General features: G+C 41.3%; 13 protein-coding genes and 1 long non-coding RNA gene across 18 annotated transcripts; 8 read left to right on the forward strand and 6 right to left on the reverse strand.

Annotated features, from left to right (window-relative positions):
- Positions 1-4,492: 4,492 nt before the first annotated feature.
- ntrk2b (neurotrophic tyrosine kinase, receptor, type 2b) lies at positions 4,493-25,225 on the forward strand. The gene is made up of 16 exons (XM_084382685.1): positions 4,493-5,256; positions 8,755-8,829; positions 8,914-8,985; positions 9,084-9,152; positions 9,236-9,387; positions 9,520-9,656; positions 11,062-11,194; positions 11,630-11,935; positions 12,908-12,942; positions 13,191-13,290; positions 14,188-14,376; positions 15,912-16,042; positions 16,183-16,355; positions 17,501-17,741; positions 20,110-20,268; positions 20,692-25,225. Exons 1-16 carry the CDS (start codon positions 5,060-5,062, stop codon positions 20,875-20,877), a joined length of 2,355 nt encoding a protein of 784 aa, XP_084238811.1. The 5' UTR covers positions 4,493-5,059; the 3' UTR covers positions 20,878-25,225.
- Positions 25,226-27,682: 2,457 nt separating this feature from the next.
- kcmf1 (potassium channel modulatory factor 1) lies at positions 27,683-36,391 on the reverse strand. The gene is made up of 7 exons (XM_084383255.1): positions 36,239-36,391; positions 34,183-34,350; positions 33,814-33,953; positions 30,895-30,996; positions 30,572-30,755; positions 29,623-29,917; positions 27,683-28,528 (listed from the first exon to the last, which is right to left on the reverse strand). The coding sequence occupies exons 1-7, from the start codon at positions 36,252-36,254 to the stop codon at positions 28,264-28,266; spliced, it is 1,170 nt and encodes a 389-aa protein (XP_084239381.1). The 5' UTR covers positions 36,255-36,391; the 3' UTR covers positions 27,683-28,263.
- A 1,121-nt stretch (positions 36,392-37,512) lies between these two features.
- Positions 37,513-83,983, reverse strand: itga1 (integrin, alpha 1). The gene is made up of 30 exons (XM_084383768.1): positions 83,758-83,983; positions 64,690-64,810; positions 61,356-61,465; positions 57,854-57,942; positions 56,526-56,640; positions 54,722-54,849; positions 53,855-54,003; positions 53,349-53,499; positions 53,021-53,195; positions 52,398-52,471; positions 51,221-51,368; positions 49,534-49,679; positions 48,872-49,015; positions 48,526-48,777; positions 47,956-48,086; positions 47,247-47,416; positions 47,004-47,155; positions 44,612-44,722; positions 42,931-43,007; positions 42,213-42,339; positions 42,045-42,122; positions 41,867-41,943; positions 41,655-41,744; positions 41,068-41,170; positions 40,818-40,934; positions 40,548-40,652; positions 40,158-40,262; positions 39,932-40,027; positions 39,719-39,832; positions 37,513-39,611 (listed from the first exon to the last, which is right to left on the reverse strand). Exons 1-30 carry the CDS (start codon positions 83,804-83,806, stop codon positions 39,555-39,557), a joined length of 3,561 nt encoding a protein of 1,186 aa, XP_084239894.1. The 5' UTR covers positions 83,807-83,983; the 3' UTR covers positions 37,513-39,554.
- Positions 83,984-99,574: 15,591 nt separating this feature from the next.
- Positions 99,575-106,330, forward strand: LOC311275058 (Golgi phosphoprotein 3-like). Its single transcript, XM_084383249.1, has 5 exons — positions 99,575-99,993; positions 100,539-100,670; positions 101,911-102,025; positions 102,397-102,557; positions 103,849-106,330. The coding sequence occupies exons 1-5, from the start codon at positions 99,784-99,786 to the stop codon at positions 104,110-104,112; spliced, it is 882 nt and encodes a 293-aa protein (XP_084239375.1). The 5' UTR covers positions 99,575-99,783; the 3' UTR covers positions 104,113-106,330.
- Positions 106,331-113,035: 6,705 nt separating this feature from the next.
- pstpip2 (proline-serine-threonine phosphatase interacting protein 2) lies at positions 113,036-124,219 on the forward strand. The gene is made up of 14 exons (XM_084384090.1): positions 113,036-113,163; positions 114,241-114,341; positions 117,128-117,202; positions 117,796-117,830; positions 117,915-118,021; positions 118,105-118,167; positions 120,012-120,110; positions 120,960-121,005; positions 121,362-121,441; positions 121,532-121,630; positions 121,885-121,981; positions 122,097-122,181; positions 122,297-122,334; positions 123,303-124,219. Exons 1-14 carry the CDS (start codon positions 113,131-113,133, stop codon positions 123,356-123,358), a joined length of 1,014 nt encoding a protein of 337 aa, XP_084240216.1. The 5' UTR covers positions 113,036-113,130; the 3' UTR covers positions 123,359-124,219.
- Positions 124,220-124,453: 234 nt separating this feature from the next.
- Positions 124,454-134,199, reverse strand: dhx29 (DEAH (Asp-Glu-Ala-His) box polypeptide 29). The gene is made up of 28 exons (XM_084384086.1): positions 133,837-134,199; positions 132,958-133,031; positions 132,733-132,846; positions 132,522-132,651; positions 132,292-132,431; positions 132,058-132,204; positions 131,735-131,861; positions 131,293-131,451; positions 130,644-130,812; positions 130,423-130,543; positions 129,924-130,316; positions 129,579-129,845; positions 129,317-129,460; positions 128,752-128,928; positions 128,521-128,661; positions 128,291-128,435; positions 128,086-128,206; positions 127,867-127,951; positions 127,568-127,656; positions 127,198-127,326; positions 127,008-127,083; positions 126,705-126,929; positions 126,418-126,554; positions 126,011-126,101; positions 125,618-125,902; positions 125,411-125,542; positions 125,196-125,292; positions 124,454-124,762 (listed from the first exon to the last, which is right to left on the reverse strand). Exons 1-28 carry the CDS (start codon positions 134,018-134,020, stop codon positions 124,707-124,709), a joined length of 4,155 nt encoding a protein of 1,384 aa, XP_084240212.1. The 5' UTR covers positions 134,021-134,199; the 3' UTR covers positions 124,454-124,706.
- Positions 134,200-134,229: 30 nt separating this feature from the next.
- On the forward strand, positions 134,230-154,370 carry mtrex (Mtr4 exosome RNA helicase). Of its 3 annotated transcripts, none has more exons than XM_084384087.1 (27): positions 134,230-134,364; positions 134,759-134,899; positions 135,637-135,703; positions 135,962-136,024; positions 136,188-136,300; positions 136,458-136,632; positions 136,773-136,863; positions 137,274-137,398; positions 137,578-137,676; positions 137,818-137,935; positions 138,017-138,148; positions 141,974-142,053; positions 142,522-142,632; positions 143,510-143,611; positions 144,763-144,888; positions 145,511-145,661; positions 146,030-146,202; positions 146,288-146,356; positions 146,436-146,561; positions 146,646-146,756; positions 146,849-147,037; positions 149,513-149,676; positions 149,925-150,030; positions 150,883-150,939; positions 151,035-151,197; positions 152,674-152,778; positions 153,752-154,370. In XM_084384087.1, the coding sequence occupies exons 1-27, from the start codon at positions 134,264-134,266 to the stop codon at positions 153,802-153,804; spliced, it is 3,111 nt and encodes a 1,036-aa protein (XP_084240213.1). In that variant the 5' UTR covers positions 134,230-134,263; the 3' UTR covers positions 153,805-154,370. The 3 variants fall into 3 exon arrangements, with proteins under 3 accessions (XP_084240213.1, XP_084240215.1, XP_084240214.1); XM_084384089.1 differs by lacking the exon at positions 134,230-134,364 and adding an exon at positions 134,460-134,511; XM_084384088.1 differs by lacking the exon at positions 134,230-134,364 and adding an exon at positions 134,551-134,661.
- plpp1a (phospholipid phosphatase 1a) lies at positions 154,165-169,362 on the reverse strand. 2 transcript variants are annotated; one of them, XM_084384093.1, is made up of 6 exons: positions 168,746-169,362; positions 162,422-162,573; positions 160,322-160,602; positions 157,061-157,118; positions 155,899-156,075; positions 154,165-155,762 (listed from the first exon to the last, which is right to left on the reverse strand). In XM_084384093.1, the coding sequence occupies exons 1-6, from the start codon at positions 168,801-168,803 to the stop codon at positions 155,643-155,645; spliced, it is 846 nt and encodes a 281-aa protein (XP_084240219.1). In that variant the 5' UTR covers positions 168,804-169,362; the 3' UTR covers positions 154,165-155,642. The 2 variants fall into 2 exon arrangements, with proteins under 2 accessions (XP_084240219.1, XP_084240218.1); XM_084384092.1 differs by lacking the exon at positions 162,422-162,573 and adding an exon at positions 164,883-165,037 and having other exon boundaries at positions 168,746-169,353.
- A 1,758-nt stretch (positions 169,363-171,120) lies between these two features.
- csgalnact1a (chondroitin sulfate N-acetylgalactosaminyltransferase 1a) lies at positions 171,121-205,857 on the reverse strand. The gene is made up of 8 exons (XM_084383325.1): positions 205,301-205,857; positions 192,631-193,995; positions 189,515-189,731; positions 187,406-187,507; positions 176,844-177,022; positions 176,546-176,640; positions 176,229-176,310; positions 171,121-173,222 (listed from the first exon to the last, which is right to left on the reverse strand). Exons 2-8 carry the CDS (start codon positions 193,403-193,405, stop codon positions 172,927-172,929), a joined length of 1,746 nt encoding a protein of 581 aa, XP_084239451.1. The 5' UTR covers positions 193,406-193,995; positions 205,301-205,857; the 3' UTR covers positions 171,121-172,926.
- Positions 205,858-206,868: 1,011 nt separating this feature from the next.
- On the forward strand, positions 206,869-210,641 carry LOC311275019. The gene is made up of 3 exons (XR_014624811.1): positions 206,869-207,130; positions 208,270-208,320; positions 210,187-210,641. It is a non-coding gene; the product is annotated as an uncharacterized lncRNA (long non-coding RNA).
- A 135-nt stretch (positions 210,642-210,776) lies between these two features.
- On the reverse strand, positions 210,777-214,101 carry nxnl2 (nucleoredoxin like 2). Its single transcript, XM_084383150.1, has 2 exons — positions 213,557-214,101; positions 210,777-211,746 (listed from the first exon to the last, which is right to left on the reverse strand). The coding sequence occupies exons 1-2, from the start codon at positions 213,856-213,858 to the stop codon at positions 211,578-211,580; spliced, it is 471 nt and encodes a 156-aa protein (XP_084239276.1). The 5' UTR covers positions 213,859-214,101; the 3' UTR covers positions 210,777-211,577.
- A 1,072-nt stretch (positions 214,102-215,173) lies between these two features.
- gng10 (guanine nucleotide binding protein (G protein), gamma 10) lies at positions 215,174-217,842 on the forward strand. The gene is made up of 3 exons (XM_084382704.1): positions 215,174-215,387; positions 217,463-217,590; positions 217,685-217,842. The coding sequence occupies exons 1-2, from the start codon at positions 215,307-215,309 to the stop codon at positions 217,586-217,588; spliced, it is 207 nt and encodes a 68-aa protein (XP_084238830.1). The 5' UTR covers positions 215,174-215,306; the 3' UTR covers positions 217,589-217,590; positions 217,685-217,842.
- A 3,155-nt stretch (positions 217,843-220,997) lies between these two features.
- On the forward strand, positions 220,998-227,422 carry btc (betacellulin, epidermal growth factor family member). Of its 2 annotated transcripts, XM_084383469.1 has the most exons (5): positions 220,998-221,252; positions 222,009-222,116; positions 224,650-224,761; positions 224,852-224,998; positions 225,247-227,422. In XM_084383469.1, the coding sequence occupies exons 1-5, from the start codon at positions 221,213-221,215 to the stop codon at positions 225,392-225,394; spliced, it is 555 nt and encodes a 184-aa protein (XP_084239595.1). In that variant the 5' UTR covers positions 220,998-221,212; the 3' UTR covers positions 225,395-227,422. The 2 variants fall into 2 exon arrangements, with proteins under 2 accessions (XP_084239595.1, XP_084239596.1); XM_084383470.1 differs by lacking the exon at positions 222,009-222,116.
- Positions 227,423-233,739: 6,317 nt separating this feature from the next.
- On the forward strand, positions 233,740-236,290 carry rxfp3 (relaxin family peptide receptor 3). The gene has a single exon (XM_084384024.1). The coding sequence runs from the start codon at positions 233,909-233,911 to the stop codon at positions 235,133-235,135; it is 1,227 nt and encodes a 408-aa protein (XP_084240150.1). The 5' UTR covers positions 233,740-233,908; the 3' UTR covers positions 235,136-236,290.
- Positions 236,291-236,514: the final 224 nt, after the last annotated feature.

Genomic DNA, 236,514 nt, shown 5'->3' on the forward strand with positions numbered 1-236,514 from the left:
TACTGAACCCCAAAACTGCTCCTGGCGTGCAGCTGGCACCCTGTGGGGCAACCTCTGCCGCCAGAAGGGCCCTGCGATGAACTGGCGACTTGTCCAGGGATATGCCTTAGCCTCCGCCCATAAGAAACTGGGATTGGCTCCAGCAACCCAGCAACCCCCCGAAAGGGGGGGATAAAGTGGCGACATCTCCCGCGACCCTCACGGATAAGCGGCAAAAAGAAAATGAGATGAGATGAGATATGTATATATATATATACATATATATACATATATTCTATATATATATACATTCTTCTGTTCTTTTCTGGTATCCCTGCCCCCTTTATCCAATCAGGACAGAGAACTCCATGAAGAGATGGTCCTGTCCGCTCATGAAGGTTGAGAGAGCTAGCAGTTGGCTGCCACCTTAAAATCCACATACAGCATCACAGGCCATTCGTATGAAAGCTGCTCAGCGGCACATGAAGCCAGAAAAGCTCAACTTTCGAGCTATAAAGTTACCCGGATTGGCCATGTTGTGTAGCCTGCTGACTGAGCCGGCTAACTACTAGTTTAGTGCCTGCCTAACTTGAATAGAGTAGAATTATTTAATCGTGCGACTCTTCTAGACTTTCCAAATGTTATTGGAACAGATGGCTCAAATTGTGACAGTCAAATGAATAATTTCAGGGGGGTTGCGACTATTTAAAAAAAATGTATCCATTGTTTTACAGTCGTTTCGCTCTCACAATGTAGGCTTATGAGAGAAAGTCTTTTTGGGCACCAGTTCATCACGTGACGTTGTAATTGCACAGTTTAGTCACTACAGAAGTTGGCTTCAAGGTATGAATGCACAGAGGACCAAAGTTGTCATATTTGTCAAATACTCCTCATAAATGCAAAGTGATGACTTATGAAACAGCATGGATTTATATTTACTTGCCTATTCATACAGTGTAGCTGTATAACATCTGTAAGGTCATTTTATCTGAAGTTGTGGAAATCAGGTCTGATAAAGGTTTTCATTTCATCTTCACAGAGAAGAAACTGAAGAAAGCAAACAGAAGTTCTTACCAAACAAACGAATTTCTTACCAAACAAACATGCACTTCAATGAAAGTAAGTCTTTTTTTTCCTCATCCTTATGCAGACAGTAATCCTCCAGGTCAAGACAACCTTCTTATCAGTAACTAAACATGAAACTCTGGATGATAAAAGCCTTTGAACAGTTATGTGTGAACTTGAAGCTCCAGAACAGCAAGAACGAACAACTAGCAAATGACTTGAATATCCTTAATCCTGATCCCCAACACACCTGTTTTACCACCAGGTCTATTTCATCACCATGATATTCACGTCAGACATTGATGAAGGCAAGTTCAACCATGATTTGCCTAATTGGATCAAAAAAATATTGATTTCCCAAACAAAGATAACTGATGAATCCTATGTGACGGTCTTAGATAAGTAAAATTAGTTGTATCAGATAACTCAGATCACTTAGATAAGACGTGTTCACAGTGTTGGTAATCCTCAGACTGAGAGACTGAAGGTGGATAGTACAGGATGTAGATCAGTGGGCTGAGTCACGGCTGCTTCGCTGCATGCAAGGTTCAAGACAAGTCTGCCACCAGCTGGTTCAGGAGGAGGTAGGAGCGGAGATGGAGGGAGTTGCAGAGTTGGATGATGCAGAAGTGGCACCAAACTAAATGTACAAGAGGAGGAGGATCTCTTGGTCTGACATCCTCCACAGCTGACCTGTGTCTAGTCCAGTGCAGGGATCATGAAGGTTTCAAGCAACAACTATAAAATCTGATTTGTGGTGACCTTTCATGTAATTTCGTCATATTGCAAGGATAAAGCACATTTTGAGGAGCTTTGGTTTGGATAACCTGAAGTTGACCGCACCATAAAAACACACAAAAAATGTGTGTGTATAGACCGAATAAACACAAACACATTAAAATTAAAAGGACATAAGTTCAGACTTATTAATCTCACATCACCGCCCACTTATTGCAAAATCAGGATTCTGAATTATGTCCACACTTGATCCACTTTAACACCCCCCCTTTCTTCTCGTAGTGTTGTCATGCTCCTTCAGATATAGGCAAGGATCTATTGCAAAATAAAGAGCTCTCTTCCCTCTCCTATACTCTGAGGTTACCATGGAGACAGATATAATTCAGTTCTTGATGTTTCTCATAAAAAATAAGCCTGCGTACATATTTTCATCTGCAACCATAGCGACACTTGACATTGTCAGCGCTATTTGTAAAAAGCAAGTCACCATAGAGACACTAACCATCCAGGCAGTGTCATAGATCATGTGTCCTGGCTGAGTATGCCTCCTCATTATGAGTGAAATTTAGGAATAAACAGGACTTATTTAATCATTTGTTACCACCTTGATGTTTAGCACTGCACAGTAACACTCAAAAGACTGAAAAATAAAGGGATTTATTCACAATCATAAAAATGTTTTAATGGAAAGTGAAACTTTTATTCTGCCCCTTCTAAAAGCTCTATATATTTTTTTAATTGTCTATATAAAATGTTATCAATTAAATTATAAAGGGTAAAGGTAAGTTGCAATTAATGTTTGAATTATTGATGTATTATTCATATTTATATTGGTGAGTGGACGCCAACATCAGAGCAATAATTGCAGGTTATTTTCAGGCATGTTACCACCGTGATGTTTAGCACTGCACGGTAACTCTCAAGATACTTATTGGTCTATGTACAAACGTTATCAATAATACTGTTAAAATGGTAAGTTGCAATTAGTGTTTAAATTATTAATGTATTATTAATGTTTAAATTATTGATGTAGCCTATTATTCCTTTATAAACTGTGTATTGGTGAGTAGGAACCAACATCAGACCAAAATACTTGCAAGCATGTTACCACCCTGAGGTTTGGCGCCGCTCGGTAATTCTCAAAAGACCGAATAAAAGATTTATACAGCATTTAATTTGCTCAGTTTGGAGCATTATTTCTGCACCTTTCTAAAAGCAATATGGATGAATTATTTTTTAAATTATTAGCCTACATGAAACATGTTATCAATAGTTGCAATTAATGTCTAAATTATTGATGTAGCCTGTGATTCATATGCACTGTATGCTGTGTATTGGTGAGTGGACACCAACATCAGAGCAATACTTGCAGGTTATTTTTAAGCATGTTACTCCCTTGATCCACCTTTCGAAAAGCTCTTTAGATTAAAAAAAATGTTTTACTTTATTTGCCTACATTAAAATGTTATCAGTAAGACCTTTGAGGAAAAGGTAAGTTGCAGGTAATGTCTAAATTATTGATGTAGCCTATTATTCATATGTATACTGTGTATAAGTGAGTGGAGGCCAATGTCAGAGCAATACTTGTAGGTCATTTTCAAGCATGTTGCCACCTTGATGTTCAGCACTGCATGGTAACTCTCAAAAGACTGAAAAATAAAGGATTTATATGACATTTAAATTGCTTAGTTTGGAACATTAATCCACTATCATATTTTTTTTTTCTGGAAAAGTGGCTCTTTTATTCTGCACCTTTCTAAAAGTTCTGTAGATGTACATTTTTTTTAATAATTTGCCTACATAACGTAACATAATGTTATCAATAAGACTGTTAAAGGGAAAGGTAAGTTGAAATTTGCGTCTAAATTATTGATGTATCCTAATACTCGTATATATTATATGACATTTGGTTTGTTCATTTTGAAGCATTAATTGTGCACCTTTCTAAAAACTCTATAGATGCTTTATTTTTTAAATAATTTACTGACATAAAACTATCAATAAGACTGTTAAAGAAAAGGTAAGTTGCAATTAATGTCCAAATTATTGATGATGTAACAATCAAAATAACGTGAGTGAGTCATTAAAAAACAAAATGTGCCACAGTCTGTTCCTTTTCGTGCTACAATTACAACCTTTACAAATGATTTCAGTGGGTTGTAATTTATATGTTGATGTAATGTGTCAAAATTAACAGATACAATCTTTATCCTAAATGATCCCCCCTTATTCCTGCTCTATCGTGCACTGATCAGTGATTGGAGTGAGACCCATTTGAAGCTTGCAGACATAGTATAGGTAATTATTTTTCATAGATGCACCCCGTCTTGTGCGTCAACCGTACGTCACACTATAGGCCTAATGGCCAACCGTACAACAGTGTTGGTGTGGAGAGAGAGGGGGGAAAAAAAGCGCTGCTTTCATCCAATGCATGGCTTCAGAGTAACTACAACACAAGAGTTTACATCCATATTGTTGTTGTGCCCACCACAAACAGCTGGCATCTGACCCACAGCTGCAGCCTAATGAGACTGCAGCATGTGATGTTTTGGGGTTTTTTGTTGCATGTTAAAAATATAAATATATATATATAATTTTTTTTTTTCTTCTCTCAAACACATTCCTATAAATACAACTTGTCAGAAATGAGATCTCCGGGGTATCATCATCGCCACCATCTCCCCTCTGTAAACCCGATCCCGGTGATGGCTGGGGGGAGATGCGCTCGTCCTCGGCGATAATCGATAGACGCATGCAGGTAGCCTTCCTCCCTACACACGCAGCATCACCACGCATCCTTACTCCACTGTGCAGTCTCTCCTGTTTTCTCCCCCATCACCACACATATGAGAAATCGCTCGTGGGGGCCGTGCCTATTGATCTATAAACATCTGGAACACCTCATATTTGTTTTACAAGGCAGAGGCGAACAGTCTGTGCCCGAGATAGAGGAGTGAGACAGCAGCAGCAGCAGCAGCAGCAGCACCAGGACGGACCACTTGACACCTTGCTTCACGACATCGATATGCAGTAGTGTGATACCAGCTCTGCGGAGACAGGAAGGCCAGTCCATGGCATCTTGATATTAAAACCGTGGGCTCTGCGCATTCCTCACCGACGGCGTAGTCTCTCTCTTTTTTTTTTTTTTTCCTTTCCTGCGGAGTCGAAAAGGATTAACTTGGCCAGATAAAGGCGGCGAGGGAGGAAATCTTAACATTAATTCAATTTGAGCAGATTCTGTTTTGGGGGATTCGTGGGGGATATCATTGGACCTGCGATGGACTCCAGCGCGGGGGAATATGGCATGGCTCGTCTTGGATTGTTTTTGGTTTTGATGGGGCTGTGGAGATTTAGCGATGCTTGCCCCGCATCCTGCTCTTGCAGCATCTCAAGGATTGTTTGTATTGATTCCGTACCAGGGATCGAGGATTTCCCTGTCCTCACGTTAGATGACATGGAAAACATCACCGAGATGTAAGTGTATGAAAACGATCGTGCAGACAGGCGGCGTATGAACTTATTAGGATGCAATGCGTAAAGAACTACCTTCGATCGTAGGTCGCAATAATACCCGAGGGCTGGGATTAAAAATAATACTACTAATAATAATAACATCAGGAGCAATATTAATAACAGCAGGCCTGATATCACATATTTCATGTCCAACCCTTGTGGATGGACAGAGATCTGTCTTCTGCGCTTAATGTCAAACCCAAAAACGTGTGATTTTAGTCTCATATGGGTTTGTCAGATCATGTAGCCTAGTGTATGTGCGCGCACTTGTGGTTGTGTGTGTGGCTGACTAACGACGACGGTGTGTGTGTGTGTGTGTGTGTATGTGCGTAATGGTGGTGAGAGTGCGCGTCAGGCTTATTTGGACTATACTCGGTGTTTCCTTTACAAAACAGCTCCAGAGCCACTGATGGAGTAAAAAAATGTGCGTTAGGCCCCAGCGCAGCCTCCGAGGTGTTAATTCGGGCTCTTTTTGCTTGGGGGGGGTGGCGGCGGTGAGACGAGAAACACAGCCAGCGTCTCCAAATGACCACATTACACATGAGATCACATCAGTTGTATACAGCCGGCGATAGTTATGTAGCCTCATCTGCGTCAGTGTGTGTAGGATTGTCTCGGCTGCTACAAGCCCGCACAAGTGTACAACTGCATTGCCGAAGTAAACAAACCCTTCACAGCATCAGGAAAGATTAGACGTTGTCCCTTAAAACAATGCACTAAGTTGGAGTTTGTTTAAAATTTTTTGGTGATGGGTGGGGAGGAGGCACTTTTGTTTATTACAAGTTAAAGTATCTTCAGAAATCTACAGGGTCAGTGCTGCTTCAGGAGTTTTGTCTTTATTCCCAAGGATTACAAATGCGAGAGAGGAATTTTTAAATCCTAGGTGGAGATGCCCAACAGTCTTGATTGGAGTTTTTATTGTATTTTGTAGCTGTGTTATGTAGACACAGGCGCCATGTACCACTTTATGAAATGGCTGATTTCGTCCACATCACTTTTTAAAGCTCAATTTGTAAAAAAAAAGTGTTTTAATGGTGTGAAATTATGACCAAATAACATTAACACGGTCCAATATGTACATGCAGTGCACTCTAAACTAAGCCTAAGCAACAGCCTACAACAAGTGAAGAAAAACTGCTCTTATTTATTAGATAAAAGGGGTGATCGGCATACCGTAGAATCAGAATATAATTTCAATATCAATCAATATTGTACAATAAAGTATCTTCAGAAATCTACAGGGTCAGTGCTGCTTCAGGAGTTTGTCTTTATTCCCAAGAATTAAAAATGGGAGATTTTGAGGAAGGTGCTGAGAAGCTCAACAGTCTTGACTGAAGTTTTTATGTCATTTTGTAGCTATATTATGTATAAACGGCTGATTTTGTCCCCATCACTTTTAGAGCATATAAGATGTTACATATTAATGTTAAAGATTTGAACCCAGGGCCTAATATATACATGCAGTGCACTCTAAACTAATCCTAAGCAACGGCCTACAACAAGTGCAGGAAAACCGCTCTTGTTTATTAGATAATAGATAATAGGTGTGATCAGCATACTGTAGAATCACAGTATAATATACTGGATGGGCTGATAGCAAGCTAGCTAGAAAAGCCGAGGGTTTGCAGTCATTTACAGTATAGAGCAACTATAGCCTACACAGGAGGTTACAGTGTCGCTCGCTTAAGAAGTGTCTAAATCACATATGTTGAAGACTATTTAACAAACATAATTTAATCTGAGTCCTTATGTCTCCACCACTTTTTGACACAAAGTGATGCCGTTGTACGAAGGGATGCACGATATATATCAGACCAATACTGGGAAATGTATATTATCAGCTATTTATTGGTGTCTGTTACATGCTATGAAGCAAAAGTGCTTCTATTGACTTACTTCTCTACAGGAAGACAACATGATTGCAATTTGCAGCACATGATCCACGAGGATTCACTGAGGAAAGGAAAAAAGTCAGCAAGTTTTAACACATTAAATCTTACTCTCAGAGCTCTGGGATATCTTTGCTCACTACATCTTAGCCTTCCTTACTTTCAGGTGCGCATAAACTCCACGTTAGGAACTTTAAAATACAAAATTGTGAGATTATCTGTCTTTGTTACCTTAACTCTATCGGCCATGAAAAGCAGGTTTATTATCGGTTATATTGCGCATCGCCAATAGTGTGTTTCAAAAGTGATAAACTGATGAATTTATGTGTCTACCCAGAAAACTGAGGAAAAGATTGCAAGATGTAGACTTTAGAGTTTTTATTTTATTGAATACAATCAACAAAACATGGCTCACAGGGCTGTACATATAATAAAAACAGCAACAAAAGGCAACATTAACAAAACACATTAAAAAAGCATTAGAAAAAGAATATTTGTTACTTAACAAATGTGCAATAAAACAATAATAAGAAGCATTACCAGAATATACAAACACGTAGAGGTCAGAATGTTTATATACAAGAGCACATATAAAGACAACATATGTTACTGTGAACACAGAGGGCAAGTAAAAGTTGGATAGCAGCAGATGCAAAAAGATGTGTTTTGAGTTGACTAAGATATGTTTTAATTCACCTTTTGTGGCAGTTGTGGCATTGCAATAAAAAGCAGGTACAATTTCATCTTTATTTAAAAAACCCCCCATTATTTTTGTATGTATGGTGAGAAATACAACTGATATAAACAATGTCAGCAACAGTACAGAAGAGCACATCTGTCACTCTAGTGTGTAAATACATGCTGTTGCACGGGTTCACAATATACTGACAAGGAATATGACAGTTATGTAGGCAGTTTATATAAAATTTAACTGACTATATTTGCAAAAAACACTATCATGGTCATCAGATTTTATATATAACATGTCCATATATGTCTCACACAAATATGCTTATAGATGTCATGTTCACATAAGTCACTGTATGCTAACATTGCTAATTTTAACTAAATTCATTTGCGTTTGTTTAAAATGTGTCATTACCAAAAGTTTAAAAAAGGTTTTAAAGGCTGCTAAAAATGTCTGACCCTTCTACATTTAAAATCTGCCCAATATAACATGTAACTAACAAGATTATATCACACACGCAGTGTTTCAGATCAATTTATTCAGCTGACCAGCAGATCATCTCTGCTTTAAACTTTACATTAAAGGGGCTCTGTGAAACTTCTGTGTCGTGCTGGAAGCTGTTTGTTAGTTTATGCTGTGTTAGCTACTGTTGCTCTCTGCTAGCGGAGCAGCGAGAGACAGTGAGACGAACAAACCATTTAAAAACAACTTTTATAGGCAAACCGAGAGGGACGGGGAAGGTCACATTACTATCTCCTTGCACATGGCCGATAAAAAAGTGATTAATACATGAAATTTGTTACCTTGAGCCCCTTTAAATAAATCCATGATGTTGCTAAGAACCTGTGTCGTAACATGTTTTTCTTCTATTTTTGTTCACAGATACATTGCAAATCAAGACAGACTGTTTGACATCAATGACAACAGTCTGAGGCACTACATAAACCTCAGAAACCTGTAAGTATCATCCCCTTTTGTTTTTTCACGATGTATCACGATGTATTTCACTAACTGATAACTCTACGATTTAACTTCCAACAGAACAGTGATGAGAACGAGATTGACGTCTATATCATCAGATGCATTTTACAACAATACGAGACTTCAATACGTGTAAGAGAACGTTTTAAATACCCTCTGGAGTTGTTTCATTGACGTACACGTGCGTACAGCCTTGTTCGGACTTCCATTGCTTTGCTTTCTCATTTCAGAAACCTCAGAGACAACAACCTGTCGACTCTGTCATGGAGAACGTTTCAGAACTTTAACTCGTCGCTCCCGTAAGTGTACGCAAAACTGTCGGCGGTGCGCACCCAAAGACAACAAGTTTCTCATGTGCTGCTCGTGTGCTTGTATTTTCCAGGCTCTTTCTGTCCGGAAACCCTCTGGATTGTGTTTGTGAGAACTTGTGGATCAAACTGAGGCTCCTCGAAGACCCCGACAGTCAAGACCTGAAGTGCTTGGACGACAGAGGAAAGCCGAGGTCCTTCGTCAAGCTCACTCCGCCCGGCTGTGGTAATGTGAAACCGCGTTATAATAAGCAGATATCGAACATTTAGAGGGACAGAAAAAGAGAGGTCGGAACAAAGGCGGAAAAGGAATCTGCAAACAAATCAATGTAAAGATATTTCATGTCGTTTCACACAGTGGTTCCCAACGTAGAGGTCACCCCAAGAAACGTGACACAGATGCAGGGGAGTAATGTGGAAGCTGAGTGCACCGCCTCAGGCTCCCCTCCTCCTGAGATCCTGTGGAACCTTGATATGCTCTCTACCCACCACGAGGTGAGCAGCCTCCCCTTTAAACCTCTGGTACAGGTCCACCACTTTGGGCTCCTGGTTTTTTTTTTTTTTATTATTGGTCTTTGAGTGGAGCGGAAAACATCTTGGGAAATTTGAAGCCTGTGGCCGGAAATATTACTTATGAGAGGAGCTCAAGTTTCCTAGCTGTGAACTAGAATAGGATGAAGGTCATGATAGGATAGAGACGTAGACTTGAGACTAGGACTCGTGTAAAATGTAGGTTTGGTGATGTTCTTTCATTTTATTTTACTAACAAATCCCACGAAAAGACCACAACACAGACTTAATCCTACCAGAACGTGTGTGTCGCTTATTCCTCTTCTTGAGAGAAAGAGTAAAAACCCTCTGTTACAGGTAAAACTCCTTGAATAAAAGTACAAAAGTACTCGCACCAAAATATACTTACAATAAAGTACTCATTGTGCAGAATGGCCCCTTTAGAATAGAATATTCCCTATTAAATGATTGGATTATAAATATTAATGTCCATCCCTTAATGTTGCTGCTGGTAAAGGTGGAGCTAATTTTAACTTCTTTATACACTGCTGACTACCTGGAGATCAATAATGTTTTATCTCATCATAACCTTTGACGGTACATCATGATGTATTTGTTATTCGTATTTTATTATTATTATTATTTAAGGGTTTTTCTATAAAAATGTCTTCTGATACAGCTACTATTACTTTTAAAAAAATGTGGTCGGTAACGTAATCCAAGTGTGACAATATAAAAGTAATGTAGCTCGATTACTTTCCGTTACTTTTGGCTTTGATTTTTTAAATTTTCTTTTCTCTTGACATTTTATGGAAACGTGGCTGTTGTTGGTCTTTTCATAGGATCTGTGACAATAAGGAAAAATAGTCGTATCCTTAATCTCGATGTGTGGTGTAAATATGTCACGACTGTCTCGGGTTGATATGTTATAGCAAGTAGCTCACTGTGTGCATGTATTAGAGACAGTGGTGGGTTGTGGGTAATGTAGGCGGCAGGTTTTGAAAAGGAAGAAGCATGTGTGGAGTAAAAAAGGTGATATCTCTGGTTCTGCTGCATCGTTTTCGATCATTTGCTTTTAAACTGGGCATGATGATGAACAGCTGACCGCTTTTCAAAACCTGGTGCCTACATTACCCACGATGCAACTTGTGACATCACTGGAGACAACTTATCAGATTACATGCAGCTTCCTCTGGAGCCACAAAAGGCTTTTGTATTACTTTTTCCCACATATGCAGTTGTACTCCCCTAGACCTATAAACACACTTTAATGTGTAAAATTGTGGCGTAACCCTTTAAAAAAAAAGAACGAGTGACTTTCTTAGATCAACATCAAATCGATTTTACACACATGGGACATGTAATGTAAATATTGATGCTGTGTTTCCAGGTTTATCCTTCAGGAATGAAGAGCACCCTCACCTTGTCGGACCTGTCTCCTGATGACAACGGCAGGGTGATCATATGCAGCGCTGAGAACATGGTCGGTCAGACGGAGGCCACGATTCAGCTCAACATTCTCTGTAAGGACTCCTACTTTTCTGTTAGCACTGACTGTAAATGTTAACCAACTATAGCATGCGTCTAATTTCCTCTCATGATCTTTTAAATGGTGTCCTCAAGACTTTGTTATTTCCAGTGGAAGCACAAGGCTCCTCAGTTTGTTATCATTACTGTCTCTTGGGAAATCTTATTGACTCTCCATGTTTCCTTTCCATAACTCTTCCTCCTGTGAAGCTCCTCATGCCCGACCACACTCCTCTGCTTGTTCGCCGCCACATTTCTCCTCATTTTCCTCATCCACGTTTTCCTGATGTCAGTGTTCAGATGTTGTGTCATCAGTCTCTCTCCTCCTTTCTAAGTCCATAACTGTTGCTTTTCCTACTGGCTTTTACTCCTGGTGTTGACTTTCCTATCACCCCGTTATTACTCTTCCTCTACTGTTGCCTCCGTGTCAGTTGCCCCCACCATCCAGCAGCTGCTGGGGCCGGAGCGCGACCACCACTGGTGCATCCCCTTCAGCGTGACGGGGAACCCCAAGCCTGAGCTGCAGTGGTACCACGAGAACAAGCTTCTCCTAGAGCAGGACTACATCCGCACCATGATCCACCTGTTCACCGAGAGCGAGTACCACGGCTGCCTGCAGCTGGTCAACCCCACGCACATCCACAACGGCATGTACAGGCTGGTGGCGAAAAACGAGTACGGCCATGACGAGAAGACGGTCTCAGCCCAGTTCATCGACCCGCCTTACGACCCTACAGGTGTCATTCGTTCTGTTAGAAATCAGTTCATTTCCGAGGCTGGTTTGTACTTTCAACAGCTAACATATAGATTTGTTCCCCTTTTTGACAGATGACCCCGACTACTACTGTAAGTAATTATTCAGCTTTTTAAATGCAGCAATTTTTCTTTTTGGTAGTTTTACAATAACTTTAAACGCAGTTAAAATGAACTCTTACTTGTTCTTGTCCTTGTTCTTGCATCTCGCCTCTGCCCAGACACGACAGGTAGGTGTTTGAACCTTTAGAGCGCTCACACTATATCTACACTATATATTCTCGGGATTGGGAATCACCAGAAGCCTCACGATAAGAAATCATCGCAATTCCTAAAGATACAATATGTACGACTTTTGCATTAAAATGACAAGGACTTCAAGTCCAAGTTTACTCAAGGTCGCGATATCTTACGCGATAGAGCGAGGAAGGAAGTCCACAATTGTGACAAAACGTAACGTGAATAAAACTAAAACATTACCTCGTCCATGAACATCAACGATTCAGGTGAATGAGTGAACTCAGCACTCACCAGAGACTCCGCACCGTTTGGCGGTATGCTTCGTATTGCGATAACATATATTGGGATATATTGCGATTTGTTACCTTTATTCAACTGCAAATTACTGTAAGTCCGCATGTGGGAAAACTTTGTCAACATCTGTTTTATCGAATAAGATAACATTTTCATTCTGTTTCGCTCGCTTCAATCTGTTTTAATTGCAGCTAAATGTCAAGCAGATAGATTCACTTAAAAACCTACAGCAATGTTAATAATTTATATTTTTCAAGGTTGTGCATCGATGAAACATTGCCACATAAAATATCATGATACTATGCTGTATCTATTTCCCCCCCGCCCGTAATATATACTGTAACATGGCACTCGTCATCAATAACTTTTATTATCATTGTTTTCAAATATTCTGACAAGCATTTTGATTATGATATTTGCAGACCCGCCGCTCCCTCCTTTGGACGACAGCGTCGCAGTAAGTGATCCTCATCAGTCCTGACCATTTACAGAAATTTATAAATCTTTTTCCTGGTTTTGTTTGAATTGTTTTTAAAAAAAGGTCCAAAAATAATATGTATCAGTGTTTTATGTATGATAAATATGTTTTTTTTTACTCCTTTAATTTGTAGTTATAGGGATCCCAACCCCAGATTAGTAACCACTGATCTAAAGGACGTTTTGTCGACCGTTGTGTTTCTAACAATCTTTGTGTTGTCTTTTCAGGTGTATGTAGTTGTGGGAATCGCAGGAGTTGCCTTGACCGGTTGCGTTCTGATGGTCATCATTCTGAAATATGGAAGAAACTCCAAATTTGGTATTAAAGGTGAACTAATTTTCTTAAAGGAGTAGTTCGACATTTTGGGAAATACACCTATTCTTGTATCGCTTATTTCTTGCCGAGAGTTACAAGGTGACACTCTCATATGTGTGAGGCTAAAGCCAGCAGACGTTATCTTGGCTGAGCACAAAGAGCCAGCTCATTTCCAGTCTTGGTGCTATGCTAAGCTAACCAGCTGCTGGCTGCAGCCTTGTATATACACATGAGAGCGGTATTTGACTCTCAGCAAGACAAAGAATTTCGCAAAATGTCGAATTATTCTTTTGTTAATTAAGACTATGTAACACACCATGATTCTGTGTGTTATAGTTTAACGTTATTTTGTTGCACATATTGCATTTGATTTGTCAAGAAATCCTCTGATGTGTGATCAGTTCGTTCCAACTTGCATAACGTAGCTGTATGATTGCACACACAAACACACCCTTACAGTGAGTTTACACATGTACAAATAATTCACAGGCAGGTTTAAAATCTTTTTAGCGGGGTCGAAACTCATGAAGATATTTAATGTAATGAAAATGTGCCATATCCTGCACAGTTATGGATGCTTCATTAGGCGAGTTTTATGTGATAAATACATTGATGACAACACTTAAATATCCTTATGTCTGCTTACAACTACATTAAACCATTAATGAAGTGATTATAAAGTACTTATAAGTACTAAATCAGAGACACAATGACTGTAGAGGAATTGATAAGTCCTACTTTGTTCTCATGTTGATTTAGTCGGCCTGTGATCTGCTGATACATTATTGTCTTTGTATACAACTTGTATTTTCTCTTTTTTCTCCCTCCTCCTCTTCCTCCTGTATGACCACAATCCTTCTTCTCTCTCCCCTCCCCTCCTCTTCTCTGTCCTCCTCTGTGGCTCCCCAGGCTCCTCCTCAGTCATCAGTAATGACGATGACTCTGCCAGCCCTCTTCATCACGTCTCCAATGGCAACAACACCCCGTCGTCCTCGGAGATGGGTCCAGACGCAGTGATCATTGGGATGACAAAGATTCCTGTCATTGAGAACCCACAGTACTTCCGTAACTCCGGCAGCATGCTGAAATCTGACACGTGTGAGTTACTGCCTCGCTCGGCAAACGGCCGGTAACCCGGACCTTTTCTGATAAATCCATGCAGGGGTCACTGCCCGACGCCATATTTATTGTCAGCATCCTGCTGTATTGTGATAGCGACTCCTGCTCTTGCAGGGGGGGGGGGCAGCTGGACACTTAGCCTACACATGATGTTCAGACACACAAGCTTGTTTACAGGAGGTCAAGTCAGTAGAATCAAACATTTTTTCATTCTCGGACGCACATGATTCATTTTACTTCTGAGAAATTTTATTTGGAGCTGAATCGAGTTGTTGATTGGCTGAAAAATAACAGTCAGCAATTGTGATAACTGTTTAAGTAATTTATCGAGCAAAAATGTTAAACATTTGCTAGTTTTAGCCTTTAAAATATGTAGATTTTGTTTTATTTTTATTGTGATTTATTTTTTTCTTTTACATTTTTATTTGTATTTTGTTCATTTCACATGTATCACTTGACACGGTATCAGTGCAAGTGCAACTAAGTCTCTTCTAGAGGTTTTCTTTTATAACACTGGTCACAATTATTAACAACAGAACAAAGTAAGCTTTCTCCTGAGATACTACAAACAAAAAGGAATTAAAAAAAGAAAAGGGAATCAAGACCGAGCTGGTAGATGCCATGAAATAATATATTTCATCATATTCTCACTCAAAGTCTGACCTCAAAGGGCGAATATGTATAAATTCACTTAAATTATGAGGAGAATGTGAATAAATAGCAGTTTTGACATTAAGGTCTCTATCTGGTGTGTTACAGAGATATCTACTGAAGTTAGCATGCTATCCAGCTAGCCCAGGCCCGGTCCAATGCCCAGGCCCTGGTTCCCGAGCTCCCAGTCTAAACCGCTAGCTGCATTGTAACTGAGCCAACTAGCTAACTGCAGCTACTGTTAGCTAGTAATTTTCCCCCTTTTTTCCCTCCCTGACGGCCTGAAAGTATTTTGTAGCAGCGTGTTATCATCGATACTCCATCCTTCAAATGAGATGTCACCCGCGTTTACAGTACCACATCTGAACGGGATGTTGACTCCAAATACATGATTACATTTTTATGAATTTCCTGCCAAAAGGGAACAATAATCTGGCGAGATCTGAAAGTCGCTAACATTTACTGCCACTTCCCAGAAGTCGTTTTTGCAAAGGTGTAATAAAGAAATTCCAACAGAATTATTGCCACGAAGTCGAACGAGTTGTTTTGTGTCGTTTTAAATACCTTTTAGTTTTGGACTGTTCATCAGACAAATTATTTCATCTGAAGACGTAAACTTGTGCTGTAGAAGACAGCGGGTGGCTTTCCTAATATTTTCTAGGTGAATTTATGAATTACCAAATCAAACTGCTCATCATTTTTAGCCTAATTTAATTTGACCTGTAGACTTAAAGGGATATATTCCTGACTAAAACACTCAAACTCCTTCCAGTAAAGACATTTTACGTACACCAAAATTCCCACTACATAATCAAGCGACACTTGTGACCTTGAGCCCAATTTGTCTTATTTCTGCATTTCAGTCGTCCAGCACATCAAGAGACACAACATCGTGCTGAAGCGGGAGCTGGGAGAGGGAGCCTTCGGGAAGGTGTTTCTTGCCGAGTGCTACAACCTGACACCAGACCAGGAGAAGCTCCACGTGGCAGTCAAGGTACGGATCAGGAAGCCACTCTCTCAGATAATCAATGCACCTGTCAATCAGTTAGTGATTCCTATTGACTAGATGTACATTAATGTAGACAACGCTCCTGATTGTGGCTCCCTTGTCATCGTGTCTCTGCCCTTCGTCAGACTCTGAAAGAGGCCAACGAGAGCGGCCGGGCGGACTTCTACAGAGAGGCCGAGCTTCTCACCAACCTGCAGCACGAGCACATCGTCACCTTCTACGGAGTGTGTGTGGAGAGCGACCCTCTCATCATGGTGTTTGAGTACATGAAACATGGTGACCTAAACAAGTTCCTCAGGTAGGTTCATTTTCACACGAGCTAAAGGAAGAGTTCAGCATTTTGGGACATATACGTCTTGCTTAGATGAGAATACTGACACTGCTCACATGTCGATATGTTCAATATGTCGGCTACAGCAGCCTAACAACAATATATAACAAAGCCTTAAAGGTACACTATGCATGATTTTCTTTCTTACGTTCTTATTATTTTGCTGTGTTCGGGCTGATTCCCAGGTCGTCATAAACTGACTGATTGGTGGCTGCCAACCCATTTCTTGGCTGCGAGCTGTGACTTACTGGATATGATGTTTAATTAGTGGCAAAACCCACACACATAAAAACCATTACAATACAAGCACACAGAGCAGAGTATGCGAGTGGAAAAGCATCCTTGCAAGGGAGCATTTCTGCTCCCGGTCTTGCAAGATCGGGTCTGTGACTTGGCATGCTGTCGAGGTCATTGTCTCTCTGGCTGTGCAGCTGTAGATCCTCATCCGGACATTCCTTCAGCTCTGCTCTGGAACAAACTCTCAGCATTTTCAACTGTCTCTGTAAACATGTTTGTCCGGTAACCCCTGATGGAAGAAGTATTACAATCCTTTACTATTACAATGAAAACGGTGAAGCACATTGAAGGTTGTAAATGCTGAGTGTTTGTTCCAGAGGAGTGCTGAAGGAATGTCCTGATGAGGATCTGCAGAGAGAGGATGACCACTGCAACATCAACACAGGATGTATGTGAGGGAGGAGGGAGATTTTAATTCAGTAGCTCAGATCACACGTGAGATGATGCCGGAGCAGCTACAAAGAACGACTCCGCTTCCTCCGGACTCACAGAATGTGTTTACCTGCTACATTGGCTCGTGTGTTTAGCTTTATGTCCAGAGCAATATGGGAAAATCACTTACTATGGCTCTCAAGCGATATAGTGAACTCTTGAGATTAGAAAAACTTGAAAATGGATCACCAGAAAGAAACGTTTCATTTAACCAACAATACAAAACTCAAAGATAATTCATTCAATTTTCATTCAATTTACAATCTCAGAATATAAATGGTAGAAAGTTGTATTTAAAATCGCCGTTTTCTAGTGGACGGGGTCATTACAATGTGTCATTTTCTTCAGTGATTGAAGCTCTGACGAAGTGTTTCTGGGTGCAGGTCCCACGGTCCTGATGCAGTGCTAATGGCAGACGGTCAACACAGTATCCTGGTGGAGCTCACCCAGTCCCAGATGCTGCACATTGCCCAGCAGATTGCTGCTGGCATGGTCTACCTGGCCTCCCAGCACTTCGTCCACAGAGACTTGGCAACCAGGAACTGCCTGGTAGGAGAAAACCTGCTGGTCAAGATAGGAGACTTTGGCATGTCCAGAGACGTTTACAGCACAGACTACTACAGAGTGAGTCCAAAGTATTTTTTGATTTTTGTCCCCATTCTCACCTCATCTTACACACACACACACACACACACACACACACACACACACACACACACACACACACACACACACACACACACACACACACACACACACACACACACACACACACACACACACACACACACACACACACACCCTCTGATATACACACAGAAATATGGAAATGCGGCCACATCGTCTCAAATATGTAATTAGAATTTTATTCCAGTTTTGGCCTGAAATAGCTGTGTAGCTGCAGAAATGACAATTTCAACCAGAGGTATTTTATCTATTTTTAATACCATTTAAATGCAAATTCTATAATCTGCATAAAATTACTGTTTCGATGGTAATAAAGGCCAACAGTGCAAAAAAAATGCATCAGCCATGTCTCTTTCTCCCAGGGCAGCGAGTTAAAACCTCCCTTCACTCGGCATGACCGGCATCATATTAAACCATAGAGGAGTTATAGTATATTGTATGTAAATATCACACTTTGATGGATAAAATAAAAAAAAGAAGAATAAATTGTCACGTTGAGGAGCAGATTGAATTATTTTATTTCCCGTCTCAGATCCCACAGTGCCCTCTGCTGCCCGAAGCAGAGTCAGAAATCCAAACACACACACACACGAGAAACATCATCTCAGTGATGCATTTGCCGCGGCAGATAAGATCACCATAAACAGCGCCTGTCACTAACTCCTGATATCAAACGTTTTTATCAAAGCGAAATCAAAAGCATGCACGCAGCTGACGATACGAGGCCATCTCGTCTGCTGTAAGCTGCTACAGTAAATTAGATCAACCAGGAAAACTAATATAACTGCAGTTAACGATCGGTTTAGTTGTGAATGAAACTAGAATTATATAGAATTACAGTCACTGGTCATAAAGAGTGTCATATAGTGTCTATATGAGGTCTAACACAAGACAAACAAGTTGTAGTTTTAAAGGAAGGTCAATTTATTAAATTAATTACAAACAGTCAAACAAAACAAACTGACCCAGCCTCCCAGACCAACCCACCTGGGGGCTAACCCTCGACCCTAACACCACAGAACAACTAAACCTGAATTGAAATGAAGCCACGAAAACTGGACTACCGCACCCATCAGATAAACATAAATCAGAAACATAATACCTCAGCCAGAGAGAGACCAGAGCCTAGTGCCCTACCCCCTCTTATTGGATTTTCCCAATCAGCCAGACTGCTATCACCTGGCAAGGCTCGAGGCCAATCACCAGCCACAGTGCCACACCCTGGCCAGCAGAGAGGGAGCGTGTAACAATAGTTACGCTTCACTGTTGGGTAATTGGTGTCGAATACGAGCTAATGTAGGTGAAGTGGTGAAGGGATGGACGTACAGTAAAGGTGATTAGATAAAAGAGGCGACGGGAAGGGAGGGAAATGCGTTTAGTAGACAGGAAATAACTGATGGAAGAGCACAGAAAGACACTGATTGGGTGAGGAACAGCAGGCATGTTACAGGAATGCTCGGGTGACTCAACTTAATTGCTGCGTATACACTCAGTTTCCAGTTAATGAGGTACACGAGGCAGAAAATAATGCGGTTTAATACAACAGTGCTGCAGTAGATCCAACTTGTATGAAGGGTATGATGTTAAGATTTGTTTGCATTGTTGATTCAACTGTGTGCTCACTTAAATGTGTTGTTTTATGGGCTACAAACAGGTGTTTCCCCACCCAATTAGTTTTTACATGATGATTCTTCTTTTCTCTTCTTAGGACTCCCATTCACTTCCACATGGTCGTTATTAGTCTTCTTGGCATTTTACTGAACATCCAAACCCACAAAAAGTTAAATTAATTCCTCAGTATCAATCAGTAAAGTAACTGTGAACATAAAACAACCAACAAAAGTGTATATCTACACACAAACAATGGAAACAAACGGCTGTGTCACATAATATAAGTGCTATTTTATTCAGTATGCCTGTTAAGAAGTCAAGGAAAAGCAAACTCATAAGAATTTATCATCTATTGACCCTGAATATTTGCAGCATATTTCCCAGCAATCAATTCAATCATTGTCAAGATATTTAATTAAAAAAACACAGACCCAGAACTACATCACAGGGCAGAAGATGAAAAGTCAGAGGATCACCGCAGTCATTAAAATTCATCCTCTGGACGACATGAATGTCTTCACCAAATTTCACGTCAATACATGCAGTAGTTTCTGAGATATTTCAGTCTGGATCAACCAAACGGCCACACAACCACACATGTGGCTAAAAATAAAGCGCAGTCAGTTCAACCAGCAGCTGTTCAGAAGATGTTTTTACTCTCTGATGGAGACTCTCTCTCTCTCTCTATCTGCAGGTGGGCGGTCATACGATGCTGCCAATCCGCTGGATGCCCCCAGAGAGCATCATGTACCGGCGGTTCACCACAGAGAGTGACGTGTGGAGCCTCGGCGTGGTGCTGTGGGAGATCTTCACATACGGCAAGCAGCCCTGGTACCAGCTCTCCAACAACGAGGTCAGAGTCACACGAGCTCCGCAGTTACTGCGGTCACCGCTGGCTCTCAGCGGTCGAGCAGTGTTCATAGAGACACTTTAAATTAGTAGTCTGCCTTAAGTTCATGATATCCATTTACACTGACGTTATTATATCATATTCATCAAAAGCGTCCATGTTCGCTTTCTTCCTACAATGTTTTTGTCATTTTCTTATATTTTAACATTCAAACAAAGAAGCAAAAAATGACGATACAACAGTTTGAGACCAGAATGTCAACTAAACCAAATAATAATATAGACCAGCTCAGCTCTGAAAGCTTATTTTATCTCAAAAAACAATTACCACTGCATAAATGAGAAAACCTAATGATTATCGTATTTAAATCGTTTTCATGTTGTTCGCCAAACATCAGACTTTGTTTCGTCCCCCTCTCTCCTGCAGGTGATCGAGTGCATCACCCAGGGCCGCGTGCTGCAGCGGCCCCGCACCTGTCCTAAAGAGGTGTACGACCTGATGCTGGGCTGCTGGCAGAGGGAGCCCTACATGAGGCTGAACATCAAGGAGATCCACAGCATGCTCCAGAGCCTCGCCAAGGCCTCGCCTGTGTACCTGGACATACTGGGCTGATGCACCGGGCCTCTTGTATGTACTTTGCGTGCATGTGTGCGTGTGAGCTGGGTATGCTGAGAGTGCGTGTTTGTCTGCACATGACGAGACGGAGGGAAGAGGAGGAAGTGAGGGTCGTGCGACTGCGTGAGCGCCCGCGTCTGTGTACAGTACCTGGCTGTAAATGTTACTGTAAATGCTATCGTCCGTGTCCTCATCACATCGAGAAAAAGCCTTAAATTTTGAGTGATTTGCTTTTTGCTTCTTCTTTTTTTTTTTGTTTCTTATCCATCCGCAGACGTTAACTGAGGCATGTTTCACAAATGGAAACCAAAATGCATACAGGATTATGTAACTTTATCCGAAACCATCAACACTCCTATATGTTAAAGGCATAAAAAGAAATGACACCCGATAATCAGAAACAGTGATTACTGGGTTATTCTGTCGTCATCGCATTAAAATAATCACTCACTGCTGGGAACGAACAAAGGGAAAATAACGTGTCTCCATGATGGACAGTGTGTGGACACAACTTTGTAGATAGAGCTTCGTCTTCTTCGTCACACAGAGCAACATAATCTGCAGGAGGAGAGAGCGACTCATTAGGCTTCTCCTCAAGCTTTCTTTCTTTTATACGTCACGGATTAATATTTGTGTTTACAAATCTTGTTTCTGTTTTCATACGGAGCAGCCGATTAGTTTTTTTGAGTCGTCTACGGAAACTTTAAACCTACACGTATAATATCATCGAACTGGTCTCGTCAATCTGCGTATAAATAAAAGGACTTTATGCTTTCAAATAAAGTGCAGTGCATACGTCAGAGTTCAATTTTTCCTGCAGATGATACATGGATCCTTTCAAATAGCTTCATTTTTTAAGTGTGAAATTTGGATGCATAACTGAAACGATTGGTGCATCATCCGCATGCTGAATTGGTGCTATTTGAGAGACTAAAGTCATGTTGTTTGTACTCAAATTGGGCCGACTATTATACACGTATGTTTAAAACAAAAAATCAGTGTGAAACCCAGATAGATTCTCGTTAATGCCTGTGTCTGTCATGTATAACCTACTCTAGTCCGCTGAAGGACTTCCCCATGTAAAATCAGTGTTGAAGTTGTAAAAACTCAAGGGCAAACAGCTTTTTTTGAGTTTTTTTTAATTTTTCAATAACATTTGTCATATTTCATGTAAATATCTGTTACAACAGGTCACTTTTATTATCGAAGTGGTGTTTTTAAACGTTGTTGGAGTGCTCTCCTCATCTCGCAGCCTTTTCATTTGATGTATCTAAAGCACAGAGAATGAGGACTCGGCGGTGTTGAGCTGTGCCTATCCCCCCGCCCTTAAAAAAAAAAAAGAAAAAGTGAGCACAGTTTTTTTGTTTTGTTTTTTTCATTCACCAGCAATGCCATTTAGCAAATCGTTGTTGTTCGGTGGCCCATATCTGTAAGTGATGTGGTTTTGTATGCATCTTCAGAAGCAGGTTTTCAAATGTCGTGATGAGATTGTGTTCATGGTTTGACGAGAGGAGATGAACTTCGGGATCTTCTCTCAGAGAGACTGTCGGGGCATTTCGATGCAATTTGCTGTGCACTAATGTAGATCGAATACCTTGAGGATTTCTTTGTTTTCAGCACTTTGGTTTTGTATGTATTGAAGTTGCTACTCGTTTATTTGTCATTTATTGACATAACAAGAGTGTACTTTAAAGATCTAATCTTAAATGCTACATAAAAGGGTAGGAGACCACAGTAAAAAGGGTTAATTAAGAGTCTGATTGGCCTTAAAGTGTCCCAGGGGTGCTTTCATCTCTCTGAGCTGCCCCACAGCTCCTCACTTTGGGCATCGGTAAAGCACATTTGTACAGGCTGAGGACCTTTAAGGGGAATTCTGGTATTTTTAAACCTGAGCCCTTTATTTAAATGTATTGGGAGTGTAAATGTTACCAACATCGCTCCAGCAGTTCACCTCAGCACACAGCACGGATCCAACGGCTGCATTGTAATCCCTTCGACTGTCAAAGTTACATCGACTAAAAGTGTTGTTATTGTAAGTGACTGACTATATCACAGAAATGACTCCGACCTTTTTAAGATCCTTTTGTAGCCAGAAACACGAGTCCCGCTCTGAAATCTCGCAAGAGGTGAGGTGTTGCAGGAAGACGTCAGAGTTGGAGAGAGGAGACTGATTGGAGTTATTTCCAAAGTCATGGCTGAGTATTTAACTGATTTTGACAATCTAGCTGAGGGAACAGCTGCATCAACTCACCCTGCAAGATTTCAGAGCGACACCTCTCCTCGAACAACACACTGTGTTTCTGGTTAACAAAAAGGATCTTTGCAAGGCGACCAGCGAGGCAGTTAGCCAGCTGGCTAGCTAGCTACCCTCGCAGGCACTTCGTGGAGATTCTCGACTCCGAAAAATGCTGGAGCATATTATCCATTCGCCGTCTGTTTTCATAAAATGGCCCATATTTGAAATCTACGCAGTTCATTGCTCGCGTAAAAAGTTCTCAAAGGTAGAGTTAGTGATGAAATAATGTATTTAAACTCCAGTGTGGTGCTTGAACGAACTGCTGTCTGACAGTGAAACGCACTACATACTCAATTTCACATCATCGTTATTATGTTTCCGTCACGTTGTCTGACACTCAACAACCTTAACAACAGCACTGTTAGCGGCCGTAACTTTGACTGTTGCAGTTGCCCCAAAGGATTACACTGCAGCCTTTGCAGCCTGCTGAGACGATCTACTGGACCGACTCCAAAACTTTTGCTAAGTATAAATCATTTACACACCATGGAGCCTTGGTTTAAAAATACTGGAATTGCCCTTTAATGCATCCTTGAAGTTTATTTTCCAAATTGTCCTCGATAGTGTCGTTTCCTGAGATTAAAAAGAGGCTAAAATATTAAAGTAAGTCTGGTGGTCCGAGTGTCTAGTACGAACTTCTGTATTAACCTTAAGCTTGATAATGAGTGTCATGTATTTCCATATAGAGGCATAAAGCAGTGCGCCTCTTTGCTGAGACAATAAGTTAAGTGCACTTTGTAGCGTAACTTAACCCCCCCCCCCTCCAACCCCAACCCCCCTAAATGCACAACCTGAGCGGCTGTGCTCAGCGCTCTCCGCCTCGACCTCAACTGCACTTAATGACGAAACAAAAACATGTCGCCCGTGCTACGCCGGCCATGAACGAAGCAAAACTCTGACACACTGTCCCGGATAAAAATGTCCCTCTATGTTTTTATTACAGCGTTTGTCAGTTCTGTATAATAGTCACGTGTCCGCTGTACATAACTCGCTGTCCATTCTGTACAGTTCTGATATTTGTCTATATCAATAGTAGGCTACGTTTAATAGTATAATCTGTTTTAAAGCAGGTATCATGTCAAAACTGTGTGACATCTATTGAAGACAACGTGTTATGGGCCACTGGCAATACATACTATATGTAAATACGATTTTATTTGTGCTACATTGTATAATTTCTTTGTGCTCGTTCATGATACCAGTGAGAATACAATCCTTTTTTTTTTCTTTGGCAACTTTTGATCTGCAGAGGACTTGATTTGAACAATGTGTTTTTTTTTTCTCTGAAGAAAAAAAAAAAAGAAAAAGAAAAAAGATCTCCTCTGTCCTCTCCACTGTGATGGGGAGCTTACACAGAGGCTGTCTGAGAAGCTGTCTGTCTGCAGGAGCACCATAGACTCTGGATTTGATTTGAAAATAAAAAATAAAAAAACACATCAGGATCTCTCCTCGCTGACAGGCGCCCCCCCCCCCCCCCCAGCAGACGTGTGGCCGAGTGGCGAGGAGGCCAAAGGTCGCCTCTCGGCCAGAACAACCCCACCACTCAACCTCTGACTGACTGTAGCCTATTTTGATCCTCTTTCAGATGAATAACTGTGACTTTGCATCATGAATAGTATATTATTTTGAATGTAATCTAGAAGGGTCGGGACCTTTTTTGAATGTAATCTATCTCGAGGGGAGGGGGGGTTAAGGATTTTTTTGTAAATACATGGTAAAAGAAAAAAAGATTACAATTTTCATTCCTGTGCAGATAACAAATTTTACTTACTGTGTGAATACAAAGAGAGAGTGCGTATGTGTTTGTATGTGTGTGCCTAATGTCGCCAAGATGGCTGACATCCGTATGCAAGAGTGTGTGTGTGTGTGTGTGTGTGTTTCAGAGCGTGTGTGTGTGTGTGCTCTCCTGGCAGATTTAATCCTGCTTTAATCAGCCAGTTCTATCAATCAATTCAATGCTTTGTGCATCATGTGAGTAGCTTATCCACAATTAATGGAAATGTTCCTTGTGATACTGTGCATTTAATAAAGGTGGTATGTCTTACAATACGCTCGTGTGCCCTCACGATCCTTCTCGTCTCGATGTGCACGACTCAAAGGAAGCGTTCAGCGCTTTGGTAAATATGCTTGTATGCTTTCTTGCGCAGAGTGAAAATGCATATTTGAAAACATATTGAGCTCATAATATACACACATTGTTAAAGATTAAACCAGTGGTCCTCTCTGACAACTGCGGCAGGGTCCGCCAAATATAAACAAAGTAAAATAGCATGAAACTGTGTTGCCCTTTAAGTTCAGTTTGTTATTTCAGCCATGAAAACAAAGAGAGTTTGTTTATTTAGTTTGTTTAAAAAAACAAATAAATCTGTCAACTAAGATCTTTGTCATCTGATTAAAATAACATCCCCAAAACTACATAATGCACCTTTAAATCATTCATAATCTGTGACGTAATCAGTAACTAAAGGTGTCAAATGAAATGTATTGGTAGATAATCAGTCGATAATCTATTTTTCTTTTCTTGCAGTTGGCCTTGTTGGGTTATTATACAATATATGGCCTCCAACCAGATATACTATAATAGCCCTGTGTTGCATAATGACTAATAAATGACCTTGTGCATCTTATAGGACTGACCGCTCCAGTCAGCCAGCTGCTGACCTGTTAACTTGTCCTGTGGAGGCTTTAGACAGTCTGAGCACCACGCAGACTGTCTGTTAAGGTGTGATTGACATTTAATCTGTTTCCCCATTGCTGTTGGTGGTGGGCTACTTTAAGAAGAATCCAACATGTGTCATGAAAGGTATCCCGCAGGCACCATTTGTTTCTAACAATAACTACCGAGGAGTGACACGGACAGCTGCCCTAAATGGCCTCAGACACACACACACACACACACACACACACACACACAGAGGACTGACCAGTGCAAACAGCTTCTTAGATGCTCTTGACAAAGTATATTGTCGCAGTTTTTACACGTACACTGAGGGACTCTTATCCTGCACGGTGTGTAACCTACCTGTTTTTTTGTTTTGTAGTGTTACTGGTGAGAAGCTCCACTCTCCACACTCAGTTGCTGAGTCCATCCATCAAGGTCGTCCTCCTCAACAGATTTACCTCATGTCTTTCATGAGTGGGGGGGTCACCTACTGCCCTCTGAGGGAGGCTTCAGTGTGTCTGCTCCAGGATTAAACACAACAACCCTCCTTTTGTCTTATTCTTTAAAAAAACAGCCCAGGAGGACTTAATACTGCGCAAACGTGTACTTCAATGTTCTTGCTTTTCTGGTTTTATCTTACACTGACTGCATGATGTGTCTTAGTGTCTACTTTCATTCTGTAAATTTTGTTTTATTTATCTTGTTTTATCATTCAAGCCAACCTTTACCAACATTTTTAAGCATGTAAATATTCGCTAAATGGCTTATGAGACACCATAATATAGTTTTAAACATATATTTTCATTAATGATTTGTTTATACGCCAGCCTCCGTTTATAGATTCCCACAGGAGGCGTTATGAATGTTGACAAATACATTGATAAACAATTATATGGGCTCACAACTACATTATAGTGTAATTTGAGCTATTTATTCAATGTTTATATATTTATGAATGCTAAATACCGGGGCTTAAAAAGCCATTTTAGAGGCCGAGGAGCTGCAGGTGTGCAGCCGAACACAAACATCTGTGGACTCACAACAACGACACAAGGTGCAACGGTGTGATGGTCTCTTGGTTTCATCAAAAGCTGTGCGCAGTTTATATTTATTGTATTCTAAATTTACATTTTTTTAAAAAAATGTCCGCCCATGTCTTAGAACCATTATGAAAGTTAACGCACAAGTTCAATATAGCACATCTCATTGTATTTTACATAGAGGGTAAAAGTATAGGCATGAAGGTGGCATGATTCATATCAAGGCTCAAAAGAATCAGAAAAACAAACATGAATAAATAGAAAGTGCTAACCTTAGCAGAAAGAAAAATAAGAATTTCTTCTCTTAAAAAACAAAACAAAACTGCAGTGTGGAAAGTCTCAAGCTCCTGTTACCCAGCAAAGAAATTAAAACAAGCCATCTAAAGCACGTGGACTGACGCTAAGCAGAGTGAATGCTAGTGTGAGAGAGAGCAATGGACATACTGTAGTTGGGCGTCTGTACTTATCTATAAATTATAAAGTATACTGTACCTAAACAGCTTATCACTACACATTAACAACTAGGAAAAACTCTTCTTCTGTTCCTAGTATTCATCTGATGCATGTGGTCGTAATCGACATATTCAGACAGAGAGAAAAGGCATTGTGGAGCTGAGAGACACACACAGCAGCGTTTTCCTCAGAAGCTACTGCCGAACCCAATCGTTTTCTCATCATTCAAACGAAAAACCTAACACAATATATCGTTAGAGTTCAAATTCTGCATGTCAGATTTGTACATTTCCAGTACGTATTTTAACCATGTTTGAAAGAACCATTTAAAAACAGTTGAAAGCTTTGGGATATTTTTTAAAAAAGGGTTTTAATGACAAGGTCATTAAAAGTCATGCACGCTGCAAATAACTGCATGCAGTAGTTATGGTAACCCATCCAAGCACTTTTTATTTATTAATAGTCATAAACACACACAGCAGCTTCATCAGAGGAGCCTACGCCCTCTTGACTTTTGAATGTGGAGTATTTATACGGAGAGCCGTTTGCATGTCACAGGAAGCAAAGGTCTGCCACAGCTGCCTGTAACATTTACCTGATAAAGAAAAGTTATGTGGATTGATTATCAACTTCATATATATTTCATATATATTTATATATTTCTCTTCTCTCGCTCGCTCACTCAGTTGCTATTGCGCACTCGCACATTTATCCCACTTGCTCTCATTTATTTTTGTTTACAATGTAACAAAAATGGTGACAGGCCTGAAATTACAATCACCAACAAAAAAAAAAAACAAAAACAAAAAAAAAACAAACTCAGAAAATTGAGGAGGGAGAAAGGAGGGTGAGGCCAGGGAGGACTGCTGCTGTTTGCTGCCCATCACTGACAGTTGCAGCAGAGAGGACACAGTCTGCTTGATGCTCGGACATCAAAGAGGAGGCGGCGGAGGCTCCTTCCCCGTGGAGCTGCGCTCTCTGAGCTGGAGGTTCTCCAGCGCCACATCTAAAGGCATGATATCCACGCAGCCCATGGCTCCGAAGTCGGCGAAGTCTCGGCGCTCGTCCTCGTCGGAAGAGGAGCTCTCCTCGTGCATCAGCGTGGACAGAAGCAGCTCCTGGACGAACAGGCTGCGGTCCGCGCGCTCTCCTTCTAGAAACTGACGCTCTGCTTCGGACATCTTAGGTTCATTCAACCTGGGAGAGGAGGAAACATTAGATTTTAATATATTCAGATGATACACTTATTAGTTGCTTTTCTGTTTTTCTTTCTATTTCTATTTTATTCCCATAAATGTACCGAGTAAGCCTGCCTTCTTTTACTATTGTAACAGTCCTGTATGTAATGCACTGCACTGGTAACAATGTTTTAAAATGTGGTATTTGAATAAAGTTATCATTATAATTCTATAATTTAACGTATTTTGATAGCTTAACCTGTTGTACACTGTCAATCACACAACAGTATTAGTATTGTGGGAACGGGAGGCATCACAAAATTGAAACTTGTGAAGAGAACAGAGGAACAGCTAATTATAAATGCACAGGAGCTATGAGTATCTTCAGAGCTCCTATAATGTCCTCCTGTAACTGCTTCACCACAGAAAAACTTCCATTATATTGAATTTTGAAATACAAAAGGTCAAGCAGGTCATGTTAAAAAGGTGAGGGTGGTGATTTTCTTTACTTTTCTTATTGATAACAAATCCAAAGAACAGATCAAATCCCATAATGAGCTGATCCGCACACATGCATCGTCCGTTTACCCGAAGCCTGATAGCGTCTGCCTCTGTGGTCCGCAGACTATTAAAAACACATTAGTGAACCACAGTGTTTTACAGGCTGCTTCATTATGATGAACGTGGACATTGTGGTTTATTTTAAGTCGATCCCACAAACAACGTCCTATTGTTGTAAATCCTTGCTCGTGCACTGAAAATAGTCCCCAATGAATGCTCTACTGGAAACTACAGTTCACAGCTGTTTAGGGAAATTATTCAGTCTTACGTAAAAGAAGTGCGCACATATTTACGGCCTGTTGGAACCAAAGGGGCTTCTGGTCTTTGGATGGGATTTGTTGAGAATTACAAAAACTCAGACTATTCATCGTTCGAACATCTTAGTTAATTGAAAACGCCATAATAACGTTAATAAATAACCCAATCCCCTATCCGCATAAGCCTATCACAGATGTGCAAAAATCATCGATTTCCCAGTAAACATCATCTTTAATTGTGATTCACTAAGTGCTGTAAACCACACTTCGAAACCATCCAGCTGGCCACACTCACCGTGCTAATAGGAACTGGGAGTTGTGGGACGAGGATGAGGGATTGCTTTCACCCACGGTGGCAGTGTTGGCAGTTGCTGTGCTGGGTGGAGGGATGGTGGTGCCAGTGTTGCCTGGGTTGTTGCTGCGTCGTGTCGCGTGGCGTCCCGTCTCCACTTGCTGTCGCGCTGCCTGAGCCTGCTGTCGCTCCAACTGCAGTTGCATCTGGAGCTGCTGGAGCTGGGAGGCTGAAGGCCCTGACGAGTTGATTTGCCCCCCTGCCGCACGCCGCACACCTGACAGCTGAGACAACAACTCTGCAGGAGAGACAACAAAAACAGGCTTCACTGACGGCCGTTTCTAAATAAGTCAGGATTTTAAAAAGCGACACTGTAGACGGTCGGAGAAAGACAGAAGAAAAGAAAAACAGGAATTCCAAGAGAAATAGTTTATTCATTAGACTTTGAACCGTAACCCATTTAAAGAGATTATATAACTTGACTTTAAAAATATTCTAGACTATTAATATTAAATTATATCCTGGCAAACGCAGATTAAATACAGTCACTGCTTTTAACATGTGTAGAAGTGCCAAATATTCATATGATTCCCACACAGACTTGACAAAACTGTCTTGACCCAGTAATTACAGGGTGACAACAAAAAAATGTGTAAAGGTAGTTTGTAGCATTATTTACCGTGTAGTTTAATTAATAAAATAAATAAGAATGCTGGCAATACATATGTTACAAGTCATCTATGTTATAACAAAACATTTAAGCAATTTTGGCTTATATTCACTAAAAGCAACTGTAAAAAAGTGATGCTACAAATGGCTAAAAATGTTCATATTCATCTATAAAATGGATTCTGGTGGTATATAATTAGTTTTGGGACTCGTCAAAGATCCAACTCTTCCCATCTGGCAGTGATGAGCCTTCCGGTACATCAGTATAACCTCCGATTCTCACCTGCGATTGGGTCCATTGCTTCTCTGTTACTCGGGGTGTAGGTGGAGCTCTGTGATGAGGAGGATGAAAGTCCCCCTGTGGAGCCGCTAGTAAAGTGCATATTTGTCCGTCGTGCTCTGGGACCGCCGAGTCCACGTCCAGGGTGAAACATCCTGCGTACGTGTCGAACACTGCTGGACTCATCGTACACAAGCACTGTTAAGGGTAAATGCCGTAATGTCACAGTATTTTTATTTTTTTTTTTTGTTATACACATTTCTATGTAAACACATAGAACATAGATTCATGTAGACACTCAGTGTATGGAGACCCAGAAAGGATATTAAATCTCTTGGCGCTCTGTGTTCAAGTGTGAGGTGAGCTGTAAAGTCATCTGTGACGTGGTTGGGGTCCCCTCCAGGCAGGGCAGCACATATCGGACAGATCTGAAATGAGAGAGAGGTTTCTGTTTGAGATCTTACAGCGAAACATCAGAGAAGTACCAAGCAGCACTGTCACTTTTTTAGAGTAACGTTTTACACTGACACTAAATGTCGTTAGTGTGCAGCGTTGCAACGAAAGGCAGGTCTGAGAGCAGCTATTGTTCAGGGCTATTCACATAAAATCCAATAAAGTCAGTTAAAACAGCTCCTAGGATGGCCAAAGCACACCTGCCCTGCTGGGTTGCGGGGACATCTTGTAACTGCAACCCCGCCTTACCATTTCACCCTGTTTGTTTTCAGCCGTTTCGGAAGTTGTGTTAAGTTTCTGCTGGTGAAAACTCAACGTTTCCGGATTTTTACTGCCCCATTGTGAATGCTTTTAAATAACTCAATAACAGGGGAGTTTTATCATAAAGAATTTATCGGAAATTAAACGTGTTAATCACCAAATTGGGGGAGCTTTGTTCAGTAATACTGCAGGGAGGATGAGTAATTACAGCAGCAAGACAAGCGCTTTATCAGCTGAAAACACACCTTCAAGCAGGTAGTCCTGTTGTAATGGAAATGCAAAGCCCTGCCACACTGGTCTGATGTGCTGAGCAAACAGGGTCAAGCCAACACATGTGCATGGAGAAGCCACGAACTGGACATTCAGGTGCATTGCTTAAGTAGCCTTCTGATTCTGATACTAGCCTCTATCTGAGATAAGGAGCTTACAATCTTCTTACCAACTCCACAGCCCCCTCAACTTGTAGTTTTCAGACCCAACGAACACCGACTCAAGTGACTTTGGTGTGTAGACTCAGTGTAGTTCCCCTTTAAGACTAAATGAATCATGAGTAATGCTTAATGTACCGATATATGAGCAGATGTACTAATTAATACACTGCACATGGGACAATCAGGACATGTTTTCTGGCTGAGCAATTTTGACTGAGGAATTCCTTAAAGAAGAAGTACAGCCCCTGGTCTCTCTGTGGAGGTAGTACTGGTATATATATATAAATCGATGGATAAATGGATATAAATCCAGCAACACTCAACACAATAAAATCAACAAGTACTTCAATGACTGGACAGTTGATTGGTCAGTTGATTGACTGAAAATTAAGTCAGCAAATATTTTGGTAGTGGGTCAGAAATACCAAACGCTGCCTACTTACTTTGTCATTCATGAAAGTAAACAAATAACTTTACGTTTTGGACTGTTGATGAAACCTGAATACATCGCTGTGGGAGATTATAATGGGTATTTTTCATTGTTTCGTACATAAACAAGACAACTAATTGAGAAAATAAGTGTCAGATTAAGCAAAAATTCAAATCAATTACAGCCCAAATTGAAACACATTGGGAAAAAGTTGTAAAGGCAGTGAACCCCATCATGTATCAGTTGTCAGCAGACACCACAGTGCAGACCACCAACCTTTATTCATACAGAATATTTCACCACAAACGACCCCATTCAGGCTAATTACTACACATCACGTTCCTTTGTTCACACAGCCTGCATCACAGCACACAGACACCCGTGCATCACATCCTCGACTGACATTCAGAAGCAAGTTACAGAAACACTTCCTCCCTCACAGCTGTTTTTTTTATTTTGGTTTGAAAAAAATTATCTACGTTAAAAGAATGACATTGTTCTGTATTTCCTTAACTGTCAATGAATCCAATTAAAAAGGCCAAAACCATCAATCAACTGATGCTAGTAACAAGTCCCATCTGTGTATCCAATCCTCTGTGCCATAGTGCTCTATTCTTGTCTAAAAAATATATGAATGAGAAGCATTGTTGCACTGGGTGGCATGTTTCTACGTTACGATGAACACAGCCACTGTACTCTATTTTGAGTCAATCCCACGTACAACATCCTGCTGCTGTAAATACTCATCACTGCAACTGTATTCATCCATTGCTGTAAATAGTCCCAAACAAATGCACCGTTTATCGCTGCTTGAGTAAAATTTGCAGTTAACTACAGCAGCCAGCTGTTATACTTAGCTGTATATATTCATGATAAGTATTTAAAGATATACACCTTAGTATGAACACATGGCCTTGGGGCCAAGTGCAGACAGGTTTGGGAGGTTGTGAAGTATTGAGAGACAGAATAACATCAGCCTTATCCATCAAAGCTCTCACTTTTAAGTAGTGACGCTCTCTCTGCTGTTGACTTTGCAACAAAATCCAACAAAACAGTCTTTTCACTGTAGCTTGGTTGTAGCACTGTTGACTTGGTTTCACTAACAGACCAGTTGGGTCTACAAGGGTCTCTTTTTTTAATCGATGACTGCTAGTGGAGCTGCAGTTGTCCCACAATCTACCTGCTAGCCAGTCAGGCAGTGTCAGAAGCAGCCTGACCCTCTGCGTTGCTGGAGAGTAAAAAAAAGTATAGCTCCATCATAACTTGCTAGCTAGCTAATGTGCCATTGTTACTGCTGATTTGTGCACGACAGTCCAGCATTTTAAAGTAGTTAAATGCTGCATGCTCCCTCTTTAATGGCATATGACGCCTGAAATTGAACTTAAGTCCGGCAGCAAGGTTACTGCACTTTGTGCTGCTCCATTAATATCAGTGCAGACTGACAGGGTAGGAGCATGGTTGCTAATGTTAGCTCATATAGCACCGCTAATGTAAATGGCTAGTATAAAGGAAACACTTTTCTACACTATCGATGACAACTGATGACTGATGATGTAACTCAAAAGTGCACTTGAAAACAAAGGTAGGGGTAAAATTGGATATGACATTGGGTCAGAATGACTGTTCAAAATCTGTAATCATGATCTCCTTAATGTGTGCAGTGTACTCACCACCTCTGTGGAAGTCTCTGCATGTTCTGAGGTGACATGCTCCTGTAGGGACGTCTCTGTAAAGCCCATCTTGCCACAGTAAGGACATGTGAACGACTGGGGTTGCTCTACTGAAAAAGTGTCTCCTCCATAATACAGGTCTGCAAGAACACAGTAAACAGAGCAACTGTTATTGTAAATCAATACTTAGACTAATAACACAAATATAAGAGCCTCTGTACAAAGTTAAACTCAACAAATGACATGAATCAGGACTAAAAATACACTGAATGATTTGTAATCACACAGCAGGTGACAGTCAACTCATGAAATATGTAGCAATCATGGTGAGACAAAAGTATCTGCCTGGGCTTTCAGACAGCTCCTTACCATAGTCTACCCTGGTTAATATACACTGCATGGGGTGCTCTGTGGTGTGTCTTGTCGTTGTGGCTCCGCTCTCGTAGCACGATGCACACAGGTCGTAGTCGTAGCAAATTAAACACTTGAACCGCCTTCCTCTAAAGTTCCCTTTTAAACATGCATCGCAGCTCACACCTGCAAGAGAGAAAAAGGGGAAAACGTAAAGTCAAACGAGTGGACTTGACAATAAAGTCACAAATTCCTTATAACTGCGTCTGCAGAGGGCCGACTGTGAGAAAGCAATCTCTATCTGTGGGCCAGTCTCACTTACATGAGCATGTGTTTTGGAGTGGCACCAACCCACAAGTGCCAGCAATGAAGAACTCTGGCATTCCAGTAGGCAAAGTCTCAGAGAGACGCCACAAACACACAAAACAACTGAAAGCTGTTTTCATTGCAGCGTTTCTTACTCTTTAATGTGTCCACACATTCTCAGGTAGCATATGTGGATCTATATGAACTGTACTGGTCAGGAGAGACAGGAGGTAGAGCTGAAACAAACTAAAGCACCGGACTACATGTCAGCGATTTTCTATAATCTCCAAATAGATTATCACTATTGTTACAAATCCATATATCAAATATCATTGCATCGTTCTGCTTTTTCTGCCCTTTACTACATGATCACAGCGGAGATCTATTCAAGCGCTGGCCTACTGCTCTGCAGACACAACCGGTTATTTTCTATGAGACATCACAGTTATATCATTATACACAATACTCCAACTTCTGACTCACTGACATTTCCTTTAAAGGGAAAAAAGCCTTGTTTGGTGAACGTTGGCTAGCATTAAGTATTTAGGGTATTTCCTTTGTCGAGACTGAGCTGACGCCTTGAAACCAAAAGCTTCAAAATATAAAAGAGAGAAAATTGCCACAAAAAGTAACATTTATTAACCGAACCCTGAACAAACGGATCAACTGGCAGGTATCGGTGTTGATTAAAGGCTGGTTGCACCACAGCAGGGTTCACAGAGGTACTTATCCCCCCCTGAGTGGTATAAAGTGTGTGTGCCCTCCTCACGTGACCACACAACCCACTTCCACGAGTAATTACGAGTGCCTGGAAAATAATTGAGTGTCTTCATCTCAAAAACTAGCCTGCCCACCAGGGAACAAGTTAACAAGTACTTCGTCGTCCTACTTAAACCAAGCTACTTCAGTAGTCCCCTCGGGTCCAGCTGGGGCTACCTGGCTGTGCCGTGCTCCTGTTTGCATTATCGGACACCATAGCAACTTCTGAGGTGATCAAACATGACGACCCTCCTGTCTGGCCTGCTACAACTAACATAACGTGGTGGGGACTTGAAGTGAGCCAAATTTACACCCTCCATCTGGTTTGCAGTTGAAAACACACCGTAACATAACCCTAGCTAGCTAGTAGCTTGCCAGCTAGCTAACTTAGTGACTGGTTTATGGTCAGAGGCCTCAGACTTTCTGTCTTCTTCTTGATGACAGTGCATTCGCTAACAACATTAGGTTATGTGACCAGACGGGACAGTATGGCGCTAACATTAGCATTGCGGGGCTCTTAAAATCAGCACCCAATACAAAATATAAGCGAAATATTGTTAATAGCTAAACTCGGGCGTGCTGTTATGGTAGTGTACAACTAGTAGTGTTACGGGAGTCAGTGTTTGTCAGCGTTAAGTCGCAGCTACTGCAACGATTTCTTATGTTAGCATACGTTAGCATGCTCGCTAGCCCTAGCTAACATAAGGTAACGCAGTACCTAGCATGGGCTAACTGCTAAGCTCCGCAATGTTGCCGTATCATTGCGAGCACGTTAAGAGAAGTTTCAACATCCTGCCTCAAATTAAGGGACACTGGCGATATGCGTACACCGGAGCTGCAGATGGGAAATGCGTGTGTGTCGGGACAAATCTGAAAACAAGCCGCGAAAAACGCAACACTCCCCCCCCGCTTGACTTGAATAAGCACTTAGCGGAGCTAGCTAGGGGAGCTAGCTGCTCAGGTAATGTAGCCACCAACCCAGGCGCTGTGGACCTGTTTATCAACTCACCCTCATGTCGGGACATCCTACAAACAGCGGCGCAGCCCCTCCTCGGGCTCCCCAGCGCGGTTAATGGGGAACGATACAGTCTTTGAGATGCTGAACTGGGAAAAAAGCCTTCACCCTCGCCTCTTTTTCGAGCAAGATGGATCCGACAGCAGCTTACAGTTTGTTCTGCTTCCCCTCCCAGAGTGTCACTTATCGCTGCGTGCTGCTGGTGGACGCTAGGCGGCGCACTGACACCGCTCGGGCCGCGACGCCTGCGCGCTGGGGCGGGCTGCCCTTATCACTGCCTCGCAGGCTGCAATAGCATTATCATCCCAGCGGTGGAAAGTAACTAAGTACATTTACTCGAGTACTTTACGTCAGTGTTTTTATTTTCTGTCAAGTCATACTTCTGCTCCACTTCAGTTCAGAGGGAAATATTGCAGTTTTACTCAATTACACTTACTTGATTTGATTGAACTTAATTTAGCAGATTCAGATAAATAATGTTAATTATTACAGGTTGAGTTAAACTGTATCGATTTGACAAGCTACCCTGCATTAATTACAATTAGCTCCACCTTTACCAGCTGCAATATTAAAGTCATATTTATCTTTGGGCTGCACAATTCATCAAATATATGATCAAAATGGCTTTTTTTTTTAAATAAAGGTAAAGTGCTCTCTGGATGTCTTGTTCTCCGGATGTCAGAAAACATGTCTACTCCAAGAAAATGTCACATCACCATCATGTCTTTAATAGGATTATTCCCACTAATTGTAAACACTATAATATATATATTTGACCATATTTTGCTTCTGAAAATAGCCAATCTGCATGATGAGTACAGTATGATGAGTTATATTTTTTTGCTACTGTTGTACTGTTACTCTTTTATTTCTACACTGCGGTGTTAGACAGGAGTACTTTGAGGACTTCATCCACCAGTACATTTTTTATTTTTTAATTAAGGGGAGGTAGTGGGATTTACAGCAGACAATAAAAAGAAGAAGAAATATGCAAACATTAAATTAATAAAAACAAACAAAAAAGAAGAAAATGGTAAGTAAGAGGAGATACACCTCGTGTTCAAGAAATATAACATAACAATTACAAGAAAACTGAGTGAGCAAATGTTTAACTTTAAATAATGGGGGGGAAAAAACACTTTTCCTATGTGTACTTGTGATTATACACTAATGAAAACACAATTATGGACATTTAATTACATTTCTGCCAATATATCCTCCTAAATCCTACATATTGTCTGGAGAAAAATGAAGGAACCGGTGCTGCGTCTTTTGTAAAAAGTCTTTATTTTTGTACATAAGACTCAGTTCATTTCTGTGCTGATGAGGACGCATACAGTCTGACAAACCAGTGCATTACAATGAAGACTTCACAGCAGTGTAGAAGGCTGGGGTGGAGCTCACGGCCCTCACTTTGTGCCTTCACCAGGAGGCTAACGTCTGAGAAAATAATCCCAGACCACCTGAAGCGAACAAAGTCAGAGTCGTGACTCCACCCTCGTGCATAAGCCTGATGTAGCCATACAATCTTAAAATGACTAACAGTTATCTGTACATACAATTTATTACATGTGCTTCATGTCAACAGTGGAGAGTGAGAGCTGAGGAGTATTTAAATAGTCTAAACCTCGTCCTCTCACCGTCTCGTGAGGGGAAAAAAGTCGAGAAAGAGGCACAAACCCAGTCTCCCCGATATACAATATAATCTATTTTAACATACGGTGTAGCTGTGCAACTTCTGGAAACAAAAACAAGACAGAAAACCTGAAAGAAATCTTTGTAAGGTACTCTGTACCGCATATGGGGAGACGCTGAGCCTACAGTTTGCTAATGCTTTATATAGTTTGTTACGGCTCGTCTCCACTACAAACCACCGACCAATGAATCCCACTTACTCTATGGCAACTGCTGGTGACTGGTTAGACATGTATTTCTACATTTGAGGAACATTTACTTTCCGTTTTTTGCAAATTAAAAGGTTGAACATGAAAACATGCTACAGTCGTATCTCATCTCAATCATGTTAAAGTCTCAAAACAGTCATTCACACGGCTTGAAACGTCACTTTCAATCAAATGAAACCGAAGTAGTGGATACAAACCCTCATCTTTGTGAAGAATAATTATACTTTCTCATCAAAATATAACAATATTTACATATTTATGCATCAGCTTTGAAATTGTGAGACAGGCCAGATGCTTTTCTTCTACGTCAAATGTTAAATGTCATCGTTCATGATATCTGTAGCACCTGAGCAAAAATCGTCTTCTCTGACCACTGATCACAAAAAAAACATCTCTTAAATTACAGCAAACACTATTATGTACATTTAAAGCTTTACATTTTTGAGCATTTACTTCTATTTACAGTACAATCAAAGGTTTGCATTCTGACGCTAATTACAAACATTTAACATCGGCGTTGGGACGAGACGGTTTTTGTTTTTTTTCAACTTTCGGTTAACTGAGAGTAAAAGTATTAAAAAAATAAAAGCATACAGACTGAACCTTTGCTGAAAAATAAATCTCGTGTTCGGGTCAGTGTCTTTAGCACTAACGTTTAGAAATGTGCCACGTTGCATCGTTAAACTTCAACAAAAAAAGACGAGCAAAATGCTATAAAATGCTAAAAAAGGTACAGTGTCGTAAAACTAATCGAGCACGTGAGCTTTAAAACAAGAGTCCAAGCTACCAGACAGACTAAAGTTCACATATTGTACGTCTCACAAGCGAGTAGACCTCTGAACATTGCTGCTGTAATGACATAGAAAGTATGTGACATGGCTTAGATCTTCATACTGAAACACCTGAGTACTTTTTTAAAGCTAATTGCACCTATTGTAGCTCTGAAGGTTTTTATAAAACTGCTCTATGTAATACAGATAAATGCTACTTTGCCAACAGATGCCCGGTAAGTGATGGTTTCTCCCTCCTACCGCTCCTCACTTGAACTGCTTGATCAAATACTCTGTTATATCTGCATAAAAGAAGCTGATCTAGAACAAATAGCATTTGCAAATACTTCACACGAGGTTTACAGTCAGTGCTGAGGACATCTGGATTGCTGAAAGCGCGAAAAGGACAAAAGCCGGGGGAAGTATTTGCAAACATTATATGACCCAGGTCCAGTGAATGATAACTGTGTTTTCCGGGTCGTCACTGTGTCGTAGCGCTGAGGTGTCTGTGGGTCTTATGGCGTTTCTTCCGTCTGTGCGACTGTCTGTTTAAAAGTCCGCCTGACGCTCTGTGCGAGCTGATGGCGCCGGGAGCAGTCGGCCGTCCTGCTGCTTGCCGCTGGATGTCCGGATACCTCAGTCCATCATTTCCTCCTTTGAGTAGTCCCTGGATTTTCTCTTGAAGAAGCCCATCTGGAGGAGCAGAAAGCTCAGTTAACAAAGTTTTACTTCTCAAAATGTTGAATTATTAAAAAAAAAAAAAGAAGTACTTGAACTCATGAACTGAATTGTAATATTACCTTCCAGAGAACGAAGATGACGAGTGCTAATATCAGCAGTCCTATCAGGATGCTGAGGATGATGATCCAAATGGGAATCCCTCCTAAGGTCTCCTTTGACACCTGGATCGTCACCTGATTGGCACACACACACACACGCGCAGAACAAAAAGTGAATGTATAAATACGTGCAAACAGACAGGTATTTAATGGCAAAGCTTAAATATGACTTACAATCCTGGTCTTGCCGCTGCTGCTCAGCTGAAACAGGTCCATGTTTCTGATCTCCAGGGTGCCGTTCACCGACATGTGCAGACTGGAAAACTCGCCCTGTTAGGATAAAAATACTATAATGTTTGATCTTCTTCTTCTTCTTCACTTTGTTAGTCTGTTATCATCAATGTCAAAAGCAAACAACAGAGGCAGTTAAAGCAAGTGAAAAGTGTCACCATGAACCCACCTTGATGAACGTCGGTTTCCACACTCTGAACGTGACGTTGACCTGACTGACTGCAGCATCGGGGATGGAGCAGGTAAACGATGCACAGTTGAGGTTTTCACATTTCTGTAGAGCATATCGAGCAGACATGATAAGATGGGGAGGACTCACGAAGAGGTGTCTCATGAAGAAAAGCGGAGCTTATTGTGAAAATAATAAAATAACAATACAATTTCATGTGCTAAAAATGTGGGATGCAACACACCCTCGAACAACTTTGAAATATTTGAACCTCAGCCAGGTGTTTTTTTGTATTTAATGATGTAAGATAATGGCACATTTCTACACACTAAACAAAACTAAACAATTAAACCAAAAAAAGGCTAGGACCTAAACAAAAACATGACTCACCAGTAGGAAGACGCTGAGTGATTCTTTCTTTGGATTGATGGGACGTTTAACGTTACTTGGGTTAATTTGATCCGGGTTGATCCAACTCGATGCGTCACATTTCACCTGCACAGAAAGAAAAGGCAGATGTGATGGTGGGTCTGTGTTTATGTACACTTACACAGCAACAGGTGTGTGTGTGTGTGTGTGTGTGTGTGTGTGTGTGTGTGTGTGTGTGTGTGTGTGTGTGTGTGTGTGTGTGTGTGTGTGTGTGCGTGCGTGCGTGCGTACCCCTGGGCTGTGGGCGACATGTGTCAGGTACAGTAAGTTGTTCTGCCGAGGAGACAGATGAGGATACGTCACCCTGAGGTCAAGGGGCGGCATCACTGTATCAACTGGCTTCTCCACCTGAGGAGGTGTGAGACAGAGAGAGAGAGAGAGAGAGAGAGTGGAATAGAAAAGAGGCAGAAGTGAAGTGGTCTTCACATCTGGATCACCAAACATCTGCATACTCTACATACAGTATATATGTCTCTGTTACCGTGTAGGTGATGTTGACCTCCTCTCCAATCATCTTGGTGTCATTGAACTCACTGGCATACTTCTCACCCTCTTTTACTTCAATGTGTTCTTCCTTAGGTTGCCTAGAAGATGCATTAACAAAAAACAACCTCAGATCTTTCCCCTCTCCATCAGATAGATGTTCATTCAAATATATTAAAAGGTTTTGACATGAGGAAGAATGACTTGAATAAAAAAGACAAAAAAAAAAAAAGCTCCGTCGGGCCTGAGGGGACCTGCAGAGTCAGTCTTTATTATTTATCTGTTATTTAAGTTGTAAGTTTATAAGAATTCATTTCAACTGCGTGAACAGTATCTTCATGCGTGATGCGCTTCAACCAAGACGCTCCAAAAACAAGATATTTTATACACCAGAGTCTCACTGTACAAGGGTATCATACTTGTCAAACAAAGGTGTAACTATTAGTTATACATTAATCACGACTGCGGTCCATTTACATGAGTAGTACCGCGCTATCGTTAATCTTATTAGAAACACCTGTGCTTTAACTCTCATGGCAAGTCAAAATGTCTGCCATGAAAGGACTATATAGTCCAACTACTCACGCTGAGAATATGAGTCCGGCTTCATACTTCACAGGGACGGAGATGTGCACAACGTTGTCGTGTAGGGTAGAGGCCAACTCTTCACTGTCACTGTGGGGAATGAAATAAAACACATTCGTATGATCCGAATGCACAAACAAGCACCGAATCATTTCAAGGCAAACATCCTTAAACTGGAAATGAAAAATAAACCCCGGTGCTGATTCTCTCACCTGGTAGCTGTCAAGTTGATCTGAATCACCTCCTGAATATATTGAGGACTGACCTCAAATATCACTTTGAAATTTTCCTGTGAATATTAGATCACATTACATCTTTAATTAGCAGTAGCACAGTTAAATTAATACGTTGTACAGACAGTATGCAGCCTGGATCCTGATGTAAACTCACCTCTACATTGCTTCCCAAGAAGGGGTATCCAACAGCACACTCCACCGTAGTGTGATTCAGACTGCAGCTCTTCTCCGGCTGACAACACAACATGAAACACAATCACCACACACATCTCAAACCACACGCAGCAAAGTGAGGCGGACAGATGAGTTCTAGAAATCTCACCTCTACTTTCTTGTAGTTGATGTTGGGTGTGAAGCTGAGGATGACTTTCGTGTTGTACGCGTTGTCTTTGCTGTTTCTGATGTTGATGTTCACGTCAATCTTGTCTTTGTCTGATTTGATCAGCATCCTGGAGGAGTGAATGAAAGCCAATCAGGATACTTGGCTGTAATGCACGCACCTCCCCACAGGGAGGCAGTCACGCACTGGAAGGGTTCACCGCTAAGGAGGTCGAACTACTGTGCTGTTGGTGACTTTGTTATACAACAAAGTCTGTCTTAAATTAATGCTCTCATGCTCATATGTACATTACAAGATTTTTTTTGGTCGCTGTCATTGTTCCTACAGGCCGTGAAGAGATCCTTTCAAAAAGGATTGGCGTCTTCTTTCTGTGCAAAAAAAGCATTTCGAAGCTCAGCTGAAGATAATAAGAGGCTGCAACAGTCTGTATTAGTCACAACATTCCTCCAAAGTCACAGTTTTTAGTATGAATTTCCCTCAACAGCAGTCCCACAAGAGAACACTGTCCCACTTTATTTGGCTAACTCAGACAGACGAAGCCTCACATTAACCCCGGCTGAACTTTGAAATGCCTCTTTGCACAGAAAGAAGTTTTTCCCCTCATCTTTGGTATTGTAATTTGATTTTGCACGGCTCTCATTGCGGCCTGTATGAACAATTAGGGCGACCTTTAAGACAAACTTCCACTCGTGCCACTTACCTTTCTACACTGGCCTCTGCTTTGAGGGAGAGGTCAGCAATGCACTTCTCATCGCTTCCACAGTCCACTAAGGGAATCTGCAAGACAGAGACGCACATTTTCAAGTAATGTGACGTGAAACCTTCAAGTACCCCGTCTGTCAGAAATGTGTTTTGCTGCTCGTTACTTCGCTTGGATATTTGAGCTTCACTGTGCAGAACGGTGTATGTGTAAGTTTCTCTGTGATCACCTTAAATCAAAGTCTAAAATGAATATGAACAAGCACGATCTTGTGACATCACAAGTAGTTTGGAGTGGAGCACAGCTATCTCAGAACCAGACTCCAGCCTGAAGCAGTGAATGTCAGCTGAAGTACTGAGTTTACCCTATCGCACAGTTGTTACCATAGCTACAGCTGGCCTGTTTACTCTGATTACAGACATGTAAAGTGTAGACGATCGTGAAAAGGCATTTATTTCTATGAACCCAGACATTATTTCAAATTTCTGTCTGAACGCTGCCCGACGGGTCCTGATGGGATGCTCTAGTTTGGAGGCCAATCATGGTCCAACATGCACCTTCCTCCTGTGTATATACACAAACTGACAATGGACTTCTGAGTCCAGTAGGGATGTATTTAATGCAGTTGTTAAATGTTTAAATGTCTGATTGATGACCTGCTTGGTCTCATAGTTACACTGAAAACACTTTAAACTAAAAATCTGGCCATATCTCACAACTTGACCCTTTTTTTAAAGACATTTCTGATATGCACTCTTCAGAAGATCAGAAACGGGCGGATAAATGAGAGTCAAAACTGGCAGCTGCTGCTGTGTATTTGTTTGTACCGCTCGCTATAAGAGTGCACTCCGATGACCTTGATTTCCTTTGCCTTTTCCCCCAGAGTGTGTGAGGATCACGGCTGTATTTGTTCCCATTCTCAGCGCTCTCCCACCGGACCGTTAAGATCAACATCTTCTCCTCTCCCAAGAAAGAGACTAGAATATCATGTGCAGCACAATGTCGCAAGAAAAACTTCAGCATCCGTTTGATGACTTCCCGCTTTCTGTGTGTGTGTGTGTGTGTGTGTGTGTGTGTGTGTGTGTGTGTGTGTGTGTGTGTGCGTCGCTTCTTTTCCTTTCAATAACAATAACAGGAGAGGTCTGAGCAACGCTTCCTTGCTCAAGTGCAGCGTGCGTCGCTGCTATGAGAACAGGGGGAGTCAGGATGTGTCAGGAGGAGGTGGTGTCGTTACTACTGTTTATCACACACACTCAGGCTTTAATTGCATTCTTTGTTTTACGTGTTCTTTCGTGTATTTTATTCCCTTTATCTGTACACATCACTCACTGCAACAATTATCTGGAAACCCTCTTGTTAGAAGAAGTATGCATGTGGGAGTGTGGGAAGACTCTCCTGACTGTCGGTGTTGAAACACTAATGCAGCCCCGAGGAAACTCTGAAGGATGGCAGTCAGCTGTTGCAGATGCTAATGCGCTGTAACAGCGCTGTGTTTGGAGCCAGACAAGAACAAGCGACGCTTAACTCTTGGATTATAGAGACAGACAGATGGAGGATGTTTAAGACCACGTTCAAATCCTTTCCTGTCTGTGACTCTAATGCTTCTGCTCACTGTTATTCGCCAGATAACACTTGAACATGCTGAGAGAGACTCTTGTAAGTGATATAAAATTTTTCTTACTGTCTTATTGATGGATCGGGGAAGGCTTTCATCCAAGACGGGGCCTTTGTCCTGCTCAGCTAGTCCAAACTCCAGAGACACCATGAGAGGGTCTCGGAAGTCGGGCCGGGCCTGTCGAGAAAAAAGTGGGAGAGAAATAAAAGTTGGGGGAGGATGAAGAGAGTGAGAAACTAAGCAGCAAGGACTTAAAATGGACTTGCGGTCCATCCACACAGGTGTTTTCACTTATTCAGCTGATTAGACGCCTACTCAGGGATATACGGGCGTGTACAGACCACGCTTGATTGCATTATTTTGTGCAATACATATCATTCAGTGATTATGAGCAACCAAGTAAGAAAATAGTGTTGACATCAGCCTCTGAGTCGTAATGAATGTAAATTAAGTTTGAGATATCAGAAATTTCCGACGGCGATGACATCCCTAACTTGGCTGAAATAGCTGGATTGCTCCATCGCTGGCAGCTACATTGAATTAAAATCCAATTATAACACTGATTAAATCGCTTCAGTCCATTTAAAGTTTGTTTGTATTGAATCTAACTTAATGTAACACAGCAGAAGTCTTTCGTATTGTCTTGTCGGCCTGCTCGGCTGAAAAAATGCTTAATGAACCAGACTAACTAGAAAAACCTGTGTGGGTGAGCAGGGTACATTGAAACATAAAGACACCAGCTGAACAATCCTCTAGGCGAGGGGAGGTAAGGCATTATTGAGGGTTTTTCTTGAGCCTGTGCCAAATGTTGATTACACCTGAGATGGAGAATAACACGAGGAACACAAGCTGCATGACTGACTGGAGTCAGTTGTTTTAAACGTGATACAGACTGATTATACTGTATGTAACCTTCTTGTAGCCGCTACGTTGGCTATTGATTTGTTTTCTCTACTTGGCCCCTGTTTATTTCATGAAAATAATCTTTTACACATTTGTGCACTATCTATGTATTAAATACAGTAAATCAATGCTCTAACACAGAAATACTTAAGTGGACCAGGCAATGGCAGTTCAAAATATCATCGCCTTACACCGAAGCTGTTACATCCATCGATCCTCTCTTTGAGCCACCAGACCCCTTTGACAAAAACAGCGATTTTACTTTGCAGAACTCCGGAGTTGTTGGTCTTCTGCTGTCTCGATCGGTTAGTCTGTTTGTTTTCTCATTTGACTTTTGTGTCTTAAAGGGTTAGTTCGGATACACTTAAGTCGCACGATAACACAAAAAAAAAAAAACGTAGGCAGCAGTAGACAAGCAACTCCTGTGTTCCTCAAGGTAAAATTACCGTTTCTGTCGAAGGAGTCTGGTGGCTTTAAAGAGAGCAATATGACAGCTTCAGCTCCCTGTCGGAAAGGGCTGTCTGACGGTAAACTGATACTTAAACTGATATTGAGGTGTCTATAATACCTGTCCTCCTGCTGCTTTTCCAAACTGGTGCCATGCTGACCACAATCTACTGCTGACAAAGTGTGGATAAGTGGATAAGTGCTTCATAGAACCGCAAAACCAAACTATCCCTTTAAAATCTAGGATTCATTTGTAACACATCGGCTTTTGGTTCATCTGTCCAGGTTTGGGTCTGGTCCGTCTTGGGCTCAGGTAAGATGGCTGCGGTGCTTCTTGTGTCCGGTACAAACTCCCTGACCCTCGATGACCTCTGCTCTGGACTTTGAGGGAAAGCTCTGCATAAACTGGCACGCTAGAACAGAGCAGGTATTCATGATCTGCACACACAGCAACAACAGCTGTTTCTACTGATTAGTTCCTCCGTCTCTCGCCTCGGGGCAGCTAATCAAAGAAATCCTCTGCTGCAGTGAACGACTGGAATGAGAAACTCCGTCCACATGGCTTTAAATGTCACATCGCCCGAGACAGATTAGTTTCACAATAGGCAGTGCGGTTGACATGCTCAGGTGTCAAGCTGTGATGAACAGTCTGTGACCTGCTTGTCGTGCCACTTGTAGAAAACTTCCTCGACCGAGTAAAGTCAGTTTGTCACATTCTCAAAACACCTAATTCGCTCTCTCTCATTCTCTCTTTGCTTTTTCTTGTTCGTTCTGCAGCTCTCCTAGTGGCTGTAGATGATTTATCGCTCGGAGCAGCACGGGGCTGCACTCGGCATGCTTTGATCAGGACGGGTCTGTTTCATGTTAGAACCGATGTCTTCCTGCTCGGCATATGAACGCTCACGGCTTTGTCCTCCTGTCTCCTTTCTGGCTCAAAACACCATTTGCACCCAGAATATAACTTCATGAATGGACGTCACAGAAAATGAAGGAGTCCAGTTAATCTGAATGTAGTGTCTTGTGGACTCGGAGCTAAATATTAAGTTTTCTTTATAGGTAACAGGCATAACTAACCCCATGTGTGCATCATAAAGATCAGAGTACTTGCCGACATCATGAAGGTTTCTGTCACACATTTTCTCTCTCCGTCTTTGATGGTGAAGGTCCTGGTAATCCTACGATCGCTTTTATCATCCATGTTAATAAATGAGGCCCTGGCTTTTGCACGCAGAGCGTCCAGAGTCAGATCATAGCGAATTTCTGCGGGATACAATAGATAAGACAGTGTAGAGTAATAAAAACACTTTGAATAAATGAACGAATCGATCAACACGGGACGCTGATGGCTCACCCGCTGCGTAATTTAAGTCCGGCTGGTCAGATTTGATGCTGTAGGCGAAACACACCTCAGTTGTCACACACACTGATTTGCGTCCATAATGTTCACACTGAGACTGCTGCAGGTTGATTTTAACAGGGTCGAACGTCATGTTGGCGCGGAGCTCGGCAACATCTCTGGACCTGGTGACATAAAACAATCGTGCCAACTTCTGGAAAACAGTGTATACACGCTTAAGTGTGCACAAGGAACAAGAAACGGATGCATCTTGAGCATAAAACTCAGCTCGCACTGTTAAACTGCTTTCTAAACTACAGCCAACAGTCCAGGAAACCCAGCTGCCTGCTGCCAGATCCTATTTAAACTCTAAGCCACTTGGGAGATGGAGTTTTCACACAGTCTCAGCTGAGCCTCTGCCAGTAGAAGCTGTGGGAGAAGGTCTGCCTGGGAAGTTAAATCATGGCGTGGGCTGATGTTTGTGGGTTGAATTCTGTCGGCTTACGTCCAACAGTATGTAGCCAGAGGTTTTAACAGAGCCATCATTAGGAAGTTGTTACTCTCAAGCCTACAAACCCAGCGGGACACGCACAGCTGTCTAAACCCGAGTAGGACAATGTAAAACGGACATGTAAGATGATGTGTGCGGGATGCAGGCGCTGACTGTGTGGAATGTGTAGTTTAAGGAGTGAATGTTTATACGTGGGGATGGGCCTTGTCTCACCAGAAAAGCGAAGCCCCTCCCAGACCTCCTATGGTCACATCAGTGATCCCATCTCCATTCAGATCCATGACTCCATGTATGGACTGACCGAAGAACTTCACCTTATCACCGTCCCCACCTGCAGGGATACGCTAAAGAGACCAATTAGAAGACATTACAGGGAAATTCAGATTTATTTCAACGTGGCATATATTCCTTAACTGTGGCTGGTGTGGCTCAGTGGGTCATGCTAACTTTGCATGGATCTGGAGCCGTTAAACATCGGGAGTGAGAATTTTTGGGATTTATCTTCACTCCTGTTTATTAACCTGACTGCAGCAGCCATCCGCAGAAGTAAAGACCATTGTCATTGCTCGCTATCTTACGGCTAATGTACAGTGATCAAGGTATTTGGGGCAAAGCAACATGTGCAAACACCACATACTTTGTTTTGAATGAGTATTAGTTTTCCTGGAAATCCGTAATGGAGGTGTAAAATGCAAAGATAGCATGACACAGTGACCAAATTAACGGAAAATGGGAAATAAATACATATTACTGTTAAGTGGGTGACACTGAAACAGCTCTCACCTGTACATATTTCTCCTTCAGTGAGGTCTTATCTCCATGATAGATGTAGACGGCCCCTCGGTGGTCGTTCTCAAAAGGAGCACCGATCGCTACATCGTTGTACCCGTCAAGGTTGAGATCTGTTATGGCTGCGATGGCTGTACCAAACCGGGCACCGCATGGTTCATTTTTGTTGGTGCAGCTGTCTGAGTGGGCAGTACAACAGGACTGATTGACAGGCTTTAAAGTGAACTGGTGCTCAAACTGGCCGTCCTGGTAAGGGACAAGGAGAGATTACAATCAGCGGGTGCGCCATCGCAATCTTAGTGTGAATTTCTGTACAACACAAAGAATCAATCAATCATACCTTTTTGACTTTGTACACGTAGACTTGTCCCTGCTCATTTCTTTCTGTGCCCATGTACATCGGAGCGCCGACCAAGAGGATATCCGTGTAGGAGTCGCCATCCACGTCGACGGTCTGCAGGACGCTGCCAAAGTAGGACCCAATCTGCACAGAGGAGTCAGAAATCATCTGTCAGTATTGATCCTTTCAGCACTGAAGTCAACACAGTGCTTAAAGAGAGTTGAGTGCCTAAAGGGTTAAACTTATACTCAAATGTAGGATCTCTGGGCTTCAGGAGACTTGGATTATGCTGGATGAGCTGTATGGAGCCATTTTGTGTTCTTTCAGTTGTTTCCTAATGTTTTAAAACCAACTTGCAATCTACTTCAGTTGCTTAGGAGAATGCTACAAAGCTGTTTTGCTGTGAAGCTCCAGAAATGTTTTGTGAACTGCAAAACTAAACCCGACTTCCCATCGGCATCAGGGTGAGTAGGTTCATTTTTGGGTGAGCTTATCCCTTAAGCTATCCAGACATTCTTGCAGGGATCAATACAGCCTTTTCTTATTTAAAGTCCATTAGCAAGTATAATGTGAACAGCTCCCTGAAGCATCATCTTGCAGCTTTTCACACAGATTGATGAGGGATATCTTTCAGTCCAGACGCCAAAGAGAAGGAGACTCACCTGTTCTCCTTTCAGTATCTGTGAGACGACAGTGTTGTTTTCTTCATTCAGACGATAAATAAAAACCCGGCCTGTGTGGTTGTACCGCGGTGCACCTGTGATGTACAGCACTCCATCAGGGGTGGATGCTGACTGGACATCATAGCCTGAAGAGACATGTGGACATTGAATTGAATTAAAATCATATATAAGGAGGCATCCTCAGGAATGTACACGCACATGATGCCATGAGAAAAACACACTCTGTTTGTGGGATATTTTTAGATGCTCCTTCAAACAGCCGTTTACATCCCACTGCGTGGAGGAAACTATAAAACACTACTGGAAACTGGCAGGACACACTCGCAGACAAACACACAAAGGCTGCGTATGCAGTTGGACCTTTAGGAATGAGCATGTGCCAACAGCTGAGTTTACAGTGCGCGAGCCTGGACCCAGCAGTGCTCTTTCTAATGACATGTTGATTAAATAACTTGATATTAAGATGCTGCGGTTGCTCTGCAAGCCATAAAAGGCAGCAGGACGGAGCGCATATTATTTATGTGACAGAGAGAGAGAGGCATCTGCTGTCAAAGTTAGATGAATTACATATCTTACTCCTCCATGCAGCTCGATATTTATTCTGCAGCTGTAAAATTTCACTTGAAAAACGTGGTTTAGTCATCTCTCTGTGTTTAAAGCTAGGGGTGGTTAACTATTCTAGAAGCATGTTTTACTCACATTTGTAGAAAATATCTAAACATCCCGACAGCAATCAATAAATCAAATGCTCTGACGAATAAAAGAAAAAAATACAGTGTCTGTGGCTGTTGCAGGCCTCAAATAAGCCCGTTCAATAGGCTCATTTTGTGCCTGTATGAAAAGTTTGGAGAGTCTTCCACAAGCTATGGATGTATTTCTATCCATCTATTCTTTGTTTTGTATGTTTCACTTTGTTAAGCGTCCTTGGGTACCCTGAAAGGCGCTATATAAATGAAATATATTATTATTATTATTATTATTATTATTATTATTATTATTAAAGCTATTATTGAGCTAGTAGCACAAGAATTGCAGAGAACATGCAGCCAGAATGTTCCAGTTCCAACATACTAGCTTGACATCGGTGAGTACGAGCAATACCCTATAAGTGAGACATGAGGTAGCAATGACAACAATACGCTGTGCTCACTGAGTGCCACTTGTAGAAAACCTCCTGAGCCTGTTGTTCAGCAGTTAGCTAACTCATTAGCACAAAGTACACAGCCCCTGAGCCAAAGAACAAGTGAGCAGTAGCAGCGGTGACAGACTGTCCTTCAGCCGCTAACCAAGTAGCACAAAGCACACAGCCTGTGAGTCGGAAAACAGAGCTAGTGCAGCAGTAACAGCCTCGTTCAGCGGCTAACGTTAGCACAAAGCACATAGCCTGTGAGTCGAAGAACAGAGCTAGGGAGGCAGTAACAGCCTCGTTCAGTCGCTAATGTTAGCACAAAGCACACCTACAGTAGAAAGGATAACCTTAATCTGGAAAATGGAAAAAAAAACTAGAGGCCAGACTGAAATTTTATGTAGAAAAAGAAAAAGAAGCTCTGTTGCAATGAATGTTACAAAATGGACCTGGGTCAATATATAGTGTAATAAAGTGACTGTAATTCAACTTGGAAGCAAGAAAACTTCAGGGCTATTAAGACATTATGAGTTATCTCACCGATATAGCCAGCAAGACGTTCATACCCGGCCTCGGCGTTTGGGTCGAAGAACTGGTTCTTTCCTGGAACAATTGTTTTTCCAGCAGTATGCATCACCACTGTCCCGTTCCAGTCATACGCTCCCACTGCTCCCAGTAACACACCTTCCTACGGGAGACAACAGAGCTGATATCAGGAACATCCAGATAAGACAATAGCAAATAATTTGTATTAGTGATGATGTAAAACATAATAATGGAAGCTGTGCTCTGATGCTTTACTTTAGTAAAAGCAGTCATGTACCACGATGCACAAATACTCCGTTACAAGAAAGAGTTCTGCACACAAAATATCCATTTCATGATATTTTATTGACTTCACAACAAATCGATGTACTCTGATAACTTGCATCTGTAAATATGAGCTCATTTAGATACAAGTCAACACATAGAACCACACAATCAATCGTTTTTCTGGCTACAGGAAACAGAGTTATCTAATAGGAAGAGGAGGGGTCACACAGGACGTGACATGTATCATTACTCACAATTAACTGCGTCAAGAGGCTCTTTAGTTTTGTTTGGTTGAATGAGCCACAGAGGCAGTGTGCACAGCGGTCGAGGCGGTGACACACGTGAGTCAGGAAGAGAGGCGTAAGAGGGGAGCCTGTTGGTTTTTAAACAGACGTAGGAAATACCTAATGAATTAATTCAAGAGGCGTGGAGGGGGATTAAAGGCGAGCACGTTGTTTTTACGGTAGTGAACAAACATCTGATTCAACCTCCCTGACTGTCCTCCGTGCTGTACGTGTCTCGTGTTTGCCTCTTCAGCTCTTTTTTCCCTGTCTGGCTCGCACACTCTCGTGCAATCAGACCAAACACGGTCAGTCTGATGCCTGCGAGCAGAGAGGACAGAGGGAGTCTGTGTCTGGAAAACTTCTGACCGAGGTGAATCACCAAAGGGTTGAAGATGCACCAGCGATAACACTGTGGCTTTGTGTCTGGACGAGTTCATTAATGGAGCAAACATCCACACCTACACAAACACTCGCACGCATGCACATCGAGCAGTTCCTTTTTTCACTAAACGCCAACGGACACGATCTAAAGATAAGACTCGACTCAGTCACAGCCTTTTACAACTGCAAATATGGTATTTGTGTATTCCTGTGACATAAATAATTAGATGTAGACTTACTTTAGAAGTGTGTGCACTAAAGCCAGCCTGGGACATCTCCATCTCAAAGGAGGAGGTGAAATTGCCAGTCGTAGCTGAGGAAGGAAAAAACATTTTAACCTTTTGAAAAAAATTAAAAAAGGAAATAATGACATGCTGTTAGTATCTCAGTGCCACGTTGCTGATTAACTGTTGAATCACGGGACTATTTATAAAGAAAATAACCTGCTGATACATTTAAAGGATAGCTTGCTGTTTTCCTCTGTTTCTAAACTTTGCATTAAGCTTAGCTAAGCTAAGCTAACTGGCTGTATCTTCGATCCTTTCATTAAACTTTCATCACGACAGAAAGTCTGGCCAAGAAATAGTCACAACACATTGTCATTGTCTGGTAGGTGGATTATGTTATCTTTGGATGGTCTTCGTGCTATGCTAAGCTAACCAGCTTCTGGTTGTAGTTTCATATTTACCTGCAGGCGTTAAATTGGTATCAATCTCAATCTAATCTAACTCTCTGCAAGAAAGCGAATAAGCATGTTTTCCAAAATGTCTCATTATTCCTTTAAAGCTGTTGGGTGTCTGAGGGACTGAGGTAGGTCAAAACATTGAAGTGTGAGCATGCAGCGTTCATGTTTTGCGTTTACCTTCCAAGGCAAAAATCTTGTTCCCCAAAGCATCCACAATGGTCAGCAAGGCCACCTCATCAGACACGTTGAAGAAGTGATCGTGTAAGGGCTCGCTGGAGATGGACTCAATCTCTTTGATGAACTTGTGCACTTCTTCTGAACTTTTGTTCTGACGATTGTAGTCTCCCAAAACCTGGAAACAACAGTATTAACTATTGAATAGAATTCAAATTATGTTGCTTATTTAATGAGTCTAATTTTCATCACAACAGTAAAATGTCTTTGAAAGGCCTGTCCACACGCTAACACAATCTGTGAAAACAACACAAAGGTAGTTTGTACCCACAGCAATGCCAAACCTCTCGATGTCATCTTCGTCACAGGCTTTGGTGACGTTTTTCAGATTGTAGAAGTCGTGGGACTCTCCGTCAGTCACAATCACCATGACCTTCTTCACCCCGGGTCGTGCACCGCGCTCTGGCATGAAGGCCTCTTTCCTGATTGGAAGAAAGAAACAATTACTGGAAAAAACTGCTTCCAGCTAGAAACATCTCACGAGCCTCATTTAACCTTATGGTGAGACTTTCTGCAGCTCCCTCTGGAGCCAAAACACTACCAGCTATGTTTGATCGAATACATGTTGGCATCGGGAAACTTCTGCTTGATAGTTGTCTTGTACCAATATGAGCCCTTCATGTTGATGTCTAAGTTAAGGAGCCTTGCTGTGTCAGCAACTGAAATATCACTGTCTCCTTCAAATGCCTATTAAACCCTGCCAGGTTGTGTGGCTTGTATGGTGGCCCAGCGTTTCCAGGCTAGCCCAAATGTGGGGGAGGGGTTCGTATGTGGTACCTGGCAGTGTCGATGCCCAGAAACGTCATGGTCTTGAAGCCAGTTTGCTGAGGAAGGTCTTTGACGAAGTCCAGCAGATCTTCAGTGTTGTCAAACTGGCTCAGGTTGACACGGTGAGTCACAGTCTCACCGTAGGACACAATGCCCACCTGGAAAACACACACATTTTCATATAAACGTTAACCTACATTGACTCTTTTTCCTTCTCTCTCCTTCTACGCTCTTCACTCCTCTGCCTCCCCTCCCAGACAGTCTGCTGAGGATGTGGTCGGGGCTGGTGGGGTTGATATGACACAATGTTCTTTATACAGAAGGCAGAGGACTTCAGCAGCCATGGAAGATGTGACTTACAACCGCCGAGCTGCACAGGGAGAAGTCTTTCCAGTGTTTCCCTCTGGAAAACTCCACAAGCCCCAGGCCAGATCATCGTAACCATAATAAAAACTAACCACCCATTCGAAGTGCGATCCAAGCAAAGAGAACAGAAATATACTGAAGGTATAACTTAGTAAGAGAAAGGCTAAAATTACTTTAAAGACTGAAAAGGCTTCAGTTCATAAAGTCTGCTTTATGAAGGACATCTGACAGTTATTCCTGCTGCTGGCACCAAGCGGAAAATTCCATAATAGAGGGCACTTAAGTCATTAAACATAATATGAAACAGCTAATATATTCCTTTTTCTCTGTCAGTCTTATTTTTACATAACTCGTCCATTCATCCACGTATTTATCCATCCCATCTGGTTCCACAACCTGGTGTTTAACACTACAGAAACCCGTATGTTTAAGACATGATTATAATTACTATATTTCATTATGAATTATATATTTTTTTCATGAAATCCTTTTGTTATTCACGGTGCCGACCTGTGAGAGTTTAGGCCCGATCTCAATGTTCGCAATGAAACGCTGCAGAAAGTCGACGATGCTGCTCCAGGGGTAGATGCTGTTGGATCCATCCAGAACGATCACAATGTCCAGCTCCTTCGCACACTCTGAAACAAGAAACTACAGCTCACTATATTGTAAGTTTGGTCCATGAGTTGTGTTTTAAGCACATCTTTATACTTTTCCGAAGATGGATGGCCAGTGTCTCTAAAATATCTGATTTCCCTCAAAAGAGAGAAATTAGATTATGCAACACATCCAGTCCTCTTCCTGTTTACTCCCGTTTGTGCCCACAGGAGACACACAACAGGATCTCCAAACTGTAATAATGAAGAGCAGTGCTCCCGACCCGCGGGTCAGGAATTAATTCATTAGTTTTGTGGTTTTTGTTGCATAAACATTTTTTTTTTTAAAAAAGCACACATTAAAGGATAAGTTCACACAAAAATTAAAATTCAGTCACTACTGTTCATTCATTTCTGGAGCTTTACAGAAAAAACAGCGCTGCGGCATCCTCCTAAACAACCAAAGTAGATGGGGACTTGTTTTAAAGGATTAAAAACAACTGATATAAAAGCATAAAATGGCTCCGACCAGTCTTCGGAAGCCCTGAGGTCCCAAACTGATTTCAAAAGACGCTATTTACACCCAAAGTCTTCACCATAGCTGCTAAGCAAAAAGCATCAGCGCACGCTCTGTCTGAAGTGGGTGCACAAGCTCGACCGTGTATCAAGGGTGTAAATAACTTCTCCTCAAATCAGTTCAGGATCTCATGGCTTCAGGAGACCAGGATTACGCTGGATGAGCTGTAAGGAGCCATTTAATGGGGGTTTGTTTTGGGTGTTTTCTTAGATTTTAAAAAAAGTCTCCATCTGCTTCAGTTGTTTAGGAGAACGCTTCTCTTCAACCCAGCTTTCCATCCGCATGAGGTCGAGTAGATAACGAGTGACTTTTCATTTTTAGGTGAATGTATCCTTTAATAACTGAAAGTTCGAATTGTTAGGCACGCTGAGAAAAAAACACTACCCTAAATATGAAGCTACATCCAGCTAACAAATGAAACAATTGTACCACTTACTGTATGTTTGGGAAAGTAATGGAAGGTTAATAAGCTTAAATTATCACATCCGTCTCATTTCATAAGATGTATTTCCAGGGTGCTGATCCATTAGACATTAAGTGATTGGCCTAAAACGGGCTAATTTAATCGTTCGTTCAAAACTCTTTCAAAAATGTAATTAGGTTGTCTCATGTGAATAAAGAAAGCCAAAAAGTCACTAAAGGCTGCACTATTTACTTCGATTAAAGACCTGGGATATTATTCTCAAAGTCATTTTAATGAGTTATAGCAGCACTTTGTGATCAGTCTTGTGTCTGTGTTTGCTCAGTATCAGTGAAAGTAATACCGAAAGAACCAGAGAAAGAGAAACAGGAAGAGAAATTGGCTGTAGACTGTTTACTCTCCGGTCCTTTCGAGGCTGTTTCCTTCCTGGGCAACAGAATGCAGCCCCAGTAAACTGTCTCCTAACTTGGGCATGCAACCCAGCAGAAGGGCTGGGCTGGGCGGGGCTGGAGAGGGATGAGGTCGCAGACAAGTTTACATTAAGAAGAATGCTCTAATCTCCCTCTCGGCCGAGTGAGGGTGAGTGTGATGTCAGGATCTTGGGTGGTACTACTATGAGGAGTAGATTATAATCTCTTATCCCCGACAGGCAATTTGTGTGGATGGCCGTCGTGTTCTCCCTTGTTGATCTGCTGTGTCTTGTTTTGCGAGGCTGCCTACCTTGCACGGCTGGTGCCATAGAGTTTAGGACCTGGAAGGAAGAGCTGACATTCGCGCAAACTCCTGAGATATACTGCTGCTGCCCGCACATGTAGCCATACTGAGGACCACAGGCCTGTGGAGACAGGAAACACACACAGAAACAAACTGAGTTGCTTGAGAAACTACAACTGGTTAGTTTTCCACCAGTATGAGGTCATGGGTGAGAGGAGGTTCAGGGCTACCGAAGAGGAAAGATCTACTAAAACTGAGGATTACACAGAGACTATTAAAAACCACCATAGATCCCTTCGTACTTTACTTCTCCAAGAGAGAAAAAGAGAGGAGAGAAACATAGAATCTGAGTCTGCAAGGAAGTCCAGGCTTTAAAATTACCAACAATAACTGGAAAATTGAATTACAACTATTAATCCTTCAGCCTCGTTTCCTCAGATTCCCCTGCACGCTGCACAACTTCAGCGCGTTTGTACAAGAACAAGAGTCTGCAGCTATGTTAACACAAGTGGAGACCCACCACGGTTTGTGGTCTATTATTTTAGAGCCTCAAGTTTGGCATTATCGTCGACGCCATCTTGTTTTTTGGAGCAACAAGTGACCCTGACCCTGATGAAATGCCGAGCTAGCGTCTTGTCAGTCGCAAGGTAGACACACCCTGAAGTGTTTCCCCCGCTTTGCTGTCTATTTTACTTCAAATGGGACCATAATGAACGCCAAGCTTTATCGAAAAAGACTTGAAAATAGCAATCAAGACCATAAGCTCATTGTCGGTCATTTTCTCATAAGCTTACGTACAATCCAGCTTCTTTTTGCAACCAGTGGAGACTTCCCCTGCTGGCCATTATTAGCACTTCCAGATTGGCTTCACCTTTCAGACCAAAAAGCTACGTCCAGAGATACAGGACCTGCCATCGCAGCCCAACATTATATTTCCTTCAACCAAATAACAAGTTGCGTGAATTTAAATACATTCATTAACCACTAGTCTGGGGTTTCTGTCATTTTCACACCCTGATAATCTTATACTCATGCTCAAATAAAGTTTTACTGGAGATCATAAACCTAGAAGGCGTGACAGCCTCCCACACACATACATTTCTGCATTTATGCAGTTGATTCACAGCATCCTGTTACATTCCCAGGACATGAAGCCTCACTGGGAAACACGGAGGGTCGAGCCCACTGTTTCCACAGAGAGCAAAGGTCCAGAGAACATATACTTGCTGCCCAGTTTCTTGCAGAAAATATGCAGCTCTCCTTTTTGCATCGGAGGATGTGATGGAGGATTTACTGTATAGCACGTTTATATATCAGAGCAGCTTCCCTCTTACCAGAAATCCTCCGTTGGGATTGGTCACCAGCGTGGTTCCCATGGTCATGTTCTCTTTGACTTCGTGTAAGTTCGGGACTGTTGTGTTTTCTAAAAAAAAAAAAATATGGATGAATAAACAGAGAGAGACAAACAGAGAGAGAGAGAGAGGAACAGAGAGAAGGAACAGCTGGAGAAAATTCCTCTTCAGTATTTTCCCATAGGAAGAGAGCCGCTCGACCTCCTTTTGATACTTTTTTCTAGACGTAATAACCACTGACATGTGGCTAATTATAGCATGTTTCATTACTTTTCCATACTATCCCTCGGTGTGTAGCTTATTGTAACTAATAAGGGAAACAGAGAGCCAAACAAAATGTTTTGTTGATAAACATCGTAGCTGCAGGGACGCAGGAGGAGAGGATTCGAATCATTAAGCAATCACAACATGTGGCTAAAATTAGCATGTTATGACAAACTATTGCTTCAATTTGGAAACGCTTTACTTTGCTGTCCTTGGGGACCCACATATTCTCCCACTCATTCGCATGCCTTTTCAATTTTGAATCGAGCTCTTGGGGGATTTTTGATATTCAACCATTGCTGATTCTCATTAGCAGCCAGTTATGACTTTGGCATGCGCTCTCCTTTGAAGAGACATGCGCCGGGACTGTTAGTAGTTAGAAGTTTGGTGTGATGAACTTTAATGACGTAAGTTAAGTCGCATTTTTTATCTGTGTGAATACAGTTTCCCCGCTTTATCCATATTTCCTTCCTCTGCCTCCTGAGAAAAACTGATGAGGAGATCCTTTTATCACTTCACACGAGTTTTATACAGTTTTATCTCACGCAACGCAATAACACTCTGTTGTGAAATAAGCTGGTTTTAATGTAGCCTATCCTTATTTCTTATACTATCTGATAAAATGAGTGACATGGACTAAGATCCTGCACCTCATGACACATCCACGTGGGACTGAGAGCAGCTCTGTGGAGCGGCAGAGGAAAATAAACGCTTTGTCTTCAATGAACTGTGAACTTTAGATAACTATCAGAACAAATCACTTATCACACAATCCCTCTTGGTCTTGGATGACCTTTTGAAAATTAAAGACAAATACAGGTCAGATGCCAACAGCTTATCACCAGAGTATCCGACAACTGCTTCTCTTCACTTGCTATCCTTGGATGTAGCTAGCTTACATTAGCTAATTAGCTCATAGCTCAGCTAGTCATGGAGGTAGTTGCACTAGAGTTTGTCCGGACCGGGACGGCAGATCAGAAGAGGAGTCACCGACGGCGAGGAGGCCCAGCTCAGTCTGGTGTGAGAGTTCACGCAGCTGAACACCGAACTGGGATTGAACACAGCCTCCAAGACCGACGGAGGATACAGTAAGGAGGTGATTTACAGTAAGGAGGTGATTTACAGCGGCTCTGACCAAGATTATGACTTTGGGGAAGTGCAGTCGGAGAGAAGTGACAGTGAGTCGGCTATCAGCAGTGGTGCACTGTACATTTTAAACTTTAGACTATCAAATTTACGTTGTACAAGCTAAAAAGTTTTAACAACTTAAAATTGTTAGTCCAGTTAGCTAAAAGCAATAAAGACAAAACCCATAAGAATGTATAAGAAGTAAATAAAATAAAATAACAGAATTATATATTTTTTCAAATTTGGTTTGTTGCTTTTATTTAATATTTAATATTTTATTATTTAATATATTTATAAAAAAAAGTATAAGATCAGCATATTGAGACATCCTCCATTGGTAAGTGCTTCTTCAGCCTGCAAGTCTGCAGCCTGAATTTGCAATTGTGCAGATCTTATTGTTATTGTTTGTCATTTGGATCCAATTTTCCAAACAGAGTGTAAACATATTGTAGAATTTCATCATGCATAATAGTCCTGGTCTAACCACTTTTTATATTCATTGACGGAAACATGATAAAAAATTACAACATGACAACCACACAAATTTAACTTTGCTCATTGTGGTTTGGCACTTTTCTCTCCTGTGCTGGATTAGTCTAAACCTTGTGGAGACAGGCCTGGCAGTGGGAGAGTAGGGCGTCGTCAGCGGGCATAGACTGAAATTACTCTGCTGAGATGTGACTGACAAGCAGTTTCCTTCAATCAGACATCAACTTCAACTCTAACTGCTCGGATTTTGCATCATGTATCCACCAAATCTGAGTTAAAGTGCTCTGGCTCCGGCTGCCAGACTCAATCGATTCCCGGGGGATGTTTCCCAGACTAAACTTGAGTTTGTGAGATTTTTGGCTTTTGCTCGTCTCAAACATACGAGATAAAACAAACTCTGCACTCGTCAGAGGGAGAGCATTAGCTCCAGCTGTGACTGTATTATCAGCACCTTAAGTCTGTAATTACCAACATCAGGAGAACCGTAAATCTGAGGTGTGAACAGCGCTGTTGAAAAGTCTTAATCCCTAAGCTCAGAGTTAGTGTGCAGCTCTACTGTACACACCAGCTTACAGCACTAATAGAGGCTTTGTGGACTGCTGACCGGGAGCTAAGTTGTGTTTGTCTGTTTAATGAAGATATAATTGGAAGGATGAAACATTAAAACCTTGTTTATTTACTGTCTTCCTGTTCTGATGGGACTCACTTCCTCCCCATGAGACCCAGTCAGATATACACTAGATTTAAACATGCAGTAGTACAAATACACAAAAACTGTCCACAATACAGTACATATTAGGGCTGCAACTACTAGTTTTCTTCATTGAATAACGTCACAGTGATTTTCAAGATTAATCAATGTGTAAAGATAGTGAAACATGCCTGTTCCACTGGTCTTGTTTTGTCCAAAAATATGTAATATGCACTATGTAAGAATTTAATTTTGAGAAATTCCAAAAATTAGCAAAAAAATATCAACAAAATAAGGGAAAAAATAAGGCAGTTGACATATCAGAGACGTCTTTGTATGTGTTTCAGAGATCTACTGAAGATAGCATGCTAGCCAGCTAGCCGTGTAAACACCAACACTTCCTCAGAGCTGTGAGCGTCCAGTCCGGTCAGAGTCAGCTAATAGACCCATGAGCTAACTAGCTAATGGAGTATGATTTCCACAGGTGGCCAGCCATATATTGCACCTTTAAAAGGTGTTTACAGGTTCTGTAGGGTACTACTGTATATACGAAAAAACATAGTACAAAGCCTTTTGTGGCTCCAGAGGAAGCTGCATAAATTGTGCATGTGTTGCATTGTGGGTAATGTACACACCAGGTTTTGAAAAGGAAGAAGAATGTGTGGGAAAAAAAGGTGATATCTCTGCTGCCCACATTACCCACAATGCAACTCAGCCACTGCGTGACATCACTGGAGGTAATTTATCAGATTACATGCAGCTTCCTCTGGATCCATGAAAGGCATTTTACTTCTTGTACACATATCCAGTTGAACTCCCTCAGACCTGTAAACACACTTTAATGTGTGAAATTGGCGGAGTGACCCTTTAACAAGCATTCAAACAGACACAACATGCACTCGGCGTTCTTACTGGGCAGCTCCAGTTTGACACACGTGTTGTCCTCCTTCCCCACAGGACACTTGTAGACGTCTCCCGTCCGTCTGGCCGGCTGACCCGACAGCGGCGACCCAATCAGAACCCTGAGCAAATAAAGAACAGTTGTGATTGGTTCGTTAGAAATCCTGCCAACAGCCACACGGCCGCGTCACAGTTTCACAATTGTGATAACAAGCACAACCCAAATGTTATTGCAGAAATTAAACATTGGCAGGCTGGAAGCGCCGAGTGACTTTTTGAATTTCACAACAATTTAGATTTGCCTTAATTACACTTTTAGAGTGAAATTAAACATAAACAGCTGATTGGCAGATAAAGCTGTTACAGTTTATTATAATTGGCTTATAAATCATGGCTGTCTAATCATTTTGTAATAAAAAAAACACTTAATTGTCTCTTAATTTTAACCTTATTACATACTAATGTGTGATATGTTGCAGATGTTTGGAGATTGGTGCAGTTTTATTGTGTCTTGTTCAGAGTGTGTGTGTGTGTGTGTGTGTGTGTCTGAACCCGACATGTATGTACAGTATGCACATGCCTGCACGCCCGCCTGTGCTGCACACACATGTGCGAGTGTGAGTTTCATAACATCGTGTCACTCCGTCAGTTAACTGATGCTAAAAAGAGTCGGTCATCTGCCTTCGTCCAAACACTCGGGCTTATTAACATTCCTGAACTTAAATGGGCCCGGGTCATCTACAGCGAGACACAGAGTGGAACAACAACACACTCCCCGCTGCCTGTGAGAAACACCACCACATTATTGATTGAGTCACGACAAATACTCAACAAGGTGAGACATTATCCTTTTAATTCTTCTATAAATGATGTTTAAATGATGCGTGTGTAGTTTCTCAGCTCATCTTTCATCACTGCAAAAAAGGTCAATTTGAGAAAATCATAATATCATCAGATTATTAAACTTGTTTTAAGGTACATGGTCGGGATTTTTATAATATTTGATGGCTTGCCATGAAGGTTTGTGCCGACATTCATAGTGTCCAGAGGATTAATAATGATCTTAGTGACCCTCTGACTTTTCATGTAGCGCCACCATCACGTCAAAATGTCATTTTTCCGGTTCTTCGCTGCAAAACTAATGAGATCGACAGAGAGCTGAAAGTGTCTCCACTTGCTCTATGTCATTTCTGGTAGAGGAACATCGAAACATCACAGTATATTTTTAATGTGTGTTTTCTTTTTGAAAAGTACAAACGTAGATAGGCTATTTGAGCAAAATCCATCGTTTACATGTGTTTATGTTTCCAATCTGATTTCCAGCGCACAGCTGACGCATGAAGTAACAGAATGCGTATTTAACGGATTGCAGTTCGGACAGGGTGCAAGCCGACCGCCTCCTTCCCCAAGACGAAGTGGTGTTGATCTTCTCATTCAACTCTCTGCAAGAAAGCAAATTAGCACGTTTTTCTATAACTACTATTTATCGGAGGTCAGTGAGTGTTCAGAATTTTTATGCTGCTTCCAAGAAATCTTATCAAGTCATTTTCCTTCAGATTTTCTTAGTTTGATAGCAAACTTCCCAGGAGATCTCATACATTCTCTACTGTACATAAACAAATAAAAACGTGTTTATTTGTCAGAGATTTTTTGCAGCCTAGCTTATCAACTCAACAACGTGACAGTTTCCTGAGAGTCTTGTGAGAAGAGACGGAGCTCGTGGTGTGATCCGACGTTGTTTCTCTGAATTGTCTCCGCCACATTTTCTCCGTGTGGCCGACCCACCTTTCCACACTGCTGAGGTGCAGTGAAGAGCTGAAGGGTGGAGGTCGAGCGGAGACATCTGTGACTAATCAGCCACCTCCCAGTTGTGCCAACCTGCGTGTTACATCATCCCGTGATTGCCGTGTTAGTCAACCATAATAGTCCCCCACACGGACGCAGTGCGAGCTACATGTCATCTCCAGTTTTATTACCTTCAGCTCTCTCCATCGCTCTGTTTTATCTCTTTATTTTCTCTCAGTCATCTGTTACCGTTCATGCCTCAGCTTTCTGCCTGCTTCGCCCGATTCGGTTCTCACAAACAACTCCCCCGATCGGGCTCTTATCGCTCAAACAAGTGTGGGTGATACTTTTCTGTGAGCGGGAACAAAATAGCGCTATCTGGAGATCAATCGGAGCCAATGTGTTTCCAGAGAACAGTTTGGAGGTTCAGTCACATCTGGCTCCACTGATTAGCGGTGAGTGAGTTACCGTAACTGATCTCATAAGGGCTTGATAAGATCGTTGCTGCAGAGCTGCACCAGGTACAGATATGTGGGAAGGAATCAGTGTTGCAACAGGTTGGAGTAACCGGAGGAGAGATGTCGAGCAGAGAGCCATTAACCACACTCTAATAGCTTTTAACGGGGTTTTTAAAAATGTGCTCCCAGACGGTTTCAGAAAGGAGCCACGGACGCTTGGTTTCAGTGTGTTTAAAGGCTGGTGGATACTCTGGTGGGCAGTTTATAGTTAACAGCAGAGGTAGTAAAGGAAAGATCCTCATTACAGCAGCAGCTGGTGTGCTCTCCTTCGCTTAGTTTTACAGGTGAATTTGGGGTTTTTCCCCTTTTGTTAATGTCGTGGATTTGAATTAAACTGAACCGCAGCTCTCGGTTTAATGAAATGTTCTTAAGCAAGAACATTTGTTTTTGCCAGGCCTCTCTTTAAAAATACTCGGGAGATTTTTCGGAAAAGTTAATGATGATGAGGACCACCAGAGCAGAGGTGTGAGCTTTTTGAGGAAACACAAAAAAGTTGATACCGCTCGTTAAACACCTTCGCCTGCACGTTGTAGTCCAGCATACATCCGAAACGAAAATGCCAATGAATGTGTGTTTCCATCTTCTGCTGCTTTGCAAATATTAGGAGTTGGGTGTATCGAGATCAACAGCTGGTGGTCGAAAGCCATCAAACCATTTCAGAAGACGTATGTCATGACACATTGGATGAGTCTGTCTCCATCGCTGTTTGCTTTTATTAACAGGACAACTTTTCCACCTCAGCCAAGCGTCAAAACATTTTTTCGATATTTTGTTGTTGTTTTTGCTTTTCGAACTTCCAGCATTTCCACTTGTGTTTCCTTAAAAACTGGTGGGATTTTTACTCAAGCCAAAGTCGAGTCATGGAGAAAGAGCTGACCAGCACTGACCAGCGCCTCAACAACTCAAAACTGGTCCATTCACAGCGTTCGGTGTTTGGAAAACTTTCTCTCGTTCATGTCTGAGACGGACTCGTGTTTCAATCAGCACCTGTGAGACGAGGAGGAAATTGTGTCGTCATGAAAGATGAATGTTAAGACTCTCACCATTTCCCCTCGCTGTTCTCAAACTGCTGCACGGTGTAGCCGAACATGTCCTCCAGCGGCCCGCTGAACGACAAACCATTTTTCTGGTCCACGTTGAAGGACGACACGCAGGCCAGCAGCACTGCAGGACCGGAGGGAAAGAAAAAGGTTAAACAGAATGCAAGAAAATGTTGTTTACTACACATAATGAGGCTGCTGAGACCTGATTGATCTGCTGTGCTGCTGTGTGAGTTTGGATTAAATAAACTGAGGGATTAATAAATAATCAAATCCTGAAATAAGAGACATTTGTATGAATTTTCTCATATAAGGAAGCCATGTCAATAAGTGGAAGGTCCGCTTTAATAAACATTATTAATGAAAACAGTCAAGATGCGACCCAGAAATGAAAAATAAACAGATCCAGTAATAGATTCATTCATAAATAATAGATATTTTGATAATTTAGCCACAATATTTATATAAATCAGATGATATTGAAGATATTTAGTTGTATAGAGATGGTTAGCAGAGATGACGATGAACTGTATGAGAGTCATTTCGGAGGACACTGGAGGAATTTCAAACATCACTGTGAAGCACTTTGGTCGGAGTCCAGTCTGACCTGCAGGACAATGGCTTCCTCTCTGCTCTCTGCACAGTCTGCGTCCGTCTGCCACCGAGCTGAGTATATATCACAGAGGCTCTATATAAATCCATCCATGTCTCATTGTGCCGCCGCTACAATGACACTCTTTATATCGACCTAGGCAGGGAATTCCTCCAGTGCAATTTATTCAATTCCCGGCCTTGTGAGGGAGTGCAGAGGAGCGGGGGAACAGTGGGTTTATAAAAAGAACGTGCAGACAGAGACCACATACATGGAGACGCAAATAAAAAAGCAGCTATTTGTTCTTTGATGATGATGTTTTGTCGCTGATGTGTCTGACCCAAACAAAATAGAGAGCTACCATATGCTGTCTGGACTCGGCTCCCACAGTAATTACAGACGTTTTAGCCACGCTAGCGCCGGAGATCAAGCGACGACGGCTCGGTCAGTCGGTGTGCCACTTAGGTCCAGTCTTAAATATCTCAACGCTTATTTGATTTAATATGAAATTTTGTGGACACATTCATGGTCCCGAGAGAATCAATCCTGATGACTTTGGCTTCCTCTAACGCCGCCGTTATTGGAGGGACTGCCGTGACATTTGATACACATATTCACATCCCCCTTCAGGATCAACTGTAATAACTCTGGTGACGCTCTGACGTTTCCATCATCATCGGGTCAAAATATCAAAAAAGTCATCCTTGGAAACTGTTTTCCTAAAAATACTTGGCAGGTGATTGGACGAACCACCTGTACTTTCTTTTTTTTAATGTATCATGTATGTATAAATGAACCCTAAAAAGACAGAAATCGTGAATGGATGAATAAGTGGTGTAGCCTCTTGTTCATGCTAACAGGACACGCTCTGTAGACACGGAGACACACAGGGATCGGTGCATGTATGTGGACCATAACTCACGGAGGATTAGATGCATGAATTACATGTAATTGGGTCTGTTTCCAGCTCCTCTCGCTGCTCGTCTTATAAACAGAGGACTTACAAAAACACACTGCTGCCAGTCATCATCCAGTCATGTTTAGATGTTAATCGCCTCGATTTCATATGAGGTTACACTTTCTACACTCCCCTCTGGTAAAGAGAGCTAGACAGAGACATAGAGAGAGAGAGAGGAGCAGACCTGCAGAGTCATACACTGGAATCCCAGACAAGAAATATTATCCCCCCTGTTACTCCCTCACCCCTTTCTCTACTTCCTCTGTTACCCCTCTCCATCTCTCAGAGAAGCTCCATTTCCTGTTCCTATTAACCTGATTATAGACATCCCCTCAAACCCGAACGTACACACACACACACACTCACACACAGAGCTAATTTAGCTGATTTAAGATGGCTTCGAGCCAACCAGGCCTTTTCCATTCATCACAGTCTGAGCTCAAGTACAGTTCACAGTCACGCTGGCTTGAGAGGTAAATTACTCGAGGACGTCCTCTGCGTATTGGCCGACAGGTCTTCTGCGTGTACCAATCTCATTTTGCTGTGTTTGGGTGTCTCCTGGCTCTGTTCTGCTAAAATCAAAACCCAGTGTGTTATGCAACTGACTATTTCAGCGAGCTGGGCGAACATCTGCCCTGGAAAACCAATAAGAGGGCTTCTGCCTCTGTGGATGGAAATGGCCTCATGAGCCTCTGAGGGAATGGCATATAAAGCTGTCCATCACTGTCTGGAGGGTTCATACTGTGCTCTATTACACATGGTGAGACGAGGGAGGAGGAGGCTATTGGATGGATTGACATGAAATTTTAACACAGACTTTCATGGTCTCCAGAGGATGAATCCTTCAGACACTGGTGACCCTCTGACTGTTTCTCTAGTGCTACCACCAGATTGACACTGTTTGGCTTTTCGTGAAATTTTTCAACAACTATTGGATGGGTTGACATAAAATTTAGGACACAAATTCATTTTTCATTCAGGACGAATTGCGAGAACTGTTTCAATTAACAACCTCAGGCTGTCAGTGGCAAAAACAACAGTTTGTTGTGGTTGTGGTTGCTGGTTGTAATGTAGTCATCTACTGCACCAATTCCAAAACTTTTGGTAAGTATGAATTATTTACACACCAAAACACCAGAATTTTCCTTTGAAGGTCCAGTGAAGGATTTAGTGGCATCTCCTGCTGAGCTTACAGACTGCAACCAACTGAACACCCCTCGCCTCACCCTACAGTGGCCACTAAAAACCCGAAGAATGCTAGAGCCGGTGTTTGGTCGGTCGTTTTTGGGCTACTTAAAAAAACACAATGGTGCAAACATGGTGGACGATGAAAACACAATGATTCTTAGTTTCAGGTGATCACACACAAAAGGAAATCATTTTATTCCATTTCTACCAATAGATTCCCCTAAAGTCTACACACTGAACATTTAAACATCATAGCTGCTAAACGTGAGCATGTTAGCACTGTCATTGTTAGGTGTTTGCCTGAATACAGCCTCACAGACTCTTGTTTCAACAGAGATGAGGCCCAGCAGATACAGTACAGTCCATATATGTCCTTGTTTATCGTAAGAAAAAATCTCCTTTTTGCTCACCAGCAATTTCTAATCTAATTTGGTTTGAATATCAAAGCCTTCAGACTACAGTGACCAACCAATGAGTCTGTTTATGGTCAAGCTCCATGCGTCCTGAGTGATCCTGGCAGCCTGTCAGCCACACTAACCACAATAAAACCCCGCTGCCCTCTTGAACGCTGTTATCAAAACCAAAACGACTCCATTTCAGCATGTAAAAATTCTGCAACGCATTAAACCAAGTAGCAAAAGTCAGATCTGTGTGACGCAGCCAGGGCAGAAAGCTGCACAGATCAGCACCTGTTGGCCTGTGAGACATCAAAACAGCAATAAAAATGACCCAAAGTCAGCACCTGTAGGCTTCAAAGCTTCGTTCAGCCACCAGTAAAAACACACACCCGACTGGCACCTGCTCATCTGTAACATATCCAACCAGCTATAATCAGCTTTAAAGCTTAACACAAATCAGCACCTTTGGGCAACAAAGTCATTAAGTAAGCCTGAAACTCAAACTTAATCAGGTGTGGTGAGAAACACATGTCAGCCGTAAAGCTGACACGAGACAGACAGTAAAAACAAACACTCTGAAATTAAAATAAGCAAACATCTGCAGTGGTTCGGAAACTGGATAACGTTAATGACACATCAGTAAGAGTTAAAGAATGGATGGATTCGTGTTTTTATGACGGACCGGTGTCTGACCTGTCGAAGGAACAAAGCCAAAAAGGTCTTTGGGTGGGACCTGGACCTTCATGCACCATGTGCTGGTGTTTAACAAGAGGCACGGCTGGCAGAGAAGAGAGAGAGAGAGGCTTCATATTCTGGCATGACCACTGGCAGCCTAGAGCGTTGAAGAGGTTATGAAACTGAAATATTTCCAGATTTCCTGCTTTGTTCTTTTATCTTTATCTGGTTTTCTTCTCCACTTCTTTCGCAGCCTTCCCGTAATCCTCCTGTGATTTATTTTTATACCTGTTCTTCAATTTCTTCTTGTTTTGTACCAACACTTTCCTCTCTAATCACTCCAGGAACGGTAAGTCACGAGCTGATAGTCTGTCTGCTTTCAGGTCTTTTGACTTTGACTTAATTTTCTTATTTGGCCGTCTGCTCAGTCGCTGCTCATTTTCTTGGCAAAACGTGCAGTATGTGGGCGTGTAGTGGACGCAAGAGGCCGTGAATGTAGGCGTGTTTGTGCCTTCACAGGCAGAGGAAAACACGAGAGGCCAAATTCCTTCGAGTTTTAGTGTTAATATCTGTAGGCAGAGGAAGATAGAGATAAATAAAACAAGCTGCAGCATGATTAGAAACAGGACTACAGGTCAGTAGACATTCTAGTGGGTCTATAAGGCTGTACCTAGACACCGTGTTATCACAAATTATCCTCTGGGGAACATGCACAAAGTCAATCCAGTAGTTATTGAGAAGTGTCACTCAAAACCACAAACGTGAACCTAGTGGCGGCACTAGAAGAACAGTCGGAGGGTCATCAAAGTTGGTAGGATTCATCCCCTGGGCACCATGAATATCTATACCAACTGTACCAGAAATCTATCTCATAGTCGTTGAGATTTATTTCAGTAAAACCCAAATATGTCCACCTCGTGATGGCACGAGAGGAAAAGTATGGAGATACCCAAAGCTCCTTCTATTCATCCTCTGGGGAACATGAATTTCAGAAACAAATTTAATGGCAATCAATGCTATAGTTGTTGAGACATGTCATTCAAAATTACAAATGTCTGGGAAATACCAAAGCCAGATGGATTCATCCTCTGTGGACCATGTAGATCTGTGTAAAAACTGAACATGCATGTGATGTTTAAGATGTCATGTTAATCTATCCGATGGTTCCTGAGACCAAAGTGGTGCAACAATGTTAGCATGGCTAACGCTGTTCAATCTGTTTCCTCTCCTCCACCCATTCATTCATTAATTCTCCCATCCCTCCCTCAATAACATCATCCATCTCTCTACTACTTCCTCCATCCATTCATCTCTGTCCCTCCTTCCCCTCCCTCCACCCATTCCAGCATCTCTCCGCTCCCCTCCTCAAGCGTCTTTTCATTCATTGACTGAACACGTTGGGCTCGACGGTGTCGGTTTCCACTCTCTGAAACTTCCAGATGTATTCTCCTGGGATCTGCTTCTCACTGGTGCAGAAAACATGCAGCCTTGCTAGCAGAGACCCACGCATGACATCATCCCCCCCGACGGTTGTCGAAGCTTTCATCCCCCCGAAATCCTCTATGTATATTGCAGGGGTGGTTGACACTCTCCTAACCATCACCCTCCAGACACATTACTATGTCTGTTAAATCTGCTGATCACAACAGTTTGAACATACAGGGAGCGGCTGGGACGAGTGGGCTTCTGGGATGGATCAAACGCCTCTTGGGGAACTAAAAATACACACAGCCACGGGTCAAAGAATGACCTCCATCCAAATTCAATAAGCAACATGCAAAAATAATCACGCTATACGTCATGCTGTGAGGCAAACAGTGAGAGAAAATACTCAGGGCAAACTCCTGCGAATCAACAACTCTTAAAACATCATCGCAGGTTTATTTTGCAAAGTCAGAGAAAGCAAATAGAAACTTTGAGAGGACACAGACACACAAACGAGAATCTAATGAACAGGAAAAACAGAGCAGAGAACAATTTCCTCTAAAGCTCGTACATTAAACAGCTCTGACGTAACAATAGCTGTATATCTCATTTTAAATAACATAAACAGCATCTATTACATCATAATACTCTCGTTAAAGTTTTATAACACCAGTACTCCTGCTATTTATTTGTGCTATGTTTAGTGGTTTTTAATAATAAAGTGATGCTAATGCCCGCTTCTGTCCACTTATATTGCTAAAAGTTTAATCAGTGATAGATGAATACATGAACAGTAGAGTGCTTCGACTTCGCCGTCTGCTGCTAAGATGGATCGAAGCAATTCATTTATAGCAAAAACCCAGAGGGGCTTGGCTTAATGGTGGTTTCAAGCTCAATCAAAAGGAAAGGAAGTTTTACTTTCTTACTTTTATGCTTTCTTTATATCTTATATCTTAGTTTAGCACAAAGACTGGAAGCAGAGGGAAACAGCTGGCCTGGTTCCCCTCGAAAAATCACCTACCCGCACATCTTAATCTTGTTATATCTGGTTTGTTTAATCTGTAAACAAACTGAAATGTAAAAATCATAAGATTTGTGGTTTGAGTCAAATAAATATGCAAGTTACGTTCAGGGATGCGGGAAATCAGTCACAGTTGGGGGTGCTGAAGGGTCAGTCTACATAATGACGTTTTTTGTATTCATTTGAATAGCCAGGATAACATGTATCTAATCTTTATTAACAATAATTTACAACTAATTTGAAAACATGTTGCACCACAGCAGACAGCAAACTAGTCAACGACAGCAAGGAGATGAAGAGGGACAGAAATCCTGCGGACTTCCTTATAAAATCTCAAGTTGTTGAGTTAGGAGAAGCTTTATAAACTTTGTAAAACGCTGTTTCTGACAAATTTTGCCCCACCAGAGTGCTAATGTTACGTCACCGTGTCTCATTTATATTTCTGTATTAAACTGGCTCATTCAGGCGAACCCAAGACACTCGGCTACGTTTCACCTTGGACATCGTCCTATGTCAATTCGGCAGACATTGCCCGACCCTTATGCATAAAGCTTTACAGTTTGAAGCATTGGGCCACTGACCGAGCTGCTGTATTTGGCCTGTTGGGAGTCTGGCTGGGTCTTACAGTTAGTGATGTGCTGTATTTCTTGGCAATAGCGTAGCAAAACTTCAGGAAGTCACTGCATCCAGCTATTGGCACCGATTGGCCCCCAGCTTTAGCTTGCGAGAGTCGTATCAAGCTTCTCATCTAGTTCTTGGAAAGATGTTGAACCACGCCTTCAGAAGTAAAGATTGATTGTGATCCAATGAGGTTTTGTTCATTCACTGTATGTGTCTTTCTCAAAGCTGCTCCGAGAACAGAAACACACCCATGTTTCGTTAGGCCCTTAGAAAGACGCTGAAATGACTGTTTAGCGTGGATCATAACAGCAGATTAGTCTAATTGTTGGTTGAGGGATGCTTTGTAAATAAATCGCTTACTAAGCAAAGATTGAAAAGGAAAAGACGAACAAACAATTACATGCTGAGAAATGTGTTACTCCAAGAGCCCAAAATGTACAAAATTTATTGGAGTTTTTCTGTTGATCTAATTAAATAACTACAAAGAAAACAATGAAAGTCATAAATACGCTTTGAACAAGAGCGCTCCAGTCCAGGTGCTTTCTTTATTTCTCTTTCTTGAATCATTTAATAATTCATTGGTTCCTAAAATATTGAATTCATTAATGATTTTGAAGTATTTAACTCCATTTGTTTGATGTGAAAATCAATTTAAGATGTTCTGGATCGAAACGCAACGAATAGGGGGGGGAAAAAAAGCAACATTTGAAACATATCCACGTTAGTGTGGACGCGGCCTCAGCGGGGGTGAATCCCTCCCCCATCGACACACTCCCTCTCCCCCTGTCAAACACACAGATGTGTTCGAGGCGGGTCAAACCTCCCCCGATGTTTTGTTGCTCGGCTGTTATTTCAAGGCTACTCTAGAACAGTAAAGGAAAACACCCCACAGGACAAACACGGTTACTCTGAGTAAGACAAACTGGTAAAAATATAAATCTAGCGTACAGACTATAATGATGTGATGACCGGATTTCCCACATTAGGATTGTTATTTGACTGAATGAGCATTAAGCGAATCGAGAGAAATGTCTGCATGGTATGAACCCCCCATTTCCTCCCGTTGCTCGAGAAATGTGCAGAGTATTTCTCTTGTTCTTGCAGGTGAGCGGCCAAAAATAGATTCAGCCAACAACGGCGGAAAAAACATTCAGCCGTCTTAAACATCAACGGTAAATGTCAGGTCTGGTTTCACTTTGATTCTGAAATGCTGTCAACAAACTGAGGTCTCTGGAGGTCCTTCAAGGGCAGGTACAGGCGCTACAAACTCGATCCGTAGCTTTAAAGTGGTTTTGAATTTCTGTTTTTTTGCGAGAGATGGAAAAAAGAAAATGTATTCTGATGAACGGGGTCTATTTGTTTTTTTCTTTTCTTCCTTTTTCACTATTAAAATGATATTAATGGCTTCGATTAATTCATGCCAAGAGATGGAAGATATTTGTTTGTATTCTTCCTTTGATTTTCATAATTCACTGTGGTTTTTGGTCGCAGTAAATCACGTTGCCCTAACTGATAACAATGAAATAATTGTTTATTAAGCTGTTTCGCAAAGTAGAAACTTTCCCCAGAGACTAGAAACTGTTTCCACTGAGCAGGAAGAGTCTAAATAATGATTTGGGGACTTTTTTATACCCCCAAAAAGTCCCTGCCTGGGAGATAGTACTTTTCAAAAGATCAGCAGTGCTGAACATTTACGATTGGTAAAGCGCTCGCAGCATTTCACTTCAGCCATAATTTTTAAAAGGCCGGTTTTTGGTTTTTTTTAACATGGAGCTGCAGAGGAAAGCATTTGACGGATGAACTGACGACAAAGTCCAGGCCTTAGTGAGCATTTACGCTGAGGACGAAATCCACCTGGAATTGGACACAGCGTTGTATAGTCGCAGGCTAAACTGACGTGTAAAAAACAGCCGACTTATTGCACACGTCAGTGGACTCATTCGCCTAATCTTTATGGGTCTTTAGTCCACGGTGGAAGCGTAGAAAAGCGGTGGAGTGCAAGGGAGGACGTGCAGTGATAGATTCTGGAGGACACGGTGCAAAGAGGGGAGGGGAACGTTGGCAGATAAGGTGAGAGGGAGGATTCACCGCACAGAAATAGGCTATCCAATAAAAACATATTCACGTTGAAAAGAAAAGGCAGGTTGACAAAAGGTATTCAAGAGTGCGTATATTGATACAAGGGGAATCAGGATCAATTGTTTTTGCTGCAATTCTCAAGATGTGTCATTTAATATTGATTATCTGATGACTCCCAATCAATATCATATTGTCTTACATCTATAGAAAAATACTCTCTGCTCTTTTTTCCCCATGTGAACTTGTTTTGACATCAAAGTCTAGAGCTTCAGTCTCAAACCATTATAATTTTTATGTTATTACATGATGTAAGAGGTTTAAAAGAATAATTAGCCTCATCAATCAATATCTGACTGTCACAGTAACAGTGAAACGTCAGAGCAGAGGAAGCCTTTTTTTCCCCCCAGGAAACTGTCGCGGCTGTTGGTGTTCGCCTCTCGTTGGAGAGGTTAATGTGAACACGTTGCCCCAGGCAGACGCCACAGCTCCACTGCTCCCTGTATGATGCCAGTTTGATGGATAGCTCTGGCCTGCCGCTGGCCTGGAGAGACAGGGAGGAGGAGGAGGAGGAGGAGGAGGGTGGAGGGCTGGACATGCCTGGTGCACAGATGCAGCATTGCTTTGGTTGCAAACACACACACAGAAGCACATACGTCTAAGATCTGTAGCTATCACCACTAAGCAGGTAGTGAGAGCCCCTTAGGAGTACAAGTATGTCCGTGTGTGTGTGTGTGTGTGTGTGTGTGTGCGTGCATGCGTGTTTCTTCAGGGAGGACGTTGCAGGGTCTCAGTTGGCGCTCGCTGGCTACATCAAGGAAATGACTTTAGAAGACCTAAATCCTGTACTACAATAAAATCTCTTTATCACAAACTACACCCAAACAAACAAAACAAAACAAAAGGGCTTTTCAAAGTAACCTCAATTCTGGGAAAGCATAAAAGTTTAAAGGGTATGTTCAACCGAAAATGAAAGTATCTACTCCCCATCATGCCGACGGAAAGTTGGTTTGAAGTTTCGTAGTCAACAAAACATTTCGGGAGCTTCAGTCGATGGGGGACCGAGGACGTGCTCTTAGAAAAGGCCTTTTTGACTTTGTTTCAACACTAAGCATAAGCATCTGCTGACTACTAATATCGAACACAGAAGCCGCAGAGATGACTAACCGTCTCATCTGTTCGAAAAACAGAACCAGTACTTGTCTGCTCTCCCTTTGACCTCTGCACTTTTTACTCCTCTCCTTGTTTTTGTTCAAACTGGAGATTATGCAATCTCCCCCCACCACAGATCCTCCACATCGTATCTGCAGCAGCTTTCCTCTCCTGACAGCCTCCTTTGCACCTCCCTGTCTGCCTCCTCCCTCCCTCCTCTTTGCCCCCGATGCCTCACAACAACTGTGCGGTGCCAGAGGTCACATGAGCGAAAAATACCACAGCACCAGCAAACTATCTGTGGACATGGCAGAGTGTGGCTGACGGAGGAGATAACTTCAAGTAAATAACTGATAGTCTGTAGTTGTCTGAGGGGGAAATTAATGTTTGATAAGTGTGGGGGTGCAGTTTAAATACACTTAATAAACATATGAATGAAGTATTTCCTTCTTAAAGTATTTCCTCAATATGCAAACAATTAGCCGAGGGCTTGATGGGGTTAAGAGGATGCTCCTGAAAATGCTCAAATTGTAACAGCCTGAAGAAAGGTGGTGAGGGGTGATGAAGTGTGAAACACATGCAGAATGCTTTTATGTGCTCAATGTGTGTCTCTGTGTTTATACATGTGTGAGGTTTGACCTTCCCTGGAGGTTAAGCCCTGCGTAAGCTGACACGACATGTGATGTCGCACCTTCAGGGGCGTCTTGTTTATTTGAAGCTCTTTTATGACGAATATCAGTTTCTGGACGGAGTGTGTGCATGTTGTCGGCTGAAGTTCGGGGATTATTCTGCACTTATCTCACTATCGTGTCAGTATGTGTGTTTATTTTGGGGGCTTAGAGGCCACTTACAGGACGATTAGGTTTTCAAACACTTCGTGAAGATACGTTGTCCGGGGGAAGTTAAGTTCTGCATGCTGCTGCTAAAACCATACGACTTCTGGAGATGACTTCACATTTACAGTCAAAGGACAGAAAAACGTTACCTTGGCAACCCTGAGTTCCCTTTTATTCGTCTCACTTCTCCGTCTGCAGCTATAGCAGAGACAGAGACATAATGATGGAGCGATGACTCAGCTCTGTGGCAAAACCAAATCCGGCCATGTGTCACTGATCGTCATCAGTCGTATGAAAAACATGATTCATGTTTATTTAATTAGATTTTTTTAATGTAACACGGCTTGTGTGTTCACAGCTATCCAAGTGGCTCAGTGATAATGGTGTCAGAGGATAACTGAAGTTCACAAAGACCTTGAATGCCTATCTATGTTTATGTTTGACAGGCATGACCAGGTTCACCATCTTATTTGAGCATATTAGCATGTTACAGCATTCACCAATTAAAGCATTAAACATAAAAAACAGCTGTTAATGGCCTTGTAAAATATAAACAAAAGAGAAGGAACAAAATAAACATGAATCTCTGGATCAAATTTCAGTTTTGATTTTCACTCAAAACCAGAAATGTGTAAATGAAAATGAAAAATGAAAGTAGCGAGCAAAACTGTCGACCCGTAGGTGACCCGACATAGTCTCGGCTAGCTGAGACGGCACAGTCTCGGTCCTGTTACGTGAGCATAGACGGAGAACAGTGTTGATAGTTCTGGATCGAGTCGGGCAAACACTCGGCCAAGTCTAGGCCAAGAGATACGAAGGGTGAGTCCAGCAACACACAACTGAGTCTGGAGGACACCACACGTGTCATATGGCTTGTTCCTATTGGCCCAAGATTTTGATTTCTAGATGTGGGCCACATACGTCATGCCCAACACGGCCCGAGTTTGGTTATCCAGTACATATCCAGTCAGATGTCCTCTGTTCCACCCATATGTGGCATAATAGTACACTGCTAGCTGACATTAGGATTCAAATGTAATGAGCAGCTAGCATTGCTAAAAAGGTAGATGAATTTGCATTGAACAGTTTGCTAGAAAATGAGAACATTTATATTTCGAGCCTGCCACTGAGTCCTTGGTTTGTCTTTCCTGGGTTTAGTTATCCCAGCTTTAACATTTTTAGAGGCTAGGATTATGTTAACCTGCAATGTTTCAAATAAGCTTAATAACCTCGCTTAATGTAAATTCAAAAGCGACTGCATTATGGCTGGACCAGTGTCAGCTTTGGTAAATCCACTGCTTCTGCTTTTAGGCGGAGTCACTTTTATTTCAGGATTTAAGATTCATAACATTACTGCCATAGTAACATAATTGAATGAAATCTGTCTTGGTGAGCTCACCCAAACACAGACAGGCTTTCATTTTTTACAGCACACTCAACTTACTGGTTAGTACGTCAAAATGTAAGTGATGAACTTCATCAATATTGAATTGATCTGTAAAAACGGTATCCGGTGGCCTCGTACTTAAGATGCATACCATATAAACCCCAACACCCACAACTAGGGCCCTTTGTTATAAGTCATACCATAAGTTCATATCTGAACCATATGGTGTCCAACAAAACAAAACATCTGTAGTTTTGGATCTCTTAACACTAACACTCCTTGCAAGCTAAATGACATGACTTGGGGGTAAAAGGCACAGCTGCAATCGGCTTTGACCGATGCCAGTAATGCCATCACTGACGTTACAAGCTACATCAGCTTTACCTGACCTCCAACATCTTTTCGTTTTGCATGGTTGCCACATGCTGCAGAGACAGCAGAATCAGTTACACATCTGTAGGGAGTATGAAACCAAGTCATGTGGGTGGCCTCTGTGGTTTCACAGACTCGGGGCAAAATCTTTGAAGGTTCCTTTGACTATCACAGCTCTTAAAGGAAATATGCTCTTCTGTGTCGTATTTATTCAGTAAGTGCAACGAGTGCAACTTCCTCTAAGATAAGCTATATTTTGACATCAGTCACCTCGACATGTACACAAGATGCACGAGTATGTCTTCATCTCAACGAGCTTCATGTGATCCTGCTCCAATAAGTACAGTGGCAAGTAAAGTTAAGTATTTAAAATAACCTGTTGCAGACTTCCCTAAAACAAAATACACTTTATATGTCACTTTCATAATAACAAATAAGCTCGGCCAGGGGTGTCTTAACTTTATGTGGAAGCAGAAATATGTGAACATGCTAACAGGCCCCTAACTACTTAGACAATACTGGAAAGATGATTAATTTCAGTGTCTCAAACAAAAGGCAGGCGACAGAACTGACAAAGACAGGCTGGTTACATCCAGAAACTACAAAGAAACAGAAATCTATATGACGTACAAACCAGGACGAAGCTGGGAAACACAGGTGGGATTGCAAAGAATGACAAGGGCATAAAAAATGAGGGGAAAGTGAAAGGAAAGGGCGGGAAAAAGACAAAGACAGGAAGTGGAAAGTCTCAACACGACACGTGCAGATTAATTTTACAAAATAAAACAGAAAAAATCTAAAATGAAACCAAACCGGTGACAAACAAACTGCAAATCCTCATGTTTCAGTAGTTAGAATAAGTCTCTTTGAACCAGCAAAATGCTTAAATTACATTTTGGCTCACAGCCACACCTGCATTTGTAGCTGATGGCCACCATGACCAGCATGCTTCATAGATGTAATTTCCAATTTCAACCAATTTCCAATTTTCCAAAATGTAGCCATGGTTTCCCGGTTGTCATGTTTGTTTTCCACCAGCAAATGCCAGCTGATGTGACTTTTGACTGTAGGTGGAGACTACTGTACCCAACAACCACATGTATTTGCAGTTGTCAAACCACACAGCTTCAGTTTCCTGCACAATGGGAGCTGTGGTGGTTTCAGCGTTTACAGAGTCACATCTTCTACTTGAAAAGTAGCACAAATTGTGTGTTTCACCATCAAGATCCATGTAAATGATACACACTAAATCAGAAATTGTCAGCCTTTGACGACCACTGGATCAACAAATCAGCTTGTTTCATTCTCGGTTCTGCACATTGTGGTCTCGGTGCATGTTTGTCTGTGAGACCGTGCCAACTTTGGTTAGCCATAACACCATACTTTGCAAAGGCCTGCAGAGCTGTTAACCTACCAGGACCAAAATGCAAGTCTAAACTCAGTTGAATGCATAGAATGCTACACACTGCATCCGTCACACTTTCAATCATTTTAAAAGTTGTTTTTGTGACAATTTTGTTGTTTTTCAAGCATAAAGACAAGTTTGCAGGTCATTTAGATGCTTTGTGACTGCACTTGAATATGAAAACCTTTGGTTGCTCCGAGCCTTCGCGGTTATCAGTAGTGTTCAATGAAAAAATGGTCGATCTCACGACGCAGCTGCTACCAAACCAAAGGTGAGATTGAAGTGCTTCTGACACTCTGTGAACCACAGTCAGTCTATCAAAGTCATAGATTGTCACACGGGAAATGTAAAGGGTGAGCTAAGTGTTTTTCACACAGACATCCTTATTCAAAGTAAGTGTGAAAACCTGCACCTCTACCACATCATATAGCACTGACCAGAAAGGCCTTGACAACTGAAAAACATATATACATATCAGCATATATCAGCAGTTTTGTGGAGTTTCCATGACCGACTTGACTGCTACTGTAACTGCTTTATTTCTTTTTAAAGTGATAATTGTTCTCTTGATTGTCCACCAGTCCAGGCTGTCAAACTGACACTCTGACAAATGCATCTTGTGTATCTGGGGTGCCGGAAAGAAAAGCCAGAGGAAAATCATCAGATCGCCAAAGTCAGGGGGGTTCATCCTCTGTGGACGATGAATGTCTGTGCAAGATTTCATGTCAATCTTTCTAACAGTTGTTGAGAAATTTCAGTCTGGCAGTAGGTCCGGCCGATAAAACTACAGCAATGTGCATCGTATGCATTACATGCAAACCAATGGAAAGACTATAAGAAATACGCCCTGGCTCTTCGCTCTTCGAGTGTCTCCAGGCTTGTTAGGTAGAGCGAACAGGCCGTCCCTTACTGCTGCTGCTCTGCCACACCGCCGGTTTGCTCTGCCTACCAGCCCAGAGACACTGCAGCTGCGTCAGCCAAAACAGTCTGCAACTACGTCTCACAATCCGCCGCATCAGCTCCACTGTTGGTGTTTTACAGACCAACCGCCACACATTACTACAAGAGTGAGAAAACGAGTGCTGCCAGAGAGGAAATTGTGAACAGGTCAGCTCGCCAGTATGACAGGATTTTTATGTATTTATGTCATTTCATTTGTGTGTTTTTCCTTGTTGTGTCATCATAATTGTAACCTGTGTGCCCTGATAAAGTGGTTGAATTCAAAATAAAGAGGTTCAGTTCAACCTTTTTTTGCTTGGTCTTTAAAAATGATATTAATAAAGGACAGGTCATTAAAAATCATCAATAATTATTGATATTGACCGAACTCATAGGCATGTTAGTGACTGGGTCTGACAGTGTCATAATGCAGCCAGCAGAAGTCAGACAATAACTTGATTTCCTGTCACATCTTCAAAGTGTTCAGTGGAGGTCGAATAACTTCAGACAACAGTTCCACTTAACTGATTAAACAAAACGTCCACTAAAAATGAACACATCAAAGACGCTGAATAAACTAACATGACCAGATCTTAATTACTTAACATTCCTGGGAATCTGTCTGCTGCTGCCAGCAGACAGTTTATGTCAAATTAGTGCTGATTGCTGCGACTCAGGGAGTGAGCTGATTCAAATGAAAGATAGTGGAGATAGTAGAGGAGGAGGAGGAGGAGGAGACATATTGCTAATGACGGAGATGGCCGGGTTCACAGAGTCTCATAAATTCAATTAAGACTTGCACCCAATGACCTCGCAACTTTTAATTAATCCACCGCCTACTTACGTCGTCTGATGCGGATTTCCACGAGCTCATTTTAATGCAGAGAGAAGACAAATTCCTAAATCTGAGGTGTGAGAGACTGCAGGGGAAAAGCATCCCAGAAAAACATCTATGTCCTCGCTGTGTGACAAGACATCTGCACAGGAAACCTTCTTATGTGTCAATGAACTGATGAACTCAAACAAAGTCTGCACTCACCGAAGCTCCTCTCTCCCGCAGAAAACACTGCTCCTGAAACGCCTCGTCAGTAGCCCCCGCCTTTGTGACGTCACACTACATCATCATGTCAAACGTTTGCATAATTTATACTTGGCATCTAGTTTGGCCCAAAATTGATTTAGCACAGCTGCTCTGTTGTTGTTAGCTGTGCTGGCTCAGGCATGTGTGATCTGACCAATTAGATCAGACTAGGTATTCAGGAGGAGGGGCCTTAAAGCGACAGGAGCTAAAACAGACAGAGGGGGAATACAGAGCCGCAGCACCGGACAATATGTGAAAGCTGATGTGTTTTGGGCACTAAAGCACGTAAACCTATTGTAGTAGTAACCCAAAATAAAATTATGAAGCTGAAACTGAGCATTACATGTCTCCAAATCATCTCAGCTCCAATGATAAACCCACTAATTTGGAGACATTATCTTGGACTCTGGGCAGCTGTGATGGACATTTGTCCATGTTTTTCAGTTACATTCTGCAAACTAAATGATTCATCAGGTAATATGATAAAAACAAAACAGATTCACTGATAATGAAAATCACAAGTTGCAGCCCTAGTCTCCAGTATAGGTGCCGCTCACGGCCTCAGTCAGCTTGGTCACTCTGGTCCGACACATGCTGATTGAAGCCAGGTGGCCCTCTCCTCTGCGGGACCAAACTCAAACCACCTGTAGCCCCATCTCCGTTAGGAATTTACAGAGATTAAATACTGCCACTACAATAACCACATGTGGGCCTCTGAGGCGGGCAGAGGCAGCTCCCATAGCACAACACAGGATCTCCCAGTATGGTCTCAAACCGGTGAGTTTCTACCCAGTTTGAGGTCATACACTCCAAACAGCTCAGACTACAGTACCGGAGCTCAGCAGGAGCTACGAGGAGTTAAGAGTGTGAGGAGTGTGCAGGATGGGACATGAGGCAATAACAGAGCTCTCACTGGGTTAGTTCAGTGATTACGGTCCCTCTCATTCACAAACGATCAAGATCATTGTTCGATGACCCGCCGCAATCTGATTGGAGGAGCGAAACAGGGCTGGGGCGCAGTAAGCCGAGTAAGTAAACCTGACTTCTGGATGATTTGCTTTGTGAGCTTCTGCTGATCCCTCTCCACACACAAACACACACACACACACACACGCACACACACACACACACACACACACACACACACACACACACACACACACACACACACACACACATGCATTCATCTCCATTTCTAACTCAATTCTCTAATGACCATCACAAGCCAGTATCACATGTAAGCGTAGGAATCTGAGAACTAAAGAGAGACATGCTGTTTACTATCCCCTCTCTTTCTTCTTCTTCTTCTTCTTCTTCTTCTTCTTCATCAAACTCAAGGAAAGGCGGTTCACTCGACTTTGCCGGTACTTTCCGTCATGTTTGAACTGCTTTGACGTGACCTAGGAGTTAATTCGCCACTGCTGCTCTGGAGTTGAACCTGAGAGCACAGCTTCACCAATGGGACTCCACAGATATCCATTACAAATAAAGAGCCTCTTGAAGCTGGTGTAAAGACAACATTCGTTTCACTTTTTCACCTTCCAGAAAATTAAAATCCAATTATTGCTGATGATCCCACTCAAGCATATTCATCCAAAGATTCATTCGAGGGTTTATTTTGTCATCAGATCTTGGACATAATTCAGCGTGACACATGCTTTGCAAACAGTTTCTGCAGAAACATGACAAAGATACTACACACTGAAGAAACATTTCCGTATGAAGCATTGAACATACTTATGACGCATTATAACGCTCCTATACTGCTGTATAATCATCGCCTAACAATAATCATAAGTCATTTTGATTACGATGTCTATAGCGCATTATGAACATACGTATAATATGTCTATAATGCATTATAGTGTACCTATAGTTATACACAATCATAGATATTCAGAATGCTTTGTAACAATAATCATAATACATTATAAAGCATTTTATGATGAGCTATAAGGTCAAGTATCAATACTTCATAATTGCTGACTCACTCACTCACTAGGATTTGCAAGGATTAAAGTGTGATACAATTCTCGAAATGCATTATAATGTGATTATAAGTCACTGTAAGTGGCCATTTGGCGCCTTTTGGTAAAGTAATGAAATCCCTGTGTTACAGGCAGATATGATACATTACAAGCTGCTCAAAAGTCACTGCAAGTGGTCACGAACAGCACACAAACATGCACTGATATTGAATGAATGGACTTTGGACACTTTGGTGCTTTAAAATATGATTGCACAGCACTGTGGGGGCATTATAATGCAGTGTTCACAACGTGTTGTAATGCAATATAGACATCAACGTCATAATGAGTTATGATTATTGTTAAAACGCATTATAAAGATCTATGATTGCTTGCAACTATGATCAAACAGTGATATAGGCGCATAGTAATGTATTATACATATGTTCATAACGTTTTAATGCTTTATGGGCTTCTTAGAAAGTGTTACCCATGTTTCCTTAGGAGCAACAAAACGTACTTTTCCATTAAGTTCTGACACTGCTGTGTAAACACTGGCATGCGCAACATTCAATTAAGGACCCATAGAGTAATTTGACTGACTGTAATGACTCCATTATATGAGGCAGTGCCATGCTTCTGGTGCACGTAGAAACAATTAAGTGCTCTGCGGCTTCCCTCAGTCAGAATAAATACCATCTGGGCAATACGGACGGAAAGTATTTAGGGGCATTTTACGAGGACACTGGTGCCACCACCTTTTACTGGGAGTGCAGGCAGCGTGAGTGACACATTTAATGGATGCTTTTTAGTCTTCAATTATGCAGACTGCGATGATCTAAGCTGCTGTCCAGAGTGTGCGTAAAAGATGCGCCGGAGACCTTGGCGCGGCACACAGGCGCTCTCTCCGCCTGTCACTCGTTATTTCATCCGGAGGTCAGCACAAATTGCACAATTCCTGAATAAATGATTGCTTACCAACAGCTGCCAGCGTTGTCAAAGTGAAACGTTGTCTTGTCCCGAGCATCCTGACGCGCTGAAGATGTCCAGAAGCTTCAGTTATTCCACGGACCCTCTCCCCCTTTCACGCTCGGTGTTTTTTTTAAACCCGTGTAAAGTGAAATCGCTTAATTAAAGGGCCTGAAAGTCATTCCTGTGCTCCAGCATCCACAGTTTGACTGTCGGACGTCCCGTTTCAAACTCACACGGGATGGGTTCTGTTCCATTTCGGAACAGCGAACGGGAGGAGGAGGAGGAGGAGGAGGACCTTACGCACAGGACCTACGATACGCTACGTTTGAGTGGGCTGGTCTGCCAGTGCATGGGAAAATGTTAGCAGTGAAATAACAGCAACGGAGACGAACTGTCAGACGTTAAACAATTAGACCAGAATAGTCCTATAATCCTAATCCTTTAAACTTAGATCTACTGTAATTAGACATTAAAGACGCATTTCAATCGCATCATGTCAGAGAGGATGTTAGTGTGTTAAAGTGCATCACACATCTGGACACATCATGAGGGATTCAGTGTGAGAAAATTAAGTTTGGGCTTTTTTTTTTATGTAAAAAAAATAAGTCTTCCTCTAATAACGAACAGGTTTTTGTAATCACAGCCATGTAGGGAGGAAGATGTAGAGCAGATTTTTAGGCAAACTTTAACATTGTTGGTTTTGCTCCCTGATAAGTTCAGTAAAATTGCTCTTATGCCCCTTTGGCACTCAGCCCTCCCCTGCAAGTCATTTATTTCCCACGGGTCCACACTGACCTACCAGCTGCGGTCCTGTGGTGAAAGTTAGGGCTGCTGTTCATCATTAAAAAAGAAGTTTTACGTCTGTGTCAGAAGCACCTAAAGTATGTTTTTTTCACCTGTCCATGCACAGAGCCATACAGTATGCACTATATACAAAGTCACACATTTATTTTCTATGATGTGACAGAAGATAAGTTGCATTGTGTTATGGTTAGCTTATATGTAATCATCCGGCCAGCTTTGGAGGAGTCAGGCGTGGACCTTCTGGAGGAATAAACACCCAGAGTCACATCGGACTCTGCTCTGACCTGGAGCCATTTGCCGACAGGAGGACATGCATTCGGAAATGGTCATTTAATCTTTGACATCTGCATCTGACGCCAAAACAAAACATTTAAAAATCAGGTTTTTAGGATTAAAGAAACAAATGTGAGTGACGCATCGGTTCAGCTGCTTGTCTTTGGCCAGTAGCTCAGTTCCTGTGCTGGAATGAACAACACTAATTCAGCCCCTGGTGACTTATATGGCTACAAAAAGTGCAGGGTTACAAATCATCTGAAATTTCATAGACAGACAGATTATCGTGATTATTAGAGGAAGGGTGGTGGATGAAATTCAATCAAGGGGGAATAAAGAGGGTGCAATGTTTCCATACCATGCATTAAAAATAAGTTTTTACCTACTCTGAGCTTAAAAATGATACCTATTTTCACAGTTCTTCCCATCATCCTGTAATAGAGCTGTAAAATTAATTATTTAAGTAGTATTATAGGTCACTACAAGTAGGAAACCACATTGTGACATCTTAGCATCCACCAGAATTTACCTTTTTGGCTTTGCACCAGTCCCACAGGTGAATTGGATATTTTTACATGCGATGAAATGAATGAATTTAAGCTTTTACATGCAGAATTGTGATTTTGACATGTGTGATTTATATACTTTCACATGTTTTTCTCACACATGTGGATGAGAATTTCCACATCATGATTACTGTTGTTCCAGGACCATCATCGCGACGGTCTGACCCCGCTGGTCTGAAGTCAGCGCTTGGTGACACGTGTTGGTGTTGTTCCTGAAGCATCATAATTAATGTCACTCCGGGACCATCATCTTTTTTACTTTTTGATGAAAACCACTTCAGAGCAAGCTGTCGTGGCAGAGTGGGTTAAGCGTAATACTTTCACTCAGGAGACCGGGGTTTTAAATTATACTGTTCATTTATTTTTACACAAATGTCACAAATGTTACTTTCTTGGAGCTGTTTTGTTGACTTTGGTTTAAATATACCCTTTGACAATGTTAAACACGTGTATGAAAGGATAACTTCTCCTCAGACACGTGAAATCACGTGAATTTCACATTTTCTCACATGTGAACTAGAATGTTTTCATGTAAAAAAATGAAATTATGTCACTTATGGACTGGATATTTTGACCTGTATGCCTGTATCCATTTCTTCAGACGTTGAGGAGAAGAACCGCCGTTACCCCTCTCCATTTCTGTGTGTAAATATTATGAATGTCTATACACAACAAACTATAAACATTAACATCATTACATCAGTTGGCATGCAGACTGACATATTTACTATACATACAGTATATCCTGTTGTAACCTTCCTCATTACATAACGATGCAAACACACACAATACGGTAAAGAAAATATGGAAGTTCTCAACATATGCCGAGCCCAACACGTGCACACTTTAAACGTACACAAAGACACACAGCTGTATCAGACGGGATCTCAGGAACTCCCTGAGAATGAGACAGTTTACAGGAGTCCTTCCTGTCTTCAGCCCTGCAGATATCTGACCGAGAGTCAGGAAGACTCTGATTAGTTTCCGTGTACTTCCCCCACAACATACCCTTCCCCACCCATCTCCCCCCTTCCTCATCCTCTCAGACACCTCAGCCTGCTCATATCCTTTTGTTTCTCCCGCGAACAATGTATAGAAAGTGGCACTCGCATGTTTTCATTCTTGACTCCTGCGCAGTTTCCTCCCCTTCCTCCGTCCCTTGCCTTTCATCCCGACACACTATATTCCTCCATTAGCCACGGAGGTCTATTCTAATGTGCTTTACCTCTCTCTCCCCCTTTAAATGTCTGTATACATGCAGACAGGAAGAGCGCATTAGGGGCGTAGAAGATGCAAGGCTCTCAGGGTCCCTAATGAATCAAAGGCATCTTCATTCAATTTCACAAATACTTCACTTTGAGCAGAAAACACATTCGTATTCTCCAGTCAGTGTAGATTTACTGAGCTTTTCTGAGAGCTAATGAACACAAACAGTGCATCCCAGGCCTAGTAAATCCCTTTAAGTGAAGGAAATTAGCTTGCTTCATGCAGCCCGACAGACAATATTTATTTGGAGGCAGAGTCAGTCATTGAGTCATGCTGACGCTGAGCTGCAGACCCTCTATGACCAATAACAACCACCCCCCTCCATTTAAAGCTATTTAGAGGGAGCATCTGAGGAATCTGTAGTGTATACAAGAGGACAGTGCTTGTGTGTAGAGTAGATGACAGCTCACAGTAAACGCATACTATGTATGGTATCTTCTGTTACTTTGAGACTAATTTGAGACTACATTTAACTAATATCTGTAGGCACAAATGTGACGCTCCAGAAATTAACTTCTGTAAACTCGGGGCAGTGATCACCCCGGCACCTCCAGTCAATCATAGTCAAACAAGTTAACACAGAGTTTTTAATTTACAACTGAATTTTAAAGAAATTCTTCCTCTACTGGTTGAATGAGACACACCTGCTTTTTATTGGATTTTAGTGAAACTTATTTTTCATAAAAATTTAAAGACAAATGTTACGGTGGGGTTTTTTCTTAGGACCCAAATGCAGACATCAAAGACAGTAAGTCAGTGAATAAAGGACTTTATTTCACAAACTGTGATTTCCGGAGGTGATGGGGAGAAGAAGATTAGACTTGCAGGCAAGCAGGCAAGCAGGGTTGGCTGGAGCCGGCATGGAGGAACACAGGAGAGCAAACTGGAAGTGTAGTGTAGTGTAGTGTAGTGTAGAACGGCGCTGGAGTATGAAGAACATAAAATCGCAGCACTACGTCACCGTATGTGGTGTAATAATCTAGCGCTGAAGTGGTGGAGAGACCAGGTAGATGAAGCCAGAGGGTGATGAGATGATCTGGAACAGGTGTGCCACTCTGCTGCTGCTGCCACACACACAGGAGGAGGAGCAGGTGATGGAGAAAAGGAGAGGGGAAAAGCAGGTGGGGGGAACCGAACACAGGAGAACAGAAGAACAGCAGGACTGCCACAGGAGCACCGTGACAACAAATCCCCATTATTGTGAAAATGTCTTTTTTCAATAGCTCCCAGGTCATTTGACTGATTAACTCAAAGTCAATGCATACATGTCTTCCTATACTGGTTGAATAAGACACACCTCTTTTTATAGGATTTTAGTGGAACATTTATTTTTAATGAAAATTGAAAGAAACATGCCCATTCTTTATGAAAACATCAGCTTTTTTTACACCAGACTTCCTTTTGTTTGGCTCGACTGCTGAGTGTTTATTCTTTAATATTGTCTTACTTGCTTGATTTTCAAAGCACTTTGTAAACTCTGATTTTAAAGGTGCTATATAAATAAAGTTTATTAGTAAAAACCAATAATCTTTTCCTTGAACGGTCCTGTCTTCTACACTGGACAAGGCCAGTTTCTTACGCTGGTTTTCTGTTAAAGATTTGTAGTTTCCAGGCTCGAGCTGCGATAACCCTGATCACAACCTCAGAAGTTTCTCAGACTTGACAAGGCTCCAACTGTTCTCTCGGGCTTCCCGTGACAACACTGACTGGCTTTTATGAATAAAATCAGTGGCACGCCCCCCTGAAGAGGCATCTTACACCATCGAAAGACAAATTACTGTTGTTTGGCGACAGTTCATTCGTCTGCACAGACCATTTTTGAGCTTATCGAACCTGTTACTGACCTACAGAGTACCCAGTATTTCATGAAATAAATGATGTGTGGATAATCAGTGGCCCCGAGAAATGTTTTTTTCTATTAATATCATATACAAAACCAGAACATGGTACAGCAGCCAATTCTGCTTTCTAAGTTTGTCTCTGCAGACAGGAGCTGCATTCACGATAGGACAGATACAGCAGCTTATTTCTATATAAGGACATAGTGGCTCTATACTGCGGTAGAGTATGACTTAGTCTGACTTTTGCTTCTGTTTTTTAATCTCCGACCAAGCCAACGAATGTGTATGATAAGACCGGGCCCTGTTAGTGCTAGCAGTGCCGGTGGTTTCTCGCCAGCATGACTTAGCAATACACTGGGGATGATCTTAAGTGAAAAAAAAAGAGAACGTCCTCTGTCAGCTCAGTGTGAAAGAAAGCAGACCCATCCTTACTGATTCCTCTTTGATGAGAACAGCCTTTGACTATGTTTTGAACTCTTAACATTAACCAGAGCAAGGAGAGCAAATGGAAATATCTTGAGCGTAACCTCCCCATGGTCCACTCTCTGGTCCCTGTTCTTTTATACCGATGATCTGACTACAACAAATGTTCGGAGAGTCATCAAAAAACAGGAAGTGCTTCATGATAAAATGCGGCTGGAAGCGAATGTGATAAGAGGATGTGAGCTTTATTTCCTGGGTCGTAAACATCAGCTTCATCTTGGCTCATTAGAGCTGATGGTCCTTCAAATTATAACTGGTAAAACTTTGCTTTTTGCCAAAACACACAACATTTTTGCCCCATTTGACATCATCTAAAACTATCAGGAAGGGAAATTGATAGATACGCATCTAAATACTTCTGGAAGAGAAACCCATGAAGAGTAAAGTCAAGTAAGTTCAATGTTTCCTCTTCATTCTCAGTTCAGACTCTGATGCCTACATGGGAGCATGTGAGCAGAAATTAGCCCACTGTCTTCAAAGTCACCCTCCAATCCCCCCTGGGCAGGCGAAAACAACAATCTGACACATGTGGACAGCAATTAGAGGTCTCTTCCGTCTCCTCCTTTCATGGGGCTCTGTCACCCCTCTCTGAGATGCTGACAGGACCTGGAGCTTCACATCGCTCTGCAGAGGGCCAGCACAGGGTCTTGACCCCTTTGACCCCATCAACACATAGTCAGAGGGTCGGTTACAGCCTGGCCAGCGCTTCTCTGTCTCCCACAGACACTCTGGGCACTTCTGCCCTCAATTACCAGTGGCGAATCGTTCTTCTCTGCTGAGTAAAGTCATGCATAACGCTGACATTCCCAAACTCACTGGCTTGCATATTCAAGCCCTCATGTCATGCAATGCCATATAACTTAAATTGTTTCACATGCGTCCCTGCCTTTAAGAATACAGTTATTACTGACAGAGACAAATGGATATATTCCTGTCAGCACTGAGGACTTGAGACGCACAACTATTTCTCTGAAACATTTTAGTCATGCTAGCAGCATGGCTCCGGGGTTGGCAGCGTTGCTTGGTTGGTTGGTCCAAGCTGAAATCTCTCAGCAACAATTGGACAGATTGCATTCATGGTTCCCAGGTGATGTAAGACATAAGACGGAGCTGGAGATTAATAAATGGGCCTCTAGTTATATTGCCATAGAGCTGAATTTTATGCAGCACAAATGATGTTATTGGCAGGAGCTGGCAGTAGCAGACTGTTAAATAATTAAACATCATACGTTTTGTAAATGATCTGTGTACCACCAACCGTAAAAACTGATTGGTACCCATATTGTGAGTGATCCTCCAATATTTCCTCCAATATTTCCTTTTTAAGTGAAATGGACCAACAATTATTGGATGGATTCATATGAAATTTGGTGCCGACATTCATGGTGCCCAGAGGATGACGTCTAATGACTTTGGCGATCGCTCGGCTTTGTTCCAGCACCACCAGTGGGTCAAATGTTCTGGCTTAACCAGTTAAATTTCCCAATATCTACTAAACTTACTGGGACACAATTTAGTACAGCCATTAATCATGCCAAGACAACGAATCCCACAGATTTTAGCGTTACCCTGACTTATCCTCTAGCGCCACCATCAGGTTGACATTCGTGGCTTAGAGTGAGAGGTGACATTTTTGTCAAATACTTGGGTTTATGACCAAATACATTAAAAACCTTGTCACGAACATGGTTATCAATTTTCCTGCTTAACTTCTGCATGTTACCGTAACATTCACTGTAAGCACATTAGCTCGATGATGTTAGCGTTCAGTTCAAAGTCTATCTGATATCGTCGTGTTGGAGTTGATCCCAGAACATCATAATTAATGTTACTGCGGGATCACTTCTACTTTTGACTGCAACAGATTCCACAATTTGAGCGAGCCGTTATGTTTCTGTGTTTTACCATGTATGACTGCAACTGCCCAACAATGACAGGAATGTGATACGTCCCCAGACTCTGGTGTCAGTGCACAGGAAATTTGGTGGGGCTTTGCTGAGTGGAGTGGATTGTTAAAAGAAACTGCACTGAAGTCCCTCCATGCAGGCAGCGTAACACCAGTTTTCCTTCAAAAAAGTTGCAACATGAAGCTTTTGATTCTGTTAGAATGAGCTACTTTAACAAGTTTTCTCTTTTGTCCCGATGGACAGACGTGCATGTATGTCAACAGGCATGTACACATGTTTCACAGACATGCACAGTTGCTTCCAGCATGTGACATCACATTCTTGGCATGTCACACAGCCATTGTGATTGGAGGATATCACATTCGGCTCAGGGTGCAGTCACTTCTTGGCGTGACATCTGACATGACAGCATCATTGGGAGGAGACGGTGGGGCGGTCATAATTTAGCACAAGAGCAAGTTCTGCAGGGTCTGCAGCCTCCCACCAGTCACTGACCTTTCAACGAGCAGACAGTGGCATTACAGTAGTCCACTGTAGTCCACCCACCACCTTTCTGGACTTGCCATGATTTACAAAGGGAGACAAAGCTCAATTTATGTGGCAGAGACCACACAAAGAGTTCAGTTTAATGGGGAAATGTCACATGTCATGATGTTTTACAAATATTGAGGGGGTAGATGCACAAAATCCAAAGCTGCCCCACTGTAACACTGTCAATCGCACATACTGGAGCCATTATTGTTATTAGTAACACGTGCTTTTCCTACTCCATGCCTACAATTATCTACTAACTTTGAGAGTTGGTTGAAATTCAGGAATACATTTGATTATCAGGTAAAGATAGAAGACTGAACATCTGCTACATGTATGCTGATATAAATGGTAGGGGACTAACTCAGAGTTCCTAGTTGTCCAGAAACAACCAGACCTTTGTTGTTTATTTTGTTACGTATTTCAAATGTTTCCAGCATCGTTCAAACCAAGAGAAATCCACAAGTTCACTCAAGCTGTATTTCATTTGGTCCCCTGTTGCTGTAAATTCTGGGACAAATTCAGAGAGTGGGGAGTAATGTCTGCACCACCCACCGGAAACTATAGTCCTCTCTCGTCTTTTTCTTTGCTTCTCTCTATAAAGTGAAGTACATTCCCCCTCCAGCTCCTGTCGGCACTCACCTTGGTTCACAATTCATCTTGAACCATGAACCTTGGACATGAAAACCTGACAATGGTCACAGTCAGGTTGATAAATGGGAGTGAAGATAATTATTTAATCCCAAAAGTTTAGTCTGAACCACCCCTTCCGTCGGTGAACGTCTTCAGATCGAAGGAGAATTCGATTTGACTCCAGGTGTTTATTCCTCCAGAAGGTTGGGCTCTAATGAAAAACACACTTTTATTAACATTATCTTATAGTACCATGTAGTATTCTATGTTGTAGCTACTAAACAACACCTTTATGGTATTTTCCCCCACGTGGTTTCAGTATAATGTCATAGCGACTGTTTAAATTGTATAAGGCATGCCCTGGATGTTTATTACATTTTTTTTGCCAACTCAGTCCGTCCAAATACCAGGTGAAGGATGTGTTTATCAGTTGGCTGTCATGGGTGGTAAAGCTGAGCACTGTCAGCGAAATATTCATAACAAACCCACATCAGGAACACCATATGTAGCAGTACAGTCAAGTGAACAAGAGATCTGTTACTGAGTTAAAAAAGCGTTGGACACAAGTGACAGTTTAAAACAGTCAAATTAGAGGCAGGGAGGCTTTAACTTTGCCGTCAGTCTTCTTTTTGTTTATGAATACTCATGTCAGAGCTGTGAGGAAGTTCATTTTTGACAGGTTTAGCTTTGCTGACTCTGACCGGCCTCCTGTGGTGAATATGAGTCCAGGGGCTGAGAAGGGCATGAACGCTCCAGTTTAGGCTCTCAGGGGGTCGACTCTCCTCAGGTAATATGCCGTGGTGCTCAGTGGGAATATCGTGTGTGTGCCGATGTGTGTTTGACCCGTCTGTACTCTACCTCCCCTTGAGTTACCAGATGATGATTAAGATCATAAGGTCTCCGTGGCTCCTCATCAGGTTCACTTTGACTTGACTTTTTCAACCACAAATCCGTGTTTTGGGTCAACATCAGTCGGCCTCTGACCACAAATAGGGAACAGCAGAAGAAGTCATCTGGTCAGGATTAATAGTGGCAGGCACAGAATGAATCTGAGAAGAACCACCTTTTTTTAATTTTTTGTTGTAACAGTTAAAACCCTTTTAAGTTGTTTTCAGTGGTGCAGCAAGATGTATTTAAATATTTTACTTAATTAAAAGTCAGCCATAGGACTGTGTAAAAGTACTCTATTTCAGGTAGAAATCCTGCTTTCCAGATCTTGAAATAAAGAGGTAACGTTGGAAAACTGAACTTAAAGATATAATATGCAAAAATCAAAACGCAGAGAAATACGCAAACGATCCAGCCGGTGGTTCAGTGTCGCCCGTGTGAGGTCCGTTTTCATAGGGTTACATACAGTACCTGATGAAATGTATTTATACTTTCCACCGCTGGTTGTTTTGCCTCAAACTGAGCGGGGTTTATCTTGACTACTCTATCGCTTCTGCTGAGCAAATAAACCAACTGTTCAGTATGAGGTCAGCTGTGCTGCTGGTCCATCAGCTGTTCCCGGTCTCTGCGCACTAATCAGAGGTCTCCTGAGTGAACAGTGTTGGTCGACTGTCATCTGGTTTTATCACACTAACAATGGAAGGTTTTAACATTCAAGGCTGCAAGTTGACTTTTTCTGTGCATGCTGTATAGATGTGTGTGTACGTGCAAATATAACCGTAACATGTGTCTGTACTGTGTGTGTATATGTGTGTGTGTGTGTACAGTTTCTTACAGCTGGGTTTCAGAGCCTCTGGAGGGGTCCCATTGTTAAAGGCTTCCTGCAGAAATCTACCAGGGAGAACAGAGGAAAGGGAGGATCACACAAATCTGGAGGCTTAACAGAAAAAAAACATTTTTGGTTTCGGTTGCAGAATATATGATAACTATAACATACTGCAGGAATGAGTCCTAAAACCTGGAAATCAGTTTGTGTCTCTGCACTTCCGGTTCCCTCATTTTTAAGTCAATGGGTTTTATGAATGGATGAGAGAGATTTCCACGTTTTGATCTATTAGCTTTTTAATTCTGCTGATCGCATTGACGCTCCAAAAGTCACAAAAGTGGCGTTCATCTGTGAACATGTAAATATTACACATTTGTGTTTGCCACAGAGTTTATTTCCTGCAATAATCCAATCCAAAAATCCCACTGGCTTTTTGTGGAGGCAACGAGAGCAATGCTAACTTTCAGGTTGGCCTACAAATATAAGAGATCCTACATACATTGTGTGGGGCTATGAAAGTTTGGGAAGAAAAAGAAGTTAACATTGCTCCTCAAAAAGAAAAGTACATTAGTACAGTACAGTAACATAGAGCGCTGTAAAGCTGAGGGAAGCTGCAGAATTTGCAGTTTGCAGCTTTCCCATTGCCTTTTGATTCATTGTTTATTAATATATAACGGTAACAAACCGTGGCCAATTAATCAGCCATTTTCATCGAGCTAACTCTTTTTTTGAGACTGAGCTTTAATTGTTGAAAGTACAAAAATGTTTCACATGATTAGTCGAACATTTCACATGTGTCATGTTTTCTGTTTCTGGCTGATCCTGAGACAACGACTTCATTCAGCCGAGCGCACGTGATAAAGGACTTCCATTTTCTGTTGACTGATCTGTGTCCTAGATACGGGCCTTTCTAAACGCGCATTCAAGCCTCTGCCGTGAGGTAAAATTACTCTTTGGTCAATTGCATTATACGCTGTGGATGTATTGCCTCATTGTTATGTTTATTATTCATGTCACTGTGAATGGGGCGAAGGCGAAGCACTTCCCGTGATTGTGCCGAGCCGGAGCAGATGTTGAAACGGACATTATTTTGCTGCTTTTATTTCGTTCACCTCATTATTCTCTCCCTCTTTCACTCTCTTTCTTGTTTAGTATTCTTTCTGTTGACTGTGCTTGTGCCATACAGCCATATTTAGCCCACCTGGCCTCCAAGCCAGCATGTCCTTGGACGTGCTGCGATCATAATCGCTCCATGAATTGCACCAAGCTTCTGTTTCACACCAGGAACAATCAGCAGCGGAGAAATTTGCACATGTGACCTTTAGTTCTCTAATTATTTCCATACAGTTTGGCCTATTTTCCTATCTCGTTTCTTATTATTGATACAAGCTGCGAGAAAACCGATAGCATCTTCATTTTTGAGGCCTCCACACACGAGCCCCAAAACTGCGTTTCTGCTTTTTCTCAGCCTTCTAGTGTTCACTGGGGCTTTTGAATATCACAAGCGATTTAATATAATTATATTTTCTCAGCCATTATTCTCCTGTGAGATGAGGTGTAGCGGCCAACTCAGAGAATCTGTAATTCACTTACTGCAGCGCAATGGTAAGTGACTCCCCTAGTTCTCTCTGCGGGGGTGTTGTCTTAAAACATGTGTGTATCCGAGTGCGTTCTTGAGCATTTATGTAGAGGGGGCACTAGGGGTCAACCCTTTGCCCACTCCAGAGACAGGAAATGGCTCCAATATGGGCCCGAGTGTGGCCTCCTCTCAAGCTCTGGGGAGTGATTTGGGCTTCTTGTCAGGACCAGGGCTGCAGGATCAGTGAGAAAAAATGCTCTAAGTGAAAAATACAGATGTTGAGTCTGGACCATTTGAAATCATAGATCTCTGGTAGGCTTCACAGGGACACAAAGGTTTATTAATAGTGTCAGTGGGGCAGCAGACGATGTGCTGATATGTCAAGAGAGATTTATGTCAAGTCTAATATTTACATTTTAAAGCTATGGTGGTTTTTTAAATGGATAGATGGATAACTTCTACTCATTTTCATGCTTTTTATAAACATTTAATTTTAATATACCAGCCTGTATTTATTGCTTTAGTCTGACTAAGCTAGTATCCCCATATTCTGCAGTGTTTTACATCTGTACACAGGGGATTTATTAGACGTTTCGCAGGCCTAATGCTTGCGCATGTTGTCATCTTGGACTGTGTGCAACTATGCTACCTATATGGACAGAGTGTCGGGCGACTGTCTTGGTAGTGATGGCTGTAGAGATGGTTGTTTACACAGAGCATATTTCCAACCGCCTGGGGAATAATCTATCCGAGGAATTTTTAGGGCCACACTTACGGGCTCCTTAACGTCAGGAAAGAAGACAATGTTTGTTACTTGTAGCCTTTTTGTGATGTGTTATGACTTTCTCTGCAGAGGTCATCGTGGATTAATCGAGCAGAAATCCTTTAATCCGTCTGTCATGTCAGCAGTGAGTTTTTTTCATAATATGCCACATTCAGGGAGGAGAAATACATGTCATTCCTTACAGGTGGTGGTAACATTTAAAGAGGCACTCCGTAGTTTTGGAGAAGAAATTTTATATTTACAATTTAATGAGGCAATAATACAAACTCAGAAATGTTTTTCCATAACTGAATAAACAAGCTGTTCTCAGAGGGAAATAGGGTCCCCAGAACACTGTTTGAAGCTAGAAAGGTGGCAGGGCCCGCCACATATAAACAAAGCAAAACAGTATGAAATTGTGTTCTTCCCCAAAACTACATGGCGCATCTTTAAACAAGCTGTAATTGTACTTTTACTTCAATATTTCTAAAGTCACGGGGGTGAGTATTTCTAATTCTGTTATTTCCGGACATTAAAGCCGAAGTAGACAGTTCCAGTGAAAGACGATCAACTACTGAGTCTCATTTCCAAGTTGACAAATACCGATACACGTTGGCCATGTATTGTATTGATGTGATATTTGTTTGAGGAACAAAAAATCCCAACAACAGATGACGTATGGTACCAGTTCTCCAATGAACATTGCAGCTGTCTTGTCTTTAAATGTTTCACAGCCGGTGGGGATGGAGCGCCTGGTACCTGACACAACCAACCATACAAGGACGGCTACGTCTCCCGAAGCAAGCGTGGACCTCCTCCTCCTCTCTGACAGATTGAACGCAGCAACACTCAAATATCTTCATATGCAACATTATGGCACACATATCACCACTGTTTTGTAGGTTTACCTTTCTGGAAGAGGACTCTTGAGGAATACTGCAGTTATGCAGAATCATAGAGCCATTTTGTGCCTAACGACATGACATATTTGTGTATCCAGAAACATTATTAAGGAAAATTAGCATCTTTAAAATGTGAATCCTTCAGACAGAGATTAAATAGATAGCAATCACCCATTAGGCTTGAGAAGCACAGGAGTCATAGGTCATGAATTCATCCAACGTCTAATTAGATTTTAGTTTCAGTTTATTAAATAATAACATTATTATGATTAAATTTAAATCTGTGCATTTTGGATCATATGACATACATGTTGCTGTTACGTGGTGTATTTTGCACCTGAAGTACCTGCAATATAACAACCTCTGTGATGTTTGAGGCAATGCAAGACAACACCGCACTGATCACGGCATGAAAACTCCTTTATGCCAGTTTGCATGAACAGTTAACGGGGAGTTTCACTTCCACTACAGGTCACTGGACCTTTTTCCTCCTCCTCTTACATCTGTTATTATTGTTCTTCCTGATATGTGCTGCAGGGTCACTGTCCTAAGTACTGTATTCAAAAACATGACCAATGACTCAGTAACTGTTGATTTTTTGGAGCTAAAGTACACAATACAAAAATGTTTAGTTATGATGATGATGCTAATAACATGTTTTTCTTCCCTTTAAATGTCAAGCATTTCAACATCATAGCAGAAAAAGCACAAGTGCATCTAATGACATTATTAACAGCTGAATCCATTTAGTTGTTCCCGTTCCAGGACCAGGGTGTTGTGCAGGTTTTTTGATATAATAAAAAAAGAGGCCCACTGACAATCCAGCCCTGCACTGACAGCTTTTGGCACAAGCTTGCCACTTCTCCTCTCTGCCCTTCCTTCATATCTGCCTGATAGCTTTGACGGCATGAGGAGAATCCTGGAGTGTGGGAGTTGGAGGGGGAGTGAGGTCAAGTGGAGGACTTATGGGAGTTTATTCACTACGTCGCCATCAACAAATGGACCTCTGCCAGTGATGAAGTGGTCCTATAATAACTCACATACTGCAGCTCAAGCCAACACTATGCAGCCTCACCTCTAGAGATGCTTACCAACATTACATGTTGGAGATTGAACATGAAGAAGCCGGTATTTCCCCCTGTTGAGTTTATTTAAAGTCTTTCTTTGGAGTATGAAATAATCTAGGTCTTTTCTCAGTGGTTGTGATGTGCCCTCCGTAATCCCATCATAACAAAAGAGATTACATGGACAGGATGTTCCTGCAAATCTTGATCTAAAATAGCATTCAGCAGCAGCAACTGTCAAGTACAGATCAGTGGAGGAAGAACAGCAGCAGGCTAGTCCTTCATTTTCTGCACGCAGCCTGCCACCTTGTGTTGAAAGTCTATATTGCATTAGGTATTTAGTGGCTTGTTTGACTGATATAAACAGTGGTGTATATAGTTTATATTTTCTGAATATAAAGCTGAGATATAAATGATAATATTTCATAAAATATATTGTAAAATAAATGGCTATTTGCTTACTGTTCACACTTATGGGTGCTGCCAATGTCATCTTTTATCCGCTTAATCAGTTAACACAGTGTATATATGCGTTAATCACATTTCTAAAACAAAACAGATTGGAGCTAGGAGGCTTGTTTTAAACTTTTAACTAGGGTAGTTTGGCTGAAAGCAATGAACCCTCCTTTTACCAGATTGCTTTCCTCCACACCCACATTGACTGCAGGCTATCATTATCATTGTGGATGCATTCATACAGAAGTCTGCTCATGCTTTATGTTAAGGTCCTTGTAATAAGCTTTAGTTAAAAGGTAATACGTAGGCCTTTAAAAGTCTTTATAATATCCTTATTAATGTTAATAAGACAATATAAGCATTAAGCATTGGCCCCTCAGACTGAGTCCTGATTTAAACTTAATGAGGCATTGATCTTGCTTAAGATCTGGTTGCTGCATGGTTAACTTGTAATAAGTGCATAGTTAGCTGCTTATAAATGCATAATAAAGTATATATTAATATTAATAAAGCAACAAAAAACATAGTTTAAAGGTTTAATGACACAATACATTACATTACATACACACAATATTACACATTATAAGAAACTCGTAAGGCTCTTGTTAACGTTCTTACGTGTCTATTAACTGTTAACAAATGTCTTATATTCAACAGCTTATTTGTTATGTTATTAACGCTGTTATTGTCGTATTAATGATAATAAGTATCTTATATGACGTATTACTAAAGGGCTTTGTTTCCTATTAACTAATGTTTAATACAAGTACCTTAATATAAAGAGTAACCCAAATTAAATCAACTATTGCTCCGATTTTTAAAACTTTGTTGTAACACTGGACCAAATCTTTCCATCTTAACTGTATGCAATAAAGTGTAAATAACATTTTATACGCTTCCTGAGTTGTAATTCAGTTTATTTATTGTGAGTGCTGCTAAGAGTTTAAACAGATGTGTTCAAACTTCAAATTTACGGCATTTCCAATGGCACGTGAATGCAACAGGCGAGATGTGTTCACGGGTCGGTTCAGATAACGTCGTACGTCACTGCCACCATGTTGGATCAGGAAGTGGGCAGAGTCGAAGCAGGATTCCCGAGCCGAGCTTAACGTAAACGACCGTCTTTACTCGATCGGTCCACCGTTTCCCCGTTCTCCCCCCTTTTACCATCCAGGTTACATGCTGCGTGGCTCTCTGGCTGGTCGAGGTAGGCGCTTCTCTTCGGATTTGATCGTTGTGCAGCACCAGCTATGGCCTCTCTCGCCAAGAGAAACTCGGGCCTCGTCCAGCGGAGGACCGAGGCCATTCGCAGCGCCGCCGCCGACAAGGAGAAGGACTCCGGCGGGGAGGAGGACGAGGCGCGCCGCGGGGAGGAGGACGACGACGACAAGGGGGACTCGAAGGAAACAAGGCTCACACTGATGGAGGAAGTGTTGCTCTTGGGCCTCAAGGATCGAGAGGTGTGGGCTGTTTTTTTTTTTTTTAATCCGTCAGCCAGGCTTATTCCTTCGACGCTGGTTCATCCGACACGAGCGTAGCTGACATTATGTTTACGTTGCGTCACGTCAACAAAGTTAACTTGGGTTTATTCGAGCGGCGGTTAATGTTTGCTAGGTTAGCCTGACCACAGCGCAGCTCGGACTTTCAAGGCTTGGGAGTCTGTTTAGAAGCATCTTAGCAAATATACGTCGAGTAGCTTATAGTTAATTTAACGTATTTAAGTTAGCCGTGCCAATTATTTAACGTTATCCAATTTTTTTTTATTGCTTCACAGCATCCATCCTAGCTTGAATAACCAGTTTACTGTCTACGTAACGTTCGCTGTCGTAGCCTAACGCAGTTTTCGTGACAACTTCTTGTCAGTGATGTTCCTCCTTTTCAACCTGGGAACACCGCACCTCACATAGCACATACTCCGAGCAACACGTCAGCCAAGTTAATAAACGCCGCCGCCGCCGCCGCTGCTGCTGCTGCACATTGGCTCACGTTATTTCCTCCTCCTCAGGGTTACACGTCTTTCTGGAACGACTGTATTTCTTCCGGTCTCCGCGGGTGTATGCTGGTGGAGCTGGCCCTCAGAGGGAGGCTACAGCTGGAGGCCTGCGGGGTGAGGAGGAAAAGCCTGCTCTCAAGAAAGGTGAGAAGTGTGCTGATGTGTTCAAGGCTCCAGAGGAAAAAGCGAGCATCTTGTGCTCAGTCCAGTCCCCAAAACAAAAATGTCTCTGCAAGGGTTGTAACAGTGAAAGGATGCATATCTTCCCCACTCAATGTTTTTTTTTTTGTACACAGCCAAAAGTCACAATCACATTGCCTCAGGGAGCTTTACAATCTGTACAGCGAATGACGTGCCTCTTAGGTCCTCGATCGGGAGCGAGGAAAACTTGCTATATTGGGGGGGAAAAAAACCTTTTAACAGGGGAAAAATATGTTAGAAGAGGAGGGATCCCTCTCCCAGGACGGGCACACATGCAACAGATGTCGGGATGTACAAACCAGAACAACAAAGTCACAGTTTGCATATATCATTGACAGAATATCTCATACGTGTAAATTATAGGGTTGCAGGATGTGGATTTTTTTCAGCCGATGCGATAACCGATAATTACCTGACTCTTATGGATGATACCGATAGTAGAAACCGACATTTTTATGCTTTTTCACGCACGTCTGAGTGCAATAAAAGCTTAGATGTAGTGAGCAGAGATGGTTTATTTGATATTCCATAGCTTTGATAAGATTTTATGGTTACACTTGAAGACTTTCCCCCCAGTTCTTCTTGTAAAACATAAACGCCGACACCAGTGATGACGTGTGTGGCTCTTGTCTACATTGGCGTGGCTCTACAGGTGCAGCAGTGTGACGTTATGAGTACGACATCAGCGTGTTTGTTCTTCTTCTGTGTTTAATGGCTGCTCACAAACCACCACCTGTGTGTAGATGCTGCACTTTTTTAAGTCGACAAAAGTGATTCGGCTTTGTTTTATCGGCTATAACTTCTCAATCTGCTGACGATTTATCCGTCCGATATATCGTGCACCTCTGGTGATGGTGCCCGAGTCACATGGCCTCCTCTCCACCATGGTAACCGGGAAGAGGACAAGGCCACACAAGATAATTAGCAAAAAAAAACATCAGAATATAAAAAGGTATACATTTACAAAGGTACAGATAGAAGGAGATAGTAAAACAGAAGAGAGGATAATCGATGGGAACCCAGGGTATGACGATCCAGATCCGTACTCTTCAACCGTGTTGCCACATCCAGTTTCAGAGGCGGTGTGGTGATTCCTGTTCACACAGGATGTGAGTGTGTGGGATAAGTGAGGTAGATTTGAACAGGCATCTAGTTCAAATACGTCTCCTTTTGTTTGTCCAAGGTGATCTGCAAGTCAGATGCCCCGACAGGTGATGTGCTACTCGATGAGGCCCTGAGGCACATAAAAGAAACCCAGCCTCCAGAGACAGTCCAGAGCTGGATAGAGCTGCTGAGTGGTGAGATAAGCCCTTCAGAGTTTGCTAACCAAACCTTGGACTAATCTACTTATTGTTTCTCCTGTTGGACATCCGAGGGACATGTTTTCATCTCATTTCACCTTGTGTGAATAGCTGAGTTGTCAGTATACTTACGTTGAAACAATCAATACTAGTTTACAAAGAAATATTCATGTCAAAGTTTGTGGATATTGTCGTTAACAACATTAAAACAAATGTAAAAATAACCCGGGAGCTGCAGCAATAAAAGTTGAGCTGATTTAATCTTGATCACCGTGAGCCAGACATTTAAAGTGTTGAGATGATATCAATACTGTGTGTGTATCAGTGTGTGTTTAATGTCCTAAGGTAGCTCTCATGTTGTCCATCAGGAGAGACCTGGAATCCCCTGAAGCTGCACTACCAGCTCAGAAACGTTCGAGAACGTCTGGCAAAAAACCTTGTGGAGAAAGGTGTCCTCACCACAGAGAAACAGAACTTCTTGCTTTTTGACATGACCACGCATCCGCTCACCAACAGTACCATTAAACAGGTGAGGTCCCCTGGGTTCGGTGGCTCTTTGTTCTGTGATCAACTTGATTTATGCTATTTTATGGTCAGTCTGCGCACATGCATGTTCAGCTTTTATGACTGAGGGTGAAAGTCAGTCTCAGCTTAATTGTCTGCAAGTTTGTCCTGCGCTGGCACAATAACATCCCGTCGAAGTCCAGCAGACATCAAAGCCCGTGTTCTGTCTTCTACAGCCGGCATATCTGCTCTACAAATCACACATCCTGTGCTCTCGTCGAGATAACATATTTCAAGCTGCTGTATACTGTATTTACTGTATACTACGTCTGGGACTGTCTTGGATTAAGGTTAGGTTACAAACATGGACACATGTCTTGTCCCGCCATGTAAAACCAAACACACGCTCTTCTGTGTGAAAGTACACTGCTTCAAAACACTGTCTGTCTGTGACTTGTAAGCTACGGTGCATGTTTGTTTATTTAGAGGATAGTGCCCTCATCTTATTAAATATTTTTTTATATTAATTAACGAGGTGTAACAATATTGCTCACTTGCTGTGCAAAGCACAATTATGCTGTTTCATTTTGAGGGGGGAAAAGCTTCCTACTCCATGTTTAAGCCTTTTGTCCCGTGAAGAAAATTGTATTTTTCACACCACCCAGTACTGAAAGCATGATATAGGAGTTAAAATATGTAATTCGGGGGTGTGTATGGGTGTTGCACGATTTTACTGCCCTTATTTCCCTGTCTTAAAATGTCAGTTACACCAAAAGTGTGCGTCAAAGGAGCACTATGTAGTTTTATTCAGAAGAAAAAGATCTTCATTGGCTGAATTTTTGCCTAAATAAACAAAACTCTCTTTGTTTTCATGACTGAATAAACAAATTGTCCCTAAAGGACAGCACAATTTCATACTGTTTTACTTTATTTTTGGCTGACCCTGCCATCTTTCTAGCTTCAAACAGAGTTCTGTGGCCCTTATTTTCCTCTTAGAACGGCTTGTTTATTCAGTTATATTTGTATTTTAGTGAGACATATTGTGTTTATTAGTCTGCTTTAGAGCTGCTGCTCGGACAGGGCAGAGGCTATCTGTTTCCCCCTACTTCTGGTCATTATGCTAAGCTAAACTAATCATCTTCTGGCTGAAGCTTCATATCTTTCAAACTGATATGAGAGGGGGAAGAAGTCTTGTTTTCTTAAATGTTTAACTACTTCTTTAATCTTGTTCCTATTCAGGTTCTTTTACTTGATGAATGTACATAATCCACGTGATGCATATAAAGGCTGTAAAACACATGTGTTACTGCCTACAGCGCCTCGTCAAGAAGGTCCAGGAGTCCGTTTTGGAGAAGTGGGTCAACGATCCCCACCGCATGGACAAGCGGATCCTGGCCCTGATCCTTCTGGCCCACTCTTCCGACGTCCTCGAGAATGCCTTCGCCCCGCTCCAAGACGACCAGTACGACCTCGGCATGAAGAGAGTCCACACTCTGCTCGAGCTGGAGCCGGAGAAAGAGAGCGCAAAGCCCAACGCCAACGAACTTATGTGGGCTGTGGTGGCTGCGTTTACTAAATGAAAACACCTGACTGGTTGGACTGGAAGATCTGGCTATGGTCTGTGTTATTTAATTGGTTGAAGGACTTCACTTAATGAGATGGACTTCACTTTAATGAGACAATCTGTTTTGGTTGGGGAGCCTGTTTGTACATCTGTTCCAGATGACGTTTTGGTGGTAGTCCATATTAACCCAGTGCAATCTGATTGGTGGTGGGCCTCACCAAGTAACATTTGGTTGGTTTTGAACGGTCTCTGAATGAAAAATGACTGGCTGGTAAATGACCTGCCACTGCTAGGCTGGATATACTTGTAAACATCGACACTATGAACAGACGGGCTTCTGTTAATGTTAGATGACATCAAAGAACAAAGCAGGTGGCAGCAGTAGTCATGGTGAATATGAAGATTTTGACTGGGGCCAAGTTTCCCTCCACACTAAGGAAACATCATCTCTCCGTTACGACAAGATCTCACCAGTATCAAGTCCTGGTCTCGTCTCCATACTCTCCCACACGCTTATGCAAGGATAAAGGATAGCAAATCACACTGCTATTGATGCTCTTTGCACTCCCGCAGGTCTCCTGCTTCCACCTATTCATTCCCACTTGTGTTGGGAGTACATGCTTCGGGTTACTGTTAGACTAGACTACCTGAATGTTTCGTCTCTGTATCCTCATTTAATTCTCCTTTCCCTCTTTCCTCCTCATTGCACTTTGAGGAGAAAAGAGTGAACACACACAAACGCTTGAGTTCAGTTGCTGCATTATTAGCCGGGTAATTTGGCCGCCATAGTCCCAGACTGACATGAAGAATTAAACCGTGAGTCTAGCTAAAGTCTTTGTTATTGGTTTGCTTTTTTTTTTTTTTTTGCAATGGGTCCATTCTGTTCTGTAGAGTGAGACCAGTCTTCCATTTCTATTTATGTTGCTAATAGATGCTTGGAGTAGCCTGCCATTTATCATACTATTTTGCACAGTCAATAGCCCTGTAGGTAGGATCGTATTTATAGAGATTTTTCTTGGGTGGTGAAGATGAGATTTAAAAGTATGAACCTTAGCAAAGATGGTTAAAAAAAGAAATCTCACTTATTTTCTCTACAGCTATTGATCTTTAAGAATACTTAAAAATCATTCCTCTGAATATATAAATATATATATATTGAAAAAAGGTTCTGCTCCTTTTTTTAAGAATTTGAGTTGAGATGTAAAGATGCAGGAAAAGTGAACAGCTGGCTCGCTGTGAACATAAAGATTTACACAATGATTGTTCACGGTTACATATACGAACGGGCTGAATGGATGTTAAAGGGTCGACTCATCCAAATACAAGAAAACATATTTTCCCACTTAACGCCAGTCATGCAGGTAGTTTCAGTTTCATTTAGCTTCTGAAAAATGTCTCAGAGATATCTGCCTCTATCTCAATATAATGATCGAAAATGGGATTTCCTATCAGCAGTAGGGAAAAAAAATAAGAAGCAACCTGTTTGACTGGAGTTTCCTGTGACAAGCCAACACTGTAAACGTTTTTCCTTGGAAGGGCGTTGCACCGAAGACAACATACCTGAAAAATGCATGTGAATTCACAATATACCGACAGGTCAGTGTATTTTGTAATTTGGGTGAATCGACCCTTTAAGTTTCCTTCTTGCAATATGATGTATCTCTCAGTTTGTGTGTCATGTCATAATTAGATGTTATTTCTATATGAGATGTTGTATTGTTTCATACATGCAGATGATGAGAGGGTTACTTGGGCCCCAGATTAATCCTCGTTTTAGACTGAAACTGTTCAACAACGTGCGACCTGTTGCAACGAAATCTCCAAACATGCTTCGCTGCAGGTCTGTGGATAACTTCTGGTACAACGTAACATCACGGTTGTAACCATCATTCTGGTCTGATGAGTCTCATCTATGTATGAAGTTACATCACATATTGTTTCATGGCATACTTATACTTCTGTCTTATTTTTTCTACCTACAAAACAACCAATAGGTGTGAAGAAGCGTTGAGCTCCGTTTACAGCATAGAGACCATGCATGCTATTGGTGGAGGGCCGGGGTACTTGTGGATGTAGCTACAGAGAAAAGGCTTGTATGTAATTATTAGTCATTTTATGTGTACGATCTAATGGAATTCAATGAAAGGGATCTTCTCTCCTATCCTGTATAATTCTGTATGCTTTTTGTATTACCACACAAAATAAAGTAAGGATCCTTTAAGTGCCTGAATCTAGCACTGTTTTGCTGTTGTCGTCTTTTGTTCCGTATATTTACACTTATAGATTTATTTAATCTGTGTAAAATATAGTTTTCTCCAATTCAACTTGTTACATAGCACCGTAAATGTATAATGCAAATAACATCTGGGGCTTAGAGTGATGTAGTTTTATCAGATGCATCCAGTGCTGAAATGATTATGACATTTGGTAAGGAGGAAATCAAAAACTACTTTGATAAACGATCACTTGTGTAAGCAATATATCAAGCAAAAATGCTGTATATAGGTTTAGGTTTTGGATTGTTAGACAATTGTGATTTAAGGATTAGTTGGGGAAATAGTCAACGGATTAAACTTTAATCCTTTAATCATAAAAGGAATAGTTTGACTCTTATTCACTGTTCTTGCTGAGTGTTTGATGAGAAGATTGACACCATTCTCCTCCTAATATGAAGCTACAACCAGTTAGCTTAGCTTAGCTTAAAAGCTTTACACATCAGCTTGGCTGGCCTTGTACAAAAGAAAGAAAAATCTGCCCACCGGCAACTCTTGAGCTCATTAGGCTTAAGCCAATTGACATGTTTCAACCTGTTTAGCCTGTACAGATACAGAAGTGTAGAAATGACTAGCTGTGTCCCCTGAGTTTCCAGTCTTTATGTTAAGCCAAGCTAACAGTCTGCTGGCTCCAGCTAAATATTATTATTTGCTTTTTTCTTGAAAGTTAATGAGAAGATTGATACCACTGTCATCTGTGTATGCTAAATTATGTAGGTAGGCTTCAGCCAGTAGCTGCTTAGCTTAGCTTAGCAAAACGTTTGGAAATCATTCATGTATAAACAGGGAAACAGCTAACCTGGCTCTGTCCTAAAGAAAAAAAAACTTGCTTCCAGCACCTTAAAAGCTAATTATCCTTTCAAAAGTCTAAAAATGACTAGCTTTACCCTGTTTTCAGTCTTTATGCTAAATTAAGCTAAGTGGCTACCGGCTCTAGCTAAATTCATTTATTTACTTTCTAAGAGTTAGATGAGGAGATTGATACCACTGTCATGTCTGTATAATACATTATGTAGGCTAGGTCCACCCAGATGATTAGCTCACTGCAACAGATAAGTCCTGTGATTTTCAGGCTGATATCTTTAAATTTGACCATTTACAACAGGGGGAACGCATCCTGACAGCTTGGAGTATTACTGTCAGATACTGTTCCCCCTCTGTTCAATAGGAAAGGAGGCTCACACATCTTTCAAATTCATACTGCTGACTTCTTTCCCCACAACAGACAAGTCCTGTGATTTTCAGGCTGATATCTTTAAATTTGACCATTTACAACGGGGGGAACGCATCCTGACAGCTTGGAGTATTGCTGTCAGATACTGTTCCCCCTCTGTTCAATATGAAAGGAGGCTCACACATCTTTCAAATTCATACTGCTGACTTCTTTCCCCACAACAGACAAGTCCTGTGATTTTCAGGCTGATATCTTTAATTTTGGATATGGATAATGGATAATATGAATAATGGATAATATGAATTTACCATTATCGGGATGATAATTATCTGTCCGCTTTACTGTGCATCCCTACTTTTTATCATGTTATCCTTTCACAGTACAGTGTACCTCTTGTAGGAAATGCATTTTATTTTTATTTTTTTGTATCTCAAACGGTTGTTTTTTGTATAACCATTATTAGTTTGTGTTTGTTACATCTTTGTATAACATGACAGTCCATTATCTTTTTTGAATAACACAGCCTGAGCTGAGGTTTTAAATGGGGAACACCTCTGTCTGTTTTGCTTTAAGCAGGTAAACAGCTTGCCTGGCTCTGTCCAAAGGTAGGAAATTGCCTACCAGCAGCTTTAAAGCTTATTAATTATCATGTTATAACCTCTAGTTGGTATAGAAATGTAATAACATTTATGTTGTTACATCACTTTATGTTAAGCTAAGCTAAACAGCTGCTGACTCCAGCTTAATACTGTTATTAGCTGTCTTGCCAAGAGTTACATGAGAAGATTGATACCACTGTCATGTCTGTACGCTAAATTATTTAGGTCAGCTTCAGCCAGTAGACTAGCTGGTTAGCTTAGCTTAGCACAAAGTCTGGAAACCATGGATGTAGCCTATAAACAACGAAACAGCTAACCTGGATCTGCTCATCAAAAAAAAAAAAAAAATTTGCCCACTAGCACATCTAAAGCTCATGTTATAACCTGTTTAAATCTGTGCAGATGTGTAGAAATGACAGCTCTTTGACTCCATTTTTCAGTCTTAACTCTACGCTAAGCTAAGCGGCTGCTGCCTCCAGCTTCACGTTTAACATACAGTCAAAAGAGTATCAATATTTTCATCTAACTATCAGCAAGACAGCAAATACATTTATCCCCCAAAATGTCAAACCTTTCCTTAACTTGCCGGAAACACATGACCAGATACTAGACTTATTAAAGGTGATATTTTATTAACATTTCATGATCATCCCAGCAAAGACACATAGAAAGACATTTTTTAGAGTAAATGCACTAAGACTTAATTCTTCCAAGTCTTAAATATCTCCAGTCTACATTCGTGTGAAAGGCTTATAGAGCTTAACATGCATAAATGTCCACATATAGAGTAGTATGTACAGAATACATGTGACAATCAGCATTTTACAGCAGATCACGTCCATCCAGATGTTCTGCGTTGGTTCCAGTCACCCATGGCTCTGAATCAGTGGATCAACAGCATCCAGCACATGTGGCTTTCTCTTCAGAGTCCCAGTCTTGAAAATGGCAGCAGTCCTCTGACAGTCCACATCCAACATCTTCATCAGGGTGTTTCCATAAGCTTACATCCCATGTGAGAGCCACCATTTTGACACCTGTGGCGAGTCCGTATGAGAGACTCCTCTGCTCAAAGGCTCTGAAGGACTTAAATTTTCAGAAAATTCCATTTCCTCTTTATGTACACTGACATCACGTGTCACTTGATTTTAGTGAAAGTCTTGTAGTTCATGATCAGTATTTCCAGCAGCTTGACACTCCAGTAGAGTTTGTCTCCAACTTGACGGAGCTCGTGTGCGCAGAGTTCGACGGCGGCAGCAATATCTGAGGGCAAAATACACATTTCAGATTAGACAGGTTGAATATCCGTGATAAGACACGTGAAAATAAACTAAAACCAGGTTGAGTTCAATGAAATCTGTTTAGACACTCACCGTGACCAGTCATTTTCACAGCGATGGTGCTTCAGAAAAGAGAAAAAAGCTTCAAATGTTCAGTTTTTCTTCTCTCTCAGTGCTTAAATAGCTCTGTAGTTGTGGCTCGACAAGAAGGAACAGGTTTGAACTAATGATAGCAGTGCCGGTTTAAATACTGCCTGTGACGCAACTTTATGGCAGAGGAATCCCCGTCAGATGCAGCCAAGTTCCTCCCACTCTGAGGTAGACTTCTCTGTTTACAGTAATGTCATGTGCACCTTTAGTCAACAGCATTACATAAAACATGTACTAATTTTACACTTTGTGGAACGCAACACACATCTAGATTGTTTTTTTATTGAGTTGTACTTTCAGTTTTAATTAGCATAAGCATGCTGATGTGGGCATAGGGGCTTCATTCACATAAAAGTACCCAATTTGAAAATGTGTCATGATTTGACAACATTAAACGATTAACTGAAGATAAAAACGCATAAAAACCTTATGAGGTTTTGAATGAGGTCACAGGTAACTTTGCGCAGAAAATCAAAACAACAGCAAATCTAGCTACAGTGTGTCATGAGGAAATATTTCATCATGATGGACCGCACTGTTCAATTTTAAGAAATCTTATAACACTTATATAACCCCGCCATAAAGATTTATCGCTTCTTTCAGAGTGAAGTTTGAATGCACAACAAGAGTTCATGGGAGCATCAGTGTCTGATTTTGTGTCCTAATGGGCTGATAGTGATAAGATGATTAGACACGGTGGTTGTTTTTTTCGTGTACAGCATTGTTGTAACACTGACGTCATTGAGTAAAGAGAAACACTGCATGCTCAAGATGTCATGTGATCAACAGAGGGTGTTTATTTTACATCCAAACATCCATTCACTCAACCAACACCGCCTATAATTAGATCACACACACCAGGGAAGTGACCCACTGTGGAGAATGAGCTGACTGACAAAGATAGATAAGTGCAGGAAGTTTTAATAAAACTCCTACAATTCTTCCTCAAACTAGGATCACAAGGTCACAACACTCTGCTCACCACAGGCATCATGAACATGTTAAGGCTTGTCGGCAGCAGTCTCTTCCTCTCTGCAGGAGCAGGGAAATACCCCGGAAACTACGCAGGCTGCAGTCAGGTGACCTGAGCACTTGCAGGCTGAGTTACAATAGCATACTGGTATGTTTGCCATGTAAAGGCTGTGACTAACTGTGTATCAGTAACATTTGACAATATCGTGGAAAGATGAGGAGGATTGCAGGAAATTGAAGAGGTTAACAGAAAGTTGTGACTGAAACTTTGTGAGGTAAAGAAAAGGAAAAAGGAACTGAAGCAGAATTCAATCATAATGACTCCAGTTCCAAAGAAAAAGACAAATACTTAAAGTATGAAAGGTAGAGGTAGTTCTTGATTGAAAATGAAACTAATTGGAGAACTGAGAACAACTCACAGACACATGACTAGATTCATGAAGGGTCACAAGGCAAAGAAAAACATAAAATGACAAGGAGCTTGTCCGGTATAATCCAAGTCTACGGAAGCCCCTAGATCCACAATTGATTTGAAAAGACATTATTTACACCCTTTTTTTTTTAAAGATGAACTCTACACCTTGGCTAAAGCTAAGCTAAAAGCGTTAGCGCGCACCACGTCTGAAGAAGGTGCACAAGCTGGACCACACATTGAGAATGTAAACAAAATGTTGGGATCTTGGGCTTCTGGAAACTTTGATTATGCCGGATAAGGTGTATGGAGCCATTTTATGTTGTTTTTTAACATTTTAAAAGAAGTCCCCATCCACGCCAACTATTAAGCAAGATGCTGCAATGTCGTTGTGATGGGAAGCTCCTGACTTCCCATCTGTGTGAGGATGAGTACATAATGATAATAATAATGACTACATTTTCATTTTTGGATGAACTTATCCTTTAATCTTTAGCAATGCATGTGTTTAATTAGCTTTTATTATGATTTTCATGTAAGCTATATCTTAAAGTCTCTACAAAACTATTAGGCCTAACTGTCAGATACATGTAGTGGAGTTAAAAGTACAATATTTAGTTTGATTTCATTTAGTGAACTAGAAGTATAAAGGTGCATAAAATGGAAATATTCAAATAAAGTACAGTAAGCCTGCTTTCCACCACCGCTCAATTCAAGCACAATATACCTGATCAGTGCAGAAAGGTCACATGGCTGCAGAAGCCGCGGGCCCCGCTGCTGATAACAGAGTTATAAAATGTTTTGTCCTCCAGGTTTATTGCCACATCCTGACGGTAGTGCGTAGAGAGAGGGTGTTTTCTTGGTATATATATGAACTATGAACACGCTTATCGGAGTCACTGTACCTGCACAGTGCTCATGTGATCTAATGTATGTCAAGTCAACAAACTTCGTATTGTTGTTGTGTTGAAAATATCTTGCACAAGATTTCATGAAAACAAATGACTATCACTTTGGGTGGCACTGAAAGTGCAGCAGTGGCAAGGTGTGTATTTGTTCCTTTGGGAGAAAGAATAAACAAATGAAATAACTAACTACAATAATAAAAATAACAGGTTTGCTTTATTGAGGACTGAAACTGCCAAATAAGTTTGTGGAAATGAGTAGGAGGACATGCATAGGTAAAATAAAACAGATAAAAATAAGTAAATAAATACATTTTATTAGAAAAGGGTCGGAACTGACTACAATGTCATCAATTAGTGTTTTATAATATCATAATATTCTGCATTCAGCATATTCCATTCTATTATATTTTATATTATTCTTAAGCTTTTTAACTTCACTTAAACGTATGCACCTGACATTGCAACCTGTAAACCATGAACATACCACCATCAATCACCAGAGGGCAGCAGCTTCTTCTTTTTTATTATTATCATATTTACTTTTCATCATACAGACCAAACAAAATGAAAACTACAAACCAACTATCAAATACACATAACCAACATTCAAAAAACAAAACAACAACAACAAAAAGACAACAACCACAGAAAGCCAGAGCAGACAGAGCCACGGTATGTACACCAAGGTTTAAGTCCAGAGACAGAGGTAGTCTATTAAGTTGTGCATATTGTGAGTTGATTAAATGTTGATTTGCATACTGAGTATATTCTATATTCTATATTATATTATCTGTCCTTACACCTGACCTGGCAACCTATAAACCATGAACATACCAGCATCAATCACCAGATGGCAGCACAGTCTTTTTTTAAATTATTATTATTATTATCATATGTAATTTTCATCATACTGAACAAACAAAATTACAACTACAAACCAACCAACTATCTACTACTGCTACTACTACTAATACTACTAGTAGTAGTACTACTACTACTAATAATAATGATAATAATATTAATAATAATAATGATAATAAGTAGGACAAATACATATTATGTTTATATTATACAAACATTTAAATTGTTTCTTTGCTTAGAGTACAGGAAAAAATAAAAACAATCATCATCATCACTGCGCATGCGTCAGTTCAGCCGTTAGTGTGCCCGGCAGCTCCCAGTCTTTAACAGAGGAGAGAAACAGTCAGTCAGTCAGTCAGTCAGCTAACAGACCTGTTGAAACACGGCTCTCCTGTCCTGTCAGCAGCAATGAAAAACCTGCGCTTCAAGGACTTCTTCTGGGTGAGTTTCTCCTGCTGAGTTTTCTTTTATCCATTATTATTGTAATGTATTTGTGTATTTTGTAATTTCGCTCGGCAGAAGTCAGACTGGCTTGTAAGTCCTGCCGTTACAGGTGTGTGTTTTGCTAGCTGAATAAGTAAGCTAACGTTTTTTTCTGTTTCGCTCTGACTTCTCTTCCTATATAAATGTGGCTGTGACGGGAATTAGAAACACACTATGTTTGACCTCATTCAATAAGTTCCACTTTCTAGCTCTTGGCAGCTTTTTTATGCAGTGTTGGAGCAAGTGAGTGTAAGTAAATGTACTAATACAACACTAAAAACACACAGTTAAAAATCTTGTATTGGAAAAGTATATAAATAAGGACTAATAAAGAAAAATAAGGCCCCTATTGTTAAACTATTAAACTATACTACATTATTGGGTTGTTATTACTCCTGCATTAATGTGTAACCTGCATGTAACTGTTCATTTTATATTGTTATCATATTTTATGACAAGATCATATTGTAAAATCTTAATCTGCAAAGTATGTAGTTTCTATACTTGTCAGATAAATGTAATGGAGTTAAAAGTACAGTAGTTAAAGTAGCATACATGGAAATACTCATGTTACAGTCCATCACTGGCTAAATGAAAACCTAAATTTGTCTAAAGACTCTTGTAGCCTTGTGTCTTTAACTCAATAACTGACAGATTTTGACATCTGCATGTTTAGGCCTCTGATTACAGGCTGTGACCTTCAGCTTACCCAAATTATGGAGAAGTGCAGTCGAAAACATCAATTTACACTCTGTGGCTAATATCTTAATGTTGAAGCGTTTATTTATGTCTGTGTGCAGCGTTGTCAACGTTGTCTCGGGAACTTCATTGTGTGATTTTAGAGTAAAACAAGTTTAGACAGAGCCTGCTTTTTCTTACGGTAAACGGATGGGTGTTGGTCCGAGCAGCGGGGGTAGGAGCTGTCTGAATCTGTTCTGAAGTAATAGTATTTGTATAATTTAACGTCTGTCTATAAAAGAGCCATTTAACCATAGCCCCGTGAACAGATTGAAATATTTTCCATCTCACTGCCAGAACACTGACCTGACCTCCACTGGTGGCTATGACGCTATCATCCTGTATCTCAACGATGGCAGGAGGACATGCAAGGAAGTGGAGGATTTCATGAAAGCCAGGTAAGGCCATGATTTATATATGTGATGATGAAGCAAAATATTTGTATCTGTTCTGCTCTCGCCCAAGTTTACAAGACTGCATCCTAGCTCTAAACTACTGAACGGCTGTGCTGGTCTGGGTACTAGCTGTAATAGTTGTTATCGTGCAATCAATTGATAAGAACTAGGGCTGGGAAATAAATTTGTATTTTATTGTTGTCGTTGTTGGTGATAAGGCATTAGTGTTGTCTTTTCCTGGTTTTAAAGGCTGCATTAAAGTAAAGTGATGTAATTTTTTGAACTTACCAGACTGTTGTCTTTACCCACTTAGTCATTATATCCACATTACTGATGATTATTTATCAAAGATCTCATTGTGTTAGTATTCTGTGAAAGTAACAATAGTCATCTCTACAGTATTCTCGCAATGTCGATGCATTTGGTCTAAAATTTGGGGATATTAAGTTTTGTCGGCCAGTCCTGGCATTTATGAAGTGTTTTTGAAGAGAATTCAAAATATCAATATATTGTGATTTGTGATATGACCTAAAAATATTGTGTGATTATTTTAAGCCCTAATAATAATAATACAAGTTAAGGCTTCAGAGCCAAGCAGAGCGTAACTAAACCATAGGCCGTGGTGATTCTCTTGATGGTTTTTTAATAGTCATAATAACAACTTGGGGCCAATGACACCGATATTAGGAAGTAAAAAGTTCCAACATCAATATATCGGCCTATATAAAGACAGTTTTTGCAATAATCCCCCAAATTTGTGTATCAAACATTACACAAACATCTTTTTCTGCATTGTAATCTCTAAAAACATAATTCCCTGATACTGATATATATGTGAGAGGCCGTGATAATAATATTGGCCAATTGATATGCTGGTCTATGAAAGCCAGAGACAAAGACAAAGGAGGAACATGAACTGTAGATTTTGCAGAGCCACTATTGTGAGAATGTTTATAGGCGATAGTAGTCTAGGACATGAAAACGTTTCGAGTGTATGTGGAAATAATGCATTCAAAGACAGCAATTAAAATCAAATCTTTATGCAAGGCTGAAGGTGCTCAGGAGTGCACACTCAGATGCACAAGAAACTGTAGAGTAGACATTGTATGCTTGTTTTTTAAGATTTAAAATAAAAAAAAATGCCAGCAATAGTCAATAGTCAATGCTGTGGTATAAAAAGCTGCTGTATCTGGACCTGTAATGACTGTTTTAAAGTCGGATCGCCAAAGCTTGTTTTGCATTTGAATTTGAATTGTGGTGGACCAGCAAAGAATGAGGAGTTTCCTATCGTTCAGTGCTGTAGCTCCAAAGCCTTTTATGACAAATACAGTATTGTGAAGCATCATCTAGGTAGACTTTATGAAGGGGTCATACAAAGTTGGATATTTGAATTTTGATTTCCTTCTTCCTCATTTGATAAGTAATCTGTCCTTCCTCCCTCCCACACACACACACACACACACATACACCCAAGTCCAGTTGGCACCAAGTAAAACAAAACAAACTTCATCTGTTGAAATTGCAGTACAATTATTCAAACAACTTCAACTTTAATGATTAAGTGAGGGAACAGAGGCGCCCTCACAGCAGAATAAAACACACAGCTGTGAATAGAGTAAGGAAGCATGGTACATAATAAATAACTGAATGTGTACTCATGTAAGAATGAAAAGAAAGGCATTTAACCACAGGGTACAAGAGTTTGCAAAATACTTATACCAAAACCAATAACGATTGCAAAAGAGATATAAGATTGGTTATTTGTGCAGACATGCATTCAAACCTTTGCACCAGATAGTATGTGAACACGTGCAGTCTCACAGAAAACCCTTGTTTTACTGCACCGTGTCACTTGAGTTTTTACTGTGTAATGGCCCTGTGGATTATGCAGACTCAGTAAAATGATTTATTTTAAAAATTCCACATCATTAAAACTAAAATTAATCCCTGCAGTTGTGTCCTATGTTGATTTTTTTCTTAACCAATAAAGATATATGTAGGAATTCTGCATTAAAATGTCACAAAATGTTATGTAAATTGTTGAGTTGTGTGCTTACATCCTGCGTTTCATTTGGTCGCCTGTCACTACTTCCGGGATAGGAGGGTCAGTTTATGAGATGAAAGGTAGTGTGAATAAAACTTTAAAACATCCCCTCATCCATGAACATTTACGAGTCACTTTGGAAAGATTTTTATCAGCAGTGGTGGTTGTTTAATGGTGTATTTGCCACCAGCAAAGCATGTTTGACCGCAGGATGATTTGTGTTTATTTGAATTATTCTTTCATTAAATATATGTGTGTTTACTCGCCCAAAACAGCCAGATTTGTTGGCTCATTGAGGGTGTAGATACACACAGGGTGCATCTGTGTCTCTTTTGTTTCTCCTCTATCCTGTCTGCAACGTTTCATTCATGAAGCCGTGCATACTTAGTAGTACAGAGTAGTCCCCTCTGTCTCCAGTTAGCTAGATAAACACCTGACAATCTCTGCAGATCGCTGCTGCAGTCAGGTTGATAAATAGGAGTGAAGAAAAAGAAAAATCCACTTTTTCAATCGCAAAAGTTAACCCTAGTAATGTCTGAGCTCTCCTCCCATTGGTTAACAGCTCCAGATCAGATGTGACTCTGGGTGTACAGTATATTCCTCCAGAAGGTCTGGCTCTGCACCTGACACACCCGACCCAAACAACAGCCAGCAAATGCCTCTAGAGACCTCTAGTGGCAGAAATTCAGATCTTTGTGCATATGTTTGCATGCTGGACTCACTTTTTTCTGGTTGTTTCTTTCAGGGCATCAATTGAAGAGAAGTACGCCAAAGATCTCCTTGGTTTGTCCAAGAAGGTGTGTGGACACAATGAGATGAAGTAAGCAACCTCAGTGTTGAGATGCTGTTATTATGTGTTTGACCAGATCTATTTACAGAGTCTGTCTTTACAGAAGTGAAGAGGTGCCTTCTACGTTATGACTCAGTTCCAATGCAGACAGAAAGATTAAAGCACAGTTAAAGTCAGGTCACCGAACGTGGGATCATTTTCACTCTGTGGCCGTTCAAAAGCAGAAATGAGGGATTGCGTTACTTAGCAGTTCCTTAATGGTGTTAAAATCAGTCAAATTTGATCAGTCAGTGTTGACATGTTGTTACTCTATCAGCAAGGCTAGTTCCCCTTATGTTAGTGGTCATGCAATTCGTGAAACTTTCAACTCTGTTGTTTCTGTTTCTGCAAAGAAAAAGGAAGAAAGTCTTACATTTCATTACCATAATCATTTTATATGTTTGGTCTGGCTCAATAGTGCTACAAGTGGTAGAAAACTACACATTGCAGCTTTAATTTCATCTTTGTGTGTCGCTCATATCAAAGGGTCTTGTGTGTATTTAATTTACAATGTGAACTCATCTGGTACAGATTTTGTCGTGTATGAAAACCTTCTGCAATCTTCTTTTCTTTTGCCTTTTTAGCACATTAAAAAAATCCTTGGACATGTTCAAATTACGTAAGCCCTTAACTTTTTAAATTTCAATAACGCTTAAAATACATTTACTGTTTGTTTCAGTTGTTCATGTTGTTACCCCTGCAGAGACTGAACATGTGAGCCTATCACACTTACAACTGGCGCACAGCATGAGGGAGGAGGCCAAGAAAGTGGAAGAATTCAGAGAAAAACAAAAAGAAATTAGGAAAAAGGTTAGCTGTTTTACCAGCACCGTGATTAACTGAGGCGACTGCGCCATTTTGCAGCACATATTAAGTTGACCTTTTCATTTCAGTTAGAGCAACAGATGGATGCTCTCCACAAACAGAAGACTTCACAGTTCAAGAAGACAATGGATGTAAGTAAAATATAAGTTAGTTATTAAAGGCCTGAAATAAATTACTATAAGGGCACTTTCAGACTTCCCCTCAACAGCTTTTCAGTTTCTTTTCCTTGCAATGTGTTATTGAGTCACATGCAGGATTAATAATTCATAGAGATCATTGATCTGCCAAACCAAAGCCAAAATCAAGATTAATTTATTTAGCATTTTCTGGTGGAGTGTTGAGGATGAGTTCAGGAGTGTCACAGCCTGAGGAAAGAAACTGCTCTGTAGTCTGGTGGTGGTACGGCACCGGATACTTCTGTATCTTTTGCCAGTAGGGTGAACAGACCTGAATACTAAAGGTCTAAAAGTGAAAGTGCCAAGCTTGTTTTTTAACTGCTGTTGTGCTTAAGGTAAGAGGAAAGGAAAGACTAGGTCAAACCTAGTATACGACTTGACCGTGAATGGTCAGTGTGCTCCTGGGGAAGTAGCGCACGTCATCATCCCACACCTCCCAATTTTTTTAGACCAGGGTTTTACATTTCAAGTTGTCCGAGTTCAAAGGCTTTTGTCTGTTTGTTTATTTGTTTGAAACGGACTACTTCCCCCCCTACAGCGTTTTCAAGCGCTAATATTGTTGCTGCCCACAGCCAAATTGCTTCCCATTTTAGGAAAAGTCACAACTTCCAACAACACAGGACATAAGTCTTGAATAGAGAAATGAAAGCAGATAGAAGTGGTTTAATGTGAGATTCCCAGTCAGTCTTCATTTTCAGGAGGTTTCCCGCCTGGTGAAAGAGAGGTTTATAGGGAACCAATCTAAATGCCGATGGTGTCATTATTCTACTGGTCTTCTATTCTTCTAATCAACATTTACTTCATAATGAGAAGTTGAAGCAAAAAACATTTGCCAGATTAACATGTCTCAGGGATTTTAAACAGTTGGCCATTTCTCTTTAAATGCTTCAAAAACAGGAAGAGAAAGTAAGAAAAAGAAAGAAGAGAAACATCTACATTTGAATAAATAATATCTGAGTAAATAGGATTCAATTGTTCATAGGATATTCAGCCTATGTTTCAACATGTATTTGTTGTTCCTAAAAACTGACTCGGGTTCGTGTGACGGCAATAAAGTATGTCCATGGCTAGATCTGAGCACTGAGGCGCTGCATAGCAAAGTATGTATGTTTGGTCTTCGGCGTTTTTCTGGTAACACTTGTTGACTTCTCGCTCCTTCACCCACTAGCATTTCACAGAATACCACAATAGAAAACCATAATAGCCCTCTGTGCGCACTCGTAGCTCACGGCGGCACGCATGAACATGAAAAAAGCTTAGAGGCATCCTGTTGATGTCACTGTTCACACCTATTTTTTCTTTGAAAAGGCAGCTCTTGAATGTCTGATAATCTAACTTTGTTACTCACTCACTCACTCAGTCAGGCACAGACTTTCATCTTTATAGAACTGGCAGTGAACAAAGTGACAACGGCAGATTGTCCATTTATGATTAATATCTGAAGAGTTTCAGTTGCGTTCTGAGAACAGTGAAAATGGTCATCCCTGTCTCTGTTCTTCCTCTTTGGTGGGGGAAGTTGTGTTGACCAGTCTAGGAAGTGAACCACGTGGCATCATTTAACACCTTTAAAAGCACTGCCAAAAGAAGAAGTACTTCTCATGCACCGTTCCAATGAAGAATAAAGATTAAAAGAACTGGATACCAGTATATTAAATCAGCCCAGAGGTAGACAACACCATGAGCCTTGTGACATTATTAATCCAGTTCCACCGGTGCCGCTACCTTTAATCACATTTGTAGGGATAAACTGTTTCTCATGCATTGAAGATAATTAATGCTGACTGTGGTGCTGTCCCCAGACAAAGAAGACATACGAGCAGAAGTGCCGAGATAAAGAAGAAGCAGATCAGAATGTGAACCGAAACACCAACACCAACAACACCAAGCACATAGAGAAGGTACAGTGACAAAAGCGGAGCTTCTCACTGATTTAAAGTTTTTGTGTTACAACAAAGGATCAAATATAAACTTGGAACATTTATTTTCTCCACGTTTGGACTTGCACAACAGTTGTTTTTAGCCTATTTTGGTCGCCATCACATAAAACTACCCACAGTATGTCAATCTGCTAATATAAAGAGAATATAAGTGCTATTAGATGATGATTCTTACCATTTTCTGACATTTTAAAGACTCCCTGAGATGAATCAGTAATGAAAGTTGTTAATTGCAGTCTTAAACAGGATGTAAACAGCATATTAATGGACCAGTGAAAGACTGATTAGAAAGCTTTTATCCACAACATGTTAGAGTGTGTGTGAGAAAGAGATTTCTAGAAGCCAAATGCACACTGTAGCGCTGATTGGCCATGTGAGGTTATAAAAATAATTACAATGCTTCTGAGTAGATTATGATAAGCTGTATTGTATCTCGTGTCCCATTAAGGGAAAGTTTTGAGACTGTGCTTGTCCCCTAATGTGAAACAAGTAGGCATTGTTGTGCGGAAGAAATCATTAATACTTGTGTGTGTGTGTGTGGTCTGATTAGTCCAATCTGGCTGACTCATGTTTGACTCAGATGCAGATATAGCTACTGTTAAAACATTAATGAGATAACAATAAAATGTTCCATTTTATCTCAGTGCCTCAGACTTCCTCCATCTGCTTTGTGTATCAGCTAACTTATGTCTGCGACGCAACAGAGAGACATTTTTCATATGATTTGATGAGCAGTAACCTCTGTTTGTTGCTTGTTATGCGTTAGATCCGATGTTAAAGACAACATGTTCTTTATTCATCGTCTTTCAGCTCTACGCAAAAGCACAGCAAGCAAAACAGAACGCAGAAGAAGCAGGTATGTTTGCAAAAAAGCCTGCTACATGTTGCCTTTAATTCATGCATTCAAACACACAGCATTTGTGGTTGTAAGTCACATTTCACAAAAGCTTTTGGGTGGGTGAGATATGCATTTAGCTCAAAGCACTGCTGTGCCTAAGAACAGCTTCACAGCGTCGCTCTCAGTCTTGTTAGATAACACTGAAGATCGATATAAGTGATGTGTGAGGACAAAAAAACAAGGCTGATTTGAATATGACTACAGTGCTAATACTATGACACACCACTTGAGAGACTGTAGTGTTTAGTACAGCGTGTTTGGGTATTATTGCCATATTTGCACTGTTAATACTGATGTATGTGTTTGACTGGCAGACAGGTTGTATCAGCAGAATGTGACCACACTGGGAAAGGTTCATGATGACTGGCTGAAGGAACATATCAAAGCCTGTGAGGTAAGACTTTGAAAGATTACAAAATAACTTACAGTACGTATGTATACTGTGTACATGAGCTGAATGTTTCTGTAATGTTTCCCCTCACAGATGTTTGAGAAACAGGCGATGGAGCGCATTAACTATCTGAGAAACACAGTCTGGACTCACCTCAACCAGCTTTCCCAGCAGTGTGTGAGCAGTGATGAGGTACAGTAACTTCACAGCTGCTGTAATCAAGATTTTAACATTAACAATGGATCAAATGAGGATACTTAATGTAGAAATGCAGGTTTAAAGTCATTCGCTAATGAAGAAAAACATTTATTATGAAGAATCTCAATTTTAAAAACTTTCTTGGACAAACCTCAAAGCGTATCTTTAAAGACGTGGCTTCATCAGACTCCAACCTTGTTATTAATGTCTCTCTTTATGTGTGTGTGTGTGTGTGTGTGTGTTCACAGCTGTATGAGGAAGTGAGAAAGTCACTGGAGCAGTGTGATGTCCAGGAAGATATTGAGCACTTCATAAACCTCAGACGGACCGGTGACAAACCACCAGGTATATACAGTTAACCAGTGCTTGGGTGCAAAGTACACACCCAGAAGAAGGTAGTTCTCAGGAAACACAAGCATGCGCTGCTTTATCTCTGTGTGACTGTCTTCCTCTCTGTCAGCTGCTGTCCTGTATGAGAACTTCTACAGTGGTCAGAGGTCTCCAACTGGAGCTCCGCCCTCTCGACTGCCTCCACCAGTAACCAGGTAAACAAGAGAACGACTGTTTATCCATCTGTCCTTCCAGTTTATATTTCATTTAGTTCTCCGCTACATTATAAGAAATCAAACTAACTGTTGACATTTTTTTGTGATATTGCAGGAGGGGGCCATTACCTGATCCAACAAACAACAGTAGAGGTGTGTGTTATTAACTTACTGTGAGCGGTGTGTTGCTTGCTTTATGAGGAAGCTACAGAGGCTCATGGTTTGAGCAGTATGTGGTTGGTCATGGCAGGATGCAACTTAGTTTAGAGCTGCTACAGGGAACTTTCATTTCCTGTTTATTCTGGTAGCGCCTTTGGACAAAAGATGACAAGAGTGATACAAAGTAAACTTGAGACTACCTTAACACTAAAAATAGTGTATTAGCTACATCACAAAGCTAACTCAACCTTCACATTACCGCAGCTGTCAATGTGACCAGACTTGTTGTGATTTTCACCTTGTATGTACTTCTTTTGTGCTGAGGCGACGGCCATATTGGTGTTTGTGACGATTTAAGGCTGGGCTGAGCTGCCCAATAAAAATAGAAAGTCGCGCCAGGACTGTTACCTCTGTCACAGACCTTGAGCCTGATTTACTGTAGTGCAGGGTTGCTAGACACTTTATTCTCATTTTGTGCACCTTAGACAGTTTTGTTATGGGACACCATATTATTTTGTCGTGTCATGTGATGGGGCAGTCACTGAAGCAGCTGCAGGATAGCGTCTGATCACCATTAAGACAACTGAAACCTCTTTCATTTCTGTCAAGTGACACTCGTAAGTGTTGAGCAATCTTCTGTAAATCACGGAACATTTTACTGTATATTAAAGCAACATTATGTAACTTTTTACCTTAAACTTAACTTCAAAATCATTTTGATGGTGCAGTGTCACTTGTTTCTGCACTATGTAACTTCAGTGAGAGGGTCGGATCACAGCGTTACATACATGTTTACTTCAGCATACAAGTTTTCAACCCAACATGCCAGTTTCTACGTAACGTTGCTTTAACTTTAATAACTGTCACCTAAGGTACTTTCAGTTGTGGCATTATTATAAACCAAATGTCCGCTCATGCTTTCTTATTTAACCACATTGCTTTCATCCTTGTTTTGATTTCAGGTGATACAATCTACTCAACAGTGCAGGACGCAGGGTACAGCGTTATCCAGTACTGACACACAGATCAGCCGGACCAGTTGAAGTTGTACAGTTTGTAATGGACATGAAGGTTACACAAGTCTAATCACTTCCTCCTTTGGTATTTCCTGTATAGATAAGGACATATACCCGATGGAAATGAGCGTGATAACTGTGTCCATGCATGTTTTTTATTATGTTATTTCTGTAATAAATAGAGCAGTAAATTACATTTTATTTTATTATTTAGGAAATTCTTTAAATGAAGACTTTGATCAAGTATTTTGATGAAAGGGACACACTGTAAAATTGGATAATGAACATATAACAGGACATCCAGCTAAAATAAACATAACAGGTCACTTCCTCTGTCTAGATACAGAGCCTATTTATTACCTGCATGTTTATGTTGCACAAGGCTCAATCTTCGTCATGATTGAATTGTAATTTATTGTCAGTTTTGTATTTATTTTGTGGATCTGCACTTCGTTCCAGTTTTCAAAAAATAAGATGACGTGTCATTTGCTAACTTGTTTTCATTTCCTCTTAGATGTGAGAGTAGCCTGTCAACTGACAGCGATCTTGTGATTGGTGATCACACACACAATAATCTTTACCGTGTATCGTGTATGGATTACTACACACCCTGTTCCTCAGTTAACTTCTGTATCACACAATTTTGAAAGTCTTTTTAAATGAATGTGCTTAACGAAAGCTCTTTTTCTATCGTAAGAAAGTTAACTTTGATGAAGTTTCATGCCTCAGATTGACATTAATTGAAATATTTTCTGTATACTTGAGGAGGATTGTTCGAATATTTGCACTTGAGTTTGCTTTATTTATGTTAACTGAGTTTGAAACTGCAGGAGTAAAGACGGATTAAAAGTCATTTCTGTGTACAGCTGGCCTGGTGTTGGTTTTGTATTAAATTAAACTTGTATGAATGTTTCTTGTTTCACAGTTTATCTTATCTGTGATTATTCCTTGATACCTAACCCCTCATTAACTTAGACATCACAGTTTTACCTTTAATCTCTGTTTTGTCCCTGCCTCCACACCTTCTATCTATCTATATACTTTTTAAGGCAGCATTTTATTTTGACTATCAACCACGACACAATAAAAGGTTCCAATAAAAATGTGTACAGCTTTATTTCCGCCACATTTGGCAACATAATTATCTCTTAATGATTTGTCCTCTCAAATTTCAGCACTGCCTTTGCATTTCATATGATACAGTCAGCCTCAATGTGAGTAAGAGTTTTCGTGTCCATGAGTTCATCTTTAGGATGCTCTCCGTCCGCTGGGTGCCGTTTGTCTGAAGGGGCAGAGAACAAGAAGGAAGCATTTCCTGCATCCAGTCTCAGGTTGTTTGGTGGTCCAATGTCACACAGCGTGCTCTGATTTGATCAGATCCAGAATCAGCTGGATGGTCCTCTCACCTACAACAGACAAGGACAAGAATCAGATCTGGCAAAAAAATAAATAAAATAACTTTACTCATATTTTTATCCACAGAAACATCTGCTTGAAACCTGTAGAGCTTTATATTATTAACCTTTATGTGAGTTTATTCAGAAATGTACATATATTACTAACAATACAGGATTCTGTCATTATTCTGACAGTAAGATAAAAATAATGTGTTTTTTGAACATTAAAGCATTAAAGACCCAGAATAAAAGTATGAAGCAGAAAATGAGCACAATATGGGAACTTTGAGGAAGATTATAGCTACTATTTTAAATTCCACACGTAAAACCATTCCTTGGCCTTCTATCTATTAATTATATTCAAAATGCACAAAGGTACAAGGTAATCAGTACTTGTACGCATTTTTCGTGCCATAAGTTGTATTGAGACGCTTGAGTTTACCTTCCAGACTCATCCTTGGGTTCTCCAGCTTCTTTTCGAGCAGAGAGTCCATTAGCTTCCTAAGATGCTTGAAGATCACACCAATCCGAACAGGAGCCTTTGAGGGGGAACAACATGGATTTAATTAATAAGATCTACTTCATTGGCCTTCAAGTTTGCAAGAAAACTGCTGCTGTTACAGAAGAGAAACCAGAGAAACCCTGGTGACCTCTGACCTGGAAGTGGATCCATCCATCCAGAGTGATGAGCCTCTCTCTGTGCTGAATATCAATCTCACCTCCGAACAGCATCATGGGGAAAGGAGATATCAGAGTGGTGTCTCGCAGGTAGATCTTACTGTACTTCACCTGTGGATTCACTTTAATTAGCACCAAAGTGACCTAATAAAGCAGATATTAGACGTGTACACTCGTCCCCCGTACCTTCTCCTGGTACAGCAGCCAGCCGTGTGTCTGCAGGTTGCGGTTAACAGACGAGGGGTGGACCTGAGCCTTGCCTTGGGGCGTCTCCACCGTGCAGGCCACTCGCTCCAGCACGTCCACGGAGGGGGTGCACAAAACCCGGGCCACGCTGTCGTAGAGCCCCGCGGTCAGCACCGCGTTCAGGATGGAGATCTGCTGCTTGGACAGCGAGGCCGCCTGATGCTTGGAGCGCGACGACCAGAAACCTGCCTGCTCCATCATCCTCATCAGCTCGTGCTTCACATCCTGGGAAGAAGAGTGAAACACATGAGATTAGACAGGAGGTGGAAGAGAGAGATGATCTGACTCAAACTGACAGTCACAGTTACGAGTGTGCACACAGTTGTGTGTTACCTCTATTGTGAGGAGAGCTGTACGATTGAGGAAGTGCTTCCTGCAGTAGGACATTTCTGCTCTCTGTCCGTCAGTCTGTGAGTTCTTCCACCTGACAGCAACGACAGGTTAACAGAAAAGTAGGTCAACAGAAAGCAGAGAGAGATGTTGAGCTATCAAGATCGATTATTTCAGATAAGTGTCAGAAAGCTGATAGATGATTTACGCTTTTGCTAAAATCGACTCATGCACATTATGAGTCACTGAGCTTCCTAAGTAGCAATAGTTTGTGCAGTGGTGCCGAGTGACAGTCTCCTGCTGCACAATCCACTACTACTTCCGACAGCACTACGGCTCAGTCTGCAGGTTTGGTTTCTCATTAAAAACATCTCAGTGACATGAAACACACAGTCTGTCTTTGTCCATACCCCATATATGCACTGTATATCGTCAGGTGATCGGAGTTGGCCAATGCCAGGGCTGATTTGGCCAGGTTGGCTTCCTCCTTCCTGTTCATCGGTGTGGAGAAGGGAGACTTCTCCGTGATGGCTGCCGCGATGGTCGCCTGAAACAAATTTCTTATTAATATTCCTTCGAAGCTAGGAAACTAATCATAATTCCAAACATAGAGTGATATAATATAGTAACAGTAGTAATAATCCTTAGGTTATTGTTTGTGTGTTTGTTTTCTGAATAACGAGGCGGTGGGACGTACGATGGGGTCCAGGCAGCCGAGGATGGCTCCATAGATGAGCATCTTGCCAATCTTCACATTGACGGGCAAACTGGCCAGGTGGAGTCCCAGAGGGGTGAGGAGGTGATTGCTGGGGTGACACGCACCGATCTTCCTCAGCAGGTTGACGGCGTTGCTGACAGACTGGGGCTGTGGAGGATCCAGCGCTCGGCTGAGGAAGTCCTCCGGGGAGCCGTACTGACATTTCTACCAGAGGGGAGAGAGGGGGAGTGAAGAAAAGCTTCGATAATGTTTCCATGTGTGGTGTCTGAATGGTTTATATACCATGATATGTAGGCAAAGCTCCTCCAGTGGGACTCGAAGTATCTCTGGAATGGAGTAATCCATGAAGGAGTCAAACCTGAGGAGGTTAAACAAGAGTAGAACAGATCAGCACCGGACCGTAAACAGGAATCTGAGAACAGTTCATGTTTGTCCTTTTTTCCCCTCCATGATGGATTACCACCCTCCGTACCTGTACTTTGGGTAGAGTCTGAAGCAGAAGCCGTTTCGGACACGTCCTGCTCTTCCCTGCCTCTGGAGGGCGCTGGCTTTGGAAACAAAAGTTTCCACCAGAGAGCTCATCTGGCTGCTCTCATGGTACCTGAGTGTCACAGCACGCTGGAGTTAAGTCTCTACAACAAAATAATAATTACACCACATTGGTCTAGACTGAAATATCTCAAGATCTTTCAATCAATGTTTAGCATGTCTGGCAATTTACTTCCAGGAGGGTAGAAGAGAGCTGAGAGCAGCGATCTGTTTTAGCTTCATAAATAAAAAATCTAACAACCATATCATGATATGTAAGACTTCTCTGGTGTTCAGTGTTCAGGTGGCCTTACTTATTTTCTTTTGTCTTTCCAGTGTCGATGACAAACACGACGTCAGGGATAGTCACACCTGTCTCAGCAATGTTGGTCGACAAGACAATCTTAAAAGGGAAGCAAAGACATTTTCAGAACTTGTGAATGTTATTTCTTACGGAGCACCACAATCATGTTTTCGTTTTATAACAAACAAAAGAATCAGCTGTAGTGTGAGATCGTTTGAACAGAAACAGAAAGGACTCTGCTGAATCCTTTAACATTACTTTTGATTGTTCTGTTTATTTATTATTCGAGGCTTTATCACAAAAAAGTACCTTTCTAACTCCAGAGGGTGGCACTGTAAAAGCAGCACCCTGGTCCTTTGATGAAAGAGTCGAGTGCAGAGCGACAATCCTGAACCTGAAAGAGCCGGCCACAAACCACAGTGAGCCAAATACAAACGTTAAAAGAACAGTTTGTGCGTTTCACCTGCTGGAGGATCATTTTGAGTGTACACTGGATTACAGTACATTACATCAGTCAGTGTTTGTCACCTGTTTTTGTCTCTGAACCTCTTGTCTGAGGAGAGCATGTCGTACAGCTGCTGGATGTGTGCCAGGCCTGGGAGGAACACGAGAATGGCTCCATCCAACTCCGCAAACTGTGGGGATTTATCTGGCAGAGCGTAAAAATACAAACATTTAACTCAAGACTTCGGTACTCCGTGCTGTATGACACAAGCATGATGATGTTTTGTACCCAGGTAGGCGACGAGCTCAACCAGTAAGTCCATGTTGATCTTATTAGGGTTCATGTACTGCAGCACGTGCCGAGTCCTGCTACTGAAGTGGTCCAAATCTGGACCCAGGTCCCAGCCGGCAGAAGAGTCCCTCATTATCATCTCCTGGAGGAGGCAGACAGGGTTACACATACATAGATCACACCACTGATCACGCCATGCATACTGTGTTGCAGAAAGGTGGTGTTACCTGGTGTTGCAAAGTCTTGCCACCTTTATGCGTGACAGCGATGCTAACTTCCTCCTCTTCTTCAAGAATTTTCTGGCTGTACTCCGAATCCTTCTCCAGGACGTAGCCCATCTCCTCCACTATGTCTTCTAAGTGGGACACCTGGAAACAAAAAACACAGGAGCTTCAGAATATCCTGGTTCCTCCAGCTTGTCCCTGAAGTCCACAAACACAAACTGAAGCTCCTCTTACCTCCACTGGGAAAGTCCTGCCAGGTATGCTGATCACAGGGCAGCGGTTGAAGTAGTTGGAGAACTTTTGACAGTCCACTGTGGCGCTCATGAGGATCAGCTGCAGGTCTGATCTCCTCATAACAACATCTTTCAGGATGGTTAACAGGAAGTCTGACTGGACACTGCGCTCATGGACCTGAGGAGATGGAGGTGAGGACGTAGGATAAGATGGATGATGAAAGGAAGCACAGGAGCAGATTTTCCAACTCAGTGTCTTGTTAAAAAAAACGCATTTCTGCATCAAGCCTAAATTATTATCTTGCTGGCTTTTTGCAGGCACGTAGACACCAGCTGTCATTGTTAAGTACCTTTCTGCCATCTAGTGACCGTTCTTTTTGTTCCCAACTGACAGGGTGAAATATTGTTATTACATTTTAAATTAATTATTTAAATGTAACAATATGGCCTTGGTGTGGAAGATTTTAAAAATGTGGCGTTTATGACACGTGATATCATTTGAAAATGTAAATGACAGTTGTCAGAGCACGAAACCAACGACCTGTTCATCACGACACCGCCAGTACCTCGTCTACGATGATGTGCGTCAGGGAGCTGAGGTGCTTGTCGTGCTGTAGTTTCCGAAGCAGAACTCCGGTCGTACAGTACAACAGGCGGGTCCACTCCCCAGACTGATTCTCCATCCGGATCTGGTATCCACACAGCGACGACTGAAACGAGATTTCAACATGAAACGTGATCGTTAAAGCAGGTGACGGTGCATCCTTTCAGCCCACAATATCACGGGTCCATCAAGTATTGAGACGTCTTGGTAAAAATGTATTTCACCTTCGACCCCGGTCCATCCTCGCAGCCGAGCTCCTGGCTGACCCTGCAGGCCAGGCTCATGGCGGATATCCTGCGGGGCTGCGTCACCACGATGTTGCAGGGCTGAGCCTCCTTACCTCCTGTTAACAGCTCCTCCAGGATGAACTGAGGAATCTGAGTACTCTTTCCACTTCCCGTCTCACCGGCCACCACCACCACACGGTGGCGCTGTAGAGCCTCAAGGACACGATGCCGGTGTTGGAACACAGGAAGCTGCTGTCGCTCTGCCTTGTAGGTAAAATAACTGATTAATTACTTGTTATCAGTTTGTGTATCTTTAAGATTAAAACCTCTGAGGATATCTACCTGCAGTTTGTGGGCCATAGAGGACTTCTTCAGCTTCTTTAAGAGCTCTCTGGATGCCTCAAGTGCTCCTGCCCCTTCCTTCCTCGAGCCTCTTTTCTCACTCTTGTCCTCCAGATTGTCTACTCCTTCCCCAATATCAAGTCCAGCCAGGTTCTCCCAGGACTCTTCAGGCTCATCATCCGCATCCCCACCCTGCCCCAGCTGGCCTTGAGATCTAGATTCTTCCCCTTGGGTCTGGTTCTGCTGCTGTTTGAGTCTGGTCAGAAGCCGTGAGATGAACTGGTCTCGAGGTTTGTTGGCAGCAGTGCGGGTCTCCTCCTGTTTCTGCTGCTCGCTGTCTCTCCACTCCAGCCACACGTCTCTGTAGGTTGGAGGAAGGAGCTGGTGCACCGACTGAGAGGGGTGGCAGTAAATGAATTATTAAGATGAGTGAAGATACGACAGAAAATGTGAGTCAAGCAGAAACAAAAACAACAAAGGTATCCTCCACATGTATTACCTGTCCTTTAACCAGGGTGTAGAGTGCCAGTGTGGCTGCCAGATGTTGAGCCTGCATGCTGTCCTCAGTCACGATCGTCGGACAAACCTCAAGAACATCATCCGGCCTCTGAACACGCACCCTGATCAATACAATCAGTACAAAATATTCCCATATTTAGTTACATACTGATTAAAAACAATGGTGTGTATGAGCACAATAACACAGAATTGTAAACTTACTTGCATCTCCAGTATCTACCAGCTGCGACCTTGTGAAAAGCCGGTGCTGGACTCTTGGGCAGGTTCTTCCGGACCCAGTCGATGAGGAACTGTTTGGGGGACTTTCCCGTCCAGCTGCGAGCAGTGTAGTCGAAATTGCGAATGTCCTTTGGCTCATTCTTTTTCACAACTGTGAAGGAAAATGGAACAAAATGATCAGTAAAAGGACTTTTTTCTCAAAGCCCTGTCTATTTTTAACCTTTTGCGAAACTTTTTATCCATTTTCCCCAAAAACTGAATAAACATTAATGGCTATCAGCAACACTTCAAAAATGTGAAAACATTTTTTTTTAAATAAATCAGAATATTCACATCTGGACTGTTATGTTTAATGTTTTTTAAATGCATGTTCATTTTTTTTTTAAATGTGGACCGCAGCAAATAAACCATAATAATACATTTTATATGCAAGTGATGTGTCAGACTCCTCAGTTGGGCTAGGGTCCGCAATATGGATGTGACCTACATGTATAGAGCATCTATTTCTGAGGTACTTTACAATATATTACGCCTGAATTGCAGTTTTACAACCTGAAGTTACAACGTTATATTCACTAAATCCAATAAAACACTTTGAACATGTTGTGTTGAAGTCACATGATGATTGAACCTTTCTCCGCAGGAGGCTCCTTTTCTGCTTGTTCGAATAACTTGAAGCTGAGGTCTTCTTTGTCCTCGCTAACAGGAAGTACTTTCTTTTCCTTCTGAGGCGCGTCGACCACTTTTAAAGCCGGGTTGAAGACGGGGTGGGACTCCATTTGCTTCATTTCTAGAGACAGGAAATACATGCATTTATTTGTCGGCGTTGTTATATCTAATTAGAATACAAGCGATGCATAATTTGTGGTCCTTGTCCCTGATTAGGATTTTGAGGAATAAAACACATGATATTACACTCTAAAATAAACAGAAAAAACTAACAACAAAACAGACATTGACAAGCAGCCACTACAAACAGTGACTGTAAACATAAAGACATTTGTTCTATATAAGTCAGAAAGTATGTTGGAAGAAACTCTCATCTCTGCATGTGAGGACTGAAGCACACCCACCTTGCTGTATGATGCGTATCCTGTCCTGTGCCATCCTCTGGCCCGGCTTGTCTGCTTTTGTCTTGGCAGCAGCTGCCATTTCTTTTGCGTCATACAGCTGAGCAGTGAGGATCAAATACCTGTCGTTCTACACAGCAAGAAGCAACACACACAGTTAATACACCACGTCACATACTTTACTACAGCAACATAACTCTCTGAGTCCATAGAGGTGCTGAAAAAGACAAGTCTTCCATGCTGCCTTCGAGCTACAGAAAAAAAGAATCTATTCCTTTAATTTTTAAAAAGAGATCTCAGTTTTAAGTAGCTTTAATTTCACTTACTGGATCAAACTTTTCATCCAGTTCAGGATTGTGTGTCTTCTTCCCTCCTTCCTCTTCCTCCTCCTCCTCCTCCTCCTCTTCACTGCTCTGCTCTGCGTACCTTAAGATCCAGTCCTTCATGCTCGCAGCTTCATCCTTCTCTGTTGCCTGGCAAAACACCACATACATACAGGTCAATTTGGTCTGACAGTACACAACTGTATGGCTAACACATGCATAAACACACAGACAAACCTTGGCGGTCTCTCTGTGGGTGTTGGCGGGCGCTTTGGGGCTTGTTGGAGCAGGTTTCTGCTGAGCAGGAGGCTGGAACCTGGGCCTGCTCCTCTGGTTCTCCTCCTGCATCTGCTGGCTAAAACCTTCTGGCAGCTCATCTGATGTACAGACAAAATATGAAGAAGGTCACAGATTTCATCAAGAGCTACACAGTGATGAAATCATAATGACTGCTGACGCTCGGTTACCATCTTTAAGGTTGAGGCAGAGCCAATCGAGAGCGGAGTGGAGATCGCCTCCGTACAGCACGCTGCTCTTCATCGCCTCCTCAATGTGCTCTCTCTTAAAGTTGAACTTCTGCAGAGCTGTGTACAGGTCCTGGAGGCCCAAACAAGACAACATGAATGCATTCAGTCATGGAAACAGATCTAAGAGTCAGAGGGATGATTTTGTCTTTACCAGCAACTTCTTGCTCGTAAGTCTGCCTGATATGGGCCCTTTGTCTCCATTCTCCTCTCTGAAGTCGTTGATCAGCTTGATGATTTTCTTCTCCAGGTCAGCCTGGATGGTAACCTGTGTCAAAGTGTTAATAAATCATTATTAACGTTTTGAAGGTGAAACTCACTTGATTAAATGGATGAGACTGTGTCAGTATGTATAGTATTTTAATGTGTTGTGACTTACTTTAAGAATCGACTTGTCCGAGACTCCACCTGTGTCAACCTGGGCTGCGTTGGCAAGACTGTAGGTCTTCGGAGCTGGAGGAAAGAAAAAACATAATTGTCTTAGCTTGTTGTTTCATTGCACAGATATAATTTTGAACAGTAAAGTTCAGTGTTGAGCAGCAAAATATTCTGACTTTATTTACATATCTTCGTCACAAGTGTTTTATAACCACATTTGAGGGATCGTAGCAAAAGATGTGTGTATATCGGCCGATATATATATATATATAATATCGGTAGCAGCATCAGGCCAGTATCTTTACTAGTAATGGAGTAATATTTCAGTGATGTGACTGTACTCATACTTGAGTATAGATTTTCAGTACCCTTGGATCTGTTGATGCTGAGTTTATTTTTTAACAAATACACTTTATTTTTTAGATTTAATCAACAACATGTCAAGCAGATGTGGCTCCACCACCATTCAAGGGTTTTTATTTTGATAAATATGTATTCAGTTGGTTACAAGATTAGCTGTGTCGTCTGACAATTGTCTAATGTACAGCCTGTTGTCACCTTAGTATGTTTACCCATCTGACAGGCAGCAGTGTGTCATATTATGAGATGAAGAAAGGCAACAGAGAGACAATTATGAAGCTGATTCTGCTTAGCTGTTGCAGTTGAAGTACACTAATATATCTCACAAACACAACACAACATACAGGGCTGAACATGACAGTATGAACAGCTCTACAATACAGAAACATTCAACACAACACCTCCACATAGCTACAGCATGAAAATGACCACACCAGCATCTTTTTAGACAACGTCACCGCCTGGCGACTGGTAACCAGTCGTGTTTGTGAATCTATTACATTAACCAGGTAACACCCACCTTTTGATTTGCTCTCTTTGGCTGGTTTAGCCTGTTTGCTGCTGCCTGGCTGTTTCTTCGCCTCCTCCACCACGCCGTTCCCCGCTGCAGCCGCACCAGTCCTGCCCGCTGCTGCTGCTCCAGCCGCCGCCGGGGCCAGCGGGGTAGCCGCTTGCGCCGCTGATTTCTTCTTCTTTCCACCCATTATGTCACAAAACACTGCCTGTCTGCGCCTCCTCTATGTGGCTAGGTGATGCCAAGTCATATACAAAGTCGTGAGAGGTGGTGGCGGCTGCGAACAGAGAGCGAAAAATAACGCTAACGTGTGAGCTTCTCCACATTCATGTCAGGCAGGGTAAGGTTTGGACCGCACGGCTGCCGTAGTACCCGGAAGTATTACCGGGGCACAACCTCGTGTTGAATTGTGGGAAAAGTGCCCCCAACAATCATGGCAGACACCTTTGGAGATAGTTTGTTCAGCGTGTTTGACGATGAACAACAAACCACAACAGCCAAAAAGATACCCGCGTCTTTGACAGCAGATATAGGGTAGGTTACTGAGCGTTTTGCATTGTAACGATTGGCGTTTGAAATCAGAAAGATCGATTGTCCAGGAACCCTGAACGTAGCATCATGTGTGCTCGTGCCAGACAGTGAAGCAGCGTCAGTAACGTCAACATGCTAGTTAGCTAACTCGTTAGTGAAACACATGCTAAACTACCTGATTTTGTTCATAAGCGTTGTCTCGAATAGGTTTCTTAGATTTTTTGTTGTGTTGGGTATATCTTTTAAATCATTTTTTTTTTGTGAGATTGTGATATTTAAAGCAACAACAGCCTAATTTAGGTAGCTAACCGTTGGTGTAACGTTAACGTACCTGTGTAACGTCATAAGACAGGGTAAGCTAGCTAACCTCAGTTCTGCACTTTTCCCTCTTTTCCAGGAAACCTCCAAGTAAAAATGGCAATGACAAGGATGTTGGTCCATCTCCCCGGGCCAAGAGGGAGGCAGACAGTGACGGTGGAGAGGAGGTGGTGTTTGGGAAGAGACCTCGACATGAGGCGGTGTCTGCCAATGACCTAAAGTGAGATGAGTTAACGTTATACCTCAACACTGTGTGCCTGTACAGGGTGCTCAGGTGCAACCGGTGTCTGCTGATGTACCCCACGTACATTTACTCAAGTAGCTACTCAGATACTACATATCATTTCCATTTTATGCTATTTGGTCCAGCTGTTTACTAGTTACTTATTTAGTGTTGACGTAGAATTGTTAAAATTAGCTCGACCATGACTAGCTGCTAATCTATGACATTCGTAGTATTTTTGGTACTTTAATATATATTTATAAGCTATATACGTATACTGAGTATGTTACGTGGATATTGCTGTTTGCTTAAAAAACGACCTTCCTCCACTGCTCACACTGATGCAGTGATACAGCAGCTCAGCAATAAATATTACCCTCATTTTGTTAAATCATTTTTAGAGAGATGTTGATTAAACTGCATGTCATTTAAATAAATGACTTTGAGTGTTTTCAGTTGGAATATGTAGTAGTAGTATTTTTTCAGTCATCATACATAATACAGTAAATGTAAATGGTAGAAACAAAGTCAACTGCAACAATAAAAAAGTCATTCACACTTACCTCAACCCCTCAAAAATCACTTTGTCATTCTTTTGCAAACCAAAAGCAAATTACACACACACACACACACACACACACACACACACACACACACACACCGGCTTGTGATGATTCAGAAAATGTAATGAAGTTGCTCTGTAGGTAACGGATGCTTTTTTTTGTTCACTTCAGTCTTGCGGAATTTATGCCCCAAGTGAAGGTGGAGCAAGTCGAGACTGTGGAAGGATGCTCACATGAGGTAAAGAACATGTATGAAGCAAAGTTACAGATGGATGACAAATTAAAGGATTAACCACGGAGAGAGTGCCAGAACATCTTAACATTTCTGAAACTCTTCTGCAAGGATTAAAAGACCATTCTTCATTTTCATTTGGTGCTCTAATTTGTTGTCAGTTTATATACCAACAAGATACCAGGATTTCTCTTTTAATTGGTCACCTGTCTGATTTCTCTGACGTTAAATGTCAAATTTGAAAGTTCTGCTTTCTCCTAACAGGTCGCTCTGCCTGCCAGTGATGAATATAAACCGCTGAAACCACGTGTGGGGAAAGCAGCAAAGGTATAATAAATAACACCTTTAAATTGGATCTTCTACTTGTGGAATTAATTTTTGTCATCCAGTAACAGTGAAATACATTATTAAAGCATTCATTCATTTTTTGTAACAATATCTTTTAGGTCTAGTTGTTTTACATAACTAACATTACTTGCTTGTCTTGCAGGAGTACCCTTTTGTTCTTGACCCGTTCCAGCGTGAGGCCATCTTATGTATTGACAACAATGAGTCTGTGCTTGTGTCTGCACACACCTCTGCTGGCAAGACTGTCTGTGCTGAGTGAGTATCTTCAATTAACATGACACCATGAAGGATTCTTTGTTAACATTTCCAGTTAACTTATTTTTTTAGACTTACTTTCAGTTGTATTTCATTGACTATGGTAATGGCAGATTAGTTATCTCCTCTGATTTACTCTTCTATTCTCCTCCTGTAGATATGCCATTGCGCTGGCCCTCAGAGAGAAACAGAGGGTGATCTTCACCAGCCCCATCAAGGCCCTCTCCAACCAGAAGTACAGAGAGATGTATGAGGAGTTCCAGGATGTGGGACTGATGACCGGTGATGTCACCATCAACCCCACCGCCTCCTGCCTCGTCATGACAACAGAGGTACGACGCAGTTATGTCTTAAAAAGCATTCGCGTTATTAATAGCTTTGTCTAACATCACTTTTATTTGAGGGGGGTGTTTGGAAAATGTGAAGCAGCCCTGAGGGGTTAATCTGACATGATAAACTGCTTTACTCCAAGATCTTGAGGAGCATGCTGTACCGAGGCTCTGAGATCATGAGGGAGGTGGCGTGGGTCGTCTTTGATGAGATCCATTACATGAGAGATTCAGGTACGTACCGAATACGGTTTGGAAAACATTTGGCCCTATTGCAGGAACCATATCAATAGATTATCTCCCAGCAGGCATATACAAGTAATTCAAGATTTTTTTGTTGCTTTCACTTTTTACTCAATCTAAGAATTTTCTTTTTTGCTTGTTTTAGACTTGCTGTACGAATCATGTACAGACTATGCGTCTTTCTCCACAGTGCAAAAAACACTAATTTGATTTTAAAAGTTTTTTTCAGATAAGATCATTTTAATTGTCATATTTCAGCACAGCAACTTGTTTGGTTCATGATTACAGAACATTTTTCACTCTCTTGACAGCTGGCCCAGGGTTTTGGATAAGAATACAAACATTTTGTCAGAGAGGCCTGTTGTTTATATCAAGTCCCTCTTCTTTTCTGTGTATTTCAGAGCGTGGTGTGGTGTGGGAGGAAACCATCATTCTTCTTCCTGACAATGTGCATTACGTCTTCCTGTCAGCCACCATCCCCAATGCCAGGCAGTTTGCTGAGTGGATCTGCCACCTACATAAGCAGGTTGAATGTTGTACTGGCACCTATTATATTTATAAGGGTTAAGTTACTTTGTCCCTCCTACTTTATGTGATACAAGGAGGGGACAATTGTCTGTCTACATGAAAGGGTCACAAACATTTCTTAGTGTTTTTTTTACCCTTTGTGTTACATAATTAATGAGATGTTTCTGTCTCCTGTAGCCATGTCATGTAGTCTACACAGACTACCGTCCCACTCCACTGCAACACTACATCTTCCCAGCAGGAGGCGATGGACTCCACCTCGTTGTTGATGAGAATGTAAGCTCAAACACAAACTGCACTTTTTGGGGTCTGTCAGAGCTATGAAATACAATTGAAGCCTAGATTTGCCTGGATGCATCCATTACGACCATATTTCATAATGAGACATAAAATATTGTGTGTGTTGCTTTTCTTCAGGGAGACTTCAGAGAGGACAACTTCAACACAGCTATGCAGGTGCTGAGAGACGCAGGGGATTCTGGAGGCAGCGGAGGGGGCAAATGGGACCCAAGGGGACGGAAAGGAGGCACCAGAGGTGCGTGTTTGTCAGTTCCCAAAGTTTAATATCAGTAATTTCCATCATAATTCATCCTACTCACATACATGATATCCGTAGGTCCATCCAGCGTGTTCAAGATAGTGAAGATGATCATGGAGAGGAACTTCCAGCCTGTCATCATTTTCAGCTTCAGTAAGAAAGAGTGTGAAGCCTACGCTCTGCAGGTGGCCAAACTGGATTTTAACGGAGGTTTGTGTATTTGTTATCCTCACCCAAACTTTTTATTGGACACATTCTTAGTTAGAAGTGGCTATATTAGCAAGAGGGGTGTGAAAATTAAAAGAAAACGCTGCTTTATCATAATAACAGATTAATTATCTATAGTCATTAGTCTTCAGGTTTCCCTTTCTGAATGACGAATACAGACTACTGCCACCTGGTGGTATGGAGAGTAATCATCTCTCAAATGCACATCTCTGGCACAGAATGTAAACTAGTTGGCAGTCAGCTGTAGTCTTTGCGGTGTGTTCAGGCGCAGCTCTTTGGCTGAGACACAGGCGACATGAGGCGATACAACAGCAGGTCTTCGTCTTTGGTGTCGGTGCGGTGTGTCTGTTCCCTATGCAAGCAATTAAAAGTCTTTCTATGTCGCCAGTAGAAAGTGATTGAATGTCAGTCGGATATAATTTTCCTTTCAGCTTAATTTATGTTGTGGGCTGCTCACTGTGCTACTCTCTGATCAGATATAAATTCAGAATGTCAGCACAGTGATCAATGCGGACGTTCATGGTGAGATTCAGAGTCGGTGAGCAGATTGTCTTTGCCCGCTGAAACGCCAAAATAAATACATTTTTGTGTCAAATTGCTATGAGAGTCAGGGAGGGAGTTGAAATTAGGCAAGTGAAACCTCGCACCAAAATGCTAAATTGTTGGCAAACCAAGCTGAATAAATCCTCCCCACTAAGCGAATGCCATGAATATGGCTCATTGTGCCTGCACAGCTGGTCCTGCTGTTCGGTCCAGAGCATAAGTGATGTTGGTTCATGAGGACAAATCTCTGCTGGATGGGAGATAATCCAGCCGTAGATTGAGTTTGGCTCGTATCCACCTGCTTCAGGCTCTGTCAGTGAAATAAAACATGATGCGTATGAAGTCTTACTTAGGAAACATTTTCCTCCCTAGTCTTTGGTTTGTTTTCTCTGCATTGTGACATTCTTATAAATGAGGAGGTTTGTTTTAATGCTGAGCTCTCCCAACACGGCGCTGCCAGTGTTTTCGTCAATATTACAAAAAAATGGAAAAACTCTGCCAACCATAATTTCTCATTTCCAACCGCGTCATGGGTAGTGAGAATTTTCTTTTACAGATTTTCTTTGAAAATGAGGCTGATGGTATCCAGGAGTAGAAGTCAGATTGAAGAAAATTCTACTTGATTGAGGAAAAATTGAAGGAGTCAAATTATTTTATTAAACATACTACAAGGAGTTGTTTACTGCTTATGAGACTGTCTCAGTTTAGTACAGTTGCCTCTTTATGATGTACATAAGAAATTTAGACCATCAGCAAGAAGATTGGTCATTTCTATACAGTTATTCTTGGTTGTCAGATCAGTTTCCATCCATATCGTGCATCTCAATTAAAGTTAAAATCGTTGTGGCTTCCAAAAACAAATGCACGTGCCTGCCAGATTGAGATCTTTGTGTCAGGAGGCTGTTGTGCCCTTATTGCTTTTGTCTGCAGGGGCCGCTGGGATCGATTTTAAAAAATGAAAGCTGCTTCAACTTTTTTAATAAGAAACGTTCATGACAAAATGTGAGTCATGTTTTTCATCACTACAGAAAAATTGTGTCATCATTTTTCCTGACATCTTTACTTGGAATGAGCCTTGGTATAAACCTAACTGTTTACAGTTCGAGTTTCAATCGTGTGAGTTGTTTTCCTTTCTTTGTCTGTCATTTGGAAACTCATAGGGACCAATTCTCTCTTGCAAACAGTGGAGAAGCCAGATAGTTAAATCAGTGTGTATGTAGGCAGGTTGTTGGTGTTATGCAGCTCCTCTGTTTGTGTGTGTAGGTGGGTTATAATGAGGAGAGGGAGCCACGTAGCTCTCCTGGTTTCTCCCCAACCCCCATTCCCTCTCTTCTACCTTGTCTGCTTTCTTTCTTCCATCCATCAGTATCTTTTGCTCACTCTGTTTTTGTGAACACTAAAGACAGAGCCCCCCCCCCTCTCCCTTCCTGTGACACATAGTTTCTGGGCAGTGTTTTGTGGAATGGCAGAGCCGTGTTGGAGTCAGGGGACCGGCTGGTGCCGAAACACAAACCAGCTGACCGAGTCCAGAGCTGCAGCATCAAACAGACAAATTATACATGTTTGGTTAGTTCATGCAGAGACATGACAGGTGGACATTAAACCAGATTGTGTTGTTGTGATGCTGATGTGCAGCAGTAGTAGTTTTCTGGTTGTACAGCAGCGTAATAACTATGTTTGTCCATCCAGCAGTTTGGTCATGAGCCATAATTTCAGCAATTACGGGTCACATAGCTGTGAATCGGTTTTGGATATTCATGGGCCACAAAGGATAATTCCTGATGATGTGATCTTTTGTCCAACAATAGGTCAAAAGTTAGGTCAAGGTGGGGGCGTTTTTGGGTAAAACTGATGCTGCAGACGCTGAGGTATCCTGACTTTTAGCCCAGAGTGAACTTGACAGTTTGAAATGCAGGTCTCTGCCAAAGCTACGATTACAAATGTGTCACTTGAGTCATTGTCTCAAACTTGGCAGAGCCCTCTCCTCAGCCGTAAAAGAAACTCTGTTACTGTTTTTTCAGGTGGATACTCCTCATGACTAGTAAATCTCCTGACATGTTTCCCTGACAAACATTTTTCAGAATGCCTTGAAGTTTGCCATTGATATTCACAGTCCCTTAGAGGAATCATCTTTATCTTTTGCTGCCCTTCCTTTAACACCAACATCAGACAGTTTTTCCACTTGCGTGTTATGAAGGTCAAAGATCCGATTGTAATGGTACGATCATGCTTCTCAGAGGTGGAACGGTTTCCTTTTCAGATACCCTCTGAGCTTTCCTCTGGAAAAACACAAGACTTCTTGCTCATTGAATGGCTTTTAAGTATGTTTTCATACAGCGTAATGAACTTGTGCTAGCTCTAGGGGGCTGTAAGTGGAGGTGTTTTAGATTTGTGACTCTGGGTGTTGTGTTTATAAAGAGGATGTACTGGCTGTTTAACTGGAGCCATGGCCTTGGATAACCACTCTTTTCACTTTGGACTCTGAGTGTGTTTGTCTGTGGTAATGCTTTGTTATTAAACTATTAAAATAATTCTCATTGACACTGAGGTGACGTTAAAAATAAATATTGGGATTTTGTGGAAGTCCAAGTTTGTGACTAACACTGGCACCCAAAATAGTTTCATGGATAAAGAAAGACTTGTGACTAAGTTTCCACATGGACAAGGACGGACAGATGTAGCTAACCAGCCACAGCAAACGATTAGTACAAGAATAAAACACTGGCTGTTGCGGGAGTCGGGACACTCAGTGCATTCACATACAACCCATTACAAGAAAAGCATGAGTTAAAAAGGTGGCAGCAGTCAACCACTTGTTTGTTTTTATAGTAAGACCTCAGCTTCAATCAGTGGCCTTTAAACAACAATTGAACATTATGGATATAAGAACTGAAAGCAAATTCTCTAAAATAACATAAATTAGACAAACTGTTGTGTTCATCAGATAAAATCTGTAGTTAACACAGACCTGAAGCAAATGCAGCATCATCATATTGTTGCTCAATCTCAACCTTGGTGGTTAAACTTTTCCTGCAAGCAGTTTGCTAAATTACTCTCCGCCTTGTCCCACATTAACCACATTTGCCAGAAGAAATTATATTTGAAGCAACATTTTTAAATCACCCCAAATTGTCTGCGTGGATGAGTATCTGAGACACACGGGTTCAGGATGTAAGAAATGGCTTTAATTTAATATTTAGAACAATTTCTGAACAGCTGTGAGAAGACATTTTTAGCAAATGCAAACATATTTCTGCGTTCCAGATGATGAGAAACGTCTGGTGGAGGAAGTGTTCAACAACGCTGTGGACTGTCTCTCAGACGAAGACAAGAAACTCCCTCAGGTGAGCAGGAGGAAGACTCATCTGTCTCTCTCTGTTTCCTCCCATTACGTGTGATGTTTTTATGACCATCACGCTACTCTCACTCCAGTTTTTGAAGCCAGTCTTGGCACCTTGTAAAAGCTCAGAAAAAAGTGGCCCTGAGCATTTCCTTCGGTCACTTTCTGCTACGAGAAGACAGTTAAACTGCCTTACTGTAAATAGCTGCGCACATAATGTCAACATGGGCTCAAACACTGTGCGGCTGTTATTCTACCCCGCTGCGCTGAGTCACATTATGAAAACCAGCAGTGTTGAGGTAATGGTTGTCAGTGGGTAAACCACTACGGCACGAGCAACAGCACACATTTCCACTACAAGGGTTAGACGCCTTTCCACTCTGTCTCTGTCTATCAACGAACTGTTGAGTTTGCACTGTCACTAAATACTACAAACGCTGATCTTCCTCTCACTGCCCTGGGTGTTCATCAGGTGGAGCATGTGCTGCCACTGTTGAAGAGGGGGATAGGAATCCACCATGGAGGCCTTCTACCCATCCTGAAAGAGACCATAGAGATCCTTTTCTCTGAAGGCCTGCTCAAGGTACCACTGGCTCTGCATCAAAACACACTCGAGTGTTAACTGTTAACTGTTAAGATAAGTCTAATCAAGGTTACTGCAAGTGATTGATTTGTAAATGGTGTTCAAGGAATGTTCAACCCCAAAAGAAAATGTCCCAAAATTTAGTTAAGTATTAATGCTGAGAATTGATAAACAAAACTGGAATAAGAAGAATTAAAGGTACCCTGGGTAGTTTTTGACCACTAGTGGCGCTGTGGAGCTGTGTTTTTTGCAGCCTGTGTCCCGCTGCTAATATCAGGCAGTTTCATGTAAACTATTTATGTATATTTAGAAACTGTTTGCCTCCTAGTGAACTACACCAACCAAAACGTATTTTTATCAATACAGCATAGAGTTACAGGGGCATTGCACATTAATAACATTTCTGCTACAGTAGACAGTATACAGTTTACATTAAACTGGAACTGCGATACTGTGCATTTAGCAAAGCTTATATAAAACACTATAAACTATATAAACTAGTTGTATCACCGTACAGAAGAAGGCATGCATGTACGAGTTAAAAAGTTTTTAGTTACATGGCTTTTAATAATCCAACAGTGTCTTAAGGTTGTTCTTAAACCTGTTTGAAGTTTTTCTTTTTCTTCAAGAGCACGTGGTACACCACTCGTACACTGTTTTTGGACTTTGGCTTTCCAAATGTTTTTTATGTGGAACGAAACACATTGAACACATTTATTAAGTCTCAAGGATACACGCAATGCCTTCTAGTAAGAAACATTCAATGCAAACGTAAACTTGTTTGAAAACTCTACAGGGATTTTCTGGATCGAAAATGACAATTGTAAGAACACTGTGTTGAGATTATGCTAATGTTGTCATTTTCTTAAATTCCCAGGCGCTGTTTGCTACAGAGACATTCGCCATGGGTATAAACATGCCAGCTCGTACTGTGCTTTTCACCAGCGCCCGCAAGTTTGATGGCAAGAATCACCGCTTTGTAAGAGCTCTCACACACACACACTGTTATTGTCACATGATGGGTCAATTGTCTTGTCAAGAGGAAATTATCTCTGGATATTCATTACATTTTCCTCCTCATCCTATGTTATATCCAAAGTCCTAAAAAAGCACATTATGTTGTGTAACTGCAATTTCCATAGCTGTGGCTGTGGGCACACATAATTAAGAAAATGAGCCCAAAAAGTGTAGTTTTTGTAAACCAGGCATCCATCTTTGGAAATATTCCTCTGCCTTTTAAGGGGAGCTGTGGTTACTGCACCCTCAGTAAGTAGCCAGTTTAAAATAGTGCAGCTCCCCATAAACTGTGCTATCTCTTTAAAACAACAGCTCTGCCCCGTGTGCAGTGTGGAGTCGTCACACAGTGTGTTGCTGTGAAGCCTTTATAAGGTCTTCAAGTCCTGCAGCTCGCATCGCCACATAAACAGCCACGTATTGTTTATAAGAGCTGGGGGCTGTGTGTGGAGCTGCCGTCACTTAGAAGCACCCTTCATCTTCACTTCATACACACTGACTTCCAGCTCACACACACGCACAAAGGCTGTGAGAGAGGAGGGAAACTGCCCTCCAAGACGTTCATCAGGAACATCTGGTGGATCTGATGGTGCCAAAGCTCCACGCAGGCACTCACACGTTTAAATACACACAGCTCTCATTCCTGAAGCACACTGTGTTTCAAATCAAGAGCTGATCTCATGGCATGCCTGAAATGAAGATCAGATTATTTCGACACAAAAATAATCTTATCGAGACTTTTTTTTTTTTCAGCATTTTTATTGCTGAAAGAGCAGTAGATGTGGAGTTTAATCAGAGCCATGTGCTTTGCAGAGAGTAGTCCTCAGAGACTTATGGAAAACTGGTTCGGTCTCTTTCTCAGAAGACGGATTCCTCCTCAATATCTCTATGTTACTAATGCAGACACTTGGCTAGCCACAAATTGTAGAAATACCTCATTCATTTTCCAAAACATTACATCCTCTCACTCAAATATGCAATATGTCCTCTCCCTGCCTTTTTTCAGCAGTATAATTTCTTTGTCTGATAAACAAATGCCTGTTATATTACAGGCGTAGGAAAGCATTCACTAACATTTCTCTCTCTTAATGTTGTGTGCGTTTTTGTGTGATCTAGATTACCTCAGGTGAGTACATCCAGATGTCTGGGCGAGCTGGGAGGAGAGGAATGGACGACAGGGGCATCGTTATTTTCATGGTGGATGAGAAGATGAGTCCAGCTGTGGGCAAACAGCTACTCAAGGTACCGTGAATATGGCTGCTACGTGTTAGAGTAGTTTTTCTGAATACGACTGCTAGTCATCGATCATCCTTTGCAAGCCACTTCAGTGCTGTCTGCGCCTCCTTCTGCTTCAGTCCCATCAGTGAAACAATTAGTTTGAACGATTGAATGGAAATTGTCTGAAGTGACTCTTAAGTTGTTTCTCTATGGATCATCGGGCCACTTGGTGCTCAGTCACAAGCTTGACAACTCAGTCACAAGGAAGCCAGAAGCTCTTAGTCTTTTGTCTTTGATGTGACACATTAATAGCTGCTATAAATTTGTAGCTGCGTAGCTTTTGAACAAGGTTGTGTTAATGTAAAACTGTTGCTAAACTCCAGTGGTGTCTTGGAGAAAGCTGTCCAATACATATCTGTGGTTGTGGCGTTTCAGAGGGTGTGATGGCTAAATCCTCCTCACTGTTTAATTTGAGGAAAGTGATTTCAGCCTGGTTTTATTTAGACCTCGTAGCTTTTTGGCACTTTTAGTAAATTGCAAACAACACAATGAACACATGTGATTAACCACAGCTGTTTATAATTGCATGAAAGCATTTCTTTTTATGTTTATCTTTAATCTGTCTGGTTTTTATTGCGCTCTGCAGGGCTCAGCAGATCCGTTAAACAGTGCCTTCCACCTGACCTACAACATGGTGCTCAACCTGCTGCGCGTGGAGGAGATCAACCCGGAGTACATGCTGGAAAAGTCTTTCTACCAGTTCCAACACTACAGGGCTTTGCCTGGTGTTGTGGAAAGTAAGCATACCCAACCTAACTGCAAATGGGCACGTGGACCTAAACATATAATAGAACTGAATAGATTGGTCACATTGTCACTGAAAAGCTTCACCAAAAGCTTCCCGGAGGCTGTGTTTTTTATAATTAAGAAATAGCAAACAACTGTGTTTGGTAAGATATACAGAAGATAAAAACAAGCACAGTTTTGACTGTGACGACTGCAAGTTGACTCTGATTCCGCAAAGATATTTCATGTCTGTTATGAATTATCATCCATGTCAAGAGGTTGATGTTTGGAAATCCTCAGTTTCTATCCTTGTCTTGGAGTGGCTTAGTTCTAGCCTGATCTTTCATCATATTGTTGATTTTCTATTTTTTCTGTGCAGAAATAAAGAAGTATGAGGAGCAGTACCACACTATTGAGATTCCCAACGAAGAGGCCGTGGTCACTTACTTTAAAATCAGACAGCAGCTGGCCAAACTGGGGAAAGAGATACAAGAATTCATCCACAAACCCAAATACTGCTTGCCCTTCTTGCAGCCTGGGCGACTTGTCAAGGTAGAGCGTCACACACTTACAGTTTGATGACAGAAATTGTGGAGTTTAATGCTTCATTTAACAGCTCTGTGTTTTGATCCCAAAGGTAAAAAACGAAGACGCTGACTTTGGCTGGGGTGTCGTTGTAAACTTTTGCAAGAAGTCTAACGTGAAGGTAAGTCTGTGTCACAGTGTCACACACATGTGACTCCCATTTATACTTTTCTGTGACTAATATGCTTTTCCTCTTTTAGGCTAGTACAGAGTCGGAGCCGCTGTATGTGGTGGAGGTTTTGGTCCACTGTAGTAAGGACAGCGTTAAAGATGCTGCGACTGAAACTGCTAAACCTGCTGCTCCAGGGGAGACGGGAGAGATGCAGGTTGGTGAAGCAAATGCACAACAAAACACACATCAGACCTACAAAGATGTGACAAGTTTGACTGTAACTCTAATCTTTCTCCAGGTGGTCCCAGTGATGCTCCATCTCCTGACCTCCATCAGCTCAGTTCGCCTTTACATCCCCAAAGACCTGAGGCCCTTTGACAACAGACAGCTCATGCTCAAGTCCATACAGGTACAAGATGCAGCCATCTTGACACAAAGAACTGGCACAGCGGAAACTGAAATCATGATCTAAATCATTGCCTCTAAACATTTTGTCTGCAGGAGGTGCAGAAACGTTTCCCAGATGGCGTTCCTCTGCTCGACCCCGTCGATGACATGGGCATCAAAGACCCTGCACTGAAGAAAGTTATTCAGAAAGTGGAGGCCTTCGAGCACCGCATGTACTCCCACCCCCTGCACAGCGACCCCAACTTGGAATCAGTTTATTCTCTCTGTGAGAAGAAAGCTCTGGTGAGTAACTGACGTTCAGTTCGTGGAAGAGTTAAAGGCCAGCCGTAGAAAATGCTGTTAAATGTCAAACCTCACTGAAAGCCACCCATTTAATGACAGACCACAGTCGGGTCTGGATCTTTTTTTTTTATCAACATTGGGTACCTTTGTTAGCTTCCAGTCGGTGACCTTCCATTGTCTCTTCCTGCCAGACAGGTCGGCTTCGGCCATATATACTCACAGACAAACACAGGAAGAAAGAAAGGACATTATTCATACACTGCCTCACCTTCAGTCATAGGCCAGAAAATAAAACAAAAAACGTATCGCAGCAATCAAGGGAAAGAATCTTTTTTACCAGGTCGGTTTAATTCTGCATAGTATTGTGGACCACACTTCCTGTGACATTTCAGCATTTTATTGCAAGGCTGCAGCACAACTCCACGCAATATCCTGCAGTTATAGACAAAAGAACAAAAGAAACGAGGATCTGTGTCGCATTTATTCTCTCCGTGCTTTCCCACGAAGAAGTCCAGAACAAAAAGAGAGCACCATTCTCATAAAACAAATCAGTAACCAAAACAAATAAAACTATCAATACATGAATTATTTTCATGCATTTAATTGTTTAAGGTCCAGTGTGTGTGTATGTTTTCATTAGTCAACCTGAAATTAAGAAACATTGTGTTTTCATTAAGTTAGAATTGAGTCAAGTCTTATATTTACAGAGGGAGCAGGTCCACTTCCACAGAGACCTCCATGTTGCACCGCCATGATGCACCGCCACGTTGCTACAGTAGCCCAGAACAGACAAACCAAACCCAGGCTCTAGGGTGGGCATTTCACAGTTTTAGTGTTCAGTTCTGCAACCACACTGCGAGATGCTACGAAGTCCTACACACCGGAACTTTTAGAATAACTCAATGTCACAGCCATACGAGGGATTTTGTGAAGTTGTACAGTCATGCTTCGAACTAGATGCTAGTGCTAGCATGGCAACATGTCCACAGTGACAAGGCTGACGTGCCAGTGTTTAGCAGCAGGTATAACATTAACCCTGTTCATTATCTTTGTTTAATGTGCTGAGTACAGCTGAGGCTGATGGGATTTTTTTAGTTTTGCAGGTATTTGATGGTATACGAAAGTGTTGGCCTGGTGGTGGCGCTAGTTAAAAAAATATTAGAAAGTGATTATCAAATTTATTGCAATTTATTCTGATTCAGAGCTTAAAACAAATGCACCTAATTGCACGGTAGTCCATCCAGAAGTTGTTGAGACATTTCACTCAAAAACACAAATGTCAGCGTCATTGAAGAATCAAAGTCAGAGGGTCACCACAGTCAGGGAAACGTCCAGACAAATGTGAAAAGTAATGAAATAAAACCATTACACTTCCTGAAACACAGAACGTTCCCTTTACAGGAAAGTGTATGAACTCAACACGAGAACAAACAGAACTTAATCTCATAATAATATGTCGGCAACACATGAGGTGTGGGGAAAAACAGCAATATATTGCAAGAAGTCAGTGTGTTTTTATAATCATACAAAGATATAATTAAATCTTGTTCATTATAAAGCACAGCAACATGCTCATTCTGTGTGCTCTGCTTTACAGTGAGATCAAGGGCTCAGTCAGATGATTCAGTTCAATTCACTACAGTGCACTGCTCATACTGGGGGAGTTAAAAAGGCAGAGTGTGATAGATGCAAAGCAGCCACATTGGCTTTACTAGTTGTGGAAAAAAGGCAAATCAGGTCATGTTTGACAATTTAAATAAACATTTACATCCCTCTGTGGCTTTCCGTGTGTTGTGAAATGATAGGGTTTTACAGTAGAGTGTAAACTGGATTACTTTATGTTTGATTGGTCGAGTAAGGGATTATACTGCTCCTCTGTCAGCATCTCCACAATCCCTCGACAGCCCTCTGCTGCTAATCCTCTGTCTTATATCTGCAGCTGACCCACACGTGGCCTTTACAGGACCGTTGCAACACCTACTGTTGTGGTTCATTTTAATACTTCTTCTTTGTGGTGGGGCTCTTTGGGCGTTGGCTACTGTGAACATCAGAAAGTTTAAACTTTATAGCTTGCTGAGTGCATGTGTGATAGACACAATATCTCACACCAGTACGGAGAAAGTAAGGGTTGAATTTCTCTAGAATATAATCTAATCTTTTGATTAATAAACTTTTCTGGAAACATTTCTTTGTACATGTGTTTGCTTCTTTGACTCTGAGGTGTAAAGGTTAAAGTGCATAATGGAAATCGCTGAGGACAGATAAGGAGGCTGATGAACATTTGTTGGCAGATAACTCAAACATTCCACTTCATCACTGTGACAGTTAGTGAAGTGTTTAAAGTGACCTCATGCACATAACAGCTGGCAGATATCACAGAGCTTTTAATCATTTTAATCTTTTTATAGAAACCCTGGAAGAGCTTCCCCGAGTTCGTATCCAGTAAACTTTACGTGCGTGTGTTTTTTGTTTTAGATCGCAGCGGACGTTCGAACAGCCAAGCGAGAGCTGAAGAAAGCTCGGACCGTCCTGCAGATGGACAAGCTGAAGTGCAGGAAGAGAGTTCTGCGACGCCTCGGGTTCGCCAGTCCCTCTGATGTCATCGAGATGAAAGGGCGGGTCGCATGTGAAATTAGCAGGTAGGGAGCTTTGTCATATGAATACAGATGTAATATTGCTGCTTAATTTGAAGGAAACCGCATCTACTCATGAACAAGAGGCTTGTAGTCGGGACCTGGCAGGGCCGAAACCTGAGGGAACATCTTCATTCACCTGCCCTTACTTCCTCCAACACCCATCGTCAATCAAGGAAGAAATTTATTAAATCCTGTTTGATAAAGTGATTAAATAAAAAGCATCTAATCAATGTCTGTGTGAATCTTTCCAGTGGTGACGAGCTCTTGCTGACGGAGATGATTTTCAACGGCCTCTTCAACGATCTCACGGTCGAACAAGCCACCGCCCTGCTGTCCTGCTTCGTCTTCCAGGAGAATGTAGGAACGAACGCACACAAACACTTTTAATTCCTCTAATTCTCCGCACAAACAGATATTTAAGCCTCTCCCGAACAACTGAGATAAACGGCTGATTCCCCTTCCCACACGTTTCAAGCTCCAATCGCATTCTTGGCCTCTTCCCCTGCAACGCAACCAAAACAGAAACCTGAGGTAGATGTGTGTTTGTCTTGCCTAATGAAGCCTATTCTCTCAATGAGGCAATCCAGCATCAGATGGTTCAACAAACCTTTTCTTTGGCTCAGCATCCGCTCGGTCCTCAGAACAACAGAACAAACTCCTGTTTAACTCTGTCACAGCTCTCGTTGTCTGTCTGCTGCGAGGGGGAACGACGACAAGCAGCTGTCATTGCATACCAATACACGACCACTGGGTGTGTGTGAACAGCTGTCGCCTGTCATTAAAGAGCACCTGCTGCTAGTTTAGCTTGAGATGACAGCAAACCATCCAACCTGCGTGTGTTTTATAAACCAATGACATAATCTGACATTTAAAGAGCTTTCTATCGACAAAAACAACCCGTACAGAAAGGAGCCATTCTCTCACCTGCAATGTTGACTCGGCAACACCAAATACGTGATAATTTTGGCGTCATTTGTGATGTCTGTGAAAACAGACATGCAAAAAATGTATTGAAGTTATAAAATACAAAACAGTTATGTTACAAAATCAAGCAGGATCAAATGTTTGAATGTCAGCAGCCTCATTTTAGTGTTGAAATAAAATAAAAAACAGCAGAGGGACTCTGTTTGTGTTGTGGCCGAGTAGATCAGTTTGTTCTCAAACACACGTTTGCCTTCACAACATTAATGATGTCATTCTGCCCTCCAGGCCAGTGAGATGCCCAAACTGACTGAACAACTAGCAGCGCCCTTGAGACAAATGCAGGTGAGACGACTTAAACAAACCTGAATTTGTTTCTAATCATCGAAAGTTTAAATTTGGTGGAAACACAACCACTTTTTTTTCCTGTTGCGTTACAGGAGTGTGCGAAACGCATCGCCAAAGTTTCAGCTGATGCCAAGCTGGAGGTGGACGAGGAGACGTATCTAGGCCAGTTCAAACCTCATCTGATGGACGTGGTGTACGCCTGGGCTAACGGCGCCACGTTTGCTCAAATCTGCAAGATGACCGACGTCTTTGAAGGTGCGCTGCTTATACTTATATCAACAGACATGACAGGAAGTTCTAATACAGGTGTTACACAGGTATATAAGTCCACCTTTAACAGAATTTCAGTGAGAAACTGAGGTGCACAGGTACTTGATAATTTAAACTGTATGCTTCTTTATGCTACTCCACTGCATCTCATTTATGATGCTTTCTACTTCACTACATGATTATGACAGCTAAAGTTACAGGTGACCTTTCAGTTTAAAGTTTAACATTAAATAGACACATAATAAACTCATAAAATATGCCTCTTTGTTAAAGATTAAACCGGTAGCTCTCAAATCTTTTAGGCTCGTGACCGCTGCAAGGAAATCAGCATGTAGGTAAAGCCCCTCGTCAAGCACGTCAAACAAAGACTGACTTCTCCTCAAAACTGCTCAGATCACTGACTGTTTGATGACTGAATCATCTCACGACCCCTCAGATTTACCTTGTGACCCTTTCGAAGGGGCCCGGCCCTCAGGTTGGGAGCCACTGGACTGAAATACTAAACTCTATATAAAGTAGTTAAAACCTGCTTCGGCCTAAACGGTAAAATGCTGCTCTACATCAATGCATCATTATTAGAAGTCAAATAATGGCCTCCAGTGATGTCACTCAGTTGCTAAGTTGCATCATGGGTAATGTAGGCGGCAGGTTTGAAAAAGAAGAAGAATGTGTGGAATAAAAAAGGCAACATCTCGGGTTTTGTTTTGTTTTTAGACTTCTTCTGGAGCCACAAAAGCCTTTATACACTTTTTCACATCTGCAGCAGAACTCCCAGAAACCTGTGAACAAACTTCAATGTGTAAACTTGGTGGAGTTACCCTTTAATTAAAGGCTCTCAATATTTCTTCCTTACTTATTCCTCTGCCAAGTACAACATGACCTTTTACAAATCCTTTTCACCTTTTGATTTCTTCACCATCTATTGCACATTATTATTTATTATGAGTGGATTGGTTCAGTCCATTATTCTCCTCAGGTTTTATCTCCACCTCCCAACAGTGACTTCAGCTGTAAAATATTAAATGTCAGCGTAATAAGCAAGTCATGCAGAGTTGAGAAAGCTGAGGGAGTATCAGATGTGCTCGAGTGTGTTGGTGACGGAGAGAAACGGAGCATTGGGAAATAAATGATGCTGATTGATTATCGTTTTATTTTACAGCTGTGTCATTTCCTTTTTACTGGGAATTTAATTTTGTCTCAGATCATCAAGTAATTTAGAAATGCTCCATTTAGACCAAATAAAATATTGTATTGATTCATCATTGTTTTTTTATTGTAAAGTGGGCTACAGTCACAGTTAATTTGAATTAATTAATTGGAAAAGTACTACGTAAACACTGTTCCTCACAATCATTCTTTCCGAGGAACCTCTTTGAAATTATAAGGAAATTGTGTAGAGTGTTTGTCAAGTTTTAAGAAGTGAGTCACGCACACTTTAAAAACTGTGTGTGTGTCCTGCAGGGAGCATCATCCGCTGCATGCGACGTCTGGAGGAAGTACTGAGACAAATGTGTTCTGCAGCCAAGGCCATCGGCAACACTGAACTGGAGAACAAGTTCGCTGAAGGTAAGAAACATCAGAGCCAATAATAATAAGTAATTCGATAGGAAATTAATTAGTGATGATACGCCAAAAGTTCACTGCTTCCAGCCTCTAATGTGAACACTTGGTGGTTTCCCCACTCTTCTTCTTTGATACTTATATTTAGCTTTTGGACTATTTTTTGGATAAAAACAGATGTTAACTTGGACTCTTGGCCTTCTTTTTGACATTGACCTTCTTTAGTCTCTGGCAATCCGGCCTTTTGTACACATGTAAACAAACCCTGGAGTTTAGGTCACTGAAAACTGACCTTTTGGGAAACTCCTTCCAGGGTGAAGGTTATCAGAAAATTGATATTTTTGGAAATGTTGACACTGACAGCCATATCGCTTTCTAATTGGGTGTTTGGCAAATATGAACTCAGAATATGCGTTATGATATTGGAGTATTTAAGTTTGTAAATGGATGTTATAGTATCTATATTTACACAAGCGGACATTGATAATATAATGATGGAAAAGATGATGATGGCTGCTGACGATGTTTAAATAAAAAGCACATTATCCTGGAGGATTCTGGGAAAAGCAGTCATGTTTAAAGATAATCTGCTTCCCGTTTATACCGACACGGGCATACCTAGTGTACGTGAATGGCCATTTGTTAGTTTGGACAAAAACTTTGCGAAGTGGTGCTAAAACGCTCGTCTGGACTGAGGTGATTTTTCTGTTTTTTACATGTACCTGTTCACGTGGGGACTAGGCCTTAATGATTGCTTGAGAAAAAACAATTGTCAGATTTAATTGACATTCACAAAGGTCACAAATCGCTACATCTCTGCTCCGCAGCCGTTTAAGACATGATTCGCCCATGTGTTCATTCAGTCATCACCCTAAAAGGTGTGAAACTTGTTTAACTGAAACATTTCTCACTGTTTTAAAGTTAAACCTCTGATTTGTTAAAGGTAGAAATGATTTACTGTCGATTTCTGTCTCTGCAGGCATAACGAAGATCAAGAGGGACATTGTATTTGCTGCCAGTCTCTACCTATAAAGTCCAGCAGTTGTTCTTCTGGTGGATAAGTTATGATTAACCCTTCTTGGATCTCTTGGCCCTCCACTTTTTCACTTTTTTGTGTCACATTTGTCACTGAGAATAAACGGCACAATATTTAACCCCAACATGTTCATTAATTTGGCTTTCATTTGGAAAAAGATCTGATTTCTGATTAGTTTTTTTTTTTCATCCCAACAATTTAGCTGAACTTTGTCACGTCCTGTTCAGTCGTCTTATCCACGGTCAGAATTACACGAGTGACGTTTGTCTGAGGATGTGAACACTTTTCATTGAACATTCATGCTTTTATTATTTTCGCTTACAACGAGCAAAGTGGTGCATAATCTGACGAGAAAGTAAACAACACAAGTCATGCTTTAATTTTATGTGACGGCTCATGACACGATACATGTTTCATCTGTGTTCATATTAATAAGTAAAATGGCTTTGTTTTTCCTTTTTTTTTCTTCTTTTAGACATTTGTACATATTTGTAACATTTTTTTTCTTTTTCAATAAACGTCTGTATGGTGATTTGTTTTACATACAGATTATACAAAAGTACATTGTTGTCTGTTCACTTGATGTTTACATTAGTTCTTAGATACACAGGAGCTGTGATAGCAGCAGTAGCAGTCCAGCAAAGGCAACACAGGACTTTAAACTGACCGTCTGCTCTTCAACTATCTAACCAAACATGATGCAAGTCGAGCTTACTCCGACTACGAGAGGTCAGACGGCTGGAGAACGAGACGGCAGTGGCAGTGACCTGGAGTCAGCAGCTGAGGGTATGAAGCAGTTTTAACCCACCAGCAGGGTTTCTGTTATCTGGTCGCTACCTCCACCAAGGAGGTTTATTTATGAGCAGGATTACATAAAAAATACTGGATGCTCGAGAATGGACCCCATTAACGAATTTAGGAATTTCTCACTTTTCTCTAGGACTATTTGATATTTTCACGCATTTCTCAGGGAACCATGCAGGGAGAAGAAAAGAAAAAAAGATTTTATTGTAGACAGACACTCGATCTTTGAATCTCATTTCGAGGTCATTAATACTGATGCTCTGGGATAGTGATGCGCAGCATCAGTGGTCTCCCTGAAATTTATTTAAGATAAAAAAACATTTTATCCAGGAAATTGATTTTCTATTTTCAGAAACCCTGCCCTCGGGTCTAGGATCAGTCTTATTGTGCAGCACCTTGTAGCCTCGAGAAGCAAACATTCCTCTAACGAATAGCCCTTTAATTAACACTGGACTTAAGGCAGCAAAGTTACAAGACTCAGCCCTCTCTGTGGGTGCTGAAAAACTGATCCTAAATCGGATCCTTGAGCGGACTGACTCCAGGTCAGGAAAAGCACAAAGCAAGATTACATTCACAGGTTTCCAACCCTCCCCTCTCTCTCCCTCCCAGCAGTGGTCAGACCCTTTAGTGGGTGCGTGCAGTAAAGTCTTCCCACCAGCTCAGTAGATACATACATTAATAAAATGTTGGTTTCTGTCCTTACAGAATCTCTAGCCCCTAATCTACAGCAGTCTCTGAAGCGTGTCTACGAGGCTTCGACAGGTTTCCTTACAGATTGAGAAATCAGTGGACTAAAAACAGCGAATCGCCTAAAATTACAAAGTCTTAACATCTGGACAGGCCTGAGGTTTAGCTTCCAAAAGCTTCTTCTGGGATGCACAGTCCTCCAGTAGCTTCCTTGAAGTAAGAATCACTGTAAATCCATGCAGGGTTTTTGGATGAGAATTTGCGTGAGATGAAAGGCTAGAGAGCTGGGAGTTCTGGTGTGCGTCTGGACAGAGCTGAGTTCATCGTCCACCTCTCGATTAGCTTAGTTTGGACTCTCGAAGTGGTTTCCATTCGTCGGGGTCTCCTGCAGGGTTGTGTGTGGGATGTCCGCTTCTTTACGGGGATCGACGCGCAGCTTGAAAAAGTCGGACACGAAGAAGACCTGGAGGATACACGGAGAGGATTTAGATGGGAATTATTTAGAGGTGTGCTCTGCTTAAAGAAAAACATAAGCGATGAATTGGTAACAACATTAAAGGAATAGTAACAATAGTTTAACATTAGGACACATAACGTACCACAAGGAGAGCCATGAGGGCACCCTGCAGGAGCCCTGTCAGCACATCGCTCCAGTGATGTTTATAATCTGACACCCTTGAAAGTCCTGTGTACACTGAGGCAGCGATCAGGAAAAACTGGATTGTGGGTCTCAGCAGCCTCGCCCATTCAGCCTGGAGCCGAGCCTGCAGATAGAGCTGAGAAAGAGAGACGGGCCTTGATTTGAAAACATGGAGCAGCTGTTTGTAGTTTCTCACAATAAATAAAAGTGTCACTGGGAAACAAGGACTGGGAGTGTTGTTGTAGCTCTGGCAGTCTTGTGGCAGGCAGCATTCCTGCAGGAGTGGCAGGAAAATGAGCTGCAGTGATTTGCAGATGACTCAGTGCGTTTCCATTTCCACTTCCACACTAGATACTAATCTATCAGGAAGGAAACTGTTCCTGAATTAAACGAACATCCTCTTTTTTATGCTTCTGCTCCAATATTTATTTCCTCCTCTGTCTTTAAAGTCCTGAGCTGCACTTCGCTTTGCAAAACTGACCTTGAAATTATCATCACTGATAAAAGTAATCAGCAAAACACGGACTGATAAATATCACAACATCTCCGGAGCAGGACGAGCCATCATAAAAGAATCTGCTGAATGTCATTTTCCATTGCGTCATAAACAAGACCTTTTGTTTCCATTAAATTCAGGGCGTGTCTGACAAACAAGCTAAATCGCTTCATCCTGATCCATTCTTCTCTTGTTTGATTGTCAGTAGGAGGGAAAGAAAAGCACTCCAGGGTTTGTTTGGAGGTTCATGTTTAAAATGTCAGCTGCTGCTCCTTTAATTTTCCCTCGATACAGAGGGAGAGGGAGCTTTGTGTTGGTGCCAGGACTTTGTCCCCGAGTCTATTTATATCTGCTGGTGTTGAATGAATCAGCAGCCTATAAAGTTTATCAAGACCGGACAGTAAATTTGGCTCTGAACAAACAACGGAGGGTAATCAAGGATGATGGAGTTAAAAAAAAACTTAAATGCCAATTACGACGATTACAACTGATCTATTTACAGTTAAAAACAAAAAAACTAGATCAACTAGAATGTCCTGTTCTGCAACCTGTCCCTGAACACAACGCTCCAGTAAATACTGATTCATATGATACCGATCGATATCTTACTGCTTCAGGTACTTACAGCCAGGAACAGCATGCAGTACATGGAGAAAGAGGAGTGGCCGGAGTAGAAGGATAGCCTGCAATGGAAAGACAAAAGCATCGCTCAGCACTTTGTTATGCACTTAACTCATCTGCGGCAAACGTAAAAAGCTGGGTCATCTTGTTGTTTAACAGATCCCACAAGTCAACACAACATGGGACAGCCTTATTTCAGGTTTGTGGTGGAGTGAAGTTTGTTTGTTGAATGAGGAGAAGTGAATCCTCTGTGTGATGTTGAGGGATGTTGTGGACGGCAGCAGCTAAAAACGAAACAGGCCCTCCAGTCCTTCCCAGCTGCCTTAGTGACTTCCTGTTTATAATAACAGTGCTGTGTTTTAGAGTGTTGTCTGGACCTCGTCCACAGCAACAGCCATTAATACACACACACACACGCAGTGTTAAGTTACACTCTACATGCTTATTTTGTGTGCACTCATTGAAGGATCAGGGGGTTTTGTGGTCTACAATAAGATTTAGAGTTTAATCTTAAATATGGACCTGGTTTGGGGTTTTACTCTGCAACGAAAACCTGCTGTGAATCTCTGTAGACATAGACAATTAAAGTCTTTATCACTGGTTCTGGGTATTTTTGGGCCATGGCTCTGGAAATATCAATCGATTCACCACTTTGGTCCAGACTGAAATACTTCGACATCATCTAGCATCATTAACAGGTCAGGTTGTCACTTATCATATGGTGAAAATGTTCAACATATCATATTAGATTGATTGGCAAAAATCATCAATTAAAAAACTTAATTTAACGAGAACATTAGCATGCAAATATGCTGAACTAAGATGGTGAACTTCGTAGATATTCTGCAAAACGCCGCCATTGTCATTGTGAGCATGTTAGCATTTAGCAAGTGAATAGGTAACTATGCCCGGCCAACTGTCCAAAAGATATAAGCAGGAAATCCTTTCAATTAAAAAGCTGAAATCAGTGTATGTTTGGAATTTGTGATGATATGCTTTTACGAAGGACTGATTAAAGGGTAAGTTCACCCAAAAATTAACATTCAGTCATCTACGGAGTGAAGTTTCATAGTGCGCAAAACATTTCTGGAGCTTCACATCAAAACAGCATTGTAGCATTCTGCTGACAAAGTTAAAAAAAAAACATAAAATGGCTCCGTACAGCTTGCCAGGTGCAATCTGGGCGCCCAGAGATCCCAAATTGATATGAAAAGACGTTATTTACACCCTTGACGACTTGACCCACTTAAGACGGGGTGCGTGCTAACGCACTTAGCTTCGCAGCTACAGTGAAGACTTTGGTTTTCAGAAGGGTGTAAATAACATCCTCTCAAAACCTTTTAGGATCTCAGGGCCTCCAGAGACTTGGATTATGCCTGATGACTTCTATGGAGCCATTTTATGCGTTTTTTGTTGCTGTTGTTTTACATTTTCAAACAAGTCCCCGTCTACTTCAGTTGTTTAGGAGAATGCTGCGACACAGTTTTGCCGTGAAGCTCCAGAAATGTTTTGTGGACTACGATACTTCACCCGACTTTTCTGCGGCATGAGGGGTTAGCCAAAAATGACTGAATTTAAATCTTTTTGGTGAACTTATCCTTTAATCGACTAAAACTTTTAGCACCAACACTGAATAATTCAGGCTGATCAAACACACTTTGGTAACGAAACCCAACTGGTAAATGCAATAATAATGCCGACCTATACATCCTCTGGGCACCACATTAAAACTGCAGTTTGTTCAGACCCTGTGAGGCCTCCGCCCGTTCTATACTAACAGTATCCTTTCTAATGAAAAATATATTTGTCTCTCATGGAAAAAACTGTTTTCATCACACACTTTGGATGCTTTGGGCATCTTTGCTTCTTAAATGCTGACAACATACAGCACAGCTCTGACCGTCGGCCTCCTTTCTGCTCGGATAGTTAAATTAAGCGAAGGAGGCATCAGATTACAGTAAAATGATCCCGAGCTCCTCTCTCCTCTCCTGCTGCATTTATTAGCACCATGCCATCCCTACAACACACGCGTCGGCGCTGAATATAAATAAATAAACATTAATCTAAAAAGCTTTGGATGTTTGCCACAAATCGCCGTATCCTGTACCACACCCTGGTAAATGTACAGGAGATAACCCAGACAGACAGACAGGCAGACGGGCGGGTGGGCACATTTCCTCTCACCTCTTACGTTTAAAGGCTGCCTCTCCGGGAAGCAACACTCACTCTGTTAACGGAATAACCTACTTTATCTTTAAATAATGTAGAAGAGAAAGTTCCTCAAAGCTTCCTTATAAACACGTATTAAATAACCAATACAGTCGGCAGCTTCTGCTTCTGTAATTATTGCAGGTCTTGCCTACAACAGAAACAGAAGTGGATATCCTCTCCTCCCACTGTACTTCCTTCTGCTCTGAGCTGATAAGTCAAATCCAAACAAGCAACACATTCCTGATATTACTCAATCCCAGTGGCTCTGGTCTCGTGCAGTAGATCGCTCGACCTACACACAGCCTTGTGTCATCTGAGTGCAGATATTTACTAGACACTAAGTGTTTCACAACTTCACACAGGCGTGGCATCACAGTGGTATCACCGTTATGTAACACATAATCGTTAATGCGTTGCTTCATAACACGGCTGACCTTTTGGACCCTCTGTACGTACACCGTGTTACAAAACAATGGCGAGCGCAGAGGTTTGAGGCTTTTCCTGTAAGATTTTGTTAAGCCGCTGAGCAACAAAACCAGAATCCAGAGAGCTACAAGTTTGAACGAGGATAACCGCAAACATCTGAAATCATGACACAGTTCATGCAGCAGTTCGTCTAGGAATGCAACTGCTGAGTGCAAATAATCTGAAATTAATTGTGCTTAAGTATCAAAAGTAATTTTCTGTAATAAAATTATACATATATCATATTATTGATTCCAATATTCAGCATTTTTCTGTTTATTGGACTGATGTTTTTCAAAATCTGATTGCAGATGCCATATTAATTTAAAGGAGACATATTATGCTCATTTTCAGGTACATAATTTAATTTTGGGTTACTACGAGAACAGGTTTACACGCTTTAAAACTCAAAAGACACATCAGTTTCCTCATACTTGAGGACACTTAATTGCATTTGATACCAGATTTTGGTACACTGCATATATGACACACAACTGCATCAAATACTCATATTTGAGACACGTGATTTGCGCTACAAAAGATTTTTTTATCCAAAAAAAACAAAAAACTTTGAGCTCCAGCGACCTACCTGCCCTCATTGGCCAACCTCTGGTCTCCAGTGCAGGTGAACTCTTCGATATAATCTCCTGCCGAACAGTTGATGAATTTCGGATCGGGCTTGCACACATCCAGGAAGTGCGGCCTGAGCCGGCCAATAGAATACTTGGCTATGTCGGTCAGAGACTGGCTCATGGCGGCACCAAAGAGGAAGGTACCGACGGCTTTGTAAACAGAGGCGACATAGCTGCCGAACGAGGACTTAGATTTGATGCGCTTCAGATAAACTAAAAGGCACTCGCCAATGATCATCTGTAAGGAGGAGAAGATACACAGTTAGGTTTGTAAAAAATATGCAGAGTAAGAGTAAAGATGCAACTGAACAACATCCAACAACATCAGAGCCGTCATCAATAACTGGGTCTAAAATAATGGAGTTCTGCCTGTTACTCAAATTTCACACAAAGCTCTCTTGTTTGTGAAACAGTGATTAAAACAATAGTTAGTTTTGTTAGATAAGATCAACACCACTCTCATGTCTGTTTGCTGAATAGCCACAACCAGCTTTAGCCAGATAGCTTAGCTTAGCATAAAGAGAGAAACAGCTCAACTTCAGTTTTTGTACGAATTAAACAAATGAGATTTAATGTGTTAATTATTGAGCTTTACAGGAGCTGGTAGGTGATCTTTTTTCCAATCTTTATGCTAAGCTAAGCTAACCATCTCCAGGCTGTAGCTTCGTGTAAAACGGGCAGATACGAGAGTGTTGCTGATCTTCTAATCTAATGCTCAGTAAAAAAAAAAAAGTCCAATAAGCTTATTTCCCAAAATGTTCCTATAAATATTATAGAGAAACAGCCACAGGAAGATGTCCACTTAAAATATTCATGCATTTTTTTTTAAAGTTTTAATTAAAAGCCTCTAATCAGAGTATAGTAAAACATTTTGTGTATTTGAATTTTTCGTTTGCGTTCATGCCGCTGATTCATGAATTCCTCTTGTTGCGCATGTTGTGGTTCAGGTGCACGTGAATGTGAATGTGTCTCAGAGGGTTTTGACTCATCTCACATAAAAGTGGTTGCAGCTCTACTTCCTGTATATTTAAAAGCTTTTAACAGGAAAACCAACAACTCCTGCTGATGAGTATTTTAAGATTAAATATCTGATTTATCTTAAAGGAACAGTTCACCCAAAAATTTAAATCCAATCATTGTCTACTCAACCCCATGAGAGAGGTGACATGCGCCACACAGCTCGTCCAGAGAAGCCCAGAGATCCCAAATTGATCTGAAAATAACTTATTTACACCCTCTATACAGCTACAGTGCAGATTTCAGCTTAAAAAGGGTGTAAGTAACATCTTTTCAAATCAATTTGGGATCTTGAGCCTTCCAGAGACTTGGGTTATGCCAGACAAGCAGTACAGAGCCATTTTTACATTTTACAGTCCCCATCTACTTCAGTTGTTCAGGAGAAGGCTGCAACACAGCTTTGCTGTGAAGCTCCAGAAATGTTTTGTGGAGACACTTAAACTCACCTGACTTTCTATCAGCATGGGGATGAGTAGAGAATGACTGAATTTACATTTTTGGGTGAACTTATCCTTTAACTTACTTCAGCTAAAGATGTTTTATATGTAGGAAATGGCAGTTTAATCAATTTTGAAGATACAACCTGCTGTATTTCATCTTTCTGTAAAAGGGTATTTTCATTTTATACGCCGAGTTGCCTGAGTCTTGTCGGCTCTTCACCTGCCATCACATTTTTAAAATTCCACCTACCGCTGCGCTGCCTGTGAAGAGTTTTACATCTGCTGTGTTTTTCGTGTCTTTCTGCAAACTGTTGCTGCAGCTGCAGACTTATTCAGGGCTTCCAAAATAAAGGTCACCTTTCTGATTCATCAGAGTTTGGAAAACATTTTTCAACAACATGCAGTTAGCAAATGAATTTACAGTTAATGATGGCGTATGAAAGCAATACAACATCCCAATACATTATTACAGGATAATGTATTCAGCACCAACCATGGATTAAGACAAAACAGACAAGAGTGTAGAAATGGATCAAGATGAATATTACACAGAGAAGATGAAACAGAACCGTTAGCAGAAAACACAACAGATGCACTTACAGTGAGTATTGTGACAGGAATCATGACACCTCCTAACAACTGATAGGAAATGGTGTCCTCTTTATAGGGGTACTTGATCGTATCATCGTTACAGAAAAAGCCTCGGCGGAAAGGACTGTGTTGCGCAGTGAGTATTACAAATGGGAGTCCAGCTAGCAGAGAAGCAATGAGAGAAAAAAAAAATAATACAGGTTAAAAGATCATGTCAGTTGGCCTCGGACCCCTACCCACGATGCAACACAGCAGCCGTGCGAGAGTGTCACACCAAACGTTGCATCCTCTCTGAAGACGGCGGCGTCCTTGCGAACTTTCAGGAAGGTGCAAATATTAAATGGTTAAAGTGATGGTTACATGCTGACGTTAATAGAAAAAAAATGACATTTCTGAGCAGGTTATTGGGCTTTCCTGAGAGGTGAGCCCTCGTTACTTCGTCTTTCAAGATGCGGCAGGTGCAGCAGGTGTTTTTTTCTTCTCGGGGATTGTATTGCTAGATTGAATTCTCACCAACAACCCCGCAGAGAGCTGAAGCTGTCAGCGACTGAGACGTAAGAGTGATCTGAAACTTTCTAACGTTACACACTCTCACACTGTTTCTCTCACATAGACTCTCCAGCTCCAAACTCCTGCGTATTCTCCCGGCTGCTAGAAAATGAGTCGACAGTAACGTTTAAGAAAGTGCTACAGATTGGCACCATGACTCATCATACATGAAAGACTACAGACAAAGATGGAAGACATAAATCACCCACACCACAAAGCAGCAAGCGAAGGCAGGCAGGCAGACCCACACACACACACACACACACACACACACACACACACACAGCAGCAGCACTTTCCTTGCCTCTGTCCATCTCCAAAAACAATCGCTCTGTTCCAGAAGAGCATTCCAGCTATTTTAGGGAGCGGAGGGACGCAGCACGCAGCCTGCATGTCTGCTGCACTAATTAAAAACAGCAAGAGGAATTCAAGCCAATAGATCAACTATAAAAACTAAATGATTAATTGAAATCAAAAAAGAAAAGAGGAAAAAGCCTTACTTCATATTATCTCATTATTAAACCCAACTAGAACAACGCTAATTCACTTTTGTATATCCAAAATATTTAGGGGTTTGACTGTTTGATTAAAGACTTGTATTAAAGAAAGTGACACAAACACTGGATATCCACATACTCTCCTGTACGACTACAGTCAAAAAAAAGAAATGTATTATTATTTTAACAAATCAAAATTTGCAATATGTAAGAATTGGCCATCTGTCGAATTCATAGGCTACACTGGAGCAACTGCTAACTGCTGCTAACTGCAGCTGGCGTTAGCTTGTTAGCTCAGGTAGCCGTACACCTCTGCAGTCCAGAGCAGTAGCTTGGATCAGTGGGGAAATGTTGGCGTTTACACCGCTAGCACAGGAGCTTGCTAGCTGGTTAGCATGCTAACTTCAGTGGATATCTCTGCAGAACTGTCAAAACTGTTATTTCTTCACATTCAGTTGACAATTTTAGTTGCAGTTTAAATGTTTTCAACTTATATTCTTACATATTGCACCTTTAACTTGATTTGAAATCATATAGGGCGATGTATCAAAGGCACTGAGTACATAAAAAAGTAACCTTTATACTAATAAAACTTGGTTTGAGAATTTCCGTTTTGGTTCGGCTTCACTTTTTAGTTAAGATTGCGGGTCTTTGTTTTGTTGATGTGGAAGCGTATAAATAATATCACAAAAATAAAAGAAACTAAATATTGACCTACACTGTAAAAGCTGTAAAGTGCCTTTACTTGTAAAAATTGAGGAAACGGATGAACTCAAATTTACCCAGTAGACTAATAATTTTAAGTTTTTTTTTTTTTTTTAGCAGAAAGCTTTATAAAACCTGCTGTTGTAACTCAGATGTTGGCAAAATAAATGTGTGTGTGTGTGTGTGTGTGTGTGTGGACGCAACAGGATTTTACATTTACTCGATTTGAGCTGATTTGACTTTGCATCAGTTTTTAAGTGGACATCCTCCTTCACCTTCAGTTCTTGATAGGGTTAGGAGAGGTGATGTTTGTGAGCGGAAACCTCACACTGAGATGGGAAACAATAGCAGAACTAAATCAAACACACTGTGCCTGTTTGCTTTCAATAACACGTAGACGTGCTACTGTAGCAGCTACTGAACAATTCAAAGTGTTATCAAACAGGAAGCTAACCTCGGCTCTGAATGTGCCAGCTCTACCAGTCCCAACAGACCTTTCTCACGGCAGACATGTTGCCTCACCATCGCAGGAATAGCACAGGAGTAGCTGACAACAATAATAATGGCCGCTTTCCATGTAGGTGTGCCAGTTAACCACCGTACAGCATGCTAGAGCCTGGCACACCTTGGAATGCATCACAACGATCTGCTACACCTGCGGCTGACAAGTCAACATGCCCGCCACGAGACGCGTCATGCCCCAGGTGACACCTACTTACGCAGCTAATGGGCAGGCTGAAGCCCACAGTGTAGAGCACTGTGGAGGTGACTGTGCTGTGGTGGAAGGGGTACTTGATGCTTTCGTCGTTACAGAAAAAGCCCCTCTGATAGGGGCGGACCTTACCCAGGTTAAAGGCTGCCAGGGGCAGACCTCCTGTGGACGGAGAGATCAGGAGGAAGAGGTCAAAGGAGAAAGGAAAGTGTAGGCACCAGAACAAAGTGTTGAGATTTTGAGATCTAGAACCGTAATATAATATTTAAAATCTTTGTGACAGAAACCTTTGTAAGACTTTATTCTATATGATCCCACTGTCAGAAAAGCCAACCATGTATTAGTCTGTCTCTAGATATGTTGCAACTAGGGCTGCACAATTAAATTAAATATTATCAAATTACCATCTGCACGTGCAGTAGTAGCACTAAAACAATTATTATTAATAAATGGTACATTTATATTGAATCAGACTTTTTTTTTTTGAATCAGGTTTATAAACATCAGTTGCAACTTTACATCAAACAACTGCATTACAAACTGTTCATGAAGCATTTAATTGTTTGTTAACAGTGAAATAACTATTAGCTTAAGCTTTATTAACTACAAATTGTGTCACCAGTGCAAAATCTAGATTGTAGAAGCTGAAATTACATTTTTTTTTCTCTTTTTAACTAAAAAAGCACTTTAGTTCTGCAGAGTCGACAAATCCTGTTGTCCAGATGTAAGAAAACATGTTTGTTTGTCACATTTTCATACATTTCCACTGAAAATGAAACACAATCGTGAATCATAATGTAACCGAATCTCTGTCAAAAATAATTGATATTATTTTTGCCATATTGTGCAGCTCTATTGTGCAAATAGATCACTTATTTGTAGTTGCACCTTCAATACAAAAGGCTAAGCAGTTCCTGAAACTGCAGGGCACTGTTCTTCAAAAGGGTGCATTTATTTGGCACCACTTCCAGCTACTGTAGTGAGTATTCACACGTTTTCAGCCCATCGAGTACGATGTGTATGTGGGATCGACTCATTCGTGTTTATTGTACAACAGTGTAGAGTTTTTAGACAATACACAGAGCAACAGAGGCTACATCGGGTTACATAGACGATACTTGTTATTAAGATCAATTCATCTTTAGTTTGGTCGTTTTCATAAGTTTTGAAACACATAATTTTGCAAATCATGTCCTCTGACACTGAGCCGCAGACACTGCAACGTTACACATTACACACAGTAAAGACACTCAACAACAATGACTTCATGACTCTAAAACATGATGTTATTCTTGGGCAGTGTTTCAGGAGAGAGGGGGGACCGAGAAGCTTTTTTTGCAGGAGCACTGACTCACATCGGTGTGAAAGGAGCTGTGGATGTAGCTAAGCACTCCCTGTAGATAAAATACCATAAAGATAACAGATTATGCTAATGGATCTTGACAGTTCAAAGTCTGCACGTAATGCTGCTGTCATTTTTCCACTTGTTTGGCCCGTTTGGCCCATTGTACTGCGGAGAAAAGACACAGTTGTCCGTCCATTCAAGCGGAAAACGAGGGTCTGCTATTGAGCTGGAACGACGCCATCACATGAAGATATACCTCAACAAACATCCTGTAAACTACTTTATAATTCTGTCTGGTATCTTTGGTCTAACTGCCGTTTCTGCAGCTGTCCACACTGTCAGCTGATTGGCTGCAACAGCTGGAAATGCGAGAAAGCCTGGACAGAAACACACATGAGCTGAGGGCAGGACGCCCGAGATACTTTCTATCTGCGGCAGTGTTACACTTTAACTCTCTCTTATATCTATAACAACACACAGACAGAAAGAATAATGTGGATATTTAAACACGAATACATGTTGGGTCCTTTCCATTTTAATCTTTTATCGAGACTAAATGGCAGCCTGCTCAGTAAAAACCAAATTAAATCAGCTGTGTGTGCTCTTGTTACATTACTACATGTATGTGTATGTTAAGTCACATGCAGCTGAAGGAAACAGCCTCAACAGACTATCACAGACGCCTGGTTATAATCTAATAGTCTGTGTCTGTAGCAGAATAATCGAGTTTGCTTCTGCATCAAACAGCACAGTCATAGTTTGTACAGTCACACAGCCGACCTTAGGAAATGATGCGAATTTAAAAGAAGTCTTGGAAGTCTGGCCCTCGGAGAGCAATGTTTACATATTTTAAGATTCTGGATCGAAGACTAAATGTAATTTTAAGAATTGAGAAACAGCAGATTGAACTATTAATCCAAGCGGAGCATTTTAAACACGACTGACGGATATGCTTAAACGAATCATAATAGCAAATAAGTCGTTTTAAGATTTATTGTAGACCGTGCAGTCCCTGACTCAAAGGGAGCTATAACTTTGAGTCATGGAACGAATCAATCATTCACAATCAGACGTATAGAGACATCTCTGCAGCTACACTGCAAACCTGAAACTGTACAGCAACGTGAGATCTAATGCAATGATTCGTATATGCAAGTGAAATGACAAAAATGTGCTTTTAGGTGTTACTACAAGTCAAGATAATGTTAAATATCTGAGACTGTGGTTTTAGATGTAAGATAACAACAAGTAAAATGAACCAACGTACTGTAGTTCATTGATATTTTGATCTGAATACAGCTCAGACCCTCCCCCATGATGAATTTAGACCTACTGAGGGGAAAACATGTGGCTACGTGAGCCAGGAAACTTGAGGTGAGCTGTGACAGTGCTAGTTAGTTGGTTTTAAGCATTAAAAACATAACCTGTTGGGTGGCAATCACATTTATAACATCTGTAAAGACCACCACAATTTCTGATAATGTTTAACAGTTAACAGTGGTTTCAGATGTAAGATTGTAGCCAGCGAAATTAACCGTTTAAACAGTAGTTGACGCCAGTTTCAGGTCCGCCCTCATAATGATTTTAGACCTTTTGAGGGGAAACGGTGTGGTTACATGAGTCAGGAAACTTAGGTGAGCTGTGTCGATGCTGGCACGTTCAAAATAAAGCCTGTAATGTATAGAAGTGCCATTTATAACACAGTTGTTAATATATAAGCAAGTTTACATGAGTAGAAATCAGGCATATACAGTGCAATGATTCATATATGCAGACGTAAAGACTGGCTGAGAAAAATACTTTGATTTCACACATTTTAGTACAGTTTCAGGACCCTCCCTCATGACGATTTTAGCCTTTTTGAGGGGAAACGGTTGGTTAAACGAGCCAGGAAACTTGGATAAGCCGTGTCAAGGCTGGCAACTTTAAAATAAAGCCTATAATGTGTAATAATGCCATTTATAACATAGTTTTCAAGTCATATGTTGGGTTAATGAGTAGTGATCAGGCATACAATGTGATTATTTTCGAGAAAATGAGCTGGACATGACTCTCAACTACGGAAACATTAGCGCAATATAATGTATATGATATTGATTACAGTAATTATTAATGTCATGGTGCATCTGTTGCACCAGTAGCAGCACGTGAGCATCTGAAACAACCTAAAAGACGTTAAACTGGCTCTCATTTGCATACAATGGAAACAAAGAGCACGCCGCTCTTAATGCGCGGAGGAGAAACTACAGCAAAACTCCCGATACAGGTGTGACGTCAACATATTGATTGATTAGTAGCAGCACCAATACAGGTTAAAAAGGACCGTTAACATCAGTAAAGTGACATTATATCACGCTGTCACACTCGTGTGCTGCTGAAAACATTCACCACTCCCTTCACGTGATGGCAGGCTGTTAAATATCCCAACACAAGGATTATATCAGCTCACAAATCGTCTTAAAACAAATGGACCGCAGCGGAATGAAGAAAGGGTTGTTGTTGTTGTTGTTTTTAAAAATACATACCGAGGATAAGACAGGCGAAGTCGAGCAGCACAAAGGGGATTCCTCTCGTCTCGAACATGTTTGCTCTTGTCCGTCTCCGTCTCGAGTCCCTGAACTGCGCTGCGTCCTCTCCTGTAATAAACACCAGGGGGACGACGCTCCTCCTTGGGAAGTCGCTGCTGCTGCTGCCTGTCCGATGAGAAAAGCCCAGCGAGTGGCGTGAAAACACAATGAAACGTCGACGCCAGGAAGAGGAGCAGAAGCAGACCTCCCTGGCCGGAGAGAGGCGCGTATCAAGAGGAGGAGTGAAGCGTCTTGTCGTTGTTGTTGTTGTTGTTGTTGTCGTCGGTTGGCGGTGAACTGCAGCAGAGCCGATAGCTCCACAAGTCTCTCATGGTGTGTTTTTTTTTTAGATAAGAAAATAAACACTCGCTCTCACGCAGGGGAGGTTATCTGGGCGAACACCTGTCTAGCTGACGGCTGTAGCCCGGTGGTGGTGGTGGTGGTGTGCCTACCTGGAGCCGTTATCCGACCCGGAAAGCTCCGCGCGAGGGCGACCCGCGTCGGTGGGCCTTGTGCTGCCTTAAAGGGCCAGCGGAAATATCGGAAATACGAAGCTTAACCTCATTTGCGCGCTCGTTAGAAGTCAATTTTTTATTTTTAATTAATCACCAGCGGGTTTTATCACAGAATACAGGAAAGGAAGTGTGATGTTTTGGTGACTATCCTATCTCTTTATGATCCTTTCTGTCAAATCTAAGAAAATAAAAGAAATATATTTAAGGCTACAGCAAGAGTGGAAACAGCAACATAGGTAACAGAACACCCCTAAAGCTCATCAACATTAATTAACACATATCGTTTGTAAGTTTAAAATTGTCGCAGTGTCATGTGGGGTTACGTGCAGAACTATCTCCCCTTGGCCAGGCGCAGTTACTTCCGGGAGACTTGAATGGTTGCCAAGCAACCAGCGGAGACTCCAGGAAGTTGGTCAGCTTTGACAAGAAGGAGTCTGGCATTAATCCAGACTGTTCTGTAAATCCATGACGTATATGAACTTAATATCTGCAAAGGAACTGCTGAAATGTGCACAAGTCTACAAATCAATAGACCCCGAGTGTATCAACCTTTATGTCATATTGAAGACCATCTCTGTATTTAAATTTGCCAAGCTTTTATAGCTTAATTATATGGTTTTATTCATGCCTTGTTATTTGTAATTCTATTTTTTATTTATTTATTTTTGCATTCAGCATGTGAACGTATAGGTTTATGGAAATGTATAGATTAAGGCTCGCTGCTGAGAAAACAGGTGACGAATCACAGAGTCATGTAAAGGCTCTACTGACATCACAACTGGGGCAAAACCTCAATTTGATATTAGCTGTTTATTGTAGGCCTGCTTCAATATGCATTGGTTACTTGGATGAGAATGACAGAGTTTTATCTGCATGAGCCTGTGCAGCATTTCTGTGGATAATAAATCTCATGTCATGTGTATTTCTTCTACAGCATTATTGTTGTTGTCAGTTTTGAAACCAAGGACACAATCCCTTTCAAATGTCACGATGACTCGTTAACATCATATCTTATTTGATTGACTCTGGCCTGTACAGTGAGAAATAATCACCGGGGGAATTTTTAAAAGCCACCTGTTCACTAACCCCATAAGTTATTTATCCAGTGGGAAATTGGGCTAATTTACTGAGAAAACATCAAATTATACATTGACCCCATTTGTTTGATAATGTGATAATGTTTATATACACTAATCTGTAATTGAATGCGTCAGTCAAAGCATACTAATCAATTTAATCATCATCAGTTAATGTCACCATGGAACAAAGAGGATGGTAGGTCAGCTGTTATCATAACTGTCATTGATATCAGCTCACTGGCTCCATCTAGTGCTGTGGAGGTTAAATTACACTAATAAAATAATTTTAAAAATATTGCAGTTGTGATGAATACCAATAAATAATAGCTCCAAAAACTTCAGAAATATTAAATTATTTATTTCCACCTCATATTGTACACTGAGTTTGTTAGGTACACCTAGCCAAAACCAAAGTCCTGCAATAAATCCTACATTCATGCAGGTGATAGTGTTCAGGTTTTATTTATTGTTATTCTGTGTTTTATTTTTATTTATTTATTTATTTTTGTTAATGTCTTAACAAACAGAGCTTTTGTATGGAGGCCTGAAGTGTGTTTTCTCGCAGACTTTGTGATTTTAAATGTCATAATGACACAAATTATGAGCTTGAAAACACTAGGGAAAACACACTTCAAATTCATATTACACATTCTATCCACATTTCTTTATGTGATTATTTTTATCAATTTATTCAATATCAAGCAGGTGACATAAACACATTATAATAAAATACACACGATGCACAAAAATGTTTTATTCAACTCATTTACATGAAGTGAAAAAATAACGAACTGTCAAGAAAGTCATTCGATGCATCAATCCAAGGAGCGTTTCAATGGCAAATAATAAAAACATGTTTGCAAAAGTGCCTTTTTTTTTTTACATCTTTGGTCATCCACCAAAAGTACAGTTCGTTCTGACCGACTGAAGAAGTGCTGGGACGAGAGTTATGAGCGACCGTATGAAAACAATATACAGTAACCATCAAGGCAGTTTTATCTCTACACCAAGAACATCTCCAGTTACTGTGACTGCGGAGTAACACACGTAATGTCACATTATCTCTTCATTAATGCTCTGTGTGTATGACAAGGCACACAAGAGTCACATCTGATTGACAGAAACAAAAATATAAAGACCAATAGTCTCGTTCTGACTGAAGATAAGTCGTCGTCAGTGTCAGGACAGTGTACAAAATCACTGTAAGTCAATTATTGTTTTCCTTTATCTATCCGTTAAGTGTCCACAGATTAGTTATGAGATAAAAAACACAAATTAATCTACAATTAAATTAACCATTTTAAAAATAAACCTATCTTTAGACATATTTTGGGCATAAATACATACGTCTCATACTTATAAGGCGTTTGAGGGGGGAAAAAAAACATGTTTTTCTTCTCAGCATCATTCCCACTTCGGTCCACACAGAATACTGCGTCAGATATCCAAATTCTTATAAATGATGGCATTTACAAAATAATAACACACATAAATTAAGGAATGAGGATTACTGATCAATAATTTATATTAAAAAAAAGTGTTACAAGGCCATTCCAGGCTTTAAACGAGTCCTTCATTGTTTATTCGCCAACATGCTGGTCACTTTCACTCCACTAGGTGGCTCTGTTTCCTTACATATAAAATCTTGTGGGTCGGTTCAATTTTCACTGAGCATCCTGAGGAGACGGACTGGGTTTTATTCACAGGAGGCAGACGGTTCAGAGAGAATTCATAGCTCAAATTTAGCTTCTGTTTTTCTTTCTGAAAGGCCTTGCTGCAGTTACAAAGAAAAAATTACAAATGGACAATAAACTACAGACGGATGCTTCAGACTGGAGATCTGTTGAAAAAGTCCACTCCAGTTCTAAAGATGAGCTCCTCAAGCAGTTCAGTTCTGAGTCATCTTTATTTCATGTTGTCCTTCCCCCGAGCAACTAAGTGCTCCGAGTCCTTGAAAAAGAGTTTTAAAAAGTCTTCACATTGTTTCATGAAAGGAAAAGTTCAACATTTTGGGAAATATACCTATTCACTCTCTTGCAGGGAGGTAGATGACAAGTTTTATACCACATCTTATCTGTGTGCTAAATATGGTGCTGACTCTAACAAAAGTAAAAACAAATCTTTTTTCTTTCTATTTATTGACTATTTTGGTCAAGAAATAGTCCAGCACATAACCACCTTTTTTACACTTCGACTATTTTGGGTGTTTTTAAACTAAAAGTAAAATATATGATACTGGCACAAACCATCAACATAAAAATGTATTCAACAAAATACTTTTAAATAGAGTAAATGTGGAGATTGACCTGAATTATTATACCCAGTCCACCCCTGCTTGATGCTAAGCTAAGCTAATCACTTAATGGCTCTAGCTACTTATCTAGCGTACAAAGATGAGAGGGGAAACTTCTCATTCAACTCTCGGCAAGAAAGTAGCATTTTTACAAAAATGTTGAACTATTCCTTTAAAATTTGACATAGTTCAGATCAGTTGAATTGTTCAACTGATTGCAGTCGTCGTGGTGATCATAGTTCAACCAGCACTTTATGTCTTCTTGGGGTTTGAGTTTTGCTGTAGCTTCTGTTTGCGGAGGTGAGCTTCGATCTCCTGCCTGAAGAACAGCATCCCCAGCTGGCCGTGCGAGGCCTCGTTCATGGCCTTGGACTGCATGCACATGCGGTACTGGTCCGGTGGAAGCTCATCGGCGCAGTGTTTCTCGTGCCACAGGTGGAACAAGCCTCGCGACGGCGCTCGGACCACGAGGAGGTTGCTGTGGAGGTACTTCCTGTACAGGTGGACATCTTCTCCACCCCAGCCTTTGATGTCGATGTCAAAACCTCCTAGAGACAAGAAAAGTAGAATGTAGGATAACATTAAACTGCATTATAACGTCATGGGACGTGTTGTTATGTAAAAAAAAAAAAAAAACTTTTGATATGCGAACATAACGAAGCAATTAATGTTGTCAGAGCTGCGTTCACTACCTCTTCAAGGAATGCTGATTGTGAATCCTGATTAGAGTCTACAGTGTGTGATCATAATCAGTTTCTCTCCTCACTGCCTGATTTGTTGTTTCATGAGGAGGCAGTGGGTTGATGTTATGTACCGCTAAACACTTTCTGACCAGGAGTGTTTTAACCTGCAGCTCCAGACATCTGAACTCATCACATCTGCTTCTGCTCACACTTTGTGTCTCTCTGCAGTTTCAGTTTTAATTATTCTGTCTTTCTCAGTCTTTCTTTTTTAACTCACGCTCCAGGGCTAAACAGAGATAAGACAGGAATTTGAACCCAACAGATAAATTGTTCATTTGCTTTTGTTCGAGCACTCGTGGCCTAAATAACATACAGTACTGCATTATTTACTTAATCAGCTTTTAAAGAAATAGTTTGACGTTTTGGGGAAACACCTATTTTCATTTCTTGTCATGAGCTAGTTGATAATGTCGATATGTCTTTGCGGTAAATGTGAGGCTGCGGCCAGACGCTTGCTAGCTTAGCATGAAGTCTGGAAACAGGGAAACAGATAATCTGGCTTTGCATAAACACAACAAAAATCAACCTATCTCTAAAACTTAACATGTTATATCTTGTTTGGTTGATCTGTATAAAAACCAAAAACCTGATAAATGTGGTTTCACAGGAAGTCAGTGCACCATGCCAGGAAAAGTCTAACATCCGTTTTTACACAGATTAAAATCACAATAAATCACCAGAAATGTGCTCATTCTTTTGCTGTAAAAACAGCATGTGTTTTCTCATCAAGCACAAAAACAATTTGGTAACATTTTGAGAAAGATCATGGTTTGGTTTTAAAATGACCGCTTAATTAAGGTCAGAGGATCTTTGTCATATGGTTAGAATAACAACTGCTTGGTTAAAGTTAGGGAATGAATGTGGTGTTAAAAAGACAGGGACATGACAGCAGTCTTTGTGTTCTTTGGACTTTGCCACTTCATTGTAAACAAATTTGTTATTTGGTTGAGTTTAGTTAGTTTGCTGTGAGGAATGCTGTTGTTTTCGTGGGAGGACGACCATCTCAACATGTAGCGTGATAACTAGTGAGTTTTAGAGGCGTTGGTAGGTGAATGTTTTTATCTTTGGAGAGAGCCTGGCTAGTTGTTTCCCCTAAATTTAGTATTTATGCTAAGCTAAGCTAAACTAAGCCTCTGCTGGGTTTAACTACATACTGACTTCTATCAACAACTAATCTTTTGAGGGTCCTTAAAAAGAAAATGTTCATGTAATCGTGTAAATCAAAAGTGAATTCAATTTAACACACTACATTACATTACAAGCATACATAAATACATGTTCTTGCATTTAGGACTGCTACTAACCATTATTTTCATTATCAATTAACCTGTTGATTATTTTGTCTTGATTAACTGATTAGTTGTTTGGTCCATATCATGTCAGAAAATGGTGAAAAATGTTTTTTTTTTGTTTTGTTTTTTCCAGAGCCCAAGACAGTTGAGATCTTAAGAAGATATGTTGGTAGATTTTTGCCGTTTTAAAATATCATGAATTTTGACTTTTTATTTTTATTTTTTGGGGCTTTTTAGTGCCTTTATTTGACAGGATAGTTTGAAGAGTTTACAGGACAGGGGAGAGAGAGAGGATCAAGAGCCACATGTCGCAATTCGAATCCTGGGTCGCTGTGTTGAGAACACAGCCTCTTTACATGGGGCACATACTCTACCAGCTGAGCTACTGGGATTACCCTGGATTTCGACATATCTGCATTTAAAACCAGTTTAAGTTTAATTAAATGTGACCAACAACATCAAAGGTAGACTCTTTTGTACGACTGAAAGAGATGAGCAATAGATAACTGTATCATCTGCATAAAAATAGAAAGCAGCGTTTGATAAATTATCACAGAGATTATTTATAAAATAGAGAACTGAAGTGGTCCAAGTACGTAACACTGCGGTACGCCTTTTGGTACAGGAAGGAAGAGAGAGACCCAGTAAACTTGATACATTGTGTTCTACATGACAAGTATCATTTAAGGAAGATGACTTCCTCAAATGTCTTTTTTTTGTCCACAACCCAAAGATATTCAGTTTACTGGCACAGAGGATTAAAGAAACCAGAAAATATTCACATTTAAGAAGCTGGAATTGGAGAATTTGGAATTTTTTTCTTTAAAAAAATGACCCAAAACAGATAACTCTTGACAAACGTGATTAATCTACCAATCGTTGCAGCTCTACCTCCATATATCTCTTGGCAAGAACATGAAAAAGGGTTTTTGCCTAAAATGTTAAATTATGCCTCCCAAACAGACCTGGCCTTTTCACAGCCTTGTTCATCATGCGGCACAGTTAAGTGAGAACATTTGCAGGCTTATGTGTGTGGGCCCTAAAACTGTAAACCACTTTAAATTTCACCGCAGCCTTTAATTGATTTCACTACGGAGGGAAACTAAATTGATGTAAATCTGTCTAGAGAGCCAAAAACCCCTCACCGAATACACAAAGGGGAGTGGACGCGTGGCTGAGATATGCTAATGTATGCTGCTGCTGTCGCTCAGAGCTGTTTCATGCAGAGTAATGTAATAAAATCTCCCCCCAGTTAAGAACAGTAATGTAATATTGAACCATTTGTGTTCTGATGTTTCTCATATCCATTAAGCTATGGCACCATTAACGTAGCACTGCACATATCTTGGTAGCCTTCCAGGAAGACCATTTTTACCCTGCGTTATGTAACGCCTCTGCCTCTGCTCAGATAATCAACCCCCAAAGAGCAACTGTTTATATATTCCTGCATTGCTAAAATGTGGTGATGGGTATGACTGCAGTGCATGCTGTGCTGTAAATGTTGTTCTGTAATATTTACCTATGTTTATGAAGTCGGACCGGTACTGGCAGGTCATGCCGAAACCAAAATCCCGCCAGAACCCTGTGTCTTTCTTGATTACCTGCAGAGAAAAGAACTGAGAGTTTATAAACAGAAATATATCAGCTCAACACACACAGGAGCCACTTCAACACCAGCATGTTTCTGCGGATTGAACACCTGGCAGCTGGAGAGGGAAATATTTCTGAACCTTGCAGCAATGTAGCACAGCAGCGAGTATGATATTTTCCACAAGTGGCTCATAGAGAGCGAGAAAACAGTAAGGATAGGTGATAGATTTGATTGGTGTGAGTTACCAGCTGTTGCTCCACCGGTGGGACGTGTTCAGGACTCCCATAGATCAGAGTGGGGTTGTACTGGCTGAATAACACCGGATAGAACACCTTTTTACCTGAGAGGGCGCAGAGACAACCAGGTTTTGACTTCATGGGAATGTGCGTGTTTTTATGGCAAGCCATTTTAACATTTATTAGATTTCACTTGACCACCACCGCATTCTAGGTAGCACGAACAACAATTCCAGATCTTTCTAGATAGATTTTGACGAGTCCAAACTCCTTTAAAGGCATAATATATCGATCATAAATGTCTCACCGGGCTGTGTGTTTAGCCGGCAGGTGTTGAGGAAGTCGGCGGTGAAGTAGATGTCGACGTCGCAGAAGAAAAGCAGCACGTTGCCTCCCTTCCAGGCGCGGGCACCGACGTCTAGACCCCGTCCCCGAGAAAACTCCTCGTCCAGCTGCAGCAGAGTGTAGTTCTTGAAATTAACTTCCCTGCCGAGACACAAAGATAGCGGTTAGACAGAGAACCAGGCGACATTACATTTTTGATGAATTTAGTCAAAACAAAAAGAGAATAATCAATCTCTCCGTGGTGAACTGGAAAGAGAATATATAACCGCTTTCATCAAAGCAAGACATCATTTCACGGAGGATTATAATGTGAGATATTCTCACTTTATATACTCGTTATCAGTATCTAAGTCGTTTCAATCCTTGCTGTGTATCTCACTACATTTTTTATATATTCATTGCATTTATAAGTTCATTCATATCAATACTGTATATAAAATCCAAATTATGAACTCACTTGTTCTTTTGCTTGGGGAAATGCAAATGTATTAAGTTTCTCCTATTTTAATTGATGCAATTTTCCTTTTAATTGTTCTGTGTTCCCTTTCTTATTGTATTATTGTGTGCGTTTTTAAATGTTCTTCTAAAGCATTTCTTTGCCTTAAATAAAGCGCTTTTAATCGCCAAAGTGTTTTTAAACAAAACGTTGTGCCAATAACTTGATTTAATTGGACTGAAAGAGAGGAGATACCGGGAGTGGCTGAAATTAAATCACTGACTTACAGAAAGACACAGAAGATGGATATTGATTGATGGTTTATGTGTTTGTTAAAAACTGCTGGATCAACGACCATGAAAAGTTGAAGCATCAGCTTCACGGCCTCAGTTTCTGTGGGGACCAAGCTACTTTTACTTAAGTTTGAGGTAATTTGATTAAACACAAATTTATGAACAAGCACCATTTGAGCACAGTATCAAATTAAATAATATAGCTATTTAATCAGGATTTTGGCACACTGCCACTCTACAAGACAAGGGCATCAAGATTTAGTAAAAATGCAGGAGCCAGCTTGTAGTGCAAGTGTTCAGTATTAAGTATTCAGGTCTTTTACTTAAGGAGAAGTAGCAGTACTAAAGTGTAGAAGTACTCTGTTACAAGAAAAAAGCCCTACATTCGAAGTATCAGCATCAGAATACAATTAAGGTACCAAAAGTAGAAATACTCATAATTACTAATGCACTAATGTGTTCATCACTTTAATGTTACAGCTGGTAAAGGTGGAGCTAATTTTAAACTCTCCATCTGATGTGACTCTGATGGGACCAAATGAAATGCGCTGTAATCTTAAGTAAACTTGTGGATTCTGCTGAGTTTGAACAATGTTTAAAACATTTGGGATAATGCAGAATTCTTACATATTATATCATTAATTACTCTATATGCTGCTGCGTATCTTAACCTACAATTATATATTCTAGCTTATTATCCAATTTATACGATACGATGCGATACAATATGACGTGGTACGATACATTGCAATGCGATGTGATATGATACGACACGATACGATACGATACGATACAATACGATGCGATGTGATGCGATGCGACACGACACGACATGAGACGATACGATACAATACGATACGACACGACACGACACGACACGATACAACACGACACAATACAATACGATACGATGCGACACAACATGAGACGATACGATACGATACGATGCGACACGTCATGAGACGATACGATACAATACGATACGATACGATACGATACGAGACGATACGAGACGAGACGAGACGAGACGAGACGAGACGAGACGAGACGAGACAAGACAAGACGATATGATACAATACTGTGGGATATGATACGATGCAACTGGACGCTGTCACACTGTGTACAGTGCATCTAATGGGTTCTTAAAGGCAACAGAGAGGGAATACAGTAGGCTACAACTTTGCCCTGGCTTTTCCTTTGTGGGTTAATCTAGTCTTGGTAATCCTGTTTTCTGCCCTTTATGTGTTTAATATCTTCCACCCGAACACGATGACCTCAAAAACTTCTTCCAGAAGTTCACATCAGCACAGCATTTTGCAAAACTGATGTCATTTCCCCAACTCCTGGTCTCCTCTCTCAGATTCCAGTCATGATACAAAGAAACTTTAGTGGGTACCAAAAAAAATAATTGGATGAGACAACAAAGCTTCCTCCATCACTGGCCTGAAGTTTTCCACGGATGTGGTGAGAGTAAAGAGACACAGCTGGATCCAGATGTACACAGCTGTGGCTTTTCTGCTTAACCATAACAATTCACACTGATGGTGACTAATCCTTTTCTCATGCATGCACATACACAGACGTCTACACACACACACTTGTATTGACTGTGGTTAGAAGATACAGAGGAAAAACTGGTTTTCTGACCAAGGCAGAACAAACAAGATCTAACATCCTCCTTCAGTCATGTGATGTTTGATGATATAACACATGTGAAACAGTAAAGAGAGAGAGAGCAGGTAAACAGAGGCAGACATACACAGCTTTGTCAGAGGAAACCAGGATGGCCAGAGGAAACACGCTGACTTTGTTTTTGCCAGAGGTTGTTTGAATCATGCTTCCCACATTTCCATCTAGCTGCCTTGAGTGTAGATGTCAGCGAATAATGTGTGTGTTACTGTGTAAAAGCCTTTGTCCATCCATTCAGCCTTGACCATAAATAAGACATAATAAAACCTTTTAATCATGGTCAGGGTAGCCATTAATCAAACATAAACACAACGCCGCTTATGAGCATTTAATTTGTTTGTTTGAAAGTAACTAAAGCATCAGGAACAATTACAAGACGTCCTTATGTACCTACATGTTTAAGTGCTGTCAGTCAGCAGAGTTCAGTCTCCTTGTCTGTCTACAGTTTATGAATCCAAACAGACTCGATCTGTTTCACAATCTACCCGAGTCCCATGGGAGGCTGACCCACCCGCTGGCACCGGACTGTCCACAGATGGTAGACAGAGACAGAGCACAATAGCGCCGTTTGTCACAAATGATGTTAATGCAATAGCAGCTCTTTCACATGTTGATTCAGTCTCAACTTTAAGCTCATTTTTTTTCAAAGATGAAGACAGAGCTGTGAACTTTCAAGAGGAGCATCTCGGTGAGTGAAGACACAAAAACGTCCTGTTTCTTGCAAATAAACATTTATGTTATTCTGTTTCAGAAAAAACATTTTGCCCTCTTTTTAGTTTGACATTTTAGGGGACCAGGGCTCCAGACTAACTTTTTTCACCACCGCTCCAGAAAAACATTGTACACCATTCCATCCGTAGTGACTATAAACCTTCCCCAAATCAATTTGTAGTTGCTTTGCTTTATTATCATCTACAGTTGTAAATGTAAAGTATTAGCATCCAAAAGCTCTGTCACATTACACTGCGGTTCACTGTTTAATGTATCATGTTCCTCTGAACAGAAACTCTTGCTGTGTGTTAAGCTCTGTTAGCTGTAAGCTCTGTTGGCTCTGGTAGCTCCGTTAGATGTGAGCTTTTAGCTCTTTTAATTGTTAGTTCTGCTTAACACACCACAGGCCTGCTGTTCAACAGCTGCTAACAGCTAGCTAGCTCTCGTTCCACCAAATTAAACACGGATTTGTTGTTCAAAGTAGGCCTGTAAGGTGAGTCCACCATCAATCATGATTTAACTTTTGGCAAACCGCCCCTCTACCATCTGTCCATTCAGATTTTAACCGATCGTGTTTTCCTGGGTCTCATAATGAGTAGCCAGCCTGAGAGGACACTCTCCGTTTTAGCGCTTGGTTCAGTTTGTCTCCCCAGAGTCGTACTGGGTAAGATCTCTGTTTCTCCCAAACACATTTTCTATCATCCCAGGGACAATGGGACGCTGTTATTCTTGAGCCATGTGCTGAATAGCTTTGATGAGAACATCAATACTACTCACATATTTGTACATTAAATATGTAGCCAATTAGGTTAATGTAGCAGAAAGGCTGGTAACGTGGGAAAACTGCTAGGTTAGCTCTGTCAAGAGGTAAAGAATCCACCTACATTTGTTTTTACATTTAGTTTTTCGAATTATAAAAAAACCCTAGCATGGCTAAGAATCTGCCTACAAGCACCTCTATAGATCCCAAATTAACACAATATATCTTGTTTGCTTATTGGCTATTTTGATTTTTCTACAGGAGGTTCTGTAAGACCTAATGTGAGATTTAAAAGGTGCTGGAATGCAGATTTTGTTGAAATGTGCCCCAGGCAAGGCTTATCTTTCCCTTTGGTTTCAGTCTTTAAGCTAAGCTAAGCTAAAGAGCAACTGGCTGTAGCTTCATATTTACCTACAGTCATGAGATTGATCGCTTCTATGATAATGATACAAGTGTAGTTTCCAAAATAGTTGAGCTGTTCCTTTAAAAACAGATTTCTGGTCTACCCTGAGCCTTGTTTTAAATTTCAGCAAAGTTAAGTGAGAACATTTGCATGCCGTTAAACAATGAACCAGTTTGAATTTCACTGCAGCCTTCAATTGATTTCTCTGTGGAGGGAAACTGAATTGATGTAAATCTGCCTTGAGAGCCAATATCCCTCACCTAATATACAGATGGAGAGAACACGGGGTTATGAGATATGCTAATATATGCTGATGCTTAAAGAGGGGAAGCAGGAGAGAAACAGACAGCTTGGTAAAACATCTGCCTACAGCCAAAGTTGTCGTTATGTGTCAGTTCTCGAATGGATTAAACACGATGGATTAAGACACTAAATGATGTATTAATGTGTGAGTTTTAGAGGCGCTTGTAGGTTGAGTTTGTCAAATGTGGACAGATGAGGTTTTTCTCTGCCTGTTGAGGCCTGAAGCTAACCATCACCTGGCAGTATTAAGCATACGTGAATCTTCTGCAACGATTTAGTGAGCTGTATGTATTTACAGTACATTTTAACAGACAGTTATAAATAATTAACTAGAAGTTTTATGATTGAGATATTTTTCTGACTGCTGATTTTATTTGGGGGAAAATGTAATTGTCTCTGTTTCCAGGGAGCCTAAATTGATGTATTATTCATGCTGGTGAGTGTACGTTGAGTGTGCTGGCCTGAGTGCGTTAGCTTTTAAAATAATTCTCCAACGTTTTTTTGGGTCCACTAACCCATTTTCTGAGTCTCAAAAATAAAAAGCCCAACGATACAGTATGACCACAGGCTCTGCTGCTGTGTGTCAAGTGGAAAAGTCTTTTTAAGCCCTCGATATCCTTGTTTTCTAAATGGCTTTTTGTATTGTGCTCTTTTTCTTCCCGCCTCCCCTCAGGCATCAACACCCATATCTTGGCCTAAAATAGTCAATTTGTCTCTTGTAGGCGTAATGGCTGGTACCTAGTATGGGCTAAATTGTTGAAATTGTGTCGAAGTGAGGAGCCTGTTAAGAGCTGTCATGTTGCGTCTCAGCAGCAGGCCTGATCCTGTTAGCTCTGCTCAGGACAACGAGGGAGACCAGATTTTCTCTCTGTGTCTCTTTTCTTTCTGCCTCTGTGTAACCATGTGTATGTATTTGCTCTTGTGTGGTTATAGCTTGAGGACTGAGTGCAGACATAGCGCTTATTCAATGTGAAAAGTCACGGCTGTAAGCGCCTATATGTGGCCATATCCAGGCTTCTTTTCAGTCCAAACACGTTCCTGAGATACCAGTGAAGCATTTTTCTCTTGCGGTATTGCTCTAGGGACGGAAACGTTGGTCGGTTGGTTGGTCCAGACTGAGATCTCTCAATAACCATTAGATGGATTGGCACAACATTTTCTCCAGAAGTCCTCTGGCTTTGGTGATCCTCTGACTTTTCATCTAACGTCATCAGTTTGTCAAGTATTTAACTTCTCTGAATAGTTTCTCTCTTTAGCAGCAGACAACAGACAGATCAATGAAGGGAATGGTATTGGTGGAAAATTAAGTTCAAAGTCTGATAATCCGGACCGGGACAATTCATAACAATTCATTCCCTTTAGCTACGTAATGAGATTATACTTGGTGGATAGTGAATAGTAGCAGCCTGTAGCGCACAGCTGATGACCAGTGCTGCTGCCGCCTTTGCTTTCAGACAGAGAAACTGGTTTCCAGTTCACATTGCTGGTCAGTCCCAAGCCCCCAAGAACAGCGCCAAGCTTTGAAGCAAATTTGACATAGTGGCACATGATGCGCACTGGCCCAAAAGGCGTTTTTCCAATCAACTTGCATTGTGAAAGAAGCAGCTTTAATATGTGATTTTTTGAGCGTCACAACCCCTCGAAATGACTCACTCACTCATCTGAATTTGCGCCACTCGGTCCAATCATTTCTGGAATGTCGAGAGGAGCCACGCCGTTAAATTGTTTTATTCCAATTCAAGTTAGTGGTCGGCTGAAGTCTCAAGTGCACATGCGCTAATGAGGCACACAATGTGGAAGCTCCATGGAAAATCAGGCTAATTTTACCAGGAAGTCGAACTTTGTCGGCTTTCATAGGATTGAACGGGGCTCAGCCTTTGACGCTGTGTTTAGATTTTTTCTTAATAGGTCCATGTTCACAATGCCATGTAAAGCAAGCACGAGCATCCCATGTAAATCACAATTGCGCACCCTTCAATGGGACACGAGGTTACAAACAAACGTAACGTGCCTCCACCTGTACTCGTGGTTAGTCCAACGCCGGTTAATTAAGCAACCTGCACCTGCAGGTTCAACAAGAAACTTTGCCTCCACAGACTTTCATCCCCATCACTAAGTCACTTTTTCATCTTGTTTATTTCGGCAAATCATTACGTAGTTTGCATTCGAATGTTGGCCTCACAACCCTGCATAACGTTCCACATTTTGAAGTTCATGCAAATTAAGTTGTTCTAATTGTTTGACAGTTCTGCGTCACCTGGAGTCCCACAACAAGATGTGTACGAACTGGGCGAACTTAAAATTGCGCTGCCTTTCGGGTTCTTTTACGCAAGCCACTGCATCATAAATACATTTGAACTGCCAGCTGTTAGCTCTCCTCAACCTGGGATTGTTTAATGGCTGCAATGACTTCTAAACAACACATTTCTCCTGCTTGTTTGTCACCTGTCTGGTGTTTACAGAGCAGGCAGGCTGGTGTATCCTCTCCGGACTATTGCGCGCAAGAAGGAAAGAGCTTTACAGTGAGCTGGGGAGACAACAGCCTGTGCATGTAATGGAAAGGTAAGTGCAAGCCATAAAAAATGTAGACTTGTTGTGATCACTCTCAGGCTCAGCCCCTCAGGCAAGAAAGCTAAACAAGTTATCAACAGCAAAGTAATTAAATGAATGGGGCCCACGTTGATCTGTAAAGACTCAAACTGCCTTTAAAGTGAATATTAGACAGCTTTTGAAACTCCTCTGTGATTTGTCAATCATTTCCTCTACTCATAATTCTTTCTCAGTCACCTTCAGGTCGACAATATCCTGTTGCTTCCTCAGAGCTGTCAGAGGCTCTTCAGAGAGTTGTTGACCTGAACTGAACTGAACAAAACGCCACAATAGCATGAAAGGCTTAATGGAGAGGCTGCTGCAAGGTGGTGCAGGGGGAAAAAATGAGGTAATGAAGGAGCAACAGAATGATCTCATCCGCCGTTTCTTTGTCTGCCCAAATTTCTGATCCTCCTTTCATCTTAACGTACTACTTCCCTTGAGATCCTTGTTTGTGCTCTTCTTCCATGCTGGGAAAATCTGTCTGTTTTCACACTGAGCGTTGCTTTCCCATCTTATCTTCACACCTGCCCTCTAACTTCCTTTCTCACAGTTTTTCCCCTCAGCCATCGCCTCTCCTCTGCGTCTGACACACACTGCTTATTCATATGTATCGACTGGTATCTCTTTAAAACAGATCAGTCATTCTTCTCCCCACTCTACAAGCTCCATCCTCCCTCGTCTCCCTCTTCCTCTTTATCTCCTGTTGTTCTGAATCATTATTTTTCTGCGTGTAAGGCTCAGAAACGTACATGCCCCCTGATGGTTTTGCGCCCGAGTTCAGGCTTTGAAGTATGGATGTGGAAGCGATATACTTGAAAGTTCAACAGCTGATCCTATCTATTTTAATCAATATCCCTGGTGTCTGGCAGAGTGCTTGAAAACCGAGGCTCTGATTTTTTTGGAGCATTGCTTTCCATCTTGTATACTCTACTTGTTTTGGCTTTTGTTACGGTGGAACTGGTTTGGCTTGTGATGTACACACCCAAATAGTTAGGACCTGTAATCCAAGCACATTTCAGATGTATTTAACCCCTGAAGAGGAGTTGGTAGGGGTTAGAAAGCTGGTGGAGATCCAAGACAATTCAGATCTTACTAGACTCACTGGAAATTCGCCTCTAGTGGTTTATGTTGGCAGCTTATGGTGAAATAAATGCCTTTTTTGGAACAATGTGAGCAGGGAGACTGTGCTACTAAATATCAGAGGTGTGACTGCATGTGATTTTACACACACACACACACACACACACACAAAAAGGAAAAATAGCTAGAGGTTGTCAGGGAGCAAATCACACCACGTTCTAGAGGTGAATTTAATTTGTAGGAAGGGCAGAGTGGAATCAGATCGGCCACTAATGATGCCATCACTGCTGGGAACAGATATTGACTCGTTTGAGAGTGAAGGTGTGTGCGTGAACTGCTTCCTTGAGTTTCAGACCTTCAGAGTGACGACGTTTTGGCTGATGCTCAGCTCTTCTTTTAGGGTTCGGACCTTGTCTTTAGGGTTAAGGGCTGCGGTAGTAAGAATTACCATTATTAATTATTTTAAAAAGAGCTAAATGAGGTTTATTCATTAGGAACTGCAAGCAAGGGCGCTGTATCAGTCAATTAGTGTGACTGATTAGTTGATCGATAAAAGACAATCGCGGTAATTCGAAGTCATTTATCAAGCAAAATTACACAAAATTGGTTCATTACAACGAGACAAAAGACCATGAATCCTAAAGACTTAGTTGATCCTCTGACTTTTCCTTTGGTGGGTTCACATTTTAGGTTTTCAGTTAAACGCCTATTGGATGTATTGCAGTTATATACAGTTTGTATATGTTCTCATTGAGGCAGGAACGTACAGTACAGGGCGAAGTGTCTCCGTGATTAAATGCAGCAGCTTCGCAAGAGGTTACGGACACGTTCAAAGGGTACTATACGGAAATGACTCTGGTGGAATTGCAGCAATAAAGAGGGGCGAGAAGCAATGTCTTTTAGAAAGGGAGATACTGGCACACATTTCCAGTCCGTCCAGTCTGGAAGCTATTTACAGTGTTTCTCTTGTTTGAACACATAAAAAGTGACAGAATAATTATGTAAAGAAAGAAAAAAGGGCACGAGAGAAATCCTGTTCTCACCTACACACACCTGGCCTATCGATGCATCCATTATTTTACACACTAAACTAAATTTACTGATCCAGAAAAATCAATAGATAACTCGATAAAGAAATTAATCTTACTTGCAGCCCAGTTTCACATGCGCACGGTGAGCCTTTATGCAGTTTGTGATTATATCTCTGGACACTGTATGTGTGTATCTGCCTCCAAAATAATGGAACCAAAGGTAGTAATCTTCCCATGATGATTCCCATTCAACTCTACCACAGTCTGAAACCCAGATAAAAGAAAAGTGGAGTACAGAGCTGATTACAGGCGCTGATTCGCACCCAGATAAGCTGCTACATAACCAGTGAATGCATTGTCAGGCTGTGAGAAGAATACAGAAAGCCTGAAAGAGTTCAAGGCAGAGCTGCTGCTCGGAGAGAGAAATTACAGCGTACTTATCCAACACTCCCCTGTCACTGACTCTACCGCCGCTTACTTCTGCTCCGGCTGTTCTTCATTCAGTGTGTGTCCTTTTCAATCACTCCTTTGAGAAGTCTTGCGCACCAAAATCATTAAAACTACAGGTTTGTTTTTGTTTTTGTGTTCTTATTGTGTCTTCTTTGCGCTTCACATGACACATTTAACCTTAGGTGATATTTAACGCTGCCCTTTTTTTTATCTTCACATTCCCCCTCGGTGACAGCAGCAGGCAAAGACACGGAGGGACAAAGAGACGCTGTGTGATACTACACATCCAACTGATTCAAGGCCACACAGAAAAAAAAAACCTTCGACAATCGTCACCATAGCAACCCCCTCGGGGACTCTGCGGCCCGATCCATGGCGGATCTGACTCCTGATCAGCCGGCAGCGATTGTCTCCAGAGGTGTGGGTGTCCATGTTAGAGGTTTTGCGTGAGTCAGGGATGATCACAGGTCTGTTGTAATTTATCTGTGTTGGCTGGTAGCTCTCAGCTCCTCAGTGTGGGTGGCACACTGCTCCATTATTCATCAGACAGATGACTGGCTGTGGCAGGACGCCGAGCCAGGAGGTGTGCATGTGTGTTTAGGGAGTGTGTGTTGTGCGAGAGGGAGACAGATTACAAAATGGGAAGAGGAGAAAATATTTTTACAGAGCGGCTACATGACTGCGGCAGCCTTTTATTTAATTAAATAAATTGCGTTCCACATTCTGCGTCTGGCCTCTAATACAAAGATCCGATTTTGGCTGTGCTTCCAACCCACCTGGACGTGTTCTCCAGAGTGCTGCGGACCTCGCTCATCTGCTCCTTCCCGAAATACACCACGGTCAGATGGACCCGGCCGTCCTGCCGCACACACACTTCCCTGTAACGTGCACACAAACACACAGAGGAAGGGACATTAGGGATGAAAGCGTTCTCGGAGTGAGCGGGGCCGGGTTGCAGGAAGGAAGAGCTCTGTGGTCAAATTAGAGGTTTTAAAATGAAGGCCTCGTTTTAGGTTCTGTCAAGTGTGGAAATGATTAGCCGAACAACAACTCAGATAATTTATAGCTAAATCGTTTAAGTCATTCATCAAGAAAAAATGTCGAGCATTTGCTGGTTCAGCTTCTCGAACGCGATGATTTACTGCTTATCACTGTAAATTTCCTCTCTTGGGGTTTTGGGCTGGGCAGGCATTAAAAAGACGTCATCTTTGGATCTGGGAGTCTGTAATCTTCTTTCTTAGACTGTTTCCTTACATTTATAGATGAAAAGATTAACTAATAAATCCAAAATATAACCGTAAATTTGATTAATTATGAAGATAATCTTCATTTTCAGCTATAATCCCGGCTCTCCTCATTCTGACTCCACATTAAAGCAAGTGAGATTGTACGCGAGTGAAAAAGAGACCAGGTGGGAGATGCCCGCAGGCACTTTGATGGAGACATGTCAAATATATTACACACATGCTGAAGATAATTCAACTCCTTTCTCACAGCAAGGACACATTTGTCAGAGTTTTCCCCAGAAGCACATGGGGGAGAATGTCTCATAAAACACAACTAGATGAGCACAAGCTGCTTTAAAACTGCTAAATTCGTGCGGAAGATGCTGAGTAACCATGAGTAACAGGATTTTCACTGTCATTATAGATGCTGCTGTGTTAAAGGCTCTCTGTAAAAGCTGGCGTTATTAGAAATAATTGATTTTTTGCTGGGATCTGATGAGGCATTCTTCATTTTGTCACTGGAGCCACAAAGTAGAAAAAAAACCCACTTGAAATTATTTCATTATGTGAAAAGAGCAACATTTTCTTTTTAAACTCCAGGGTGCCAGACTGCACATACTTGCAATTTGTTTGCGTTGGTGTGAATTCACATTTTATCTCTGCACTTGGGAAACATATCACAGTGCATCAGAAATGCAGTTATTTTCCAGTCTAAATGTAAAAAAAAAAAAGAATATTTGATAAACATGCAGTTACTTCGCCGTTATCGCACCCCAAACACACACACATTGAATATGTCCTGGCACACCTTTAATATGGATGAGGGTAAAGTGTTTGCTCAGCGACTCGCCGAGTCTTTCAAGTAAGTACACTTCTTTCCATGCCGTATATCAACCACTGCTGGTCTGCCCAGGGGGGCATTTTAATGGGCTGCAACACTGCTACTAAGCAGGATTTACCATGTAAAAAGAGCTGTGATAAGCAGCAGCAGCAGCAACACAATGAATCACAGACATTAAGGAGGATGTTTCCTGAACTGACGCTGAAACAAGCACGTTTTGCTGTTAGCTGATGACATTTGACTGCCCATCAGCTTGTCTTTATCCACAATGGTTTACCTCATACACAGACATGCCTGAATCTATTTGTGGTATTAAGTGGTACATTTGGGATGCTTATTAGCTATATCAATAATATATATGAAATTACACTTCCTGTGGGCATGTGGTGACTGCAAGGTCATCTTTATTCATATTCTTGTCTGAGTCATTTAAATCTCTCCGGGTTTTGTTTACATTCTGATTATGCCGACCGACACTAAAATAAATGAACTGATAAGACTTCAAGTGCAGTTTCAAAATGTTAATTACATGTTTCTTCTCCTTAAAAAAAGAAAAGGAAGCTGGAAAAATCGTCTCTTTCTTCTAATCTCTCCCTCTCCTTGTCCCTGTCTGCCCAATTAAAATGTAAAACTGAAATTCAAACTGAGTTTGAATAACAGAGGATCACATTTTCCTGAATTAGTTACGTGCGACAGAACCATTTTGAATAATTAACTGCGGCGCTTCTGTTTATGTCACAACGCTTCTGCGACTTTGTGAGTACAGTAAGAGCTGGAAACAAAACAAAAAACATTCACACAATGTTTCTGACTCCCACCTGAAGTTGTGCATGAACTGTTTGAACTTGTCTGTGCGTCTGGACAGCGGGACGATGATGTTGATCGGGACGTTGACCGTGTCCACCCTCTCGTTTTTCACCTTCATCAGCGGCCCGAATGGACGGAAGAGGACGAGACGCCTAAATTCATTACTCGACTCCCCCCTGAAGGTCAGCTCGTACAGTGTCCCTTTGTCCTTCTCTGTACGGGTGATACCTGATGGGTGAGACGCAGAGACATGAGCTGCATTTATGCACAACAGCAATATACATTATATAAGCCTGTTGAAAATAATGTGCTCATTCGATTCTTCATCATCTAGGGACTGCAGGAAATGTCTTCTCATCTCCCTCTCGGCAAGCAAGTATATTTCACAAAACACTTAACTGTTCCTTTCAATCTTGTAGCTGCAAATAAATAACTTCTATCAGTTGAACTTCTAATAATATGATGTATATTAACGTTAACTTACTATTAATTTACAAAAATGTATGATGCATGACAAAATGTAAATGCAGCCCAGAATAAAAACTGAGTTTCTGTTTCAAATGTTAGTTTCTGTGGTTATAGTTCCTCCCCTAGTCTTTCTTTGTCGCAGTGATTTTGTTTTTCTAGTTTCCTCCAGGGTGCAGCTTTTGTTTAAATCCCTTGAGATTTCTGTGTTTCTTAGTGCCAAGGATCATGTTGTTCTCTGTTAGTTTTAAACATCCAATCTTAGAAGATTCGCTGGAAAATAAACATTTTTTTAGGGAACATTTTTAGCTTCAGCTCCATCATTATGTCTTTGTCAAATCTCTGTGACAGACTGATACTGTGAGGGGAAGAAACGAGGGCGTGTTAGGCCACAGGAGATATTGTCCATGCAGTCTGCTGCTGCTTGACAAAGAGCCTTAACTGTACATACACATATAATACACCCAGCACACATACACTGAAAGGGAGGCTATTCTGGTCATCCAGACCAATGTTCTCGTTGCTGGCCTTACGTCAGCTTGCCCCTCCAGAGAGATGTTGTTTTCCAATTACTCTGCTATTACAAGGATTATTGCTTGCAAATAGACCTGCTGAGGTCAGTCGGGGTAGGAGGAAAATGTAAACAGAAAGGGAGAACTGAAATTAGAGACAAAAGAGAGACTGGGAGAAAGCGGAAGGAAACACAAAACTGGAAAGTGAGCAGAATATAGAAGCAAAAGAAACTGAACTAAAATTAAAAATCATGAGATGAAAAGTCCAGACTATGTGATAAAATGTCATAATTATGAAATAAAAATGGAAAATAATGAGATAAAAAGTCAAAATGATGAGATTAAAGTCTAAATTATGAGGAAAAAAGTCTAAATTTAGAGGTAAAAAGTCAATTGAGGCGATGTTTTCGTCATTTCTTTCATTAACTGGCAGAAATGGACTTCCATAGCAGACAGACACAAAGAAGAGGGACATAAGTAATAAAGAGAAAGTGAAGAGCAAGTCAGTAAATGACAGAGGAAGGAGGAGGAGAGAGGGAAGAGAAAGATGTCTGTGGGCAAAGATTTACAGTCTGATAGCGGCTTGAAAAATTAAGGCCTTCCTGTTAAATTGGCCAGCTTCCTGTGATGGGAGGCCTCATTTCCCAGAGGGACTCGATAAGCTCCCATTTAATAAGCACGCTCAACAATTTAGACTAAATGCCTTCACTTCCTGTCTCTGTCTTTCTGTCTCACTGCACTTTTCTGTCCCTTTCCGAGGACAGAACTCGGCGGTTGGTGGGTTCGCTTTGCATACCTCCACTGTTTGTGTGCAGTTTCAGCTCACTTGCTTGCTAATGCAGCCCTGAAAGCTCCCTGAAGATGCTTTTGTCAGTCTGGCGATCTAGACTGCCTTTCACTCGTCCGGTTGCTCGGATAAATCCCTGCTTGTCCAAGATTTGCTTATAATCAATGTCCATTAAGCAGCATTAAAAGCCAAAATGTGTGCAGGGTGCAGTCGCCGCTCCTTTAAAAGCAACCTTCACTCTCTTTCTGCCTTGTTGAGGAATTGTAGAGGCTGTTTATGTGAACACACACAAACACACACAAATGTATGCACATCTGTTAAGATCACAGTCACGTAAACACACACATAGATTAGACAGGACAGTACACATGTAAGAGGCTCCCTACAGTGACCTATGGCTCACTTCCTCTCAGTCAGGTGCCCCCATTACTCACTTTAAAACCTCCACCCACTCACACACTGAAGATGGTGACCTTCAAAGAGCGGATCACACACAGCAGATACACACACACACACACACACACTGAAATACCATGCTTGAAAAGATGCTCCGTGTGAATGAGGAGCAGCTGTGTTCATTTCCTGAGGTTCTCATCAGAGCCCTGCAGAACAAACTAGGAGGATATCCTGTACTTGTACACAAACACACTCACATATTTCTGACCTTCCAGGGATTCATGTACACAAAAAAAAGATCAAAGTGTCCCAGGGTTGAAGAAGCAAGTGTAGTATGGTCCTCGGACGCAGAAAAAACAAGTTGTCAAATGCAACCCTGTGTCAGGGAAGTTACGTTCATGTCATGCTTGTTCGTTTTCTCAATGGTGACAAATGTTATTATCTACACGTCAGACTGAGACAGTGAGTTTGTCATTAACATACGTTAGTCGGAGCTAACATGAACATGTACCCTGACTGGATCAGCGTCTTGTGAAACCTTGGTTGGGTTTACACAACGAAAGTACTTAAATTAAACTTAGGGAAAGGTTGTGGTTTCAGTTAAATGTCAAAAGCATGTTCTGGGGGTGCCCCGGTAGATCAGTTGGAAGATTGTGCCGTGTCCTCGCTGCAGGGTTTGAATCACCGGGGTTCAATGCTGCTGTGAAGGACGCAGCTATTTGTACACGGGGTGCACGCTCCACCAGAGCTACTCAGGCACTCCTGTAGTTCCTAATCTGAAGTAAAAGGAAATTATCCAGTTGTCTTTGTGAGAGTGGCAGCAATAGTAACACAACTTGGAAATGCAATTTAAATACTCTGTCAGTGAATATGAACACTCAAGGTCAACATTTTGAATCTTTCCTAATATGTTAGTTAACATTTCCTCATAATGTTAATAGAAAACAGGTAGCATATCATTTCTTACCTTCTACGAAGTCAGATGGTGAATATACTTTGCTCGTCTTTTCGGCTGCACCCCTGCTTTCTTGTTGGGATGATGGCACGTTGAGGCTGTGCAGGGCCGTCTCCAGCACCTCCCCCAGCTCCTCTCTCTTGTCCTTCCTTACGGGCTTCTCCTCGGGGTGACGCGTCAGCCCCATCTCCAGCTGGTACACCCTCTGCAGGGTGAAACTCTCAAAGGGCAACACTGCGTACTCGCTGGGCAGCCTGGTGCCAGCACTCACCTCGGCCTTCGACAGCTGGCTCCGCAGGAACTCCTGGAGGTCCGTCCTAGCTCCCTGAGCTTCACCGAGACCTCCACCCTGCGAACCAGCCCCAGTGTCCTGTACCTCTGCTGGGCCCCCGGCGGCTCTCTTCAGGCTCTCCTGCACTCCTTTCAGCTGCTGGCTACGCTCCTGCAAAGCCTCCTTGAGCTGAGCAATCTCCTTCTTCAAGGAGGAGATGTGGAGGCGATGCTGCTCCTCGCGCTCTTGGAGGAGCACCTGATAAGACTGAACACCAGGGGGTCTACCACTTTGAGCAGGAGCTCGGGCTCCTCCTGTCCCTCCTGCTCCAGCTCCAACTCCCGGCCTTGTGCCCCCCAGGCTGGGGTGGATGGGTCCAGCGCGGGGCAGAGCAAGACTTGGACTGCAGGTCATCACATAGAGGAGCGACAGGGAGCAACAGAGAAGCACCAGCACGACTCCAACACGGGAGACCCAGGCTAGCATACCACGCCGCAGCATCGCTGTGTGTAGCATCAAAACTCAAAGAGTTAAACAGCCACCCACACACACACACACAGAAATATCATGTAACCTCACACACTTCTTCCTCGATGATAACAGTCCATTTGTGATGGCCAATCAATCATGGCCAATCATGGCCATCACCCAGAGCGGAGGCTGGCGACTTATCAGTGTGAGGTCATTTAGTCTGAATTAGGTCATTGCCCCTCCATCCCCTGAGACAGTAACTGGTTTTGTCACAGGCAACGTGATGTGTGAGGGTCAAGAGCTTGTAAAAAAATAAACTTTCTCCCTTTCTGTTCATCCAATTAGCTCCACAGTCAGCTCGAAGACATCATTACATTGTTACATCATCTGTAACTCATATGTGACTCAGCTGTTGCATGTGCTCTGACTCTCTCAGTCAGTCCATGACGTCCTCTTCCTGTCCGTCCGCCTGCCTGTTACCAAGCATATACAGTGTCTCAGGAAATGTCTGGGAACGGTTGAACATTCAGCCACATCAGCCCAGATGAAGCAGGGTGATGCATGGGCCAAAAATGCTCCGTTTCATTAGACAGCAAATCCTGGCTGGCCAGCGGTAGTTTCCTCATGTTGTTTTCCTGACAGAGAAAACAGAAAGCAGATGTTTGTCATTAGAGAGAAAATTATCCTTAACATCATGACCTCCACCAACATTACTCAACGTCACTTGTGTCATTAAAAAATCAAACATGCCAGGCCACTTTCAAAATCTTGGCTTGGGATGGCAAAGGGTTTAACTGCATTTGCCAAACTAAGCATTCCTTGAGGACTGCAGCTCCCGGAAAACAATGTTGTCACTGATGTGTGAGAATGCGAGGAGGAGGGCAAGGGTGTGCGCTTTAAAGTACACAAATGACAGCGTATTTGTGTTGTTGTGAGTGTGTTCAGTGGATACAGGGAAAATATCTGGGTCATATATATTCATCTACACCTGCAGTATACATACAGTAGGTGACTGTAGTGTCGTACTGCTAGAGTGCGCTCTATTTTTAAAACGTATTTATTCAAGTTTAATTTAACCACAGCGCGTCTCGAGATACAATATCTCTTTCAAAAGACCCAAAATTATATCCTTGTCTATTTAAAACCATTACATTCATCATTAAGCATTTCTAATGGGAGTGTTTGAAGGAGTGATACAAAGGCAACGTTTTTAAATAAAGTTTTTCTCATAGTTTATTTTAAGCCCAGGGTTCAAACCTCTGGGTGCTCCAGTTTTCCCCAGCCACGCTGCAAAATATGCAAGTAAAGATAATAGATGGATCGAAGCTTCATATGAAAAGAGAATTATGCCAAGTTCTTAAGAGACATTAATATTTAGCCGTCTTGATAAGGGGCTCCCATCCTGGAGGTCAGGACCTCTTAAAGAGTCCCAGGAAAAATCAGAGGGGTCGCCGTCCCTAAACTAGGAATTGAGAGCCAGGGGATGGTTAGCTTAGCTTGGCATGAAGACTTGAAGCAAGGGGAAACAGCTTGTCTGGCTAATCCAAACAAAAACAGAAGTGTAAAAATTGACTGTTTCTTGGTCGAGTGCAGATTTCCAGCAGAAACTCCAAATTATGTCGCCTCGGACAGAGCCAGGCTAGCGGTTTCCCCCCATTTCTAACTAACCACCAGTGTTATACATGTTTGTCTAACACTGCCATAAAGCAAATGAGTGTAACTTCCCAAAATGTCAAATTATTCCTTTAAATATAGCCTAAGACTACGCTCAGTTGCATGTTAGCATTCGTAGCTTAGCATAAACACCTGAAACAAAGGTAAACAGCTCGGATAGTGTTGTCTGAAGGTAACGAAATGCACCTTTAAACTCCTCTAAAGTACACTAATTAGCACATCTTGACGTTTAATTGTACAAAGACCAAAGTGTAAAAACAAGGAAAAAGTTATGGGTTTTGTTACCTTTCAGGCAGACCCATGCTAACTGCTTACGCCAGTCTCTAGTCTTGATGCTAAGCTAACAAGGCTCCTGGCTCCATATTTAGTGGGGAGGCATTAGAGTGTAATCCATCTTCATATCTAACTCTATCTATTCCTTTTACGGCAATACCAAAAGAAAAACAACTTCTTTATTCGGATCCCTCTCGTATGTTTTCTTTCTTTTTTTCCCTGTGAAATACTTTAATCTCTTTAGGCCTCTAAAAATCCTTCGAACGAAACAATCCAAGTCGGAAAAATCGCACCCTCACAGCTCATTGCCACACTAAATTAATGCCACAACCTGACGAGTAGACATTGCTTCATTTAAAGGGGTCCAAAGCCAAAATAGCCTCATAAAATGATCACTGACAAACATAAAACCAGCGAGGAAAAGGTGAGTGACAGTGATGTGTATTAGGATGTGTGAGCATGCATAGGTTTTTGTGAGAGGGTGTTTCAGTGTTTGCGTTACAGTACATATCTGTAAATGTATCTCTGTGTATCACTCAGTCTCTCTTGACTCCCCACACAGTCAGCTCTTTGACAGGGCTGCCAGAAGCCGAGCCTAATGAAAGGATTAGTATATGGCAGCAGTGAATACTGGACTGTGCTCTGACAGACGGTTGAATCAGGAGAGACGGGGCGTCTCTCCAGTAGGACCTCCACCGCCAACTTAGAAAACGTTTGAGGAAAGGCTGCTCAGGGGGAAGCGGATGAGCGAGAGCTGTAGAGCGAAATATGGCTGCTGTGATGGAGTACCATCCTTTCAATTAAAGGAAAATCCTCATGATGTCATTTTATGAGACCATAAATCCTCAGAAAAATACGGCGTGACATTAATAGTGTGGCTGCGGCTTAATAACTTTCTCTGGTTGGTTCGCAAGCGGCTCTCATTACTTTCGTATCCATGTGAACACAAGCTGGGAACCTTAAAATAATTACATCACTTCTCCCAAATGACTTTGACTTTCCTGCTTTCATGACTTCCCATAACAAACAACACTAATGCTAGTGAGTGACCACAAGCCTTTCACACAAATGAAAGCATGCACTCAGTTCTGACATTGTGGAGGTCGATTTGCCTTTTTATTAGGGACCAAAGCACTACGTTAGGAGTGAGGAGCAGAGCAACATGCTTATTCTCACACAAACATAAAACAAATACCACTTATCGTGACCGCAATAACTTCTGCCATTGATAAATCTGTTGATTATTTTTTTTGTTGATCATGTTGTCTTTACAATGTAAGACAATAAATTGCCAGAGCTCAGAGGTGATGGATTAAATGTCTTAAAGCTACAGTCAAAAGATGATTAGCTAACCTAGCATAGCGACAGGAAACAGGCCGAAAAAGTCTCTCTGTCTCTGTCAAAAGCTACAAAAAAAATCCACCTATCACCATTTAAAGCTCACAGAGTAACACATTATTTCTCAGTTGTTCGATGAGCACAAAAACAGAAGTGTAAAAAAAAAACTAAGACATATTACTTTTTAAAAATCACCAAACATATCACAACAGATGTACAGATCCTCTGTGGCAGAGCAGCCGAACCCTGTTGTTAAGTTACAAGAGAAAGACTCATCACTGAAAGGCGGCTGGTGTGACTGAGATTTATGAGCTCACAGTCAAACCACTGGGAGTAAATGATTTGATTCAGTCCTGGTTACTGGACTCCACATGGGGATAGCTATGGCTGCCACACAGCAACACCGACAGATAAATAATCATCTCTGATTTTTTTGTTGTTGGAGGGATGTATACACAGGCGTCTGTAATTTCCTGCTTTGAGTTACTGTACGTGTGCCCACGTGATGCTTATCTTTAAAGAATATATTGAAAGAACATGTGTTTGTTATGGGATTTTTATATTTCCTTCACACATTGTGTAAAACAAATATTATTATACTAGGAATGATTCAGATATCAAGAGAAGAAATATTATGCATTTCCATTAAACTTAACTGTTCTTGCTAGCAATGTTGCATAGTTTCCTCAAATCCAGTCCAGTTATGGTCTAGAGAGAAAAATCTGATGATCCCCAAACTCTTCCTCATCGGCGTCGTCGGGATTACATTTTACAATTTGTGCAATACTTTAATTTATGACCGAAAACCTGCAAAGCTATTGACATTCCCATTAGCCTCATCTGTTTTGTGTTTAGTGCTAATTAGTAAATGTTGCATGCTGGTGTTAGCATTTAGCTCAAAGCATCGCTGCGCCTACACGGAGCGCGGCTGCAGACTCTGAGCCGAGTCAACACTGTGAAGAAGTTACCCCAAGGCAGTCTTTCACTTGAATTACAATTTATCTCTGTGTTATGTGAACAGCATAGCCTACAGAAAACGTTGTTGATGATATACTTAAGCTCCTTTCCAGTAAACCCAAATGGAAATGACATTATCTGAATGTGTGACTTTGCCTTTGGCACCTTACAACAAAACACCTCGGCTGACCTCAACCACATTTTACGGCATATTAATATATTTCATTAATATATTTCATCATATTTGTGTTTGTAATAATTCCTGTTTAATAGTTTAATCACAGCAGCAGTTAATTTCAACAGGAAAAGTGAACCTTACATTACATTGAAGAGTTCCTGTTTTTCCTGTGACTTCCTTCTCTAAATCTGTCTGGCAGAACAAGAACCTGATAACAGTTTCCTTGCATTTGTTTCGACCTCTTGAGTTCACGCAACCTCCGTCAAAGATCTCATGCAAAGGCGTTTGCCAAATCCTCTTTGCATAACAGAGCTAATAAATCTACATGCTGTCAGGCTTGTTTACCAACAGAGAAACAACACAGAGGACACATTTCTACCACTTCCTGAGATGACAACTGATAAATGTACTCTCCCCCCCGTCTCACATATTTCATTCTCTCTGCTAGAAATAGACAGCGATGCAGCGACGAGAGTGGGAGAGGGTCAAAGACGGAGAGATGAAATAAATAATCAAGCTGCCAAAAGAAGAGAAAAAGAGAGAGGGGAAAAGAGGATGATTTAGTTCTTGTGGGTGACCAGAGATGTTCCCAAAGCCGAGCTCTGCAGCATCTGGTTCAGCCTCTGAAATCACTTCCCCACCTCCTGCTGCTGCTTCCTGCCCACGGGACATTTGTGTGTGTGTGTGTGTGTGTGTGTGTGTGTGTGTGTCTGTTCCATTTGCAGCAAAAATATTAATGTTACCCTCTTAACACCTGTTAGAAGTGCTCTGTTTATCTTTGTTGAAATGAGTCAGAAGGGTATAAGTGGATGTGAAAAAAGAGAGCATTGAGCGAGGCTCATTTCTGCATTTCTTCTCAGTGCTCGGCCCTGTTACTGGTCGACAGTCACACTAACACAGGAGAAATCGCACACAGGTAACAGGTTATCCGTGTGTGTATGCTCCCCTCTGTCCTACAGCCTACACAGGCCGACCTTTAAATGTCTGAGGCATTCGAGAAGCAACCTTGTGACCCTCTCATCACGACAAATGCGGCATCTCGGACGTGCTGTCGGATCGAAAGAGCCGGTTCTCTTTCCTCGCCGCTGGTATTTAATGAATTCGAGCTCAAGCAGGTCACTCTGAAAGAATAATGTATGCACTGAGACCATACAGTGTACGCTCTTTTCAAAGGCAGGCACACTCTGCAGATGCATTAATTGAGAGGATTTGAGTGCGTGTCTGAGTGCGAGAGAAATTGCAAAGAGAGGGGGAAACCACAGAGGAGATACTGTGCATCTGCTTTAAAGGATCTCATCAGTGTGACCGCATGTTGGAGCTCTTCAATTGCAAGTCTTAAGCTAATCTTAAATCGTTGCCAACTGTTTTCAGGTTCACGCTCAAGAGCCATTGTTTTCCGAGAATTTCTGCATGTTATGCAAATCTAAAAACAGACTTGATTCATGAGCTGTGCAATCCATCACAGTTAAAATCCACTTAGCATTAAGTTTCGCCAAAGTTACATAATCGTCGAAAGTTTAATAAATCTAAAGCAGATGGATTGATTTAATGTTGCAATTCGATAGAGTTGAGGGACTCGAGAGAGAAGAATCAGGAAAAGGATGGTTAAAATCTGATCAGCAGAGGTTAAAGCAGGATTATTGGCTATGCATTAAAGGACAAGTTCACCCAAAAATGAAATTATTTTACATTTTTAAACGTCCTCATCTACTTCAGTGGTTTAGGAGAGCACTACAATGCTATGAAGCTCCAGAAATGTCCTGTGGACTACGAAACTTTACCTGACTTTCAATCAGCATGGGCGTGAGCAGATGATGACAGATTTTTGTTTGAGCTCATCCTTTAAGAGGTGAAGGCATAGCTACGGAGCCTTAACATGTAGCCACTGAGGTTGATGTGTGCCTTTTCAAAAAACTACATATCAGAGCAGCAGAGACTACAGAGATACAAACATGGGGACCACAAGAACTGTGACTGTTCACCAACGGCAGCTTCTGAGAATGATGCAACGTGAAGCAAGTTTAAAAAAGGCTCTGTTATTCTCTCATTTTCAGAAACACACCTCTACCACAGCGAACACACTTACTGTACCTTTGGGAATATAAATAAAGCGCTATTCACTCATCTTGTGTTGTGGTGTTGCTGTCAATGAAAGGAATGCGATGAGCCATAAATCAATACCTGCACAGTAGGTGTCTACAACACGACTGTCATTAAGTCAAGTCAGGTCATGTCAGTTTTATTTACTGTATAGTGCCAAATCATAACAGAGTTATCTCAGGGCACTTTTCGTGTAGGGCAGGTTTAAACAGAACTCTTTATATTGTTATTATTATTATTAACCCCTTGCACCCATTTCTGTATAAACACAGTTTCACATAATGTGACCAATAGTGTTTCTTTGTTAGACCATCCCTGACTGATAAACACCCAGGTCTTTCAAACTCCATGCCACCAGACTGCACACAGGCTCTTTGTTTCAAATGAGTCGTCATTAAACCCCAAGCTGAGATAACCTCTGGTGACATCATTAGACTTCACTCCTCCAGAGCCGCTGGAGACATTAAACAACTGTTTCCACAAGTCGGAAAGTATGATGAGCGAGATGAGCTTTATGCGAGTTCACCTTTAAAAGTCTCCACACTACCGCACAATAATATAATAATAATAATACAGACTTGATGTAATAAATGTTGAATTACACACCCGAGGAAAGTTTTGAGAGGCTGATCACATGTTTCTATGGTATGGTAATTAATCTAAACCAATGGATGCCTGAAACAAAGTACATTTCATTTTTTTAATCACAGTGGTTTGCAAAATCTGTAAATAGGGATGCACAATATGGATTATTTTCAGCCAATGACCGATAATTACCTGCTTTTTATGGCCGATACCAATAAGATAACTGATAATTTCACGTTTTTGTATTCTAGAAAGAAGTTCAGTACCTGTAGTTCATGCACACCTGAGCGTTACAAAGGCTTAAATGTAATAAGCAACGATGGATAAAGTAATATTCCATATTCTTCTTCTTCTTCTACTTCTTCTCTTGATCGCAAACCAACTTTCAAGGTGCAAACAGCCAGCTACTGTATCAGAGTGTGTGAATGCCGAAAGCAATTTGGCTTCATATCATTGGCTCTGTTTGTTGGCTTAGAGTTGCACCAATTTCCCAAATTTCCCAATATCAGCCCAATAATTTCCTGGTAGGATATATATCGTGCATAAACTATATTTTATCTGGAGAAAATCAGCCATAAAATGCAAAAACACAAGTTCTTTAAACTCATGGTTTCTCATCCAATACTCATCCAAAAACTAGACACGTTTATATGAGAGCGCTCGGACGCATTAATCTTTTAAACAGCACCCCCTCCTCACATACACATCAAATCTATCTAAGCAAGTGGCCTCTGTGATCATTGCAAACAACCCGATAAACCGCAGAACCATGCATGTTTAAACTCCGCTCCATACTGTCTGCCTTCGTCTCCCTCTCCTGTCTTCCTACAGCCTCTAGTGGGCTGTGTATTTGTTACAGGTCAAGGATGTTAATGCATTTCATGAGCACGCTGGCCTCGGCGAATGTCGGGGCTTCTTCTGCTCAGACGGCTCTGTCTGAACTCGCCCTCCAGCTATCTCACTGTAAAAATGAGGAATGTCCTCTTGGGAGGAAACAAGGAGAAGGAGAGGAGAGATTAATTAAGATAAATGTGAAAATGAGCATGCAGGGGACAAAAAAAAAAAAAAGGAGACTGGTGAGAACGTCAACCATGCCCACAGATTACTTGAGGGAACTATTAAGCTGGTAGATCAGATACATGGCGAGAGGAGAGAATGAAGAGGAGTCAGTATGAAGTGAGCATGTGGGAGGAAAAGAAGGCGCGAGACTCGGAGAAAGGTTTCTTTGATGTCTCCTGTCCCCTCAGGTGATTCTCCCTCCCATTCATTAGGGGCCGGTTTCCCCGGAACCTTCCTGTCGACGTGCCATCTGGAAGGCCCTTAAAAAACACCACATTACACTCCTCTGCTTCACTACAAGCGGCCCGTGTTAACATTCACCCGCCGCCATCCCTCCTCCTCCTCCTCCCCTCTCCCTTTCTCTCCGCTGGTCCTCAAAGTGTCCCATTTCTTCGAAGTTAGGTTAGATTGTATCAGATGAAACATTAATGGGCCCCATGGGGAAAATGGGTCACAGCAGCGGCAGAGAATATAGAAAAAGGGGTAGATAGAGGAGGTTTTTCACACATTTTCTGACAATTTACACGCAGTTAATTCGTAATGAGTATAATCATTAGATGCAGCACTACTGCCGCTGTGCCCTATGCGACACTATGCTTTACTGAGCATTTTAACGTCTTTCAGCTCGTTGTTTTTGGTTTTGCAGTTCAGCTATGGGATCAGATGGTTATCCTACTGTTATAATAGGCACTGTGACCGGTCAGGATGTGTTATTATGTGTTTATTATAATTTTTTGTTATAATTTTATAACAGAAGATTGACGTATGATTGTGGCCACTCAAAATGTGTGCTGATACAATAACAACAGTCCAGATTTCCAGGACGTGACACAAAATGGCTCCACACAGCTCGTGTGGGGTAATTCAAATCTCTGGAAGTTAACATACAATCTTTGTTTTATCAGTCTGCAATAACAGTATAAGTTTAAATATAGACGGCCGGTTTAAAGTTGATTAGAAAATAAGGAAGCTAAATTTTTGGGTGAACTAATCCTTTAAGGGATCCTCGCTTATGTTATGTGTTTACTGGTATGTTGTTATGAAATTGTCTCAAACGTCAGCTGCGGTATACCATTTGCACATCGAGTATCTCGCTGGCTCTTACCAAGAATGGGGAAATGTGCTTTGTTAGCGTTTAAAGACACAAGAAGTATCTGTCAGCCATCATAAACAAGTGACTGATGCTATCTAAAATGAACAGCGGGGTACACAAACATTGATTTCAATGTCCCTCGGAGTCAAAAAACAAGATTGATCTATCTCATCAACCAATACAACAACACCAGACACCACACGATTCTACAATGTGCTATTTGTGTCCATCCAGAATGGGGAAATTAGTGGGCAGCTTCCTCATTCAGTAAAACACAATGAAAAACCACAACACAATTCCAGCAGGGCACTGCTCATCTCTGCCTAATTATAGTGCGATATAATAAACCTCGGTGTTCAGTAAGACACTTCCTCTGCCACAGGCCTCGCAGTCGCTGACAGTGAATTTACGAGTGGAACATTATCAATAGGTGATAATTTCAGAAACAATTTCATCTTTATATTGACAAACTGAGACCGAACTGACTCTAATAGTGGATGAGAGATTGGTAACACTCGACCGAACTGTATTATGCATGCAGATGAAAAACATTGATACCGATAATCAGAAAAATGCAGAATATTGGCCCAGAGATGCTCACTGTTAGCAGAGTGGAAAGAGGCACTGAGATGAGGCACATCCTTTGGACAGTCGCACAAAATCTGAGTCCTTCACAAAGAAATCCACAGTCCAGCAGCATTAAACAACTGAAACAAATCATCCACAGGCTTGTACAGACAACCAAGAGAGATGCTGAGGGTCTCATTTTTCACATCACGTTACAAGCCGCTCACATATGGCCAATAAAATAGTGATTAATACATGTTTATTGCTACAAATTGTTACATAAAGCCCTTTAAATATCTCTGAAATTTAAAACATCTTTATCAAGGTTTAGCACAATCCCAGTTGTGGAGACATTGGTACAACTGTCTCGTTGTAAGACGACCCTCTTTCAAATCAAGATCTTTAAATGTGCTTTTGTATGCAATTTGTTTTCTGCCTTTTATCTGGACCCTGAGTCTGTAACAAGGTTTTCCGCTCATCGCAGCCCATCACCTGCAACACACCATCATAATTGCACATCATCACTTTTGCAATTCTTGCCACTTGGGCAACAGAGGTCCGCTGAACGAGAATCTACCGTACGGAAATGTTTGGCAAATGAGTTGTGAAAGCGGTAACAACCGCGAGCCAAGAACAGCGAGGACCAGAGCTCATTACTTCCCTCTTCTCCCTGGACGGTAAACTACCACACAGAAAATATTACCCAGCTAAACAGAAGAAATTTCTCAACTGTAGCTTCTTTGCGTGCAAAAGCACAGTTAGTGGTTTGGTGTTAAGCACTTATAACAATATTTACAACTGAAACAGCTCCACCTTCTGCTGTTGAAAGTATAAACTGGCTCACCTGATGACAGTTAAACCTAGGGGCAACATACACTTGATTACCATGCATAAGCTCTACTTTTAATTCAGTGGTTTACATACACCAACTTTATCTGAATGAGCAAGGGCAACTGTAATATCATCAGAGGTAGCATGTCAATACGCTGCAGGGGACGTTACATCAGTGCCATTAAAACGTCCTGTTATCTGATCTGTGAAACATGAGAGTACATGCTGTCTGCCAGGCCGCAGACACACAATCCCAGACTCTAAACACACATGTAGGACACACACACACACACACACACACACACACAAACACACATGTATTGAGCATCTAAAAGGGGGCAACTTTATCTTCCAGGCACAGAAGGCACATATATGTCATCAAGTATCACATCAATTATGCCAGCGAATCACTCATATAGGGTACAGGCATGTCAGTAATTTACCCTGTGCATACCGTATGTGTACACCCTGCAAAGTCTTTCTCCTCTCTGCTTGCTAAACAACCCCAAATCCCACATAATCTCCGGTTTCATTCTTCCAATATGAGCAAAACAACTCTGGCAGCTTGCAAACCAAATATTTCTGGGTGCTAGGTGCCTGCTAGTGAGTGCACTAAGCAGGATTAGGACCATTTCCCTGATAAAACCTCCAGCACACTCTATGTGTGGTGTGGTGTGTACGGTATGCATGCATGTGTGTGTTTGTGCGGGTGTGCGTGTGTGTTTGTGTGAGTGTGAGCGAGATGCAGAGGAACACTGTGGAAAAAAAAGAAGCCTGCACTTACACTGAGTGCATGTAATTTTATTATCTGGGTCTACTCCATCCAACAGAAATTACGGTGGGCGGTTTTTTGTTTTTGTTTTTTTTAATTCCTCCCTTTTTGATTTAGCTATAAAGTGCCCCACAGACTGATTACCTGGCTGCTTTTTCATAATAATTGCAATTAAGGGCTTTTCATTTATATTAAATATGACAGAAAACCGCAAGTATCAACTGCAAGGATGGATGAACACATTCAAGTTATTCTCACTGTGCAGAAACGTTTGTCAGCTTTCAATAGTGAAAGTGGGGGGAAAAAACAGACATGATTTGATTACATTGCACATGAAAAGCAGCTGAATATGTCCCATAAATGCAGCAAACTTAAAGTTAACATTAAGCAGCGTGCGAGTGGTCAACACAAGCTCACTGTTAAGATGTTGTGACTATGATTTTTTTTAACATTATGACTGTCAGCTGACTAAATCTGTAGTTAACATGCCCTCTCGCCCGGGACCCAACTGACCTCTTGCTCCCCGAGTCGTTGCTTCAGTCCATCCTGGGTGAAGGTCTTGTGTTGTCCCGGTGCTGCGGTCCCGTCCCGCAGCCCTCCACCGGTCCACTGCCGACACTTGCGGAGTGCGGGAGCGGGTGTGAGCGTTTGTACCGCCGTGTGGCGTCAAGCTCGCCGGAGTAACACATGAACACGAGGGGTGCTGCCTTCACAATAAACACACTACAAGCTTTTTCCAGTTGATGATTTTTAAGGCTGCTAAACTACTGTACTAACCTGTTTCACGATGATTTTGACCGGTTAAAAGTGCTTTAAGTGGGTTTCAGTTTGAGTTTGACCCAAGTTGAGATACCAACTGTCGAGAAGTTAACGTTAGCTTAGCGTTAGCTGTCATAACGTTTCTGGGAAACGGGGGAAGCTAGCCGCCAGCTCCTCCAAACCTCACTTATATTAGACTAACATATAGGCTATATTTAGCTTGTTTAATAATTAAAAAGGAATTAAACAAGTGTAAAAACAAAAAAAATGATGGTTTTAACAGGGTTAAGCTAGGCGTTTCTGATCGGAAATCCAGGAAGTAAGCCAAGGTTAGCTGTTTCCCGCTGCTTCAGTCATTATGCTAAGCCAAGCTAACTGGAGCTTTATATATATACGATTTCAATCATGAGAGTGGTGTCAATCTTCTCATCAACGCTCTCCAAAGTAAACAAAGTATTTCCCTACATTCCCTCTTTATTTGTGCTCTACATCCTGTAATTCAACCATTAGCAAGTGCCTCAAAGTTTCTACATTTTTGGCACTAAAATATAATTTATCCTACAAAAAACTAGAAAGAAATCAGTTATAGCATTTTCTTTGCATACATATTTTGCAAATAAATTGGAATTGCGTCTCTAGAGGAAATAGATTGGTGTAGTTTGTAGTCTTAAAATCCAGAAATCAGTTAGCATTTTTGCACATCTGGTTCCCACTCTCAAAGTCGAAGTTTTTTAAAACAGTTTTTTGGTTAAATGCCTGAAATAAGGTCTGTGGGTACCACAGGCTTAATATATGGACACAATTTGTTTACATAAAATACATAATTAAATGTCCCATAATTGAACTATAAAGGGCTTACATAAAAAAATGGCGGTTGCCAACAAATGGCTAAATGAGACTACAGAATTTGTCAGCAGGAATACTCATCTACTCACTTGTCCGTCCTTACAGGCCGACTTTAGTTACAAATTAATCTAATTTTATCTTTACAACTTGTAGATTTAGGTAAAAATAATGGTGAATGGTACATTACAGGACAGCACTTTATAGTAGCATGTGTGAAGAAAGGTGTAAAAGTAGCCTATACAATTGCAAGGTATAACTAGGCTAGGCTACACTGTGATATTACTATTTTTACTTCCTTAAAATAAAAGTATATTAACTCAGATGTCCTTCCACCTCACATTACCATACATACATAGGCCAGACATGCGTCTTATTTTGAAGGTGTTGAACGGAAGTCGTACTTGTTGCCATGGTGAGCTTGACACTGGCGCTCCTTCATGCGGGCTCCGGCGGCTCTCCTCCCTCCCCTCCCGCCCCGCTCCTCGCATAAAGACAGCCTTGTTAGTTCAATTCAAGACACCGTTACAGGAGGAGGAAACACTACTGCCTTTCATTTCCGAGGCCAACAAGAAGTCCGACTGACTCCTATAAATGTGAAGTCGACATAAAGATCCGTCTTAATCTAAAGTCGACCTGAGGGGCTGTGCACACAGACCGGGCTCTCAATCAGGAAGCACACGCAGAAAAACAAGAGCACTCAGCAGCTGCCATGTGGATAAAATCATGTAGATGTCAGCTGTGACTCTGTGGTGACAATATTCCTCTGTGAGCCTGAATGTTTCCAATTATCTTATTACTTTTCACCCGACTTAAACAGCAATGCCACTGTGTGAAAACACTCCAGCCATATCCATGTTTTTAGACTACAGAGCCAGGAAAAATGGGGGGAAATATTGACCTTTGACCTCACATCATGACACACACTCACACAGTCTTAAAGCTGATATGGTAAATATTTTTTATTAATTTCTATTATTTTTTTTATTAACTTTTGTATGTAAATATTAGCATTTTAGCTCAATAGCTTCCAGGTCATGTGATGAATTGACTCAAAATTATGTTGGGATCATGTAACTACACTGGCTGCATGAGATGCGCCTCTTGTTTATACATTTTGAACCTCTAAATATTTTTTATTATTTTTTATATGCAAATATTAGCATTTTAGCTCAATAGCTTCCAGGTCATGTGATCAATTGACTCGAGATCAGTGTAAGATCATGTAACTACACTGGCTGCATGAGATACGCCTCTTGTTTTTACGTTTTACATCTGTTCATAATTTTTTATACATTTTTAGGCTATATGTAAATATTAGCATCTTAGCTCAATAGCTTCTCAATAGCTTTAAACACAGTATCTCTGCTTTAAATATCCCACATTTTTATTTTGAAAACATGAAGTCGGTACACGCTGTAGCCGTCTTCTCCGTGTATTTACTGGAAAGTCTGCAATACGGGTGAACATGAAATGTTGGAGTGGCTTGCGAATGTCGAATATCCAACTTAAAACTAACTTCACTGAAGTCTTGTCATGATGTATTTTCCAGCTGGCCCAAGACGATTTTTTTAAAGAGTTTTGGCTTTAGAAGTCACCCCACAAAGGAAGACTCTTTCAGTTTATCACAAATATTAGCATTAAATCATCATTTTGAGGGTACATGGTTTTCACTGGGCAGGAAGGGTTTGAATTATGTAACCAGCAGCGTAAATGATGTGGAGTAGAAAGTGCAGTATTTGCCTCTGAGATACAGCGGAGCAGACAAAATTGAAGTTGCATGAAATCCTAATATGTCTAGTCAGCACTTGAGTAAATATACTTACACTTCACCACTGGGTCAGAGCCTTATACTGTGTTTTGTGTGTGTTTGTTTTCAGAATGAGGGAGAGAGACAACGTGAAAATGGGACAGGAAGAGAGGGACAAAAGGTAAAACAAATAATACATGTGTATTCTGTTAAAATGTATGTATCTGTATAATTGACCTGTTGTTTTGTGTGTTGTCTTCTCATTTCAGAGGGCCCCATGCCTGCCTTTGCCTTGGGCCCCAAATTTCTTAAATCCGCCACTGCACAGATATATTGGTATTGGTGTATATGTTGACCAATATGTGCCAATATACGAACTTTACGAGATTTATAATCCTGAAAAAAACTAAGGTCCCCAGAACACTGTTTGAAGCTAGAAAGGTGGCAGGGTCCGCCACATATGAACAGTAAAACAGCAGGAAATTGTGTTGTCCTTTAAGGTCAGTTTGTTTATTCAGTCGTGAAAATGAAGACAGTTTGTTTATTTAGTTTGTTTAGGCATAAAAATAAATAAATCAGTGAATAGAGATCTTTCTCTACCGATTAAAATGTCTTACCCAAAACGACAGAGTGCACCTTTAAATTTTAATTGAAGTTTACTGTTACAAAATCCGATACATCCAGACAAAATCACGCTTGTATATATAAGTCTTTAACTGAGATTGAATGTGAGGACAAATAAACTTTCCTCCGTCATCAGATGAGAATGGAAACAGCATACTAGAAGTACTTCTTCCTTCTCCTTTGTGTACTTTGCATAGTTCTTCCTACTCCTTTTCAAACATGTCAGCTGTGTCGTTTTTGACAGCTTCTTCATCAAACTCACTGTGGAGGATTATTGTTTTTTCATTTTGTCGTTCTTCATTTGTTATTTGAAAGCGTTTTTTTTCCTTTTATTTTATGTTTTTTGACATGCTTGAATCAAAAAATCGAATAAAACAACTCTGCACATAATTCTGCACGGCAACGCTCAAACTAACAAACAAACAAACAAAGAAACAACAAGAGAAACACATTCATTCTGCTCCAGTGGATTCAGGAGAAGCCTCCCTCAATTACACAACTGCACAGAGACACATTGAAGGATTTCCCTATGGAGCACCTGAGTGCTACTTTAAAGGTTAACAACAACCTCTTCTATAATATATAGCAGCCACTCCTCGATTATCTTCCCAGAGATCCTGTTGGTCTGTTGAACCTTTTCTTCACAAATAAGTCACAGACACTGTCATATTTCTTCCTTTGACACGATGTTAATGTAAGTAACAGCGCATATGATATAATCCATGTGTGTTGATGTAGAGAGGGCTCAGGACTGTAGGATAAGAAACAAAATCATCTTGAAACGCTTAATTGCAACCTATATTCCTCTAAATTGATTATATTGATATTTGCAAGGGCTGCTTGGAGGCCAAAGCTTACCATTGGGTTTAATTTGGCCCAACAGATGCATCTAATTTGAATTAAAGTGCTCTTTATCAAATCAAACAAATCAAATCAGTTTTACTTATGTAGCCCAAAATCACCATCACATCCTGTCCTTAGACCCTCGATTTGAGTGAGGAAGAAATTGTCATAATGAGAAAAAAAACCCTTTCAAATGACCAGAAGCCCTAATTATTATTTTTTTATCATCTGAGCAAGGTAGGCAGTGACACTTTGCTTAGAAAGTCGGTCAATTAAGGGAACTTGGGATCAGATTTGGACCTGCGAGGAGAAAAAGTTTGGGAAGTGGATTTATACTATGTGCCATTGAAGTAAAATACACAGTGAGTGCGGAGGCTGTCCTACATGTACACACCATGTCACATATATGGCAATATAGTGCCCCCACATGGTTGAGAATGGAACTGCAGCTTCCACAAAAGTGAACCAGAGAAAACAACTAGATCAATAAAGTTTCTAGTGTGACTCTCAATACATCACGAGTAGGTTTGTCTCTTTCTCATGCTAATTTGAGTCTTGTGCTTTTGTTTTTGTCTTTGAGGAGTTGCATCATTTTGTTCTGACGTACTGCGAGATCCAGGAATACCGCCGAGACCTTCCTGTGATGAAGGACCGCATAAATACACCTGATCCAACCCGAGGAGAACCATCATCCCCGGCTTGAATCATTCCTGACTGAAGCCTGCGGGCGTTACCTGGTGTGACAAGGTGTTTCTTTGAAGACTCGCAGCATTTATGACAACAAAGCAGACCGACCTGTGGAGAGACCGACCTGTGCATACTCATCGTGATGTCATCACTGCCTGTTGGATGGATGTTTTATGTACAAAGTGATAAGAGCGGTGTCAGCGTGCACGAGGGGGGAAAAGGCAATTAGGATGTGAACGTGCCAGCATGTTGGAAACAATGTCCTGCGGGCTTTCTGCATCTTAACGAGACATGAGGGAATCACTTTGTTTGTTCACACATACAGAGGCTCATTGACACTGTATTATACGTGCGAGATAAAACAAAGAAAGACAACATATCTGTGACCAAAGAAAGTCATATGTGGATTTTTTTTTTTTTAATAATAACTGTCTGAACAACTCAATAAAAAACAAAATACAAAAATAGAAAAGCAGCTCGAAGTAGAACTACAAGTCCAACCTTTAATATACAAAAGCAAGCTCTCTGGAAAGCAGTTATCTACTTAATATGGTCACAGTTTAGCTGTTTAGTGCATTAGCCTACAACATCAACAAATGCATTGTTTAAATAGAGACAAACTACAGCAGCCGACTTGTATTATTCAGACTAAACAGACACGCCTGAGGTTTGTCTTAAATGCATAGAGTGTTTGGTAAAAGTCAGCGAGTAAAGCAGCGTTTCCCATCCTTTGAAAAGGTGCAATGTGTAAGAATTAGCTAGTTAGCTCAGTTAGCCGTGCAGCTAGCGGTTTGGACTGGGAGCTTGTGGACAAGGGGACCACCAGCACACTTGAGCTTTGGACCGTGACAGCCAGGGCTAGCTGGATAGCATGCCATCTCCAACAAGATAATATAGAAATGGCTATTTATTCACGTTCTGTTGATAATTTAAGTCGATTTCTGATTGTTTTCAACTAAAATTCTTACATATTGCCTCTTCAAAACAATCAATATGTAGTTGCAAACGCTTCGTCATAGGATGACTTGTGAGCAATTGAACCAAAGTTAGATTTTTCCATGTGAGATTATTTCATTTGAAGGGTTTTTTTTGACTATGAAGAATTAAAAATATCAAGGATTTGACGGGGAAAAGTCAAGACTGTTGTGCAACAATAATATATTTTGTTCTGTCTCGCCAGGTTGGGAACCACTGAACTTAAAGTACACGTAGAAACATTTAACTTTGGTTTTGTTCAGCTCTCTAACGTGGCTGCAGGAGCCCCAGTGAAAAGACCGGTCCTTGTTAACCCTTAAAGTTCTGGAAGATCTCAGCAGCATCCAACCAGGACCTGAAGCAGGCCAGGCCTCGGTCTCGGATCTGTTTCCTGCCCTTGTCCGTGATCATGTCGCCGTTCTCCTTCACAATCACCAGTTTGGGCACAGCTGTGATCTTGTAGCGCTGCCTCAACTCACTAAGATAGAAAACAGGGATAAAAAATGGGACTCATTACAGAAAGACACCTGTTATAACGGTTGCTTTGCTTGTTCAGCTTCCAAATTATATGCTTGACAGCGGTGGAGGCTTAATTAGATCCAGTCACACACGGTGTTTGTACTCTAATAATTTCAATTCTATTCAACTTCTGTACTACATCTGAGAGGGACACTGTGCTCCACAACATTTATGGAGTTACTTTGCAGATTTTTAAATCCTATAATGGGCATATCAAAACCGATGCAAGGTTATACAGATGATTAGACAACCGAACAGTGTTTTAAAAAGCTAGAATCAGCTCCCCCATGGCCAGCTTCAACTCAAAATGCATCCGACACATTAAACTTTAATGTAATCCAACTGCATTGCATTATTTCTGATGCTTTAATTATTTAAGCATCAGTAATAATTATCCAATTACATTTATTTGACAGCTACCATCTATACATATTCATGTTTTCCAAACAAAACACAGGATTAGCTTTAAAAAACAAAAAGCAGATTACGGCTGCCACGAAGGATTATTGTCATTACTGATTAAGTTTATCCAACCATCCCAACATATTCTCACATTTCACACACTGAAACATAAAAAAAAGAAGGTGTCACTTTCATTTTCAGGACTCCCTGAAAAGATTAAAGGATAAATTCACCAAAAACTGAATATTCAGTCATTATCTACTCCCCCTCACGCTGATGGAAACTCAAGTGAAGGTTCACAGTCTGCAAAACATTTCTGGAGCTTCACAGCAAAACAGTGTTGCGGCATTGTCCTGAACAGCTGATACAATAGTAGATGGGGACTTATTATTTTTGCGTGAACTTATCCTTTAATATGACTTTCATCTGTCCATGTAATGTGCCTTTTGTACATCTGCTTCGCTACATTTCGCAGATTCATAGTTCATATGATTACTTTAAACATTCAGATGCATTGTTATTGATTTAACTACACCGTGAAATGCAATATGCATACTGTTCCTCTTGAACAGCGACAATATCAAAATACTGCATACGTAATAAATAAGTAGATTAATCAACAACAATGAAAGAAAATGATTACTTTTCAAACACAAATATTGATTGTTTCTGGTTTCAGCATCTCAGATTTTAAACTTTGCTTCCAATTTTACCCAAACTGAATATTTGGGGATATTTCACGACAGATATGAAGACGTCACCTCAGCCTCTAAAACTGGGACATTTCCTGCCATTTTTTTTTTGTTTTTTGTTATTATAAAGCTTATATTTTAATAGTGTTATTGATACTTTTACCTAAGTAAAGGACGAGAGCACTTTCTCCCCCACTGGAGCTTCACCCGGTGGGGGTTTGGACACAAGAGGACACATTATGCTCCTGCACAGTCACACATTTAATCTGATTTGATTCTGTTATAATAAACAACATATCACATGTCCACATATTGACAAAAGAAAAGACAAAAAATGGACATTCAGACCATAAAGCTATAAAATTACAACTGAAAGATCAATCTTGAAGTCAGTCTCAGCTGTTGGAGACAGTTTGTCTGCTCTGCACTTGAACCTCCATTAATCCCTGAGAAGAGGGTGACCCTTTTACATAAGCAGCCTAATAGGCTGTATAGACAATAGTGTCACATCCTAATAAGATAAAAAGACAAATAAAGCACAACCAAGAGCAGCTGACTGTGTTTCTGACCTGCTTCACACAGCCTAACATGTTCAGGAAGTATTCACACACTTTTTAAAAAAAAAAGTTCAATAACCAGACTCCCTTTGACTTTTCACCAGATTTGAACACTTACTGTTTATAATCATCCGTCCAGGGCAGAGCCAGCCAGTCTCCGTGCATGTCGTGGTAATACTCAACCATGTCGTCGGACGACTTGTCGGAGGAGACGAACACTATCTCAAACTGAGCAGGAGGCTCACCCTCGTCCACCAGCTCCGTGTAGAAGTCGCACAGGATGGGTGTGAAGTCTCGACACGGCGGACACCATCCAGCGGAGAAGTAGATCCCCACCACCTTGTTCCTCAGAGCCTCCTCGGGGTCGACGAAGTCCCCGTCTTTATTGAGCAGAGTCCGGCCGGTGAACACCTCCACCATGTCTGCTGAAGTCTCACAGGTTGACAGCTCCGAGTGAGGTGTTTTTAGCTCATGTTTCCACGGTTCGCTTCTCCTGCTTCACCGTCGTGTTTACCTTTCTGCTAAAGCTCCTTACAGCCAATCCCGGTAATCACCTGCGGACCAATGAGGGCACGAGGAGACGGTGTTGTAGTCCATTAGCCATGTGGCTTTAAACGCTGCTCGTATGCTAGTGATCTGCAGCTCAGCTGCAGCGCGACGTCTCACAGCGGTTTCCGGCAGCCCATACCGGCGCATGCGCAGAGCCGCATAATGTGCTGTTTGCTATTATTAATGGTTTATTTATGTTTTACCCTCCTAAATCTATCTTAATATATATTTTTTAAATATAGGCTGCCATATTCAACTGTTTCTCTGCACATTTTTATTATTTATGATTTATTTTATTTTAGTCCCATTGAGAGCTGGCCAAGGCAGCAGCCGTACAAAATCCCAACATAATAAAATGCCTAAAACATGATATACAAATGTCAACAATAAAGCAGGAGAGCAGGTATTCAAACACAGTGGCCTCTCAAAAAAACAACAACATGCCTCCTTCATCAGTGGTATAAATGTGCTGTACCTCAGATGTCTTTGCAGTTTTCTTTAAATCTGTCAAAACATCTACATGAAAAGCTTTTCTTCTCTTCTTCTTCTACTCTGTCATTTTCTCCTTTTCTACCTCATTTGTCGCTCCTTTCTTCACTTCCTTTTCCTTCCCCCCTGCTACTCTGTCCCTTCACCACTTCCTTCCTCCACATTTTCCATTTTGCATCCCCACCTCTCTACATCTAATATACGCTACTCAAAATTAGTTAGAGATATTGGGATATTTTAGTGTTCCACTTGATTGTTTATTCTGTGACATATCTGAATTTTTATTTTGTTATTTTGTGAATATTTTCGGTCCCCAAATCACACATTTTATTTGACTTTTATTGCATATCTGTTCACAAGTATATATGCACCCATATCCCAATATCCCTAACTAATTTTGAGTAGTGTATTCTATATTTCTCTACATATATGCCTCCCCCCGTCTGTATCTGTGGGGCAGTTTAAAGTTTGAGTTAGGTCTTAGGAAGCTGTATTCATGCACTATGGAAATAAGACACTAAATGCTTTTTGCATGTTGAAAGTCTGTGTATAACATTGTAATCTGCTGAATCCCATTTAAAATCCTAGACCAATACAATTTAAAGTGTGTTGCAAGTACATGTGGAGGTCAGTGTGCTCCTGTCTCTCCTTGTTTCTTTAGTGAAGTGGACTGAGGTGATTTGGAAAGAAACCCGTCCACTCTTCTTCCTTGCGAGCCCACCGCTGTCCATTAGTGGAGTCAACTGCTGTGCTGAAACACTGAAGGGACTTTTTCTTTTTCAAACACAAGGATTTTTTTTTTGTAATCTCCCAAAACAATTTCCGCCAACATGAGCTCTAATTCCAATTTATCCAACATGCGACGGCTGGTGGAGCAACTGAAGCTTGAGGCGAGCGTGGAAAGAATCAAGGTAAAGAAATAAAACAGTAGAAGGAAAAAGAGCTCAGGGTTTACTAATGAGTTTATCTTGACTTTTAACTTTACTTTAATAATGAATTATAACCAACAAGAAAGCACTACTGTATAAGATTCAAATGATAAATTACAATAAAGTCATTTGCTTGTGTTTTATGTTTTTATTTGTTAACTGCTTGTCTTCTTATACTGTTTTTTTTTGTTAATACTCTAACTCCTAACAGTATATCCAGGCTGTAGATTATAATTTATAAACCAATGGTCTAATAAACATTCAAGATACATTTAGTTTAAACAGTTATGTTGTGAATTTAGAGGATGATGAGACACCCCTATGATACATTAAAATTTGGGATAAATGTGGTTAAACACTGGTCACAGATAGTCTAAATATTTAAAGACTACTTGTGTGATAATGTAAATGTATGTTTTTGTATAAAAATGCTGTCTTTTGTGCTTTTAATTCAACCGTCTGAATTGTTTTCTGTGTCTTCTGTATTGAAAACCAACATTTTAATTGCTCACACTGATTTTCTGATTAATTCCTTTATAATTTATTGATTTTTAGCCTCTCAAAAGCTTACTTTTAAATGTTTTAAATGTAAAAATAGCTGAAAATGAACCTTTTGGCCAACATGGCTCATCCACAGTGACATTGATAACCATGAACAAACCATTAGTAAGAATAACTTTTGCGTTGCCAGGTTGTGGAAAATCATCCTCATGCGTCAAACTTGTGATGTCCTTTTAGCCCAGATTTCACATAGAGACCCCTCATAATAAGACATCATGTCTGCAGTAATTAATAAGTCAGCAATAAAGGGTCTTTCTCAGTTTCAGCCATCAACAGAACCACATCAGCCAGCTGCATTTAGAAATGCTAGTGTTTCTCCATTGTGTACACACAAGACCACCGAAAACGCTAATCTAAATTATAAATCACACGCTTGCAAAGCTCTAAGCACAAATCACATCATCATTACACTTTCTTTATCTGGAGAACGCTGCCCTTTAAAATGCCGCACCTTAATTTGCCACACTTCTCACCTGCAAGTTGGCAAAACACTTCAGTCACCTGTCAGAGTATAAAAGCGGCCTCAGGTGGCCTCAGCTGTGTTGGGAGAAACCAGGAGCAGCGTTGAAAACAAAGAGGAAAACGAGAAAGAACAGAAAAAGTGAGCCAGTAGTTCTGAATGAAATCTGTGCAACTCTGGTTTGAAGTCTAACAATGCTGCAGTATCATAAGTTATGAGTTTAGTAATTCGAGCTCTTTGGATAGACAAATGTGCGTTATATTATATTCTGATGCAATAATTGTGACAATGTAATATTTAAATGATACTGTACATCCACAGTATTGTAGATATATGGCAACACTCTATATACTGTAAAATACTGTAAAAAAAAAAGACCCCATGAAACATCTACAAACAGTACTCTGACATTATTGTTTTAAATGTATCACAGCAGTGTTTAAATGGATGCTCTGTAAGAGATACTCATACAGTATGACAGCAGTGTGCATCATTTTGGTGGAAAAAAAACCTTTTTTGCAAAACTGTTTGCAGTTTTGTGTTTAGAGTTTTGAGAAACTGAGCTTTGGATTCAGGAAATTTGTTATGTGGAAAAAAAAACTGTAATAAATCATTAATAAAGGGTTCATACAGTGATCAAATCAAATGTATTTATAGGTTATAGTGTGTTTAAAAACAACCAGAGTGCCAAACAAATTAGCCAGCCAGTAAAAAGGCATAATAAGCAGTTGTCAATGCTAATAATTTTTTTCTTAGAGGCCCTTTTCTAGAAGGCAAGTGGTCAGACACTGACTGGAGGGTTGTCCCTTATTGATTAAATAGCTGGCTAAAAATACAGCATGCATGAGAACAGAAAAGTGGATGGAAAAACCTTGCAACCCAAAAGTTATTCATATTAACGCGACTTAGAGCTGGTCTATAAAGCATTAGTAAAGATTTATTAACTCAAGGCATCATTAAAAGCTTGTAAAACCACTGCTAAAGGCTGAATCATCACAAACTGGTACCATCTAAGTAAATATGTCTGTGTTTACAGGTGTCCCAGGCGGCTGCAGAGCTCCAGCAGTACTGTCTGCAGAACGCGGGCAAAGACGCCCTGCTGGTGGGAGTCCCAACAGGCAGCAACCCCTTCAGAGAGCCACGCTCCTGCGCTGTAGTGTGACGGTCAGAGTCCACAAAGTTTACAGCCTTTAACTGTGAGCAACATCTATGATTGTATGAAAAGAATAAAAGAGATTTTGCACCTTTTTCTTTGCAGAGGAAGAAGATGTGGAGACAACTGTGGCATCTCACACAGAAGAAAGGATCTCCATTTTGTTTTTAAACTATTTTTCAAGATTTAATTTCATGTTTTTGAAGAATAAATGTTCTGTTCTGCTTTTTTTTAAACACATTAAAGGGCTTCACATAAATCTACTCCATCTGAGTCTTTATTTAAACACCTTTTGAAGGCTAATCCTATAAAAGCGTTGTCCCTGGGTGGCGGCACAGTCATATAGTGATCATCTATGGATCACACACAGCGGATGTTTATAGCCGGGCTCTAAATTACGCCTAGGAATCTCGCAGCGTCCGAGCTTCCTGATGTTCAGTCTAAGTTAGGAGCACAGCCAGAGAGAGAGGAAACTGGGTCTTCCTGTTCAAAAACTGCAAAGACACTCAGCACAGAGTCACACTTTATTCCGCCTTCGAGCTCCTGAAGATTTTTTGGGAATTTATGTACGAGCTCGAGGCGATGCTAGATTAGAAATAAAACATGAATCACCACCATGTGGAAATTGGATGTCATGAATCATGTTTTAGGAGTGTTCAGTCGCATAAGTCAGAGTCTGTTTATTTTATTTATTGTGTATAAAATCAGTAAATATATATAAATTATATATATTTGAAGTTGTAGACAGTCACCCCAGAAAAAGTCTAGATCAGCCAAAAAGAGGTCTAGCCAGTCATGAGCTCCCTACTTTGTCACTTCCTTTTCCTTTCACTGCACTGCTGTGGGACGAGTCTCAATAGTTTTTTTTTTCCCATTTTGATGCCTCCTTTCCTAACATCCTTTTTACACACTGAGGCTTTCAGATGTTTCTCGTTTCTAAGACTTCTTGCACGAGAATGAGCAGAAACAAAACAGGATGCAGAAAACTAAAGTTATCTGTATGAGAAAATGAAAAATAGGCAGGATCTGGAGAGGAATGTGAGGCTGATCCCCATCCGAACATCAAGTTTGTGCATTTATGACCCCAAATAACTTGCAAAATACAGAAGAAAGCTTTCCATACAACTTTTATCCGTCTATTTTAGCTCAGCATGCTTTAAATAAGTTACCAGAGAGACAAATCCTCTTCAATAAGGCCCTTTGAAAGATGTGAAACTAGTTTTCCACTGACTATCCTCATTTAAATTCTCAGTTATGTAACATGCAATGTTTCTTAAATGTTACATTAAAGCTGTTTTGGTATATATATTTAAAACACTCCAAGCTTTTATATATTTCTAGCATATTTCTATGCTTGGTAATATATATTTTTAAACTTTGTTAATTAAGAGTTTAAAGCTTTTACTTAAGACTCACACATAGTGTATTTACCAGTACTCTTTTAAATATGCCAATAATTAGCGTTCATATAAGTCTTTATCTTATGTTACAGGGAGGTTTTTGACTTTAAAAATATAGAAACTCCTGCTCAGTGTAACTCTGGGTGCAGTGTTTTAGATATAGGATGCTGAAAATAATGTTTTTTTTTATGTAATGATGAGTGTTGAAGGCGCTATTTGTCAGAAAAGTAGATTTTTGAGTCTCATTCCAAACTTGTCTTACCTTTAAAAACATCCAGCTATTAACCAAATAATTAGAAATATTGTCACGCTATTTATAAGAAATGAATGTGAGATGGGGCAGGCGTTCATGACAAACAAAAAATAACATCAAAACACGGTGTTTCAATAAAGTAACAACAGGAACACATCATAGTGGCGTGATTAGAAACAGCAAAGTGACCAGAGTACATGTAGAAATACAATAAAGCATAGTATAATAAAACAGTATGAGCTTAACATTAAGTAAGATAATATAGTACAATATATAATGTATGGGGAAATATGTATAACATAATAAATATGTGGCACAGCGTATAGCATATAATATAAAGTACATAAAAGAGTTGTAAAGCATGAGTATGATATATAAGAAATATAATATAAGTATTTATGAGCACTTGCACAGCAGTTAGAAGTGCTGTGACGTATCAGAGTAATCCTGGATGTTGTGCGTACAGCCTGACATCACTGCTGAGCAAACCTCTGACCACGCTCTGCAGAGATAAGGGCTGTGAGATGTCAGACATACCTTCAAATCAAAGCTGACGACGTGATGCCACCATCCACCTGCACTCTTCATCGTCACAGAGGCTCATCCACTAACTTTTGCTCCGTGGCTTAATCCCAACATAATTTTGCTTTTCATTTCCTGCTGCTCAACCCATTCAAACTCCTGTGGTGACGGTTCAGCGGTATAGCTCAAAGGATGTTAATGTGTGTAACATGCTAGATACAAAACTAATAGATAGACCACATTTGACCTCTTTAACGATTGACTTGAAGAGCTGCAGTTTATCAAATTCTTTCACAACTTGATGTTTTTGCACAGCATGCACACTCATATTCTTTCTGATGTTTTCTTTTCCTTTCCCAGATGAGTGGCCTGTTTCTCAAATGCAGATTAAATCATGGGAAAGGCATGAGAGAAGCAGAGAGGCTGATAAACATAACTTAACTATTATGTCATGTCTCAGTGCATGATTTGGAGCTGGCCACACACAGGTGCAATTAAGATAAAGAGGTTGAAAGTAGGTTAACTTACAAAGCGTAAATGTTTAGGTGTCCCAGCACAAAACATTTACAGTATGTGATTATCAAGGGAGCGTGTCAACTCATGCCATCTGCTGGTCATGTCTAGAAAACAAAAATATATCACTGAAGCATTCATGTGCAAGCAGCATTTTACTGCAATATTTGCTCGATGTGGAGCTAATTTTATATTGTCACGTGTTGTTTTTGTACATTTTCAAAGCAATGTGGATTTACAGCTGTCAGATAAGTGTAGTGGAGTTAAAGTTAAATACATCTGTCAATATATAAACCGCAAATACTCGTGTAAAGTACAAGTATTAATGGGTAGCTCGTTGAACTTTCACATCACATTTTCTTCACAGCTGATTCAGACTCTGCAGGAGTCAAAAAGTCCAGATGCTGCAGCATGTAAAAGCATGTTTCACAATGGAAAACATGAACGGATTTAAAAGTGTTCAACCGTTAAACTGGTTGCAGTTTATTGTGGACGAGTGTCCCGCCTGTCACTTAATTCTTAAGAAAAGGAAAGCCCGGTATAAAGGTGCAGTTGTTCGTCGACGAGGAAATAACCTGAATACCTTGAATGGAGTCTCCTTTAAAGGTGTGGGGCGGGGAGCAGAGAGCAGAGTTGGGTTTCAGTACCACCCCTTTTCTATTCACACACACACACACACACACACACATACACACTGGAGTGCACTGCAGTCACAGTCCAGGGAGGCACTTTGGGCTGTGTGTGTGCGTAGGTTAGAGTCTCAGGCTTTCCTAGATGACTGTGAACCTAGCTGCCATCAATGAAGGACCACAACAGGACGCACGACTGGGGAACTTGCACAGCGCGTCCACACCTTTTTCAAAGGTCACTGATCTGGTTTCACTCCTGTTCGTCAATGAAACTGAACTTTCATGTGTCGGGTGAGGACTTTTATCAAGTGAGGAGATGGCCAAGGTGTACAGACTCTATGTAGGGATACTAACAGGTAAGATTTACTGCTGTTTTATCCTTTTACTATGACCAAAGTTCATCTTCTCTAAACAGACTTCTGGTTTTAATCAAATATGAGAGTTTGACAGCCTGAATCAGACTCATCAGAGTGACGTTCACATGTAATTACTATTTTTAACGTGTACTCCTTGTGACATTTGTCTTCTCAAGTGTTGTTTTGATGGTCGGAGCACCTTGTCATCAATGTGCCTTCAAAGTAAACGCAGCCAACGCAGGTCTGGAGACAGGGCTGTTCCCTTCTGGGCTATTTTTGTACAGACTTCAGTGTCGGTTAATGATTGAATGAAGAGTCCACCAGCAACATATCATCTGTGGTTACTTATCTTGTCAAACATTCATCCTGTGGAATGAAATAAGACAATCAGGAGCTCTTAATATCCTCAAATATGCAGGTTTACACAGTCTGCGGTGAGCTTTTAATGTCATTCAGGGGCGGTTAATATGTTTTTGTGTTGAGAGCAGTAAAGTGTTTGTGTGTGAGAGAGACAGAAGAGGGCGTGAAGGAGAGAAACTGGCACTCTGAGGCCGGCTGGCATCATGAGTCAGCTATTCACCAAAAAACTCCTAATGAGATCCTGTGTTTTTCTCCTGTCATCTCTCCTGCAGATCCTTCTCGGTTATGTTTGTCTCATGTTTGCACATTTCTCACACGTGCACACATTTGTTTGTTTCGAGCGCGTGCATGCGTACGTCTGATTGTCTTTTTTGTTGTTTGTGTTTCTGGCTGCAGCTCTGGCCTTGTGCAAATACTCGCTGGCAGAGTGGAATGCGACGGACGAGTCTGCCAATCGGACTGTGTCCCACTGTCATCGCCACGGCAACGGAGACAATTGCACAGGTAGATACGGACAGGTGGCGAGAAGGCGGTGCCTTCCGCGGTGTCATATTGCTTTGAAGTTTTGAAGGTGGAGGTTTAATGTGGAGAATGGACAAAAGCACTGATATGGATGTAAATAAGATGCAAACACACCTGAGCACGGAAACACCTGACAGGAGAGGAAAGACAGAGACAGATGCAGTTAATCGTGCAGGAGTCATACTTCAGGCTGCCCAGGGAGAAAAGGATTACTTAAGTAAGGTGTCTGAAGTTTGTTTGTTACTAACTTTGTCTTTGAAAAACATATCAACACTCTCTCGCGGAGAGGAAGACAAACTAACAAACAAATTATACTCCAGTTCAGTCTTGTAATTCAGTAATTCATTAAAATATGTTTTGTCTTTGACAGATTAACTGTGTCAAGTGAGAGAAAACATTTTTCATTATAACTGCAGGCTAAAATAGACTACACATCACTCTATACAGTATAAGCCTACTCTATGTAACATATAAATTGGCTGTGTCCAACTTTAACTATAATCTCTTGATACCTGATTTAACTTTACAGTCACCAAAAATGGTCTGAATGATGAGCATACAGTATATATTTGTTCCGACATGCATTTGCAGCTACACGATGCTACATACATTGCATGTGATATTTCTGAAGATGACGGGATCTTGTTGAAAATTTGAAATAATTTATCTGGGTTGTCGACACAACCTACAGCTGTAATGAGGGAGCAAGCAGGGTTTTAAATCACTTAGTAGGCTAATTTAGAAGCTGCTTTGTCAAAATGTACTTTTTACTGGAAAAAAATCAATATTTTGAGACACATGCTTCTTGTGTTTCATGCTGAGAGATAGTTTTTAAGATTGACACCGCTAAATGTGAAGCTAACCATACAACAGGTCATTTTCACTTAGCCGAAGGACTGAAAACAGGTAGCTAGGCTAAACATAGCTCATACCACAACTTTTATTTTGTACACAATGCTTTTTGTACATGTTACTTTAATTAGCTCGGGTGTTGGCAGACATTTTTATTCCAGTCCAAGCTGGCTGATTTCCCTGTAAAACGACACTTAGCTAAGCTAACTGACCAGCAGCAGGTTAGCTACACTAGCAGAAAGACTGCCCTCTAAAACCACAACTCTGCACTGTGTTTTGTACAGATTAAACAAATGAGATAACATGCTAATTACTTACATTAGGTGCTGCTAGGTGTTTTTGTTTCATTCCCATGAAGTTAAGCTAAACTAACAAACTGCTGGCTAACTACAACTAGCAGCAGGTTAGCTAACGTAGCAGGAAAACTGAAACAAGCAACTCAGCTTCCTGCTAAAACCACACAAATCTCTGCCCTGTTTTTTGTACAGATGAACAAATGAGATAACATGTTAATAAGTTATAAGGTGCTAGTAGTTTCTATTTCATTTCTGGGAGCTAAGATAAACTAACCATGCTGGCTAGCCACAACCAACAACAGTAGTTCAGCAGAAAGACTGGATACAGGATATACTGTAGGCTAGGCTAACACTAAACACTTTTAAACTGAAGAGACTAAAGATTAGACAAATGAGAGTGAGATATATATAATATGTTGGTTATCTTAGTGCTAGTAAATGTTTTTATTCCCTTTCATGCTAGCTATTCCCCTGTTAAACTAAGCTAAACGAACCAACTGCTGGCTTTGGCTTCTTACTTAGTGAACAAACACGAGAGTTGTCTCAATCTTCTCATCTAGTCTTTCGTCACGAGACATACGACTTAACATATTTTCCAAACTATTCCTCTGAACTTTGCAACTGGATATTTTTCTTTTCACGAGGTCATGGCAGCGAGCCGGATCTCATCTTTCAGCTAACAATCGAGGCGCTCTCATTGATGTCACCTGAACGGCAGTATTCTTTTACAAGCTCGTTTTCAAAGTAAATCTCATGGAAATGTGTTGTAAAGATAGCGGCAGCCCGCGCTATAAAAAGCACAATGTGTAACTGGTGGTCAGAAGTTCAGCGTGACGCCTCTGGCCTACTAGCAGCTGTGATAGGGTGTGTTTTAGTGTTTGTTTGTGAGCGAGAGAGAAGAGAGGGAAGAGATAGACGGGGAGAATTGTACTATAACTATATCTCAACTCGGCACGTAGTCATTTAGTGAGGAACTGTAATAATTGAGACACGTGGCTAATGAGACGCTGATGACAGTAGACTCTTCCCAGCAGTGATTCATCAGGACTCCACGCTGGGATCGTATTGCAAACAGTCTATTTATACATTAGGCCGGCCATGCCAGAAGGTGACCGTGTATGTCAAAGAAGCAAGCTGACAGAACGTGACACACTTACACAAATAGTTTTGAGCTTTGAGTCCTTCGAACACGATATATGAAAGCTTGTACCGGGTGTTTATTCCTCCAGAAGGTCTGGCTCTGCGCCCAACTCACTCCTCACACTCTGCAAATGTCTTTTGTTTTGTTCTGATAAAGAGACTCCTAGCAGCAGAAATGATAACTTGTGTGTTGAACTGCTCGTATACTGAATTGTCTTTGAACCCAGATGCAGGCGAGTGGGATGGCGGCCATTTCTCAAAATGTCCTGAAGAACTCACAAACTACTGTGTCCACGGGGAGTGTCGTTACATTAAAGATCAGAAGGCGCCGTCTTGCAGGTGAGAGACGTCCGCTATGTAAAAGATCGTGACTATAACAGCGACTGAGAAATATAAAGAGATAGATGTATTTCTCTTTCTTTGTCTCAGGTGTCAGGCTGGTTACATTGGTTCCAGGTGTGAATATCTGGACCTGGACTGGCGGATAGGAGAGAAGCGAGAAATCATAATTGCCTGCGTCATAGCCGGGCTCGTTTTCCTCATTCTTCTCGTCGTGTTCATCTGCATTTGTTCACAGTAAGTTTTATTTGTGCCTGTTGTACAGACAAAATATGATTTGCCAAAGTATAACGCTCACGTCTGTATGTTAACAATGTATCGGGAGCCACAAGACAGTTAACTTAGAAACGCAGGGAAACAGCTGGCTGTGTCTAAACGTAACATAATCCATCTATCAGCACCTCGAAACCTCACGGATATGAAATTGGTATTGCTGCATACAAATACTCGGTTCCTGTATAAAACGCGGTTTCATCTCTTGTCAGTCGTAGATGCAGATTGTGTTGGCGGAGGAGAAGACGGAGAGAAGAGCCAAGGAACGGGACGGAGAAGCTCAGCATGATGGACACCAGCACGACACACACAGCTTTAACGGAAGATTCGACGGAGCCACACAACACCAACGCTGTGTGAAAAGTGTGCGACCACGAGTCTGGAGGTTGTTTAGACGTGAAGGATTTTGTCCTTAATGCGACAGCTGCTGCCTTTTGTCTCGCAGTGATGGCAGCGGGCTGCAGGAGGACCCTCTGTGCTCAAAGGAAGGACATTTCTGGATGAGGGCTGTGTTCAATCAAACAGCAGGGCAGGAGTTTCCACCCTCCTCTTAAAGGGCAGCCTTGTCTGAAACTCTGATGAAGCTTCAGGACTAAGAAGATGCCTTTCTGGATTTACAATAAACACAAGTCGGGGATGAGTTTTCCACTTGTTGTGCGTTGGCATGGACACTTTTTTTTTCCCGGATGGCGCGGAGCCACATCTGCTTGTGGCCTTTTCACTTCGCACTGCTGACTGCACGGCGCTAAATAAATTGTTGCTATGTTGGAAAAAGCTGTGACACCAGCTGGCAGCCGATAAGAACAGCTGATCGGACTATTGGTCTGCGTGGGAGACGCTGAAAAATGAGAGGAGAGGGACTGTGTGCAGATACTACACTCCATGCTCTCTTTGGGAAACACTTGCCACGTAAACAGATTATTAAATGACTAGAAATACGCACTATTACTGTTTCAGTATGCTATATCTTTGTGTCATATTGTTTCTGCGACTCGGATTCAGAAAGTTGGGGACGCTGTGTAAACGTAAATAAAACCAAAACTCAATCACGTGGCCGAGCTCGTGTAGTCATATCCTCTCTACAATCCTTTTTCACAAAGTAGTGAACCTCGTCCTACCTTGTGAACCTTGTTCATACCCAATTGTTGCCAGAGATGCTAGCTAGCTAGCTGCACTAGTATAATCACGCCTGTCAAGTTGATTCTCCTCAGTAGTCGACCTTTTTTCCAGTCCAGGCTAGCTGCTGGCTAGCTACAAAGTCCACCAGCAGCGTGTTAGCTTAGCATCGTCACTTAACTTCCTCTAAAACCAAAACTTTTGGTCTTGTTTTCCGCACAGATCAAACACATGAGATAGACTAACATGTTAATAGTTACCTTGAGTGGTGGCAGGTGTTTTTATTTCATTCCTGGCAAGCTGTTTCCCCTCACTAAGTTAAGCTAACCTACTGCTACCCGGCTAGCTACACCCAGCAGCAGGTCATCTTAGTGTAGCAGAAAGACTGGAAATCAGAAATAGGCTAACGCATCGCTTAACTTCCTCCAACACCACAACTTGTCTTTTTTTAGCTCTTATCGTGACTTTTATAATCTTTTTTTTGCAAAGATCAGACGAATGAGTGAGATGCAGCCTAACATGTTGATCAGTTAGCTTAGGTGCTAGTTGGCCTGTTAACCTGTGGCGTGTCGTTTGAAACGTGTTGCTGCCATCAGATTCAGAATAAGCATATATGTACAAAAATCAATTAAGCTGATGTTAAACATTTAATTTATTGTCTTTGCACTGTTTTCCATTGAGTTTATGTCAAAAAGGATTTGCCTATTGTCACATTATGTTATATTTATGTGTTACGCAGTGTCCCAACTTTTATGGAAATCTTTTTTATTTTATTTTTTTCACAGTATCGATATGTCATAATCGTACACAAAATCAACCGTTATCGTCATGTATTCCTCTCTCCACATCATCGTCTCCATATAATCTCACGAAGAATATTGTTACTCGTCGACATTAGCAATGCAAGAAGAGCCTTCTCTGTACTGAAGGTTGCAGTTCTGGACTCCCGGGTCGGAGGAGGACAAGGAGAACTTGTGCTGGAGGCTTTTTTGAACTGTATATTTGGAGCCGAACTGCGTCGGAGCTACAGAGGCAGAACAGCCGAGCCTGTGTGTGGAGGCTCGACCGACGTGAAAGTGCTCCACTGTATGAGACAGTTCCCAAACTGCCAGCCTTTCACTGGGCTTTTTAATGTGTATATGTATGTGTATTAAGTCTGCATCTAAAAGTAGAATGAAGAGAGTTCGGACAGAGTCAGCGAAGTCTGTTTATATGTCACCTTAAATAAATACCGTACGTCTGAATATGTGTTGGCCGTTTAAGTAGAAAACTCCACACAAATGCCACAAAATAAAATCTGTTGCAATGAGATCCATATTAGGTAGTTTTTCCATAAGTTTTCATAAGTTTTCCCAGAAATGTTACTCAGTCGGTATTTAGTTTTGATCTCATTGCAGAACAATGAGCTCAAGTCCACAAGATAACAGTGCACTCGCACTCCCACACAGATAAATGTGTCAGCATCTCCAAAATGCTCCATGAACGTCTGTTACCCTCGTTACAGATGATCAAGTTTACGTTTTAAACTTTTAATCAAATACTTGTGTGTGCCAGAAATGTGCGAGACATGTTCAGATTGAGTAACGATCATTCTCCCCGTACTTTGGTTATAGTTTTATTATGCTGTTGTGCTGCTATGGTGCTGTATTGCCAGCTGGAGTCATAAGTTTCATGGTGCCGGTGCCAAGAAATTCCAGTGTGAGTGTGAACATAATACAGCGTCGTCCTCCGACACGATGTGACTTAATCCTGTTGGCACAAGGAAATGATCTTTCTCGCTTTGTCCTTGAGTCAAACACTGTTTCAAACGGCAATCTGTAGAGGAGCAATTTGTAAGATATGGCCAGAATTTTATGTGTTGAATGTGTAAAAGATTCAACAGTATACTCCACGGATTCAGCACAGCACTCCCTTTCCCTTCAGTCTTTACAGGTATTGATCGTCCAATTTAACCTTCAGCAAGAAAGACAGTTTAAGTGTTTCCCAAAATCTCAAACTACCTCTGTATCTCTATTTTCTTTTTCTTCCCCGTCAGGCTGTTCTTCCTGTTAATCTACCTGCCACCTGTTGGTTTATTTTTACCCGGTTTCGGTGTTGGGTGGTGCTGTCAACTGCTGTTTTTGGATGCCTTCTGAAAATCTCATCAAGGATCATTTTGGTCACGGTCTGCTACTATCGAATCCTATGAAGAAGACACTGCTAATCCTTAATTCAATTCAGTGACACGGGGATGACTGACTTGTTCTTGGCTTCTCTTTTTGTGAATTTATTCACTGCCAACCAATCCAAAACAATAACGCACACTGAAAACACTGTGACACACTGTTCCTGCTAACACCGCCCTACAATTTTGTACTCAAGGACATCTATTCTCTGCTCCGTTAAACCACGAAGGTGTTTGGATCTTTGACCTATTTTCAGGTGGCCCTTAATGCCCGGCCGTCTTCAAAAGAGCGACAGCTGAGGAATGCTGGAGTTTCTATATGAGGGGTGTGTCTGCAGGACTTAGCAATGAGGCTGATAAGAAAGACAGATACCAGCCAAACTGTAGTAGATGTTTGATTTGGAACGGAGACGCAGTAAAAAAAATCTTTCATAGACGCCTTAAAAACGGTGGACTGTCAGTTGATATCAGACCTGGGATGAAGTGTGGATGTGAATAGGGCTCGTTCAGTAACAGCTCCATCTGTTCCCACTGGTATGTGTGAAAGCTGCCGGCTCCAACAGCTGTGCTGCGACTACCAAACAGTTTGACTGGAGGACACTGCACCACACTGGGCACCACATAGATCAGCGCTGGGAGAGGACGTGGGGGAGCTGTTCAGTACATGTGTTTTGCATTCAGTTCAAATCAATTCAAGTACAGTTGTTGTAGTTTGCACGCACAACCACTGGAGGTCAGCAAAACACCGACCACAACAGACAGAACATGACAAGGTGCATTTAAGTACAGCTTGATATACAGTACATCTGAGAACCCAAAATTATATGATATAGCTTTAATTAAGTCCACCTCAGCAAAATATAACAATAAAATAATAAAATGTCATAAGATAATGTATAATAAAGTCACAGCTTGCATAATGAATAGTTTCTGCTTTTGATACCATTGTTGTAAAAAGGAGCCGAAACGAATATAGAGGACTGAAACTGCCAAAACCAAAAAATGATTAAATATCTTAATGAACAAATAAATGGCTCAATAAATAAACTGACATTACATTAAATGCGCCAAAAATTATATTAAAACTAAATGTAGGCATAAAACAATTTATAAAATGAGACATAACTTGATATTTCTGTTAGTTTGCTCCTCTATTTATTTACCTTTCTATGAATTCCTGCATTAATTTACTTTCCCAATTCATTTTCCATTGAATTTATTCATTTCTAAGTAATTTGCATATATTTATTACTGTATTTATGCATTTTGCAAGACAATACATAAATAAATAAATAAATACATACATATATAAATGTATTAACTTAAAAAAACAATGCATTAATACATACAATTGTCAAACAAATTAAATGAACTGGGGATTTAATACATACACAAAGTCAAACTTGAGTAAAAGTAACAATATTGTGTCAAAATCTTACTTTGGTGAAAGTGAAAGTCTTGTTGAAGGGCTCGGAGTAGAGCCACTGTTCCTTTGCAACGAAAGGAGCCAGTTGAGGCATGAGGGGACTCTGATGATGCCTCCTAGTCGGCTTCCTTCAGAGGTTTTTTGGGCTTGTTGAACTGCTGGGAGAGGCCAGAGAAGGCCTACACTTTGATGAAGGTATTATATATATATCTCATCTGGTGTCAGTCCTCCATACACAAGGTCATACTTATCAAAAGCATCCAAAATGTAGTGGAGTATAAACGACCAGAAAATGGAAATAATAAGGTGTAGTACAAGTACCTCAAGACCTAGTTCAGTACTTGAGTAAATGTACTCAGTTACATTTGATCACTTTGAGAACATTTTAGTCAGAGCACTTAGCAGACGATGGGTTATACTCCGTGGATGCTGCAGGAATCGTTCTGACTCGGTGAATTCATCCACCTGACACCAGCTGTCAAGTGAAGAAGATATCCTCCAAAGGCAGGAGGATCAGGAAGCCATTTGCAGGGATGGCAGGTGCTTGTGACCGGGAGACATACTGGTTATAGAGGACATCTTTCCTGTCACATACGTTTATCAGTGCTGCAGAGGATCAGAGGGAATCTGACATGTTTAATCCTGCAGACGATTTGTGGTTTGAAATCTTCAAGCGAAGGACAAATGTTTGGTGAAGGAACATTACACAGATGATTTGAAACGACTCTTTTATCTCGATTCCCGGAAAAACAAAATGGATCGGGGAACAAACACATTAATATGGACGGAGTTAATGCCCCGCTGAGGTTCCTGGATAATGTGAGACTTGGTTTCCATGATCAGTTATCATCACCACTGACTATACATCATTTCGCCCACATGCTGTTTCTCTTATCATATGAAACTATACGGCATAATGAAAACAGGAAAACTGCTGGAAAATGAACCTTTGAATTTGAGGCCACACTAAGATAATCATCTCGTATCCTTTGAGCTTAGATGTTCTTTGATGGTTTTGATATGCATTCGCAGAACTAAAGGTCAAATCGTGTACATATCTGTAACACATTAAGGAGTGTAAATATTAGCTTTCCTCCGTTTTTTTGTCACAGCAAACTGTTTTTACATTAAAAATCAAAACACAGCACATCAAACACACTCCCAGACAGCCTGGACCCTCCCCAGTGTGCATTCAGAACCAACAGATCCACAGAGGACGCCATATCCACTGTCCTCCACTCAAGTCTTCACACACAAGCTTAATTTAATCTGTTGGCTCTGAATGCATACTGGGGAGGGTTAATTTAATCATAATGTAAGCTTGTGTGTGAATACTGAGTGGAGGGCAGTGGATATTGCATCCTCTGTGGATCTGTTGGTCCTCCAGCACATCAAGGACAACATCCCAGCCAGCCTGGGGCGTCACCACTCAGAACTAACAGATCCACAGAGGATGCCATGTCCACTGCTCATGACTCAATTTTCCTTCTACAGCCCCGGTGTTGTAAAATGACTTTTAAGTGAACCTTTAACCTTCGAAATAGTGGTGAGGACCACTATATCTGAATATTTTTAACAAACCAAGTGAAATCAGATTCTTTTTTATTAGTTGGTGGACCAATCCAGGGATAGGGATGGACTGCAATCAAATTTGGTATGGACAGTCATGTTGGAGGGCTCTGAGTACAGCCACTGCTCCTTTGCAACGAATGGGAGCCAGTTGAGGCATGATGGGAATCTGATAATGCCTCCTAGTTGGCTTCCTTCTCAGGTTTTTTGGGCACGTTGAGCTGCTAGGCGAGCCCAGAGAAAGGCCGAGAATTTGATGAAGGGATTATATATCTCATCTGGCCTGGGAACACCTCAGATTACTCCAGGAGGCGCTGGAGAGACCAGGGCAGAGCGATGTCTGGTATTCCTTGATGAGCCTGCTGCCACTGCAAACAGACCTCAGATGGGTGAAAGAAGATGGATGGATGGATGCTCTTGTTATTTTCTTTCATTGTTCGTTAACATGAGCAAGCCCTTTACTTCAAGAGCTTGTTAAAGTGATTATCTGAATTATTGCTGGGGCATCTTCACCAACAATAGACTACCCCATTATTACCAGGTATTCAACCAACTCCGGTTAGTTCTTTAAATTATTAGTTGCATCTAAAGACTTTGGATTTGGAAATTGGACTTTGTAGGTAGAAAAATATTCTCTGTCTCATTTGCACTCTGCTTACAGATGAATTTCATTATTGAGCAGATCAGCGCCTCGAGATAAATTATATAGCACCATGTGTTCGCTCTTTGTCTCATTGTGTTCTCGGTGAAAGCAGAGAGATGACCCTCAACCACAGCAGACTGACTGCTCACGTCTTACAAAAGAAAGTAAAGTTGACAAGAACCTTCACAAAAAGACAAACAATCACATTTTTCATAAATGCCCATTTTAAATTTACATAATTCATTTTGTTTTGATGTCAGTGGGCTCAGAAAATGCTTTCAGCACCGGCAGGAATCTTTTGTTGCTTTGGAGAAATTCGCTTCTGAAGGAAATGCTGAAAGTGGCAAACAAGAACAGTTAGACTACCTGAAAAGTTTATTCACTTTCTTGCCGGGGGTTGAAGGGCAAGATCAATACCACTCTCACACATGTGTGTTCAATATGAAGCCTGAGCAGCTGGATAGCTTAGTTTAGTGAAAAGACTCATGGACTCTCTGCTGGTTGCCCGGCAACCTCAAGGTGGTGTATAGACAGGAAGTCAATGTGCCGGCCAAAGAAAGAAAGAGTCCACAGCGCGGGGCTGAAGATGTTTACTGACGTTGGTTTTGTTTGATGGCACAGTGGACACATTTCAGCAGTGATTGATTATTTAAAGTGGCATTTGTTGTCTTTTCACTCTGCACTGATGCTTTTACTGTTTCCTCTTGACATTCAGAAGAGTTGGTTGTCGTTTACTGGGCAACAGATCCACATATTGAAGGATTTGGGGAACATTTCTGTCAGAAGTAGCTTCTTTTGAATGGATTTTTAAAGGTGGTTTTCAAAATCTCATTAATTATAACGATACTACAGTAGTGTAGTGTTTGTTTCTCAAACCACCGAGAGACTTAGTCGTGGACTTTTGTGCAACATGTAGACAGAAGCGACAATCTCTTCTACTTTGAAACCACTATTATTTTGGAGAAAGCGCATCAGAGACTTTCCTTTTTAAGTCAATTGAGAAAAAAATGCTGTGTTTTCCAGCAATAGTTTGGTGCTGCCTTGTCCATCGTTATCTTTGTATACAACTGAATAACTGTCTGGTTTGGAAACGTGTCAGCAGAGAGATGGTTGAGAAACATCACTTGGTGTGGCCCTCCACTTCTAGCAGAAGTCTACAATGCTAGACTACTAAAAAAAAAGAAAAGGGGGCTGAAGGGCTGAAGCTGTTTCCCTCCTTAACACTTTTAATTCACCACTGCAGGCTAGTGGGTTTTAATTATTGGTTGGTTCCCTTGTTGGTGTTTCACTCAAGAATCTTGACCCTTGTAATTCTGCTCTGTCTGTGAAAAATGTTTTAATAAAGCCTCCTCCAAAAACTCTTCATATTTTCAAGTGTCTGGTTATGATCCCCACCCATTACACTGTACTTCACCTGTTATCCTCCTCTTGGATCATTTCCCCCACGTTGACCTCCATGTTCTCCAGAAGTCAGCTCATGAAAGCTTTTAGCATGTGCACCTTTGACCTTCACTGCAGTCAACAGGTTATATATGTGTGTCTGCGTGAGGGAGGGAGGGGAACAGCTGATTTACACAGGAAAACAAAAAAAAAAAAATCAGTTTTATTTGTTTTCATACCCACCTGAAGACATTTTCTCCATATAAGATGAATTTTAAGACGTGGCTCGGTCACATGTCATCTGATCAGAACCGCGGACAGCGCCAGTTTGCTCCCGAGCGCTGCGTCAGGACGCACAGAGAAAAGCTCAGAGCCAACCTCATAAGGAGCTCTGTGAGGGGATGCAAAGCAACATTAAGATATGATGTGCTTGTATCCGATCACAAGAAACCTAACCCGCTTTCCAATGTGTTGCTTAATTACCACAGAGTCTAAAACCCGAGGATTTCTCTCCAAGAGGGGACGCGTTTGGATTTACGGGCATGCTTTGAGCAAACTTTTGGGATTAAAGTGAAAATGTCTGGAGGATTCATGGACACAAACTACGAGGGCTCAGCAGGGATAGTCTACGCTGCAACCTTCAACTTCAGCCCTTTTTTCAACACCTCCAACAGCTCCGAGGGCGACTTCTCCCACCTGTCGGACTCCGATAAAACGGATTCTGTGGGAGATGGAGCCGCTGTTGTGAGAATCATGGTCTCTGTCATCTACTCGCTGGTTTGCGCGCTGGGTCTGGTCGGGAACTTGCTGGTCCTGTACCTAATGAAGTCCAAACAAGTGTGGAAAAAATCCTCTATTAATCTTTTCGTGACTAGCCTGGCGGTGACTGACTTCCAGTTCGTGCTGACTCTGCCGTTCTGGGCGGTGGAAAACGCGCTGGACTTCACGTGGCTGTTCGGCAAAGCGATGTGCAAGATCGTCTCCTATGTGACGGCCATGAACATGTACGCCAGCGTGTTTTTCCTGACTGCTATGAGCGTGGCGAGGTACTGGTCGCTCGCCTCGGTGCTGAAGGGCAGAAGGCGGCGGCCGCACTGCTGCTCGGCGCGGTGCATCACCGTCTTCATCTGGTGCGTGGCTGTCTCCGCCGCGCTGCCGCACGCAGTCTTCTCCACCACCGTGACCGTGTCCAATGAGGACTTGTGCCTCGTCAAGTTCCCCGAGAGCAACGGGACCGCGCAGTTCTGGCTGGGGCTCTATCACTCCCAGAAAGTGCTGCTGGGTTTTGTGCTGCCGCTGGGCATCATCTCAGCCTGCTACCTGCTGCTCCTGCGCTTCATCACCTCCAAAAACATCAACACGTCGAGCGCAAAGCGGCGCGCCAAAGTCACCAAGTCTGTCACCATCGTGGTGTTGTCCTTCTTCCTCTGCTGGCTGCCCAACCAGGCGCTCACAGTCTGGGGCATCCTCATCAAACTCAACGTGGTTAACTTCAGTTACGAGTACTACACCACGCAGGAGTACGTGTTCCCGGTGTCCGTGTGCCTGGCGCACTCCAACAGCTGCCTGAACCCCATCCTGTACTGCCTGATGAGGCGAGAGTTCAGGAAGGCGCTGAAGAAGCTCTTCTGGCGGATGACCTCGCCGACCATAAGGCCGTTCACAGCCACCACAAAGCAGGAGATAAACGAGCAGGGTCCGGTCCTGGCGCCCGTCAGCGCGCCCGAGGAGCCCGCTGTGTTGTTTTACCCTCCGGGCGCTGTGATGTACGACAGGCAGGATCTGCCGCAAAACAGCACTTAGTGTGAAGTGTCAGAAGGTTATTTTGTTTCATCCTCTAAAGTGTTTTTAATGCGTTCAAGTTAATTGCTCAGTTTCCTGCCTGAGGCCTGAGTTCAGGCTGGATGTGCGTTATAAATAAAGGTGAGAAAAGAGCAGAACTTGTTAAAATCTCACTGATGACTCAGACAAGACTTCAGCCTCTGCACACACATCTGTGATTTTATATTTAAGTGCTCTTCGGGACATTATCCTGCGCGTAAAGACTGAAGACGGAGCAGCATTTCTGAATGTTTGTGTTCAAAACTGTCACCAAAAAATAAATAAAAAACCTTTTAATGTGCAAGTAAAGTGCATCTTCAACACGTGAGACACTTGCTTGTCCTCTTTATTTGTACTCAGTGAGGATGAATAATGTCCAAACCGAGACCAGGATAGTAATTCAGGTAGTTTTATTATTAAATTCGGGGGAATGGGAGCACTGGTGTCAGCTTGGTGCTCAGTGAGCTGGAACACATCTGGACAGGTGTGAAGAGAGGGCGCCAGAGCGCAACAGAGAGAGAGAGAGCACAACCAGTCGGGCACAACAAGTCTCCCTATAGGCGCGGACACGACACAGATGCCTGCTGATATCTCCTCTTTCTCTCTTTCACTACAACTGGCCTACTAACATCAGGCCCTGGGTTGCCAAGAGCCAAACCTGGCGACAAGCCCACCTTTGTGCTCTGATATGTAGCTGCATGGTGAGGGGAATAACTCACATTGAGTGCTGAAGCTTTTTTCGCTACTGACTGGTTTTACAGGAAACATGTAAATACGCAGAGGCAAATTAACACTTCACCTTCTGTTTCACGTGGTCTCATGATGGGAGAAGTGGGTCTTTACGTCACTTCACAGTAAAACTGTTCCCTAGTTTTGCAAGAAAGTTGATCAAACATATTTATTCAAGGTTGTCGTTGTGAAAACTTCTATAAGTTGACAAGATATCTGCCATTTAACAAACAAGTCTACTTTTAAACGTCTCCATTACTTCCTTTACTGTTAATTGTGAGTAATTTCATCTGGTTTAATAAATGTAATTACAGTAGGCCTGTTAAACTTGAATGTAACGTTTTCAATTTCACTTATTTATGTGGAAGAAAATAAGTATTCTGTAAAATGTTTTAATATGTTGTTCACTCTTGCAGTTTTTTCCTGTTATTTTACATTCAACATGTAAATTCAGTTAAATGTAAATTTTTATTTTATGTATATTTTTGTGTAAATGGAAAATACAAGGAGAATGGTGCAATGAACAGGAAAAAATCCCTAAAATTACAGATTTTTTTACATCAATCAATCAATACATTATTCTGAAAGGGTTTTTTAAATCATAACCAAAAACCTTTTCATGTTTTCTTATT

Source organism: Pagrus pagrus (genome assembly GCF_965226575.1).
Source record: "Pagrus pagrus genome assembly, chromosome: 19".
Classification (NCBI taxonomy): domain Eukaryota; kingdom Metazoa; phylum Chordata; class Actinopteri; order Spariformes; family Sparidae; genus Pagrus; species Pagrus pagrus.

What these genes read in the sequence shown, in the direction of transcription:
- ntrk2b (XM_084382685.1), top strand. Translation starts at nt 5,060, where the DNA reads ATGGACTCCAGCGCGGGGGAATATGGCATGGCTCGTCTTGGATTGTTT. An exon ending in GATTCAGCTCAACATTCTCT is followed by an intron (nt 11,195 to 11,629) that starts GTAAGGACTCCT and finishes CCTCCGTGTCAG; the next exon opens with TTGCCCCCACCATCCAGCAG. An exon ending in ACCAGCTCTCCAACAACGAG is followed by an intron (nt 20,269 to 20,691) that starts GTCAGAGTCACA and finishes TCTCTCCTGCAG; the next exon opens with GTGATCGAGTGCATCACCCA.
- kcmf1 (XM_084383255.1), bottom strand. An exon ending in ATTAACCAGGGTAGACTATG is followed by an intron (nt 33,954 to 34,182) that starts GTAAGGAGCTGT and finishes GTGTTCTTGCAG; the next exon opens with ACCTGTATTATGGAGGAGAC. An exon ending in ACAGAGCGCCAAGAGATTTA is followed by an intron (nt 30,756 to 30,894) that starts ATATCCTTTCTG and finishes GTGCTTGTGTAC; the next exon opens with GATGAGTCCAGCAGTGTTCG.
- itga1 (XM_084383768.1), bottom strand. Translation starts at nt 83,806, where the DNA reads ATGCTCGGGACAAGACAACGTTTCACTTTGACAACGCTGGCAGCTGTT. An exon ending in ATCCCAACGGAGGATTTCTG is followed by an intron (nt 56,641 to 57,853) that starts GTAAGAGGGAAG and finishes CTGTCTCCACAG; the next exon opens with GCCTGTGGTCCTCAGTATGG. An exon ending in GGAAACCGACGTTCATCAAG is followed by an intron (nt 40,028 to 40,157) that starts GTGGGTTCATGG and finishes TTATCCTAACAG; the next exon opens with GGCGAGTTTTCCAGTCTGCA.
- LOC311275058 (XM_084383249.1), top strand. Translation starts at nt 99,784, where the DNA reads ATGGCCTCTCTCGCCAAGAGAAACTCGGGCCTCGTCCAGCGGAGGACC. An exon ending in TGGGCCTCAAGGATCGAGAG is followed by an intron (nt 99,994 to 100,538) that starts GTGTGGGCTGTT and finishes CCTCCTCCTCAG; the next exon opens with GGTTACACGTCTTTCTGGAA. An exon ending in CCAACAGTACCATTAAACAG is followed by an intron (nt 102,558 to 103,848) that starts GTGAGGTCCCCT and finishes TACTGCCTACAG; the next exon opens with CGCCTCGTCAAGAAGGTCCA.
- pstpip2 (XM_084384090.1), top strand. Translation starts at nt 113,131, where the DNA reads ATGAAAAACCTGCGCTTCAAGGACTTCTTCTGG. An exon ending in TGTGGACACAATGAGATGAA is followed by an intron (nt 117,203 to 117,795) that starts GTAAGCAACCTC and finishes TTGCCTTTTTAG; the next exon opens with CACATTAAAAAAATCCTTGG. An exon ending in TCCAACAAACAACAGTAGAG is followed by an intron (nt 122,335 to 123,302) that starts GTGTGTGTTATT and finishes TTTTGATTTCAG; the next exon opens with GTGATACAATCTACTCAACA.
- dhx29 (XM_084384086.1), bottom strand. Translation starts at nt 134,020, where the DNA reads ATGGGTGGAAAGAAGAAGAAATCAGCGGCGCAAGCGGCTACCCCGCTG. An exon ending in CGGACAAGTCGATTCTTAAA is followed by an intron (nt 132,847 to 132,957) that starts GTAAGTCACAAC and finishes ACTTTGACACAG; the next exon opens with GTTACCATCCAGGCTGACCT. An exon ending in CCCAAGGATGAGTCTGGAAG is followed by an intron (nt 124,763 to 125,195) that starts GTAAACTCAAGC and finishes TGTCTGTTGTAG; the next exon opens with GTGAGAGGACCATCCAGCTG.
- mtrex (XM_084384087.1), top strand. Translation starts at nt 134,264, where the DNA reads ATGGCAGACACCTTTGGAGATAGTTTGTTCAGCGTGTTTGACGATGAA. An exon ending in AAGACAAGAAACTCCCTCAG is followed by an intron (nt 142,054 to 142,521) that starts GTGAGCAGGAGG and finishes GGTGTTCATCAG; the next exon opens with GTGGAGCATGTGCTGCCACT. An exon ending in GTCGCATGTGAAATTAGCAG is followed by an intron (nt 149,677 to 149,924) that starts GTAGGGAGCTTT and finishes GAATCTTTCCAG; the next exon opens with TGGTGACGAGCTCTTGCTGA.
- plpp1a (XM_084384092.1), bottom strand. Translation starts at nt 168,803, where the DNA reads ATGTTCGAGACGAGAGGAATCCCCTTTGTGCTGCTCGACTTCGCCTGT. An exon ending in CTTCGCCTGTCTTATCCTCG is followed by an intron (nt 165,038 to 168,745) that starts GTATGTATTTTT and finishes CTCCGTCCACAG; the next exon opens with GAGGTCTGCCCCTGGCAGCC. An exon ending in TCAGCCTGCCCATTAGCTGC is followed by an intron (nt 160,603 to 164,882) that starts GTAAGTAGGTGT and finishes TCCTCCTTACAG; the next exon opens with ATGATCATTGGCGAGTGCCT.
- csgalnact1a (XM_084383325.1), bottom strand. Translation starts at nt 193,405, where the DNA reads ATGCTACACACAGCGATGCTGCGGCGTGGTATGCTAGCCTGGGTCTCC. An exon ending in ACCATCTGACTTCGTAGAAG is followed by an intron (nt 189,732 to 192,630) that starts GTAAGAAATGAT and finishes CTCACCCATCAG; the next exon opens with GTATCACCCGTACAGAGAAG. An exon ending in GTCCGACTTCATAAACATAG is followed by an intron (nt 173,223 to 176,228) that starts GTAAATATTACA and finishes TCTTGTCTCTAG; the next exon opens with GAGGTTTTGACATCGACATC.
- nxnl2 (XM_084383150.1), bottom strand. Translation starts at nt 213,858, where the DNA reads ATGGTGGAGGTGTTCACCGGCCGGACTCTGCTCAATAAAGACGGGGAC. An exon ending in TGGACGGATGATTATAAACA is followed by an intron (nt 211,747 to 213,556) that starts GTAAGTGTTCAA and finishes TTTCTATCTTAG; the next exon opens with TGAGTTGAGGCAGCGCTACA.
- gng10 (XM_084382704.1), top strand. Translation starts at nt 215,307, where the DNA reads ATGAGCTCTAATTCCAATTTATCCAACATGCGACGGCTGGTGGAGCAA. An exon ending in CGAGCGTGGAAAGAATCAAG is followed by an intron (nt 215,388 to 217,462) that starts GTAAAGAAATAA and finishes CTGTGTTTACAG; the next exon opens with GTGTCCCAGGCGGCTGCAGA.
- btc (XM_084383469.1), top strand. Translation starts at nt 221,213, where the DNA reads ATGGCCAAGGTGTACAGACTCTATGTAGGGATACTAACAG. An exon ending in CTATGTAGGGATACTAACAG is followed by an intron (nt 221,253 to 222,008) that starts GTAAGATTTACT and finishes TTCTGGCTGCAG; the next exon opens with CTCTGGCCTTGTGCAAATAC. An exon ending in TTCATCTGCATTTGTTCACA is followed by an intron (nt 224,999 to 225,246) that starts GTAAGTTTTATT and finishes ATCTCTTGTCAG; the next exon opens with TCGTAGATGCAGATTGTGTT.
- rxfp3 (XM_084384024.1), top strand. Translation starts at nt 233,909, where the DNA reads ATGTCTGGAGGATTCATGGACACAAACTACGAGGGCTCAGCAGGGATA.